The following is a 288,358-nucleotide window of genomic DNA, read 5'->3' as shown; positions in this document are numbered from 1 at the left end:
AAATCAAGTGACAAAGCTGATAAATATTACTCTGATTTTTGAGTGGTTAGTTATTATGAAAATCCTGTGTATTCATATTAAATTGCATTAAACTTTACATGTAGTGAATCATCTTTGTTGCAAATAATAATTCATGGAATTGAGGATATCCAAGAAAATGTAGAATATCTAATTGCTATATTTTTACTTAGTTATTGATCCCTTTATAAACAAATGATATGACAGAGTTCATATCATAAAAATAATTTTTTAAAAATCATGAATGGAAAAACATAAAAGTTGAGGAAAGGAAGAGAATAGAGCACAAAGATGAAATCCATGAGAATTTAGATGATGGCTGAAATTAGTATTTGTTTCTAGTTTCCTATTAACTACAGTGAAAAAAGAAACATCATTTGTATGATTTTCATTATACAAAACATAGAATATATACTGAATCTCTATGAAAAGAGAAGTTTTTTACCTGGAGCATAGTCTTACTGGGGACTTTGGACACTCAGATACGGTGGATGGACAGCAATTTTATTAATATCTCTACAACATATGCATTATCAGACTCCATAAAACAGTACCCGGTATTATTTTTTAATAGTATTTAAGGTTATGACACCAAAGTATGTAACTAAATAAAAGAAGGTCTGTGGGAACCCAAGATGCTATGGCCCAAGAATATCCCCTTCTGATAGGCTAGTTTAATCCATGGAGAAAATCTAGGTCACTTATGCAAAATCTAAACTCTCCAGGAGAAAAAAACAGACTTCATATCCTTCCAATCAGGCTCCATAAATACTACTTCTCTAAACCAGGTTTATGAAGTGTTGGACAACCAAGAGTTTGAGGTTTAATTATGGTCATGTACATATTTGACACATCAAACAGTTCCATTAGCCAGATTGTTCCTTGAGAGAGGGTCTTCATCTTGCACAGAAACTTGTCTGCTGCTTACCTACTAGGCCAACTCAGGAGTCTGACTGGGTTCAATGAAATGAACATTCCTGTGTATTGTGAAAAACAGATTATGCACTAAGACATAATGTCCTCCAGTGCCGACAACCAAATGGGACTTTAAAAGCATTATAAGATGGTTTGATCCCACAACCCTGAGATCATGACCTGACCTGAAACCAAGAGTCAGATACTTAACCACCACCCAGGCACCCCAAGAGGAGGAAATCAATGGAAAGGGGAATAATTGCAAGAACAAAATCCTAGAGGCAAGCAGGGGTGGGAATCTGTGGCTGTGTGATGGCTCCAGCCTGAGGTAGTAATTCTGACAGTTTATCCACTAACATGGGAAAGAGCAAATTTCATAGCTACAGATACAGCTGGGTTGGTAGACTTGGTGATGGGAAAATGAGGATGTTCTTTTCTTCCAGTTTTGTATTATTTCAATGGAATAAAAAGCAAATCAGTAACGGAGAGAGAGGACTGGGGAGAACATGTAGAAGATTGGAGGAGAAAGGAGATGGCATTAAATAGCTTTCATATGTGAAGTTGACAGTTGGTCAGGGAAAAGGAGCAAGATTTCCAGGCAGTGTGGAAAGTATGCAGTGTGCGTAGCCCACTATAGAGAATAAGCGAAGGCTAAAATCTTTATCAAAGGAAGGAAGCAGAGCAGTAGATACTTGTACCAAGAAAGGTGTCAGGTGCTGTAATCTAAGGGAATGTGCTCCAAAGGAGCTGGGTTTGTTTGCTTGTTTGTTTGTTTTTTTGTTTTGTTTTGTTTTTAATTGCATATTGATGTATTTATTTCGTATATGTATACATGTGTATATAAATAAAAAATAGTGTTGTCTCATGGTATGAATAAATCCAGTCAGTGAATAACATTTACACACAATGCAAAGTCGTACTTACTGAGACTGAACTGTTAAATATTCTAAAAAGAAAACATTTTTTAAAAAAGAGGACACATAATGCTTGTTTGTTTTTAAGGAGGAAAGTTAAAGGGCTCGGAATAAAGAGTGAATTGGATATTTGCTGAAGTCTGGGCCCCGAATGGAAAGATATGTTCTCACAGGATAAGCATTTTAGTTCAAGAAATGAACTAACCTTTAAGAAGGTGCTCAGAACATTCACAAAAGAGGTTGGTAATATAGAAGATTCTACTGATCATGGACACAAAGGAAGAGTTTAGGGCTCATTGAGTAGTAAGAGGTCAGACTAGAAGATATCCAGGAAAATGTGGAGAAATTTGTCCTGGAGAAGAGGGATGTCAGGAGCCATGGACTTCTGGTCGTGATGGAAGTAAAGAGCTGCAAGGTGTGGGGGAGATAGTCCTGGCAGTCAATTAGGGAAAGGGGGTAAGAAATCCTAATTAATGCCTCTTCCTTGGGAATAAACAAATCTTTATAGGAAGCTTGTGGCATGGAGGCTAGGGAGAATCCAGGGGCAGTGGGGAAGGGGCAGAGGAGAGTGGTGGTCTCATGGAAGCACACAGAAATCTGTGTGCCTCCCATTCAGTCTAGCTGTGAACAGTGTCTTGTTTAGGCTGGAAGGAAGACAGAGGGGAGGAGAACTTACCAGGAACATGGAGTAAATTGTTCCAATTTTTGCTTCCATTGATTTCTACTCATCCCTTTGCCTTATATTTTAGAAAATGTCTTTTGATCATACAAATCTAAAAAACTAAAACTTCACTTTTATCATTGTAATTTACCACTGAGAACCCAAACAGTCCAATTTCAAATTGCTTCGGTGATTTGTTGTTAAAGATTCCCAGCTCCCTGAATTGAATCTCATGGAATTGATGAAAATCAGGGAGACATGCATCTCTACAGTGGTGATACATTCCCTCCCATTGACTATTTTTCTTCTTTCTGACCAGAACGCTGCTTTGGTTTTATGCCTAGTCATAAACGTCTCCATAGTAAATCATTTCTGATAAAGGCCAATCTACATTGCAAAGTGTTCTACTTAACATACTTGCCAATTGAGGCAGAGGTGGAATTTGAGGTGTTCCTAATGTGAATCATTACTTGATTCAAGTTACTGATTCATTCAAGTTGCTTAAGAAATGTCCATAGACTCTGGAAATTCTGCTTTTCTTCTGTAAAAAAAAAAAAAAGTGTGAAATTAAGAATTAATGTTGGGGAGATATTGACACTTAAATGAGTGTTAAACTTTGGGGGTTCACATACTATATCATTTTTTTAATTAAAAATGGGAGCACCTGGGTCGCTCAGTTAAATGTCCAACTCCTGATTTCAGCTCAGGTCATGATCTCAGGGTCGTGTGATTGAGTCCCACATTGGGCTCCACAGTCAGCACCTGTCTCCTTGAGATTCTCTCCCTCTCCCTCTGCCCCTGTCCCCACAGGCACATGTGGGCACTCTCAATCAATCAATCAATCAAATCTTTTAAAAAATTATAAATGGAAAAGTAGACACAGGGTCACCTACTAATAAAAAGAAAAAAACAACTAACACCTATCTTCACCAATATTTCATTAAAGAACTGGTATTTTCACACTTTAAAATGTGACTACATTTCACATTATGAGAAACATATCGCATTACCCTCATTTCTTTTCTTCTTTCTGTAATGTACTAATAAAAACCTCAGCATGAATCTACAACAAGCTACAGATCAGAGTTAAGGAAACTGAATTAGCTGACCTCTGAGCCCTTACACATATGATATGCCATGGTAATATTATTTAGTGGTATGCAAAATTGTGCACTGGTTCTCTATCACTCAGTCTACTTCATTAAGCCCACTTAGAACGTCAATAAAATTTCCAGAAATGATATTAGGATTGATATCTTCCTGTCTCTCTATATATACTTTCTTTTCTGTAGTGTCTTAAAGTATTGCTACCAGATCTGATATAGCAGTTCAGACCCTTGAATATAAATATATATTTTTAAAATATAATAATTTGGTAAAAACATTATAGCAGTAGTATTGAAAGAAAATGACAGGGGCACCTGGGTGGCTCAGTTGGTTAAGTGTCTGCCTTCGGCTCAGGTCATGATCCGGGGGTCCTGGGATCAAGTCCCACGTCGGGCTCCCTGCTCAGCTGGGAGCCTGCTTCTCCCGCTCCTGTTCCTCCTGCTTGTGTTCTCTCTCTCTCTCTCTGTCAGATAAATAAATGAAATCTTTAAAAGAAAATGACAAAAAATCATGCATAATTTCTTACCTTAGGTTTAATATTTCCTCTTTAGCATATTTCCTAGTACTTTTGTGAATAGGTCTACATTTTTGCATGTTGTAACCATAAGGTACATAAGCACGCCTTTTAGCACAAAGTATACATACAATGAGATAGGAAATCCACTGAGTCATAGATAATCAGGTCTGTACAATATATAAAAGGTCATCAATTTCAACCCCATCAGATGGACACTTGAGTTTTCTTTATAGCCTTATCTCAACAATGCCTAGTGATGAGATATTCACTATTTCTCCATGAAACCCTTTTTATTATCTGCCACTTCTAAAATTAATTTTACTTTTCATAAATAAAGCTTCCACACTTTTATCCTTTTTCTGGACTTATCACATGAATAAACTCATTGCTTTTTCACATGATGGCCTTTCAACCTGATTTATCATTCCTCTTCTCAGGTTACCTCCAGGCTCAATATCTTCAGTTTTTATGCTTATCATTTGAATAGGTTTTCAAGCCCACTCAGTCTAGTATTCTTTCCATGAAATGTCTTCCAACTTGTTGGTTTGACACTGACTCAACACAGGATGGTTTAACAAGCACCAAATATAATAGAATTAACACTTTACAATGCTGAATATTATAATGAAGCATAAGATCTAATTTTCTTTCCTTTTTTTTTTTTTCCCAAGCATATCACGCTGTGGCTTATGTTGATTTTATAGTCAACTAATATCTTCATATATTTTTCACAATTTTTCTACTTCTATATTATTCTATATGGCATATTTAAGTAATAAAATGTCACTTCAATTTCCCCTTTTCCAACCTGTAAGTACTTTAGATCTCCCTTCTGTGGGTCTATATCTCTCCCAGGTTTGTTCCTTCTACTAATTGGGGTAGTTGTCTTTCATGTCCTACCCAGCCATGGATGAACTGACCGTGACAGGGTTGAGAGGGAAGGAATGTAGCATGCCACAAATAGTAGTTCAATTACCTCCACACTGCCAGAGATAAATTCATCAGTGCCATAGAGATAAAATCTTCCAAACTTTTTTTTTTCCTTTCCACATTATTCTTGTTATTTTAAAATTTTTTATAATAACCTGTGTATGCAAAGAATTATGTTAGGTGCTATGGGCTATTAAAGTAATTTGTGAATAGACTTATTAGATCCCACTAAACACTATAAAAAACCCACCTTGCTAATATATGCCATAATTACACAAAACTGCTGATTTTAATTTTCAATTATTTAATATATAAAGACTTAAAATTTAAAATCCATTGTGCCTTTACTGACTATATTAATATTTATAAATAGTTCCTACTTAGATTTTATATATGTATACACATATAAGTTTGAAGAAAGTTCTATTTCTGCCCTTGGAGCTCTGTCAGGCCTTGGGAAATTCAGATTAATTTAATCCACTGTGTTTTCCCACCTAGTGACATTAAGAAATGAAGCCAGTTTGTTATTGATTTTTTTTCCTTAGCAAACTCTTCCTGCTCCTCATCACCATCTCTCCCTTGATGAAGTTTCATAAAATATCAATTTGATTATAAGATTATAGTAGAGTCAAGAGTGATCTATTGACCACTTATGTCTGACATAACAAAAATAATAATCTGTATTATTGATTACATGGACCACATTTATTGACTGCTTATGTTGTAAGTAGTTTTCATGCATTATCTCACTTAGGCCATATGATACCACTTTATCATTACCCCCATGTTATAGATAATAAAAATGAAACTCAGAATGGTCAAGTATGCCCAAGGCCATTGAGCTACCAAATGGTGGCACTAGAATTCAAAACCATGTTGAGTCCAAATTCTAAATTTTTAAAAGTATAAAGTATGTCTTTCCTGCCATTACAAAGTCCCATATATGGCCCAGGAATACCTCAAGATATACAGAGCCACAAACTACTACATGGGCAATACATAATTGCTTTGCAAAATTATAATGATAATAAAGGACTCTCTGAGGAAGTTGTCTTTAGCAAACAGTAGACCCAATATGTGTAAAATAGCATGAAGTTCTAAAGGCAGCCAGAGGTCCATAGAGCATTGTTAGCACCTCACATTTGTTCTTGGCTAGGAAAGCTATCCTGATGGAAGTACTCTATCCACTTTGTAGAGCAATTATACTTGCACCTGTAACTCATTCTTAAGGAAGTTAAACAGCATGGCAAAATCATCCAAAAGAAGAACCAGAATACTCCTTCTTGCCCTGTGCTCTGCTACTGCTTACCACGGTAAAATACAGTGTATGAAAGCCCCTGGCACAATGTCTGGAACTTAACAAGCCCTGGAGGAATGTTCATTAATTCGATCATAATATTGATGCATTGGACTTGGAAAGTATAGGCAATAGAGGACAACAGAATATCCCACAAAATGAAAACATCACATAAATACTGTGCATGCACATGCATGTACACACCCCCAGAAACTTGGAAAGTAATACTTGATTCACCAAAAGTGTTCTTCAGCATTGTGGCAGAGCCCGTAGACATCTGGGAAACCATAAAGATTAGAAAAAGTAGCCTGAGCTACAGTAATCAGGATGGAAGGATGTGAGGGAAGGGGGGCTTTTTTTGTACAAAATTTCAGGACCAGCTGTTAATTTCAAGAGGTGGTTGCAAAGAGTGACAAGTGTGAAAGTGATAGATTCTCTGACATAAAAAGCCAGCTGGTTTTGTGAGTACAGGAAAATATTAACTGTGCAAAGTAGAAATGAGAATACTTCCTTAAAGAGATTGTGAGAGCTTGATATTTTCTAGCCACTAACCAAAATGAAATCATCATCAGGGACATCATTTATAGGTACAAGGAATAGCAAAAATGGGGCAAGACTGGGAGTTTTCCACGTAAACCATGCTACACTCCAGTTCACATTAATTTAAAAATGCATAGCATACTATAATGTTATCATATATTTCCTGTCCCAACTCTATGGTTAAACAGAATAGGTTTTTTTCTATGACCATAGAAACTCTTGCTACAACCAAAGTCTGTTGACGTAATTGAGCAGTATTAAGTGGGTTTCAACAAGCACTATCCCTTAAAAGGAGATCATACAATGCTCAACTAAGTAAACAAAATCATACGTGGGAACTTCCTTTGGTCTTAAAACAGAACTAGAAAGGAAAGTCAAGGAATGCAGTCTCAATGAAATTTTCCATGTAATTGTGAACCTTTTATGGAGAGTTCAAAAGCTTAGTTGACATATCAGAATTTTAAATTAGAGGATGTATATATTTAGAATTACATCAACAGTAATATTTTATTTGGAAAATTAATGGCCATTTTTCATAGCACCTTTGGAACATAGTTGGGTGAAATTGTAGGTATCTACCTATGCATTCATGAGGAAGTGTCATGTAGTTGAGTGACTGGCCACAGTAATTACTCTAACTCCACCAGGCAGTGTTGAGGAGGATGCTTGGAGACTTGCAGTGGGTAAAACTTATTAGCAATAAGTGCCCAATGCCTAAAACAGCCTATAGGAGAGTGTCAGAAGCACTGGGTACGGACTGGGGTCTCCAGACTTGCAGATGCAGCCTCAGGAACCTGTGGTATGGTTGACTATTGTGATTCTGGCAGGTGGCAGGTACAGTTCAAGGGAACCATCCTTCTCCGGCAGGATTCCCTACAAAGTAAGTGAGAGGGCATCGGTGCAGAGCCCTGCCACAGGAAGAGAACAGTTAAGACCTTGGCAAGATACTAAATTTATGATAGAGCTTGTTGAGGGCTAATGGAAAGGGAACATAGTTAAGGGGACAGAGCAGCCACTCAGGACAGGGTTCTGATTGGCAGTAGAGATGATGGAAATGACATAAGAAGGCCTGCAGTCTGGCTTTCCATACTGGAAGTCTTGATGAATCTGGAGTCCACCTGGGGTGGAAGGGAAGAACCAGTGCACAGTACTGCAGTGGGGGACGAGGGTAGCTATGAACCCAAATTTGTATTCCTGCTAGGATATCCATTCCATAGAATATTGTTAACTGTCTTAAATGTCTTTTTCTTATATTTTTCTTTATATTTTTCTTATGTATTTCCTAATGTGTGAAAACTCAACCAGGTACTATATTTTTCTTATATACTTCCTAATGTGTAATAAACTCAAGCAGGTCCTACAATAGTTAACAGCCAAAAAACAATGCATTAGTTGATTTTTAAGTGTAGAATATATACCCTAAAAAAATAGACCTAACAGTTTAGTTTCACAGTAGCATGTACAACATTGGCATGGCTGGGAGAGCGCCTATATTCTCCCCTCCTTGTGTAAGCAATGTGTGTAACAAAATGTCAGATACACAGGTTGGAATCAATACCACAGCTTTCCACTATCTGGGAGACTCAATTCTTGGCCCAAATCTAGGATTTCCTGAATTACATTTAATAATATAAAGTTTAAAAAATGTTTTTGTTATAAGTGGCAATAAGTAGTGTTTAGTATAGTTTATTCTATTCAGTATCTGTTTTTTTTTCTTTTGTATAGTAAGAAAGAGAAAATAGTCTTATTGGTTTCTCATACCAGATTGTAAACTAACGTTAATAGTTCATGGGATTAGTTTCTTCTGTGTCAACACTATCAGGCCCCAAGCGTGCATAGCTTTATTGAAGCACTATGTGCAATACATTTATTCAGAGATCATTAATTAAGAATTTACAGGTGCTCAGCTCTGTAAAACATATTATAGGAAGAATTTTTTAAAATACAGTGTTCCTGTAAATTGGCCACAAGAGCATAGATATGCCAAAATGCTCTAAAAAATTATTATGAATGACATATAAGCAAAACGTGGGTCTTCCCTGCCCCCCAGCAATGGCAATATATTTCTTCTCAGGTTCTCATGTTCCCTCCTTCTGGTCTCTGTCTAACCAGAGGCATAAATTTCAGTCCATCCTAAGTGAAGATTTGGGTTTATTCTGTGACCATGTTATCAGTGATACCAGCTAATTCACATGGAGATTTGTACTATATGTAATTTATATGGAGATCTGTCATATAAACTGAGCCCAGTTAACCTAATACTCCAACTATATTCACTCTAAACCATCCAGGGTTTATCCCATCCAGCATTCTGTCACTGATAACACCAGCTGTGTCCAAATACCCGCTATTTCAGGAAACCAGGGAACAGCCACCTTTTTTCATATGCTGAGCAAGCCCTTATTTACCCATCTCACATCCTATTAGACAAGGATCACACCTACCAAGCTTAAGATTTCAGTAAACTTGTCAGTTAACTTTGTTTTATAATTCTGAATTAATCATGCCCCCTTAATAGTTTAGGGGAAAAGCATCAAAGATTACCATTGGATTCAGAAGACTGAAAGGAGCTAGGATGGTGCATGACTTCCTGCCCCACTCATTCTATACAAATATTGGTAATTTACTACAAATACATACAATTTTACAAAGATTAGATTTTTTTATAGTAATATTTTGAGAGAAATTGTTTTCCGCCTTTTGTAAATTTGATCATCAGGCCTTGTCACTCTTCAGCAAAAGAAAAAATATATATTTCAAAAACACGGAGGACCTATTTTTATCTTATAATGACAATTTTTAAATTATTACATTTCTAACCATGCCAGGAGCCTCGGTCAACTTGTCATCTTGCCTTTACTTTCCCTCTGCTCGCATCAAAAAGAGAGTTATAACTAGCAAAAATTGATCTTGCTATGGATTTTGCTCTGAGCTGCAACCAGCCAAGGAATTAGTCTATTGTATGTGTCACTGGAGTCGTCCTGGGGGAAGTCTTACACGAGACGAGAATTACTCTGTGCGCTGAGCTATATGTATAAGGCCTGACTCAATGAAAATTGCAGGCTGCCTTGATGCAGACAAGTTTGTGAAAGATGTCATTATTATTTTTCAAACTACATTGGGTTCTTAGAAATGTACCTTTTTGTTCCCTTAAATGACTTGCTTTCACTTTTTCTTCATCAGAAAACAAAACATTCCTGCTTACGTAAATTCTGTCCTTCATTTATAGATCCAGGAGGACAAACTCAACATTTGAAAATCACTTCTAAAAAGACATGGAACTGAGCTCAAATGACAAAAGTTGGATTACATTGTTTAGAAAAAGACCATTGGATATTTTACCTTGGCTTTATGAATATGAATTTTAATATATCCCAAGTACAATATGTGTCTACATGTATCAGATGAGTTTTGATCACAGCCACCAAACTGTTAACCCTGCCAGAACCTTTCTTGGATGATTTTGAGATAAATCTAAAAGAAATTAAGTTACATATGATTTAACAAAAGAGTAAAGAAGTATCATATAAAAATAGTTGAATTTTAAGGATGGGAGAGTGAATAGTTTTGGACATTGGGGCAGCCTTTAGCCTCCCATTTTCTTAAGGCTTGAGAGATTTATCATTGAGTCACAATCCTGTGGAGACTTTGATTGTCCTCTTTTAAAGAATGACCTCCATGCCTTCCACCCTGCCTCAGATGTATTTCTCTGCTATGAATTTATCAACTGGACATTGAATTGAGAAGGGATGGCCTACTTTGCCTGCAGACTTGCCTGAGTTCACGAGCTTTGGTTATTCACACAGGTTAGAGGAATTTCCCAGACAGGGAACCAGCCAGAGCTGTGAAGGGAAAAAGCATCACCATGTTACCAACTTGGGTCCTTGGGCTCTCCAAACAATAAAACATTGATTGGGGCCAAGAGGGAATTCCAGGCAAGACTTTGGGGGGGGGCTTATGCTCCAGCACAGGGAGACAGCCCAAAGAAAGGGTTCTTCATGCTGAAAAACCAGCATGGTTTTAAAGCCAGGGAAAGTTTTTAAGAGGCTAAGGTGGGAAAGGAGTGACATCTAAGCCTGTAGAGGTTGGGAGAGACACAAAGTTGGGTGTACAGGGGCAGTGGATAGAACATGTTTTATCGTGCATCGCATGTCTCATTAGCATGTTAAATCTCCACCATTGGGCATGATTTTTAGTTTTATAATGAGGGAGAATGTCAGCAAAATGTCAGCACTGGGGTCCACCTTGGTGCAGACTGGTTTCACCTGGTCTTCACCAGTCTTGTAGTTGAATCCCCCTTAGGTAAGCATCCTCCTTGCACATTTCTGCGAGATGTGCTACTCAGGGGGCATTGGGTTTCAGCTATAAAGGAACGCTGGGTTTCATGGTCAAGATTGAGAGGACCTGAATCTAGTCCCTGCTGTGTCTCAACCAGGCCGTCCAAAGGGGGAAGATCTGTCTCTCTTGGGCTGAATTATTTTCACTTTTTTTTTCCCAGTAGAAACAATCTAACTTCAAGAATACTTGATGATAATTAACATTATGCAGAGCATTTTATAATTGAATCATTTCTTTCAGTGTTTAAAAATAAAGAATTAGGGTGCCTGGGTGGCTCAGATGGTTAAGCGTCTGCCTTCGGCTCAGGTCATGGTCCCGGGGTCCTGGGATCGAGTCCCGCATCGGGCTCCCTGCTCCTTGGGAGCCTGCTTCTCCCTCTGCTTCTCTCTCTCTCTCTCTCTCTCTGTCTCTCATGAATAAATGAATAAGATCTTTAAAAAATAATAATAATAAAATAAAGAATTAGGGCGCCTGGGTGGCTCAGTTGGTTAAGCGACTGCCTTCAGCTCAGGTCATGATCCTGGAGTTCCGGGATTGAGTCCCGCATCAGGCTCCCTGCTCAGCGAGGAACCTGCTTCTACCTCTGGCCCTCCCCCCCTCATGTGCTCTCTCTCTCATTCTCACTCTCTCAAAATAAATAAATAAATCTTTAAAAAAAATAAATAAAAATAAAGAATTAAAAGATAGGTATCAAGTGATTTAAAAAGATATCAAACCATGTGCTTTGATTTCAAAGAATTTAAACAAATACTCGTTATTTGATCACGTCCATGGCACATCCCTTTCCTGACACCAAGCTCCCGACTAGACCTAAGTTAATTTCTTGAACTCCCAAGCTTAGAGTCAATGCTGATCTTTGGCTCTACCTCGGGCTTCCTTGAGGGCTTTTACTGACCCCTGAGCAAAAATACCTTCAGACCTTAACAGAGGCATTCTCATGCTGTTAATAGCAGGGAGCTGCCTGAGGATTGTAATTCTCCCTCTATTCTTTTGAATGACAGGCCAATTAAAACCATTTTGCCTTGAAGGAGATATTGCCAGATTGGAAACAGGAAGCAAGTTCTGGTCCACTTAGATTTTTATATTTGAGCTCTTGATTCCTATCAAGTCTCTCCAATGATCATGAGAATGATGCTGATGATAATTCTTAACAATCTTATCACACTACCATGTTTCTTTTATCCCCTATCCCCACCTTAGTAAGTGGCACCACCTTCCTTCACATCCCTCCCACGTCAGGAACAAATGTGATCTAAGAGCCCCTCCCTGTAGACTTGCATTCTGATGATTTCTTCAAACTGTTCTCTCTGCTCCCACTCCCAGGATAGTCACCAGAGCCTGGTCACTTCTTTCTTAGAAGTGCTGGTTTCTACCTGACCGTCTGCCCCTCCATGATCTGTCCACACTGGACCCAGAGGGATCTCTCTAGAACATCAGGCTTACATCAGTATCTTCTCTAAATCCAACCATAGGATTCCCCATGGTTTAAAGGAGAACACGAAGCAGCTTCAGTGTAACTCAAAGCCCTTTAGGACCTGGACCTATTCCTAAGCCTTGAACTTCTCTAGCTTTGTTTGCCCTAGCCCCACAGGTGCTTGGAAATGAGCACTGTTTATGTGGCTCTGCCCCACAGGTACATCCCACTTATAATTCAGACCTGACTCAGCCACCTTTTCCTTTGCAAAATTTTTTCTGCCCCCAAAGTGAGTGAGATGCCCCTTCTTTGGGCTCTCTATTACCCAGCACACACCTCTGTCCTAGAACTTGGCACAATATACCTTATTAATACGAGTAACTTACACATTCATTAACATTAGACACCTTTAGGCTGTCATCCAACAAGTATTCGTCAGTTTTTAATAATGTACAAGTTACTCTCTGTGGTGTCTCTCTCCATCAGATGGGGGGCCCCAAATGTGGGGTGATGGTCATGTTTGGAAGCTGGTGGCATGGGCCGTAAAAGGATTCACCCTAGGCAGAACAAAGGAGATAGAAGTTTATTGAATGTACCGCAAGGGAGCTATGGACAGGACAACGAAGGAGAAAACTGTATTAAGGCAGTAGGTGGGGGCTATTTTTAAAGGGGGAGGAGGAGGTGGTATGGGGACATTGGGAATTCCTTTTTTTCTTTTTTTTTTTTTTTTTTTTTTTGGTAACTGTGCCTGGTTTTAAGTAGCCCATTGGTTAGTTAGGGCCTATGGATATTTTTAGGTGGGTCACCTGATGGGCCTGTCTGTATTCAGCCAAGGGGTCATGGTGGGCCCTTCCTACATTCCACTGCTCAAGGCTATTTGCCTAAAAGTGGCCTTTACACTCTATACATAAACCTGCCATTATATTATTTCCATATTTTTTTTTGTTTCTTTTCCTATTAGCTTTCATTATAGTTATTTCCTTGCCTTTGGCTGATTTTTCTTTACTTGCTTCTATGAACGTTATTTTAGAGCCAGATTAGATAAAATCCTTTATTATCTACAGCAACTACTGATTTATTATCAATGATAATGACTGTATTTACTTTGAAAGTTAGTTTTTTAAAAGGGGTCTCCCAAAGGGTAATGTTGAAACTGATCTGGCGATTGGTGTATTTGGCAGATGAATCATAATTTGAAATTGAATGAATAAATTTGTCTTGATGAACTTTGGCCATTAAAAAATGATTTAGAGTAAGTATTATCTGATTTCAAATGTTGCCTTTTGCACCTTAGGTATGCTTAAAAAAAAGAAAAACCAAGCCCAAATTAGAGTCATTTTCCCCTCATGACCGCAGACTAAGGCTTAATTACAATTTTAACCTATCCAAGCAATGTGGCCTTATAAAAGTCAATCTGAAATTTCCAGATCAGCATCAGTGAGGTAATCTGCATGATAAAAACCCTGCCTTTCCCTTCCCCCGCCCCCAAAAGGAGATGTCCTAGCCTGAAACAATCCTTTCTTTTCTTTTGCTAATAACTTCTCTGCCCCAGGCTCCTTTGTCTAAAATAAACCCTTCCATTTTGTGCAACTACTCCGAGCTGCACTGTACTTGATAGATGGGATGCTGTCAGATTCATGAATCACTTAATAAAGCCAATTAGAAAAAAATAAATAGATCTTCAGATATACTCAGTTAAATTTTTTTAACAGGTATATTATTAAAGGACTGGTTCCCCATCACCCTCTCTGCCTTAAAATGTAAGTGTTCTCCAGGAAGACGGGTAAACAGCCAGAAACCTTTTCACAGTGTACTTTTTCCTTTTTCTACTATCCTAGAGTTCCTCCTTAGTTGACTTAGGTTTCTGTCTGAAATTTAAAAAAAGAAAAGAAAATGAACTTGCTGGGCCTGTCTGTATTCAGCCAAGGGGTCATGGTGGGCCTTACCTACATTCGTTGCTAGCATAAACTAGAAGGTCCTCTGAATAGGTAGGATGAGGGTAGAGTTTCCCCAAAAATTCTGCAGCCAGCATTTCCCATATACTGTCCTCCAAGAGTCTTATGAGCCGAGTGTTGCTGTAGCCATTAGAAGGCCTATGGGCTTGGTTGGTTGCTTTGTGTTAATGGCTTGTGGATCTAAACGCAGTGCTAACCTGGATGTTTCTAGCTCTCCCAAATAAAGTAATAACGAGATGCTGGATTATCAGAAAAGAGTCCAGATGTCAAGTTAGTATTTATATCACATCAGGGTGGAGAGCAGATGGATGAGCACATTTTTCCATGGATTTATCAAAATTATCTAAATTCTTAGGTGCCCTTTAAGTCTAAGAACTGCCATTTGGGATCTATATATGTTTTAATATTTAATCCGAATTGATTGCATTGCTAAAAGAACAAGAAAATTAGCTAGTTTTGTTCTAGTTGTGTTTGCCTAAAATGTATTAAGATATCAAGTGATTTCAAGTCTTTGAGTTCACTGCGTTGTCCTCCAGGGATCTTTAGCTTTCTTTCTTTACTTTCAAGGTGAAGTAGAACCCAATATAGCTCTGAATGTATCATTCCCAACCAAAAATAGATGCAACCCTCTAAAATAAAATGTTTCCATTTTGCCACAATATTATGTTTTATCCTCATTCTTCCTGGTCACCATATTTATTTCTATGACTTTCAGTTAACTGCACAGCTTTCTTTGCTGACTTTGCTTATATTCTGTATTGTTCAATAGAGTCCCTCCTTGGGCACTGCTTTGAGTCCCATATTAACTCAATTTTTTTTAATCCACACTGCAATGCATCTTTTATTCCCTTTGCTGTGAAATATAAGGCCATCTGTTGAGGCTGGGATGTTATTATTTTTATCATCACTGAGACTAGACTGGACTCCATTCATACTGCCCTCATGGACCTAGCCTGTCAGCCCTCAGAATGAAAGAGTTTTGTTTTAGCTCTCCTATCCTATTGCACAGTGATTGATCATTTCTCACTCAAACTCTTACAGTTGTGAGTGATTCATATGAGGGTTTCCCCCTGCCTGCCCCTCCACCCTGCCCATATGTGGGCCAAATCAAGCAGTTCTGCCTCCAAATTGTATCCCATGGCTGTTCACCTCTGCATAGTCATATCCACAGCCTTCACTCAAATGCAAGTCGCCAACATCTCTTACCTGAACTAGTGCAGCATCTTCTCCATTGGTCTTACTTCTAAACTAATGCGCTCTTCATACAGCAGTCCGAATACCTTCTTATTTTCCCTTTTATTGGAGCTTTTTCTGTCTGTGCTTGTTGGCATTTCCAGGTTGGCTTCTCCAGTGCCCAATCTGGGATGTCAGAGGCAGAAAGAAAACACAAAGAATTCTCTGCTGTATTGTTTCTCAGGCTCCAAGATCCCTAGCCAGTCTGTCTTCTTCTCTCCAGCATTCTTATGTTTGTTTTGTATGTAATGGCTAGGGTTTTAAGCTAAATTTAGCAGGAGAAAGAGGGAAAAGTGTATCTACTACATTTGGTCTAGACCTAGAAAGTCCAGAATGCCATTTAGAAACATAGATCACATTGTGTCAGTGTGCCAAGTTTAAGGCTTTCATTGACTTTCATTGCTCTTAGTATGCAGTGCAAAAATATGTCTGTCTACAGGACCCAAAATAATGTGGTCTTGGCCTATCTCTTCAACGTTACCTTGTGGCAGTTGGCTCTCATTCCATTCAGTTGGCCTTTTGCGTCCTTGAACGTGCAAAAGTTCTTTTCTCACTCAGAATCTTACCCCAGTTGTTCTCTTTGTCTCAGCCATTTGTCATCTGTGCTACTCTGCTTGGCTCCACCTCAGCCTTCAGTTTAAATACCTCTTTCTTTATAATGTCCTTTCCTAGCCATCCTACCTAATATTATTCTCTTATCTTCCTTATGTTTACATTTTCTTCAGGAATTAATATAAATCACATTTTTCAGTTAGTACTTTTTATAGTCAGTGCGAACAGGTTTCCAACATGGCCGCTGACCTTTTGAAGATGCATTTAACAAACAGCTCATTTGGCAGATGTTAGTGTATTAGCATTAACCATTTTATAAGCAAACAGAAAAGAAGTCCATAAGTTATAGTTCAGTAAGGCATCATAGGCATGGTTGCTAATTTTACTTTGCTTATTTTTGATTCATTGATTAACATGACTAATATTTACTAAGTGCCTATTAGGTATCAGGCACTATTCTAGTTCCAGCTCTTATGGGGCATACATTCTAATAGAGGGAGAAAAACAATAAGTAAATATAAGAGAAATATATAATATGCCATGTGATGAGCATAAAAAGTAAAACAGTAAGGGAAGAAGAAGCAGGAACATGCAAGGAATGGGAGAAATATTTTACATAGAGCCTGGAGAGATCTTTTTGTAATAAGGTGACATTTAAGCAGGGACCTGAATGAAATTGGGAACCACGCCATACAGGGAAGAGTAAGGACAAATGTTTTGAAACTGAAATTTATGTGCCATTATTGAGGGGCAACAAGAGACAGGTATAATAGGAGCTTAGCAAGGGAGGAGGCAGCACTAGGAAATGAGGTCAGGAGAGAAGCCAGAGTAAAACCGTTGATGGAGGTCATCGACAGACTTTGACGGTGACAGACTGCATGTGCTTCTCACCCATGGCCACCATTAGTCCTGGCTAATTGGAACATGGAACATGGAAACAGTGTCACCGATAGAAACAAGTGGATGGTGAGATTTAATTCAAAGCATTATTTGATAGCTTTAAGTTCTAGTAAGAGTAACAGATAACACGACACATGTCAAGCCTGAGTTACTCAGTTGATTCCACGAAGGCAGAGAGAATGAAGATAAAGTAAAGATAATTAGGGCAAATTATAAAAAAGTAATTAGAAATAGTTCAAAAAGGAAGTGAGCTGATTGTTTTAAAGTTATTTAAAAGTCCAAACTCACAGTTGTTTAATTGCTTTCCTATATTGCAGTGTAACTAGTGTAAGCAACTGAATCAAGTTCTGTGGATAAGTGGGAGAAAAAAAAAAACAATAGGAAATTGAAGTACTCTAGAAATACCAAATGGAAATTAAATGTGCACAATTTTTTTTAAATTAAAACTTAAAAACTGAAGTTAGTGCATATATACTTGTGTTTTGGAGATAGGGGATAAGAATGAAATGTCATGTCTAATACCACAAAGAGAGTAAGCTGGTGTCCCATATAGGAGATGCAAAAGGAAAGAAGGGGCCAGTTCCCCCTCTTTGGTGTCTGGATCAATTTCATTCATCCATCCAGGCTCATATAATGAAGACCTTTAAATCTGATGTTGACTATGTCTAATTGAAACAGAAAATAAAGGTTTCATCCTCACTTTTCCTTCCTGTACTTCCTCCAGGAATCAAAAGTAAGATGAGCTGCTTTCTAGAGGTCTTTATTCTATGCATGGCTATTCTGAGAGCTGAAGTGCTTCCTTTTCCTCCTTTGCCATCCATTTCTTCCCTAATAACCTGGGATTAATGCTGCATCTTCTTTATCATTACAAGCTCCGAGCCCCAAAATATGTATAGAAAAACACAAATTATATAGTACTTGAAAATATTACTTCCCATTTTATAATTATGGTAATGGTGTACTAGACCATGCTCACCTTAATAAACCACAAGAGATTCCTTCATTTCACCCTGCTCTTTTTCCCTCTTAACCCTTTACAGAGATGGTTCCCTTTATTTGAATGCCGTCTTTCCCTGCCCAAATCCCACTTTGCCTGACTGACTCGATTTATCTTTCTGGACTGAGGTTTTAAGTGACTTCTTCCTGTAAACCTTCCTTACTCACCCCTTCTTGCTTAGCACATTTGTGCTATAACTATAGTATGGAATTTAACACACTATAATGATTTTGTGTCTTCTTTAGGAGACCACAAACTCCTTGAGAGCAGGGATTACATCTTGATTTTTCTTACATCCACAGGACATCACACAATGCCAGGAACATGGCGAGGCACTCTAAATATTTGTTGAATGACTGAATGAACACATCCCCAAAACAAACATTATGCTATTTAAATAAACATAATAATGAGGAAGTTATAGTAAATTCTAAGGTCATGAGGATATTTACTATTTAGAATTCCTTTTAAATGCACTATAAGTGCATAAATGCACAAAGTGTTACCATAAGTACTTGAAATAAGCCCACATTTGTATTTTACTTAATTATTTTCATGGTCATTTAGATGAGTCTTAATAACGCTGAATATCCTGAATATATAATTCATCTTATTCTTTCATGGTAGCCCTTGAGAATCTACAGCAATTTAAAATTTGAGTAAAATTTTTGACAATATTTTTTACTAGACATTGACAGTAAACAAAAACAATTAATTTATTTGGTGTAACGTTAAGTTCTGCATTTTCATTTTTGATATATTTGAATTGAATGCTGATTATAAGCTGCATAATAAATTTGATAGTTATAAGATATATCATTTGATATTGAAGAGTGTGGTCATACCAGAAAAGAGAAAAAAGTTATATTTTTCTTCCTCTCTTCAATATGTAGCAACAATTTTGTCAGCACATACTATAGCAAATATGACAATGACAATAACAGATTTTAGCAGCACTTTCAAAGACGAAACAGGTGTCCCTAAAAATACTGTTTTCCTAACATCCTTAAAAAGAAATTGAGATGAAATTTGAAATACTATCATTGGGATCTTTAGGAATATTACACAAGTACTCGGTGCTGAAACCACTGCCCTCTAGGGATATATTTGCATTTTTTCTAAAACACATACTGTAGTAAAAGATTATACTATTTAGTGTTTTGAAATATTGACAAAGGAACTTGCTTTTTCTTCTAAATATGGTATTTGCTGCCTTCCCAATATTATAGCTGAGTCTACCAGAGTAATGGCTTTCTTACAATGCTACTGAAATCTGCAAATGCTTTGATTTCATCACAAATTAATTTAACCATATGGAAAAGAATCCAATTTTAGTGTACCTCATAACTGATATAAAAATATTAAAACTTTGCCACACATTGTTATTATATTAGAGGAAAAACTTGTAAGTGGATGCTTATAGCAATATTATGACTTATAATCCTTATACTGGCAAATTTTGGGCATATTGTAATTTTTATTTAGCAATAAATTCCATTTTTACAACTACTTTTATCTACTTATACTTGTGCAGGAGAAAATTTAGAATGCTATATCAGGACAGCTACTCAATTATAGGCAACTTAAATGAAAAGTTAATTGACTGCATGTGTTTTTTCTTTCTATTCTCCAAATTATCATTATTTGTATTTTAAGGTCTTAATATCACTTCCTTTTTTTTCCCATATACTAGGGCTCTAGTAAAGTTATATGGCTATATTTATGGTGTTTTCCGTAAAACCAGTTTGAAACCATTAACTATTATGCCAGAGATGTAGGACACTGATTTATTCAAAACTGTTTCTTAAAATAAAAAACTATCACAACAATAGTTTTGCTAAAACTTTTTAAAAAAGTATACGCACAAGCACACACCCACATACACACACACACCAAACACCTCTAATTGAATAAAAGTAAGTAAACCATGTCCATAATTTAATATTTATTACTTTCCACTGAAGTTGCCTTAAATCTACTAAAATTTGGAGATGCTAAGCTACATTCAAGAAATATGAAGGAAAAAAAAGCCTTCCCTGTTCTTCAAATATGGGTTATAGTTATTCAGGAATCCCAAACTAGCCAAAGGTTGGTATAATCACTCCACCTCATGCTATTCTGAAACTTCATCATCAGTCAGAAGTTAATAATAGATATATTATGCCAGCATCTTCCTCCTTGTCTTTCTTCACAATTGCATTCTATTTCTCCTCACCTTATTAATAATAATAATAGAAGGAGGGAACTGGATAATAAGGGAAAAGACTTCCTTCTTGAGAGTAATTGGGACTCTGACCTGAAGACCAGTTAGGGCGGTGAAATCTCAAAGTGTAGTCCCCATGTGTTGGCATCAGGATCACCAGGGGCTTGTTAAAAATACAAATGTCTAACTCAGAGGGTGGGGCCCAGCAAATCTGTATTTTAACAAGCCTCCAGGGTATTGTGAAGCACACCAACTTTCAAGACCACTGATTTAGAGAAGAGTTACCATGACAATCACCCATTTGAGAGTGCATGGAAAATTCTATATTATCTTTGAAGATCTTCCCCAAATTTATTGGTTAAATGCAGGAAAAATTGATATAGTGAGGTACATATTCCAAATTAAGAAACTATATCGTCAAGGGGCGTCTGGGTGGCTCAGTTGGTTGGGCGGCTGCCTTCGGCTCAGGTCATGATCCCAGGGTCCTGGGATCGGGTCCTGCATCTGGCTCCCTGCTTGGCGGGGAGCCTGCTTCTTCCTCTCCCTCTGCCTGCCTCTCTGCCTACTTGTGCTCTCTATCTCTCTGTCAAATAAATAAATTAAAAATGTTAAAAAAAAAAGAAACTATATCGTCAAACAGTTGTGACTACAGGGCATTTACCTCATGAGTTACAACATGAAGTATGAGACCTCCAAAGACTGAGGGGTTGCACTGGATTGAATAGTACCCCCCAAATTCCTGGGCATCTGGAAGTCAGAACATGACCTTCTTTGGAAATAGGGTCTTTGCAGATGTAATTGTTAAGATGAGGTCGTAGTGAATTAGGGTGGGCCCTTGTCCAGTTCCTGGTATCGCAATATTGAAAGCATGTCGAGAGACACCACGGAAGAGGTTGTGTGAAGATGAGGGCAGCCTGGAGTTTTGCTGCCTTAAACCAGGGAATACCAAGGATTGGTGGCAGACACCTTTGCTGGGAAAGAGACATGGATCGAGCCTCCAGTAGGAGCCACCCCTGCTGACCTTGACTGAGAATTTTAGGCCTCCTGAGCTATGCTAGAATAAATGTCTGTCATTTCAAGCCAACCAGCTTTTGCTCAATTGTCATGGCAGCCGTGGAAAACTAATGCAGGGGACTTACATTTTATGGGCTTAAGTTTTATGCATGTTCTTTGACTTACTCTTGGTCCATAAATAGCTTCTTATGAATAGGCTCTGTAAAGAAGGCTGCCCTGCCCCTCCCCCCTCCTCCTCTGCCCATCCCCCCATCCTTTCAAAGGCTCTTTGAAGAGTCTATCTTTAGTTGTGAAAGTCATGTTCTTATTTATCGCTGAAGAAAAAAAAAAACCTCTCCTAGAAGAATATTAAATGTAAAACCCTTTTATTTGTGTATTTTTCGTTAGAAATTATGCCTATTATCTCCCATCCGTCTTTCAGTAAAATTTTCAATTGACGTGGATTATGCTCTTTAAGCTGCTTTACACTCAGTTGTTCAAATACATACCAAGCCTTTTAATTGGACCATTTTATATGCAAATAACTAATACTATTAAGTGTATCTGTGTCTCCTTCTGTTGCTGTTTAGTTGTGTCATAAATGCAGTGACCCTCCACAAACAGGGTTAATCAGAATAGTGTGCGAGTGCAGTGGGTGTGCCTGTGATGGCTGCCAGCTGTAGATCTGAGATACAGAAAGAATAGACATTTACCAAGCAGAGCTCTTTGTGTCTTAAAAACAAAACACACATAATTATGAATGATATATTTAGGGAAGTCTGCTTTAAGGAAATGGATTTGCATTCACTGTACCTTATGTGAATATGCTGTGTTTTTTTCCTCAAATGACTTAGCAAAGCATCTAGATTTTAATATACAAATATATATATTAAAGAGTCAGAAAAATTGTAAGGAATATTTAACAATAAGACAACTTTGATAAAGTAATTTAAATGACCTAAAAAATCCATCTTTTGAAAATACTTGTGAAATGTAATATTTTTAAAAGCACAAAATGCGTAAGAACATGATTTTTCCTGGGCTTTCTTCCATGTTTTGTTTCTACAGCTCTCATTTCTGAGCCTGTTAATTTTCAAGTTTCCCCTAAAACTTTTAATATCCTCAGTCAATTTATCAACATGGCTTTCTAGTATTTTCTGTTATACTTTTGACCTAACATAGAAATCTTAGAGATATTTGTGACATGGTTCCCTCCTCACAATAAGATCAGTTCCGCATTTTAACATAACAGTAGTACTGCAATTTGAATTCCATGCTAAGGAGGCTGGAGTTTAGTTTTAAAAATCAGCATAGGTGATAAATATTTTTGTGTAAAGGAATAGTTTATGAAATGTTATGCTGAATCCAAAAGTATTCAGCAAGACTATTTAGAGAAGGAGAAGCTCAATCTTTATTACATGTAGATTGATGCTATTTCTATGCTAACCAAACAGAAAATCCTTTGCTTCATTCTTGCAACATATCTACTGTGTACAAAGTATTAGGTGTTAGCTATAGAGAAGGAATTCAGCCCTACTTTTAAGGAGTAGTATTCTAACAGGGAAGAGGGACAGTAACCAGATAATTATAAGTCAGGGTACTGTATCCATTTCCTAGGGCTACTGTTACAAATTACCATAAACTTAGTGGCTCGAAACAAGAGAAATGTATTCTCTCCTAGAAGGCTAGAAGTCTAAAATCAAATCCCTGCAGGGCCACCTCCCTCTAAAGGCTCTAGGGGTGGATCCTTCCATGCCTCTTCCAGCTCTGGTGCCTCCAGGCATTCCTTGGCTTGTGGCTGCATCACTCCCATCTGCTTCCATATTCATTATGTGTCTGTTTTCTCCTCTCTCGTCTCTTAGAAGGACATATGTCATTGGATTTCAGACCCTAATCCAGGATGATCTCATCTCAAAATCTTTAACTTAATTACATCTGCAAAGACCCTTTTCCCAAATAACATTACATTAACAGTTTCTGAGTAGACATCTTTGGAAGGCCACCATTCAACTCACTACAATACCCAGAGGAAGTGACTCCATTGTAGAACAGATTTGAAGAGAGAGGGAAGATACACGTAGGTTCTCTTTTGGGCATGGATGGTGTGTCTTTTACCCTTTTAGGACAATGCCTGGCATGTAGCAAGACTGTGAAATTATTAATGAAATACACTCAGGGTAGTGTTCAGTAGGCAAGTAGACATACAAGTCTAGAGATCAGGAGAAAGATCTGGGTTAGACAGAGGAATGGATAAGAGTACCAAAAGATGCTGTGTGAGAACAGAGAAAAATAAAGCAAGGACCAAGAGATAGAGAGCCCATGACTGAGGAACTGGTTTTGGAAAAGACTGAGAAGGAATTGCTGGAAAAACAGGAGGGGAAACCAGGAGAGAGGGGTGGCATAGGAGACAACAAAGGAAAGAATCTTTAAAAAGAAGAAGAAGAAAAAAAAGGTGTCAGGTGACATTAAGCTGATTAAGTAGTGTAAAGCCTGGATTTGGGAACTTTGATTTAAGCAATTTTGGAAGTTGGGATGACAGTTTTCGTGGATTAAAAATGGCAGAAGCTTTGACATTTTTTAAAATGTCCTAAAGGACAATAAAACTAAACCAATCCATAGGCTTCCCTCCATAACGCCCTCTATACATGTTTTAGAAAAAGGGCTGTGAAAAAATTCTATGCACAGATACATGCCCATGACCTCTCTCCTTTGATCCCAGAGACAGACCGTGCAAGTTGTTATGGATCCATTAGAGCCGCTGTGCTGGTGTCTTCCATTTGTTAACCTCTCTGCTCATTGCTGGACATCTTATCACATTCACAGTGGGAGAATGCAGTTTCCAAACTGTGATTCTGACTCTGATCTTCCATGTAAAAGAATGTTCTTCAGGCATCCCACTGAATCCACTATAAAACATCAGTCGGGCATACATAACATGGACTCAGAGACCCTCCTGATGAGTAGTGAGAAATATATTCACAATAGAAGGACCCTGCAGTTTTATATGCTAGAGATTTAAAACCACATTATACTTTGATGCCATCATCAGCTTTTTCCTTTACAATGACATCCGCTGTTAAATGAATTTAGTTTTTCTAAGTTAGTAACTGAAATACCCTGATGGCTGTAATCCTTTCTGTTGGAAGGACACTGAGCAAACTCTTCCATGGCATATGGTCAACATTCCACAAATTTGGCCTTTTCAATTCCATTGAAAATTAAAATTATTCCATTGAAATTAAGGAAAGGTTGAACATTGTGGTTTCTCTGTGTAACTTAGTATCCCACACACATTCTTTTTTTAAAAAAGATTTTTATTTATTTGAGAGAGTGGGTGCACATGAGTGGGGGAGGGGCAGAGGGAGAAGGAGAAGCAGGCTCCCCACTGAGCAGGGAGCCGGACATGGGTCTCGATCCCAGGACCCTGAAATTATGACCTCACCTGAAGGCAGAAGCTTAACCCACTGAGCCACCCAGCTGCCCCGCCCCCACACCATTCTTGAAGTAATAACAATAGAAACTATATTCTAGTTCATTTGTGTCAACTAATTAAAAACAATTTTTTTAAGGAGAGTAAGTTTGGACATTTTGGATGTTCTTCTTTTAAATGGTAACTATCATTTTGAATCATTTTCTCTACTTTATGAACAGATTATGGCAGGTATGTTCACTTCAAAAACTCAAAATGGACTTGCCATTACTTAGCTTGGCAAACAGAGTCTTAAAGTCAGGGAAAATAAAAGAACTTATTTAAAATGAACTCTGTTGACAAATTTTTGGGTAGAATATGTAAGAATTTGGATGTGATCCTTATGGGAATTATTTAAAATTTTGTTTTATAAAGATTTCATGATAGACTTTATAAAACAGAATTAGAAAGTATATAGGTCAATAAGAAATTATTAAGTTGGAACATGTACAAAGTCTACTTATGCTATTTTATTATGCCATCCTATAATAACTGATATACACTAAAACCTATAAATTTGGGATTTATATCAACAGGTCAATAGTGAAAAATAGCCTTTATCTTAACCTTTATTATTCTGTCTGCTATGTCAATATAAAATTCAATTAAGACATGATTTTAAGGATTCTTCAGCAGAGCATAGAAAAATCCAGCAGTATATTTTCTACTCTTTTAGAATTTATATTCACAAACTACATACATGTGTCTAATTAGAATTTAATAAGCTTTTCACCCAAGAGAGAATTCTGATCTCTGTAAAGCTTTTATCCTTGCCCTACTTATAATGTCACTATCAAGTTCTTTATTCTTCAGGTTTATTTTTTTTAAAAGATACAATTATATGTTATTTTCCTGCATGTTATAATTATGCAGTTTTCTTTACATGAATGTTGCTTTCTGGAGAAAATGCTCTTTGAAATGTTAGGAAAGTAAAAACTATTGTTTCTATAGAAATAAGAATATTCTATATGAGCAATAGATTGCAAAGTGAGGCACCTTCAACATGAATTTGTCTTTGTTGTTCACACAAAACGAAGGGTAATTTTACCAAAATAAGGCCAAGAAAAATGAAATATGGGATTTCATAGTTTATCAGAAGTCAAACATTTTTGCTGCCGATAATTCAGCACAGTGTAGCCTCAAGCCATATTCTACACTGTGGGGTGTGTGTGTGTGTGTGTGTGTGTGTGTGTGCGTGCATGCGTGTGTGTGTGCGTGCGTGTGCGCGCACTCACACAGTGCTATGATTTGTCAAGGCAATCTGTCATTACAAATGTGAGAGAGCCAGAGAATTCCTCTGGCATTTGGTTGTAAATGATGTTATTTTATAAAGAAAAGGACACTCAGGGTCTTGGGTTAAGTAACCCTTTAGTGCTTCTGTTTAGGGCTCCTCTCATTCCCCCCAAATTTCCCACATGCCACTCATCTTCCCTTCGCCTCCAAATTTCCTTTCCTCCTTCTCTTTTGTCCTTTCATTTTCCCTACTTCTTTCTGTAATTTTAAATTTCTCCATGCATAATCATAAAGGCTTCCATTTACTATTTTCACAGTTTCCCAAAGTTTATTCTCGAAACAATCACCATTTATCAAGTGCTAATTCATTACTCAAAGATGTTCATAACTGTCAATCAAGCCTCCTGACTGGCTGAAGAAAACTCATGTCACTCTTCTGAGTCTACGTCCTCTCCAGTACAGAATTTGATCCTTCACATTAATTCCAGCCATAAAAAGCCACGTACAATGCACCACTTTCCCTTGGAAGAGCCCAACAGCATCTGACCTCATTGAATCTAGCCCACTGGGAGATTATGTCACGTTCATGAATGTACACACAAGCTGTCATACATCTAGACGTGTGTTAGTTTGTGAAGACATGAGCACAACTCAAGGGAAAGCAGAGAAGAAGCTGCACCTGTGAGAGAGGAGATGATTATTGCACTATACTCCCAAAGAAATGCTGGAGAATGATCTGCAGCAAAAGTGAAAGATTGGTCGTAGGAAAGAAAGGGAGTACTTGTCCTTGGAAACAGGAAAGGAGTGACCCAATAAAGAAAAGGGGAACCTTTCAGGTATAAGTGACCCAATAAAGGTTCCCCTTTTCTTTAAAAGGGGAACCTTTCGAGTTAGAAGAAATCATGTTGGATGGCATCTATTTGAAGTCAAGGATGGGACTTCAGTTTTGAGAAGAATAGGAAAAGATACATCTGATTCAAATGCATACCTTATTTGTCAGGGTTTTCCAGAGAAACTAAACCAATATAGGATGTGTATACATACATAGATTTTTTTTAAGGAATCAACTCACAGGATTATGGAGACTGGCAAGTGCAAAATTTGCTGGGTGGGCTAGCAGGCTCGAGACTCAGGAAGAATGGATATTGCAATTCAAGTCCAAAGGTTGTCTCCTGTTCATAGAAGGTCCGTCTTTATTCTATGAAGGCCTTCAGCTGATGAGAGGAGCCTCACCCACATTCTCAAGGACAATCTGCTTTATTCAGAGTCTGCCAATTTAAATGTAAATCTTGTTCACACACAAAAAAAATCTTCATAGAAATATCTAAAATAATATTTGGCCAAAGATCTGGGCACTGTGGCCCAGTCAAGTTGACATATAAAATTCACCATCACACATATGTTCCCTCCACTGCCTAACTCCATGTTCTTTAAGAATCAGTTCTCCCATCTTCTCAGAAAGCCTTCTTGTATGTTCATCCTCAGGTGGGAGCTTACATCCCCGAACTAAAGTCCCAGACCATACTTTTTTAATGCCTCCCACTGGAATCTAGTTCCTGAGCATGGGGATTTTTTTCCACTTCTGTATCTTCAGCATCTCAGATGTCACCAGCTATATCTTAAGCACTGAATAAAAGGTTGACAAATATCTTTCAGTTTTACTACACTGTGAACTCACTGAAAACAGGGACAGTCTTAAAATACATTTTATACCCAATACATAGCACAATTTAAGGGCTCAACAAATGCTCATTGAAGGAATCAATGGATAAGTCACTTACCAAATGTTTACTGTATTTTTCCTTGTCTCTGATTACTTGGATTTTATTCCAATATTGAAAAGAACTTTTCGAGAATTCTGAAGAATTTACACAGAGTTGCATTGCATTGCATTGCATTATACTAGCAGCTAGGATTACAGGTCAGAAACTGCTGGTGTAGGAATCAGACATCAACAATTTTTAAAGTCCTGTAGGTGATCCCAGTGTTTGGGAATCCCTGTACTAGATACAGTTAAACGAGGGAAGATGCTCAGGAAGGTTAAGAATAGACGGAGCCTCTGTGGAAGGCAAGGCCATATGGGGACACCAGGAAAGAGGCTTTGGCAGGCTCCGGAGGAAGAGTGAAGGACACCCACAGAGAAGAGAGGAGTACTGAAGAGAAAGTTATGGGGTGTTTCATAAACACTCTGAATATTTACCATGTACCAGGCACCACGCTAAGTGCTTTCCATGGATTGCCCCTTGCCTTTATAACAGCGCTGCAAAGTATACTATGTTATGTTCTTTTTCCAGATGAGGAAATTGAGATTTATATAATTTAATTAAGTTCCCTGATACCTCCCATCAAGTGAACAGAACAGCAACATTTCAAGCCCATGATTATCTAACTGCAACGTTTATGTTCTCTCCACCACACCAGGGGTCCTCAACCCTAACTGCACAGTAGAAGCACCCAAATTTATGCCCCACTTAAGATCTGTTATAGGAGGATCCCTGGGTAAGAGGCCAAGCACCTATATTTTCTTTTAAATCCACTATGTTTCTAAAGTACTGCCACATAGAAAACCACTACCACCAACACCATAGATTCTCCTTTGTTTTGCCAACCTTCACACTGTGGGCTCAAAGGTGCTTTCATCCAGAAACAGAGACTTGACTCAATCAGTTTATAAATGGCCTGCCCCCAATTCAGATAAGGGAGGCTGAATGGTTACACATTTACCAGGTAATTCGAGATGCTCTTAATAGGTGTCCACTTTGATGTTAACAAGAGTTTTATCCCGTTGTTACTTTGAGTTAATAAAAGAATTACACCATGCTGAGTCTCTGACTTTCCACAAAGGGTCTGCTCAGTGCCATTCTGCCTTTGTGTGTTTTATAACACAACTGATGCTTTATACATCCTACCTCATTCCAAAAATAGTTAGGTAATGCTGGGTGTCACACACACACACACACACACACACACACACACACACACACACACACACCACAAATGAATCAGGCCATGGTAAATGTCATGAAGCAATTGTTAAATTTTATATCAGATTTTCTTCTATTAATTTTGGGAATACCCATCTCATTTTTCTTTGTATTATAAAAGCTTACAGCTAATGTCCATGATCACTAACTTCATGTGAAATAAAACGCATTTGTGCAAGCTCCTGAAATCATATCCAAAATTCAGTCAGATATGTATGCAGAACACTAACCTGATAAATTTATTATCAATCCCAATAAGAAAGATTAGGGAGCAAAAACTATTTTTGATAATATAGAGCAGATATTTATTATAATATCAATTTTTGGTAATATAGTGCAGAAGTTCTCTACCCTGGCTTCACATTAGAATCTAGGGGGAATTTTTAAGCAAAAAGAGGCTCAGAACCCACCCTCAGAGATTGACTAGACTGATAGAATTGGTCCACTTTGGTCCGGATCTTGTTATTATGAAAGCTCTCTAGGTGATTCAAATCTGCTGTTTTTCTTACCACCCCCAGACATTTCACTGTTGTAAAAGGTGGGCATAAATGAGAATATTCTGATTCACATAATTACTCTCAATGATGGTGATGATGATGATGATGATAGGAACTCTAATTGAATTTGCTATGTGCTAAGCAACTTTTCCAAGTGTTTTATATATAGTAACTCATTCAGTACACACAGTAGCTATTTTATGAGAGAAATATTATTATCATCTTTTTGCAGGTGAAAACCAGGTGTAGAGAGATTAAGTAACTCAGTGTGGGACTTGGCAAAGGTAGAATATGAATTCAGAGTCTGCTCTAGCACCCCGTACTCTTACAGCCTCAAGTGAGATTATGAAATAACTTAGATTATGTCACCCTATCTCTCCCTCTCATCAGGTTCTCTTTCCTCCTTTTTGATTTTTTCCAGGGTCTAACCTGGTGCAGAGTCACCCATTATTAGGTGATAAGGAAAAGAAGATTTCTCCCCACTGATCTAACTCCCCACTAATCTAAGTCCCCACACCCATAGTATTTGCTTTGCAATAGAACAGCACCAAGTCTTCAAGATCCAAGGAATTACTGCTAGGTGTTTAATCTGTTTTGAAAAAGGAAACCTCTTTATTTCTCAAGACAAGGGAAACATTTAGAGCTTTAGAATCAGGCAGATAATATGATCAGATGTATGTACCTTTATTTATTAATCCTAATAACCTGAGTAATTTAATCTGATACTCAGTTTCTTCATCTGTTAAATGGAACTAATAATGCCTAAATGATAGCATGTCAAGGATTAGACAGAATATCATACATAAAGTCCTCTGCCATAGTAGGCACTCTAGCACACATGGGTTGCCTTCCTTTTGACCCTGTTCTCATTCCACATATACAGTTAGCTTTGCACATAGCAGCTTTTGCTCAGCTTCTACATTTCTGCTTTCCTTTACTCCTTTAACCTCTGTGTTGAGAAGGCTGTATGGGGCAGCCAAAGCTGTGCATGAAAGAGGTCTGCCAGGTAAAGTAGTAGCTACCTATAGAAGTTTAGGGCTCTGATTAAATATATCAGGAACAGAAATGTCTCGTAAAACCTTATAACTGCCACTCCTCCACTCCCAATCCACCTAAACACCCAAATTTCCCACCTTCAAATATCACTGAGGAACTGTGAGAAGAGACTACATTTGTCTAAAGAAGGCATAGGTCACCTTATTCTGTTTACACATGACTGCCTGTTGGCACTCACATGTGCCATCCCACGAATGTGCATGATGAGAGCAGGCAAAGGACGAAGAAGGCAGATTCATTTTTTTAAACAAATAAAATCTTACTTGAGCACACTTCCACTATAGTCTTAAACTATAGAAAAGAAAGTTTTTGGCAAACTGAAAAAGGCTTTAAAGTTTCAAGTGTGCCCAGTTGCTCTACTGTTCAGGAAAAAATGCTTGTTTTTCTTCATGTTATGGTGTTCTGGTTAATCAAGTCATACTTCTACTACTTAAAGAGTACAATAAAATGGAAGTCATTCTTGTCCGTAATTATCTGACTCTTCAAGGGGCATGGCTGGTACTTCTATGTGCCATGGAGTTTTTCTCCTCTCTCTCAACTCTTTCCTCCCTGTATAGTTAACTTCCTATGAGGTTTATTTCGTTTTCTTGATACAGTTCCATTGTTGGTTTCTTGTCAAGCATTTACCCTCATTTTCAATCTTTGCATTTTCTGATTCTAAAGATGCTTTGAAGAGTATTAACATAATATGCAAGCTTTTATCTTCCCTAGCTAAATGCTACATATATGATTAATTTTTTCAAAAGTTTTAAGGAAGCATTTGCTTCCTTAAAGGAAGGGCATACTTGTGTCTTCAAAGCTTCCCATCTAAGTGGCCTCTAAGATCTGACCCTTTTATTATATCCAGCTCCTAGGGGCCACCATCTATGTCATCTCCAAGGGTAGCAAACAAATATATCATCATCAACAAGCATTCAGACTCTGAATCTGACAATCCTTCTTATGTAGAGATTTTTCCAAACATACCTTTGCATTTCCGCCTTTTTCCCCCTCCTGTCCATTGAGTTCACTCATTCTTTCCATCCCTTACTTTCATATGAAAGTAGTTTTAAACTTTCCTAAAGATTGGAAATTTTATCAAAACTTTTCTTCAACAATATCTACAGTTATGTTTTACTCTTCTGACATAAAATTTAAGATTATTATGGTTTAAGTCACTTGGGATTAGATGGATTCCAATGTATCCTTCAATGACTGTACTGTATTCTTCTTGTAATATCAACCATCACCTCATCTGGTTCTGGATAGATTTCTTCCCTTCACTTTTTTTCTATAAGTCTATTTTAATCTCAAAAAGTGAGACCTGTTCCATTTTAAAATATCTACCTTCATACGCAGCATTTCATGTAGCTTCATTTCAAACCTGGCCTCCAACAGAGAGGTGTCCAGTGCCTCATACTCATTCTTAAAATGCCAGATTCTGTCATAAATTTTAACTTTTTCTTTCATCTAGGACAGATAATATTCCATTCAGCTCTTTAGCTCTATGCTTATAAAGCAAGATTTTAGCTATAGAAAATTCAGTGATAGCTGCCCATGCCACTATCTCCCGGGAAAATCTCAGAGTCCTGAACCTGGACTCACACCTGCAGGTGTAGCATTCACAGCATTGCACATGCCCTCCAGGATAAGCCTGTGGTGGTAAAGCTGTGTGCCTGTTAGGGTGGCCTCTGTGGCACATTCAGAAGTTGCCAGAGCCCTATTGGTCACAAGAGACTGCAGGGAAGCCACACTCCACTCAGAACCAAGTCAGCAACTGACAGTCAAGATCAACCAGTAGGGAGGGAGTCAAGAATGTGGACACGTTTCCTCTCATTTTTGTCTCATCATGGAACACAAATAAAGTAGTGATATTTATATGACCTCCAGGGAAGATGAGTGAGGATGTTTATGGACTCACGCCATCTGAAAACCATAAGTAAACAGTCCATGATTTGTCATACCTGTGAACCTTCCAAGATTGCTGGCTGTCAGGAAACTCCCCTGTCCATGTTTTGTGCTAAGACTTCTCTGTATCAGGCTTCCGGGTTACAGTCCCAGAGATGCATTCTGCCCTGATAAGTCTCCCCCAAACACAGCCTACTTCAGTTTATTGTTGGTAAGTAAAAGTATGTGTGCATGTTGGGATAAAGAACCTTCAAAGGGTTTTTGCTTGCCTTTAAATAATGATTGTAGATTTGTCTTTTCTCCCTTTAATTCTGTCAATTTTTCCTCCATGTATTTTAAAGCTGTTTTTCGTTGTATGTCATCTTGATGAGTTGTTCCTTTTATTACTATGAAATGCCCCTCCTGATACCTAATACATCTTGTCTTATAGTCTGATGGGTTCAATGTGTTTTCATATAGACACACCCACATTTTTATGGTGTATCTTTTTGTACTCTTACTTTCAACAAATCTGTGTGTTCATATTTAAAGTGTATTTCTTTTAAAAAAAACATATAGTTTGGTAGTGCTTTTCTATTCAGTTTGACAACAGAGTGATTATTATATTACATTTAATGTAATGTTAGGTTTAAGTCTACCATCTTGGTATTTGTTTTCAGTTTGATTCATCTGTTCCCTGTTCTTGTGTTCCTCATTTTTTGCCTTCTTTTGAGTTAATTAAATCTCTTACTGTTCCATTTTATCCCCTGTATTGATTGTTTTCACTATACCTTAGTGAAATGTTTTCCCCCCAGTGGTTGTATCTTGAAATTATACAATATGCATCTTTAACTTAACATTGTCTCTTTCAAATAATATTACTAAAAGAACAGTCTTAAGAACCTTACAAAATTATAATTCCATTTGTTCACTTGCTATTCTTTGTTTCCTTTTTGTCTTATGTTTTATTTACTCATAGGTAAATGAGTAGGTACTCATAGGTAAATATATATTATTATTTTCTGTTAAATAGTCATTAGCTTCTGTAGATAGATAGATAGATAGATAGATAGATAGATAGATAATTTTTTAAAAGGTCTTTAATACTTATCCAGATGTTTATCTATTTATCCATTCTACTACTTCTCATTCCTGTGTGTAGATCCAGGCTTCCATCAGGAATAATTTCCCTTCACCTTGAAAAATTTCCTTTCTCATCTCTTATAGTGCATATCTGCTGAAAATGAATGCTTTCAACTTTTGCCTGTTTTATTTTACTCTCACATTGAAAGATATTTTTGCTGAACAGTGAAGGGTTCTTAAATGTTAACAGGTACTTTCCTTCAGCACTCTGCAGTTACTATGTTGTCTTATGGCAAACCAATGATTTAGATGAAAAGTCAGACATTCTCAAAATTGTTTCCTATATATGATGTCTTTTTCTCTCATTGCTTTTAAGATTTACTCTTTTATCTTCATTCTTAAGCAGTTTAGTTATAAAATGCCTCACTGTGTTTTTGTTATTATTGGTTTTATGTTTGTTTGTTTCTTTGTTGTTACACTTTTCCTATTTGGGTTTCAGTTAGCTTTTCTCACGCATGGGTTGAAATCCTTCAATTCTGGAAAACACTCACCTCTTCAAATATGTCTTCTGCCCCATTCTCTCTTTCATAGCCTTCTGGGCCTTCAATTATACATACATTAGACCATCGATATTGTGTTGCAATCACAGATTTTCTGTTCTATTTTCTTTACTCTTTTTTTCCCTTTGTGTTTCAATTTGGATGATTTTATTGACCTGTCTTAAATTTTACTGATCCTCTCTTTTGCTGGATTTGGTCTACTCTTCAACCCACTAAATGAATCTTGTGTTTGTGGTACTGTAATTTTCATTTTTATCATTTCCATTTGGTTCTCTCTCTCTTTTTTATAAAGATTTATTTATTTATTTGAGAAAGAGAGAGAGCAGGAAAAGGGGCAGAGAGAGAGTGAGACAAGCAGACTCCCTGCTGAGCAGGGAGCCTGACTCGGAACTTGATCCCAGGAGCCTGAGACCACGACCTGAGCTGAAATAAGAGTCACATGTTCAACTGACTGAGCCACCCAGGCGCCCCTCCATTTAGTTCTTTCTTACTGTACCTATATCTCTGCTGAAATTTCCCAACTGTTAATGCATGCTCCCTACTTTTCCCATTATATATTTTAACATATTTATCATAGCTTTCCTTTTTTTTTCTTAAATATTTTATTTATTTGAGGGAGAGAATGAGAGAGAGAGAGAGAGAGCACATGAGAGGGGGGAGGGTCAGAGGGAGAAGCAGACTCCCTGCTTGAGCAGGGAGCCTGATGCGGGACTGGATCCTGGGACATAGCTTTCCTTTTAATCTTTGTCTGCTAAGTTCAACATCTGGGCCATCCGTAGGTCTGCTTCTGTTGCTTGTTTTTTATTTTTATTAGGGGGGCACATTTTTCTGCTTCTTCACATGTTCTATAATTTTTTTATTGTGTATCAGCCTTCACGGTTTTCATAGCAGTAAATAATATTTATTCCCAGAAAAGGGATCATTTCTTCCTCAGTCAGTCCATTAATGTATGGAGAAGGAGGTGGAAAAGGGGATTGAAATAATCTAATATGTATACTAGATCTGAACCCAGCTTTACTATTGCTTTAGTTATATTCAGCTCACCACTGACTTTGGATGTATCGGGGGAGGAAATAGGACTTTCCCTTTAGCTAGACTGAACTTGGAAATGCTCCAGAGATGTCTTCATGCCTAGTCTAACAGCCAACATTTATGAACCACAGGAAATCTCTCCCTCTTTCACACTCCATTCCCCAACTGTCCAGATCTAAAGACTTCTCTCTCCACCATGTTGCCCTGACCTCCAGCCATTGGAGAGCTGCTGCAGTGAATGGAATGAAGATTTTTTTGACAAAGTAGATCTTTGTCAGCTCTCCTGCCCTGCCCTAGCCTGTCTCAACTACCCCCAAACACTCAGTGAAAGCCTACAGGAAATAGTTGTCAGGCAAATACAGATTCTATGGTTGGGCTGCCTCAAAATTCTAATCTATGATACCAGCCCACTTGTAGCTGTTAAAAGTTTGTTAACAGTTGGGCTGGTTATTCTTCCACTATCCTCAACTTCCTCCCAGGGGCTGAGGGTGCTCCTCTTCTCACTGTGTCCCTAGGAGTGATAAAAACTATAGAATTCTTCTATCCAAGGAAAGGTTAATCCCATTTTGGAAGTTAATTTATCCAGGTTTCTTTGGGTTTTCAACTCTTTGGTGGGTTATTTCATACCCACTGCATCCACCTCCCCACAAAAAAATCATCCTTCTACCATTCCTAAGTATTTAAGGCATGCATACCAGAGGCAGGTCCACCTTGAAAAGACAGACCTGGAAGCAGTCTCAAGGTCTCTTGGCAGAGAACTGCTGGGTCCAAAGCACCCAAAGCACTCTGTAGAAGGGGATCACTCATTCTTCTTCTAACTCATAGATCTGTGGTGAAAGACACAGACAGAGAAGGACTTGAGCTGCAAGGACTTCTGTAGTGTGAGACCCAGGGCAGGGCCTTCCCCCATCTCTTGGCTAGGTTTAAAGGCAGTACTGATGATAACATAGTGTTTTGGAGATAGGTGGGAAAACTTCATAGAGAGAGGGCAAATGTGGAAGGCAAATAAAGGATGCTAAGGATGACCTTTGACTCTTTTCCTAGGGCCAACTCTTATAGCTGTAGAGATAATAGAATGTATATATCTCCTCTCTAAGAATAGAAGGTAGCTTCAATATTGATGGGATACTCTAAAAGAAACAGGCTACAATATATCTTCTAGAAGGCTAATGTCTCTAGATGGCCATATTATAAGGAGCAAAACTAGTGCATAGAATGATTCAAGACAGAGATTGCCTCAAATAACAAAATACACAAATTTGACTCATATGAGAATGTCTATGACAACTCAACAGAGAAATGACATCACTGTTAGATTTTACATTGCCTTCCAACCAAAAGCAAACACAAAATGAATGCTGATATCATTTTAAGATAAGTTTCTTGTCCTGGCTGGGCTATGGTTTAATTGGTAGTTTAAGCAGAACTTCAGTTACAAACAAAATTTATTTTCACTTTTTAAGATAATAGTTTTTGCATATGAAGGAATTATTTATAATTTGTATGTTCCTATATTTAATTCCACAGATATATGATGAAAGTATTAATGTAAGAGACCACAACCTATGTTAGAATAAAAAGATAACTTTATTTCAATTAAATCTTATACTTCACCATTTCTGATGTAGATAATTGTATACTTTGGTGGAATTTAGTTTTCATTTTAGCAATGTATATTTCATTTAGCACTGTTGCTTCCCCCCACATACACACACCAGTGCGAATTTGTTAGGATCACTTCAGAGAGGTTGGAGAATTTGTTCCCTTTTTAAAGCAGTGCTGAAGAGTGAAGACAGAGAATTGCAGTTGAAATGGCGGATGGAATACATACTTAATTTCACCCTCTCCCTCCCAAAGCCACCCTATACTGACAGTAAACAAAAGATACTAACCGGAATAAAGAAAATGGGAGAGCATAGAACAGCAGGGAGCTGTTGACATATGTTTTGGAAAATGGCAAGGGAATGGATTAAGTGGTACTTGATTTAGCTGAGCAGAGATGTGGAAACCCAGGTGCCTGTAGAGGAGAGGCCAACAAGATGCAAATGGGAACTCCCTAGAGAACCTGGGTAAGCACAAGGAGTGAAGGCAAACAGGATCGCAGAAGCTAGGGGTGAGATGTGGAGCTGAAAACAGGACTTGGTTAAGATTCTTAACAGCTGGACTCCCAAATCCCCTCTGCAACATGTGCAGCCTGGCAGCTACCCTTCCTCCATCCCTGCAGGAGACAAGAGGTGGGGTGCCTTATTCTCTGGAGTGACTTAACTAGAGAGGCTATAAACCCAGCAATCTTGGAAAGAGTGGCAGGTGGGGGTCAGGTGTAATACTAAAATCTGTTAGATTAAGTCGAAATCTGCATGGTCAATAGTAATAAACTCACCTCCCTTTCAAACCTTCTTACCTAGCTTTGCTCCAGGATGCTGACAACCGGCTTGTCCCTCCCAGATAGCACACTGGAAGAGGGGCTTCTCTGGAAGATCTGACTACCTAGGTGGGGAGAAATCTAGTTACCCTTGACCATGTTTCATTAAAGGCTCAACTTTGTCTAATCCCCTTACATTAACATCCTAACACTCATAATACATTGTGTAAGCAGATAACTAGGGAATACCAGATATGGTGGAAGGTTTCTAACATAAAAGAGACCAAAGCAAACAAATAAGAAATTGAAGGAAACAAAGACTGCAGGGAAGAAATGAAAGCTTAAAAAATGCATATTCTCATAGATACTCGAAAAGAAATTGTGTCCATGAACCAAAACATGGTGTTTTTAAAAAGGAATGATTAGAGACAAATAGAATTCTTAGAAATTAAACATGTTAGCAGAAATAGAATATTCAACAAAAGAGAGATGTGGTATTACTCCAGAGAGGAGGTGACAGGAAGATTGTGGAAGAGAACAGATAATAAAATTAGAGACTCGGTTTAAGGGGTCCAACATCCCACTAAAAGGAGTTTAGTTTCAGAATAAGATAACAGAGGAAATAGAGTTCAGAAATCACTTAAGAAATATAATAAAATTTTCCCAGAATTAGAAGATATGAGTATAATCCCTCGAGCTGCAAACACAATCATTTGGGGTGGGGAGGGGAGTCCCACACCAAAGTTTACTGTCATGAGATATTAGAACACCAGGGATAAAGAAGAAATAATAAGGGTGTGTTGGTGGCACAGTTAGTTAAGCGACCGACTCTAGGTTTCAGCTGAGGTCATGATCTCAGGGTAGAGATCGAGTTCCCCTGTGTCAGGCTCCATGCTCAGCTTGGAGTCGGCTTGAGATTCTCTCTCCTGATCCTTCTGCCCCTCCTTGCTCATTCTCTTTCTCTCTCTCTCTCTAAATAAATAAATAAATCTTTAAAAAAAAGAAGAAATAATAAATGGATCAGGAACAGAATGACCTCTTGAAAACTAAAAGACAGTGAAGAAATTCCTTGAAATTTCTGGAGGAAATGTATTTCTAAACAATGAATTCTGTATCTAGTCAAGTTAGCAATAAGTGGAAGAAAAGAATAAAGATATTTTCAAGCATTCAAGTTCTCCAAAAATTTATTTGCCCTAAGTGTCTTTCTCAGGAAGCTTCAAGGGGCAGTCCCAGGATGGCAGCTCAGGAGTGCTGTTGCCACAGTAAGGACCTCAGGGTGGGGCTGGGCCCTAAAAAATATGGTTGCCATAATTGTGTATATGAAGAGGAATGTTACATATTTAATGAGGAGTTTGAAAAAAATGTAATGATGGGCAAATAAAAGTTAAGCACACAAAAATATGACACAACTACCAATGTCAGAGAAAAAACAACTGAGTAAAGGAAAGGAAATGGAGTCATAAATCCCATGTGGTTTACATGCGAACAATACATGCATAGCCAAGGTAATGTAAACACTGATTAGTGCTTCACCTAGAATTGTTTTGTATCTAAATTGGAAGGATTAAGGAAAGGAAAGTGTGTGTGTGTGTGTGTGTGTGTGTGTGTGTGTGTGTGTGAATGAGAAAGAGGGAGGCAGGGAGGGAGAGAGATATTAAAAGCACACCTGCTGGAGGAAGTGGTATTAAAAAGGGCACATTCTGCATAGAGCACTGGGTGTTATACACTAACAATGAATCATGGAACACTACATCAAAAACTAATGATGTAATGTATGGTCATTAACATAACATAATAATAGAAAAAAAATTTTAAAAAAAGAACTAAAGATAAGAATTTAGTAGGAGACCAATAGATAATATCAACATTGGAAAAAATTTAAAAAGCATATGAGAGTATCGAGTATCATTTAGGAATATGGAGTGATTGTCATAATTAACAGTTAAGAGTTGAAAGTGGTTGCCTCTGGGATTTACAGATGGGAAGGGGTAGGGATGGGATGGGACATTCTTTTAAGCTCTATCAATCTACATGGCTTTTAAAAATATGTGCACGAATTTTTTTAAATATATGAAAGTTACATTTAAAAAAACTGAATGCAATAAGTACTAGAGCTCAGTGGCTTTCAAGCTGTGCTTCCCAGGTTCATGGATGTTTCTGCAGGGACTGCTTTACAGAAGAGGGAGCTGGGTCAGCCTCCCACATGAGTCTCTGCTAAAGGAGCGCTCTGCCTTGTCATTGTTAAGTTTCCCGTGAACTAATTCCTTTGAACAAAGGGTTCCATAGAAAACACCACCACCAACAACAAACAAGTTTGAAAAGCACTGATTAGCCATGTGCATATCTGGAGAAAAAACTGCTCCCAGACAAATAAGCTGAATATAATAACTATCAGACTTGATCCAGTCTCCCTATCCCTTGTCATTTCCTTTTACTGCACAAAACAGAATTGTCCCATTTCTAACTCTTGATAAATCTCAAGAAGCTTGGAGTAGAACCAGTTTGTTAGTGTTTCAAATATGGGCCAGACTTATGATTATGAAATTTTGCACAGGTTTGAAATGATATTAAGTACATGCTTGTTTCGCTCCCAAACCAAATTGTACCCTCACTTCCTTAGAGGCATCAAGTATGACATACGTTGCCAGAGTTCAAATAAGTGCTACAGTAGGGGTATCTTTCTATCCCAAGGATGACTTTGGACATTCTAGTTTTGTCTAGGGAAGGATATGTTTATGATTGTACTCTAAGGGCTCCTGGGTGGCTCAGTTGGTTAAGCATCTGCCTTCAGCTCAGGTCATGATCCCAGGGTCCTGGGATCAAGTCCCATGTCGGGCTCTCTGCTCAGTGGGGAATCTGCTTCTCCCTCTCACTCTCCCTCTGTGCTTTCCCTCTCTCTCTCTTTCAAATAAATAAATAAAATAGTGTTTAAAAAAAGAATATAGAAGATCAAAGTTGCATTTAAAAAAAATGATTGCACTCTAATTAGGGTTGATTTTGGCCCTTCAAAAGAAAAATACCCCTACCCTAACCTTAAAGAAAAAGATACAAATAAAATATTTTTTGACAGTTTAATTTTATTTTATTATGTTATGTTAATCACCATACATTACATCATTAGTTTTTAATGTAGTGTTCCATGATTCATTGTTTGTGTATAACACCCAGTGCTCCATTCAATCCGTGCCCTCTTTAATACCCATCACCAGGCTAACCCATCCCCCACCCCATCCCTCTAGAACCCTCAGTTTGTTTCTCAAGAGTCCATAATCTCTCATGGTCCATCTCCCCCTCCGATTTTCCCCCCTTCAATAAAATCTTTATTTTTAACACAGAAGATAATCTTTTGTAAACATGGAGTATTGGTTGTTTCCTGGGCTATCGAGCCTCCCAAAAACAAAACGTCCTTATCTTGGTGAATTTAATTTAAGGAAAAATCATATCCTGAAACAGATACTACTAAGAAAGCTATTCCCTCAGTCAACCAGTATCTATCTCTCCCCCTCCCCACCCCATATACACAGTGTGAAGTGTTGTTGTACCTCATCTGTGGATTTCCATTATTCCTCAATCTAACATAACTAAAAGTATCTTTGAAAAATAACTACACATAATTTTATATAAGGAAAACATATAATACAGACTTATTCATTTTATATATCTTATATATTCTACATATTTTACATGCATATCTCATTTGAGGTTGGTAACAACTCTGAAATACGTATTATTATTCTCATTGTAAAGATGAGGAAATAGTAGCCCTTGGAGTTTGACCTGTCCCAGGTTGTATGGCTGCCAGGTGTAAAGGCAAAAGAAATCCATGTTTTTGGAGTATCTGTCTACTTGGGCCAAACACCTCTTCATGAATAAAAAGTCTTATCTTTGTCAAAAGCATACATACAACATAAACAATTCCAGATTACAAAAATAGAATGATGAACTCATCCTGGTTTGCTGGGGATTTTCCTGGTTTTAGCACTGAAAATCCTGCATACTAGGAAATCCCTGTTTCAGTAAAATTGGGATAGTTGGTCACTTTACATATAGAGCTCGTCTCAGGAGACTGTAATAGATACCCATCCTGGGAACATAGAGAGATACAGGAAACGAAATACAAGTAGAGGAAACTGATCAAAAAAGTTTATTTAGAAAAGGATGGGATGATTTCTTACCCATTCCAAAGAAAACAATTTTAGCAACCACAATAATACAACAAAACAATTAGCATTGACTTAGAAGTGTGGTGTCCTTTCCCCCCAGAAAATATTTAAAGTGAACTTTGTGTCCTAAAAAAAAAAAAAAAAGTTTATGTAACCAAATATATCTGTAGATTTAAGATCCATGTCCATGTCATGACGTGTCCAAAAGACACACAAATTTCACACTACCAGATCTTGAAAAGTAAAGACCTAACTTAGGTGTTTCATGAGAAGAAATCACAAAATACAAAGCCAGATGTCCTAAGGCCAGACATCCTAAACCTACCCTCTAAACGTTGCCCTCCTCCGTCTACCTCATCAAAGTAGCTGCTCCCTAGTCCGGCTTACAGTCTGGCACCTGCTTCTAGTGCACCAGGTTCTATTCCCTGCTCCCTTCCTTTGTTCTCACTGGTTCCTTTAAGATCACTCTTTTCTTTGGATATTTTCCCCCCATACCCTCTTAAAATTAACGTAAGCCCCCTTCAGCTTCATCTGTGTCTCTTTCCACATTGAAGAGCCTCCTCATTCCCCTTCCATTCCCCCTCCAAACAATCCACCTGCCATTCTACAGACCCAGAGAAGAGAAATAGAGATGCCTCTTCAAAGGCCAGAAGGAGAATGAGAATGAGGAAAAGCTGCAATTATTCTAGTTTGAATATTTTGTGTGTGTGTGTGTGTGTGTGTGTGTGTGTGTGTGTACCCAGAAATCATTTCTATAGGATTCCTGCTAGTCTTTACCTTTCCTTCTAATGCCTACAGAAGTTCTAACATAGTAGAAAATCATGGTGCATGTACATTTATATGCCATGATTTTTAACCTAAGCGTTAGCCCATGTCCTTCTGTTGTCATCAAAAGTATCATTGTTCCCAGTTGCTCTACCAAATAGGATGCTATCATTAGTATATTTATACATATGGCCCTTTCCATAATTAGGGCTATTTTCATACCATATGTATTCAAAATGAGTGCCCATTTCATCCAATTTTTAAATTGAATGGCATTTAATAACATTATACATAACATACTGCTGTTTTGAATCCCTTCCATATCTGTTGTTAGAGCCTCCATTTTTTGATGTTTTTTAACGTATAGTTTTCTGTTTTTTCCTGGGCAGTGTCTATTTTAATTGCTTTCAAAGAACTGCAGTTTGGATTTATTAATTGTTCCTTGGCGGGGGGGAACTATTCACCACTCCCCCCACCCAAAAAATGTATTTTTGTATGGTGTGTTAGTCCATTCAGGCTGCTATAACAATATACCATTGACTGGGTGACTTATAAACAACAGGAACTTATTTCTCACAGTCTGAAAGCTGGAAGTCCAATATCAAGACACTAACAAATTCAGTAGGTGAGGGCCTAATTCCCAGTTCACAGAGGGCCACCTTTTTGCTGTGTTCTCACGTGGTATAAGGGACAAAGGAGCTCTCTGGAGGTCTTGCTTGAAGGGCACTAATCCCATTAATGAGGGTACCACCCTCAGGACCTAATCAACTTCCAAAGACCCCACTTACTAATGCCATCACATTGCAGATTATGTTTCAATATATGGATTTTTTTTTGGGGGGGACACAAATATTCAACATTTAGCAAGTAGTATATATCTATTTTTAAATATATTATATGCAAAAGACCAAAAAATCATCTGCAAAACCATCCTCCTGAGAATATTACCTATGCTAGTCTCTTAAGGATGTCAGTAAGGAAAAAATAACAGGGACCACTTGATTTTCAATGACCAGATTTTTCATACACATGGATGTCTTACAGATCAACCATAAATCTGAGTTTGAACACCTTACTCACCCCTGTATGGAGCCTGCTACCAGCATTTGCCATCCACAGAACTGTGCTAATACAGACCATTTCTGGAGAATGGAGCACAGATTAACTGCTTGTTCATGATAAATCAAGGGTATTTGATTTGCCTGTTACATGCCCAGTTTTCTTTGGAAGCAAGCCCTGGAAGCTATTTTTCTGATCAAATCCTAACTCTCATGTTAGTGCTTATGAAAGAGAAAAATAACATTTACTCAAGATAAAGACCGAAGTCTAACAATTATAAATCTTATCAATTACCTTGTGAAGGTTAGGGGGAAAGAAAAGAAGAAAAAAAATTCCCATTGTGCTCACTCAACCTTGAGGTTGGACTAATGCAGACTGTTCTAGAATTCCCATGATTGCCACAGATGAAAACATAAGGGGAGATAAAGTTGGTAACCCAAGGAGATATCTGATTGATAAATGTCTCACTATAAGGAATGGCTAGTAACAATTCAAAAAGAAAATGATTACAATTCACTAGCTAATATGAAATATTAGAAGGACCTAACATTTCCTTTTTTCCTCTATTTTTCTTAGAAGCCAGCAAGCTCAACAGGAATGATCTTAGCAGTATTTTCCATGTTGGTATTTAGAACTAATCGCTCACACAGACACAAAATTTATGATTTTTTTTTCTTCAGTAAAGGGACTCAGTACCTAATATAACTTCCATATAATCTTTTGGTTAATGGCTTGAAAAGAGATAATTTTTTCCCCAAACCATTAAGATAGATATACAGCGAGCCAATATATAACAATTTTCCAGAAGTTAAAATATATACTTTTACATAAACAGTTCTTCAGTTTCAAAAAATATTTCTTGAGCATCAGTCACATGCTAGTGTTCACTCAGAGATACGACAGGGGCGAATCGCATGGCTCAATGTGAACCAGATGGCCTACCACCAACCCCATCCTCTTGCTCTAGTTCACGTGTGTTTTGACACCATCCATTAGCCTTGGGGAGGATTGTTTTGATAGAGGGAAGAAGACACACAGGGACAGGGACATGTGCTCCCTGGTGAGTGATTATTCTTTTCTATTTATTTATGAAGGAATCTGGATATGCCTATCTATCAGCACTGCACATAGCTTGAATGTCCCTAAGACCATCAACTTTGGGAACAAGAATAAGGAAAGTTTCTTCCTCCTCTACCAACTTCTTTGAATTTTTTTTAAAGGACATCTAGTAACGGGTTAAGGAGTGAGCAAGCTGGTAGGATGCCAATCGATATTGGGCATCAGAATATCACCAAAGTAAATTAGTAACATACTGCCAGTTAATCAAGTGTTCCCTCGTGGTTTCCTAACGGTCTTGTTCAGATGTGGTACAAAACCACCTGGAAGAGAAAATGTTAAACCAACCACAAACAAACAAAGTGAAAGCCTTCTTTTTGGAGTCAGCCTTTTGCTGTTGAATATTTCTGAGATGTGTGTACAAGTTGCAGGGAGCAGCTGCGGCCACACCACTACCCTGAGCCCAGCCAGCTGACAGTTGCCCAGAGTTGGCAGCCACAGCCAGATGAAATTTGGAAAGCCAAAATGCCTGGGGTTGTGGTTTGTCTGATTGCTGAAATGATAAACACTTTCTCGGGCCTTTCAAGAAGTTGTCTGGTCCATAAAATGGCATACAATAAATTCACTCTTTTAAACATGGAGAGGTAAGTTATTTGCTGCAACAGCAAAACTTTTGGCCCCAGTGGCCACTACGTAAATATTAAACACAAGTTTATGAGTAGTGATTTGAAGGGACTGTATGTTATTAATCCTTGTCTGATCCTGTTTGAGGAAATGTATCTTTTTCTCATTTCCATTCACTCAGTTTTTGTTTGTTCACACATGTGTGTATGTGTGTTTGTGTGTATGTGTGTGTGTCTATGTATGTGTGTGTTTGTGGGTGTGTCTGTGTGTGTATGTGTGTGTTTGTGTGTGTGTCTGTGTGTATGTGTGTGTGTGTGTCTGGGTGTGTGTGTGTGTAATCCTCACCAGTTTGCAAGACAGTCCTGGAAAAAAAGACTTGACAGGGAGATAGAAGTGTTTTTTGCACCCTCTTCTCCTGCTGTCTGCAATATAAAATATAGGATAATTGAAATCAGTTTTTCCACAATTCTTATGAACAAGGTTTTCTCTCACAGAAAAGCCGCGGAATTGAACAGCTGCGCTCCAGAATACTGTCAAGCAGGCAGCATGACTGTTTCTTCCCCCAGTGGGGTCCCAGCTCATTGACTAATAAGGAAATTCAACTTTTAACACAAGATTTGCCATTTCACTTTTTTACTGCATGTGTAGCCATTTTGGGTAAAATTATATGTGAATATTAAAACTTAAATGCTGTGTGACATCAAAGATATCTGTAATGCCCCCAAATAATCGCTCCATTCTCCTTGAAGTTAAGAAAAAAATCCAGGAAACTTACTTGTTCATATTATGTGTACCTGGGGAAGTTTTTCCTGCAGAGCAACAGAACAAAACTTGAGCTGCCTTGCCTTCTGCTTCCAGGAATGCCAATCAGAGAACATTCTTTTTCAGACAGCCAAGTTTGGAAGTCAGTTGGTTTCTGGCAGTAAGAAGCAGGGAGCGGACGGCAGGGGGGAAAGCACAGTGAGTCCTCAGGCTGAGCTGAAGTTTCCAAGTGTTTCCGTAATAGCCATCAATGAAAGCATCTCCTTTTACCCACACAGAGACAGGTAAAAAGACAGCGGAGTAAATGGGCATTAGATGGAGCAGCAGCGGAAGCTCAGTCAGAGGAAGGAGGCGGGTGGAGGGAGGGCGTTTGAAAGCCTGCCATTGGTGAGCTTACCAAAGGCATCTGCCAGTGGGACTTCAATGGAATGTGAAACCAAATCATTTTCAAGTTAAAGATAGACACAGTATACACCAGGATCTAGAAGCTGGATTTTAAACTCCTATCGCTCCCTAGAATTTGAGAGAGTTCTGTTATGATCTCTGTAGTAATTAACAATTTGGCCAAAGTTGGTTTTCAAGTGACTGTGCTAAGAATTCATGTATGGTCTGGATGTCCTGGAACGAAAAGGATTTAGGAGCTCTAGGGTAAGTGAAAAGATTGGCTTTAAGGCGCATCGCTTCTCTGGGAAGGTTAACGTTGAATTTTTCTTTGTATCCGTGTAAATGAAAAAATGATCATGAAGATTTTCCAGTACTGTAACTTTCTTACCTTTCTTGAGATATTTGGCATTTTACAAGTTATGCGGCAGAAAGAGAGTGTTTCAGCTTAGTTTTGAAATTTACTTTGCATGTCTATCACTTCAGTTTTGCTTTATTAGCCTTACATTTTCCTCCCTTAATTCCTTAAACACGCTGCCGTTATTGAATTACAATGTCAGTGGTTCTATGTCACTACACCCACTGAATGTCACTGGGTTTTCGATGCCATTGGTTGCAACTGTCTTATTGTGAGATGGAGGGATTTCCTTGCGTGGCACAGTGACCCTTCCTAATTTAAAAAATGAAAAAGGAAAATAAATAAAAGAAGGGAAAAAGAGATGGTCTAAAGGTGGGATGAAGTGTATAAGGAGCCTTTATAAGATAATCTGTTTTTTTTAATGAGAAAAAAAATAGGCAGTTTTCCATTGAAGAGAACAATTTATTAATAGAAGTTATTTTTTGATGTTGCCTCATTAATTCCAAGCAGGTTGCCTTCCTCCAAAAAGCTGATATTTGCTAAGTGAATGGAGGCGTTCTGATTATGTGAAGCTTGAGAGTGGAGGAGGGAGAGTTGTCTTATTTGCTATTACCATGCTGTGTTTTAAGGATTTCAAACTTTTTTCTTTAAAAGAAAGAATGACAAACTTCAGTTCTCTTCATGTTTTGACCATGTATAGGTTTTGTTTCTTATTTTGTCGAATGACCTATCAGCTCTGCTCTTAGAGACAGCTTTCCCAAACTTGCACAGCATTCCTTCTGAGTAAATACTGTCCATAATAGTCACAGAGGACATGGTGTGAATTGGAAATTCTACTTTATATGGGGAAAATAAATCTGCTGACGTTCTTATTACAGTGCGGGGCTGAACAGTTGTTAAATGGAACTGGCTGGGTTTTGCTCTGTCAAATAGACCAGATTCTAATGAACTAAGTCGGCTACATGAAGTACAAACAATGAATGACTTAACACGGATCTTTCAGTTTTGATAAGAATAAATAATACGCTGTGTTATGCTTCTAAAATGAAAAATGAGCATTGTATGGAGAGAGTCACTTGATTTTACAACTACAAAATGATCTAGCAAGACCGAAACCAAATGTGAAGTTGGCAGGGCTCAGTTTTGACGTCCCCACCCTCCTTTCTCTGCCCCCTTTACCTCTCCCCTTCCAGTCTTCCTTATCCGTCCGGACCCCTGATGAATATCACTGCTCAGTACCCTTTTTTTCTTGCAGTCAAAACCTATCTTCCAGAAAGTTGCTGTGAATTTTCACTTCATTTCTCTACAAGCGGATGGTACTTTGTAAATTTTCCCCAGTGACATTGACTCCTGTTCCCCTTGCTTCACCCAGCTAAGTCCTGATCTGTTGATAGGAGTGAGCCTGGCACAAATCGTAGGTGTTTCCAAGAAATTTGTGAGTGCAAGCATATGTGCGCTCACCATATACATGTGAACACACACAAACACACTTCCAGGTGACTTTTACTCAACCGATATATTTCTGATTGAATTATACATATAAATAAAATTATATCAGGCTTTTCAGTATGGGGTTTTGTTTTTGTTTTCAGTGTGTCAAAAGAAAACCAAAAAAGAGCACAAAATTTTAAATTCTAAAAAATGTAAGAATTTTAAACCATGAGGTCAAATAGTGTTGACAAGAAGGACGAATATTTCTCTACTGCTATCATGTCACTCATAGTTTCTAGTCCCCTGCTGAAATTTGTCAAGCTTGGACTTTATTTTTTTGAATATAGTACATGTAGTTTTATAATATATGTCTGCTAATTCTAATATCTCAAGCGTTACTAGATTTGACTGCCAGTTTTACTCATGGTGTCTTCTTTTCTTGGTTGCTTAGATATCTTTGACTATCTGTTGGAAATGTATTTTAAAAATCACTTGTAAGAATAAATTGAGACCTAGTGGTGATGATGTTTTCCTCCAGAGGGGACTTTGGTTTGCTTATGGCAGGCACCTGTGGGCAATATCAGACCAGAATTTTCTTTGTCAAAGTGCAACACCCAAGTTTCCTAAATGACCCCTGTATAAGAAACAAGGCTGCAAATCTGTGTGAGGAATTGTTTTTGGGGGTTTCACTCCTACCCTGAAGGAAGATATGGCCTTTTGAGATTCCCAAGTTAAACTTGTGTTAGTTTATTCATGCCCTCACCTGAGCACCGTGGGCTTTGACATTCCCACAAAACCCATAAGGCTACCCAAAGTGCAGCTGGTTTCACAGAATTTTGTTCCCTATACTCATATGCCCAAAGGCCCAAGCTTTCAAAGATAAGCTGCCTCTCTTGAGTTCTGGTCTTCCAAATTTCTGTGTCAAAACCTCACCCTCTTATTAGCTCTTTGCTGTTTCAATATTTTAAAAATCTTTAGTTAGTGAGAGTGTCAGTCCAAATTATTTCATTACTGTTACCAGAAAAGTAAATTCGCCCTACTACTTGTATAGTCATTTTTTTAATATACTCGTGCTAGAGAAGGTGTTAGGCAGTCTGCTAACATCATTGATGATTTGGGGTAGTTTTTCTGATTTTTAGTTTGAGTTGTGGCCTTTTGGAGAAATTTGCAAATGCATGGAGGATTCATGTTTCCCAACCTTATCTAAGCTGTCAACAATACTTAACAGTCCTTTTATTTGTCCCTAGCTGCCCCTTTCCTTAGTCATCTCTTCAGTCTCTCTAATCCACCCCACCACCATCACTGACAGCTGTTGACCTTGACTCCTCTCACTTTCTCTTGGCCTTTATCCAAGTATCTCCACATTTTAAAAATTATCTTAAATACATTCCTTCCTTTCCATTCTCCTTGCAACTGCTCTATTTCAGTTCTTCATCATCTCACTTGGATATTACTATGGTCTCCCAGTTGTTCTCCTGCCTCTAGGGTCTACTCCCCAACACATCTCCCACCCTGGGACCAACACACCTATCTTCTCAAACTCATAGACACGAATGGATTGACCCTTTACTTAAAAATCCCTAGTAGCTCACCATTCTTTTCAAAATAAATTCCTTAGTATGTCTTAAAGGCCCTATCACAAAGCTTCAACCTATTTGTCTAACACCATCTCCACTACTTCACTGGTTATCACCAATACTTTAATTGCGCATAATTTCTGCCTCCAGAATATTCCATACACTCTTATATCTCTGTGCTAGTCTACCTACCTGCCCCACCCCCACCCCGAATACCCATTGTTCATCTCCTTTGTGGATAAATCCTACTTCTTCAAGGTTGACCTCGTAAGTCACCTTCCCTGAATTTTCTTTACTTATATAGCTCACCCACTATTCTGGGAACCTCTGATGGCAGGGACTGCATCTTGCTCATTTTTGTATTCTCAGTAACTGACACATAGAAACCAGTCAGTTTAAGTTTAAGGAAATGAACAGACAACTATTATGAGGAAGTTTTTTCTCAACAATTCCTTATTCATTTTATTCTTTTTCATTCTAAGCATCATTATTCTTTTGACCTTAGATTCTTTTTCTGGAATCATGATCATTAATTCTCCTCTATATCAAGTAGAGTCAGTTAAAAATGCATGTATTTGTTTGGTTATTGCTATTTTGTGGGGAGGAGTCCATCTCTTTCCATTTTTGGCAAATGAGACTCTATAACATCATTGTGATGAAGACAGAGATCATAGGAAGTTTAAGTATAAATTACCTGTATATTGTCAGAGAGATTCACAATAACAAGGAAAGTCACAGAGTTGGAAAACTGACATGTTTTAACAAATCTAGCCCACACTGCTGGGTAACACAATGGAAAAAGTCAACCTGACACAACTAGATCAAAATAATCTCACTGCACACAGCCTGAATCTGAACCATCGGAAAACACTGGATTGTTTTTCAGATCACAGTGTGGTGCTAGAAGGGAAGCAGTTGATTGCCTATGTGATATGACATTGTGACCCTAAATTTAAAGGTGGCTGAAAATTTTCATTTGAAAACTTTAAGGATTTAAATGTTAATCTCATTTTGCTATGCTGAATTTAAACAATAACAACAACACTGCATTTAATTATTAAAAATTGAATATAGTTGGTGGGAACCAGAAAGAGAGGAAATACAGCTTATTACTCTCAGGATGTTTAACTAATTTCATATTCCTCAGATCATTTGTAAATTTGTCACACATTTATTATATGTTTTTGACATGCCAACACCTGAGATTTAGAAAAATAAGAAACTTGGTTGATATTTTTTCTTATACAGGGCTTTCCTACCTCCACAAAGGAAAAAGCCCTAATATGGATGGAGTCAGAAAATGTTTTAAAATAAATAAATAAATAAATAAATAAATAAATATTATTTTAAATAAAAATCTTTGAATCTAATCAATGTTCAAAGTCAATATCTAGATGAGAACCCAGATTTCTCTATAACAAAATATGAAAATATCATATTTTCATTTTTGCCTCATCAGTAAAAAAACAAATTAAGACTAACTCTTGAAAATTGGTTGATTTTAAATCACAGCTTTCAAGTAACTGAGGTAATTTGTTTTATGAATTCAATAAATCTCTATCAAGCTCCTAACTTGTAACTTAACTGTGGCTGGATTAAGAAATTATTCATCTAGTCCCCTTCACTGGACACTGACTCTGGAGTATGTCATGTTAAAACAAATTCCTTTATACTATTTTCTGATTTATATTCTTAATTTATTTGTGCTAATCTCCATACTTGTTAAAAAGTCACTTTGCCTTTCTTCAACAATTAGTATTTTCCTTTTAGAATGCTGAGTTTGAGGAGTCTTGGGGTTATTTTAATTTTTTTAAAATCTATTATTTAGCAGATGTTCTCTTATAGAATCGTTTAAAGAGACCTAAACAAATTATTAAAAAAAAAAAGTTATGAGGAACATGTCTTTTTATCACATAGGAGACTGTGTTGTATCTTAATATAAAATATAAGTACATTTATTTGCATAAATAAAGTTGGACTTTGCATTCTTACAAGATGAATATGGCGTGAAGATGACTCAGGGACAGCCTGAGTCACGAAAGCTTTGTAAAGCTTCATGTATTCTAAAGAGGGCAATAGCTATTTTTACTATTTTTCTTTTTTAGTCTCATTTTACTGTTTGTACCTCATTCCTATGTAATATAGTAGCACATAAGTTTATGAGTGCTGAAAGGATGAATTCACTGAGTTAATCATAGTTCAAGAACACAGATGCTAATTGTATTAAGAATGGAGATTAATTTTGAATGAAATCTATCTTCTAATACATATGAACTTCCTAGTCCTAGACTGTTCATTGCTACCCATTTGTAGCAACATATTTACTCATGAAAAGATGTTGTTTTTAACACTTCAGATAAGTGTAACAATTCTCTTCTAAACCGCATCCAATGTTTTATACTATTTGGTAGGTAAGAGACATATGTTATTTTCTTTTATATACAATAAAACTAAGATGCAGACATAGGAAGTGCTCCAGATATACTACATGTGGTTTCCTGAGGTAACAAACAACCCCTAAATCTCAGTGGCTTATAAAACCCAAGGTTTCCTTCCCACTCATGCAAATTATCTACTGAGGGTTGGCTGCCAGCCCTTCTCCAACATTGTCACTTTCACCTGGAAGTGACCTGTGTTCCCTGGCCAAAGCATGACATGTGGTCATGCCTAACTTCAGTTGGGTGAGGAATACAATCTTGCCACATGCCTGAAAAGAGAAAAGAGTTGGAATTTTTATGAAGACCTCTAATAAATTCCATACTAATGGATGATAGGCGGTCCCAAACCCCCAGAAGAACAAAGATCTAGACTCAAGTCTTTGGCAGTAGTCCCTCCTTATGCTTGGTTTAACTTTCCTCGATTTTAATTATTCCGTGGTCAACCGAGATTGGGGAGCAGATGCTCTCCTTCTGACCAGTGGTGAGAAGGTCACTCAGTCATAGCCTATCACTGTGTCTCAAACCTGTGTCACTCACCTCACTTCATCTCCTCATGCAGGCATTTTATTGTCCCAAATCATCACAAGAAGAAGCATGAGTACAGTACAATAAGAGATAGTTTGAGAGAGACTAAATTTACATAACTTATTACCATACATTGTTATAATTGTTCTATTTTATTATTTTTTTAAGATTTATTTTATTTTAGAGAGAGAATGAGTGGGAGAGGGAGAGGGAGAGACTCTTAAGCAAACAGTGTGGGGCTCAATCCCATGACTCTAAGATGAGGACCTGAGCCAAAACCAGGCACACCTGTTCTATTTTATTATTAGTTATTGTTGTTAATCTCTTACTGTGACTGCTTTATAAACTAAACTTTATCATAGGTGTGTATGTATAGGAAAAAACACAGTAGACCGAGGGTTCAGTACTGTCTATGGTTTCAGCCATCCAGTAAGGATCTTAGACTGTATTCCCGTGGATGATGGGGGACTACTGTATACCTGTGAACAGGTGCCTTTGCAGTTTGTAGGCAATTTACCTGTGATCCGATGCTAGCATTTTTTCTCTTCTTTCTCTTTTTTTCGTCCTTTCATGCTCATCCCCACTAAGGCTTTTGGCTCCCTAAATCTTTGCTCTTTGCTGAGTGCCTGTGACCTTTCCTGCCACTGCTTTTCCAATTCTTGGGAAATCTCTCCAAGAAGTACTACCCATGAATAGCCTTGGGAAGAGAAAAGTGCCTCTGATAGGGCAATTTCTATATATTGTAGAGAGCAAAAGTGTAACATTACTTCTACACTTTCCCATCTCAAGAACTGATCATGTGTAGCAAAAGAAAAAAATGGAGAAAAAAGCAGTGGAGTATAATCCATTATAGCCCCAGCCCCCAGTATTTACAAGAGGCAAAATAAAAAGACTAGGGTTAGAGAAAATGCCCCCAGAAGAATGGTGATATATATATATTACATATTAGAAATGCATCATTTTGAGTAGGATTTACACCACTCTAATACTCTCTTTGTTTTGTGTTTAATTTTAAACACAAACAAGGCAAAACTGAAGAATTTGAAGATTAATGAGATGCTTGAAAATTGGAGAATTATTAATCCAGTGTTTTAAGGCCTTTGGATTTTTATTTAAATCCGCAAATCCAATTTATGTTCTTGGAAGCAGCAATTCTAGGAAATGCTATATGCAAAAAGAAAAAAAAATGAGTATCCTGGGTCAAATGAAGTTGGAAAATGCTGTATACTATATCTCTCTCGGAGATTTAGGTGATCCTCAGCATTAGGGGGTTCTTAAAGTCCAGTTTTTTTCAACCCAGTGTTTCTCAAGCTAACTTGTGTGTGTGTGTGTGTGTGTGTATAACATATAATTTGATTATCTATAAACACAATATGCATCAACATATATCAATATTTATATATATATCTCATATTTTAATATACTTTTTAATACACATTTTAACATACTTGGTAAATTCTTGTTTAAATCACCCCTTGTTAATTGTATTAATAATTAAAAGTGATGATGTGGCAGCTCATGTAATATTTTGAGAACATAAAGCTGAGAATTTTAAAGGACTTTAAAATATCTTTACTCTTGGGTATTTTGTATTCTCCTGATAAATGGCATTGATTTTAAGCACCAACAGAAATTAAATTTTAAACTGGTAGGGTATCCAGTAATATTTGTTTAACTTTAATGGGGTATATAATTTGTGATGCAGCCACAATTAAAGAGATTGGCTGTATTCATCAGAATCCAGAACTGTACAGGGATTTGTACTATTTTTCCCATTTCATTCAAAAATCTAAGACTGTTATTCCATTTTAGAATAGACTACCCATTATTAATTATAAGATTTGGTTATCCTTTCTTTATGAAGACCTCGTGAAGAGAAGAGTAATCTTCAACTTCAACATCTGTTTCTTGATTTTTTTTTTTGTTCACCTCCTTTAAGTTCAAAAACTTTAAAGTTTAAAAAGGAAAAGTAAATTATTCGGTTTCAAAAGATGCCCTATGAAAGTCGCCATCTTTGGGAATTTTTCAGGGCAAGAAGAGTAACACAAAGTGTCCATTTTTTTTTAAATGTGTGTTATATTCAGTTAAGTGCTGTGACTGCTTAAAATGAACCAATTGCTCCATGAACTTTTATACTATCAACAACTCTAGTCAAAGAGAATTCTAGATAAGAGTTTCACTGATTAGTATCAGGGTGTTCAGGTGTGACAGGGAGCATGTGTCCTTTCATCACCTCATCCTATCCTGTAATATTATTCTGCTTTTTCTTTATCAACATTTTAGTTCTCCTCCTAACATTTTAAAAACAAGAGATAATTTTTTGTGCATTTTTTTAAAAAAGAAAATTACCTGTGAAATATACCTTCTTTCTGTATCGTACAAAGAGAAATCATTCAATCAAAGGTGTGGGTAGCATCAGTTCTTAGCCTACATGTCTCCCTTGGTTTATTTTTGTTTATATTTTCCCCTTGGGTTCTAATAAGATTCAGAAACCATAATGATGTCAGCAGCACCTCTAAAAATCCATTGCAGGGGAATCTGAAGATCTCTTCTCAACTCTGCAGGGCTGTTCCTTTTCAACTCTGAATAGCCACACAGCAGAACACTCTACTGTTTGCCAAATTACAAAGTCAATTTTATCTACATTCTGAAACTGCCTAGCACCTAAAACATTTGGAATGCTGAAAAATATCCTGTGTAACCATTTGCCAGATACCAGAACATAAATCTAAATAACTTAGATTTATAGTATTATAATCTCTCCTTTAAAATGACATGAGGGAAGTGTTTAACTTAATGAGGCAAAGGATCCTAGTGTTCAAGTTACACTACATTTTTCATTGCACAAAGGTAAATTATTGCTTCAGTCTCCTAAATGGTACCCCAGTTGGCCTCAAAGACACAAAGTAGCATCCAGAAATGCCCACTTTTGTCTTAGGCAATAACTTACTCCATGAGAGTATACTTTCTGAGAATTGCCCATAACATTTGTTGCAGTAGGCTGAATTTCTTGAAGGTCATTCACAGACGCTAGCTGAACTTGACTTTTTTTTAACTTAGGAACATTGCAGTGGTAAGTCTTCAGACATTACCATACAAAAGGGAAACTGATGAACATTTTTGTTCTGTCTAAACCATTTAGAAAACAATCAAAAAAAATTCTGAGTAAGAAATGAAAGGGTGTAATATTTTTTCTTAGCATTTCTCCTCTGATCAGAGTTGCTAACTTCTCGAAATAAATAAGTGCCAATCTATTGGGGTCATCTATAAAGATTTTAGAATATAATAATTAAGTATATCGTTCTATATTTGCAAAAAGAATCTTAATCCTATATTGAACACCATTTGTATGAATCTAAATGTGTGGGGGGAGTTTTTTAAAGCAAGCTTTACTTTCTAATAAGGTGATATAGGAATTTAATTAAAACAAAACAAAACAAAATACCCTCACCATTCGGTTCTGCAGCATTTGGGTAAATGTTAGAGCTTGACAATTTTCAAGGCAGAGACGTTACTCCAGGCTTTCTGCCAAACAATTCCTGGTACTCTGATGACAAGAGATGAAGCAAAGAAAGAGCTGCTGTCTGGCTTAGTTAGATATGCATTTGCTAAAAGAGAAGCCAACACATTTCTTAGGTAAACCATCAAAATTACAATTTAGAAACACACACACATCCACACACACACACTACGCTTTTACAAGTCTAGGAATACACACATTAAAATACAATTCTGTGCTTAAGGGGAGCATAGAAGTAGCAGACACAGCTAGGGTTGACTGGATCTTTTATCTTGAGTGGTTTTAATATGCAGCCACATTTCTCTCAATGGCTGCCACGAAAGGAATTAAATTACTCGTATCTGGACAAGATTCAGGATTGCCCTTACATGGTTACATTCTAGCAACTACCCAAAATCTCTCATTGATAAATGAGTGGATTGTGCCACTGTTTTCTGTGGTTTATTTACATAGTTTGGATAAACGTCTGTTTTCCTAAACTGCTAAAAAGCAATTTAATGTAATAGTGATTATCAGAAAATAATCAGAGCACGCATTTTTATAGCAACAAGACTGAAATGTTTTAAGTTCTTTGGAGGGAGGGATGTTGAGTAAATGATTGTATTTGCATATATTATTTTGACCACTGGAGGGCTCTCAGATTTTTTTCTTACTTGAATTCTTTAGAAATCTATTTGATATAACTGAAACTTCAGTAGAAGAAATTTAAATCTTGGCATTATAAGTCTAAGAGTCTCCCAGCCCATAATTTGATATGTATTTTCAAAGTACAAAATGAAAGAAAAATCAGATTTAGTTAACTATTCTTTCACTATTTCACAACAACAAAAAATCACAAATAAAAGAGAAATGAACGAAGCCCTTTTTTAAATAATCATATCATAATCAAGACTCATGTCTACATGATCCACAACCTGTATATTAGAGTAAGACATTCATAAATCTCAGAGTCAGACCCTGTATTTGAGGTTTTAAATGACCTACACCCTGCCAAGTCCCTGTCTTTAAGGAGTGCCCTAGGAAGACAGGTACATATGGTGATAATTTTCTCATAGTGTAGGAAATAACAGAGTGTTCAGGTGCCCAGAGAGGTCCTGAAGGAGGTGATACCTATATTGGATCTTCACAGGTGAGTGGGAGTTATCTAGATGAAGAAAGATGGAAAGGCATTCAAGATTGAAAAACTAGCATGAGCAAAGACCAGAAACGGGTGTATAGAGGAGCATTCAACTGGTGTTCTGGAGTTTGAGGGTACAGTGAAAGGAGGTGATTTTGGAGAGGTCAGTAGGTACCCAGATGGGGAAGGCCTTTTATGTCATTTCAAGGTTTTTTCCTCCATTCCTTAGAGCATTTAGTGCTTCTGAAATCCAAACCCCTTCCCCAAAGGAAACAAAGCAAATTAATTAATTAATTAAAATAAAATAAAAACAATAAGTGCATACTCACAGGAGGATATAGAGTCAGAGTCTCTATGTACGTGGTCTGCCATGAATATCAAGTTCTTTGAATTCTCATGTATTTGCATTTTGCTCCATAAGAAACCTCTATTTCATTCGGCATCAAAATCTTTTTCTCCAAATTTCCAGAGAAATGCACCGTGCCTATCTAATAGTTTCTCATTCTCCCAACACACTGATGATATGCTTTAGAGCTTCTTTTGACTACAAATCGCCTTTGTTTGAGAAGCATGGCTACAGGTACTAAGGGTTACAAGAAGTTGATCACCCTGGGTGATGATTTTGAAAAAGGCAAGAAAGGAGGCAGAGAAAAGACAGAATATTGCAATAGTCTTCTCATAAAACATAATGCCTACTTAGATGGGATATTATTTTCAACACTGGGGAGGAGGGGTTTTCCACATTGTTTTTAGTTTAATTCGTTATAAGCCAAATATTCTCTAACCTAGTTCTAAATTGGACATTCTAAGCAAAGTTTATATAAAAAAAGAAACCACACATCATCATCTTCTCATAGTTTCAGCTCTTCTGCTCTTCTGAAATACTGTGAATGCCTGCTAAAAGAGATGAGAGAAATATTTGTCCCTGTAAGCAGCACTCTTAGCACAGAGGTGTTTGTCCTAAAGGGTCCCTCCTATCTCTTCTCATGGCCTCATGGCATCTTGTGGCAATCTTCCATAAGCACTCAAACTTTGGAGTCCTGCTGGACATTTCTTCACCAACTCACATAATCCACCTTACCCCGCACCAATAAGTCAGAAGATACAGAATTACATAGATCAACTAGGAGAAAGGCAAAGAGGTACCATTCTGACACCCAGTGAGAAAGATTCTTTTCAGATGGCTCTGTTTAATAAATAGTGAAACTCAAAATGAAGGACTATAGCAGTGTAAATCTGAAAGTGTCTGTGACTCTAAAACCCTATGATTTGAATCATAAGTGGCTATGAGCCAAGTAGGTAGAACCCAGAAGGCATCCCCAATCTGTGATGAGGCTACCCAAGCATGCTCTTTTGGCAGATTCAATTACAATTTTAAATCTTATAAAAAGAGCTGTGCCATATCCTCCTCATTTGATAGATCTAAATAACTGGATTGGCATTTAGGTGAATTGGAGACATGTTCATGTGCCCAACCCTACAGAAATATAGGCAGCCTGAGTAATGAAGATGGTAGGATTTTTTTCTCTCACAATCAGGAGTGGCCTTAATAGCCTTTATAAATTGCTACCAGGAAGAAAGACTTTACATTAGCAATGCTAAAAATAAAATACACATCCTCTAATATTCAAATGAACAATACTAAGTAACCATACTAGGTCAGGGGAAGCATTTATACCCAGGAGGGCCCATCAGTATGTCTTTTTACTCAAATATTCAGATATTTGACAAAAGTATTTCTTGAATCCTTTTGTGGATTCAGGTAGTATAATGGTGAGAACTACTCATAAAAATTTCTAGACCCAAATTATTTCTTTCATGCTTTATGGGACTTATAAAACCACAAGGTTAGATGCAGAACTTCTTTCTTCTTTTCTGAGAAAGAGTTTATCCATCTCTTTGTGTATTAGAGTGACCCACCTCTGTGAGAGTATAAGTCAGGCTTCTTAAATGTTCCAATAGAATGTCAACTCTGCTGCCTTTTCACCTGCTGTTTAAACATATAGATCTTTCTTCAATCAGCCATACAAAATATTGGCACTTTGAGCAGCTGCCAAAAAGATTTAACCTTGAACGGACTGTGCTAAGAGTATATGCCAAAACATCTCTAAGTGCTATAGTAAGTTGGATCATATACATCAAGCTCATTGTCTTCCATTCTTTCCTCCCCCCACCATACACACCATACACATGTAACATCATTACTGAGTAACTGTTTAATTTTGTGCCCTTGACCACTGTTAAAGTTTACCATACTACATGGCACTCTGGTAAAATAAAGAAAGAATAACTTTGAACAATTGCAGTAATGTTATGCTACATATTGCTCAATAGCTTCAGAATAAGGAGCTATACCACACAGTGCTCATAAGAATTTGTGCCAGGAAAATATAAACTTGGAAGCTTTCTTTATTGTACAAGGAAAACTATATAAGCTCTCCATTTCCTTTTTTTTTTTAATTTTCTGGCTGTCTAGATTCTTAGAGCTGAAGTAAATGCTCAGTTTTATTAATGATCTAATTTTCAGTGCTTGACATAGTTGTCTTGAAAATTTGTTTCTAATTGTACCTTAGCAAAGCTCAATTTACTTCCTCTTTCATAATAGCATTCATCTCTGTCATTAGGGTGTATTTCATGCTTTCCCCACTTGTGATCTCTGAGGTCAGTGACACCGCCCTAATGCTCCACTCTTTCTCACCATTGAGCAGACAGTAGTATTTGTTGAGTTAACATTACTTTGCACTGTCTTGTATGTTTTTAATAGTGAGATACTCCATTTTGAAAATAGAAAGTAAAATTTTAATAGCAGGAAAGACTAACAAGACTGTGGAGAATATGGAATAAATAAAAACAGTAACATTTCCTAGGGGCATCTGAAACCCATTTTCTCCACAAAGCTTGGTGACAAACTTACATCCCCACTCCAGTTTTGCACAGTCTGTATTTATTGTTATCAGTCAGGTCACATTTTATTTTATTGAGTTTTATTTTCAGTGAGTTTTAACTTTCTTGGAGTTTTGCATCAGAGGGCTCTTGACAGAATAGTTAAGCAATAAAGTCATGCTTGATTACAAGGTGTTTATGTCATCAGTTTGTCCTAGCAACTGAGGCTATTAGTCAGATATGTGAGGAGACTTCTATAGGCAAAGGAAGATGGCGTCTGAGAGGCTGTCTTTATGAGAACAGGGATGAGTGGACTAACCATCATTCCTACAGGCTTGTGTTTCCCTCATAGATGTCTTTGACACCTAGGAGACTAAGGCTGGAGTGAGGAAGTAATTGTCAAAGACCAAAACCAATCCAGTCTAATTGGCAGTCTGAAACCCAGGTCTCCTCATTTATAATCCAGAACTCTTTCAGATACTCCTCAGATGTGCCTCATAAGTTCTCTGAAACAATGTGTTGAGGAAAAAAAGGGTGACCCAGCATTTCCTCATTGTTGAGATGACCACACAGCACTATTTGGGGTTGTGGAGTGTAGTCATTTATCTCTCTTGTGCCAGTGGAACAGTTTGCTTTGAGGTACATGTAAAAAATGGGTAGATCCAGAGGAATGGAAATGGTGGGAGGACATCATGAATAGTAATGCACACTCAAAAGAGAAATAATTAAGAACCTATGGTAAATCTGCTCAACAGAATATTATGTGGTCTTCTATGCATTTAAGCTTGTACATTTCTTTCATGAGCTACATCAAATACCTTCCTGTAAACTGTCTGATGTTGGTTTATCTTCTTTAACTTTTTTATCCTTGTCTGCTAAATGAGCATAATAATAGGCTACCTTGTAGGATTTTTGAGAGGATTCCACGAGATAATCCGTGTAAAAAAAACTAATGAGCTCAGCATATTGCACATAGTAGAATTATATCTATGGAATGTGTTAATGATCAGTAAAATAGGAATGTCCTAATGTAACAATAACAACGAGGACACAAAATTGTGCAGTTATCATAATTATGTAGATATATTGATTTAAAAAAAACCTAGAAGGAAACATTAATTGCAGATATCTTTAAATCTTGAGATACAGGAGATTATTTTCTTCTTTGTAATCTCCTATATTATACAAATTTTTTATAAAGCACACAAAAAATATGCTTAAGGAAATATAAAATTCATAAAAGTAAATGTCAATCTGCTAAAATTCCTTCTTTTGGATCTTAACAGTTAGATTCTTAGAGGGAACTGTCATGTCTTTATTTGCTAACCCACATTACTTACTAGTGTACATCTCATATACACTAAGGAAATAGTACCATTTGATTCTAGTCCAAATCCTTTCTAGCCTTATAAACAAGTTCATTTGCCTGTAATGAAAATTTAGCAGGTAAAGAGCCATGTGGTCCTGTTATCTGAAATTTCCTCCAGCCTCAGGTGTTGAGACTATAAATCTTGATTCTTAGGTGCTCATTCTTTTACCAGAGAAAAAGCTCGAAAGAATAATGTAGTCTTGAAAGATGTGGGGGTGTGGAACTGTAGTAATGTGGCACTCCAGACTCCAAGCATATTCTACAGTACCTCATCATTACAGAAATAAAAAGAACCAGGAAGAATCTTCTTTGCTCATGCTCTGATTAGCTATATTGAGGAGCAACAAACAAGGAAAGGTTGTTGTTGTTAATTTGCAGCACTTACACTCATCAGTAAACGTTATTACTCTTTGACATTTTCAGTGCTGCTCAGCTTACCTGTAAACATTTCCCCACCAGTACATCTTGCTCTTACCTTATAATTATGAAACACTATGTGTATTAATCTAAATGAAGATATTATACCCATGAGAATTAATCATGACTGGGAGAGCTCTCAGTGCATCAATCAATTCTAATGAGTCAGCCTTCGGGCTATATTCTTATTGCTTTTAAAAACAAGTACACATAATTTTATGAGAATTTACACCTCTGCACACCTCCCCCACCTCTTTGATAACACAATTTTCTAATATTATGCTGGATTCAGAGAAGCTCATCTCTGGACTGAATTACCAAGTTCTAGTGCTGGGAGAGGCTTAGACACCAGCTAGTGACTGGTTCACTCTGTTACTTTTATAAAAGAGGAGACCATAGCCTAGAGAGATGAACTTTGTGCAAGAATGCAAGAGTTAATAATAGAACCCAGTCCGATTCTGTTCTGTTCTATCTTAGAGCCTTTTAAAAATCCATGACAACCTTTCTTTGGCCCTTAGAATAATAATTTGTCAGCCTAAGCTATTTTCTCTTATGAAGTTCATCCTGCTTTGGAATATTTGTAGGCAATACCATGAAATCATTTTTGATGAGGAAAAAACTAGGGAAGAAGGATTAAAAACTAGTTCATAAAGCATTTTAAATCAATGGTGACTATAAATCACTGTTTTATTCAAACAGCATCAGATAATTCTCTATACATAGAGCAGGCAAATGGAAGTATGTCCTTCAAAGGCTGGAGTGGACAGATCATAATCCCATGACTAGCAGTACAATTCTCTCAGTTTCTCAGTAATTTCTTTTATTATTCCTTTCTGCCTGTGTCACTTTGGGAGGCTTAAAACAAGCCATTCATCGTTAGAAAGTAATATTTTGATGTTTTCAAGGGCTTTGCGCTGTGGATGAAGAGAGAACTTCAAATTGAGTGTCATGTTGAAATGTAAAAAAATAATTACTTGCAATCTTAGCATTTTTCACTTTCATAAAATCATTGGTAAAATGAGTGACCCTTGATAAGAAAATCTGTATTTTTTTCAAATTCTCTTTTGCATTCATTCAATCTACTTTGGTCACCAGCCATGTACCAATTACTGGATGAGGTCTGTGGACACAATCTCTGTCCTCAGGGAGCTCACAGAGTGTAGAGGAAAAACATATACACAAGCAAATTATCATGATTTCATGTGACAGATGCCACAACATAAGCCCCAAAAGGCACAATAGAGAGGGCAGAGGATTAATAAGGGGAAAGATAAATGAGCTGAAACTTGAAAGATGACTCTGAGTTTGACAGGCAGATTTGGGAGGAGGGGGTGCATAATACCAATGCAAAATAATATTCTAGAAGGAGTAAACATCATTTAAAAAGTATTGGAGGAGTAAGAAAGTATGATATTTGTAGGTAACTGAAATGGTTTAGTATTGCTAAGGCATAAAATATGTTGCAGTAAGTGGTACACAGTAAAACTGAACAGATGGAGAGATGTATCATAAAAGGTCTTTCAGACTATATTAAAGAGGTTAAAATTTATACCAAAGCAATGAGAAACCATTCAAGAATTAAGATCAGGCAATGGCATAGTCAATATGACTGTCAGAAAAATCATTATTGCCATAGTTTGTAAGAAAGTTCAGAGGGCAGGGATCCCCTAACCAGGAAGAACAGCAAAGAGGTAATATACTACAAATCCCAAGCAAGAATCATTAGAGCCCCATGATTTAAGGAAGTTGCAGTGATAGTAGCAGTGAGAAAGAAAAAGGAGGATAAATCTAAGAGATATTTCAGAAATAGAATCAACATGATTTAGACATTGGGCAGGAGGCCAGGAGGAAAAGCAAGTCATCAAGGGGAGAGGTTGACATATGGAAAGGATAAACACAGTGGCTTTGGACATTTTGATGGGAAGCTTTTGTGGGATATCCATGTAAAGATTCCAGTAGGCAGTTGGATAAATAGGAAATGTCTTGTGTAGAGACATTGATTTAAAAGTCATTTGTATGTAGGTGGTTAAAGCTATGAAAAATGTGACTTATCCAAGGAGATGTATACCAAGAGGAAAAGAAGCCTGAGGAAGAGCCCAGTGAACACGTTAGTTGGGTTGAGGAAGAGGAAGAGCGTCTTCAAGAGACATTGGGAAGCATTAGCCAGAGTGACATCAACAAAATGGGGCCTCTATTTCCCACAAAAAGAAGCAATTACTCAGCTCTCCATAAAGAAAATCAGCCCTGAAGAGTCTAGGGTCCACCTAAGAAACTTTAGCAACACAGTGGAATAAAAAACCTGAGAATAATCACACAAAAAGGGAAGGAAGACAGCTTCATTTTGTCTACATCACCCCACCCCCAAGCCAGCTTTGCTCAGCATGGAGAGAGAACTTCCCAGCTGGAATGAGGCCCCTCACTAGGAGTGGAAGCATGGGTAAGTGGCCACATTTTAGAGAGGGTGGCCAAATGGGAACCCAAATTAAAGGACATTTTTTTTAAATATCAGTTTTAAATAGGACAGACTTGAAAATATTTGAATTGCTTATATAAAAGAAATTCATGGAAATGGATAATTTGAAGTCTCAGAAAAGAAATGGGGAATTGATAAAGTTCCAGAACAGACCTAAAAGGGGAACCCATAAAACAGATATTTGTGGGCAATACAGCTCACGTCTTACAAACCAAGATGAGCATTGCTATTGTGTTTGGCCTATGATTTTTTTTTAATTTTGATTAAAAAGAAAACTGATATGGACTGATTAAACTGCTTTGGGAATTATTTTCATGAAAATATCATTTAAAAAAACCCTTCGGCTATATATTGCAAATTTCAGATGCTGTTGTTTCTTGATCAAGGAAAGCTAGGCAGATACAATGCTAACCTTTGTCCAGAAAAATGTTCTGCCCTCACTTCTGCAAATGATCCCATTGGGTGTGATACAAGATTTCTTAAAGATCACTGTGTATTATGACAATATATATTCAGCAGAAAACATTTTCAGAAAGAACTAATTATGTGGGAAATGGCCCTGCATCCTTAATAAAGGAATCGAACTGGCCTACAAAGACATTGCAGCTAACTCGGGTTTTCAATGAATGTGTTTTATCCTTAAAAGAACAACTTGAATTATTATCAACAAGCCACACTGGTTTACTCCAAAATGCCAGTTTGATATATATGACAGGGGTAAAATCAGACTCTCTTGAAAATATGAAAGATTTTTCTTCTTAAAAAATACCATGGGATAAAAACATAGCCGTGTGTTCAGACCCATGACAGGACCACCACGGGCCAGAACTCCTGGGGGCACCATCTGCACAGAATACAATGGAGTTGCACAACAGGATAAACTGCTAGCATAGGGTCAAGGACCAAAAGATTCAGGCCTCACCCAAACAGGGAATAAAAATCTGACTCAGGAACCAGAATCTGAGCCTCAAGTAAGACCAGACGGATAAACTTCGCAGGACTTTCATTTTGGTTTTGCAGAAGCTGCCGTAACATCAGAAACAAATCAAAGGGAACTCCGTTCATTCCGTATAGTCCCCAGAGTTGGATTTTTAGAGATTCTTCTGGCAGATGGAAGTGCCTTTCTAAAAAAAGCATGTTATAACTATTTTGTTCTTGTTTGCACAGAGGCCTTTACTTGATCTTTCTGATCCTCTGTTTCTCTAGCCAGTTTTTACTAATTAGTCTTAGGAGGTCAAGGGCATTGTTTTAGGAGACCATTCTAGTCTAGAACTAGTAACTGCATTAGTAGTTAGTACAAATAAAAGAACATAAAGGGACTAAGGCAAGGCTTTTCTATCCTTCAGTTAGTTAATGCATTCATTTATCCAACAAACACTTCTGAGCACCTGTTGTGTGGCAAGCCTTAGTGTGCTGTGTACTGGCCATGGGCCAGGCCAAGGAGACTAAGAGAAGACTAATGGTTCAAGGGATAGAGCACATGCTGAGAGAAGGTATTATGTGTAGCAAGAAATGCAGGCACGTCACTGAATGAGGCATCAATGTGTTTTCTGAAAGTTGCATTTTTAAAGCCATAATTCTTCCAAATGTGTTGAAAATTGTCCTCAGAAGCTATTTTAACTTTACACGGATGCAGCGCTTTTATAACAGGAAAATGTTCATATTTTCAGCTCAAGTTCTTAAGTGGGGAAAACATGACAGATGCTTTTGCTAAGCCTAGGAGATTGATTTAAACTGAATTTTAATTAAAATTATTCAAAGGACCGGTGAAAAGCTTTCACATGACCGCCTGAGACCTTCAAAAGTTCTGCTCTCTCCAACAAAAGACATCGTGTCATACTTAAATCAAGATAGCAAGAAAAAAAAAGACTAATCAGTTATCAACTGGTTATGTCATGGGGTTTTCCTAAACATTATAAAGGTAATTTTCATTTTACTTTGCCAATTACAGAGATATTAACTTATAAAGATATTAAAGTCAAGAAATTGACAATTATGTAAAAATCTTCTGCTGAGAACTGTATTAACACATTGATTTATGAATGTTTCTATAAAAATTACCTACTGTGTGCAATATCTACGCTTGCATTTTTGATATAGAAAATGCCTCTGAATGAATGATGGTCTGACAACACACTGATTAATTTATATTTATATTTAGAATTTAACATTATTTTTTAATAAATGAGGTAGGAGAGCATCAAACTGTTATTTTCCTCTCACATGCCAAATGTCAAAATTATTTCTTCAAGTCTACTCATTTTTAACCATGGAAATGTTTGTTCCTCAAAAAGAGGGCTAATAGGAAATGGTGCCATATTAAACAAAGTTGAAATTTAATAGAAACAATTAGCAACCCCTGTTAAATTCTTTTTATAAACAGTGCTATCTCAGGTATTTTGAGAGATGAAAAGATGAATTAGGTTGGCAACTCATCTGCAGCTCACAATATACAGTAGGAAGCAGCTGTGATCAGTGCTTTAATAGCTGAAGAAACAGCATCCAGGCTGAAATTACTGCAGAGAGCGGAGAAATTAATCCCAGTTGGGGAAACCTTCTAAGTGACGTACACCGAATAGAGTACTAGGTGCAACAGGGAGCAACAGTGCAAACACACAGCATGACCCTTTCCTTCAACAAATGTATCTTGGGGAGATAGGACTGACATAAAATAGAGGACTATATAAATGGAGAAAATATAATGTACAATTATGTACAAAAGAACAAAATGTCTCTAATGTAAAAGTAAAGGCTCTGAGCACTCAGTAGAGGGAGAAGTTGGAATTGCCTGGAGAGACTGAATGATACCTGGCAGACAATGGACCACAAGATAGGCTGGGAAGTGCTAGAAGTATTTGCAGAAGCTGCAAAAGGGAAAACCTGAAATGATGAAAACAACAAACAGACAGGACTGACCACAGCCTCTTCCATTCATGACCTTCAGAGGCTGACCTGGCTGAAGCAGAAGACCCGTTTTGGGGAGCATTGGAAAAACAGAGTGGATGCCGAAGGAAGGGCCGGATGGGGTTACATCATGCACTCCACAAAATGAGGAATCCTGACTTGATGTGATAGGAACAGGAAATTTTCCTAATTTGTCCGGCAGCCTGGTGACGCATGGAAAGCAGTGAGAAAGACAGACTAGAAAGATGATTCTGGCAGTTATTGCTTTCCTGAAGAATAGCTTTATATAAAGTTCCTCTAAACAGTTTGGAACCTGTAAAACATTAGACAGATGTACAATGTTACTACTACCTTAGACGCATATAGAAAACTAATGAGTGTGTATATAATCCTAACACTTGCAGAAGCGTCCTCTAGAATCTAGCAACTGAGAGACTTAGAAGAAAGCGTTTAGTCAACCTGCTCTACCATAACAGAGTAGGTGAAAAACAGATATATTGGATTAGCATTTGTTAAAACAATGTGAGAGAAACAGAAGGGAAATGTGGCCTGAAAAGGAAGATTTATGTCCAAAAGGACATATCTCAGATATTTTAGGAACCTTCTGAAGGTGTCCTGCAGTTGGAAAAAACAAAAAACAAAAACCCAACACCTTCCTTTCATAAAAATTTTTTTAAGGAAGAAATATCTTTGGGAGTTTACAAATGGGTTGTCTCAACCCCTACACCTGAGAGGAGATGGACTCCACAGGTTGCCAGTAACCAGCAGAGCACTTACTATAGGTAGTCATCAAGCCCTTAAGAAGAGAAAATCAGGGCAGATCAATTCAATTTCCGCCCAGGACACAGAAATAGATCTTAGTGATAAGGAGGTTATAATGTAGCTGATATTCCTAAGACTTTGGTGTCTGCTATACTTGGCATCCTTTTGAGTAAGCTGCATAGGTACAGTCCATGGGTCTTACATGTGGGCATAGCTGATGAGGGTTTATAGCCAGATATTACTTCCTGATTAAAGAGCTCACCACTGGGCACCTGGGTGGCTTAGTCGGTTGAACATCTGCCTTTGGCTCAGGTTATGATCCTGGGGTCCTGGGACTGAGTCCCACATCGGGCTCCCTGTCCCACAGGGAGCATGCTTCCCCCTCTGCCTCTGACTCTCTCTCTCTCTCTCTCTGTCTCTCATGAATGAATAAATAGAATTTTAAAAAAAAATAAATAAAGATCTCATCTTTAAAATGAAAACTTCTTTTTCTCTCTCTAAAATGAAAACATTTTTATGTGGCTGATAAACTCAGTGGTCAAAGGTTGGTGCTAACGGTGTCCAAGTAATGGACTTTCCCTTGCAAGTGTTCTCTCTTTGTCCTGGAGTCACTTACCAGCTTGGCTCCCTCCTTCTCACTGAATCACAATGCATATTGTCACGAGAGGAACTGAGCATGAATGGTAGTACAAAATAAGTCCATCATCACACTAGAAGAAAAAAAAAAAATCCCCTTAAATCCTGTTTAGGCACAAGTCTGCAAAGCACAGTTGAGGCTAACAGTCAAAAGCCTATTGGTTCATTCAAAATCCCAACTACATCAAGAAAGCTGATGGTTTAACTGACTTGAACTTTTTTTTCCCCCACTCGATTAGTCAAAACAATTTACCCTAATTTACCTTTGAGACCAAGGATATTTGTGTGAGCACATATGACAGCTGGGGACCCAACAACCTTCCCAGGTAGTATCTGTACCAGTTGTGTTTGCCTTCTCTTATCCCACTGCTGAAATTTTCACTGTTCTCTTCCACTCAGGAGAGCTCACTCTTCCCAGCTCCTGACAGCTCCTTCTTAATCCACTCCTTCCAGGTCCCTGGTTTTTAGAGCATACTTATGCCCTGTTGCCTCCTCTTAGCTAGTGTCTACATAGCATTCAAGATCCTAAATTTAGGTCTACAAAATACCAATATGTCTTAGGGATCAGAAAGGGGCATGGCATCTGTGCAAGTCTCTTCAGTACCTGCAGGTGACTCTCAGACCCATGTCATGCCCTGGCCCATGTTCTCGGGCCCGTGTGTCTCAGGAGTATGGTGCCTCACCTGGGCTTCCCGTGTCCAGGAAGGAAGGATGACGAACTTGAACTGTACCAATGCAGCTGTGCTTCTTGAAAATTCCACCCACAGCCCGGCCCCTCTCTTTCAGATATGTGCTCAGCCTGGGCGAAATGGGAAAGGTTTTCCTTAAATTCTTCATTCTGTTTCTCCATTACTAATGGCTTTCCAATGCTACTAGTATTTCTTCTAACATTAGCAACTTTTAGGAATTTCTTTGTACATCTTCTGTCTGGCCATATCTTATTTCTAAAAATATGAATTGTAATATTTAAAAGTAATCAAGTTTTCGACAATAGCTGTTAAATGCTCAGGTGTTTCTTTGGGTTACTTCTTTAGCTCTAATGAAGGGCATATAACATTCTTATGTATTCCTTCTCTGCTAACCATAATCTTATTTTTAGTAAAATGGTAAGTTAAAAAATAGAAAGGAGCTCTGTGTCAAATGAATTCTGTTGAAGTGTTTTCAAGTGTTTTGGTAAAGGATGGACTCACATATTTGGGTGACACAGTGATGTCTTTTGATCCTATTTTACCATAAGGATCTTTAGACATGATATGCAATTTTATAAAGAAAGCTAGCCATCAGGTTAGTGATCCATTTATGAAGAAAGTTTCATTTCCCTTGGCCTCTGCTTATAAAATGTTCAAATTACATTATGTTCTTTGAGATTTTTTTTTCCATTGATCCAGATAAATCTTGCTTGATGCCTTTTCAAAGAACTGCTTATCAGAGAATTTCCAGTAACCTTCTGGCATTTCAAAATTGCATATGCCCTGGATAACAGTTTTATTTGTTGTAATGATAAAGCTTCAAAGTTCCCAAAGATACAGCTAATGGAGAAAGACAGCTGTGTGAAATATTATTGGCTGCCTTGATTTCTTCCAAGCTCTGTACTTTTCCTTTTTTTCGTACATGAACCTGCTTGTCACACTTGGTAAGCTTATATTTTCAAACTGGTTGAGACACTTTATACCAGTTGGATCCATAATCTATCAATTATTTAAAATATATTATATTCATAATTTCTTCAGTGTTTCTTCAGTGAAATAATGTTAATAATTTCATCTAGCACCTTTCTTCTTCATAACATAAATAATTTCATGTTTTTATTGCTAGTCAGATGTTTTATTAAATTATGAAATGGCATCTCATGTAAAATATTTTAAACAATAAAACAATCTGTCCTATGTTTACACAAGCTCTTTCAGTTTCTTAATTAATAAAGAACAATTCAGTTCTCCTTATAACTCAATTTCAGTTTCGACTAAAACACAAAAATCTTACCATGTCATTTATATGAAGAAATAACTCAGATTTTCTGTGGTGCTTGAACAATTTTTCTTAGTATAAATTGCTTTGCAAGCTCTTTCAATTAAAGCGATACTTACCAAAGTGTCATCTGTCTACTGACTCGATGGAGTTTTCCCAAGTACATGAGCTAAGAGTCAGGAAGTAGGTTTGGGACTTAGTAGTTCAGAACTGGTTTTATTTTTATCTCTTTATTCTTCCCTTATTTTATCTTAATGCTATTGTGCAGATTCTTGATGCATGTGACCCTGTCAACCCTAGTGATGGTCCTGGCAATTCTTTCAATGTGCTACTTGTCCTTCTGGGCTCAGATTTCTTGAGAAAAATAGTCAAGTGAGGTCTTAGTGAAATAATTCCAGGAAAATCTAAGATGCCCCATTAACCTGGGCTCCTGAGACCAGTGCTGTCAAAAACCTGCAACTTCCTCTCAATCCTCCATGTCACTCAGACCTATTACCTTTGGTCAACCACAGTCCAACATATAAACCTGTCTAGTCCTTCTCTCACTTGACTTCTGTCACCAGGCACAGCATCCTGAGCTACTTCCTCCTGACTCTACATTTTGGACTAACTGCTGTTTCCCCACAACCCCCACTTTCTTCACTAAGCACTTGTCCATCTCTTGGCCTTGAGAGAAGCCTGCCAGGCCTCTGATTATGTGGATTCCTAAGCAGCCCCTTCCAGGAAAAGCTGCTTAGTCTACCTCATCCTCTATGTCACAGGATTCGATGTTGCAGTTAGCATTTTCCTCCCTCCTCAGTGTGGTTTCTAGATCTTTCTCTACAATCTTGGATAAAGACCTTTTGGGTTTTATGAAGTCCACCTTTACTTCTCTCTGCCTCCAATGATCACCATGCTGTCTTCTCTACTCTACCTCAGGCACTCCAATGCCTCAGTTGCCAACCATATGCAATATATAATAATACTACCCTGTAATAATCACATGTTACAGAGCTGCTGTGCAGGTTAGTCACAGGTAAGAAAACAAAGAGCTCATTGAAATGGAAATTCACATTAAAGAATTTAAGAGGAAGGAGTAGTAGCAAAGAAACCAGTGAAAAGTCAATTTTGTTTGCAACAAAGTTCTCGGGAACCTGGATGGAGGCAGGAGCATTGGAGGTGGACAATGTCAGTTTTCCGAGACATGAGTGAGATAAGAATTTGGTATTGAGATAAGAAGAGGTAGAATTTAGTAACGCCTTGGATTTAGAGAGAAGCAGGAGGTGGAGGCTGATTCCAAAGGATGTAATGTGGGAGACTCATTCGATCGTGGCTCTTCTAATGGAGCTGGAGAATGGAGCAGTAGATGAGTAATTTTAGGGATTTCTAAGTCAATCCATGCAAAAAGAAGGTAGATGTATGTTTGGAGTTCATAAGAGAGGTCATAGTAGAAGATAAAGCTTGTGAAATCATCAGCATACCAATGTAACTGAAGTTATAAAAATAGATGAAACTACCCAGGAAGAATGTATGGAATTGTAAAAATAATGGGTTCTTAAGAATCCCAACATTGTATTAGTGACTAGGAGGCCAAGTATCACAGGGCCAGAGAAGAAGGAATGGTTACAAATTAAAAACGATGAAAACAGTAAAAATGGCTAACCTGTACTGAGTGCTAATTATTCCCAGGGAATTTTACCAAGTATTTTATGTACATTTATACCATGGTGGCTTAGAGCACAGACAGTGCTTGGGTTCAAATCACAACTCTGTCACTTATTAGCTGTGGCCATTGACATGTTTCTTAAGGTCTCTGTGCCTCTGTAGCTTGAGGATAATAATAGCGCCAACCTTATAGCACTGGTGTGAAGGCTCAAAAGGATAATACACCACCACATAAGCAGTGCCGACTCCTAGAAAGCCCTATGTAGGGGTTAACAGGCATTTTTATTATTACAGTTTTATTTAACCTTCACAATAACTCTATGAGGAGGTATGATTATCCCCATTGTTTCAACTGAGGAAATTGAGATTCAAAAGATTATGTTAGTTACTACAAGTTAGTATCGGAGCTGGTTTTTGAAAAAGGTTTGCCTTCCTAGGGAGCTCATCTATTTAACTGGCAAGAAGAGATGTTGCAGAAAACAAAAAACAAAAAACAAAAAAAAGGAAGCAATTTTAAGAAGCAGAGAATGACGAACGGTGTTAGATGCAACAGAGTTGTTAGGAAGTTTATCCATAGGCCCCATTCCTTTGATTCCTCTGGATGCACAGCAGCAGCAGAGATTTTGATGGGGATATCATAATTTCAAGATTGGACACAAACATGCAGCTTTTACCACCTGGGTAATATATGTTCCTAACCTGAGCTTTGTACGGAAAACTCCCATGTGCAAACTTGGTCATCACCCAAGAGTGACACAGTGCCTGGAAGAGCTCACAGGCATGACTTCCTATGACGTCAATGCTGTGGGCACTTGGGTTATCCTCACCTTTAGTCAACTATACTCCTACTGGGAGCTTCGTGGTTTTGCACAGGTCATTTGTTTTAAGATCTGACTCATTCGATTTGAAATCCATCCTCTGTGACCATTGCACTGCATTGTTTTTAAGCACATTTCATGGATCTATTGGATTGCTGTCTTTTGCTTACTGCTTTGCACCATCCTAACAAACTTTATTTAATCAACATCATCTTGTGTGTCTCATAATATTTTCAATCTAGTATGCTTTTAATTAAAGAAAATAGAATTTATGTAAACTTCACAGTAAGGATTTATAAATCTCTTGGCATCAGAAGAGATTACTTGGCATTATGCTTTTCGTTTTTGCTCATGTTGTGGCATAGACATAAATGGCTTCTACAGTTGGGACATTTTGTGTCAACTTCTTTTTACCTGTCCATGAAGCTTACTCTCCCTTTGTTAATGATGATTTAAGGGGAGGATCATTTAGAAAGCAACACAAATGCTTCCTATTGCATCTCAGCTTTTTCTAGCAGGATAGCTACAAACTATAAGGCTTTGCTCTATTGTAGATTTCTACATAATTCTGGGCATGGTGCCTTATTTAACAGTTCCCTAGTGTTATTTTGGAAAAGTCCTCTGCAGAAAATGCCAGAACTCAGCTTGAACTCTTGTCCCCTGTCAGGGAGAATCTTTCTATCAGTGGGATTTCTCAGCTGTTTCAAAAATCATTCAGCACTTTACTAGTAAGTTTTGTTCCTGTGGAATATGCCAACTGTAGCTTACTCTAATTGTTCATCCTAGGAGCTTTAGAAGCAAAGTATGTTATCAGGGAATCTCAGCCTTTGCTACATGTTTACAAAGAAATCTTAATTTTAATTCACTGAAGATTTTCCGCTGTTTCTCAACTCTTCATTTAGCGCATATGAATGCTTTACTTTCAAGAAGCAAGAAAAGTAAAAAAAAAAAAAAAAAAGGAAGAAGAAGCAAGAAAAGTCTCAAGTACACAACCTAACCTTACACCAAAAGGAGCTAAAGAGGAACAGCAAATAAAGCTTACCTTCATTTTAATCAAATGAGATTTTCTTTTTCCTTTAAAGACAGTCTCACTGGCCATTAATAACAATAATCTAAATTAAGAGTCAGTATATCCTTTGTGATGTTATATACTGGATACTCATTTGTTTTTATTCTGATGTTATTATTATCCCCACTTACAGTTCACAAAACTGAGACAAAGATTAGGCAGTTTCTGTGTTAGTCATTAGTAAAACCAATCTTCAAACCCAGGTCATTGACGCCAGAGCTTGAACGTGTAAGCTCTGTACCATGTTTGATGAATGAGGAATATCCAGAGTATTGTCATGTATCTCATTTATGATAAAGCAACAGTAACTATGCTAATATCTGGATTAAGACAATTCTCTACAAACATGTTGAGTTCTAAGTTAACTTCCACTATAAGTTAATTATTTAGAGTTCAGAATCTAATGCTAGAAAGGACTAGCTCTGACCAGCTACCAAATCCTATTTAAACTCTAAAATAGTTGAATTTCAATGTGCTTACAGTAACCAATGTGGAAGATATAATGTTGCAATACCAGAAATCAAGGAAAATATAAAACAATAAGAAACTTAAAAAAAATCTTGAATACTATTGCTTGGGTATGTGTTAAATTTAATTATAAAATGAAGAAATATAAAGCTCTTTTGTAGAAACAAAGGGACTGAATCAGGCACATTGCAAGGCATAATATTTGATGAAGTGGAAAAGTTGTAAGCTGAGAAACAGAAAAGAAGGCAGGTGGGACGGGAGAGGGGAGAGCTGGTATGTGGAAAAATTTTTGAATACATGCATTATAAACAGGTCATTAACTCGTAGGGCTCCATAAATGCTAAATAGAACATGTTTTGTGGAAAAACACACACGCCCGCCACATTTCTACTTCCTTACCTGACTACCCTTCATTATATTAATAAAAGAACTGGAGAGGCCCTAAAGACACTCACACCTGAAAGTCTGCAGAGCAGTACTACTTTCCTGAGTTTCCAGCTTAGGGAAAAAAAGAGAATAAATTGGAAACAGAACCGCCTTTCTTAAAAATCCAACCAAATATTTGAGCATCATCCAAATTGGTTTTGTGGGCTTAAAGACAGAGTCATATCAATTCAACTGGTTGACATAACTTATGCAAATTCTGCAATAGATTGTGCAGCACATAGTAGATATCCAACAGATGGTAGTTAATAGTCTTACTGGGGAAAACTAATGTCCAAACAGAAAGGAAAAGAAATGATAGTGCCTATCTATTTGGTGTATTTCAAACCACTTTTCAGATTTGAGGTTGAGATTTGGACAACATCGCCTCCAGAGATTTTACCTTTCATTCTTTGTGGTTATGTCTTTCACCATCTTTTTCTAAAATATTTACTTCCTTTGCCCAGTTCATTTCAGTACATTAGCTGTTCTTGAACTTTGGAGTCTCAGAGCCTCTTTATGCTCTTAAAAATGATTGAGAATTCCAAAGAGCTTTTGTTGGTGTAGGTAACATCTAATATTGTGTAAATTAGAAATTGAAACTAAGAAATTTTAAATGTTTTATCTATGAATTCAATCCAAAATAACAAACTCTTTACATATTAATGTAAATATCCTTTATTTTAAAAATAATTTATCCACAAAAATTAAGAAGAGTGGCATTGTTTTACATTTTTGCAAATCTCTTTAATGTCTGTCTTAATAAAGGACAGTTGAATTCTCATATCCACTTCTGCATTTAATCTATTATAATATATTTTTTTGGTTGAAGTATATGAAGAAAATCAAGACTCACTCAGGTATGTAGTTGGAAAAGGCAAGAGTATTTTCATAGCTTTTTCAGATAAATGTGGATATTCTTTGATATGACATCTAGACTCAACAAGTAGGGTTGTTTCTTAAAAATGAGCTGCATTGTGGAATCTTAAACCACATCAGTGAACTTTGCATAATCCATTACATTAAAATCCAGTACCTGTATAGACGTTTTACCTTTGTGTGATATTACAGCATCATGTATTGGTCATTTGGGAAATATTTGTTTACTGACTTGTGCAGATCTCCCAAATATTGACATATTCACTTTACCATAACAAAAAGAAAATCACTTTCCTTAATATCACCATCATTCTCATCAAAGTGTTTTAGGTATTGGATGCTATCATACTCATGGTGGCATATGAAAGCTTTCCAAAATTCTAATTTTTGCTTGGAAGTTCCAATTTTATCATTGGCAACAAATACTGTCATTTGTTTTCCTTGAAGTGACAGCTCACTTTGTTCCTTTTGAGAAGGCATTTGTGCAATACCCAAGCCTGAATAACCATAGTTTGCCCATCAGTCTTTCTTTCACTTAAAATTGTGTTCCATGAAAAAGCTGCTAGTCCAGCTCACAGACAGTTGCACAAGTGCTTTACACACACACACACACACACTGGTGTGCAGCAGAAGTACTTTATGTGTACTTCCTAGTTCATCACACAAAATTTTAAAAACATGTCTTTGAGGGTTGAAATTTAATAAAATCAATAATTAATAATTTGACCGTTGCATCGACACTCAAAGTAAATGCTTTTTTTTTTACTGCATTTAAAAACTGCTAGTAGAGGGCACCTGGGTGGCTCAGTTGGTTAAGCAACTGCCTTCGGCTCAGGTCATGATCCTGGAGTCCTGGGATCGAGTCCCACATCGGGCTCCCTGTTCAGCAGGGAGTCTGCTACTCCCTCTGACCCTCTTCCCTCTCATGCTTTCTATCTCTCATTCTCTCTCTCTCTAATAAATAAATTAAAAATTAAAAAAAAAACAAATCTATATTTAAAAAAAATAAATAAAAAAACTTTAAAAAAAAAAAAAACTGCTAGTAGAGCCTGATGTAAATCCCTTGATTCTTGCTGAGGTGCTGCAAGTTTTACTCACTGCAGCTCTTGCACCAACAGTGCAAGATGATGAGGAAAGTGTGTAACAGATTTGTATTGTTATGAACATAGTATTGATCTTATGGGTGCCCTGAAAGAGTCTTGGGGGCCCCCGGGCCCATGGACCACACTTTGAGGAATGCTACTCTGCAAAATACCTCTTTTTAAGCTTATCTTGTTTTGTCTTATTTTAAAGCATCTCCTTCTTCACCCACAGCTTTTAAGTAAAGTTACAGAATCCAAAGTCATGACTCTCTTATAAGAATATGCAATTGTCAGCTAAACTACAGAAGACTGGTGTTGATAAAATGAGTTGTGTAATATGTTTGATGATGGCTTTGAAATTCTGTAGGAGAAATTGATGTTCAATGGAGACGTGGTAGGAGAGGTTGTCACTGATCCCAACTTCCAGGTCATCTCTTCTGACTTCAGCCCAGAAAAGAGGGATGAAAATGGTTGGCCCTTGCTGGCTATTTAGTGGCCTCTAAAAAGGCTGGAGCTTTAAATAAATATATTCCATATTTATTCATGCAATGACCTGCATCCTTAATTGCTGATATTTTCCCCCTAAATTGTTCCTAGAGGAAGAGAATGGTTGGAATCCATCCTAATATTGTGCCAAATAAGGAAAGTACGTATGTGTTCAGCCCCAAGCATACTCCTCTCTCAGCTTGTCACCATCGCTATCAGTGGCAGATTCTTCTAGTCTCTTCTAGCAACCAGGATTTAATTAAGTAGAGTTCACTGCCCCCCTTCAGCAGCTCTTATCAGATCCTTCAGAAGTGTAAGGCCACCACTGTTGCCTAAAAAAATGCTGCCTGTTCAGGGGAAAATTATAGGAAAAAATAATGTATCTTCTCCCCAGAATTAGAAGGAAAAGAAAGTACCCCAAAAGGAGAACATATACAAAAAGGTGAACTTCTTACATGTGTAAATATGGTAAATTAGTTCATGAAAATGGCATTCCATTTGGCTCTCAGATACCATGAGGCCAAGGTTGGGAGTAGATCTGAATCTCCACTGCACAGAGCCCAGTCCAGCGGCCGGTCTTGTTTCCTCTGAACGTTACCATGAGGCAAGGCGGGGGAGTCCGCTACCTATTGTTTACAGGTGCAGACAGAGTTCTCTGTCAGAGGCAGACTCCCATGATCCAGAAGCACAGAGAGGAACTTATAAAACCACAGAGTAGTTTATTAGATTTTATACTGAGAGAGGTAAGTGCTACAGGGATACTCACTCACATGGGCTAAATGCCCGTTCTTTGCCTGTCAGCAGATACAGGAAGGAAAATGGCATCAGTGTGACCTAATAAGATGAAATCAGTTTAAGGGAAATTAGCTGGGTCACTCAAATATTTGAGAGCATCGAGGTAAGCATACATTTCCACAGCAAAGATAAACTTCCTGTCAGTATCTTCTCCACGTGGATTGGTCATTGTCATTTTTGATGGGGCAGCTCCTCATGACATAGTGGGAAGAACAGGGATTGCCCATCATCACATAGGTCCCAAGCATCTCAACAACACTTCTTATGACTATCTGTCCTTTGATTAGTTACTTAGCCACCTTTAGCTAAGGATGAGCCCTGGCAATTAAATGAGGTAATGGATATGGAACGCAATAAAATTGCCTAGCACATGATAGGACAACAGGAAATATTATTCATTCCCTCTCTGACTCTTGCTTTGCAGCACTTCCGTTGCTGACTCCCCCTGCAGGTCTCACTAACACTGGATGCCTTTACATCTGATAAGATGCTAGGTGAAGTTATGGTTCAGTCATGTCAACCACAGCTAATATTTCCTGAGGGCTAACTATGGACTAAGCATGACATTTATGAAACCATTTTAATACATTATCTCATTTATTCCTGTAGCAACTCTATGACAGGTGCTGTCATTATTCCCATGTTACAGGTGAGGAAACTGAGACACAATACTTAGCACATTTACTTGCTTGGACAGGGTGAAGCTGAGATTGGAATCCAGACAGTCTGACTCCCTAAGTCATGTTTTTAGATGAAGTTCTACACTAATACTCAAGTGAGATTTGCCTGGGCACCATTCTTTATCAAGGACATCACATACCCTGGCTCAACATTATGTGTTGATTTATAGTTTAATTCTCAGAGGACATCTTAGTTCCTACATTTCTATGTTCCTGGTGGGGGCACCCCACCATCACCTTAATTCCTAAGCTTTGATGTTTACTTAATTTGTAAGTATATGAAAATATGGTACTCAGATCCACAATGAAAACAAAAAGTTTGTTTCCCTATGTGGAATAATTGGATTGAATTATCTTTCCTGACATTTATTCATATTTTTAGTAAGAATTTGTCTATCACCCACCAGTTTCCAGGCATTGTTCTAGGAACTGGAAATACAACCTGGACCAGAGATTCTTAGCCTGGGCATATTGACATTTTGACAGATACTCCCTTGTTGTGCGGCTTGTCCTATGCATGGTAGGATGTTTAGCAGCAGTCCTATCATCTACCAAGATGCCAGTAGTATCACCCTTGCCCGGTCGTGACAACCAAAAGTGTCTCCAGACATTGCCAAATGTCCCCTGGACAAAGGCAGCAAAATCCCTGCTGGTTGATGCTCACTGGCCTCGTCCTTCCTTTCATGAAGTTTACATATGATTGGGCTCGGCATCAGGGAAATCCAAATCAAAACCTCAATGAGATACCACCTCACACCAGTCAGAATGGCTAAAATTAACAAGTCAGGAAACGACAGATGTTGGCGGGGATGCGGAGAAAGGGGAACCCTCCTACACTGTTGGTGGGAATGCAAGCTGGTACAGCCACTCTGGAAAACAGTATGGAGGTTCCTCAAAAAGTTGAAAATAGAGCTACCATATGATCCAGCAATTGCACTACTGGGTATTTACCCCAAAGATACAAACGTAGGGATCCGAAAGTGTACGTGCACCCCGATGTTTATAGCAACAATTTTCACAATAGCCAAACTGTGGAAAGAGCCAAGATGTCCATCGACAGATGAATGGATAAAGAAGATGTGGTATAAATATACAATGGAATAATACGCAGCCATCAAAAGGAAGGAAATCTTGCCATTTGCAACAATGTGGATGGAAATGGAGGATATTATGCTGAGCAAAATAAGTCAATCACAGAAAGACATGTATCATATGATCTCACTGATATGAGGAATTCTTAATCTCAGGAAACAAACTGAGGGTTGCTGGAGTGGTGGGGGGTGGGAGGGATGGGTGGCTGGGTGATAGACATTGGGGAGGGTATGTGCTATGGTGAGCGCTGTGAATTGTGCGAGACTGTTGAATCACAGATCTGTACTTCTGAAACAAATAATGCAATATATGTTAAGGAAAAAAAAAAGAAGAAGCAGATAGCAGGAGGGGAAGAATGAAGTGGAGTAAGTCAGAGGGGGAGACGAACCGTGAGAGACGATGGACTCTGAAAAACAAACTGAGGGTTCTAGAGGGGAGGGGAGTGGGGGGATGGGTTAGCCTGGTGATGAGTATTAAAGAGGGCACGTTCTGCGTGGAGCACTGGGTGTTATGCACAAACAATGAATCATGGAACACTACATCAAAAACTAATGAGGTAATGTATGGTGATTAACATAACAAAATAAAAAAAATAGTACCAAATTAAAAAAAAAAAAAAAGAAAACAAACTGATGGTTACCAGAGCAGAGGTGGGTGGGGGTGTTGGGTAAATAGGTGATGAGGATTAAGGAGGGCATTTGTCATGATGAGCACCACGTGATTAAAATAAAAACTAAAAAAAAGAAAAAGATAAAATAGTATAATTTCATGTACTATCAAAGTAAAATGATAGAGAATGATAGAAGAGGGACCTATTTAAGTAAGGTGGACAGGGACCCCACCCCAAACCCTCCTCATGCCCCAAATCATTGCTGACAGAGTTCGCCCTCCAACTGGAATGCAAAAAATCCTCCCAGCAGACGCCTTCATGGGCCTACTTGGGTTGCAATGATTCATGCTCAAACTATAACCATGGGTCTCCTTGACCTACTCCAGCTTTCAGAAGTTAAGAAATACAAGTTAAATTGAAGTCAGAATAGGTGGAAGCACTTGAGGTCTCCTTATTCCCACTCCGCTACCCCATGGCCTCAACATTGCTCTCCACTCAGGGATGAAGAGCAGCAAGGTGTGCTGACAGGCCAGCCAACACCAACAGCCCAACTTCTGACACCATCAGGTCCATTCCCCCACCTTCAGAAGTACGCAAGCCCTATGGAGACTTGAAAACAAAGTACCTTTGAAGGTATAAATGATGGTATTTTAAAAATTCCAAAATAAGATTTTGGTGCACATTTCTGCTGGTCTCAGTTTCCGACTCTGTCAGAAACTGCTATTAACTGCAGCTGGGGGACAATCAGAGATAATAATCCTTTTTATATTTTCATAATATCATGAGCAGTTCATAGTTAATATTTCATATTTTGTGAGGAGTTCCTTTCTATGTGTACCTTGCAGACCATTTCCTTACCTCCCAGCAGAGACAGCTCCCTCCTCGTGTGTCCCTTAGCTTGGTGGTGACTCCTTTTGCCTACACTGTCAGGCAGAAATACAAGCATATACAGATTTAGTATGTAGGCAACTGTCCTGGTTTTATTCTGTGTTGGTGCCCCAGATCCAGTAGCTGGTCCCACCCTCTCTGTCTGTTCCTATGAGGACTGCAATCTCACACAGCCCCAGTACCCGTGATGGGGACCCCCTCGGCCAATTTCCAGACATTTGTTCATTTATTTGTTTGCTCACTCATCCTATAAACATTTATCAAATGCTGCTATAATTCAGGTCACATGCTAAGTACAAGTACCAATCCTTTCATACTCCTACCAGTCTTTCTAGACCTCTTGCTTATTGCCAGATTCCCTGGGCACGATGCTTTGTCCAGCTGCTGAGAATATCTCCCTAAGCCCAGCCTGATTGTTTGCTTCATCTGCATAAATCAGGCCAGAGTTTACAATTCCTTCCAGCCCTCACCTAGTCTATCCCACAACTGGCTGCTATCCATTTTTGTATTAAAATTTCAAAATTTATTCTGAAAACAAGAGTTTATTTTTTCCCCTGTGGACTTCTGGCTGCTTTTCACCACATGCAAAGGACTGGTTTGGTACTTTTAATTGGTGTGTTTTGTTTGGTTTTCGGTTTTATGTTTTTCTTTTAGGAAGGGATTGGAAAATGTATTAGGCGCCATTATCCTGCCAGCCTAGAGGATAAAAGGCAATAATCAAATATCATTGAGGTAATATATAATAAATGTTGCTGCTAGTATAAATAAATATTAAAATAAAACCTCCTCAAAGATTTCTAGAACCCAGGGTAGATAATATGTGAACCTAAGCCAGTGACAGTAAGACTTGAATTATCAAATCAGAGAGTCTCAGAGACCTATAGAAACTTCTTAGTCATTTATCAATTCCATGCCTAAAAACAAGTATAATTATTAATTATGCGATAATTAACACATTGAATAATTTGTGTACCCTGTGGTGAGCGAGGCATCTGATTAATACAATTTAATCCTGGAAAATTACCCTCTCCGGCGCTGGGAGCTCACCACTGACCGGGACAGCCCAGGCTGTTCTACTGGAACTCTGAATGAGTTCTTCAGTTTATTATGTCCCGAGCTTCCACGCTCTGCCATGCTGCTTCGTCACATATCTCTTGAGTCATCTCTTCTCCAGATGGAACATTACTAATAATTCCTTTAGCCAGTCCAGCCTCTAATAGCATGACACTCTTTTCTGGAGAGACTCCTGTAGTCCCTGACTCAACCCTCTCCCTCCCATCAGATATCAGGGCCTCTAAAAGTGTGGCCCCAGATAACCAAATACTGTGTTTCGGGTATGAACAGAGCTGAGGAATTCCAATGAAGGTCTTACCACAGTCTCTCCACAGCCACAAAGTCTGTGAGGAGCTACTGAGGCATTCTGGGAATCCTCTGGGGCACCCTACAGCAAAAACAAAAATGGCCTCAGGACAAAAAGGCACTTGGCATAGCACTGGGGTCCCCGGCAGTGGTTACCCAGATAGGAGCTGAGTGTCTCCAGGCAACTCCCACCCTCCATGTTGATACCCCCTGGGGCTCTGAGAGAGCCTACTGATTTGAGAAAGAGCAGCTTTCTTCGCTATTTAAAACTCTTGAATGCCGTTCAAGTACACAATCTTGCCACCTCGGTAGAGGGAGCACCGTCTCCTGACAGGAAAACAGCTTGCACATTCCACCTTGCTTTAGGCTGGCTTTCCTGGGGAATCATGTTGCCTTGGCTCCAGGGCTAAGTCTCTCTGCTTCAGACCCTCCCAGAAATGCCCCCGGAAGTGCTGACCTGTCCCAAGCTTGTTGAACACTAACCTGGAATCCGTGCCAGTAACTAGCATGCCATAACTGAGCAACAGGCTGTTACAAACTTCTCTGGATATTAGGCTGGGCTGGAGCCTGTGACTAGGGGAAAAAAAAAAAAAAAGGAATTTGGTGCCTATTTCTGGTAACATTCTTTTAACTTGGAGGCATTGCCAGAGTTTAGTGAGTAGAATGAATATGTAACTTAAAAGCAGAGTGGTAAGATACATCATGATGTTTAGCCTTTCTGGGCCTCTTTTATGTTTACCACTGGTGCTTTTAACCACAATCAGAACCCATGGTTTCTTTTTTATTTTTATTTTTATTTTTTTATTTTATTATGTTAATCACCATACATTACATCATTAGGTTTTTATGTGAACCCATGGTTTCTCATCAGGGTGGTAAAACATGCACCCCATACATTTTGAAATATCAATGTTAGAAGAATGCATAATGTTAGTTTTAATTTTCAAAATTAACACTCATTAAAAAGTGTGGGGATTAAGAGTTACCAAAAAAAAGTATGGGATTTGCATTAGCACATTCTTATTTTGTGACAAGAATCATTCTTAAATGACAGGAGCCTCTCCCCAGCTCCTGAGTTTAAATACAGTATGACAAAAGACCTATAAATAATGTGCTAATTAGCTCAGTTGTGATTTACCTTCATTTCTACACATTTCGTGTCTTTAATGAGATCTATTTATTCTTTATTATTCTCTGCAGAAGTTCCGAGGATATATTCCCTGGCTGAACCAGAAATGTTGGCAACAATATCACCAGGAGCCACAGTTTCATTAAATAGACTGTTGGCCAGAATTGCCTGACCATTATGCCAAATTTGTCCTTAAACATACTTTAGATTAAATGATAGAAGTTGTATTTTTTAAAAACTAGAATTATGTTTTCTGTTCTACACTTTAGGGTTAATTGCCATTATGAAATCTTAATAAAATTATTATCATTATATACTCCACAGCAATCAGATTGTGTATTCCCTAATTGGGGATGTCAAATCCCCAAACATCATTAAGCATCATCTTTATACACTCTAAAAATTGTGAACTCCTGTAACCCAAATCTAAATTGCTAGAACAAACTCCACAACTCACCAAATAGTACATCTTTCTTCAACTGCATATTAGATTGTTTTCTCTAAATTATCTATCACTCTTATAATGGCCAATGTGATTATGGGGGATAGCAAAAAATAGGAATAACACAGATATTTGAAGTCCACAAATAAACCAAACCCCATTTGAGTAGGTAGTTTCAGCCCTCCCTTGATAGATCTTAGTCCACTTATATCCATTTATTGTCCTATTCACCCTCTAGTGGAGTTCTTTACAAAGCAGTGGAAATACATACAGAAAGTGAAATGATGGAAAAATAAAGGAGACAGAGGGTCCACATAGCCACAAAGCTGAATGATTCCTGGGGCATATAGCGGCTAACTATATTATTATCAAGAGGATATTTTTGTGGATGTTAATTATTTATGACTATTTATGATCTTTATATTAATTGACATATGTACAGAATACAATTACATGGCAGCTAATAAAGGAACTTTTTAAAGATTCCAACTTAGACACAGTCATCATTTCAAAAGACTTTGTGGAATGACAAACTTTGAAATATATCTTAAATTCTATAGGGGAACTAAAATCTTTCCCAGGATGTGTGTAGTCAAACATCTCTAACTCTATTTTCAAGTTACAGGTGTTGATTTGTGTGCTTGTAATCATCATGAATATCCTAGAAATACAAAATTTGGTGCCTCACTTATAATCTGGAGAGAACATTACTGATGTCCTACAAAAATTTTGAGCAAAAGAAGACCCCAATTTGCAGTTCACGTCAACCCATCTTTTTGCTTCAGCCTAATATGGATATAAAATGTATCTGGCATTAACATTTCCTAGGGTTGCTACAGCTTGCCAGAATGTTCAGACTTTGCACAATGAATCCTTATTACGGTAAATACAAAAACACATAAGATTCTAAACACAGTCCTTCTAATGTTCTTGTACTCGAGAATATATTTTAAATACAAAAACACATAAGATTCATCACAGTCCTTCTAATGTTCTTGTACTCGAGAATATATTTTAACATATATGAAGTATTTGAATTTATTTTCAAAATAGTAAATGCATTCTTTTAGTTGCTGCCCTTTAAGACTTTTGAGCACCCATGTGTGAGGTTGTAAACTGGATGCATTCATTACAATCACTTTCATCCTGGAAGAAAATTCAGTCTTCTCCTAAGTTCCTCAACTTATTTATTGCATAGCTTTTTGACGTAATGTAGGAGTTGTCATCTTCTTAGAAACAGAGATTAGCATAAAGCCAGGCTGCAGCCTGTAGACCCTGATTCTGGAAGACCTTTAGAGATTTTTAGATTATGTGAAGGACTTAATTAAATGAATGATGTGATTTTAAATGTGTTTATTACCCTCGATCTTCACCACTTTTAGTAAACCCTAAATATACCTGCTAAGATATTGCTCTTTGCTGTTAATAAAATTTGCATATAATTTTTGAGCCTGTTCATGAAGCTGGCAAGGGTTGAGAGGGTTATTAATTCTACCCTGTGGTGTGGGCAGGTAATTGAGAATTACATTGACTGGGAGAAGAGGAAGATTACTTTAGGCTTTGTTAAAAGGATATTAACTTTAGTAACACAGACAGCCCTCTCCGTTCTAGATATCCCTATTCATAGAATAGTCTGCAAATATGTATCTCTATATATAGAAGGTAAAGAACAGACCTCAATAAGAGATCAGATGTATGGAGGGTGTGTGTCTATGCTAGACTGAGGTGCATGGAGGAGTTGCATCAGCACCAGCAATGGAGAGGAGTTCCTAGACCAGGACTTTGAGGAAGCACATACAATAAATGTTATTGGAGCAAATGCATAGTCCCTTCAGCTTCCTGCAGCATCTTTTCTGGAAGGCTGGAGGAGGGGAAGAAACAAATAATTTGAATGCTTCCTTGGTTGTATTGACTTTAGAAGCTGGCTAACATCATTTTCTATTCGTTAACTCATTTCATAGTCTTGTAACTATTTTGTGTAACATTGCATCTCATTTCCATCTATTCCCTTAATCTAATCCAGAAATCAAGAAACAGAGGTGGAGACATACATCCCAGAAATCCCAGCCCTTCCTATTTATGTTTATAGCTGGATAGGCTATGATAATTTTAAATGCATTGACTGGATATGTATTTGCTTAGTTGGCTTTTATTGTTGTTACTGAGTATTTTGAAGAATGTCTGATTGTGCCTCCTGATTTTTCAAAAGCCCTCACCCTTTAATACAGTATCTTAAAAGGTCATTGTATTAGTCACTTTAAAATGACCCAAATAACAATAAAACATTCTTCATGAGATGATGAAAAATCACAGTGACAGACCAGGCACATTCCTTGAATTCCTATCTTATTTGTCTATATTAAACTCAAAATTTATTTATGCTTAGGATTACTAATAAACTTGTGTTTTAGATTTAATCATTTTGACTCGATATAAAATTAAAAGGATACAGTTAATATAAATAACAAGAAAACATATATACCATATTTTGTGCTTTATTGTGAAAAAAAAGTGTATTTTATGTCCAGGGTTGATTATATTTACATAATACCCAAAAGTCACTTTGAGCTAGTAAGCAAATTAATTTGCTAGAGTAATAATCACCAGTTTTAATTTTTAACCACTTGATTCACCACAAGTCAATGTCTTTTATCTTGGGATAAAATAGCAATTTTGGATTACTTTCATTTTACAAGAAATATGACATCAGAAGTGCCAAATTTCATGCTAATTTTTTTAAAGCATAGACCACATATTCAAATTATTGTTCTTTATGTTTGACATTGACTTGACATTGATACTTTTTATGCTCAAGAGGTTCACAGAATTGTGAGAGGAATTAAAATGGACCTTTGATCTTCATTTGACTTGAATATGAATACAAGGTGAACTGTCCAGTGGCCTTCTTTAGGAAATATGCCAGGATTCAAAATGTGATAATGCACAGTAGCCATTTTGGCTAATGTCTCTAAATGCTAATGTTCGTAGAAAAGCCAAATGTATAAGAAATAATAGGTAATAATATTTATTATTACAGATAAATCCCCAAATTTCTCCTTCATGTACCAATCTCAGGTAGTCTTTCTTGGTCAATAGGTGACTTTCCTCCATGGTGTAATTCAGAGAACCAGGTCCATTTCATCCTCTTAGACTACCGAGTCCTCTGTTTCCAGCCAACAGGAGAGAGTGTAGAGACGAGCACTGAAGAAAGCTTTATAGAGGCAAGCCTGAAAGTGGCTCACATATCACTGGCTAGAACTTAATCCCATGACTTAACTGCAAGGAAATCTGGGAAATGTAGTATATATAGTGTTCCCAGGGTAAAAAGAGAACACTAGTGGTTTTCACCACACCAACTATTTCATATGTTCCTAAAAACAAGGAAAAGCACTAACTACTAGGGACTGGCTTCTGGGGCTAGCTTTGTCACTAAGGAATTATAGAAAATTTAACAGGTTCTACCCTTTTTACTTTTTGTATTATTTGGTCTCACAGAGCTCACAATCTAAAAGAAAAGACAAGCATCAAACAAACACACCAATAAACATAGAGTTACACATTAATGTAGGTTCCCTGAGAGTATGGACCCTGGCTGTCTAGCACCTAAAACAGTGCTTGGTGCCTAGTTGGTGCTTAGTGATAATCGTTGAATGAGTGTGTGCCTAAAGGCATGAATGAATGAACGAACGAATGAATGAATGAATGAAAATGTATGGTGGAAAAAGAGTAGGTGCTGTGAAAAAAAGCAATAGGAAATTGAAATTAATTTGGGTGATCAGTAAAGGTGTCTTTCTGAGGAAGTAACATTGATGCTGAAACCTGAAGTATGAGTAAGTTAGCAGAGTTGGGTGATAGAACTTTGTAGGCAGAGAAAACAATAAGTTCAAAAAATCTGAGCTGGGAAGAGATAGATACATTTAAGAACTGCAAGAAGGCCATACAGGAACCCAGAGGACCTGGCTGGTCATGGTGGAAGTCAGGCTAGAAAAGTAGGCAAGGACTGTCCCAGGAAAGGATTCTATAATATATTCAGCCCCTTGGTTTTTCCTGCAGGCACAGTGAAAAGTATAAAGAAGGATAAGGGATGATGTGATCATATTTTCATTTTAAAAAAATCATTCCAGCTTTCTGTGAAGAATGAGTTGAAGGGTAAGAGTAGAAGCAGAAAACTAGTTAGGAGGTTATAGTGAATCATCCAAATAAGATGACTTAACCAGAACAGCCGTTTAGAACAAGGTGGAGGCACAGGAGATGGAGGGACTTAAAATGCATGTTGTAGATAAAGGGAAATTGGAGCAGATGGACATATTCAGCAATAGAATCCTCTGGGTCTGTACTGTGTTATTCTTCTCTTTGGAAGGTCATGACAATGACTATGCAGCCACTAGACGCGAGACATTTAGTGTTGCTTCCTCCAGATTTCTACAGCTTTGTCCCAACTGTGAAGATGTGCTCAAAGATCAGTCAAATAACAAGCATTTAAATTTAGGCTAGATTCTTGGGGTTCTTCAAAATTCACTCCAGAAGATGTTATATTTCTGTTTCTCTTTGTCTTCAAGAAATTAATTAAATAAATTGCATAATTACAGTAGAGGGTTGTATTTATATGTTAGTGTGTTTAGGGGTGAATGTATCTTTATCTTTAGTGTCTAAATATTTTACCCATAAAACTTTTTTTTTAAGAAAAGGTAAATTTTGGACGATTTTTTATTTCTTCTTAATGTGATACTGTTACTTCTGTTTTTTCAACTTCATGTTTTAGGAAGTAATCCAAATATTGTAATAGTATTAAAACTTTATCCTTGAATCCAGTGTTCTACTATTTCAAAGTTAGTTGTAATGGTTCAGACCTTTATTAGAATTTCTTTAGAGATAAGAACACTGTGTACAGAGGCCTGGAAATTTGATGCTCTTGAATTCCATTCTTCTCATCTCCCTCTCCCCATTCGTGCTTGGCTTGCAAATTTATCTCTGTCTACATTTCTCATCTTGAAAACGGACATCGTAGTGATTTCCCAGAGGTGTTTGGAGGGCTATCCTAGTGTTTATCAATCACCTTTTAAGGTGATATGGGTAAAGGGATATTACAATCTTGGGAACTGATGGGTCGGTAATGGCTGCTACACACAAGTAAGAATTCTGTGAGGCCCTGGCAGATATCCTGCAGGGACATTATAACCACAATCAGTGAAATACATCCAGGAGCTTCCCTCCCTCATTTTAAAGATAGAGCTTCATTTCTGGGGCTCTTCTGGCAATGATACTAGCATGTGTTCAGTGTTGTTTCCATTTTAAACAGTTTATCTGAATAATTTTCATCCAAAATGTGCTATTTTGAGTGGATAAAATTCTTTAGTGGCCTAGTGATCTCTGGAGAGAAAAACTGGAGGGGCGGGTATGATTTTTACAAAGAAATTTGGGGTTGTTTCTGCCAAGCACGTTGATGTTTACAACCTTGTTTTCCATTTCATGCCTAGTGTGATATCACTCACTTTCTCTTGGACATGGGCCCCTTTCTGTTTAAAAACTTTTTCCAAAAATCTTTAGTCATTTCTTTGTTTCACCCAGTTCTTTCCAGTTGTGTTGCAACCTTACTGCACGATGATGCTTATATGTGATCCAAAGCAGCCATAGGTAATTGAGGGGATCTTGTAAATTCACTTTGTTGTTCTGACTTTAGTTTGTATGTGGAAGTAAGATAGGAATATAAAAATGGCATAAATTGTGCTTTCAAATTCCGTGGTGTTACTTGTTATTCTGGGCAGGTATTTGCCTATCTCACTTATCTCAAAACTGATACTTCTCCCCATACAAGGAAAAAAAAAAAGAGCTCAGGACTTAAAGTTTTAGATAAAGTCAATTACACAGAAGAAATTGAGAGTCAAAGGAGTCTTTTTTTTTTTTTTTTAAGATTTCCCATTGCACAGATCAGCTGAGCAGATCACTGGTTACACTGCATTCTGGCATCTGGCACAGAAAATAAAAACCCACTTGTTCTAAAAGCAAAGTGTTAAAGAGAAAAAGTTAACCTTCCAAGCATCTGGATTTACTGCCAAAACACTAAAAATGGACTATAAAGCAGAAGAACTATGAGTCAGGTGAACTCTCCATTCTACTTCAAGGGCAAAGTTCTAGAACTAAAGACAGTGAAAAAGGGAGGGGTGTGTGTGTGTGTGTGTGTGTGTGTGTGTGTGTGTGTGTGTTGTTGTTGTTTTCCCCACTTGTACATACCTGCTCTACTCCTATTCTCCTCTTGGAGCACAGTCTTTTTATAGTAATAGTGGTAATCAGACCCCTTCCTTTTTAGATACTATTAATCATCTTTTGGATTTGAAGCCAATGTCTCTACCTCAAAATAGAATGAAAATTCAGCTTCTTAGCTTGTGCCACCCCTGGTCACTCTTAGTACTCAACGAAGGTTTATTGGCCTTAGAGACAGACACTATACGAGGCATATATGAAAAAGCTGCTATAATTGAGTATTTACGAATATCTGTTCCAAAGTCGGTAAAGAAAATAACATTAGTACATTGAATTAGACTCTTGGTCCTGCTAAAAATGTGTGTTTTCCTATTACAGTGGCACCAGGAAATGTGTTATGGAAGAATATAGTTATTCTCCTTACTGTCAGATTAAGAATTTGCCTCTAAATCCTAATGTTCATTAGTAATTCATTACAGCTCTATGACTCATGCGTCCTTTGAAAGTTTAAATATTATTTTCTATTTTCAACCTAGTCTTAGTAATATTAGTAGCACATCCTTTTATGGATCTTAAACTTCCCTCTTTGAAGTTTTAGTGACTTTCCTGTGGATAAGTCTGTTGTCATCTTTTCTAGACTATTCAAAGCTTTAGAGACTTCTCATCTTCTTTTTAATACCCCATGTTTTTTTTAGTCTGTCTTTATACAACTACTTCCCCATTCCCTTCAGATACTTCATATATATCTTGTGGGCTGTGGTAGCCAAAACCACAAGTGGTATTTAAGGTAGAGACACGGTGTTTTTGTAAGGAGGTCAGATTTTATTTATATGTAATTGTATTTCTGATTTCATGTTCTTATAAACAATACCTTCCTCATAATATTATGTGAGGACTAAATGACATAATGCTTGGAAAGCAATTAGCACAGTACTCGGCATGGTAGACACTCAATAAATGTTAACAACTGTTAGTATTTCATTTTTATAACATTTTAATGACCATACACCCTTGCCAGACACTTTCCTTTTTTCTTTTTAATCCTGAGTTCCTCTTACTCATTAATAGGGGGTATGATCAATTTCTTTTTTTTTCCTCTTTTTTTTATTGTTATGTTAATCACCATACATTACATATGATCAATTTCTTAATACCACCTCTGGTATTGTCTGTTTCATTCATTCAACAAATGCATTTCCTAAGTATTTTAGGAAATGAGCTAGGTACTAGGGATATGGCCACGAGAAAGGCAAGGTCTCTGCATTCAGAGAGCCCACCACAAAGAGGGAGATTACTAGTTAAAGGGAATTCCAGGGAATTGCGATAAGGTGCAGCGAGAAGTGCAGGCTCTGTGGGAGAACATAGAAGGGGGAGCTAACCTAGTTCAAGGGGTGGGTAGGCTTCCTGGAAGAAGTGATGTGAAAGCTGAGACCTGGATGTAAGTAGGAGTCAACCAGCCAGAGGCGGCAAAAGAAGGACCAACATGGGACAATTGCCAGAAGGACTAGTATGTGTGATAGTTGGAGGGGAGAGAAAGTGCTGTTTACTGAGGAAGTGAAAGAAATCCAGTGTAATGGAGAGAGGAGTAACAGACAGAGAAGGCTGGAGGTGTGGGCAGGCACCAGATCCCAGAAAGCCTTGGGATTCGTGTCAAGGAGTGTGGACTCGATGCCCCAGTAGCTGCAAAATCAGCACTGGCTCCTCTTCATCCATCTAATACCACCCAACCTGCCTAATCCCATCCACCTTTTCAAGCCCCTTCCTCTCATTCCCCCACATGACCCCACTTGCCTATGAGTTTGCTCAGTTCCTCCAGTGGAATGCCCTTCCTTAAAGTCTGCAGTTCCACTGGGGAAGCATTTGTTGAGTAACCGTTGTGTGCCTGGTGTTGTGAGCCTTCATCCCTCCAACATCTTTCATTCCTTCAGACTACAAATATTTTTTTAAGCACCACCATGTAGAGGGAGCTGTGCTACTTTTAAATGACATTTCTTCTGAGAAGGACCCAGGTGTCCAGTTGGAATAATCTTGTCCATTTTTCTTCATCCCTTGAAATCCTAATATTTTAAGTAAATCTCTCCTCTGGCTCTTGCCAGTTTTGATACTGCATTGCAACTAGTTATGTCATGAGTCTGAAACCTCTACAAGATCTCTGTGTGATAGGGGACAGAGTCCAGGTCCAATGTATCATTGTCTTTTCCACAGCTCCCAACCTGGCACGAGTCCAGGAGCTGCAGTGTTCATAATAAATCTATAAATGAATGAATTTTCTGGAAATAGATAAAATAACCTTATTTTCATGCTTCCTAATGACCCACATTGCCAAGCTCAACAATTAAATTATTTGTTTCAAAGTGATTAAACCTGAATCTAGTATAATTTCTCCAAAGAAAATCACTGCTTTTTACAGGATTCCAAGATTTACATAAAAACCCCATGAGTGAATAAAATGTTATTAAGGATTACAGGTCTAAAGTACTTGAACCTGTATCACCTTCTCCACTGTCAGCTCCGTACTATGCAGTTGCTCATGCTTTTTGTATATCCTTATTATCATGATAAATCAGAAAAGGAGAATAGTGAATAGACTTCCACCTGTTGATGGCTAAAAATAAAATTCTGCCTCGCCTTTAGCTTTTCCGTTTCAGGGCTCTCCGCGTGAATTTACAGCGAACATTTTTAGTCACTTCTGCATTTCCTAGGCACACCGATAGTGCTTCTGGCAGGTTCTGCCACCCACAGTGGATACTAGAGTTGAATCCTGGTTGTCTCCACAGAGATACTGGAGTTGAGGCTTAAGTCTCTCCGGTGTATTCATGGTCTATTTAAATTAAAAAACAAGGATAAAAACCACTTTGCCCTAGGGAATTTTTAAACACCACTGAAAAATCTGTGCTGAAATAGTGGCCAGTTTTGAACTGGAGACCCACGAAACATGTCTTCAGATATACTGCCCGCTCCAACTTGCTGGAACCCCGCCCCCATGCTTGCTAATGCTGTTTGAGCCTTATTTGAAACTGCATGAAATGCTTTGAGGGCTTTCCTTGTGAGCTGTCAGCCATTTCAGATAACCTGCTAAAGCCAACATTAAGAGTATTCTCCCGGGGCGCCCGGGTGGCTCAGTCGGTTAAGCGTCTGCCTTCGGCTCTCAGGTCGTGATCCCAGGGTCCCGGGATGGAGCCCCGCGTCGGGCTCCCTTGCTCAGCGGGCAGCCTGCTTCTCCCTCACCCGTTCCCCCTGCTTGTGTTCCCTCACTCGCTGTCTCTGTCAAATAAATAAATAAAATCTTTAAAAAAAAAAAAGTATTCTCCCAAGGAGAGGTGGGGAGGGTGATGGCTTACCAAAGAATGGTGGATTTAGTGATAGGCTTGGGTGGCCTCAGTCATTCATCTGGTCACCATACTCAATTTTCTTTTCTCGGTTTGGGCAGCAGTCTTTTCGGCTGGTTTGGTGATAGTCTCAAATAGCTGATATAATAGAGCTGTTGCTGATTGACAGCGAGGAGATTCTCACTTAAGAAATGACACTTTGGGAATTGTCCCGTGCCCCACTTCTATTTAGTTACTTTCCATCCCTTTCCCTGTTTCATAATCCTAGAGCAGTTACCAGCTATTGAGTGATAGCTATGTGCCAGGTGCAATACACTCATTACCTAAATCAATCGTCCAGATTATTCTAGGTCAGCACTATTATTATCCTTACATTCAAGATGAGGAGATACCTTTAGAGAAAATAAGTAGCAGCTGTAATTCCATGCTCTTGGTCACTAAGCTGACTCCTGCTTAGTGGAGTCATCTCATTACTACAGACTTCTGCTTAGTGGAGCATCTCGTTACTACAGACTCAGAGCACATGCATTAACTTCAATCCTGGCTAGAACAAAGCTTAGCTGTGAAAGTTAATCTCTCAGACACATTCCGAAAACAAACCTCATACTCTGAACCAAAAATCCAGGAGATTTTAGAACTTATCTTCCAATTAGGATAATTTTCCTCGTATAAATTTTAAAAGTTAACTATAAAACTCCAAAAAAATAACCAGTATATAGCAATAACAATATTAAGAAATTCTTTTGCTAATATCTGTACTTTTATGTAGCATGCTGGCAACCTAAGATATTCTATTATTCAACCAGCAAAAGAGAAAACCCCAATCTCAGTAGGCAGGCAAGTAAGGTTCTGGGCTTAGGAGTGACCTTCCCACACCGCACAAACCCGCTCAGTCTTTTCTGGGTCAGTTATTGGAAATCATTGCCTTCTTCTCTCTTACACAATTGGTGGTACTTTGGAGTAAGAGGAAGACAAATATCACCCCATCATAATGCAGATCATTCCCACTAGTCAGCATCTCCTCTCCCCTCCCCCACACCACCATTTCCCTGCCTGAAGATGCTCAGAATCCCACTGGCTTGACTTTATCTGGTAAAGGCAAACATGGTTAAAGGCATAGCTATGCAGGTAAGTGTTTTTGAGTATTATGTTCATCTTTGTTAACTATTACTAAATGAGAAGGAAGGTCTCTTAGGTATATTAGCAGACTGCTGTACACTTGGCCTTTTTAAGCTGTCAATTCCCTTAGGTGTTTTCACTTTTTATCACAGACATTTTATAGGTATTAATTTCTAAAAATATCCAAAGTGAAATTATGTTCTATAAGTACTTAGGCTTACTATTAAAAATTAATAGTAGATCAATTTTCTTAGACGTTAGATTGCCGGATATTTTTCTAATCAAAGAATTTGATGCATCTGAGTACAATAAAACTCATTTTGTTGAAGTGTGAATGGACCGGTCTTTCTAGGAGTCTCACAGTTTTGCCATGGGGTGGACAGGCTCTTTGAGGGAAGAGTCAATATTCATACACACAGAGAAATAAAGTCATCATTTTAACTAACTCTCAAACCTATCAGCTTTCACATTCTACCTTTAAATGAGCAAACGAGAGAGGTGTTACACATACACACATACACACACGTATACTTATACACACACGCAGAGTGAGATTTAATTGCCAATTATTTCTCTTACTGCAGATAAAAGAATCAAGTTTTAGGAATGGGTTTATGTTCTTGGCAGTGAATTCTGTGGTTTGGGAAATCCCACTGTAGGACAGCTTATTTCATTATTGAATTTTAACAGTTTATAAGTTCCTTTTATGAAGTTGTAGTTACAAGTTCCTCTTATTTCTTTCATTAGACATACCTCAGGCATGATTCTATTTTCAATTTTAGTGTTGCAAAACACGCAGTAAGAACAGAATGTCTGTCCTAGAAAAGGTGAAGTAAGCCATTCATTCATTAATGCAATTTACCTTAGTGAAGCCCGTAAAGACTGTAGAGTTTGGGTTTTTATCTTTTGCACACTGTCCTGCTGGAAATCATGTTTGCGGGCTCTTCTTACTCTAAACACCTGACAATTGTATCTTTTTTTTTCTGTTAAAGGGATGGGATGCTAAAAGGACTTGAGATGAGCTGCCAATTGCCACTAACCCCTTTTTTCCTAAACATTCAGATCAGGGAGCAGTCTGAAGGTGCTTCTTACTTTCATGTTGAAGTCCCCCCAAGCCTGTTAGGTTCCCCAAATCACATTTTATAGACATCAGGGACTTCAGTGGTGTGTGTGGCTTTTCTTTTGGTTTCTCTGAAGGAGTTTCATTAACAATCCATAAAATCTTAGAATATATAGGATTCCTTATTTCTATATTTCTTAGTAATAAAATCTAAAATAAAAAGAAGATAAAAACTCTGACTTCCAGATGTTGAAATGTTTGTTCAATACTGTAGTGCAGTTATCTGAAAATTGAGTGGCATTAAGTCAGTCTATTTTATATCATCTTTCATATTTGCATATTCTTACTCAACATCTTTTTAATCCCAGCCATTGGAATCAGATAATATAAGAGTGCTATTCTGCAAATGCTATAAGCCTCTCCTAGCTTACCTACACCTTCCTTGTTTTTGTATGTTTCCCTACTATAGGCACATTTTTTATTGCTCAGAAACGCTTGTCAAGAATTTAGATTAAAAAAAATAAACTTGTCAAGAAGCAAAATGTGGTATAAATCAATTTCCTGTCATTGTCCAAACTGAAAAGATTAAAAAACCAATCACCTTAAAGAATGGTAAAAGTGTTTTTCTAGTTTTCATCCCTTATGAAAATGTTCACATTGTAACACTCAATGCAACACTCACTCTTTTTTCAATGAGAAGTCATATATATGAAAAATGATTACAATACAAACCTGTTTATTTTTCTTTAAAATAGTTCTGTAGTTGAAAAGAATACACTCAATTTCACATATGTCCATTTAGAAAAAGAAGAATATTAGAAAGAGATTTGAGGAGAGCATGCTGAAACACTTTCCAATTGAAGTCCCCCCAGAGACCTGAGTTTCCGAATTTGAAGGACAAGATCGGATTAATTATTTGGGAAGGAGGGACGACTTTGCAGAGCTCTAATGAAGAAATATTTAAGGAACCTCACCTTTTCTTCCAACTAGTTCAGGAGCCAGGAACACCTTTTTATTGCCAGAATACGCCATTCATGGGCAATCATTCAGAGTGGCCTAGCCACCATTAATGAAATCTCTGCTCAGCTGTTTGTTTTCCACCTGTGTTCATACAAATTAAAGTTAATAGTTAAAATGGATAAAAGAAAAATGTAAGGGTAAGACATGGGTGAATTTGGAACCCAAATTAGCATCTGTTGGACTCCAGGACTCCAAAGTCCTCAAAGGAATTGAGGCTAAGAAGATGAATGAAGCCAGGTGATGGAATGGATTCAAGTTCTGAAGCTAGAAAGGATAGAGCAGCAGGTACAGGAGAAAGGCTGCTAGGAACCTCTCAATACTGTCAGAATTCGGGGGATAATCCAGGAGCCATGACAAACGATATTCAAAACACAAGAAACGCATCCAGACAAATCTCGACAGTATAATTTTTCACTGGCTGGTTTAAATTGCCAAATTAGGGTCTAGATTTTGTTTTCATCAAAATTCTTATTAAATAAAAGTTTTAGCTCAGTGTGGTACAGTGCAGTTTTGACCATCACCATCAAATCGTTCTTGAGAGCATCCAAGTCTAAAGCAGATTAAAAGTTCAGAAAGCAACACCAATTCATTTCTACAAGCTCATTTTGTTCTTCTCTAAACAGTGGTAAAGGAAAGACATTCCTCAGAGCTTCAGCAGTGCCCTTTCATTGTTAGCAAGGAGGCCAGAATTAAATGAACTAAGACAAGTGCCCTTTCGCCCCCGGACCCAAGGCGCAGGCAGATTGGCAGTTCAGGATGAGATGTCTTCTGGCGTTATGGCCTATCTTGTACCCATTCTCCACAGAGAGCACTAGGATCTCCAATATTGGTGCCATCAATCCAATTATGAAGACTGTGTTTTTCAAATGGCTCACTACTGTGCCCCCCCTTTCGGGGTGTGTGTGTGTGAGAGAGAGAGAGAGAGATACTGGAAGGAGATGTTATCAAATTTCTTCTGAAGCAGCACTGGCCAATTGAAATATAATGCCAGCCACATACATAATTCAAAAATTTCTAGTAGCCACATTAACAAATAAAAACAGGTGAAATTAATTTAAATCTATTCTACTTAACCCAATATATCAAAAATATCATTTCAACATGTGATCAGTAAAAAAAAGTTGTTAGTAAGGATACGATTCATTCACTTTTTGTACTGTGTATTCGAAATCCATTGTATGTTTTACATTTCACAGCATCCCCTCAATTTGGATTAGGCACATTTCAACTGAAATAGCCACATGTGGCCAATAGCTGTTAGATTGGACGGCCCTGATCTAAAACATGACTCCCTCTTAGCCGACACTATCCCATTCGAAATGCCTTGCTTCTGATGTTGTAGCTCTCTATCCGAATGTGTTTTTCTTTACAAAAGAAATCCATATGTGTAAATATTTTAGTCTAGATTCTAACACACACACACACACGAACACATACACACACTAACATCTGAGTTTGAATGACCTATCCCAATTTCCTTCTACAAAAGTATGAAAAATGAAACATCTACTCTCTCCAGTGCTTTCTGAGGAAGCCTGTGTGCCTATTATCTTGCACGTTAATGAGTTACCATATTTCGTGTTGTCAGAGCTGCTGACTCATTGCCTCTGAAAAGCACTGCAGCCCATGGTGACTGTTGGAGAGAACGCCAATAACGCCTGCCCACAGCTTCTGAAAAGCTGACCTTGTAACAACATCCACATTCTTTGGGTTGGTTTTGCTGACATACTCTCAACTCGAAAACTGTTTTTAAAACAAAAGTATAATGAAGTATTGAGCTTCTAAAAGCAATTGTATTTCAGTTCATTAAATTATCTGACTGTGTGAAGGAGGGCAAAGCAGCAAGGCATTGAGTCTTCAGAGGGAACCAACCTTGAAAGTTGACATTTGAGCTTCAGGCATATAATTCTTGGGGACGGTGTTCTAAGACAACATGGGTGTCCAAATGAAACAAGGCTGTCATGGGATATGTTTTTCAACTTTCTCAAGATCATTTATTAGCTCTGTATTACTGACCTATTTAACATTCTATTTAATTTTTTTCAAAATTGCAAAATTTATCCCATTCCCCACCCTAAAAATGCTTTCCTCAAATTAAACTTCTAGGCAAAGGGATATAAGATGTTCTCCATCAATTAATAAAGACTAAGCTACTATTAAATACTTAAAACAGGGATCAAATTAACCAGTAACTACTCGATACAGCTCTGGCTAGTGGATAAGATGATCCTTCACACTAGACTCATCTATACATGTCTATACAGTCTAATCTGCACTAACATTAAAATTACCATATGATTCACATCTCACACGGAATAGCCAGAGTCGGCTTTGCTGATTGTAGTGAGTTTCACATAAACTCGAGCTGAACTGTGTTCAGCTAGTTGTTTTGGCACTTTCTCACCACTAGGGGGAGATCAAGGCTCCTCTCTAGCCTCTGTTCCCACCCTGGAACCCCCAGTGAGTCAAATGCCAAGTTTACTGGCCCATGATATGGAAAGGAAATGAAATTATATCTTTGGAGAAACCTAAAATTTGGCAGCCTGCAAACCCTGCAAACATGGTTTGTTTGTCCTATCCAGTTGGAGGCAACATTTATAAATTTGAAGATTTCGTGTAAAAATCTGGATTTCCATCTTGAATTTGAAAATAGGAAGATGTGTCCATCCTGGGTCCATGCTTCTATGTGGAATAGCCAGAGGGAGGTGCTCTCCTTACACAGGGCACACGCTCTTCCTTTCAACTCCATCACTACTACCCTTTTGTTTTTCCCAACACTGAAACCAAATATCATGTGCCACGTATAAATAAGCGTGCATCGTTGTTTTCTTGTTGTAAAAAGTTTTGTTGCTTGGGTTTCTTTTTTACTTGGGTCACTATCAAAAGCGGTAAAAATAAAACATATACCAAGCGAATCTCTTATAATTTCAAGGAAAGTGAGAGCATAGTTTTTTGAGATAGTAAAAGATGCTCATAGACGTAAAATATGTTGGCATATTATGCCTAGGTCTCCTTGACTTATACCCACCTATTTCCCCATTTCCATCAGTTATATGGGCCTATGAGCTTAGAGTTTTCCAGCACTCAGTCTCTGCCAAATTATTGTTAGTTAGAGTACAAGATCCATATGCACGTGTTTGCGCGCACACACGCGCGCACACACACACACACCTCGCCCTTTGTTGAAACAAGTACCCCCTTTTTCCCTTTTCTCCTTAGCGTCCATTTCCTTGAATTCAGTTTTCTCCACAAGGTGGTAAAATCTAGAGGACTGAGATTCGGGCAAGAATTCTAGGAAAGACATTTCTCAAGTGTTTGTTCTAGGTCTTAAGCAGAAGGGGTCCTTTTGACTCCTTGTGATCTAGCTTTCTGATCATAGTATAAACCATTGGTAATATCAGCTTCCCACACATGATGAGGGATTGGGAGCTCAAGATACCATCTCTCATTTGTCACCACTAACTCTAACTACCAAGAAATCTCTCTCATAACTGTCTAGACAAGGATTTGTAAAATCAGCATATGAAGGGCAAATCTTTGCATGCAACATAGTAGGGGCAAAAAAACACATCTGCATTCAGTCTGTACCCACAGAGGAAATGTGTAAATAAAGTTGGATTGGTGTAGTATAAACAAATTGCAACAAGTACAACAGATATTCTGATTTACTCACTTCATTGCTTCTTGATCTTAAAAACAAGTGGTAATAGGGGCGCTTGGGTGGCTCAGTCGGTTAAGCGTCTGTCTTTGGCTCAGGTTGTGACCTCAGGGTCCTGGAATCGAGCCCCACATCGGGCTCTCTGCTCAGCAGGAGACTGCTTCTCCCTCTCCCTCTGCTCTTTCCTCCGCTTGTGCTCTCCCTCAAATAAATAAATAAAATACTTTTTTAAAAAACAAGTGGTAATATAAATATTAGCAATCATAGTTAACATCTGTTGCATTTACTATGTGTCAGGGGCTGTACTAAGTGATCTCCTTTAATCTTTGGAACAACCCTGTGAGGTAAGATCTGTTATTCCTATTTTAGAAGTGTGGCATATGGGGCTTGGAGTGGCTATGTAATTTGCCCAGTATCACAGAGATTCTGTTCAATCTCAGACCCTTCACTCAACCTCCTTACAATATTCCCTTCCTCCTAGGGCAATGGTTCTCTCCCCAAGACACTCTTAGGGGATCCTTGAGGTCAAACTACTTTAATAATAACTCTAATATGTTATTTATTTGCTATTTTTACCATGTGGACATTTGCAGTGATGATGCAGATGTAATGGTGGGTAAAACTGACTGTCACCTTATTACAATCAAGGGAGTGGCACCAATGTGTCTTGGTAGTAATTATATTCTTCACTGCCATGCATTTACCATAAAAACAAAGCAAGCAAGGGTCAGCAACAGCAACAACAAAAATCTAATAAATCTTGACACTCAAGTATGCATCCTTTTAATATTCTGTGTGGGGAAATGGGAAGTGAGCATAAAGCTCTTAAAATATATTAAGGGACAGTGGTTGCCTACAAGTAAAATTGTTTGGTTTGCAAACTGAACTAGCCACTTCTTTTATAGAACAATACGTTTACTTGAAAGAACAAGTGGCAGACAAACTATGGTTCTTCAGACTTGGTATTTGGCAACGATTTCCTTGAAAATGAATGAAGTGAGCCTGTCAGGTCAGAAAACTAACAGCATTTTCTGACAATGATAAAATTCAGACTTTGAAGTAAAAGTCAGAATCTTGGAAAACTTGCACCTGCCACTGTGATCTTGACAGCTTCCCAGTACCTAAGGGCCTTTTCTGATGAGATTGATGGTGATAGTAACAAATATGACTTTTTGTCATTGACAATGGAAGGCATCAACATTTGGAAGATCTGCATAACTCAGTGAGCCAATACTTCCCAAATAGCCAATGTTATGAAATCATACAAGAGTAAAAAAATCTATACAAAGTATGAGACAGATAAAGAATTTTAACATCATGGACTATGCAAAGTTCATTGATGTGGCTCAGGTTCCACACTGCAACTCACCTTTAAGAAACAACCATTTGCTGAGTTTCAGTGTCATATCAAAGAAAAATATCCACAGTCATCTGAAAGGCTATCCCATGCTACCTTTGCAAACTGCACATCTATGTAAATGTGGAGTTTCTTCATGTTCTTCAACCAAAACAGCTTATTGCCATAGGTTAAATGCAAAAGCAGATATGAAAATCCAGCTACCTTCTTTCTGTTGAGCCAAACATTTTTAAAGAGATTTCCCAAAATGTAAAACCATGCCATACATCTCCCTATATTTTTACTTTTGGAAAATATTGCTATTTTATTAAAAATAGAAATTATTTATGTTATATCAAATGGGTTTATCATTATTATATAAATAAATCTGTAAATAAATATTTTAAGTCAATAAATAAATGTTTTAAGTCAATTTCTTTTTTTAAGATTTTTTTAATTTTATTATGTTATGTTAATCACCATACATTACATCATTAGTTTTTGATCTAGTGTTCCATGATTCATTGTTTGCATATAACACCCAGTGCTCCCTTCAATACACGCCCTCTTTAATACCCAACGCCAGGCTAACCCATCCCCCAACCCCCCTCCCCTCTAGAACCCTCAGTTTGTTTCTCAGAGTCCATAGTCTCTCATGGTTCATCTCCCTGTCAGATCTCCCCTCCTTCATTTTTTCCCTTCCTGCCATCTTCTTTTAAATCAATTTCTAATAGGTAAATGTTGATAGATCTAACACACATAAACAAAAGCTCTTTGGCATTTTCAGAACAAGATGTCTGAGAACCCTATGATGTGGTGTATAGTATCTTTTTTTAAAATTCAAAGTGGCATGGCACCTTACTTATATCAAATTAAATGCTATATCTTTTATCTTCATTTTTTAAAAAAATACTCATTCCCTCTAAGCGTATTCAAGGCCATCAGTCAAGGTAGAAATATATCACTGAAGGGCAAACCCTGAACATTCATTCCCAGAATCAGATCCTTCTTTCCCTTTATGATTTCCAGAAAAAAAGTATTTCTTTGTCTAAGAAAAGACCCATCCAGATTATTCACATAAACATTTGTTTCTGGGGAAACAAGATGTACAAGAAATATTGCAAGCAAATAAATAAATAAGAATCTGGTTTTCATGCCAGAGAATTTGTCACTGAAATTACATCCAAATAACTGCTGCATTTGCATACATGTTGTTTTATGAGCGTGAGCTTTATGGCTAGGCTTTATGCATATTAGAGAAGAGTAATGTTTTTTTAAAATGTGGAATTCCATGTGCTTAGTACAAAAAATTAATTCAGGGTATTTGTGGGAGGTTTGGTACTCTGCAGGCAAACATTTACTCCCCTATCCAGCCCCCCACCTTTTAATGTCACTAAGATAATTGGCTAAGTTCCTAAAAAATCTTTTTTGAATTTTGGTTTTTTTCCCCCTATATCCAGTTTCATGACTTCCTTCTTTCCCTCCTTCCTTCCTTTCTTCTTTTTTTTTTTTTGCCTTTCTTCTTTTCTATTTGTTTTGATCTTTACATCATGGTAAAATCAAACAGACACACATCAAATCACACTGTATCATTAATCTCTTAGAACTGTGCAGGACTTCAACAAATGAATGAACACAGAATCTGAGAGAGATAGTGATGGTCACGTATTCCCAGGGAGATTTCAGTAGAATCTACGATATACCTGCATGTGGCTAATTAAAAAGTTGTCTTCTTAAAAATTAATTGAATTCATCTTTGGCACAGTTTGATTTAACCCTCCAAGTTCAATTTAATTCTCTTTTTTACCAAATTGGCAGATATACTGTACACAAGAGACAAAAGACTGATGATCTTGGGTAAATATTTTTTCCTGGGCAGCAAAAATATGTTAATCTTTATGCCCTACTTGGAATTAATTTCAACATGGAGAGTTTAAAGATTTAATGAGGTCATCACTATGGAGTGCTTGTTGCCTATGCTTTGTTTTAGTTGCGTGTTCTACTTAATTCATGAAATGAGATTTTCATCTAAGCAAACTGGAGATACTTATGTTTAGTGATTGTGTAAGTAAAGGAGACACTTATTGGTTTGCAATTGTATTTTTAAGAAAGATACAATATGAGATAATCACTCTGTTTAAATGTGTATTCTGGGACAATGACTCCTCTTTATCTGATATTTTGGGACACATTGGTTTTGTGCAACAGAGGTTTCTATAACAAAATAAGCACTACTAATTATGATCTACTGGCTTACCCTGAAATGTAGCAGAAATGTGGTCTGTGAGAATGTGAGTGTGTCAAAGTACTGAAAGAGACTAAAGAATCATTTAGTGACTACAGAAGTCCCATATTTTCATATATGTCATATCCTTTAATTACTAAGTTTGAGGCAATAATCTCGTAGCCAAAAAGGGGAAGTATTGGGGTGCCTGGGTGGCTCAGGATTAAGCATCCAACTCTTGATTTTGGCTCAAGTCATAATCTCGTGGTCATGAGATCCAGCCATGAGTTGGGCTCCGCAGTGAGCGAGGAGTACGCTTGAGATTTTCTCTCTCCCTTTCCCACTGCCCCTCCCCCGCTGTGTGTATGAGTGCTCTCTCTCTCAAATAAAGAAATAAATCTTTTGAGAGAGAGAGAGCATGAGCAGGGGGAGGGGCAAAGGGTGAGGGAGAAGCCAACTCCCGCTGAGCAGGGAGCCTGACAGGGTGGGGGTGGGGGGCTGGATCCCCAGACTCTGAGATCATGACCTGAGCGAAAGGCAGATGCTTAACGAACTGAGCCATCCAGGTACCCCTAAATAAATAAATCTTTTTTAAAAAGTGGGGGGGGAATTTATGCTGAATATGTATGGATCAGTAAAAATAGAAAAAAAAATAAAACAAACAAAAAAACTTCCAACAAAATTATATATGGTTTATAATCCCTCAATTTCATTAAAAATTATGTGTGTATATATGTGTGTGCAAATACATATATGCATATATATAATTGGAAGTAAATGTATAAAATCCTCACAGGGATTGCCTCTGGGTAGTGTAATGTGGGTGACACTAACTTTCTTTATAATGTATTATATTTTCCACATTTCTTAAAAAGAAAGTTATCACTTTGATTACCAAAATAACTTTGTAAGTTTCCAGCCATCTCTTGATCCATTTTTATTAAACTTGTTTATTCATAAATACTAACATATAGCTAATTATTTTTTACACTTCTTATTTTCAAAGAGAAAAAAGTCGTGGCCCTCAAGTGAGTTCTTAGCGATTAAACCCCTTTGAGGATCACTGGCCAGGTGCAGTGCAAGTCATTAAACACACAGGGTGGGGGATGTATTTTTTAAAATGCAAATATCATCTGGATATGCCACTGCCTTATCCTTACAGTAAGATACAATGGAAAGAAACACAAAGGCGGTCCTTCTGAAAAAAATGCCGCACACCAAACAGAACTGAGAAATTCTTTATAAACCACCTTCTTCCTTCTTGGCACCTTTAAAACGGTTCACTGAATACCCAGCTGAACTGATGTTGACAGGCAAGTCACCATAGTCTTTCCTTAAGAGTTCCTGAATGTCAGCAGGTCTCTGGCTTTATGGTGTAAAAAAATTCTACATTTACTGCCAAATGTATATGTCCATTCCTTCTGACAGCTATGTTGTCCAAATGTTATTGTTCTTTCTGCTTTATCTTACTCTAGCCTAAGTGATGAAGTATGATGTTTTATCCTTGTCTGTTGGTGAAATATCAGGAGGGAAACTGAACAGCCCGCTACTGTCTTACACTTGCTCAGATATTCTCTCGTGGTCTTCTGATGTGTTACAGGGAGTATGAAAGGAGGTGACAGAGAGGGACAGCCTGGCAGGGACCCTACTTTCCCTGTATAGGTACCTGTGTTTTTTAAATTGTGAGGTATAACCCATGTTTCTGCAACCATTAGACTATAATTTGAGGGACAGAAATGACAGGTGCACGACTCCCTCTGAAGTTAGATTAATGTCCTTATTTGGACAGACGTAAGAACTTCATAAAGACATATGCAGCCAGGCTCACTAGGGCTTCCCTGGGGACCTAGAATCCCCAATGGGGGAGTCCACCAGGCTGCGTGATCTTGTCCTTCTGTGGTAGGGCCACACTGGATCTGAACAGCTCTATTGTCCCAGAGCCACAGCCTCTTCATCCTAAGAGCTCAAAGCAACAGTCTTTTATGCCCTTAATAGGAAATATGTACAAACAGCCAAGACCTGCCTGGTTCTCAAGCTGAACTCTGTGTCAACAAGAACAAATCCTTAGAATAGAGAGGGTGCCCAAGTGCCCCTGAGTACTATTCTGTCCCCACCTTTAAAGCCATCCAGAAAGGCCCCTTTCCCAGAAGTCTTCTCCCTAACTCTGCCCTACCATTGTTGTGTCTGGGGTGATTCTCAATTTAGTCCAATTTAGTCCAGTTTGTGTCTGTGTCTACCCCACATCCATCTTACTGTAGCTTCCTGAGGCACTTTGACATTCTTAAGCCAATAAATAATAATCTGGGGTAAGATGATCTGAATAGGTTTATATCACAGGCCCATGTAGGTACCGAGTGAGAAAATGCTGAGCTTCGTGCTCACTAATTGTTCCATCAGCAGTCATTTACTCAAACAAACATCTAATGAGGAGGATCATCCACCATGAAAGATGATGTGCTCAAGATGATGAAGAAATAAACAAGACAGTCCTTACCCTCTGGTTGCACATGTTCTTACAGGGAGATCAGAAAATCCCTGGCAATTTTACATGGTGACACGGGCTATAAGGAAGGACCTCAAAGCCTGGTGTGGAACCATCAAGGTCCCTGGGGGTGGAAGGCGTCTAAGAACAGAGCTGGGGGGTATAGGAAGGAGCTCGATGTGGTATGTAGAGTTGGAGGAAGCTTCGGAAGGGGAATTAGGCTTACCTTGTGCAACTTCAGAGGTCTAGATGAGACCAGTGGTAAAATTATAGAATGGTGTTGGGAATGGAGAGGGACTTGAACCATCTACATCCGGGTTCGGATGGTTCTAAATGGCACGACTGTCATTTGGGGCTGGATAATTATTTTCTGTTGGGGGCTGTGCTGTACATTGTAGGACATTCAGCAGCATCCCTGGCCCCTACCTGCTAGATGCCGATTGCACCTACCTTCCCTCCACAACTAAAAATACCTCCAGACATTACCAGATGTCTCTGGGGTGGCTCAGAGTCACCCCGGGGGTTGAGAACCATCCGTCTAGACCAACACTCTCAGTTTACTATGAGAAAACTGAAACCCAGTTAGTATAGAGACAAAAATAAAACCCCAACTTCTGATCATAGTTCCGTCCCCTATCTACAGCACCAGAAGATGCTGCAGGGACTTTTCGGGATTGTTTTTCTTCCCCTTCTAGCTTCTTTGTTGTTGAGGATCTGACTGATGCTGTGTCCACAGAAGAGGGTTGGCCAGGACCCTGAGCTCAGCCTCAGCACTGGCATGAGACCCTAGCATGCCATTTGTGAATATGACAACAAAGAGTCACAGAACCTATGTCAGTTGTTGAGAAATTATTTGGACAAGTAGATATTGTTTCTCAAGCGACTTTCATCATTCTTAGCCAAAATCCTTTAATAGCCCCTACAATTTATGCCAACTGACAATGTCAAACACCAGAAAAGACGAAGTTTCACATGTCTCTGAATGCAGTGTGGCTCTCCATCTTTGGCATTTCTCTGGAATATCTCTTGTAAGTCTATGGTCATCACCATCATCTATAGCTGTTTCTCATAACATGGAACCAGCCTCCTATGATCTGAAAGGGATCTGAAAGTGGGCTCACTACCCACTTCTGAAATCTAGTAAATTAGAATCATGGCACATAGTCTCCCAAGCATAACTAAAAAAGAAGACTACAGCATAAGTACTGGAGAGCACCATCTTCAATCCTCCTTTTAACACATAGACTATCTTTTTCCTTCATAACAATGAAAATAGATAAAATGCCTACTTGGTTTCTTTATTTTTCAATGTGAATAAGGGCCTTTGAATTCTTCCGACTATGACGAAACTATTTTCAGCATGGTGCAAACTGATAGGGGTAAGAAAGAGGAAATTGGATCAAATATTTATAAGAAAAGAGAAATGTAAATTTATATGTATTATTCATGCCATAAATAGTACTGCAGGCCTACTCTGCATCAGGCAGTGTTCTAAGCATCAGGAATATAGTAGTGAACAAAATTCCTGCCTTTGTGGAGCTTATATTCTAATGTGAAGTGATGAACAATGAATAAATAATAAATAATGGAAGTGCTGTGCAGGAGAATATATCAGAGTGAGCAGTAGAGCATGAGGAGGGAGTGCTATTTTAGATGGGAAGATCAGTAAGGGCATAAATATGGATAAAAATGTGATTATTAACTCCACCCCAGTCTAATATCCGGCTGGCTCCCACATACTCTTAGTTGGAGTGACCACTCCGCCATCCTTGTGTAATGAATGCATGTGCTTGACCAAATCCCACCACAACAATCAAGTGATTGTTGAGCCTTCAGTTAAGTTGATACCATTAGTTTGAAAATTACTATCTTTTTAGGTGGCCCATTTTGTGTGCTCTGTGTTGAGGGGTTTATTTTATTAAGCAAAAATCTGCCTCCTGCCACTTCTGCTCAACCTGTACATCTAAAATATGGCACCCCAAATTAGCAAAATACTCCTTTCTCTTGTGGTAAGATATTGACTCCTACCTTCAACCAGACAGTGACTGAATGCTTTTCAGGGAGCTAGAAAAAAAGTGTACTTTATTTTACCTCATGACACTAAATTTTAATTTCTAGTCACAAGTTATTCAAACAAGAATCTGGTAGTTGATATAGAATTTAAATAAGACTTCTAAGAGAGAAAGGTATTGTTTTTTATTCCCACCCATTGTTCATGGGAAACTTTTGCTTTGCAAGTATCCAATGGGCTGCAGCAAGAGGAGAGAGTAGGATGGATGCCTTTAATTCAGTGGCACTTGGGGAGACCGTCACCCTGTGGCTCAGAGTAGAAAGAAATATAGATATTCAGTTTCTGCATACTCTGGAGTAGTCATGAGGGTTAGAAGCCAAGAGGAATAGGGAGAGAGCTGCCTCCAGATTCAACATCCGCTTTTGATCACTGCCTGTGACATACAAGCTGAAACAGGACCACTCCTAGGTGGAGAAGGAATAGCAAGCAAGAAAGCTAGCTTACAAGCAAGGTATCATTCAAGTTGCAACTTTTACTGAAGTCATAGATCTCAGGTAAGGCGTGCAACCTGAGCCACCCATGGGGTATTTTAACACAGCATCTCCATCTGAGCATTGTCTCCCTCCTAGCCTCTTACGGTCTGAGATAACCCAGGGACCTAGACAAAAAACAAAAATGCAAAACATCTTTCCCCAAGTTGCCAGGTAGAAGAGCAAAAACCAGCAGCAAGATCCTAAGAAGTCTCCAGGCCAATACCAAAGGATATCTTGAGTGACTCTCTATTGTAGGTAAAGCTAGATGGCAGTTTCCTTATGTGTGTGATATACATTATATAGTCTTAAAGAAAAGTATATAAGATTGTGTAAGATTTCCATTTTATTTCCTGATGTTGGGGCTCAGAGAGCTGCCTCCATGAGGGAGAGAGAATATTTTTGATATATAACTTATTCCCAGATGCATGGCTCTAATTTACCTGAACCCCCAATTTAAAAAAAAGAGTAACATGTACTTTAAGAAAACAAAAAAATGTTTGAAAGTACTACTGTTGTAATAATACATTTAATTCAAAGAATGCCAAATCCATGTCTGTACCTAGAATCTAAGTATGGGGAAAGAAGGCTGGGTTCTGATGTGACACAGAACAAGGGTTCCTTATGTCGTGAAAATGTCTTTATCTCCTGTGAAATAATCTCCTCCAATAATGAATATATCTGAAAACTTAGATTAGAGCAAGGGGGAGTTACTGTATAGAATTTTCTCTAGGAACCTAAAATCACAGGATGCCAGAAGCCATGAGAGCTCAAATAGTTACTGTAATCCTCATCCTCATCAAGAACCGGGGTTGAAGAAGTCAGTAGGGAGGGAAGTGGAGGCACAGGGCTGGAGACAGGGGGCACCTTTCTCCCATCCTGGGTGCAGAGCTAGGCTCCTGTCATCCCTTCCTTTTCTACCCCCACTGCCATCAGACGCCTTCTCTCCTTCATCTGCTATGATCCCTTCCCACTCTCTTCCTTCATCTTAACACGGGATTTCCCGAGCCTCAACTCCCTGCAGCTTCAAGCTCGCCAGCACCTGGGGTAATAACATACAGCCTAAATGGTTGGTAAGGAGAAGAAGGGGCAAGGGAAGGGTGAGAGAGACTGGTGGGAAAGAAGAGCTGGTGGCAGATGGTGAGCGGGTACCTGGGTCACCACTGGGGAATCTGCTGGGAAGTGCCATCTCGAACCTCTCTCTTCCACTTCTTCTCTGTGAGTTTGCCCAGAAGGCAAAAGATTAGAAAATCATTCAGCTTTGTTAAGAAACATTAACAGGCAATTTTATGAACTATTTATTATTTACATTATTACTACATAATGTAATAAATCATACGCATCATTAAATAATGTCAGGTTGCCTTTGTGGTAGTGGACTCTTGTAGGATACCTACTTAGGATTGCTCGGGTTTAAATCATTAAAGGAAATGCTGGTCTGAGGACTCTGACCTCAGCTGTAATTTCCTTGACTTTGGTAGAAATTATGGTGACACAATATTCCAGAAAATTATCTACTTGGGAAACAGAAAATTCCATATTTTCCCCCTTTGGGGGTTTTTAATCAAATAAAACTAAAGAGGTATGTCAGGACCCCAAGGTCCAAGGCCACTGTCTGTTATTAACCAGCTGCTTAATCTTGGACAGTCCCCCTGGGCCTCACCATCCTCATCTGTAAGGTGACTTCTGGCACAAATGTCCATTTTTCTAAGTATTTCTTATGGTAAATGAAAACCAAGTTTCTGAGTCGAGTATTACAGACCCTTATTAGTGTATGAGGGGATTTGTAAAATACCGTATGTCCTAGATCTGTAATAAACATGTAAGTGTAAGTTGCTTAGCTAAATAAAAGTATATTTTCTCATTGCAGATAAATAAGATTTACCAATCCCTGGATGAAGTGCTTGGGAAATCTTTAGATGCCATAGTCAACCGCCATTTCAAAGAAGAGGAAATAGATGGTTTTGGAAAGTTCATGCTGTTTCTTCACTGAATTTTAGGTAAGTGTATCTGAAACAAAGAATTTAAGATGGACATTTCACTAATTCCCCTTAAAAGTGCTTCTCTCCTTTACACGAAAAGAAAATGGGGTTAAATGTTATCAGTGTTCTGTACTTGTGGCAAGGGGCCACGCAATGAAAGACAGTTTCTGTGCCTTTCGTGGTTTTGTTGTTGTTGTCAGAAATCACCTGAGGTATGAGGTATGAGATACAGACACCCTGACATTCTTCCTGGCTCCCATTAAGCAAATGCTGGAATACTTCATTCAGTTCTAAAGGTCATCTAATTTTTTAAATATATGGAAGTATTTAGTATCAGAGTAATAAGCCAGAATGAGGCAAAACTACTAGAGGAAAATTTGATGGTGGTAGTGACAGTCTAATCATTAACAAGTCTGTGTGTGCGATACAACGGTAATATTTCAGAGGCTGCCCATGGGGTGATTTTAAGCTGCTTAAATTCAAGTAGGACATAGTTTAGGTTAGGTGTGGTTTTTAAACTGCTGTATATGATTAAGCACACACATGGGCTCACATACATTAAGCCTGGTTTTGTTTGACCATAAAATGGATGGATAAATATTTTTTACATTATCATCCATAAATACCCTGCCATGCTACAAAATACATAAGCCTGCAAATTGGCGCTTTACTATTAGTCGGCAGTCTGCCATTGTCATTTCTCAGCAGAATGGAAAGGAATGGAGGAATTGAGTGGTGATCGTCTTCAGGAAGTTGTGTGGCTTTCCACCTCCTCCAGAGTCTAGTTTGCAAAGTGTGATTGTATGATCTACTCTGAAGAATGGTCATTTCCAGAACGTCAGAATAAACTTCTGTTCACAATTCTGAATAGAACAATGCAACTGACAGAGCATTGACCACTTTCTTTAATCTCATCTGGAAGACGCCGCTGCTTCCTTTATACTTTTTATTGACTTCAAAGTGAAGGTGCTCATTCCCTCATAATCTTTGGGGTGTGTAAATTTGGTTTATTGAGGTTATATATGGAACTAAAATGGTGATTTCATTTATTTACAAGATGTCTGTGGAACACAGTTGCCAGGTGCTAAGCTTAGAGCCCTTTAAAATTATCAATCAATCAATTTGCCTAGTGTAACACTCTGGAGGAGAAAATGAAAATGAGAAATGTATTTACTGAATGCTGTTTTCCAGTTCTGCTGGTCTATGCCAATTTTTACCTTCTTGTCCGTTCCTTACTCTGCTCCTACTCTATTGGTTCCATGGGGACTGACCCCTATGGGCAGTATTTCCTCCCACCAAGACTCACCCTATTGTCTCAGCTTCCCCCAGTGACCTTGAACTCTGAGCTACAGTAATATCACCTCTTCCCTTTCTCCCTTGAGCCCTGTGGGTGGTAATGCCTTTGGCTTCCTGCCTCCGCTGATCTCCCAGTTGATCCCATGGTTAGCTCACAGTTCTTCCACCGTCCGTGTAACCCTTTCTCTAGATTAAATTCCATCTGTTTTAAATATTTAGAGTGTTTTCTCTTTTCTTGGTTAGATTCTAATTGACCAGCCAGTCCTTCATTAATTTCTCCCAAAAGTATTAGAAGAAAAAAATGAACGGGGACTACTTGCTTCTCCCAAGGAAAAAGATTCTCAGGAAGTACTTTTCAAGTTAAATGTAAGGTTGGATTTTTCTACACTGAAAAAAATTTAACTTAACATATTGAAAGTCATATTCTAAGCTGTACAATGTTGTAGCATTAATTTGTTGCTGCTAACAAAATCATTGTCATATTCTTATTTTGCATATCAAAGTAATAGAAGATTTTTGAATTCTCAGATATGGGGATACCTGGGTGGCTCAGTCAGTTCAGCAGCTGCCTTTGGCTCAAGTCATGATCCCAGGACGCTGAGATGGAGTTGGGCTTCCTGCTCAGCAGGAAGTCTGCTTCTCTCTTTCCCTCTGTGCCTCGCCCCGCTTGTGTGCACTCTCTCTCTCTCTCTCTCTCTGAAATAAATAAATAAAATCTTTTTAAAATTCTCAGATATGTACCCAATATGATTTTTAGTTTTTAAATTCGTTTCACTAAGTACAGATGAGAACTGCTTCTTAGGCCCTCAGTCCCATTCCTGCATTCACATTTAAGTCAGAGCTTCAGCTCTATTTGATTATGGATCTGACCTCTCTCTCTCAGTAACGGTTGTTTGCTACTTGAAGATGCCTTATGATCTGATCAGCTCACATTTCCCATAATAAATCCTGGCTCTATTAGAAGGCTAAGTGATCAGATGCCACTTTGTGTCTGTCTTTTTTGGGCAGGTAAACAATTCACCACTGTCTCAACAATCCCACCGTAAAGGGCTTCCTTGATATTAAAGTGGCTTTTCACAAAATCACTTCACTTGGTTATTTTAAATGCTTAAACCTTGCTTTTTGCATTTCCTTCTCATTTATTTATATGGACATTTGCCTTTTCAATCTTTTCTTGGAGGTTATCGTGACTGTTCATCTGTCCATTTTAATGTATTGTGGGTACATTCAAAAGGACATAGCGTCTGTCCCTCCTACCAACAATTTTCATCTGTTCAAGCAATGTTAATGTTAAACCTGCAATGCCTAATTGAGTATCTGTTCAGACAATGTGAAAATGCCATCGCAAGCAGAACTACTTGGATCCTTTGATAACCCAAAATGGAGAGACACAGGGATGGATAGCTTTATGGTGTGGTTTAAGATGCAGTGAATAACTGATGTTCTCAAAACAAACCTTCCTAAGGTTTGGTATGGCACTGAAAATTCCAATCATTAACATTTCTTTCCAGCTTATGGAAATGACACATATTTAAAAAAAATACTCTCAGGGAAAGAAATTCATCCATTAATAATACATACTACATCACACATAAGTTTAATGAATTAGCAAGCCAGAGACTCCTGAGGGAGTGGTGCAAACACTCAGCTTCTGAGGATTTGGTGCACATAAGTGGGAGAGGGCTACCGAACTAATCTCACTAACTTCATGATGTTGCCTGGTGGGTCAAGAGAAACATGTCATAAAAGATAGCTCAGGCTGAACAGATCTTAATGCCATATTGGCGGAAGGGCAGGAGGAGCACAGGTATTATTCCTTACACTAATGAGCAACACTGTGAATGGAGATTTTAAATCACTGGGCCCAAATAGTGCAGGAAAGTGCTTTAAATAAGAGGTCATCAGTAGTATTTCTGCTGAGCCACAAAGTATGATATTGGAAAAAATCAAATGTGTTTAAAGGCAGAAATCATCTGTAATCTATCTTGGGGTTCCTGGAAACTGGCCCAATCCTTGGTTCACTGTAGATAATTTCTAAATAAATGGTTGGTGAATAAAGACTAAGGCCCAAAGCAATGATAGCTAATGCTTACTGAGTTCTTACTTTATGCCAAACACTATTCTGTATAGACATATACTTCATATCATGCTTAAACAATCCTATGACATAGGTAACATTATATCTCCTTATTTAAAGATAAGGAAATTAGGGCCCAGGGTAGTTAAATCATCTGCTGAGGTTAAGTTGGGGGCAAAAATTCAAATCTAGACAGTCTGGCTTCAGACCCTGCCCACTTAATTATTACGCTCACTCTCTCTCGTGAAATATAACCGTGAAGTAACTTTCAAACACAGAAGCAACACTTTTTATTATTAAAAACCTTACATCATTTCAAAACGTGCCTGTATTAAGAGATCTCACCCTAATCTTGAATGGCCTCACTTTGAACCACAAGTTCCCTCTTTCAGTGTTCCTATTCTCCTTTTCTTTTAAAACATGACCGTCTAAATCAACTTCCTAATTTACACTCAAATTTCATTATTCCCATTCTTTAATGGTTTAGTCTGAAATTCATATTTTAAAAATCCTATTCTTCCTTTTCTTTCCTTTGCTCCATTTAGGAATGTGTAATCTTGAGCAGCGACTTACTTGATCTCTCTGAGCCTTAGATCCTTCCCTGAAAAGTTATGTTTGATTTGTTGTGAAGGCTAGAAAAGAAGATCCATAAAACAACAAAGCACAGTTCCTGGTATGTAGCAGGTGCCCACTGAACAGGAGCCAATATGATCTAATTACCCTAGGCCACTTAGATCTCCAAGCCAGTGCTGGCTGCCCCATCAGCTGTGGCACAAAATCCATCTCGTGTATTCCTTTAGTGTGTCATAATACAGGCACAACAGACCTCTTGAGTTGCAGGGCCTACCTGCGCCCCTCATCAGTTGGTCTTTGTGCTTTTACTTTTGCTCATGCTGGTTCCTCTGCCTAGATGCTCCTGCCCTTCATTATTCCTCTGCAAAGCCCTCACCCAAGTGCACACAGGCACTCTCCAGGGCCTTGCAGTATCCCAGTCAGTGATGACTTCCTCCTGGGTCCCCAGTTATCATCGGCCTTTCTCTGACTTCATATAGCCCTTTGGGCCATTACCAGATCAGCTCCAATTGTAGACAAGAGCAAGAAAAGGGATCTCATTCAATCGCTCACAGCCTCATGCCATTTCTCCTGTTATCTGTCTATCTTCCCTCTAAAATTTTCATCAAGGACAAATGCCAAGTCTTTTCTTTACCTTTGAATCTCCTATGCCAAGCTCACAGCAGTCTCCCATTTTGGTTTTGAATGAAGTCTGGAGGGTCGTAGTTTGAAATATGCTTGAGTGCTTCGAGTGTGGTGAAGATCATAGTACTTCATCCAGCATTAGAGCTCCCTTAGGGGACAGGGCACCTTACAGAGGGGATCTGGTGCCACTGTGCCAAGCACCAAAGCAGATGCTCCATGAACATTATCTAATTTAATTTTCATAATATCCTCTCAAATTGTCTATTGTTTCCCTCCTTATTCAGATAGAAAACTAGGGTTCCAAGAGCGTAGGTAACTTGCCAATGTCACATTTCCTCTAAGTGGCAGAATGAGAGTGTGAAGTCATATCTTTTCACTGCAGCAAACTGCCTCACTGAAAGAGCTTTCCAATTTAACCCTAGAAGAAGAATATGTATGTAAGACAATGCTAGAATTTTCCATTTAAAATATTTCCCGAGGAGTAAGCTCTTTATAAGTCTACAGATATTTTTCTCATTGGCAAATAAGTTTGTGTTTAGGCTGATGCTAAAATTAGCACTATTTCTGTTCAACAAGAGTTTAAAAGGTACAACACCTTGTGGTTCTGAGACTACTTACGCAAAAACCTCACGTACTGATGTGAGCATAAGCTCGGAAATGATGTCTAACGCTGTCAACTGATAGAACTTTAGGGCTGTACGTTGTGTAAAATACCACTAATGCTGGGGGCTTTTGAAGGCAAGAATTTCTGTCTCCTTTTTTCTCCTTAAGAATATTTATGAAATGAATATTTATAATGAATTATAAAAAGTTTGTTTGGGATGCAAAATAAAAAATTCCATAGACATGACACAGTTGGCCCTTCTTAAAAGAGTGCATAAGTGTGTTCTGAATTTTTCTAAACATCACAGTATTCAAATATCATGTATAAGAATAATAAATGGTATGAATAAAACTCAGAATTTGCAAAAACCAATCTCTGGCTTCATTGTAATTACAAAAGTCAGTATCCATAGAAAAGGGTTTCTTCCACTGGTGAAAAATCCTGATGATGTTTAGGCCACATTTATACCTAGGATGATCATTCACTCATTTGTTCTTTAAATATATATTACACATCTCTATGTTCCCTGGCTCCATTCTAGGCACCCAGGAGCCTGAGATAAATAAGGCATAATTATTTCAGGTAACATCCTACTTTGATTTGCCGTAGATTATGTCTTAGAATCACAAGATTTAAGCATCAGAAAGGATATTTCAGATTATTTAACTTGGACCCCTGTCTTACTCCATTCAAGCCTCTATAACAAAATACCAGAGACTGGGTAGCTTATAAAGGATGGAGATTTATTCCTCATTGTTCTGCAGACTGGGAAGTACAAGATCAAGGCACCAGCATGGTCACATTCTGGTGAGGGCCCATTTCCTGGTTCAAAGCAGGCACTTGCTGTCTGTGTCCTCGGGCTCCACCCTCATGACCTAATCAACCCCAAAGTCCCCACATTCTAATACCATCACTTTGGGCATTAGGATTGCAACATATGAATTTCAGGACAACACAAACATTGAGACCATGGCAACTCTTAATTTTACATTTGAGAAAGTTGAGGCTGAGAGGTTAAGTACAACCCCCTAAATTAGCAGCAAAGTCACAACTAGGACCTTGATGAGTCTCCTACCACCTAACTCCTGTCCATCATACAACAAACTAGCCAGTATTACTATATTCTTTTTTTTTAATTTTTTTATTGTTATGTTAATCATCATATATTACATCATTAGTTTTTGATGTAGTGTTCCATGATTCATTGTTTGTGCATAACACCCAGTGCTCCATGCAGAATGTGCCCTCTTTAATACCCATCACCAGGCTAACCCATCCCCCTACCCTCCTCCCCTCTAGAACCCTCAGTTTGCTTTTCAGAGTCCATCGTCTCTCATGGTTCATCGCCAGGATTACTATATTCTTGATCTTATTTTCCTCCAAGAAGAGTTTCTACATGTACGGAAAGACTAAGAAAACAAGGTGGATTTGGGTTTCATTTACAATACAAAGAAGTAGATTTACTATTCATCAAGTACTCATTGAGAACTATCAGGAGCTTTGCTAGGTGTTGGACATATGGCTGAGCAAAAGCAGAAATGCCTTCCCGGCTCACATCCTGCATACTGTCTGGAGCACACATGTAGGAGACCCCAGCACAAAAGCCCTAAACTGCCCTTGAATGGGAAGACCAGAATAGTCCAGGTGCTGACAGGCAGAATATGACTCTAAAAATGGCAGCTAAAGTGATTGTAACATATTCGTTTCTTTAAAAATTGTAAAATCGTAAACTCTATAAATACCCCATCTATTAAAAAAAAAACAAAAAGATACAGGCCTGGTGTCTTTGGTCTACTGCTGTTGTATGGATAACTTGTTCATATTACAGAGTGAAAAAGAATTTTAAAAAAATACGAGTAGCATATGCACACTACAGTGCCTATCTTTGAGTAAAATAAATATAGAGTATCTTAGAAAAAAATAAGACTTCTATTCACAGCCCCAGGTTATATCCCTGCCTGTTGAGTTATATTTTGTGTGCCGATTTCCCCCCTAATTTCCCAGAAGAGTTTGCAGGATACTATTTACCTTCATGTAAGTATGATTTTTTAAAATTGTGATCATCACAAGAATGGGTGGAACAATGCTTTCATATCGAACACTAAGGATTATGATGTGTTTACAAAAGTTAATCATAAGGTGTTTCGATGTTAGTGCATTCATATGAGTGACAGTTTATTGTTTTAGCTTGTATTTCAACCATCAATTAATTTTTGTAACTTTCAAAACATGACTTTTAAATCTGTACTGTTTATTTCAGCAAAATCTTCCACCGTGAATCTGATAGTTTCAAATGATCAAAATAGATGAATACCTTAGCTCTCTTTGCTGTCATTCCTTACAGTTCCATAACAGTGGGCTGAAAGTTTTTCTGTGTTTATGTGTGTGTGTAATACATGTTCAGACTCAAATAAATACTTGCCATAATTTTTCTTCCAGTTCTAGCTGCATAGATAAGGAAGGTGGCTGTCTTTTTCTAAGTGCGTGTTATTATGACACCATCCCTTCCTGATGCGTACGAACAACTCTAGTATTACATAAGGTTTCTCTTCTGAAGTTGAATTTCTTCCCAGAGTAGTAGCATCCACAGAAGGCACATTTGGAGATAAAAAAGCCTCATCATGTTCCAGAGAAGGCTACATTCTTCCCATTCAGTCACTGCAAATGAGCCTCTCATGACCTCAATTCAGGAAGAGTTCTGTTTTATACCGGCACAGATAGAGCCCTGCTCAGCTCACGTCCCTCCTACATGGCCAACACTGCCACCAGGAAGAACACAAAGCATGCCACCACCGAATCCCTGGCACATTCCCACAGCGCTTTGAATTCTCTTTGGCAAGAAAACATTTGCAGACATTAAGTACAGTGGTAAAAATTACCCTAATATAAACACCTTCCTGGATTCTCCCCTGGATTCTCCCTCCCCACCGTCCGAAGAGCAAAAGGGCCTGAGAAGCAGAGTTTGTGAATCCCTGTTCTAAACACAGTTCTTAACAAGAATTCTTCCATCTGATAAAAAGGACTCCTTTGAGGTTTTCCATATCCTCCAGCTTTGAGGCACTAGTATAGACGGTTACACCTGTAAGCATGAAGGCTTGTTAGTAAAGTGTTACTCATCCACGTTCTGAAAAATAGTGAAGTCCCCACATTTTGTCCTACCTCATAACTAAGATAATAGTCTAGTTCAGCTCATGGTCGCCTTCTCATTAAAATATTCAGATCCTTTCCAAACTCACACATAGAATTCCTGCTTAATATATACTAACTGCAGTAAGCTGTGGTTGCCTAGTAACCAGTGGAGGTGTGTCCAAGAGGCTGAAGAACATAAATGAATAACTGAAACATTGACATTAATTTCAGCTGGATGACCTAAGCCTCAATTCAGCACTAGCCATTCCAGACGTTTCTAACGGGCTGGTGAAACAGTACCTTTCTCAGAAGTAGCTCATTAAATCATAAAAATGAGAATTAGCATTTAATATAATGTTCTTCTCGATGGTGTGATAGGGGACAAGCGAATGACTGAAAAAGCAACAAGACCAGATCCTAACGTCTTTGATATACTTTCTACAGAATAGAGAATGAAATGTCTGCTAGGACTTATGCTCTCAAACAGCTTTTTCCAAATGCATATGGTTCTGTTTGCTCGGTTGGGGGGGGGAGATATATTTTTTTTAAAGATGTATTTATTTATTTGAGAGAGAGAGAGAGGGAGTAGGGCTGCCATCTCTGGAAGTGCTGAAAGGCAGCAGATGTTAGGCCATGTGAAGGACCAGGTCAAGGGAATTATGAGTGGAAAGCAAAACCATTCTCTGAAATAACACGCACTCTCTTCCATAACCATGAGACAGTAGATTTCTATTATTTTTAAGCCACCCAAGTTTGTGATCATTTGTTATAATGTCCTTAGGAAAGAAATATAGGGAGTTTTCTGGGAAAGGTCTCTTCACTCAAAAAAGAGGCTCACAGGGAGAAAAGAAAAAGTTGGCGGATAAGGACATGGCAAAAGTTTCCACGTGCCTGGGGCACAGGCTCTACCAATGCAATGATGAAGAATGCCACCAGCACCTCCCACCATACAAAATCTACCCAGCCATAGACCACAGGAAGAATGCTTAGCTCTGTTTCCTACAGAACTTTGATTAGTGCTGCTTACATGCTATATTCTTGATAATTTCAGTATACCCATGGATGATCCAATCAATACCTTCCTCATATCCAAAAATAAATCCCTCCATTTGACCTCAGCCATCTACTTCTTTGAAGCACATCCACCATCAGAAAAACGAGCAAGATATCCCCCTCTCCAAACACCATATCCCACCCTCCCAGCTCTTTTGTTCTGATCGCCACACTTGCAATTCTTTGTGTTCGTTACAGAATCTTTTTGTCCTGGTTCTTTTTCACTGTCCAGTAACCACCTCCTGTCTTTACTTCATTCTTTGCCTGGTTAGATTCCATGGTCCATTTCCTTTTATGTACCTTCAACTGCCTTGCATGCCTTTCCTCCCATTATATTCACCAGGCGATAGCCAAGCCAGGTAGCTGAACCCCCTTACCTGACTTACCCATACTTTTTTGGCTGAGCTTTGTTAAAGAAGGCCACACAACTGAGCATGCTAGACTCATGATCACTACATCAGATGCGCTTGCAGCACTCTATGGCTCTCCCACTATCTCTGTAGTCAGTTCACTCTCCTACTCTCCATAATGATTAGCTCATTATTTCTCCCCTTGGATCAAAAATCTTTTCCCCTTTCCTCATTCTGAGCTAGCAACCTTGCTTCTTATTTCATTGAGATGATAGACGTCACTAGATAGGAACTCGCTCTTTCCATGTACACATGGAAATGTACACATATACCCTCATCTGCATCCTTCTTCCCTCATGTCACAGGAGAGGCAATTTCTCCACACGTACTCTGTATCTTGTCCCCCTTTACCCTCTTAGGACTGCACACATGCAACCAGCCATTTTCTCTGCCACATCATCAGTCTCTCTGCCTTTGATGGACCACTCTTTGCAGCATGTAAATATTTTCTAGCGTCTCCTATATTTGAAGTAGTCCCTTGATTTCATGTTTCCTTTCACTTGCTGCCCTACTTCTGCTCCCCTACAGATCCAATTTTCTCCAAAAAAGAAATCGTTTACCCAGCCTAACTCCACTTCCTTACCCCTCATTTTTCTGTCCCTCGCCGTTTCATGAAAAAGGTTTTTATTAAGGTGGTCATTATTGCCATATTCTAAAACTAATGAATACTTTTCCCATTCTCATCTTACTCCACCTCTCAGTAGCTTTCAACTCAAAGACGATCCCCTCCTCCTGAAGAACTCCCATTTAGCTTCCATAAAAACAAAGTCACAAGGATTTCCTCTTACCTCCCTGATCCTCTGTCTTGGAGAGAAGTTTTGGGTATGCTTCTCCACGTATGTTCTCCTTTTCCCATGGCTTTAAAAAAAGTCTCTTTTACCTACAGCTCTCACCCATACATCTCCATTCGAGCCCTATCTTTAGGGCTTCAGGCAGATATAGACACAGCCTATGTGACATTACTGCTTAACTGACTCAGAGCCATTTCAGATTCAACACTTTGCCTTACCCCATGTTGCATTCCCTCAGCATGCTCCTGCATCCAGCTTCTGCTCTGTAGTAAATGGCACCTCCATATTATTATTACAATGCTGAGAGTTCTTCTTTACATTCTATTCTCACTCATCTTCCTTCATTCAATGTGTGAATGTGTAACTGAGTCCTGTCAATTCAGTCTCCAAAATATATTTTAAATGTATGCACTTCTCACTCTTTCCACTGTCAACATTTTAGTTCAGAGTCAAAAGTTGGCCCTCAGACTGGTGGCACTTTAAACACTCTTGCCCCCCTCCTGTCCATTGTACACACCATAGCCAGGATGCTCTTTTAAAATAAAAGTTGGATTCTGTTATTTTTATGTTTTAAATCCTTTAAAACCTTCCCACTGTACTTAGAATAAATTTTAGAGTCCCTCCAAAGCCTTGGTCTGCCAACTTTCCTATGTCATGACCCTCTGCCCTTTATGCATAGTGCTCCAACCACACTGTTCTTCTGGTGTTCCTTAAAAACATCAGGCTCTCTGCCCTCTCAGGGACCTCACACATGCTCTTCCCTTTGCTTAAAAGACTCCTTCCCAGACGAACCATTAGAGACAGACTCTGAAAAACAAACTGAGGGTTCTAGAGGGGAGGGGGGTGGGGGGATGGGTTAGGCTGGTGATGGGTATTAAAGAGGGCACATTCTGCGTGGAGCACTGGGTGTTATGCACAAACAATGAATCATGGAACACTACATCAAAAACTAATGATGTATGGTGATTAACATAACAATAAAAAATTATTTTAAAAAAAGACTCCTTCCCATTCTTCACAGGTGTCATCTCAAATATCACTTTCTCAGAGAGCATATTCTTTCTTCATACCCCCATTCCAAGCATGGACACAGACTTAATTATTCACTGTGAAGCTAAGAGCAATTCTCAAAGCTTTCCTAAAATCTTGATGATAACAGAGATATCATAAGTCAATATAAAAATTAATCATCAGCATCATTATTCCTTAGACCATAGTCATACCCTTCAGAAGGGATCCCATATTGGGGCCATCTCCTCCTGGGCCACCCTGTTTTAGAACCTGTTTCCCCTGCAGATAGGAATTCCCTATGACCTGGACCTTGCTCCCTGTGTCCAGAACTTTAGCACCCATTCTCCCTGGCTCTAGTCACCAGACCCTTCCTCTTTCCAGTTAATAACTCACAGTTTTCCTGCTATACCACCCATAAAGAAGGGAGCTTTTTTCTCTGTTACATAGGGTGGCTTAATTTCTCTTCCTTCAACACTTTCTTGCAGACTAGTTTATTATATAAACAGTAGGCCCATTAAGGTTTATTCCCAAAAAAGAGCATTCTTTCTCAAATATAGTCATGAAGGCTATAGCCTCCTTTAGAATATGGAAAATGCTGCAGTTTTAAAAGTAACAATCCATTTTATTTTATTTCTCTTTTTTGCATTTTTATTTATATTTAATCATTCTTGAGGTGTGTTTCTGTGGGTTTTTTTAATTTATTAAATTTTTAATTTTAATTCCAGTATAGTTAACATACAGTGTTATATATGTTTCAGGTGTACAGCACAGTGACTCAATAATTCTATACATGGCTCAGTGCTCTCCATAAGTGTCCTCTTTAATCCCATTGCCTATTTCCACCCATTCAACAATCATTTTAAAATCAAGCTACACAGTTACTTAGAGACAGATATGACTAGGTAAATAACAAAAATATCAATTGTGGCTGGTGAGATTATAAGTGGTTAGAAAATATTTTTGATTAATTTCATCTTTTAATTGGTTACAATGTTTATCAACGGTATCATAAAGCCTGAAGAGATAAAACAAATAGTTTTTGTCTTTAACACTTTGTATATTATTGCTACAAGTATGATAGTTATGGGGGGGGCAATCCAAGCCACAGGAATCTGATGTATGACTTAAGGTTTCTGTCTTCTCAATGTGTGTGTGTGTGGGAACATATAAACACATAACTATGTCTTCACTGGGATGTAAAGTGTCTTTACATGTATAATGAACGCGAGGGGCTAACATCCTCCAAAAAGGCTATTCATCTGTGATGAACAAAGTAGAAGCTAATGCCTCTCTGCCTCATATTACTTAGATGCCATAAGTTTGAGATTATGTCAGGAGTCCTTTCTGATGTCTCACCTGGCAAACACAAAGTGTGGTGCCTTCAGTAAAAAATGAAGAACACCTGCTCACCATTATTTATGTGCAGATATCCTTTCAAACTCTTAAGTGCCTCCCTCTCAGGCTTCTATGCTACTTCCCTTCCTGTTCATTGTTCACCATTATACAATGCTTTCTCCAGTTTCCCCATTTCACATGTCACTGTGAGACTCTAAACAGAATGCAGTGGCCTGATGGAGAATTAACCAGTGTGAAGTATGGAGCAAGGATAACCGTGAACTCCCTAGCATCATATACGGGAACGTTTGACATGTCAGAGGAATGATCCCTACTGATGCAGTGTTTCCCATCAAAGACACCCAGCAGGGTCCAAAGTGCCCGATATCTTTATATTATGGGTCAATTTATAACTATCAAATGGACCTTCTTCATTCATTCCAATGATGGAATTCATTGAGGTATATAGAATGACATTTCAGACATTGGTTTGTCACTTGTCTTAACTTAAACAACTTTCCCAATTGTGTATTTCTTCAGTATTCTCTCTCTCATACCTCCTGGATGATTTTTCTGTGTTCTCTTTAACCACCTATGTTTTGTTTTTGTTTTTGTTATTTTAATCTTTCCCCCTAAATCACCTTCCATCCTTTTCCAGCTGTTCAGTCTGTGTTTTCCCTTAATAATTTCTGCTCCTCTAGTCTTACCTTTAATTGTTCTCCTAACTTGCTTCTTTATTTTTATCAAAATTGGCACCAATAATTAACTTTTATTGAGTGCCTACAGTGTGCATGACATTGAACTTGCTTCCTAATCTCTCATCTCATTACCTACGATATACACACACATATTACTGGAGAAGCAGCTACTACCCATCGTCCCCCCTCACCTTGCCACCAACTACTTAATTACTCATCCTTTCCCAGGAGTACATTACAGCAGAAGGGAGAAATTCAGTAGCTTCTATCACTCCTACATCTAATCTTGGTCACTGAACATGCTCTTAGGGTACATCAGGCATCCCTCCTCAGCACTTTAGCATGTATACTGTGCGAATGTAGTCCAAGTACCCAAACACAGAGTACAAGAATCTGAGAAAACACACCTAATATCCCAACAGTCAACTGCTTTCCGAGCTTTGGGGCACACTGATTGGGTGATTCCCCCCCAAATGTTCTGCTTAAACTGACCTAACTAAATTATCTACTCTCAATTTTTTCATATATCTACAGCTATATTTTCTTTATCCATATTCTTACCTCCCCATCTAGGTTGTGGCTATTTATATTCTTTGCCTACATCTATACAATATGTGGTTTGAGAAGACACTTGATTAAAATTTATTGAATTAGGATAAGTCATCTTATTTTAGAACAAGTCACATGGAAGAGACCAAGAAATAATAATCTCTGTGTACTCTGTATTCAGACCAAGAAAATGAATTATTTCAAGAGTGAGTTTTCAGGAATATGCCTGTTTCCTTGACTTCATGGGTAGACTTAATTTTCAGAAATGTTCTCCCCTGTTCCCTCTAACCGAGAAAGAATATATTCTGTCAAACAAAGACATCATCACGGTTGTGCAAACACACCTGGGTTTCCAGGATATGGGATTGTCACAGAGGATGACCAGACAAGTAACTTATTCCCCTGCCCCTACAAGTAACCTAACAATCTGCCACTCAAATCCCACAGATCTTCTGTTTTTCCCACAGAATACAAGGCCATAAAAGAACTTGGGGTCTATCAAAGAGCTCTGCCTAATTTTATATCACCAACTTTTTGAGCATCCTGACCTCTCAACTCTCTTGGAATCTTTTTCCATTTTGTTCTCCTCAGGACAGATTTTGACCTGAGAGAATATTTGCTGCTTCTCAGTATCCACTTTGTTTTACTATGAGTGGAAGGTGACTGTAGAGACACTCCATGTGGATTGTCTCTGACCAAAAAACAAAAAATAAAACTGTGTTACCCATCTCCAAGTTACTCCCATTCCTGCCTTGGACTCTGGAGCATACTCATGGAGTTTCACAGTGGATACCAAACCGAAACTGGGAAGGAGCACCTCAGAGATGAATTGCCATTGAGAGTCAGCAGGATGAAATGACAGAAAGCTAAGTGGACTCACAAAGAACCCCAGTCTGTATTCTTGCACTAGAAGAATTCATGACAGAACTTTGAGCCAGTTATCTCACCTCAGTTTCCTCATCAATAAAATGAAATATTACACTGAATTATAGGGATGGATCTTCCAATTCCAAAATGCTATGCTTAAAAAAGAAATAAAATAAAATAAAATTCTGTGCTTAGATTTTCTAACTTAAACTCAATAATTTCCCCCTCCTGCACAGAAATCTGTTCTAAGGAAATAACCCAAGATACAACCAAAACTTTATATACAAAGATATATCACTTATATAAAGAAGTCTGGAAAAGACTAAATATATATTTAACAATGAGGGATGGCTAAGTGAATTCTGATACATCCAAATAGCGGAATTTTATGCAACTATTAAAAAATATTTTCAAAGAATCTATAATATCATACTGTGTTTATTTTACATGTCTTTCTTTCAGCCGAAGAAAACTATAGTCAAATTATCCAGGATTTTTAGTATATAAGATTAAGAAATACATCAAAATGTTGATATTGGTTACCTCTGATAGTTAAATTATGTGGTTTTAATGTTATTTCATAAGTCTTTCTCTATTTTTCAACTTCTCTGCGTTGGACTTGTGATATTACCTTTCAGTGAGAAAATGGGTACGTGGTATCTCTTTTTATTATTAAGCTTCAAAACCAAATGTGTTTTTCACTAAGGAAGAATCCAGACTATAACTGTATAATTATGAATTTTGAAGAGATGAAAAATCCAAAAGCAGAAATTTGGGAATAAATTTCCATATGTGAACAGGACAAAATGATTCAGGGTTCACAACAAGTTATCTGGAGAATGTGTAGCCATCAATTCACAGTGCTATTTAGAAACAGATATTTATAGCACCATTAATACAATTCAAAAGAGAAGTGCATGTTTTGAAAACATCTTAAGGGTAAAATAGAATATCTTGATACTGAGTTATATAAACTGAGATGCCTTGCAATAGCCTTGTTCGTTCATAAGAAATGTTCATGTGTAGAATAGATACTAATCCGATTAATATTTTTTAGGTCAGTTGCTCAAAGCAGCCCAAGAAACTATGCGCCTGCAAAAATTGTTCAATAGATCACAATCTTTTTTGTTGTTGCTGTGAACAAGTTCTCTTATTTGATTTAAACTCATGCCCTGACCATAAAGCTCTCTGTGGTATTATAAAATAACAATTTTAAAATGTGGCCTGAAAAACATTGATTTTGCAGAAATTCAAATTGTTTTGTCTTGTTTTAATTTCACTGACATTAGCAGCCAGTTTTTTTTTTGGTAACCATGCTGTTTAACTCAGGGGTGTGACCACCGAGCCCATGTTGTTACCTTGAGTGTGTGGGATTTTAGGTGCCCTTGTGTCTGAAGAGAGAGCAGTGAAGCAGACAACCTTGTAAACTCTCTACCAGGTCTGTGGGTCTCGGGCTTGGCACAATTTCCCAGGGTGCATTCTGAAGCATTATGTCTCAAAGATTCTTTCTCCCTCAGTGATTGGATTCTTCATATGAAATTAAGTGGGTCACGCCGGCACAGATCATGTTACAAATTTTGTTCACACTGAGCAAGAAGTTCATCTTCACGTTTGCAAAAGGGGATTTGAGACTTTGTGAAACCAAACATACTGACATCATATTTCCCTAATGCTTCGGAGGGAGAATCAAACAAGTTGCTTAACATCTGACAAAGGATGTTTGCTCATCATAGTTATGCTCTAGGAGTAGTCTCCATTAACTAGATAAATGATAGGCTCTTCAGTTTACAAAATGAGGAACAGTGAGATGCATAACCCATCTGTAGGAGGAAAAAGACACAAAGTAAAGACTCCCAAAGAAATGAAGACAAGCAGTGGAAAAAGTTTCTATTCAGCTAGCCACACATGAGAGTAATTATGAATTATTCAAATTGTGGTTCTCTTTATCTTTCCTTCATCAACAGTCCTGAACAGGATTAAGGGGCTCTCACTTTCCAATGTATATGCTTCTTGCCTTTTTGGCCTGTTCTGCCTCACTTACACGCTTTATAGGACTATGTCATCATGAGCCATAACACTGAAGGATTTTTCAGAGTTCTAGCAAATGCCAAAGCTATTTTAATAATCTCTACTGATTTGTTATAGGGCTTTTTGTTGTAATGATAGAGAAATCTTGCAATGCACAACATTCATTTTATTCTATTTTATAGCAACTTTCTGCCGTTAAATTTCTTTTTTCCACCACAGGTTTTTGTTTTGTTTTTGTTGTTGTTGTTTCTTGGTTTTGGGGGGTTTTTTTGGTGTCTTTTTTTTTTAACCCCTGGCTGCTTCTTTGCACTATAAGGCTTCAAAGGGATTTTAATGCTAATTTTCCCATTCAATTGGCTTTGGTGTCTGGTAATTTCCTGAGTTAGATGACTGTGGAGAAAAGCAGCTAAAAATTCTGTGGTGGTGAGCCCTTTAGAGCCCTCGCTCGTTACTGATCAAGGTGACCTTTCAAAGGCTGCTGTTAAGCCAACACAGGGAAGTTGTTAAAAATGTGATCTCTGTACATAATTTCTATTCTGATGCTGTTTATATGACCATTCTTATACCCCATTTTAATTTGAAAAAAAAAAACCTGCTAATAAATGACATATAGGCCACTTCTTGAAAATTCGATATAAATATCTAAATGAACTGCTTTACTTCATGTTTTTCATATTAAAAATATTTTTTTAATCAACTACCAACTTTAAAAGTCTTCATACAGTCCATTTCACACTGGGAATACGTAAAACCTTTTGACTGGTCATCTCCTCTAGATGGTTTGTAAGTGGGAGCGAGCAATCCTGGCTAGTTGCCTGAAATGATCACTGTATTATGCTCATATTATGAAGCATATAATTGAAAATGTGTATGTGGTTGAAAATGACAGTTTTATCAGCAAGGGAAAGTCGGGTGTCAATGAGTTTTCTTGTTGTCCCTCTTGTTCAAACCTTGTAAACAGGTTGGCTGAACAACACTAGCGGTAATTTGTTGAGCACTTACTATGTTTCAAGCTCAGTGCTTGGTATTTTCCTTGGGCTATCTCATTTAATCCTTTGTCATAACTCTTTAAAGTAGAAATTTTACAAAAGAGTAACTGGGGTTTAGAGAGGTTAAATGATCTATCCAAGATCACAAAGCTAGCCTGGGTAAGAGCCGGATTTCAAACCCACATCCGAGTAACTCCGTGGTTGCCCTTCTTAAGAGTTACTCTTGCCTACCTCCCTTTGCAGCATGGAATAATAAGGAAGAGCCTGTGCAAACCCTTCAGCGGTTGAACCACAGCAGAGAATGCTGTGGACAGAGCCCTGAAGGAGCTGAGCTTTCCTCCACTGTGCTGACACAAAACATTCGTTCCCTGCTTCATCCATTCAAGCATAGCCAGTGAGCCCTACATGATGCCAAGCCCTTTGCTGGTTACATGGTAGGCAAAGATGAATAAGACTCCATTCCCCTTCCTGGGAGAGTCCATGTCTAAAGAGAAAGAACAGATATGTCAACGAATTATTATGAAATATGAGCTAAATTTGGAAAGTAAGCAAAGCTGGGGAATCAGGGGAGTGGCAGTGCAAACCCGAGGGACAAAGTACCTGCTGGCTGGAGGACGGAGAGCGGCAACTGAAGGACGCCCATGGTGGGAAGGAGGGACCGCAAGTGACACAAAGTGAAGCCTGTCACCCAGGCCTCCCGTCAGGCTTCCTTAAAGTACTGGGAATAAACTGAAGGCGGTTCCTTAAATCGTAATTACATAGCCATGGATTTGGGGGGCGGGGGGAGGGTCCCAGGATTCTTCAGAGTTGCTATTGTCCCAACTCCAAAACTCCTACTCTTAAGATAGAGCCCCCAAGTATGGTTGGGTTGATTCTACCAGGCTGTGTCACTACAGATCCAAATCTATGATCACTTGAAATAGGACTGAGACTTAATCCGTTTAGTGGTTAAACACAGGGTTTGATGAAAAGAAAATGAAGAATTTTACCTCCCACCTCTGAGCTGTGATTAGAAGTTTGCTCTAGGAAAACACTTTGAGGCTAGCCCTTCCCACACTGATGTGTTTTCAGCATCCGTGTTGACTGAATTATTTAACTTTTATATATATATTTAAAGGAGCTGTGAGATCATTGCTGCATTTTTCTATTGGGCTAGTAACTGGCATCTAAAAATACTTGGTTGGAAGAAGTAGCAGCTAATGATCAGTATCTTGAGGGATTAGTGGCGACTTAAAAATGTATATAGTTATTGTGTTTGTTTAAAGGCTTTGGGGGACCTCTTATTCTTATACCTCTGCTATTCGTTTTTCTTTCTTTTTTTTTTCCTTGTTCACGAAGTTGAGTCAGCACCAGAAACATATTCAAATCAGACTTGTCATACAGAAAAAAAAAAAAAAAACCTCTGACTTTGTCAGGGTGGGTGGAGGGGGAAAAAGGCAACTTTTTGTCAGTCTTTTGTATTTCAGCAGCTGGATTCATTGCTACCATGGCAACGGACCACATGATGAGGTGTATTAGATTGCTGTGTGTTGAGCACAAGGGGAAGAATGAACACAGCGTTTTATTGAAGTTAAAGGTTCCTTTGGAGTTTCTTCTGTGGAAATGTGTAAGGTCAAATACTATAGCTCTCAGCATATATAGGACTTTAGGGGAAGAATTAGGGGCATGTTGGTGCAGTTCACTACAAAACCAGGTAAGGCACAACCGAATCTATGAAACTGAACTCTTCTGTTGCAGGAGCATAACTTGCTGGGTGGAATTTCACCGGCGCCCCCACCCCCAGCCCTCCAGGGACGCAAGACAAATTTCTCCTGTCCACCCCCTCCCCCCCCGCCTCCAGCTCCCTCCCCTCTGATTTTACCCTTTATTAATTTGAAAGTCTAAAACGTTGTGAATTTCTCTAGTTCTTTATTAGTGTGTGTGAGGGTGTGTGTGCAAGTAAAAGAAAGAAAACTGGAAAGAAGTAATAAGAATGCAGTAATTCGTGTCTTCAGGTCAACGTAAAACTTGGGCAAAGTGCTTCCTTGCTTTGATCTTTGAAAATGGTCCACTTTTCTGAGAGGACACCTGATTAGCAGCATCGGTCCCAAGCTGTTTGTCTCTTATACTAAATTAAACCGGAGGACAAAATCCTCCCGCATGTTACTTAGTGTATTTATTGTACCTGCGCATTTATTCCTCTTGCATCATATTCCCTCATCTGCATCACAGCCTCATCTCACATGAGTAGTTCGGTTTTATCTATAATTTTTACAACATATTTTATTTACATTAGCATTCTGTTCCTTCAGCCATTGTGGTTCTGTGTGCTTCGGGAGGATTTAAAAATAGAAGTAAATACAATACGGGTTAGTATAAAATGAACTCTTGCTTAGAGGCTGGGGAGAGTGAATGTAAACAATGCAGGGTGGCGTGGGGAGGCAGCAATTCCCAGAGCGCAGAAGCCTCTTCCTGTGCTGTTTACTTGGCCCCCTACCAGCTTGCTTCAAAAGAGGTGGCTTTGATAGACCGAGAGCAAGTTAAAGGAGGAGAAAATGTCTTGACTGATAACTTAGGTTGCTGCCTTCTTCATGGTTTCTACTTGATGTTTGTTGTCGGTCTTTCTCATAAGACATTAGGATTTACTTTAACTTTTTTTAGCCCAGGGCTAACCCAGCCAACTTTTCTCGACTTAGAACAAAGTTGTCCGGGCAGCTTTAGGGACAAAGCCTGACAAAAACAGGAGCAGAGCCCCTGCCGTTAAACAAGCGGATTCACTCACTACCTGGAATGTTTTCATTTCGAAAGAGAAAGTCTTTCGAAAATATTTTCCTAGCTAAAATCAGTTATTTGCCACTACAGTGATTTGGATAAAAGCCAAGAAAATGAAAACCAAGTTTGGTCATATATCACTCTTTCTTCAAAAAGGGAAACAAATTTTGTGAAATTCATTTATGCTCTGTGATTTTCATTGCTATTTCCTTGGTCTCTCCAGTTTTCGTACATCTGGATCATCTTCTAAATTTGAGCAAGGAGTTTTTCACTTTTCAAAACAATTTCTTTTGCCATGATTGCAAATAAAGGGAACTATTTCCATGATTAACAAACATCAAAAGCATTATACTAACACTGAACATGTGTAAAATGCCATGCTGTATCTGAAATCATTCTTTCCTTTTACCCTGTGTTGTTTGGAATATAGAACAAGCCATGAGCATCAATTCTAATAACAAGCATAAGTTGTTATTAGCTAAGAATAGGAAGTTCCCAAGAAGGAGTGAAAGATGGTACCTGGTAAAATATTTTAAAGTGTGAAGTTCTCAATACTGACAATATCTGAGGTAGAAAGTGGTAGGTATTTATTAAAGGAAAAATAAAGGAGGGAGGGAGGCAAAGAAGGAGGGAAAGTCAGAGACACAAACAGAAGACACAGAAAGACTGATGAAAGGTAAAGATAAACGTGTAAATGATCTCTTAACCACGCTTCCTTCTTTCCCAGCAGTATTGGAATGGGTTAAATCTCTGTATATAAAAGAAGAGAGATGGAGTAGTGTGGATGAGGTAGAATCACTGAAAAGTACTAGCATTCCATTATCCCATATTTGAAGTACTTGATCAGGCCTAGATCCGTTCTATAATTGGAATGAAAACAAAGTCCTATTGTTTCAGTTCCTTTAGTTCCTACTGTCTCAGTCCTTGCTGCTGTGGGCTAAGATATGACCCAGCTGAGACATTAGAGTGAGATGTATGTAAAAACCAATATGTACCCAGATTTCTGTGATCTTTACACACCTAACACTAGGCCATATGTACATGTCCATTTCTCAGGTCATCGTAACTGAGAGGTCCATAAAACGGAAACTCCTTTTAAATTTTATTTTTTAATAAAACTATATATTTAAGTTGTACAACATAATGATTCGATACCCACATATACATAGTGAAATGATTACTACAGTTAAGCTAATTAATGTATCTTTCCCTCACATAGTTGCTACTTGTTGGTATGTGATGAGAGTACTTGAAATCTACTCTCTTAGCAAATTTCCAGTGTGCAGTGTACAGTATTATTACCTATAGTCATTATGCTATACATTAGCTCTCTAGACTTATTCATCCCACATAACTGCAACTCTGTATACACTGACCAACATCCCCTCATTTCCCCCACCTTCCCATCTCTGGTAATCACCATTCTACGCTCTGCTTCAATGTATTTAACTTTTTCAGATTCCACGTACAAGTGAGAACAGGCAGTATTTTTCTTTCTGTGTCTGGCTTATTTCACTTAGTATAATGTCTTCTAGGTTCATTCATGTTGTTGCAAATGGCAGGATCTCCTTTATAAATATTCCATCGTATGTATATACCACAATGTCTTTATCCATTCATATGTCGATGACACATCATTTCCATACCTTAGTGATTGCGAATAATGCTGCAATGAACATGGGAGTGCAGATATTTCTTCCATGTACTTATTTAATTTCCTTTGAGGATATACTCAGAAAAGAGATTTCTGGATCATATGGTAGTTCTATTTTTAGTTTTTTGAGAAACCTCTACACTGTTTTCCATAATGACTATATGAAAGTTTCTTTTCTAGTTGTTTTGATACTTATATTCTTAAGATGCAAAATGATTTTTGATATGCTTGTTTTAAATTAGAAATGTTGCCAAGGTGTTTTAATTGAATCATATTTTTGTCAGTGTTTCTTTAAATCATGCTTTATTGTCCATTTTGAACGATTAGTAGTGTTTCTTAACATTTTAGCTTTAATTTCTAGAACTCCCTAACCTCTCAGACAAACAGCTAATTATCTACATTTACCTCTGTTAAGGAGATAGATGTTCGACAGAGTCATGATGAAGAAGAATCATAGTGACTATTATAGCTTCTTCAATAAAATTAATGATAACTGTTCAACCCTAAGACAATATTTCTAAAGTAAAGTTCCATTTTTAGGTATTGCTATTTTTAAACCCATGACTTCACTAAAGTGGATTTTATTATTGACTACCATGTAATTTTTTGCATGAAAAGAATTGGACTTTTTTAAAAATATTCTTAAATATTTCATATGGAAAAAAAGGAAAGGCACTGTGATCATGATGACAGTGGTAATAATGATTAATTCAGAGAATAAAATAGACTTTATTAGAAAGCTCGAAGCCCTGTATGTAGTAAAAGGCCAATGTTTTTAAAAAGAAAGTAGAAATTTTGGGGGCACCTGGGTTGCTCAGTCAGCTAAGCATCTGCCTTCATCTCAGGTCATGATCTCAGGGTCCTGGGATCGAGTCCCACATTGGCCTCTCTGCTCAGTGGGGAGTCTGCTTCTCCCTCTCCCTCTACCCTTCCCCCCTGCTTGTGCTCTCTCTCTCTCACGTGCTCTCTTTCTCAAATAAATAAATAAAATCTTTTTTAAAAAGTAGAAATTTCTAATGGGTGGTATGATTTTCAGATATTTACTTTCAAATGTAATTAATTCCATTAATAACATTTAGAAATCACTAACAATAGGTGTGTCTGCTATATTCTTATCAGAGCTTATTTTAAAGGATGTTGACTTTGTTCAATAAGCAATAGAGGCTTTCATCAATAATGATTAAACCTACCAATAATTGTGCAGTGTGTTACAGTAAAAAAGTAAACTCATTGCTAGTAATGAACAATTTGTCTTAATATACAAAAAGGAACAATCAACTGGTTCCACTCTCATAATAATATTAACATGATAAATTTTAGAGTGATAAATTATTATAGTAATTCCCCACTACCTGGTATGCATATTATCAAATATTTGATATTTTAATATTTAACTATTTTCAAATTCTAAATTATTTTTTTGAGAGAGATAAAGAGAGAGAGCGTGCACACTGATCTTTTTATTGTCTCCATAGTTTTGCCTTTTGCCAGAATGTCATATAGTTGGAATCACACATTATGTAGCCTTCTCAGATTGGCTTCCTCTGCTTAGTAATATGCATTTAAGGTTCCTTTGTGTCTTGTCAAGTCTTGATAGCTCATTTCTTTTTAGCACTGAATAATATTACATTGTCTGGATGTATCACAGTTTATTTATTCACTCACCTACTGAAGGACATCTTGGTTGCTTCCAAGTTTGGGCAATTATGATTAAGCTGCTACAAACCTCCATGTGCCAAGTTTTGTGTAGACATAAATTTTCAACTCCTTTGGGAAATAACGAGGAGTATGATTGCTGGGTCATATGATAAGAGTATGCTTAGTTTTGTAAGAAACTTCCACACTGTCTTCTTAAGTGGTTGTACCATTTTGAATTCTCACCAGCAATGAATAAGTATTCCTGTTAGTCCACATGTCACCAGTATTTGGTGTTGGTGTTCTGGACTTTGAGCATTCTAATAGTTGTATAGTGGTATCTCATTATTATTGTTTTAATTTGCCTTTTCCTAGTAACATATGATGTGCACATCTTTTCATATGCCTATTTGCCATCTGTATATCTTCTTGGGTAAGGTGTCTGTTTAGGTCATTGGCCCATATTTTAATTGGGTTGTTTGTTTTTTTATTATTGAGTTTAAGAGTTCTTTGTATATTATTGATAACAGTCCTTTATCTGATGTGTCTTTTGCAAATTTATTCTCCCAGTCTGTGGCTTGTCTTCTCATTCTCTTGATATTGTCTTTCACAGAGCAGAAGTTTTTAATTTTAATGAAGCCTAGCTTATCAATTATTTCTTTCGTGCATTGTGGCTTTGGTGTTGTATTCACTAATTATTTTGAAAATACCTACAAATTAAACAAATATCATTTTAATCCTTAGCAAATATTTTTAAAAGAGAGAATTAGGAGGAGGAAAGGGAGATAATACCCAATGTTAGGGAGGGTGTGGAAAATGGGAACTCACATACAATGCTATTGAGAGTACAAATTGATACTTTTGGAGGAGGGTAGGGTCAACATGGCAATGTGTATTAAAGGCTTTAAAAATTACATACTCTTGGACCCAACAATTCTACTACAAGGAAAATATCCTAATATCCTAACAAAATAAATAGTCATATATATATGTACATATATATATACATACACACACACACACACACACACACACAGGGTTTTTCATTGTGGTGTTTATGTATAAACAAGAGCAACCATTCTGAGGAAAAAAAATCTGAGAAATGTAACAAATACACCAGCTTATATTTCTGCTCTGATAACTATAAAGCTGTAAGAAGTCATAGAAATGGCTATATGCTTATCAAACTGTTCCACTTCTCTACTCTTTGGATAAAACAAATAGGCAGCATAGTATAGAGAAAAATGCATTGGCTGGCGTAAGACTCAGAATGCCTGAGTGCTGCTATGGACTAGTTGAATTAATATAAATATAGAAATATGAGGCATTATTAAAATCCTAATGTTAGAGAGTAGAAAATAAAAAAATCTGTGGATCCCTTTATCCATTTATTTGCATTTGTCTTCACAACTGATCTTGCAAATAAATAGTCCCATATCAAGTGGAAGAGGCAGGGTATAGTGCTATAATTTCACTGAAAGAAAATACCAAATGGTAAAACCTGGAATGCCTTGACTTTGATAGAAAAACAGTAAAATATTTTGGATAGGATATACTTCCCAATTATTTTTGTTTGAAATTTACTCAAAAGAAATTCTGCTTACATAAGGGTGAGCAAAGAATAATTGGTCTTGAATGTAAACTAGCCTTTAGGTGTAGTGAAGTGGGCAGAGATCTAGTGCAGTGTTGTTCAATAGAACCTTCCATGGGAGGGGGTACCTGGGTGGCTCAGTCGGTTAAGCATCTGACTCTTAATTTCGGCTCAGATCATGATCTCAGCATCATGGGATTGAGCCCCATGTCAAGCCTGGGGTTGGGCTCTGCACTCAGCAAGGAGTCCGCTCTCCCTCTGCCTCTTCCCCTGCACACATGCGTTCTTGCACTCTCTCTCTCTCTCTCTCTCTCTCTCAAATAAATAAATAAATAAATATGGGGGGGAAAAAAGAATCTTCCATGGTTCTAAATATGTTCTATGTCTGCACTGTCCAATGGTAACTATTAATCACCTATAGTTGAGCCCTCAAAATATGACTAATGTCATTGAGGAACTGTATATCTAATTTTATTTAATGCTAAGTAATTTAAATGCAAATAGCCATCTCTGACTAACACTGTCTTATTGGACAGTGTGGCTCTAGAATTAAGGACAACAAATTGGGTCTTTTATTTAATGTGGGGATTCATTTAATCATCTCTGATGAATAAGGGTGATATAGGACAAGAAGGTGAATATTCTTGGTGAAATTTCCCTTTCATTCAAGGAAATACTTAACAGGAAGATCTTTTGATTCTGTGACTGTAAGTCCAAAATTGTTCAGAGAAGTCTTGGTCTCAAATATTCTTTAGCCTTCCTCACTTAAGAATTCTAATGTTCACTGATTTTTTCATTTACCAAAAAGAAAACACTTAAGTTGGATTTCTGCCTCATGTGTAAAAAAAAAAAAAAAAATGTACTTTGTTTTCCTTTATTCTACCACCCTTACAACACTTCTGACACCAGATATGTGGATTTTCCACACCAAACAATTCTAACTGCCTGGAGTTACTGTCAGATCCCACAGGTTAAAGGCTCAGCCTCACAAGACTGCCTGCCCCACCCCTCTCCAAGGCCAGTTATAAGTCCAGGGATCACCTGTGCTTCTGACCGATTGGCAACAAATTGGAAGTTTCCATGACCCCCTCCTCAGGTTCAATCATTTGCCAGAAGAGCTCACAGAACTCAAGGAAACACTTATTTAATGTTTGCTGTTTTATTGTATAACAGAGACTATAAGAAACAACACAAGTGAACAACCAGATGAACAGTTAAACAGGGCGAGTTCTAGAAGAGTTCTAAGGCAGGCACTTCTGTCCCTGTGGAGTTGGGGACACCACTGGCCTGTCACATGGATGTGTTCACCAACCCAAGAAGCTCTACAAACTCCACACTTTGGGGATTTTTATGGAGGCTTCATCAGTTTGGCACAATCAGTCATTCTCCACAGAGAATGGGGATGGAGTTGAAAGTTCCAAGCTTCTAGTCATGGCTTGGTCTTTCTGGTGACCAATGCCATCCCAAAGCTATCCAGGAGCCCACCAAGAGTCACCCTTAGAACAAAGACATTCACTCCTATCACCCAGAAAATTCCAAAGTATTTAGGAGCTCTCTATCAGGAGCCAGGGACAAAGACCAAATATTAGAACAAAAGATGCTTCTAATGTTCTTATCACTTAGGAAATTACAAGGGTTTTAGGAGCTCTGTGCCAGGGCCCAAGGGCAGAGACCAATATCTCTTTTCTATTATTTCACAGTCAGACACTGGACTTGACATTGAAAACATAACAACAGTCTAGAGTCCCTAGATTCAAAGTTTCCTTAGGATATGATTAGGAATCATATGACACAGACCAGATGTTACAGAGAAGGGGTGAGAAAATGGTTTGTGTAGACGGAAGCATTGGGACAAACTTTAAAAATAGTGAGCATTAAATAGGAGACTGGGGAGAAGAAGATCTCTAGAGAGGGAACAGTTGGGAAAAATCAGGGAAAGGTGAGAATTGGAAATCTCTGAAGATGTAAGCTAGTCATGAAGATGTAACAAGAATAGAACTCAGAAGGTGTTCAGGGACCAGATCACTATCACCACCGCCTTCATCACCATCATCATCACATCATTGTCACCACCATCATCACTGCAATCACAGTAACCACATACTGGTCACTTGGCATTAGACCAAGCATTTCTCATGCATTATTTAATTCTTGCCACAACCCTAAGAAGCAAATACTGCCCTAATTTATTGATGAGAAAACTGCACTGCCAATAATTGCCAAACTAGGATGTCAGACCAGGGGCAGCCTTGTTAAACCACACTGAGTTTCCACTTTTGCTGAGTATTCTCATCTCTCTCCTATGGAATTTAAACTGCTTTATCCCGAATACCCTGGGAAGCCGTCTGAGAAAAGTCATACCAGCAGCAAGGTAGAAAACAGACTAGGGGGAAGCCATATTAGATGGACAGAAATAAGTGAAGAAGTTAATGGCACGGTTCAGAACAGGGATGAGGGAGGGCAGGTATGAGCTCACGGCATGAAAGTAGAATTTGAAAAGGAGTCGATTTGAGAGGTGTTTTGCCAATTGTCTGTCTTTACAGTAAGTCAGGTAGAGAACATCTGACTTATTTTTTAAGCCCCCTTGAAAATTGTCAATAACTGCATGCAGCACTATAGCAAGATTATTGCTGCCAAGGAAACAGAGCTTATCTTGTAATATGCAAGTTTTCCCAACAGGACCAACTTGCATAAATCATCCTGTTGGAAATAAGTGCCACTTACTCTCATCTGTGTTCTTGAAGCACGTGGCACATCACAATATTGTTTGGAGATGTGATATAATGGAGGTTATAAAGAAATACTTTATATTTCTGAAATTATCCCTTTATGAAAGTATCCCTTTCATTAAAAGTTTATTGTTCTTTGATAAGGACATATAGTGATTTTTTTTCTTTCCAACACATAAGGATTTTTAAAATATATAATTAGAGCTCACTTAGAAAGGTCAAAACAGTTCCCTTTATCGTTGTGGAAACAGGTCTTCTAAATGAATTTCTGATTTGGGTACATTATTATTCTCCTGCCTTTGCCCATCGAGGTGGCTTTTTTTTTTTTCTCTTGGCAGTATATCCTGGTTCGCGTATGGATTGGAAGATAATAGAAGCTGTTACTTCCAGCATCAGGGCCTCCAATGTCTTCCAAGAAGTTACTTTCAATTTCTTCCAAAGTCTTATGATCCCCGTGGTTGGAAAAGAGTGTTGAGAAATGCAGAGTAAAGTGGAGGAAGTGAAATGTTGGCTTGACAATAGAGAGCTGAAAAAAGGAGAGGGGTATTGCCCAAGAGGGTCTGCAGTAGTCTGGCTACCAGGAGGACCAAACAAAGGGGATGCGGAGGAAACAGCAGAGAATAGCAGTGTACTGACCATGTTGTGCATTCTCTGAATGTAATAAAGTAGCACACTTTCTAAGTGCCAGATACTATTCCCAACATGTTTGCTCACTTTTTTTTAAGATTTTATTTATTCATTTGAGAGAGAGAGAGAGAACACATGAGCACAGGCAGGGGGAGGGGCAGAGGGAGAGAGAAGCAGGGTGCCCACTGAGCAGGGTCCCAGGACCCCAGGATCATCACCTGAGCTGAAGGTAGACGCTTAACCAACTGAGTCACCCAGGTGCCCCTAGTTTACTCACTTAATTTTAAGCTAATGATTCCTCATTTAGAGAATAATACCTAGCACCTAGAATACATACAGTTATTATCTCTGTTAATCATTACAACAACCCCATGAGCCTTTTATTATATATCACCTTTAAATTATGCATGAAGAGATCAAGGCCAGTGAGGTTAACTAATCTCCCCAAGGGCTTACACTTCTTATTAAGCTGTAGTTAGTGGGTTCAACCACTATGCCATCTTGCCTACTCTTAATCTATGTAAAGTCTATTATATGTAAAGGGATAATACTTATAAAGTGCTTACAGAGTAGTTGACGTATAGTAAATTCTTAAAGCTGCTAGCAATTATTATTATGTAATAAGATTTAGAAGATGTGTTATTTATGTCACTCTATACAACACTGCTCAGAAATAGTGAGATTGTTAGGGCAGCTTTGGCTTTATTCACATGTAAGTTTGAGTAAAGCTTTGTTTACGAGCATGCCCATTATAAATTGGAGGAACCCTCTTTCTAACCAAACATTATCAATCAGTCTGACTGGCACTTGAAGTTTTCACCTCAAAATATGTACCTCATAGAAGTGTTCCATATACACATCTACACAGCTCTGCCCTTTTGACAGAGAATGACTGCAGCTAATGGTCCTAACGCGAGCAAGTGAAACTCCCTTCCATGCTTGGTATTTGCATAATATATCAATTTGTTCATTGCGGTCTGACATTTGCATAACCTAAGGGAGTCAGTGAGCCGCTAGCAGCCAGGAAAAGGAATCAGGCCAAAGTAGGAAAGGCATAGTCATAAGGGAATGGACTGGTAATAGAGTCCTCAAGGTCATGCAGGTGGTTCCAGGCAGAACCCAACCCAACCAGACCCTAGAACAAAGTCAGACACAAACTTGGGTTCTGATCGGTTTTCCTGTAACACGGGTTAGTTGGGGATAGATGGACTGTCATCCTCTGTACAGAAATAATTTAATGGAAAATGAGGTGACTTGCAATCTAACTGAAGTAAGAATGTCAACAGATGCAGAATTAAAGGTACTCACCATTGTAGATAGAGGCAGTGAAAGCACAGCTCTGTTCCTGGAATTCCTGGAGGGAATGGTACTGCTGTGGACTGTGCATGAGAAACGAGCAGTGGAGGTTTGAGGACACCAGGGCTCAGGATGGCAGAAATGTGAGGACTCTGGAAGGAGTCAGGGGATTGCAGAAGAGAGCGAGCAAGGGAAAGGCTCAGGATGGGTGACCAGCAGTTGCCTTGTCTTCTGCATCTGTCACTCCCATAGTGCCCTTTGTCTATCAATGACCAGTATTTTAGCCAAGGATGTCACTGGGCAAGTGTGCTAGGGACCACCCCAGTAGGAGGACGAGGCAGGAGACCAGCAGACCTCCCTCCACTCTGCTACTGAGGGAAGGGACGGCTGGGGGATGAGAGGAAAATCTGTCTTTAGATACTATCCTCTGCTATGCGACCTTCATCTCAGATGGCTACGTCTCCATAAGCTTAAATGACCATAGTTTCTTTGAACATTTAGGGACTATGTGGATAATGTTATGATTCACGGGGTTTCCAAAGTAATCTCTGCAAATGTTATGTGTCATTTATTATCTGGAGAAGTAATAAGCTTTTAGTAACCATAATAACTAACGCGGATGTGATTTACTGTTTGCACAGTATTTCGGTTGCATTATATTTGAATCTCCTAATAATCTTGCAAGCGAGATGACATCATTATACCCTTTTTAAAGGCGAATGAATGAATTTCTTGGAGGCACTGAGTTAGCCAGCAAAGCAGAGATTTTCATTTACTGATTTACTAATACATGCTGTTCACTCAAAGTCCCTCTCACCTTCAAACGTAAAAATCTCCTCAGTGATAGCAATTTGTCTTTAAAAGACTTCTATTACAAATTAAGAGCTCTTGGGTTTATTCAGATTATTCAGATTGATCCTCTTTTTTTCTTAATACTTCAAAGTAGTTTATGTACACAGTAGGTATTTAATAAGTGTTAACTGCCTGGTTATTGTCTCTTTGTACTCCTCAAAAGTAATCACTCTGATTCGTATGCATCTGATGAAAAAATCATTTTGGAATAAAGAGAATAGTCAGAAATTGTAATTCCCAATGTGGGAAACTAATGTGAATAAAAATGAGAAGGAATTCTTTTTAGTTTAAGAAAAGGCTGTAACCTCCAACATCTTAACGAGTGGATTTAAAATAATTCAAATGGCCAAAACCAGAAGGCAACAAGGCAGATGCTTCATGCCTACGTAAAATCGATAAAAGGCAATCATTATGAGCCTCCAAACTAGTCTCTTCCATATTCACGCAATAACCAAACAATATACAATTTTATCCTAACAATATAGTGCCCCATTCTATTCCTAGGTATGTGTTTGGCCTTCATATTACACAATCGTCTTTGCAACTCTCCTTTATCCAACACTGCTCGTGGGTTTAGCTGTCTTTCTTGTCTCCCAGAGATATCAAAAATACTCTTCCCCCTGGCTGATTCCCTGTGAGAACCGATGTTAAAGTCTCAGCAGGAGAAACAAAGCCAGAGGTGATGGTCGTCGGCAACAGGTATTTCCAATTTGGCGACACTGACATTCCTTACTTTAGTGAGTATTGCTTCCATTCGGGCTTCCTACTACTTACACTTTTTCTTAAAACATAAAAAAAAAAAAAATTCTGAATTGCAACATTTATTACCTTTGGTGTTTAAAATTGTATTAAAGTAATCCTTTGGTTTAAATGTTCTCTTCTGACAGTAATGCTAAGATCTAAGACTCTTGTTGAGGATTAGGGTTAGGCAAGAAAAGAATTAAGATGAAGGGCAGCTATTAAATATATTATAAGCTATAATTATAATTAAGTTGAACTATAATTAAAGAGGGTGTTGATATAGAGAAAACCCTGGGGTATAAACAAATACTAGCATATGTATTAATATATGCTAGACAAGGCAGTACATATCAATAGGGGAGATTATTATTATGCAGTAAGTCTCATGGGGAAAGAGAAGGTCTTCATTCATACTACAAAATAAATTCCAACTAGATTAGATTTAAATACTTATAACAAATCAAACTATGGGAATTAGAAAAAATATAGAGGAATTTTTAAAACAGCTTTATCAAGATATAATTGACAATAAACCATTATTGACAGGGTATGAATTAGTATGTTTTGACATAATGTGTCTACCCTTTAAACCATCTCTAGCATCAAGATAGTGAACATTTCCAGCATCCCCCAAAGTTTCCTCATTTCCCTTGGTAATGCCACCTTCTCACCCCTTCCCCATTCCCAAGCAACCACAGACCCACTTTTGGTCACCATAAATTATTTTGCATTTTTAGAGTTTTCTATATGGAATCATACAGAGCATACTCATTTTGTCTAATTTCTTTCATTCAGCATAATTATTTTCAGATTCAACCATGTCGTTGCATAAATCAATATGTTCATTTTTATTGCTGTGTTTGTTTATTGTTTCTCCATTAATCCAGTGATGGGCATTGGGGTTTTTGCTTTTGACTATTACAAATAAGGCCACTATGACCATTCATGTTAAAATCCTTAAATATATATATTTTTTTTTTCCTTTGGAATAAATACCTGAAGGATTTTTAAATGACCTGTGAAAGGAAAGGGCCTTATAAGTATAAAAATGGAGGTTCATAATGGAAAAAAGAAGTTATATTTGACAATGTTAACACTTTTAATTTCTTCACATCAAAAAATACCATTAGTAAAATTCTAGGTTAAATGATCGTCAAGGAAAATATATAAGTAGTAGCTAACAGCGGTAAGAACTTGCTATGGGCAAGGCATCAGAAACTGTATGATGTTTGCTGTATCAGTTATTCTTCACAATAGTCCTGAAAGGTAGATACTGTTATCCCAGGTGAAAGCACTCTGGATCTTAACCCACGTTCTCTGCTGCCTTCCCTTGTGCAGACAGGGCATATGTTACATGCAGATGGGCATACTTGGCAGGGGAAGTAAGTCCAGCATCCTAACGCAGAAAAGTGTATGTGAAACATAATAGAAACAATTCATAAAATGAATGTCTGGTCCACATATGGGAGATAATAGGTGTGTAGACTTCATATAAAGAACTTGTGCAGACCCTGTAGAAAAATACTAAGAGGTAAAATGAGAAAGGGACATAAATAGGTAGTTCACAAGCAAGTGAAAGTAAAACTATATGAAAAAATATTAAACTTCACTTTTAATCAAAGAAATTAAAACATTGCCATAACACCTTTCAAAGGAGCAAATATTTTTAGATATTTTGCTGTTGGATTGTTTTGCTTTGATAGTGGCAACGTGTCATGTTAGTGAGGTTGGAAGCCGTCCTCACACTTTATTGGTGGAAGTATAAATTAACACAATAATTCTGGAAAGCAGTTTGACAATATCCATTAAGTATCAGTGACTTTGAAAATAGTTACACCCTTTGGTTAAAACTTCCTTTTTGGAATCACCTAGAGAAGTGTGAAATGAATACAAAGATTTATGTACAGACATCTTTCTTTTTTAGCTTTATTTATAGCAGTGAAAAATTGAAAATACCTTGTAACAGGAAAAATGAGCAGCTGAAGTCATTCTATAGATAAGAAATCCTATGCAGCTACCAGGGGGGTGTTTATCAGTCTATTTCATAAATTATTGGTAGGAGTGGAACTTACTACAAATTTTTGGAGAGCAGTTTGATAATACTTTTAATTGACTTAAAATACTTAGGAGCATTGACTTAGTGCTTCTGCTTTTCAAACTGTAAATTGGCAATACTTTTGCACAAAAATTTGTAAGCAAGGATATTAACCAGTATTATTTAAGATAATTTTTAAAACAACTAAATGCCCAATAATGGATAAATAATTTAATAAATTCAATAGATTATTTAATAAATTAAATTACGGCACGTTTATATGATGAAACCATTTTAAATGTCTTATAAATAGTGAGAGAGAATATACCTTTAAATAAAATACCATCTACCATTGACTCCTGATATTGAAATTAAAAAGTAAAGAAAGAAAGAAGAAAATAAAATGTCAGTAATGATTAATCTGTGGGTAATACATTAATTTCTGTCCTTACTTTTCTGTGTTATCTAAGCTTTCTCCAGTAGATATATGCTACTTTTGCAATGCTGTGATATAAATTAGGTTATAGAGGTAGAATTTGAAATTGAATACTCGATATGAATGCAGCTTTGTACAGAAAAGAGGCAAGAAGGGAATCAACCAAAACACTAATAGTATGGTTTTTGTTTTCTTTTGTATAATTTTTGGAATTTTTCTAAATAGTAAAGAATCAGGGCAAAAACTATTTTGAGAAAGAGAGGGGAAAATAAGGCCCTCTCTTTTTTTTTTTCTTTTAAAGTTTTATTTATTTATTTGAGAGAGAGAGAGCATGAGCAGGGGGAGGGGCAGAGGGAGAAGCAGACCCTGAGATCATGATCTGAGCTGAACACAGATGCTTACCTGACTGGGCCATCCAGGCGCCCCCAAGGCCCTCTCTTTAATCTGAGAAAAATAATGCATGAGAACAGAAGGGAATTATAATAGGCTCCTTCTACTGCAGCAAGATATACCTCCCCAACCAGTTTAAAAAGATGAACTGATTGATATAAATAAAAGGAGTCCAGGTACCCTTGGCTTTTTAGACTTGTTTAGACTCTGGAGACCCAGAGGACATCCCCAAAGTGCTATCTTTTCCTATTTCCAGGCTCTGCTAGTTTCTGCTTAACTGTATTCCTATTGAGTCCTACCCAAACAGCATAACCAGATCTCGGGTTCTCTCACTAGCCCATGGACAGGAACTTTCCAAGTGGCAAGTAGGATGGCCACCAGCATCCTCAGCAGGGAATTGTTCTTAGTACCTCAAACAAGATCCCAGCAAGTAAGTGGCAAAAGGCTGCTTGGGTTGTGTGCACAGCCCTGAACAGTCACCGTGGCCGGGTGGGGTGGGGGCATGGGGTATTCTACTTCTCTGTCTGAAGGGAAACAAAGTCAGCCCCACAGCAAACACATGGAGTAGATGACGAGAGAGATTTACAGGAGAAAAGGAGGAAAGGGAATGTTGGAAGGACATTGTGACAGATGTCCAGTGACAGAAACTAGAAGGTACAGTGCCAGGCATTTGACAAAATTACCTCATTCAGTTCTCACAGAATTTACAGAAGGTGAATGTCAAAGAAGGAAATTGACGGTAAGAGAAACTTAAGTTATTCGCCCCAAAACCTGCAGGTAGAACATGGCAGTGAGGAGACTGGAACTAAGGTATGTCTAAAGCCATAGCCAAACTTCCCCTCCCAAATGTTTGTCTTTCTTCAGCTCTACGGCGGCTTCATGTGCAGTCGAGCAACAGAGAGACATTCTGTGTTGCCATGTGTGTGAAATGGCAAGGGGTCAAGCAAAAGCTCTAGCCTTCCGAAGGAAACATCTGGGCAACTGCATCTCTCTGCTCTGCAAACACTGCTCTGAGAGCTAACACAGAGAACAATACATCCGAGCGCATGCCGTAGGTAAAATGGTGGATATTTTCCAGACACTAAAATCAGCTGTGGGATTCGTATACATTAAAAGAATTTCACACTCCAGTTTTTAAACTTTTTCCAAGAAAGCTGGGCTTATTCCATGTTGGCATTCAAAGAGTAGTTTCAACAGCATACCAGGCACTCTCAAAGATCTAAAAGTAAATATCATCTAAATGAGGACTCAGAGACAAGAGATGGAAAATTCAAGGTGGAAAGACATAAATGGCAACTTGGGATAAATGGCCCTTATAGGTCTGGTGGTTCCCCAAACAAAGCAGATGATCTAAAAGGAACCTAAGTTTATTTATACCTGCTGAGGATTTACTCTACCTAGTGATTAAACCTCCAGGACACACTAGCTAAGTTTAGTAGAGCTTTAAGAACTCGGGCTTTTTTGCATTTTCTTAACCTTCTTGCTTCCTGTCCTTGGTTCTGCATGAAAAAACTCATCTCCTCACAGTTCCAAGAAATAATTCCAAAAATAAATGTAGGCATTTGCTTTAACCAGGACATTATGTCCCCAGTTTTCTTTCCAAAGCCTACAGGATATACACGTTGCTCTTGATGTCTGTCCACAAGCACAGCAAACGCAACTTCTACATTTGCTCCCCAGCTGAGTGTCTCTGCTTGGCAAAGCTGCATATAGCAGATCATACCCATGAAGGAACAGCTGGATGAGTGATTTGTAGTAACAAAGCACTAACAACCCCTTGGGATTTATTTAGCACAATTTATTTAGTTCTTTATTCAGAAGAAGTAAAATTCCATACATTAAGTAATGTATGTAAAAGTACTTTGGATGTTAAGCATTAAAGAAGCACACAATTTTGGGGGATTCTGACATGAGAATCATCAGCCATTACTTTGGTCAGTCTGGAGCTAATTCCCTACAGAGTCATATAGGGTGAGAAATATTGCCTTATGGCCCCTTGTACCCTTCTTGACAAAACTGAGGAAGCATGACAAAGTAGGAAGAGTACAGACCTTGAAGTCAGATTTAGGTTCAAGTATAATTTTTATACAATAACTAGCTTTGGGACCTCTCTGAGTCCATATGTACTCATTTGGATAATCCAGTTATCAGCTGGAACTTCCTCCCCCCTTGGGGAGTCAGATAAAGTTGGTGTGAACCAATTTGAAAGTGTAAACCCTTCCCACAACCTTTGGGAATTCTTGGGAGTTACTGTCCCTTAACCTATCATTCGTCTGGTTCCAATAGTATGCAAACTGTGTTCTCTTTTCCCCCTTTATCAGATTGTAAGTGAAACTTGACCCCCTTTCCAGCATCCACGAAGAATCCACTCAATACTGACATGTCTAGTAACTTCACTGCAGGTGTGGGGTTGGCAAGGACTGGTAGAGCTGGGGGATGTGGGGGGCTGGGAGCACACAGCCTTTTTCATCTCTCTACCAATGTCATTCTTTTCCTTTTCTTTTTTGCCCCTCACACATGACTCCAGATAGTTTCTTAGGAACTACAAATATTTTTCCTCTTGCTATGCAGAGAAATTTAGCTCTCTTCTGTTCTTGTTCCTAACTTTCATACTCAAAATGCATCAAGATGCTAGCAGAACAAAGGATTTTCCAATGGCTTCTTTGGAAGGTAGTCGAGGTTATACACAGAAAAAAGGAAGTTTTCCATTATCTTTTTTTTTTAAAAAGTGATAATAATAATAATACCTACCTCCATACTTTGCAAGATTTGTGTGAATTTAGATACAAGGGATATAAAATCCTTTGCACATAGTAAGTGCATAATAAATACTGCTGCTGATAATGATGATTCTGTATTAGGTAGCCAGTGTTTGCAGTAATTGTACTTATCTGGGTATCACTAGCACAATTATAGTTAATTATTTTTGCAGTCATATTTTCATGTCTGTCTCCCCCCCCCCCATGAGTTGTAAGTTTCCTGAGGGTCGAAACTATTTCTGTCTTGTTTACCACTATGTCACCAATGACTCATACAGTGCCTGGCCCACATATTTAACCCTTCATTGCATTAATAAATAGATGAATGAATAAATGGAGAGATAATAGGATTGGAGGATTTTTCTCTTTCTTTAGAGTTAGTGACTTTATAGGAAGAAGTGATAGGGCAGGTGAGGGATGGTGAAGTCACGTAAGATGTTCTCCAAATGTTATAAGCTCTTGAAGAGTTTGGGAAAGATTAGCAGAGCCCCACCTTCTCTGTTCACCCCTTGTTTCTCTGCATTTTCTGCTCCGCCCACCAGATTAGCCTCCTACCAATTCCAATGGGTTTATCAGTCTCCCTAAAACTTAAAAAAAGACAATAGAATATTTGTTTGCCTACCTCTACACTGTTTCACTAATACAAACCATGACCATTAGGCTTTTAGCCTAGTCCAGGAAAACCTATCTTACCCATAATTTATGTGAAATAGCTACATTTTTCCCTAGTATTTTCCCATGGTAGATATTTCACTTTTTAGTTACCTTGTTGGATCACCTAATAATCTAACTTTAACGTTATAGCATTTTCTGAGCAGGAAAATGTGCTATAATGAAACTTACAAATTAACTTTAGGAGTGTAACTCATTCCTGGACTGCTGAGTTGCCTTTATGTGCAGGAACTGCATATTGCAAAGCAAAGCCACTGGATTTATAGTCACCCTCTTCCGTGGGCCTCCTCTTCTCATCTGACAGTGAGAAGTCTGGGCTAAACAAATGGATTTTTCAACAGTAGCGAAGGATGGGAGCCTCAGTGGGCTGTATTCAGCCCTCCTTCCCCTCTTTTCCCTGCCAGAGCAACTGTTATTATTTTTTTAGATGCTTGGCTCCAGCGAAGGAATTAATTTGAAGAAAAGATTCCATGGCAAAAATTAAAATCTGCAAACTGGAAGAGACTTTTCTATAATCCAAAGTAAAGAAAATTAAATCACCCAACAACTATTTTCTGAGTCTAGGAGGTTATTTCAATAGCATTGTCAGATGAATTACAGGATGTGAAATTAAACTTCAATTTCAGGAAGAGTGAATAATTTTGTAGTAGAAGTATGTCCTATATTTGAGTCATACTTACACGAAATCTGGCAACCTTATAATATGCTAGGCACTTTAAGAATGAGGGACAAGCAGCATACACCAAGAAGAGCACCAAGACATGATAAAAGGAGTTAAATTTTTTGCTGTAGATTTTATTATTATTATTATATTATGTCATACAGAGTCCTCATCCCACCCCACCCCCAAAGACTACGTCCTATGCCCTTACTACTTCTGGAATTTATTGCTCATTTAAAAATTGAAATCAATGGAAAAACAGTATTTAATATATAGAATTTAACTTTATAGCAGATATACACAAAAGACATCTATGCCATGGAGTTGGAAATTCTGCTTCAAAACCCTGCATTAAAAATAACCTATCTATCTGGGGGCTCCTGGGTGGCTCAGCAGGTTAAGCTTCTGCCTTCAGCTCAGGTCATGATCCCAGGTCCTGGGATCAAGCCCCACATCGGGCTCCCTGCTCAGTGGGGAGTCTGCTTCTCCCTTCTGCCTCTCCCCAAAGCTTGTACTGCCTCTCAAGCTCTCTCTCTCTCTCAAATAGATAAATAAAATCTTTAAAAAAAATAAACCTATCTTGTTCTAGAAATGACAGAATCTGGGGAATAATTCTCTACCTGTTCCTCATTCGATGTGTTCTTCCTACTGTACTGCATGTCCTCAGTTTTGTCCAGAAGGACATGAGAGGCCACGGGGCAACACTTGTCATCTTCTTTGGCACAGGAAGCAGTTCACTCCATTCAAAATGGGGAAGTAGTAAAAGTTAACTTGTATTCATTTTTAAACTCCTGTATAGTGAAAGTATCAGTATTTGGAGGATATTTGGTATCTTTGGAAACATTCAGAGTTATCCAAAATTGACCATTTGGGGCTTACCTGAAACAGGACTGTTTGTTTCTGATGTATATAAAGACTATTTTAATCATCAAAGAAAGAACTATCTTATAATGAGGAGGGAGGCAGAGTCAAATTATACCTATGAAAGTTGCTATTATCTAAGTTCTCATCCACACACAGCCTACAGTTTAAAAGTTAAAATCATATATAAGTGTGCAAAATTATTTTGTGAAATAATCACAAAACTTTACTTATTGAGGTGAAGTCTTCATTATTCCTCCTCAGATAGTCTGTTCTTTACCTCATCTCCCCATCTCCTAAAAATATATTTGAAACCGTAAGAGGGAAAGTGAGTGATTTCTCTCATTTTATTTGTAAGTAGTTTCTCTTAGCAACAACTGAGCCCCATCTATGGTATGGTCCTCCCTCTGAACAGTGTATAGTATGACCAACGACTGCTCTGAGAGAGGAAAAGCCGAGTTCCACCGCCAAACCTTCCAAGTCCGATCTTCCCAGGCTTCTCCAATTCATCCTGTGCATTCACTGTCAGATTAATATTCTGTCATTACTGCTTGCATTTTTTAACTCCTGGGCACGGAAATCTTCCAGTGGCTCCTCTTTTCCTCTCTGTACAGTGAAAGCCACAAGAATGGCCTGCAGCCGGTGTAATGATCCTCCTTTGGCCTTATTCATTCCTTCTAGGCACTAGTGGTACTAATGAACACCCCTGAGATGATGCATGCCCTTCATGAAACTGACAGTCTTATGAGTGATACAGACCCCAAAAAACCAATTTCATAAAGTATTCTATGACTACAATTGTGATAACTGTTATAAAAGTAAATTGTGAGGGCATTATGAAAGCAGACAGCTAGAGTGTATTAGCGAAATTAGGAAAGGCCGCCCTAGGGTAGTGAGGCTAATGAGAGCTGGCCGGGTTTGGGGCTGAGAGGGGTTGGGATTTGCACAGGGAACAGAAAAGAGAATATTCCAGGCAAAGGAAGGGAAGGCCCCGAGCCATGAGTGACTGCGGTGCAGTGAGTGAACAGAGTGCGTGGGCCAACGATGAACCTAGGAGCCATATTGCTTAGGACCTACAAAGACATTTTAAAGACTTGGACTTTAAAGGTGGTGGGAAGTCCATCCTGCATTTACTCCCTATTCGCCAGAATGCATCTTTATTTACTATGGAGGCCATTAGATACAAAAGGCATGGTTCCTAAATGAGCTCATGTAATCACAGGCTGCCACAATAAAGCATGACATCTAAACCAAGAAAGACAGCCACAGTATAGCCTCTGCTAGTGAGAAGACCCCAGGGACTTCCGAAATTAAACAATGTGGTATGTCTGCTTGCTTCAAAACAAAGGTGTCCATGTTGGTTGTTTGCCTCTCCCATGGTTTACCAAAATCCCCATTGCCAAGTAAAGCAAGGCAAGCCTGGACACCTTCCTTGAGGTTGAGTGGTCACCCTCTTTTAGCTCCTCTGCCTTCTGCTCCCTCTGCACCTTGACATCTTTATTCCCTCCTTCTGTCTGCTGTTCCTTGCCCCTACTCTTAGGAGTCTGCTCTGTCTGTAAGAGGGGAGTATTTGACAGTAAGAAATGCCGATGTAATAGTAACGCCTCTTTCCCAAGCCCCTTCCCTCAAGGGCTCTCGTGCAGGGCTCTCAGTCCTGTGCCAGTCCTGGTTCTGAGAGCCCAGAGCCATGAGCACCACATTACCGGAGGATTAGCATTGAATACTGGGCTAGAAAAAGTTGCCAAGAGCATGTTGCAAATAACTCTTGACAACTTTTGCAGAGAAAAACTACATAATTAGCTTAAACTTTTAAAACTAAAAAACACCTGACTCTGATTCTGTGTGATTAGGATATAAGCAGGCTCTATATTAAAAATAAGCACACTGGTCATACTGTGACATTTAAAAATGAAAAATGACCTCTTTTCTTTTTTCGTTTTGCTTGGAGGTGAGAGGTTTAGTCTCTTTCTATTCTTCACCATCACAACTAGTCTGTCCCCTACACACCTCCAGAAAATATTGGCATAATCCTTAAAGTTGGGATGAAAAAAGGCACCCCAAACTTCAAAAAGCTGTCTTTTCAAGAACTCATTAGCTTGGCCACTTTGCAGACTATTAATGGACCTTAGAGAACAATAACTCAAGTTTAAAACATTTTCAGGCATCTGGTTCCACAGGCCCTGCCTGCTTGAGAAGACTTCTGCAGGCCCTTGTGATTATAACAATCATTTGTGAACTCCAAGGTTCTCATTCTTTACTCCCCTGACCCCCATCCCTAACACCCCATATTCATTTCGTGATAAAAGTTTTGGAGACCATTTAACACTAGAGGCACTGCCTCAAAGAAGTAGATCACTACATCAGAAAAGAGGAAAAGTGTCATTGATTTGTGAAGGCAGTATGATACAATATTATAGACTGAAAAGCATCTCTAACCAGGACCCAAGAATTTAAAAGTTTTGAGGTTGCTACTTCATTGTGCAGCCTTAAACCTATCACTTGATTTCTGAGTGTCATTGTTCTCACCAAGTGACACCACAGAGTTGGGAAACCATATTACAGACATATTACAAATGGGGAAATAACAATGAGGAGCTTCTTGGTCTGACTCCTTTACTTACAAATCATTTTTTTTTTTTTGCCCCTGAAATGTTATGCAGGCTCTGTATTTTATTTGAAATGCCTTGCCTTGATGTAACTGTGTAAGAGACAGGACTGATTCATGTTTCAAGCCCAGCTGGAAGGGAGCCTCTCTGAGATGCATTTCTACACCGTGTGAGCTCGAAGGATACTGTTGGTCACATATAACAACTACCGATGTCCCAGAATCCCTTGCGACAGTTTTCTGGAGCTTTTAAAGAACAGTTTTTCAGTAGTTATTTCTCTGAGTACCTAATCATTTCCAGGTAGTAGTTTAGACTCATTAAGTCTTTGAAGTCACTAACGTACTATGAAATGCATCACTGCTCTGGGGCATTAAATGACAGTGAAATGGTGGGCGCTAGTCTGTGTGGCCAGACCGGCAGGAAATGGCTTGAGTACCCCTCCGCAAAAACCTTTGTTTAAAAAGGAACCGCTTGTTCAGTCTTGGATGCTGAGCCTGCCGCTTATTACCCTTTGTTATGTTCTCACGAGGTCCAGGGACACTCGTTTCCGTAAATGCAGACACTGGAGCATGAATCTGGAACACTTGCTTTCAGTATTCACGGATTCACGGAGCAGACATATAGTGATGCATCACAAGAATGGACTTTTCCAATCTCAAAAGCATACCCGCAGTGGCATTGATGCTATTTGGCTAAAAATGTTTTGTTCAAGGGCTACAGCTCTTACTTGGCATCACTGTGACTGTTTCTAGTCGTGTGTCTGTGGAAGTGGGGGTAGTTTGAAGAAGGAGCGCCACGGAGTCAGAGAAACGGTGATTGTGCGTGTGTGTGTATTTAATTTGTTCCATTTAGCAGTTAACTTGGGGATTATGACTCAATAATTAGCTTTGTTTTCTGGTCCTCTAGGCAGGTCCGTTTTCTACAAAATTGTATTATATATCATTTTGTCCTTTATATTATGGTAAAAATAATATAACATAATAAAAGGATGTGATCTTTTAATTGGGTAAATGCAATTCGTTGTGGTATAGGCTTTCTGGGGATCATAAAGTTCCCAGCAGCAGGCACCTCATTTCCAGACCCTTTGGTTAGCTAGCAACTCCTATGTTTCAGAATATTATATCTGTTAGAAGCAGGGTATTCTCCCATCCAGATGATTTTTTATATGTGGTAGACTGTGTTCTAATGATTCTTCTATCGTGATAGTCAGATATGTGATCTCATATTTTAATAATCTGAGAATATTCTTTACTAGATTGACTGCTATTAAAGTTGACCATATTAATTAAGCAATCAGAGCTAATTAAATGTGTTGATATAGATGGCATCAGAGTGTAGCCTAATTAATTCTAATCATTAAGCCACTGAGATTGAAAGAGCTTGTGTCAATGATAACTTTGTGTCCAGAGATCCTACCACTAACCATCTGGAGTGGAATATTCCTAGAGCGTAGTTGGTTTAGTGACTCCTGTAGGACCATCTAGATTTGTTCAAGAATTACTGAGGGACAAACACTCAAATTTGAATTTATGTTTTATGGTGGTGTTTAGCAGATGCCAAGTAAATGTTGGTCACACATATATGGCAGTAGGATGAAGAAGCTAAAAACTTGCAATGACAGTCAGGGAGACTGACCTAGATGTAAATTTTAGCTTTTAAAAATCTCTTAGCCTCACTCTTCTCATCTGTAAAGTAGGAATGATAACACCTCCAGATCTGAGGATTACATAGGATCATAAACATTAGGCAATAACATAGTAGATCTCAGCAAATGAATGAATGGTCTTTGGGAGCTAGCGGAGTCTAAGGAGGCAGAGGTTGGCCTTGTAGCATGATGGTTCCATATAAAGCCTCTGGAGAGACTTGTGCAGTGCCAATCCTGGTTCTGTGGCTACCAGCAATGTGATCGCGTGGAAGTTTCTTAACCTTTCAAACTGGATTAGGGTCCCATTGCTGCCATAATGAATTATCACAAATTTGTGGCTTAAAACAATTATCTTACAGTTCTGGAGGTCCAGAAGTCCAAAAAGGGTCTGACTATGCCAAAATCAGGTGTTGGCAGGGTTGCTTTCCTTCTGGAGAGAAGAATGCATTACCTCGCCTTTCCCAGCTTCTGGAGGCTACCTTCATCCCTCGGTCTTCAGCCTTACCTCCGTCATCAAAGTGTCTCTTTCCTTTATAAGGATTCATAGTTACACTGGACCCACCCACATAATCCAGGATAATCTCCTCATCATAAAATCCTTAATTTAATCACATCTGCAAAGTCCCTTTGCTATGTAAGGTAACATAGTCACAAATTCTAGAGATTGGGACCAGCGCCTCCTTGCGAGGCCATTATTCTGTCTACCTCTTCAGCCTTGGTTTTCTCCTCTATAAAACAAGGTAGTGTAGTATGACCTGTCTCAGAGTTAGGGTAAGAAATAAATAGGACAATGCCTGTAAAATGCTTATAATTCAGAGCCTACCCACACATGGTAAGCACTTAATGCCTGTTAACTATTTTGGTTATTATTCTCTGCAAACGAATCTCAGAGTCCCTTCCTGCCACATGACCCAGGCATTCATACGTCTGCCTCCACAAAATGATCCAGAGGGCCTGCGAGATTCAAGACTGAGAAAGAAGGCGCCTTCCCACCAGCTATTCTTCCCCACTAAAATTCTTGGCAACCACCAACTTAGAGCCATGGTTCTCTCAAGAAACAGAGATTTCTTCCAGTCATTCCTTAATTTCAGACAAATCCTCTTCAAAGGAAGGGACATAACGAAGAGGCTTCTAAGTCATGAAAACAGATCCAGAGGCAAGAAATAAGGGCTGCCTCTGTTTCTTCTCTTTCCATTCTCTACTCCTGTCAGGCCAGTCACCCCTCCTCTCAGGGAAAGGACCGTGGTGTGCAGAATGCCGTTGTTTACTGCTGGGGATCTTGCAGCCATAACTTCTGGCAGCTCATACACTCTGCCTGTTTCTTTTCCATGTGGCCTATTTAATTTTGGCATGTGCATATATTAACCCCATAGACTTGGCCGTGACTTTACTGGATAGGAATCATCAGAATCCCTACAATGTCATTGCCGTTTCCTGGATTGTTTTATATTGTATCAGGCTGAGATATTTTCCGCTGAGAGAATTTGAGTAGAGAAAGGAAAAAATAGCATGATATTAATTAATTTAATATTTAACTCTGGGTTAGCCTCCATTCCACTTTCTACCGACAAATTACACTAGACTGAAAAGTTGTTAAATGTAGATTCCCTTATTCCTCATTTTAAGTGAGAACAAAATAGCTTCTTTTACCATCTAGGATTCTTGAGATTTGCCCTTTGAAAATATTTGTTTTGGCACAAATATATTTTGAGAGATATACAGAAGAATTAGTAAGGAGGAGGGGGGCTTAAAAACAAGAGACACTCTCTTTCATCTTTTCATATCTTTCATGGACTGTATTTGGAACCCTGTGTTCTTTTCATGCTTTGTATTGGTTCTGAATCTGTAAAAAGATAGTAGTGGTCCTATTGACATCCTCCTTCCTGCCTGTCTTAGTCCCCTCCCCCCATTTGCCCTCTTTATCTCAAAAGAGAGTTGGGGCTCCTGGGTGGCTCAGTAGGTTAAGTGTCCGACTCTTGTTTTTGGCTTAGGTCATGGTCTCAAGGTCATGAGATCAAGCCCCACGTTGAGCCCCGCTTCGGGGTCCATGCTGGGCATGGAACCTGCTTAAGATTCTCTCTCTCTCCCTCTGCCCCTCCCCCACACTCTCTCGCTTTCTCTAAAAAAAAAAGAAGAGGAAGAAACCAACCAAATTAATTAAACCAAGGTGAACTTTCTGATTCTCCCAGGGAAATTTGCATTTTAAGGGCATAAACTTAATTTTCCCAGCTTTATTGAGGTATAATTGACAAATAAAACTGTAACATCTGTAAAGCGTACAACATGATTTGATATACCTATACACTTTGAAATGATTCCCATAAGCAAGTGACTTAACACACTCATCACCTCAAGTAGTTACCTTCTTTTTTTGATGAGAAAGCTTAAGATTCTTAGCAAAGTTTAAAGTTTAACATTCATTATTATTGGGGCACCTGGGTGGCTCAGTCCATTAAGTGTCTGCTTTCGGCTCAGGTCATGATCCCAGGGTCCTGGGATCGAGCCCCACATCGGGGTCCCTGCTCCGCGGGAAGCCTGCTTCTCCCTCTCCCACTCCTCCTGCTTGTGTTCCCTCTCTCGCTGTCTCTCTCTCTCTCTCTGTCAAATAAATAAATAAAATCTTTAAAAATAAATAAAATAAAATAAAATTCATTATTATTAACTACAGTCACCATGCTATACATTAGATCCACAGAACTTACTCACCATATAACATTGTTTTCTTTTCCTGCTATACTTGCTTGGTCTTTCTTTCTCAATCTTAAGAACTGTTTATTTTGTTGGTTTGAGTCATATTCCGTAATACACATAGAAATGAAGAAAGTGAATAAAGGAGCAGAGTTAAGGAAAGGAAAAGAAAGGGCAAGAAGAGGAATCTGGATCCAGGAAAGAGGGAATAAAATGAAAAGAGAGGAGAGGTGGGAGAACTTGAAGCAGGGAGTGCAGAGGATCTATGTGCTTTATGACTTGTAGGTTTCTTTCCTTAGCGAAATCATGCCAGCGCCCAACCCCTTACCACCGTCCCACCCAACTCCCCTTGGCATCCACTAATGCCCATCTTCAGTGATGCTTCGGCCTCGTTCATTGTGTCTATGTGTGGGAAGGTCCCACCACCACCATCCTCAGAGAAAAAGGAGAAGTTCCTTTGAGTCTTACTTCATACAACACCATTTTGATCTTAAGAAGCTCGGTGGGCTCTGTAGTCAGATGTGTCTGGTTCGAAACTCTAAACTGGTCACTTAGGTAATTACCTAATTTCTCAGAAGTTCGGTGTCCATGTTGGTAAAATAGGAATACCAATATCAACATATGCTGTTCTTCTAAAAACATAATGAGAAAACTCCTGCATAATGCTTGGTACAGGGCGAGCTTTTTTGTAAAGTGGTAATTGTTTTAAATAGTGTTGTGGCAGTTATTCTTTTAATCTTATTATTACTATTTCTCCTCCCAGAAAGAGTCTGATTTTCTCATCCTACAGCAGAAAACAATTTTCTTACCTGACTCTGCCTTTTCTATGTCTCCACACAAAACATTCCTTAACCCTAAAAAATAAAAAATGGACATCTTGAAGCACACAAGCCTCCCTGGCCCGTTTCTTGATGCTCAATGCCATGTCCTACACTTATTCTCACTTTGTTTTTCCCAGTTCTTCTCCTGGAAGTCATACTCCCAGAAGTCCAGATAACAATTGGCCCATGGGTCAGTAACTGCCCCCATTTTTTTTTTCCCTTAATGCGTTAGAATTGGACGGGGGGGTACCTATCTCTTTCTACTGCTCTTTTTAAGATCTTTCAAAAGAAAGATGAGTTAGAATTCTTTCAAGCACCAGGAGTCACGTCATAATGTTCTAAAGCACTTTGGATTGATCAGATTCGAGTTTCAGCCTGACACATGAACATTAAGTGTGTAGACCCAGGCATGCTGGCTTCTACCCTGTGAGGAGCCCATCATTGCCTTCTCCTCAACATCCTTCCTGTTTGCCTGGCCTCAAGAGACCCCCACGAGCCTTCTGGCACTGTCTCCCTGGGCAGTTGCTTTGCAGGTACACCCACTGTGACCGGCCACTCTCTTTCACCAACAGTTGGTGCTCCCTACAAAACAAAGCTACATTTGATCCTCACCAACTCCCAGCCTTCTTCCCCTAAACCAGCCCACGTAAGCAACTATATTTCCTTTATTTGATTATCCATGTACGTCCATAAACATTTTGGTGGGGTGAGTATCCTTACCTTTTATCAAATCATTAAAAGGATCTAAAGCTTAAATTATGGCCTAGACAGCGTTGCACTGCTTAATCAGCTAATACATCCTGTCATTTTGAAGCCTCATTATTGAGAAGCTAAAGTTAACTCTGTCACTTGAACAAAATTTGGAATTACAATCTTAAAATTTTTCAAAATGTTTTACTCTTATAAATATAAATGTTTTACTCTTTACATTTACAAACATTTACAAAATGTTTTACTCTTATATTTACAGTATAATCTCACTATAGTAAGTGGGGCTCAAAAATTTTGTTACAAAATGGAGGTTGTCCCATTGCAAGATTAATGAAAAATAATCTTCTTCTACTTATGGAGGGAGGGAACCTTTCGCTTATTTGTTTTCAAGTATTAGACATGTAGGAAAAAGAAACAGACCTATGTTTATGAACTCTGACATCTTACACTGAATTGAGAAAGTTCCAAATGATCAGAAGGCAGTCATTTCCTAACACCTATCCCCCAGAAGCTAAGAATTGAGCAATCCCAATAGGAGGACAAAGATACCTCTCTCTCTAGTGTTAGGGACTGCCATAGTTCGTTCCACCATGACCAAGTGGCTATACTCTTAACATTATTCCTCTTGAGAAATACACACACACACACACACACACACACACACACACACACACAATACTATTGTCCCAAAGGCACATCCTATTGAATAAAGGGTGGTCTGAAAAATCTTGGGTCCCAATGAAGTGCTGGTAGCATCAGTATAGACAACCCCCTTCTTAGAGTGATCTCCCCTTAGAAGAGGTCCTTTCAGTCGGGCTCCGAGACAGGGCTCTCCAGTCCTTCAGAAACATTTTAATAACTTCGAACCCCACATTACAGAGTTCAAATTTTCATCGTCTTCCTTCCAAAAGGTTCCTTTTTACCCACGCCAAGTTGCTCCCAGCCGTGCTCTGAAATCTTTAAGCCATTACTACTAATAAGGGGGGATGAGGGTGATGGCAGGTGCTAATGAGCAGGAGTCCCAGCCTCTTACTAGGCCAAATGAAAGCAAACAAAACCAAATGTCCTTAAACGTCAGGTACACTCTTACCCCAGAACAGCAAGTTCCTTCCTGACTTGACAGTACCGCTCAGAGTTGTTCTTCCTGGAATAAAAATGGTTTTCTCAAATTTTTAATGGCATTTTCTATTTCTTCAATTTTGCCTCTTTAGGTACCCATATCACTGTATGTAAATGTTTAGGTATATTGACATTCCCCAAAGAATTAATTATCTACTCCCTGGGCTCAAGGTACATTTTTTAAAGTGGGTCTTACAAACAAGAGAAACATATAACAAAGCAACATAAGAATTCCACCCTAATGTTCTGCCAGTAGGTTTATGGTCAAACTCAACTCATATTCTATTTCTAGCTCAAACATGGCTACATATCAGGAGCACCTCTGGTGCTCTTAAAAACACAAGTGCTCCGTTCCAACCCCAGATTCAGTAGATCGAGGTATTTGCATTTTCACAAGGTCTCCAGGCTAGTGTGATGGGCAGTCACAGCCAAGTACCTATGCTTGGTACTTCGGAGGGGAGATCAAATCCCCGATAATGCATCCAGCTGGTCATTATACTAAAATAGTGAGCTCATACCTCTCGCCCCCCAATTACAAGACCCAAGTTCCAAGAGCAGAAGATGACATTCAAAGAAAAAGAAATCCGAAACCCATTATAGCCATTTATTTTAGTAACAGCATTTTCCTTCTTACAGGGGCTCATCTTGATAAAGGACTGGGAAGTAAAAGCAAGTGCAATTATACTTTGCCTCGGGAAAGAGCTCTGAATACTTTTTTATTATATTGCCAAAGATGAGGACGAGAATGTAAAACTGCGAAAGTCGTATCAGAGGCCTCTTTCATTAACAGAAATGGAAACAGGCATTTATATGCCACCAATAAATCAATTAAAGGAGGAAAGGAGCTTGAAATGGCCTTCACCGCAGTTATTAACTTGGGGGATTGCAGGGCCTGGTAATTGCTGAACACAGCACCCTCCTGTTATCCCCCTGGAGCAAAGCAGAGGGAAGTAAGGCCCGGAAACAGGCTCGTCATACTAAGCACAAAGTCTGCAGGTCTTAAGTGTTTCCTCAAGTGGAGCAGAGGCAAAGCAGAGCCAGACATTTCTAAAAACATTGTTGGCTTTTGTGGATTTAAAACGTGAGAGCGCGAGCCAGTGTGTGAGTTGATGTGTTTCTACGTATCTGGGTCTACATCATTCTGGACACTGGGAATCATTTTCATCTCCATGATTATGTCCAATAAAACACTGTTTTAGAATAGGAGGATTCCGTTAGGGAGGAGCACACGAAGGAATCTCTCCTGCAGTTTGAGAGAGCTGTGGACCCTTCCCCTCCGCCTCCTTTTGGCCTGTCAATCACCAAGCTCTAGCAACTTCTTTTCACTTACTAGTTTCAGGAAATCTTAATTTGTATTGAACAGTGGCAGCTGGAGTAAGATTACTGGTGATTAGAATTCATCCCAGCCTAGGAATTTAAAAATTAAAAGCCAAAAAAAAAAAGTGGATTAAATGTCTTCCCCTTCCAGAAAGTGTGTTTTTTGGGAAATATTTTTTTACCTGCCTGAGTCTCAAGTTCTTCAGCTGTAACTGGGGAATAATAATATCTCCCCAAATTCTTCACAAGGTTATATGGGAGAAGCATTTTATAATCCTCAGAAAGTTATACAAATGTAAGACAGCATCAGTTTAAGATTTTACGTTTAAAACTTCTTATGTCATGTGGCATAGAAATGTGTGTTTAGTATGGGTGATGTTGGATTAAAGAAGTGTCATGAAGGAAGTAACTCAAGAATGTGATATTTCAATGTGAACTTATTCTCACTGTGCCAAAATACAATTCACATTTCTTCTAACACTCTGTGCCCTGTATTTTGATTTATTCTCTATTTCTTGCTGGTTCCCTCACTGTTCTACTCTGTTATTTAGCCTGTCCCCCACAAATAGTGGCAGAGAGCGGGAGCCTTCCCTGTCCAATTTTGTGGCCCCCTTTTCATGACGATGCTGGAACAAGGTGACTTGATGAGCTCACTTTCTATGAAGTCGTTACTGCAGCAGATTGCTTTCTCCAGTGTGTGACGTGGTGTGGGAGAGCAAAGACTGAGTTGTCCTCCTCCACCATTCTTCACGGAGACCGCAAATCACCAAGTCCCATTGCATGCCCTGTATCTCAAAACAATCCTTTAGCATAAGACATAATATTCTTGCTCCTGAATCACAGAAATTTCCAGCAAACTGGACTCTTCCCTTAATCATGTTCTCCCATCCCTACCCTCCCACCTGCCCGGGCTTTCCTCCACTCAGTATGCTGGAATCTCCTTGCCAAAACCTAAATCTGTACACATCAGTTTCCTACTTAACCACGGTGGCATCTGATCTTCTGGAAAGCCCTACACTGTCCAGATGTGAGAATAGACCTTCTAGATCTGATGCCTGTTCTGGCGTCTCTGCTCACACTTGCACTCAGCAATACTGAATTATTCCCAGTTCCCATATATTCTTGTTAAAGCTCCATGTTTTTTCCATGATTACCTCTAACTCTGATTACCATTTCCTCCACTCATTTCCATCTGGAAAATTCTTGTTTGTCCTATAAACTCTGTTCCAGAGTCACCCTTCGATGCGTCCCTCAGATTTCCCAGAAGTAGATTACTATATTTAGTATGTATTTTTATTATTGTACATATTACACCAAATACAATTCTCATTTGGAATAATTTGTTTCTCCTTCTAAACTGTGAGCTTCTTAAAAGCAAGGATCATGTCTTATTCATCTTTGGATCTTGAGAAACTAGCAGAGTATCTGACAAATTATAGCTACCTTATAAATATTTCTTAAGTAAATGAAATGGATAGATTCTCATAAGTGAAAACAATGCACACCCTGTATAATTCATGGGACTGAACCCTAGTAAAGGAAATTACTTAATGGGGCTCATCACTTATTCATCACCTGTTAGTTCCTTTTGCTATTTTGACATTTATGCAATCTGGTAAATTCTAAGGTTGCAAGCATCTTGTCTACATGAAGGAGTAACTGAAACTCACCAAATTAGGCCTGTTGGTGAGCCACACACCTTGTGACATTAGTATCTCAAAGATGGGTTATTTTCCCCTTCATCTCCTCTATATGACTTTGGGCAGCTGTTGTAATACTGAAATTCATGAAAAGCAGAGCTTCGTGACAATTTCAGAAGCAAAATTGCTCTCTGCAAAAACCCTCCTACCTTCCCCTACTGAAAGTTTTGCTCTTCATTCTTGCTAAGAAGAAAGTCAAGCATTATGTATATCAAGTCCCACTGATCAGAGTTAAATTGGAAACTAAGGAGCCCATGGTGGTGCTCCTTGCCAGTTCGATTCATGAATAGACTCTGTCCATCAGTCCCTCTGTTGAATCCATGTAATCAGTAAACTAACATGCCTTCCCTTTTTACTATTATGACTGTGATCAATGGGTAATAAATGTGTATTCTCAATTTTATCTAATAGTGCTGCTTCCCAGGAAACTTTAGCGGTGAAATGAGAAATGTGTTGTTTTCCTTTTATATTTATAATTAAATTCCATGCTTTCTATTATTTCACATGACTGAGTTTTTCCTTCTTGTCCTTATAAGGTACACATTTTACTTAGAAGTGAGAATTAATTCCTGTTATATAACTAATTATGGTTCTTTCATGAGTTAATTAATCACAAAATGATGATGAATAGACCGAACGGTGACATCAATGTAGTTTGCATCTATTTTAGCTTCTGTTTCATAAGACAAGATTTTGCTTTAAAACGTATGGTCCTAGATTATAAGAGATAAAAATTAGTCTCCTTCATTTCAAATAATTTCTGAAACTAGTACAATCTGAATTGAACTCTTCTGTGAATCAGTTTTGGAAAATATCATTAAAAGTCCATTTCATGGAGAGCAAACTTAGCTCTTACTGTTCTTTCCTCTATTTTTTTTTGTTTCATTCATTTTTTTTCAATAAATACTAACTGGACATATCATTTACTGATTGGATTGCTAGGCACTGTGAAGAATTTAAAATGTTTGAAGTCACCACCCTCAAAAACCTTACAGAGAAACACACAAAAAGTTAACTAGAAAAGAGATATCACAAACGGTACCAATTGAGGGGTACAGGCAGTAAGCGCTGTGGGTTTGGAGGCCAGTCTTTCCTTCCCTGACATTTTCAATCAGAGCTTTCCAGACTGCCATCCTTTGTGATTTATTTTTAACAGTTCTTTTCATCTCATTCCAACATACAGACAGATGCAGGAACATATCACTGGTTCTATCCTCTATCTCTCTATTGCTTCAACACGACTTCTAAGCTCTTGAAATAAAAATTGGAAGCTGTATCCAGACTATTTTGTGAATGTCAGATTATTATCTACCCACTTCCTCTGGAATAAAGGAGATGGGGTTCTGTGAATCAGGAAGGGTGTGATCTCTATATACCAACCATACCTGCATATTTAAAATCATAAAAAGAAAGTACTTGACTGTGTTCAGCACTGAATTGTTACCAAATTGAAGACACTTCATTAATAACCCTATTCTTTTCCAGTTATTATTTAGGCCAGACCCTGGGTACATCATCACCCATCATGAATGGGAACACACTCTTCCCTAAACTCTGTAAACCAAGGCTGTTCCATGCCCTTCTTTCCCTTCCTGTCAGTAGGCAAATCATCCCTCACTCATAGAAACAACTGGTGAGGCTCTTTGACCAGAATAACTGGCATCACATTGGTTTTCACCAATATTTTCTTTTACCCTTAGGTGAGTTATTCTGTACACAGCTCTATTCTCTTTTGACCTGTCTTCTGCAACCCAGTTCTGTTAAATTTACCCCCAGGTAGTCAATGTCTCTCACACTCACATATCTTTCCACTGCTATGGCTATAATTACTTTCTTGTGGTTTCATTGCTTCTGTACTTTTGTATCTCCCTGACTAGAGTATAAGCACCTTGGGGGTAGGAACTGTGACTTGATCATTGTTGTATACCTAGAACTTAATTTGGTTCCTGGAGTATAGAAGGCACTCAATAAAGATTTGTTAAGTGAATTTTCAGCATTGAGAAAAAGGGATAGTGGGCTGTGGAGGCTCAGAGGAAAGGCACCAAACCCAGACAATTATAGAATTAGGGAGAATTTCAGAGGAAGATCCACCTAAACTAAGAGCTGAAAGGTTATTGCAAATTAGCCAGGCATAGGGAGCAGGGAATCTGGGCCAAAAAAATAGCATAGACAGAAAACCATATTTGAGAAAGAGCAGGGTCCATTGAAAGACAGGCAAAAAGATCAGCTATGCCTTCTGTTTACTGCCCCCTGAGAATCAGAACATGGTGGTATATGTGTATATGTATTTGCATGTATGAGAGAGGAAACTTTAGTTTTTCAAAAGTTTAATTAGATACAATAAAAAATCAACTCCATCAACCTGTAAAACCCTTAATATTTACCCCAAATTCCTCTCTTGAGCTAAAGAACATTTCCATTAACTTTCTCATTATCTTCTTTCTCCTCAAGTCAAATTTTAATTTTTTAAACATTTTTTGATTCTCTGTTTTATCTGTTGGCATTTTCATAGCACTTTTAAATGATTACTGCAGACAGGAGTATAGTTAAGCAGAGAGGTGTGAACCTAACCACCTTGCATGAAATTATTATGCATAGAAAAACCGTTGCAGGTTCCAAACACTCAACTTAAAGATCAATATTTAGAAAATAACCTGCATCCAAACCAGGGTTTGGGGTGCACAGGGACAACTTGCAGCAGAATATGGTGGAAGGCAAACTGGTCTTGGAGTCCAAATGTTTTCACCATTAACTTTACTAAATCTCATGAGATTCTCAATATCATCATTTCTTGAATGGAATCTGTAATATCTGCTCTATATTCTTCATAGGTATTCCCCAAATTGAAAGAGAAACTATATGGGAAATGAACCACCTAACAGATGGTGGATGGTTGAATTCAGTTTGGCACAAGGTCATCTGCCATTGTAGTTATTTTTATGTTAGAAAATAAAAATTTTATACCTCCTCTAACAATTACAACAACACTGTGTATGGAAAAAATATGTATGGTGATTTAAATTAGTGAAAGTAAAGCTACACTTCTTAAATACACAGTTTTAAATAGTTTGTCTCTGTGACATAACTACAGCAAGTGTGTTTACATAGAAATGGCTCTTTTGCCTCAATAGCATGAGGGTAATAACACTGTAACCATTTTGTCTCCTAGAATGATTGAAGATAGTGGGAAAAGAGGAAATACCATGGCAGAAAGAAGACAGCTGTTTGCAGAGATGAGTAAGTATAGAACTTTTAAGGAACACCTTATCGTTTCCATTGAATACTCATGGAAAAACTGGAAATAACCACTTAACCCTTATGACATTTGTGCTTTTCCTTAAAATCCTAAATCCCTTGTATAAAATGTACATTTGGGCAATTTTGCTTCCTATTAGGTAAGAGTGAAATTAGCGAATCATCATAATTTGTTACTAGACTGTATATTTTCTATGAAAGAAAAGGTTTCGCAGAGCCAAATGGACACTTGATAAACACTATTTAGTGTTGGCACAAATATGGTCCACTAAATTTTAAAATCTGTGTTCATGTCCCCACAATATCGCTGTGTCTGGCATATTATAGGCACTAGATAAAAGTTTGTGAAATGAATTATTGAATGTTTTAACTGCAAAATGACATCATATGTTCCTATGGGAAAGAAGAATCAGGCATGATCACCAGAGCAAACTGTATACTGTCATTTGGACTTTATGGAAAGGGGAAGAATCTGTCCCACAAACCAGTTCCTAAAAAGTGAAAAGGAAAATAAAAAGAGTTTGGAGGTGGGGCAGCTGTATGACTCAGTCAGTTAAGCATCAGATTCTTGGTTTCAGCTCAGGTCATGATCTTAGGGTCCTAGGACTGAGCCCAGAGTCAGGTTCCACACTAGATGGGGAGACAGCTTGAAACTCCCTCTCCTTCTCCCTCTGCCCCTCCCCGCTACTCACACACATGCTCTCTCTGTAAAATAAATAAATAAATCTTAAAAAAGAGCTTAGAGGTAACCTGCTACATGAGGGAAACCAAACCAAAACTATACTTAGCTCAGTGGAGAATCCATTAAATAAAAGTTATTGATTTATGTAAACGCCTGGTTGCCATGTAAGTAATTGGCTGGTAGTGTCTCCATTACAGACCATAGTTTCTTTCTTTCTTTTTTTTTTTTTAAAGAGAGAAATAGAGCATGCACCAGCAGGGGTGGTGGGGCAGAGGGAGAGGGAGAGAGAAACTTAAGCAGGCTCCACGCTCAGTGCAGAGCCCAACTTGGGGCTCAGTCTCACGACCCTGAGATCATGAACTGAGCTGAAATCAAGACTGTGACACTTAACCAACTGAGCCACCCAGGTGCCCCACAAACCATTGTTTCTTATTCATAAAGAAGAAGAACTTGTGGTGGGGGGCATACATCTCAAATTCAATGTTATAAAGAAAAAAATACACTTCTCTTATTGTCTTTTTATCTCTCCTTCCTTGCATAAGGAATAAGGATGAGCAGAAGTGAGTTGTAAGCCTTTCTCTCTGACAAGGCAGTAGACAAAATTAGGTTTCTGCTGAAGACTGGAGCTGATTTGGCAAGAATGAGGGTTGGGAGCAGATAAAGGAAAGCCCCAGATAATAAGATTCATATTTTTCTTTATCATTTCCCAATAATCTGGAGGCACCAAGACAACGTTAGAACTAACAAAAAGGAAAGAAAATTGAAATTGATGTGAGGAATCTCAATCATGCTCCTTGCTTTTTCCACTTTCAGAGACCTGTCTATAGTGCCTGAGAGAGTTGCAGCCATGACCTTCCAATTTCCTCAGCCATGTTTGGTCCTATATCTTCACTTCTGGCATGGCTAGCCACCTGGAATTTGTGCCCTTTGTTGATACAAATGTAACCAAGGAAGGAACCTAATTACCTCTTCCTATCTCCACAAAATGCAGGCCAGCACAGGTGTCCTCCCATACCATAGATTCTTAGACTGAAAGTCAGGAGCCCCATTCATCATGGGCCAGTGCTTTGTCAGAAAAAGAAAAATATATTAATATTTAACATAACAAAGCAGTAAAGTCTGGGGGGAAATCTTTGAATTTATCATTGTTACATTAAAGATGTATCAGCCAACACACTGCAAGAATTATAAAAGTGTGCTTATTTCATGATTTTGTAAATACTTATCCAAATTTAAGTACACTGTCCCAGTTCCTTCTAAACCTGGTGCAGTCCTTGGCACAGACAAATACGGATGTCACAAATGTCAAAGGATGATTGACGTAAGTTTTTATAGCCACAGAAACAGAAAAATTTAAATTAAATTAAATTAAATTAAAAATTAAATTTTTCAAATGAGAGAGACATAGGAAAATTGTGCATTCATTTCCCAAGTGGTAACTTTATCTTCTCATAGAAACTTCTCCGGGATGTCATGCACTTTATTGAATCATTTTATGAGTTCTTCTGATTAGTGATCAGAAGAGTTAAGCCACACAAGTGTGTGTCTTTCTTCCTAGGGTATGCTAAATAATAAACTCAGATGTTGACCAAAAACGGGAAAACACATCTTACCTTAACAATGCTTTCATGAGCATCCTATTTAGATTGACACTAAGTAGGATATGTCCACAGGAAGTGGGATTCTGCCAGATAAGACAACTGGCTGATTTCAAAGGAAGAATTGATGTTGATAGGTAGGCTGTCATACAAAAGAGAGAGGGGATCTCCTTGAGAATGTGTTAAATAGTTGAAAAATATATGGGTTACCCCAGCAGCTCTATCAGCAAGACACACACACACACACACACACACACACACACACACACACACAGACACACACAAAGACAAGGAAACTGTTATCAGGGAAGACTGACATCAGGCCTTGGAAAGTAAGATCCCCCAGGAATCTGTGAGGGAGATAAAAAGGAAAGAAGAAATTGTAAATCCGGTCAGCTAAGTATTTTCTAGAAATAATTTTTTTAAACAGCAAAAGAAAGTGCCAAGGAGAGTCTTTGTTTTGGAAATTACAAATGCCAAAGAAAAATTGCACATGAAGGAGTTAAGGCAGGGAAGACTTTATTCAAGATTATTGCAATGCAGTCAGGACCTACTGCAGGAGAAAAGAGATTGAACTCAACTCCCTAGAAGAGTTTTTATTTATTTTTTTTAGGATTTTATTTATTTGACAGAGAGAGACACAGCGAGAGAGGAAACACAAACAGGGGGAGTGAGAGAGGGAGAAGCAGGCTTCCCGCAGAACAGGGAGCCCGATGCGGGGCTCTATCCCAGGACCTGAGCCAAAGGCAGACGCTTAACTACTGAGCCACCCAGGCGCCCCCCTGGAAGAGTTTTTCAGTACTGGGGTGAGCTATTGCAAAAGTCCTGAAGATTAGTAGTGGGGAAGGTGGTCAATTGTGTTTGCTAATTGTCCCAATTAGAAAGTTAGGCTTCTACCCTCCAAAAGAGAATCAGAGATCTCCTTCAATGATTGCATTTCAAAGGTTTGGCTCCGTGTCCTTAAGAAAGATATTCCTGGGCTGTAAAACTGGCAAGAGGCTGGGAGATTACTTCGCAATGGGGCAGACAAAGAATTTACAATGAAAAGTTTTCTAAAGTAAATGCTCTAAGGAAAGGAGGTCAGAGGCGTTGGGTCAGGAAAAAGCCTGTCTGAAGTTTAGTCAGGCTGAGGGGAATGTTAAGGCATCTTGGCCTTACAAAGGCCAAAGAACAAAGGGCACAAACAACAGAAAATAATAATTGACAAGAAGAGCAATTGATAAGAAATTTAGGCAAACTCAGGTGATTACAGCACATCTGATTTAAACATCTACTCTGAGCTCATAACCACAAGCAGGGGAAGCAAGAAGAAATGGTAAAGAAATGAAATTAAGGATAGCATGGACTCACAAATAAGAAAAAAAAAAAAACTAGCCTTATGTTAAAAACAAAACAAAACACTAGCCCTATGGCCACCAAAGAAATTGATTTGTTAAAGAAATTCTAGACAAGTTGCCCTTAACCAAAAATTCCCTTCAGTATAATTCCCTCATTATCAGTTTATTTAGTACCTTAGATTAAAACTAAAAAGACTAGTTAAAGGTAAATGTCATCCTCACCTTGACTTTTCAGCCATCAAATAAGTTTATCAGCTCAAATAAGTTTATCAGATTGGCTTTAGCAGAATAAATTTTTTGTTCTAGGAATTAAATCACTTCTGTTTTTCTGCTCTCAGAGGACATCACTCTGCCTTATATGACACTTATTTATGAACGTGTCACTCACTATTGTGAACGTCTCCTAAGGACAAACCATAGACCTTTACCTTCAAATCCATTCACCTTAGATGCTGAATAAATGTTGGTTTACAGACCTACAGGGCACAGGATAGGTATGTTTTAATCAGAGGAGAGTGATTGGAAAACATTCTTTCAGGACTTGGAAGACTACCTACCGAGATAAAAAAAAAAAAAAAAAAAAGGTCCTGAGGAGAAATCAGAGGGATACCACTGCCTTTGAGCAGAGGAGGGATGGAAAATCAAAGAGAGGCAAATGTTGGTACTCAACAAACCCTTGAATTGTTCAAAGGCAGATAGTTCTTCAGAAAGTTGACTACAGTTAGCACATGGATAGTTGGAATGAAACCTAGAGTATGATTTTGCAATGCACACTATGACTTTTAGGAAAACTGATTTCAAAAACTAAGAAAAATGCCATGAATGAGACTGATACCATGAGCCCACCACACACCCTATAGGCCATGGTGGATACAGTGACTATTTTCACTCGCTTCATTTCTCTTGCTCTTCAGCTTCTTTAAGGTATTAATACCATGGGTCACTATCCTGGAAATACTCTCTTATGTCACCACTCTAGTCTGCTCTTCTGCTTTTTTTGACCGTTCTACTTCTTTTTCTGTCTCTTACCTTCCAGATACCCTTAAGCCAGATTTTACCAAGGTTTTGTTCTTGATCAATTCCATTTATAACTTTACTTTCTCTCAAGGCTTCACCATTATTGTTATGGCTCACAAGTTTCAAGGAGTCCTTCAAAGCCACCTCCCATATTCTCATAAATCAGCTTATCCAGAATAGTCAGTATATAAACTCTGTGTCCCTTCTAGCCTTGCTCCCTGTCAAGGTTTCTACTAATGAAGCAGCTTGAGGTGGGCTCACCATTAATTCCACTAAGTGTCCCTAACTATATGCAGAGTCTCCTCTTGGAAAAACATTCCCAGTCTTGGCCCAGTAAAGACAAATTGGTGCATTTTATATGTTTGTTAATAATTCTGGGAATGTATTCCATAGTCAGGAATTCTATATCTGTATATCCAACTGCCACTGATATCTCTATTTGGACATCCCACAAGCACCTCAATCTCTGTAAGCCCAAAACTGAGCTCCTCATTCACCCCCCTACAAACCTATTCCTCCATGTTTTTACCTTAGCCCAGTGAAGGCCTCGCCATCCCACTGAGTGTCCTAAGGTAGGAATGTGAGCATTATCCTTGGCCCCCAAACTCCTCTCTCTCTCCCTCTCTCTCTCTTTCACACACACACACACACACACACACACACATCCAGTCAATCAGCAAGCATGGAAGAGTTCAGACACAAAGTTCATAGGCTTCATCTTTATTCTATAAATATTTGTTGAGTGAATTTGAAAAATGAATGAGATATTTAATTATCTGAATGACTATACCAAAGGCTTTATAATGAGCTGTCAAAACATGAAAGGCAAACTATACATGAATTGTGTGAAACTATTCAGAATGTAATAAAATGAAAGCCAAAAATTAGGTAAGGTTGGTTGTTGGGTAAATAGTAGATGGATAAAAGGAGAAAAAGGAAAGAAAGAAAGAAAGAAAGAAAGAAAGAAAGAAAGAAAGAAAGAAAGAAAGAAAGAGGAGGAAGGGAGGAAAGAAGGAAGGAAGGAAGAGAGAGAGAGAAAGAGAAAGAAAGAGAGAGAGAAAGAAAGAAAAAGAAAGAAAGAAAAAGAAAAAGAAAAAGAAAGACAGAAAGAAAAGAAAAAGAAAGGAGGAAGGGAGGGAGAGAGAGAGAAAGAAAGAAAGAAAGAGAAAGAGAGAGAGAGAAAGAAAGAAGGAAGGAAGGAAAGAAGGAAGGGAGAGAAAGAGAAAGAAAGAAAGAGAGAGAGAGAAAGAAAGAAAAAGAAAGAAAGAGAAAGAAAGAAAGAGAGAGAGAAAGAGAAAGAAAGAAAGAGGAAGGAAGGAAGGAAGGAAGGAAGAGAGAAAGAGAAAGAAAGAAAGAAAGAAAGAAGAAAGAAAAGAAAGAAAGAGAAAGAGAGAGAGAAAGAAAGAAAGAGAAAGAAGGAGAGAGAAAGAAAGAAAGAGAAAGAGAGAAAGAAAAAGAAAGAAAGAAAGAAAGAAAGAGAAAGAAAAATGTAGGAGGGAGGGAGGGAGAGAGTGAGGAAAGGAAGGACAGAGAGGAAGAGAGGAGAAAAATCTTGGAAGGAAGAACAAAAGAAAGGAAAAACAGGATTTGTAGAATATAGCAGTGTGATCAATCAGAATTTCTTTTTTTTTTTTTAAGAGAGGAAGAGATGGGGGGCGGGGGGGATTGTGGGGCCCGACACAGGGCTTGATCTCACAACCCTGAGATCATGACCTGAGCCAAAATTAAGAGTGGTACACTTAACTGACTAAGCCACCCAGGCAGCCCTCTAATCAATCAGAATTTCTTAACTGCATCTTTGCTTTCACCTTTATCACTTTCTTCCAAGTATGATATGGGTATGAGAGATTTGAGAAGATGGCACAAGAGCATCAAGTTGCCTTAAGTGAATTAGCTTTACATTTTTATTCTGAAAAGTTTCAAATATATACAGAAGTCTAGAAAATAATATTCATCTCCACCCTTAATTATTTACCCCCAGCCCCCTCTATATTATTATGAAGAAAATCTAATACATTAGATTTTAAATGAGTTGTATCTATATGTTTTAAAGAATTATATCCCAGTGATATAATACTAAAAGGAAAAATACCATCCGTTTTTTTTCCAGAAATAATTAAGAGGACATTACAAAAAAGAAAAAATAGGGAAATACTATACTCATTTATTTTTGCTATACCCATTTTTTATTAAAAAGGGAGAATATAGATTCTTGAGCATCTACGGCATGAACTTTTAAGTTTTATGATAAGATGGATTTTTTTTCAGATCATATAATAAATATAGTGCTAATCCTAGATATTTCAACATGCTAAGAAAAAGGATTGCTCTACTGACTTCTTTATTCATTTATTAAAATTCTTTTTTATAAAGGAATTAAGTCAGGTAATTTCCCTTTTTAATAAGGGAAATTAGCTGACTTAATTGTGTTCTAGACACAATCTAGAGACCAGGAAAATACTATGGCATAAAAATGAACCTTAATTTCAGCAAGATACTGGCAAAGTCTCTTACTTTAGTAAGACTTTAGTGTGCTTGTATTGGAGAAATGTGAGCTGAATCACTACAATTAGGTGGATTTATAGTTGGTGGTGTGACCATATCTGCAGGAATAAGTATTGGGTCAACCTGGAGGACAGCTTCTAGTAGTATACTAGAAGAGTCTATTTGTGGCCCTGTTCATGTCCTTGGTTTTAACCAACGACTTGGAAACAGAAGACATGTGACTACTCCCATGGCAGGCTACAAATTTGTAGACTTTTGAGAAGAAAGACCACACATGTAAAACTGAATTAAGTTTATGGTTTACTGGGGCAGAGACAAATAAATTTATTTTTAAAAAGTTGGTTAAACAGAGCAAGAGCCAGTGCAGCATGTCTCAGTTCAGCTTTTTTGGGTCCCAGAACCATATGGATCCTGTGGTTGCCACTTAACATTGTTTCGTGCAAGGTGGTGTGAAAAGCTAATGTCTGAAAAGCTAAGTTTCATTGCTCACCACATCCTGTCTGATATTCAGGGCTTACATCCTCAGCCAGGAAGAATTTATACAAATAGAAAACATCAAGAAACCCTCAGACCCCTTCCTGACTCGAACAAAACAGAGGGTCAGTTAAGTCCACATGGTGATAGGACAGGGAACGTGGTCAGTCTCCTGTCCCTAAGTATCATCTCTGTGCCCCTCTTGACTACGTGCAGGAGAGACACACCTTTGCCAAATTGCCCCTAGGACCTCTGTGAGAAGGAGGTGCCAAGGAGCCACAGTTTCTGTCCTCGGAGGATATGGTCTTGCTGGAACTAAGACATTTAATTGTGTGCGACATGCAGCCCTTTGATACCTGGGGCTTATCATTATTCTTCCAGAACTTACACAAATAATCTATGTCCCTAATGTCTTCTTTAAAGAACTTATTTACAGATATTGAGACTCTCTTGAATGTTGAGCCAAGCTCAGCATCAATAAAAATACATCTTCATCCAGAGGAAAAGGCAGATTTAGTGTTCAGGGATTTCTGATAGTCTCTCTGTCTCTAGAGAGTTCATGTTCCACAGAAGCCTCTCAGATTTACAGAGGACACGAAACTGGGAAGTCCCTTTGAAATGCCAGTGGCAAAATCAAAATTTTTAGAATGGTTACAAGCACGAGCTAAAAATTAAAAGAAACTAACCAGATAAATACAACATCCTACCTTTAGCCTCCAAATAAGCATTTAAATCAGAAAAATCTGATCAGATGTAGGTCCATATGATTTTTTAAAACCCGCTTTTTAATGAAAAGAGCCAGAAGAATGAGCCGTTCATTTTTTTTAATTGCATTAGTAAGTGTCCTTATCAAAGTTGGTAATGATTCCTTTCTATATATTCTATATAGGCGAGGCAATAACTGTGGCATTTGGGTTAATTTTGTATATCTCATTTCGAGGAGATATGAGCCAGGCAAAGAGCAGGAAGACTAGAATGGATAAAGGTCTCAAAGTCATGTCTGATGATAATGAGAATCATAATAGCAACATGCATGTATTGAAGCCCTATTGTGTGCCTCCCTCTGTGGTAGACATTGTGCTTGAAATGGCTGTAGAATTGAACCTCTCCAATCTAAAAGGTCAAGAAGTTATGATCCCAGCTAAACTCTAAACTCCATGATGACAGGGGCATTTGTACACAATCTTCAGATGGTAATGAAGATGCTGGTCATGATCATGATAGCTGCTTCCCAATGTGTGAGAAATAAATTATCAAGTGGCAGGGAGAAAAGCATATGTATATCCAGAAAGGATCAAATGGATTGAACTTATCAGGATGCAAATTAAAGCTCAAATATAAAAAAGAAATTTCTATCACTTATTGTTGCTCAGAAATGGTATAAGAAATCTTTTAAGGAGTCCCACCTGCTATTAAGTGCTCACTAGGTACAAGCTTCAGACATTATGAGCTGGTAAAACTGATGTTGTTACCCCCATATACATGAAGAAATCAGATACCGAGTAAAAACTTGTCAAAGTTCACACAACTAGGAAATGAAAGATTAAGGCTTACTGACTTTAAAGTTCATTTAGTTTTACTAAGCTATAATCATCCCTATCTTTGAAAATAATCTTATATGGCCATTGTGCCCATGTCCATCTCTTGAGAGCATGTTTAAGAGAATTCCCGCCCTGGGTGAGGGTAGGCCCTACCTATCTCTTTTGATCCTTCAAGCACTGTGTCAATGAGCCTGTTTGTCAAGTAATACACTCTCGTAAAAATAAATATTTAATGATCTGCTTCATAAAGCTATAAAGTAATGGGAATATTGATATCATTTTTAAATGAATCTAAAGAGACCAGTTTGATTCAAGGGGATGCTAAATGCTCTCAATGCAAGACACTTGCTAATTCATCCCGAGTTTCATTAAGAAAGCACTTAATTGACCTCCTAATATAATTATTTCTAGGCCACTTCATTTACTTGCTACCCTAACTATTCTATTTTGAAACACTTATGTAGCACTTTTACTGGTAAAGTTCAACACATGTCAAACTATAGCTCCGTGCCTTTATATCTGTTTCGAACCATAAACGTGGGCTTAAAGAAAGCCAAATATTTGGAAGCAGAGAAGAGCAGACATTTGTTGAAAGTCTGCTATGTTCTAGACACAATCTAGAGACCAGCTCATTCAGAAAAGGGTAGGAGGGTCACCAGGAACTCCAGTGTGGATGTGGCAAGCAGCCCATCTGCAGGGCATTGTGAGGACACCAGCCCGAGCCTGGCAGAGGTTCCAGATAGAGAGTCGTAGGAAATATTACTGGGTTGGTGGCATGGAAAGAACACACAGAGGGGCTTGGATTCTCAGCAGAACATTCAGACCTGGTGAGCAGCAGAAGCCATGCTGGATTCTTGAGTAGAAGTGTAGAATGAGGAAAGTAGTTCAAGAATATGCGGACCGTGCTCTCTCTTTAGAGAGGAACGGGAAGCCTCAGTATAAGAAAGAGTAGTGGTTGTTTTTAGAAAGGAGTCTCCTCTGAGGTTGACAGGAAGGTTTGCAGGATACGCACTAGTAATACTAATGAATACACAGCCCAAACTATGTGCCAGGCAGTGTTCTCTGTGCTTAGGTGTAGTCACGCATTTGTCTTCTAATTCCGTGAAATAAGTAGTAGGAAGGAGTATCATCATCCCCAACTTCCAGAGGAGAAAACTGAGGTTTCTAAAAGCAGTTGACCTGGGCACCTGGGTGGCTCACTCAGTTAAGCATCTGCCTTTGGCTTAGGGCATGATCTTGGAGTCCTGGGATCAAGCATCCAACCCCCCCCACACACACCCCCCACAGACTGTGCTCAGCGGGGAGTCTGCTTCTTCCTCTCCCTCTGCCCCTCCCCCCTACTTGTGCTCTCTCTCCCTCTCCTCCCTCTCTCTCTCTCCCTCAGATAAATACATAAATAAATAAATAAATAATCCTATAAATAAAAAATAAAAATAAATAAAAGCAGTTGACCTAAGGTCACACAGGAGAGATACCCCATATTCAGCGAGTGCTCACCTCGCAGCCATATTCTGAGGACCAATCACAGTGCATTTAAAATGGTTATTTGATGATACTGCTATCATCTTGCTATTTAAAGTCACAACTTGAGCAGATTGTTCTCGGAAGTGGAATACACCACAGGACTGAGGTCGTGTTCCTCGGCCCATGAACATGGTCGACAACCAACGTGCTGGCTACGTGTGCTCTCTTCCCCTAGAACCTGAGGGATATGAGGCAGACGTTTTCAAGTCTGAAAGTTATATTTGTATTCTAATAAAAATAAAAATCAAGTTAAGTGAATGGGTTATAATATCTGTCGTCGTTTTCCTTATAAATATTACAAATCCCTTTCCACACACATGGCATACCATATGTGTACTTTTCTCCCCCTACCAGGGGCTCAAGATCTGGATCGTATCCGACTCTCCACGTACAGAACAGCATGCAAGCTTAGGTTTGTTCAGAAGAAATGCAACTGTAAGTATGGCAGTTGTTTGGACTAATTACCCTCCTGAATCCTATAGTTTACGTTTGTTACTTTGTTTATTAAAACTGGTTGTCTTGTAAGTGTTGATAAAAATATGTTTACACAGCAGTAAAGAGTATCACGATGCACAAATGGCAGAGAGACTATCCATAAGTAATTCTGAAGGCTTAATTGCTCTTAACTGCTAAAGTATTGAAATGGATAAGCCTCTGGATATATATGGAAATCCTGTCCTTGGGATGGTTTTTGTTTTTTTTTTTTTTTTAAGATTTTATTTATTTATTTGACACAGAGAGACGCATTCGAGAGAGGGAACACAAGCAGGGGGAGTAGGAGAGGGAGAAGCAGGCTTCCCGCTTGAGCAGGCAGCCCGATGCGGGGCTCGATCCCAGGACTCTGGGATCATGACCTGAGCCGAAGGCAGACGCTTAACGACTGAGCCTCCCAGGCACCCCCTTTTTTCTTCCCCCTTGGGATGGTTTAAATCTGGATGGATATTTTTCTTCTTTTCTCTAGCCTTGGTATTGTCCATGCAGTGCCATCAGAATGGTTTCTACAAACATTATAAAACATCAAATATTAAGTCCTCTTTATATCTGTGTTTCCCTCACAAGTGTAGAAAAATGTTTACAAGCTCCTGGAAGGCACAGAAGTTTCTCTCTGAAGCTACAAAATTAGCCCTTTGTATCAGAGTATTAACTACATTTGCCTACATCAGACCACAGCATGAAAAGAGGCAATAATACTTGAAGAAACAAAGGAAATTGCTTCGACTTGTTCCCAAATTTTTTAAAATGTCAGCAGCCACTGACCACTGACTAGGTCACTAATCACAGCGAGCCGTTTGCATCTTCTGCTGCATCACTGCCCCCATCGGATCCCCACATCCATTTTTCTGGAGAGCAAAATTGCCTCATAGCTCATGTAGATGAACTTACTCTTTTCTTTTTGAAAACTGACTGCTGTAAAAATTAATAACTGTTCTCATTTTCTAATTAGTATTGGATGGATTAGAAAAATGAAAGCCATAATGTTCTCTTGAGTACTTACACACGGTTTTTGCATAAATGGCATAGGACTTAGACACGGTGAATGTGGAAACTAGCCATTTCCACACCTCTACCCTCCCGGAGTTTCCAGCCAATGTTCCGTGGGGCCCTGGGCAGGCCAGCCCCAGCGCCAGGCTCCCCAGATCATGACTATGCAGGTGGGCAGGCAGTGTGTGGTTAGTCTTCCAGTTGCTCATCTATAGCTTATTCCTCAGCTTCAGTGGCTAGAAATGGAGCTGAAATTTGCGGCAGGAGGAGAAGGGGCTATACACAGGTTGGCCAGATACCAAAGACATGTTTAACTCCTTACAGGAAGCTGAACCCATCCAAAAAAAAGGGCGGGGGGGGTAGAGGCAATGAGAAGAGCACTACAGATGTGGGAAGGAATCTGTGGATGTACTGCAGCCCTGAGCATTGAGGAGTCTATAAAAGGTTTTTCGAGGGCTCGTATTAAAGGACAAAGAAGAGGCTCCCACGAAAAAAGGCTTTTCTCCCTCCCTCAACCCTACCACCCATATTCAAACAAAAGGAAAAGTCTCCAAATATTCAGCAATGAAAAAGTGATAGGATCCTCCTACTTTCTTTCCTCATCACCACAGGATGGAAGGGAGAGGAGAAAGAGCAGGAACGGGGGTTCTCACCCCATAGAGTTTTGCCAAGCAGAGCTTCCTTGGGTCCTTTCAGCAGAGATAGAAAATTGCAAAAATGAGTTACAAAATAGTAGGGATGAACTAAAAAGTAAATAAACAATAAAGAAAAGGAAGGATGGGAGGGAGGGAGAGAAGGAAGAAAAGAAGAGGCAATGATTTGGCAGCCACCCCTGCAGCCAACATTACAAAGGCCCTAACTAGCTCCAGCAACCATGGGCTGTGTCGTATTCCTCCCACTCACAGGTAATGGGCCTTTCTCATTCTTGGGCACCTCCTTTTCCTCTTCCTGTTTAGTGCTCCTCAGCCTTATCCGACATCCAGAATCATGTCATAGTCACACTGACCTCCTTGGAAAGCAGTGAGGAAAAGAGTGCGAGTCCATCCCTGGGGGAAACTAGAACTTCCGTACTTGTCTAGTTGTCCCTCAGTGCATCCATGCACTTCCCTTTTAATTTAGAAAGCTTATAACGAGCTCCTACTGCGTGTTCGACCCTGTGCTTAGGTGCCTGGGATAGAGCGATGTGAATAAGATGTGACCTCTGCCTTAAAGTTGCCCAAAGTCTAACTGGGTTAGACTGGATGGAATTTTAAACAGACCGCTAACACAGTATGGAAGTGTAATGGTAGGAATGTGGGCATGGTGTTGCGGGAGCACAAGGAGGTTGTGCCCTATCTGGGCGCGAGGGCCAGTAAGAGGAGTTTCCTAGAGAAGAAGACATCTAGCCTGATGCTTACAGAATTGGTGGACATTACACAGAGAAGTGTTATGCCCAACAGACTTATTTTAGGATGAGGAAAATCTCTTCTCGGCCTTTTGGCTAAGATCAAGTATAGGATGAGGAAAATATTACATTCTCTACAAACTACAAAAGTAAGGCTTAAGGAAGAGAAACAAGCAGGTTTGGAACACTCTGCTAAAATTAAGTTGCTTTTTAAAATTGTTTCTACCTTGAGCAAAAGCATTAAATGTAGGCACGGTATGTGTTTGCTGAGTTTTCCTTCTTGACAACAAATCTAACAGTTGTGATGTGAAGGAGCTTGCAAAATGTTAACACGGATGTTTTATCTTAAAGGTAGAGCCTTCTTTTTCAAATAACCAGGACACTGGTGTTTATGTGACATAATATTAGTCAACATTGAACGTCCACCCCTGTATTAGAGGAAGGTCATTTTTGTCTGCAATAAAACCTAATCCCCCATAAATTATGGTACCTTAGAATGGAGTTTTACTCTATAATAAAAGAAATATGAAAAAACAAATCCAGGCAGTGTATTTATAAGTATATTGCTTTATAGGAAATTCTTACATAGCGTTTACTTCATAGAAATTGATGGACCTTAATGGAGAACAGGTTATTTTTAGGTCCAGACCTTATTTACAGGTAAAATTGATGTTGGGTATTAACAAAACAAAGCTTAAAAACTACATGGTAGAGGGGGAGAAACATAAAAACTGACACTTGTCCATCACCTAGAAAAAAAATATTGTCTGGATATAGCATGGAGTATATAGACTTTCAAGAGATTTGTTTTTTTCTCTGAGTTCAGACAGCAGAAGTGTTAGTTAATTACCTATATTTCTGTCCCCACAGCCCTTGCCTACTCTATGTTTTCCTATATAGAGCCCTGATTCCTATCACCGACATTCATGTTCATTCCCTCTAAAGCAATTCCTGATGGATGCTGAGAATAACTGCTTCTCAGGGTTGAAAAAGACTCCATAGAAGAGGCCAGAAAACTGTGACTTATGCACTAAATGCAGCTCAGCACCTACTTTTGTATAGATTGTGAAATAGGAGTTTTTACAGATGAGTATTTGTAATGATTTTAAAATAGGGAACACTACTTATAATCCCAGTTAAGCCAAATGTTGTCCTTCCCCCCACAAATTCCAGGCTTCTCCTTGGTAAACAAGCATTGAAAAAAAATTGCCCTCCATTATTATATTTTTAATTTCATTAGAAAAATGTGTAAATTCGTTTTCTTTCTTATTATATATATGCCAGCATAATATTTCCATAATATCACTATGTAATCTGGTAGTGCCCCACTGTCCACACACAAAAAAGACATTTACCAACCTCTGTTATAAATGAAAAATTGTGAGAAACCGTCTTTTCTTTTTTTCAAGCAAAAGATTCTTTATTCCTTCGACTCTTCTCCATGGGATCTATTTTTCAAGTCAGCTTCTTCCCCTTACCATTCATTTTTGGACCCTATCATAACCTCCCTCCCCGTACCATGACTAGTACATCCCCTAATGGAACAAAAAGATGGATGCCCTAAAAATTAGGGGACACCAAGTTGGCAATTTTATTTTCTAGGAGGAATAGGACAGAATGTGGAGAATACACACAATATTTCTAATTCTGCTTGCTAATCAACAGCATTATCTTTAGCTTCCAGGTTTCCTGAGAACTTTCCACAAAAATAAATAACCTATATGCCATCTCTAAGGATGTGCGCAACGGCAACATCTCAGCCTTTGTTTTAAACAAATAACTATTTTCTGCCAGAACATTATTTCCTCGGTCAGCACTGACATGGTTAATGATCCAGATACCCTGTAATGTCAGCAGATCTTTTTTCAGAAATTACTTTGGAGTCAATGGAATGCAGCCTTAAGTTCATGAACAATAAAAGGGAACAAGAGAAATAAATTAGAACTCTCGAATCCCTCCTGTTTAATAAAGGGAACAAAAGTAAGGAGGCGCCTTCCTTTAGTTCTTCTGGTCACAGTCTGAATTTTCTGTCACTCATATCAACTAAAATTTAGTTAAAATTTTGCTTAAAAGGAAAAGAGGAGGAAAGGTATATATTTGTATCTGAGCTTTCAGAGTTTCTCAAATATCTTCCCTCTAATAAAAGAAATATAAGTATTCCTCATCTAGTTATAGAGTTAGAATTCATGCTTTTGCCTTAATGCTCTAAACTCCTTTCAGGGTTTCTAGAACCAAAAAAGAAAAGAAAAGAAAAGAAAAATGTAGACACCTGTTTACCTAAAGGCTTCTCTATCACTGTGAAATTAACCCATGTGAGTGCTAGATACGTGGTGGGTCCAGGAGGAATATTTTTTTATGAGTGAGTGAGTAGGCTCCACTAGATTCATTTTTCACCAGCCAAGTGATTAGTCTTATGCCTTCAGGAGTAGCCTTCAGATGTGTTTTTTTTTTAAGATTTTATTTATTTGTCTTGAGAGAGAGCGAGCACAAGCAGGGAGGAGGGGTAGAGAGAGGGAGAAGCAGACTCCCCGCCAAGCAGGAAGCCCGACTCAGGGTTTGATCCCAGAACCCCAGGATCATGACCTGAGCAGAAGGCAGACGCTTAACCGACTGAGCCATCCAGGCACCCCGAGATATGCTTTTTTTGAAATAAATACTAATATCCCATTCAATTTTTTTCAAGTTGGTGTACCAGCATATTCCTCCTCTCTGCCATATTTTTAACTATGTGGATTTTGGGCTGCCTATATCCGTTTTCTATCATTACATAACAAATTGCCCCACACTTAGCTACTTAAAACAACACACATTTACTATCTTATAGTTTCTATAGGTCAGAAATCAAACACGGTGTGACTGGATTCTCAGCCTATGGTCTCCCAGGGTCTGTGGTTCTCATCTGGGGCTCAGGATTCTCTTCTGAGTGAAGTGGCTGTTGGCAGAATTCATTTCCTTATGGTTGAAGGGCTGAGGGCTCCATTCCTTGCTGACAGTCAGATGGGGACTACTCCCAGTTCTGACAAGCCACCTGCATTCCTTGCCACATGGACCCCTAGATGTTTGCTTCTCCTTCCATGCCAGGCAGAGTGGGTCTCTCTGATTTTCTCCTCCTCTGTGATCAGCCAGAGAAAACTCTCTGCTTTTAAAAGACTTATGTAGGGGTGCCTGGGTGGCTCAGTCAGTTAAGCGTCTGCCTTTGGCTAAAGTCATGATCGCAGAGTCCCAGGATCGAGTCACAGGATCAAGCCCTGCATCAGGCTCCCTGCTCAGCGGGGAACATGCTTCTCCCTCTGCCTCTCACCCCACTTATGCTCTCGCTCTCTCGCTCTATCTCAAATAAATAAAGTCTTTAGGAAAAAAAAAATAAAGGACTTATGTGATTAGGTCAGGCTCCCCCAGAAAATTTCCCTATCTTAAGGTCAACTCACTTGAGACCTTATTTACACTGGCAAAATCCCTTCAGAGCGGTACTTGAATTAGTGTTTGATTCAACAATGGAGAAAGTATGTCAACACTGAAGGCCAGGAATCTTGGGGGGTGTGGAGATGTGAAGAGGAAGAGGGCATCTTAGCACTCCGCCTACCACACTGCCCAGCATCATGGACTTTTCTCTTTTCCAGATAATGACATATAGAGCCTTGGGTGAAAAAAATAAAGTTTAAAGGAAATACTCAGGTGACAGAAAAGAGATCCCCAAAAAAGAGATGTGTCTGAAGGAGAGAGATAGGACTCTTCCCTGTCAAGGAGTCAGAAGGAAGAGCAGGAATGTTCAGTTAGGGAAATAAGTGGCAGATGGCAAAGCCTTGGAGCATAATTATCTGTGCTCCAAGTGATTTTGATACATATTTTCACTCCTGAAGTTGAATCATTCTAGACACTTGTTTAGAATAAAGGGAAAGGCATTGCACTAGAATCTGACATTCTTAAAAACGCCCTGTGGGGAAGTTGGTAGGAGCAGCAGAACATAAACCCATTTGAGATGCCTTATAATATGGCAGTGGAAAACCTGCTCCTCTCTGGGCACTCTGGACCTATGGCAAAACTGTTTCCCCTTCATCAGAGCAAACTTCTGGTAGAACAAAGCTATGCTTTTAAGGGTCTGGGGCTTGTGATATGGGTTTAATTAAAGCTGCTTCTCCCTTTCCTTGCTTCTATTTTTAAGATCTTAAAGATTCAGAGCTTTGTTTTCTTGTTAGTATTTTTATTTTTAGAGAATGCTAGGAGGTTCGTCTTCCCAATCTGCTGCCCCTGCACAACCTATGAACTAAACTAATGCCTGTAGTCTTGTTTCTGGGTGTCTGGAGGGAACAACCATCAGCTTCCTTCCCTTCCTCCTGCTTTGGCATTAGACTAGGAAGCTGGGACCACTGAGCACTTTTACGCTCACAGTTTAGAAGAGGACCTCATGTTTACATGCCCCAGCCCGTTGGATAAGAGTGATGCATACAGAGGAATGAAGGCCTTTCAAGCTTCCCAGCACCATCCAGCAACTAAGATTCAGTGGCCTTCCCTTAGTGGTCTGCCAAGCTGTGTTCCTGGGAACCTGCTGGATCAGCCCAGAGCCAGTGAGCTGAGCAATGAAGGGACACCCAGAGGGTGCCGTCCTATAGCCTGGCTCCCAGAATCTTGGGGCTCTGGCAAACACTAAGAAGAAACCAAAGACAGTTGGGAAGACAGGAATGGAAGGATGGCCACTCCCACATAACCACCCCTGTGACCCATGAGGACTAAATCAAGGAGACTTTGTTGACATTTTGTTGATGTTACCAGCAGCCGCTCATTTATTTTTTCATTCAACAAATACGGACCAAGGCTAGCTGCATGCCAAGCATTATTCTAGACCATGGAGGGGGGGCGGTGGAGAAGGATGATAATATTCCTTAGTGTTGCTCAACATCGCTCGGCATCAGGGAAATCCAAATCAAAACCTCAATGAGATACCACCTCACACCAGTCAGAATGGCTAGAATTAACAAGTCAGGAAACGACAGATGTTGGCGGGGATGTGGAGAAAGGGGAACCCTCCTACACTGTTGGTGGGAATGCAAGCTGGTGCAGCCACTCTGGAAAACAGTATGGAGGTTCCTCAAAAAGTTGAAAATAGAGCTACCCAACGACCCAGCAATTGCACTACTGGGTATTTACCCCAAAGATACAAATGTAGGGATCCGAAGGGGTACGTGCCCCCCGATGTTTATAGCAGCAATGTCCACAATAGCCAAACTGTGGAAAGAGCCAAGATGTCCATCGACAGATGAATGGATAAAGAAGAAGTGGTATATATATACAATGGAATATTATGCAGCCATCAAAAGGAATGAAATCTTGCCATTTGCAATGACGTGGATGGAACTGGAGGGTGTTATGCTGAGTGCAGTAAGTCAATCAGAGAAAGGCATGTATCATATGACCTCACTGATAGGAGGAATTCTTAATCTCAGGAAACAAACTGAGGGTTGCTGGAGTGGTGGGGGGTGGGAGGGATGGGGTGGCTGGGTGATAGACATTGGGGAGGGTATGTGCTATGGTGAGCGCTGCGAATTGTTTAAGACTGATGAATCACAGACCTGTACCTCTGAAACAAATAATACATTATATGTTAAAAAAAAAAAAAAAGAAGATAGTAGGAAGGGTAAAATGAAGGGGGGGAAATCGGAGGGGGAGACGAACCATGAGAGACTATGGACTCTGAGAAAAAAACTGAGGGTTCTAGAGGGGAGGGGGGTGGGGTATGGGTTAGCCTGGTGCTGGGTATTAAAGAGGGCACATACTGAAAGGAGCACTGGGTGTTATACGCAAACAATGAATCATGGAACACTGCATCAAAAACTGATGATATAATGTATGGTGATTAACATAACATAATAAAATTTTTAAAAAAGAATACAGTAAAAAAAATATTCCTTAGTGTTCAAATTTAGTATTAGAATAACCTCAAGTTTAGAATCTAATGATATGTTCTATTTATTATAAAGCTCCTGGTTTTGTGACTATCAAATAGTAGATACAGTCTAAAATTTTGCTGTATCAGCTTATATCTAGCCTGTAAGTCCCCTGGGCAAACTGTCATTTTCTGAAGAAAAAAAAAATTACTTATAAGTGTGGTGGTTAAAGAAATCAAATATTTCTGTAGCTATTGAAATAAATTAGCTATTTCTATTTTTATTTATTTTTTTAAGATTTTATTTATTTATTTGACACAGAAAGAGAGATAGTGAGAGAGAGCACAAGCAGAGGGAGCAGCAGGCAGAGGGAGAAGCAGGCTCCCCACTGAACAAGGAGGCTGATGTGGGACTCGATCCCTAGCCCCCTGGGATCATGACCTGAGCCAAAGGCAGATGTTTAACTGACTGAGCTACCCAGGTGCCCCAAATTAGCTATTTTTAATCATTCATGGTGTTGGGCTAGGACTTCTGCTTTACCTCCTTTTTTGTCAGGAATTGTAAAGTTCTGTTCATTCCAGGTGAGGAGAGCATAGCACAAGAGATGTTAAATGGCTTCTCCTGAATAAACACCAGATCAAATCATATAATTGAGAACTCAACTTCTAACTTCCAAATATTAGCCAAATGCCATGGTAAACAGAGAGCCTGCTACAAAGCTAATAATGTATCAGCCCTGAGTAGCTTAGCTTCTCAAAAATAATAAACTCCAGTGTAAGATCAAGTCTGATGCATTTTAATTTCCAAATTCAACACTGCTGAATAGGACCGTGATATTATATCGTAGAGAAGGATAGGTTGAGGAAGAGTTATTTGACCACACAGAATCAGAATCTGTTTTGAACATGGTCATCATCAACATTTTCTTCTCATTTGTTATTCTGAAAGTGTTCAACCAGTGATACACGGGGACTTGGTTAGAATCAGTGCTTGAGCCTGTGTTTCCCAGAAAGCAGACTCCACAGCAAGGCTTTTGCAGAAGCCGCTCCTTTGCTGTTCCAGAGCGGAAGTCGAACAAGGGAGGAAAGCCAACAGACGGTGCAGGAACTTCTAAGGAACGTTCTGAAAGGCTCCAGAACTTTCCACCCAGGGGACACAAGGAGGAAGTCCTAATCTAGCTGCTCTGTCCTGCACTGGCCAAGGGTGGCCTCCAAGCATTAATCCCCCCGCACGTCTGGGTTGCCGTTGTGTGGGTGCTAGGTAGGTTCCAGGCGTTAGTGCCAGGGCATCGGAGGTTTGAAGCAAGAGCCTGCAGCCAAGTGCTGTCTGGTGGTGGCTGTGCTGAGCTGGGCAAAGTCTACACCATGCTGGTCACTCCCGCAGGGGCTAGAGAAAGGGGTGGAGCCAAGATTTTGAAAAGGTACAAAACAGGGGTCTGAAACATTGCCTCCTGTGTACCTTGGTTCCTGTGTTAGACATTTCCTCATCCGTGTTTTCTACGGCCTTTAAAAAAAAATTTTTTTTTTTTACAGAAGATACACTTCTCATATTCTTAACCTCATGTAAGATACCTGCAGATAATCTGCAGAGTAGCCCTCTAGAACCCCAAACACTAACCTAGCTCCCAAACCATTTTCCTATGCACTAGGAAACTGAGTCATAACGATTTTCTGAATGGGTGAATGAAATACATTTTCAATGTCTAATACCATTTTTTTTACTCTTATTGCAGAAGGACAATTAATTATACACAAATGGTACAGGGTGAGTGCAGAAAAAAGTGACCCTTGCCCGTGACTGCTCCTTACCTGCTCTACAGGGGCCCTGTGTACTTGGTCGGTCCGTGTTCATCATGACCAGACTGGCACCTGGTGCAGCGCCCCTGAGAGCAACAACTGGAAAGAAAAAGGGGAAGGCAGTTGCTCATGGTTGCCAGCTGTGGATGTTCTTTCTCTTGAAATGTCGCCTCTGGTGTCTAGGATTCTGGCCATCTGCTCAAGTCATAGTGTGTAAGGAATAATGGAAGTCCTGTGGGAAACCATGCTCCATGAGTCTATTGAGCTTTCCTGAAACACTGAGGTAAAGGGAAAGAAAGCTTCTAGAGATTATAGGTAGTGACTGGCAAGCAGTAGGCACTCTACCCTGTTCCATTCACTGAGCACTGGTGAGCATCCAATTTGAACAAGGCATATGCAAGTAGCTGTGAGGACCACAAAGATGAACAAGACATAGTACACGTCTTCAAGTTCGTTATAATTTACTGCTGTGGTTCTTAAACCTTTCTCCTCGTGCATCTTTGGGAGAATCTGATGAAAGTCACAGATCCTTTCCCTCCAAACACACATGACCCTAACCATAAAATTTAGTTCGTCATTTCAGAGACCCTCCTCTCCTCTGAAGTTCAGTCAAGGGTTTATCAAAAAAAAAAAAAAAAAAAGTGGAAGGAACAATGTGACCATTAGTAACTGTGAGAAATGCAGAGTGTCATAAATGATCTGATATAGGAAGTTGTCTGGGAGCAACAAACAGGAGAGCGTAAATCCATGTGAAGTTATCAGGGCTTCCTCAGGCACACATGAGTGTAATACCTTGAAAGACAGTCACCTGAAGAGTGTACCTGATGAAGAGTATAATATGTCAGTGCAAGAAAGCCAAACACATATTCTGGAATTATAAGAAGCCCAATGTGGCTGGGGCATAAGATTCTTGGAAAAAGCTGGAGGTGAATAAGAGATGAGGTTAAAGATTGGGAGACTGGACCGGTGCCTGGGTGGTTCAGTCAGTTAAGCTTCCGACTCTTGGTTTCAGCCCTGGTCATGATCTCATGGGTTGTGAATTCGAGCTCCAAGTCAAGCCCCAACTCTAGTCTACACTCAGCAGGGAGTCTGCTTGAAGATTCTCTCCCTCTGCCCCTCCCCCCACTTGCTCTCGCGGTCTCACTCTCTCAAATAAATAAATAAATCTTTATAAATAAATAAATAAGATTGGGAGACTGGAGTCCAAACATTGGTTTTCAAGCTTAAAAGCTTGGGTTTTACTCAATAGGTAATGGAGAATGGCATGGCCAGAGCTGGGACTTATACCATTTCTTAGGACAGATGAAAGAGGGCAGAAACTGCAGAGGAGTAAGAAGGCTTACTGTAAAAATCTATGTAGCAGACAGTAAAAACCCAAACTAGAGCACTAGAATGTAGGGAATGCTAAAGACATATTGAAGAAACCTACACAAACTGTCTAGTGAAGGCTAAAATGACTATCCAGAGGGAAGATAAAATACTAGATCCTCTTGCTTCTGAAACTATTAAATATATTCTGAGCAAAGTTAAACACTGGCAGTGAGAAATTAGTTATTGTTCAGATCTTTCTTTTCATTTACCTTCTCTTATTATTTTTACAATCATTGGTACAATACTTTGGAAAATAATAGGCTTAATAAATGCTTGTTCAATTGAATTTAGTTAAATTTAATTTATGGTATGACAGCTATTGAGCCAACAATTACTATACCTCATTTTGAATAATGATGCTGGTCTACAAACACAATTTAAGGAAAACTGAATACTTTTTCCTAATGGGCAATAGATGTACTGCCTGGGCCTCTGAGGATTGGCATGATATCCTATTTGATTTTATACCCAAAATATGTTGTAGACCTTTTCCTGAAGCTCTATTCCATCAGGCACCTTACCCAGGAAATTAAAGTGAAACTAAAATGTCATCTTTGTAAGCTATGATGCTTCTCTCCAAGGATCCTTAGCACAGAGAACAGTCTTGGTGATAAAGGTATATACTGTGGGAGCAAGGGAGTGTTGACTTTGGAAGCATAAAATAATTTGGTGAGCTACTCAGATGTTGTTTCAATTCATATTTTGAAAGATATAGCTCATGGCTCATGAATGGAAATCAAATACAAAAACTGCATTTTATTAACATTTTCTTTCCCAATTCAGTATTGGTCAATGTGGCTAATATCTTCAGTGTAATCACATCAAAATGCGTTTGTTGACCCTGGCAAAGCATACCACTTAACTGAATTTCTCTTCCCTAAGAGCTTTTTAAACATGGTTTTGTCATGATTAAAGGCCTGAATAAGGGCATAAAAATAAATTATTTATTTGAGAAAATCTTAACAACTGGCCAATTTGCCTGTGGCTTTCTTGACCACAATCCTTGTTCCCAGGATTCTTGTGATAGATACCTTTTAAATAAATTCCTCTAGCTCAAATGAGCATCAATTTCCTGTTCTTATCTCTCGCCTCTTTAAGTCATGCTCCATAGCCGTGGTTCTCAAACATCGTTGCTTTTCAAGATGACCTAAGGAGCAGCAGAAACCGGGGATGCCCTGGCCAAACTCCAGACCTGTGGAATCAGAGGCCACAGTTTGAGACCCGCTCACTGCTCCAAAGAACACTTCTTATATATATATATAATACCTGAGATTGCCTGGATTGAAGACAAACTATTGAGGCTTTGTCTACTTTCATTTATTTATGAATACAAACTGTTAGGTATTAATGTCCAAAATTTACACTAATATCATTTTTAAGATTCTAAGTACTACTTTTAAGAATACATGTTTATATTTGATATGGTTAATGTTAACCAATTAATTTTATTATACAAACCGTTGCTTTATCTAGTATATTAGTAACAAATGTATGCAGTAATATAGATGAGGAAACCCCACTTCCTATGCCTGTGCCTAATAGCAGGTGCTTATGATGAAAGCTTGATGGATATTTAGTGAAGTGTGCACAGTGCCATCTAGTGGTATGTAGTCATCACTGCACAACCTAAATGTCTTCATTTTCTAAAATGATCTGATGGCTCAAGAGTAAACAACATGTTTATACAACTGTCAGACTTTTAAAACAGACTTCCTAATAGCTTCCTTATGACTCTCAACTTAGCACATTTCTTAGCATTCCTATTTCATTAAGCAAAAGGCTTGTGATCCCCTTTCAATAATAATTAATGGATATTAAATGCTTCTTATGCACTAAGCACAGTGTGAAGTGCTTTATATGGATTATCTCATTTGATCCCCACAATAACCCTGCAGTGGAGCAACTGTTTTTTGTTGTTTTTGTGGCGCAACTATTATTGTCCCCATTTTACAGATGTGGAAACTGAAACTTAAGGACGTTAAGTGACTTGCTCAAGGTCAGTAGGAGAAGTTGGTCGAACCTACTGTCCAGGAACTTGCACAATTCTGCACTGTGATCTGCACCTCCCAGAGTAGTTCCCAATGAAATAAAATTTCCAAGAAGTCTCTGTGAAAGAGGGCCTTCCCCACCAGGTCTCTAATGATCAAATATGGCAAAATCGATTCAAACTCCACTAACTCAGAATTTATGACAGTTAGACTGAATAGTATCTGCTTTTGTGGCTGGGATATAGTTTAAGCTTCTTTCGTATTGCCTATATAGTATATGCTCAAAATGATATGTTAATTAGGTTATTGAATTTGAGGGGACTGTGCTAAAACTTAGGTTTGGAGTCACAGATCTTGGAAATTAGTAAGAGGACAGTGTGGCTGTAGATCAGAAGGTGTTTAATTATTTTGACACTAACAGCTATCATTTGTTGAGCACTGATGGGCCAAACTCTGTGGTCAGCACTTGTCTATCCTTTTTCTCTTTTCTCCTCATTACAACTCTCTCTGGATATTATTCATCTCCTCATTTCTAAAAAGGAAATAATAAAATGTATAGAGGAGAAATAACTTGCCCACAGTTTTACAGTTATTAGGAGAGCCAGGAGTGAAACCTCAATCTTTGTGATTACAAACTCTGCCTTTACCACTTTTGGAAGAGAGGTGTGGATAATGTGCATGATTACGGTTTTTCTGTGTACTGCCACCCCTCTGCAAAAATATCATTTTCTCGGGGCACCTGGGTGGCTCTGTCGTTTGACTCTTGGGTTTGTCTCACGTCATGATCTCAGGGTCACGAGATCCAGCCGTGTTGGGCTCCACGCTCAGTGGGGAGTCTGCTAGAGGTTCTCTCTGTCCCTCTCCCTCTGCCTCTCCTCCCCACTTCTCTAAAATAAATAAACGAATCTTAAAAAAAAAAAAAATACCACCCTCTCTGCTGGGACCACAGCAGCAGGCTCCAGCCACTTCCGCCATGCACGCTTGTCCATATGCATTACTCTCTTCCCTTAGAGTCTGAAATGACATTTTTAAGCTGCATTTCTGAGCATGTCACTCTATTTAAAACCCATGTCTTCATACTTTCAGCATAAAGACCAAAAGACTTGCCAGAGCTATAGTGCTTCTCCAGCCTTATCTTGTTCCTCTGGCCTCTTCACAAACCATCTCATAATCCCATTTTGTACCTAGCACCCTGTCTGTCACGGTAGGTCATCATTTCTGATTATCTGTGTGATTGAGAATCATGTCTCTATCCCCACCTGACTGTTCGTTCTCTGAGGCAGGAACATCTTTGCATTCTGCACCCAGACATATCCCCAAAGGACTAGATCCGGAGACTCTATAGATCAAGCATAAAGGAAATAAATACAGGAACCCCAGTTCCCACAGAAATTAACTTAATTCCTCAAGAAATTAAATAAATAAATAAACAAACAAACTTATAGATGCCATCTCCTTGGGAGTACCTTGGTTGCCAAATTGAAAAACTGAATGAATAGCATTGAGAAACAATTAATTTCCTTGTTCTGTGATCTCCAGAGAAGGTAATAAATTTGCAATCACATAAATCTGAATTTATCCAAATCTAATAAACATTTAAGTATTTCAGTTGGAAAGTGATTTGTATTCTTCTGTCCCAAATCAGAGATATGCTAGAAAGTTGTGGGTTTGGTTGTTGTTGTTGTTTTTTACATGATTCACATTGTTCGTTTGTTCAAGTGTAATGTACTGTCTCAGTGTATCAGGCATTCCCACTTTTGACTTCGTGATGTTTTCCCATTTAAGGAACACCATCCCTGCTTTGTAGATGAGGAAAGTAAAGCTCCAAGTCTTTGAGGCTAAGAGGGCGTGCACTTGGAGGAGGAGGGCCATATTTGGATGTAGGTCTTCGGACTTCAAGTCCAGTGTCCTTTGGGGCTCCCAAGTCCAGAAGTTCAATAGATGTTAGTTTTGTTTTTTAAATATAGTGTTAGAAATGAACAAAGAGGTAGGAAACTAAAACTTGAGAGTTGGTAGCAAAGCATAGATGGAGTGCCCATTTCTCAGGAACTGAAATGTGAGTATGTATTCCACTGAGAAAGACAACAGATTTGTTTTCAAATGCAAAGGTGTCATGAAAAGTGAACCCTAAAGTGAACCTTTGGTGAAGTTGTAGAGAAACTGGAATTTTCATACACTGTTGATGTGGATGAAATAGTACAACTATGTTGGAAAACACTTGGGAAGTTCCTCAAAAATTAAGCGTACACCAACCATACAACCTAGCCACTTCATTTCCAAGTATTTACCAACAGAAATGGAAGCATATGTCTATACAGATATTTGTACAAGATTGTTCATAGCAACTTCACTTGTGCTCACCTAAAACTGAAACAACCCAAGTATCATCAACAAGTGAGTTGGTAACTAAATTGTGATATACCCACACTATGTATATTGTTCAACAATGTAAAGTAATAAACTATGGATGCATGCTACAACATGGTTGAGTCTCAAGATAACTATACCAAGTAAAAGAATCCAGACCAAAAAAAAAAAAAGAGTACGTACTTTATAATTCCATCATAAAATTCTAGAAAAGCATCTTGGAAAGTATATCTGTGGTTGCCTGGGATGAGGAGTGGGGTGGATTAAAAGGAGCCAGAGAAAACTTTTGGGGCTGATGGAGACGTTCACTGTCTTGATTGTGGTGATGGTTTCTGCGATATTATAACAAGACCTCAGCACAAACAGGGAAGAAAGAGAAATGAAGTTCCTGACTATCCTAGTGAAAGTAACCATGACTTAAGTTTTGGGAGCTACTCAACAATATAAGCCAAAACACTGTTTGTTCTTGGCCAGGTTAAGTGGTCTGTGACCAAGTTCTGCTGCTGCCTTCTAGAGATTACTTTTCCTTTTTCCCCTGCCTCTCTTCCTGCCTTCCTTAACTTTCCCTTCTTTATTTCAAACCTTATACTACGAAAAGTATATAAATGAATGAAAATAGTTTAAATAAGTACAGGTTTGATATCTTTTCAAACACTAGAACTTGAGTGTTGGTTTTCTCTTCCTTTTAAGGGGTCAGTGTGCACAATGGGAAAATGCTTTCAAGCCAGACAGACTTGTTAATTTTAATCACAAGTGCTATATACTTCAAAGTTGCTAAGAAACTAGATCTTAAATGTTCTCACCACAGAAAAAGAAATGATAATTATGGGACATGACATGCTAGCTAATGCTATGGTGGTAATCACATTGCAATATAGAAATGTATCAAATCAACATGTTGTACACCTTACACTTACGCTTACATGATGTTATATGGCAATTATAGCTCAATATTTTTTAAAAGTCAGAGAGACATGAATTTGAATGCCAGTTTTGCCATTGACTGGCCTTGGACCTTGGCATTTGTCAGTTAACTTCCCTGGTCCTCAGTTTCTCACATGTAACATAAAGACAGTAGCTGTATTTCAAGGGTCATTTTGAAGATTGGCAATAACTATCTACTGTGGTTTCAGGAAATAATTTTTTTGCTATTATACATTGCACATCAAGTCTTTGAGATCAGGCACTGTCTATGTACATTTACGTATGTCAACCTCTACAGGAGTTGAACACATATTGAAGGCTGTGAGGGGCCTTGACAAAACAAGACAGATGGTACATGTAAAATAATGAACTTACCTGTCCCTGCATTTGGGCTGATGTGTTCCCTCTGCTTTAATTGTGTGTAGTGCACCTGGTGGACATTTGGAATGTCATAGAAGCATTGCGGGAAAATGCTCTGAACAACCTGGACCCGAACATAGAACTCAGTGTGGCCCGCTTGGAGGCTGTGCTATCCACCATTTTCTACCAGCTCAACAAACGGATGCCAACCACTCACCAAATCCAAGTGGAGCAGTCCATCAGCCTCCTGCTTAACTTCCTGCTGGCAGCCTTTGATCCGTAAGCTCCCTCTGAATATCGGTTCCTCTCCACATGTTTGGTCTCTCCTTCCTCTTGTCCTTCTTGGTCTTTCTTCCAAATAATTTTCTGCAAGTAACCAACCACCTCTTCTTTTCTTGATCAGATACTTATCTTAATAAAGTCGCTCTGTGTTTAACGTCAATTTAAAATGCTATGGAAAAAAAAAAACTAGGGAGTAAAATAGTGCCATAGGAAGTTGAGGACAATTGTATTTTCTACGCTGACCTTTATTTAACTCATCCATGCTTCCTAGAAGCTCTGGTTGTCTGAACGTGTTGCATGATGGCATGCTTATGGAGCAGTCTAATGAAGCATAAGGTGGGAGGATGTTTTTAACTCTCTTCTTTACAGATTGTCTAAGACAGTGTTTCTGAGGTGTCATAACAAGACCCTAGAGCAAACAGAGAGAGATTGACAAGGGTTTCTTGACCAGCCTAGTGAAAGTAGCCATGACTTGCATTAAGCGGATCCATCAATAACGTGCCACATAAAACAATGTGATGCCGTCCACACACGACAATTGAACCTCAGCCTCATTATCTTATAATTTCCTCTCATAAAATCAGAGAATTTCAGAGCTGGATGAAATATTAAAGACTGTTCTTCCAAATCTCTCATTTTACAGATGAAGGACCTGAAGCTCAAAGAGACTGTCACTTGTCCAGTGTCTCTCAACGGGTTAGTGGCAGAGTAGGGATTTAGGTACTCAGCTAAGATTTCTTCTCCAAGGCATATGTGGCTGTCTTGTGAAGTGTAAAAACTTCCCCAAATTACTTTATCAGCCTGAGATTTCAAAAGGTCTCTTGCTGATAGCCTCTAGTCTAGATATAGTATCAACACCTCCACTTTCACTACTGGTTTTGAATATTGGAAAGGAAAATTGCTAACTTGACCTTTCAGCAATCGCATTTCAAGACTCTCAAAAGATTTTGCTTAGTCTCATTGTCTGGCCAATGCTTGGGAATATTTAAGCCCAGCCCTGGAGATGTTCCAGCCAGGCTAATGTTATTATGCCACTCACAATAGTCATCAGCTGTCACTTTACAACCTAGAGTGCTAACAGAATTATTCGTGCTCGGTTTGATCAATGTAGATTACTGTCTCGGGATGTTTATATTTTGAGTAATTCTCGAGCTGAAATAAACAGTTCTGAAACAAGCAGTCCAGCTTGATAGATCCCATGCTTAGCTTGTGCATACTTGAGAACTGATGTACTGCTTTGGCCTATAACCGAGTGGCAGGCAGGTGGAGGAGACTATGGTTCCACATGACAGGTGACAGAATGGAACCAAGCTATAGAACTGCTATAATGGCATTTCCATCCTGCCCCCTTGACAAGAGCATGGAAGCTTCCAGACTTGCCCCTAGTGTCTTCAGGGCACTTATTTGTTATAAGTGGAACAATGGAAAATATAAAAAGAGAAATATAATTCTTGCCTAATCTTAGAGCATTCCTGGAGGATTCATAAGGGCTCAAATTTAAAAAATAATTTGTATCCACTCCATAAATATAGAAATGGGGCCAGATTAACAATAAGGAAGGGGGATTTTGTGAAATACATGAGAGATATAATATATTCATATCTTTTATTTTATGTGATATAATATACCATACCTCATTATTTCTCATATTATGAAAAATATACAATAGAGTTAGGTTTTTCACTTCTGTTTGGAAATATTAGGAAGATCACTTTGAAAAAATGGGCTGTATATGTTCCCTAAACAGCTCCTGATAATTATTTCAAGATTGATGAATGCTAAACTTAAGGACTATCCCAAGGTAAGGAGCCATTGACATAAATGTTCAAATGGAATATTTGTTTGGTTCTTACTCTTCTTATGGATAAAAAGGGCCCTGATGTGTACTTCCAATAATCTCATTGTAGTAGATTTTTTTTAAATATCCACATAGAGAAATCTCATTTTACAGATCTACAGACACATCCATATAGAGACCCCAGTCTACAGATACTTCTCTCTTCTCTCTCTTGACATAGCAAATGAGTATAGGCAGTTCTGCTGATATTCACATTTCCATCTGATGGTTTTTGAAATTCTAGACGATGTGAGATGTAAGCCATAAGGAAGCATCACTAACTGGGGAGAGAATATAACCAGAAATATTCACTTAGAAGTGAATATAAGAAGAGAAACTTAAGAATAAAATGAATGTTCAATTCAATTTCTTATAATAGTAAACTCCTATTTCTCCAAATAAGATGCAGTATGGAAATCTGATGTCGCTTCCTACCACCTATCCCACGACAGAACCCAAGTGTTTAAGGGAGCCTTCTGCATGTTGGTAGATGTGAATGAGCCCTAGTACGTGAAAGATATGTTGTTGCTGTTATAGAATCACTGAAACATTCGGGAGATTTTCTCTCATTTGCTGTAATTTAAATGAACATATAAAAACCAGGGGGAGAAAAATCTAAAATAAAATTAAAACCTGCATTCCAAAGAGGTCATCTATATATATTTTTAAAAAGGAAAGACAGTATAGTGATTTAAATTCATGAAGAATGAGAATAAGAACTGCATTCAGAGAAACTTGGTCATTGTTTTAGTAGTGCCTTAAAATTCACCAGACCCAGCAAGGTGGAGTCCGCCATGACAATGGTAACTTGAAACGAGGCTCAAAGCCCACTGCACTTGGCTGTGGTCCTGAGAGCCAAACTTGCCTTCTCACAACATAGTTCCCCCAAAATAGCACTCCTTCCTTCTCTCCCCCAAAGAAACACCCGGGTCTCAGTTCTCACATGGGCATGCTTACTGCAGACCATGGTCAGTCTGCTGGTTGCAAGGTGTCTCCACCAAGTCAGCCTCTTAGGAAGTAGAGAGTGTGTAGCTACATATGCAGGATGATTTCTAGAATGTTAGGGGCTAGCATTTGTGCCCAGTGGCTCTACCTATGCTTGCCATTCTGTCTCTGAATAGTCAGGCTCTTGAGTCTAGAAGATTTTTGTTCTTCCTGACTTTCCTTCTAAAAATGGCTGTATCTAGCGGGAGTCAACCAGTCATCAATTACCAACCGACTGCTAAGCAGATCTTTCCACCCCAGACACTCTCTTCTCCAGGGTCCCTAGGAAAATGGATGGGTGCACCTGGGAAGAGTGGGAAAGGAGATGTCAGAATCAGGGAGCAGGGACTGAGAGGGAAGAAAGATATTAGGAAACAGCCTGAGCCAGTCTGTTCATCTCGTCTCTTTGTTCTGCACACCCCAGGAATGAGCCTGCTGCCTTCCCTTATTTGCTGACAGCCTGGCAGCAGCTTTTCTTCCCACCATTACTATTATTTTTAAGGAAATTGAGAGTAACAAAAGAAAAACAACGTGACAGCAAGTTACAAGAGGACAATATTTTTTTTTCAACAGCTTATGGAGGGGTAACTGTGATCTTGAAAATAATTCTTAAAAGTCTCTAATGACCTTTTGGAGAGGAGGCGGTCACACACTGATCCACTGGGAAGCCCTTCTCCTCTCATGGCTGAGCTGACTCCCCCTGCCCCAGACCTCACTCTTCCTTACACATGATTCTGCTCTTCCCTTACAGTGCATGTCTTACTGTGTGTATGACTGCCTCCCACAAACTACCGTGCAGCAGGGCCATGTCTCACTCTCTGTATGCACAGCACCTGAGACAATATCCAGCTCAGAATGAATCTGTGAATGAATGAATGAATGAATGAATGATCAATGATTGACTTTTCTTAGCTCATCACACTGATTTCTTTTCATTCTTTTTCTGAAATCCAGTCCTCCTTAATCTCTAGTATTTTACCCAGACTAGTGAGTCCAAGGTTGCTCTGACATCTAGGTTCATAACCTCTATTTTTACTTCTGCTCCACAAGAGAAGAAAATTAGGTGTCTATGGCTACTAATGTGGGGGTATCCTATTTTCACAAAAAACTTCAACGTAGTTCTCTCACTCTCTTCTTACTTCCCTGGGAAACACGAACAACTTCACGCTGTTGACTTAATTTCATTTCAGTTCACTAGAACCTTCCTTCTTAGGGAAGTTTCTCCTCAGGTAGATTATGTGACAGTGGCCTTGTTTTTAGCAAATATTATTTTCACATATATTCAGTCATACAAATATTACAGTCGGGACAACAATAAATATTAAAAGCAACAGTGATGTTCCTATTTTCAGATGTCAAGCTGTATTGTTAATGCCACTTCTCCAATGATAGTAATAATATACTAATTGTAATAACAGCTAATATGTTGTCAGCATTTCCTGTGTGCCAACAACCCTCCCGGTCTGACACAATGTGATTATAGGGAGGTAAAACAATGCGCACGTCATACAGCTTCATCCTAGATGAGGTGAGTGGGAGAAAAAAAAAATCCTTTGTTTCAGGCATCAGGGTAAGTTCAGCTCTATTCGTGCTTTCTGTTTCATTTTTTTTTAATGTGATTAGTGTACATTTTTTCCCCCAGACCTACCCTGCTTTTTCAGGATATTTTTATTAGGCTCACATTCCTCACCTTCCCAGTTTGCACTATTTAGACATATCGAACAGAGTGTATGCAAAGGAAATATTTGGACTTAACTCATATTACATTGTAGATTTAGTCAGTTTTACGACAGCCATCCAGAACTCCAAATCTGTCATATAATAGTCTTTCACAGAGAATACAAAATCCTAGTATTTTCCTCTCTGCTTGACATATTGCACCTCGCTGAGCCATTTGAACATCCAGTCCTGCTGCTGAGCCCCTCTGCCCAAACCCCCTGGTGCTGTGAAAGGTACCACAGCACTATTTCAGCTGCGTGGATATAAAATATTCTGGAACTCTGCCAAAACCTTTCTGCCTTTTGAGTTTTAAAAATGATTTTGATGGGGGTGCCTGGGTGGCTCAATCGTTAAGCGTCTGCCTTCGGCTCAGGTCATGATCCCAGGGTCCTGGTGTCGAGCCCCTCATCGGGCTCCGTGCTCAGCGGGAAACCTGCATCTCCCTCTCCCACTCCCCCTGCTTGTGTTCCCTCTCTCACTGTGTCTCTCTCTGTCAGATAAATAAATAAAATCTTTTTAAAAAATGATTTTGATGTTTAATGCAGGATGTACTACAAAGTACACGACCCTTTCTCAGCGCACCAATGAAATATATCGTTCACGTTTGAGGCTATGAGGATGTGTGAGAGCAAAGGAAGAAGAGAAGAGGTCTCTAAAACCAATTATTCTTCTCTTTTTTTTTTTTTTCACTATCTATATGCTTAAAACTAGATATTTAACATGGTGTTCGGTGATTTTTTTTTTCTTACCACATCTTAAATTCAAGATTTCCACAGAACATTTTCCTCTAATCGCTAAAATTTTGTTTTAGTAGAAAAGACTTTTTTCCAAGATTCTTACATGTCACGAAAATAGGATCTCTTTTCAAAGAAGTTTCACAATTGTAGATAAAATGAACAGCCTTAATGTCACTCACCTTTATGTCAGACTTAGACTTGGTGTGAGGGGCAAATGGAATTTCACAGGGGTAAAATTCTGGCCCCTTCCATTCTGGAGAAACTCCTGCCAAACTCACATGGCTGGGTGTTTTGGAATTCTCTTCCCAAATGTTTTGCTAACATGATGGGAAGCCCAAAGAGATGCCACAGCCCCCTGAAAGATTTCTGTCTGTTCACATGTTAACTTCACTAACCCAAAAAATAAGAGTAATTATGTATGTATGTGATCACTTCAAAATTCAAGGTATCACACGAGTGCACAATCTAAGATTAAGGACCATAAGGTTAATTTTTGTAATTTCACCCAAACACTTAGCATTTCTCAATATAAAACTTAAGTGGTAAATCAAATTTCTTTTCACATGCGCATTCATTAATTTAATTAACATGTATTAAGAGCTTGCTTTGCACTAAGTGCCACGCAGGATAGGCTGGGGATGAAAGATAAGAAAGGTGAGATCTCTCACCCTTTCAAAAATGTGTATTAAAGTTAACTGGTTTTGATTCTTTTTCTCCAATAGACTGTGAGCAAATTGGGGGTAGGAGCCATTCCTTATTCACCTTTATATCCCCAACTTGCGAGGCATTGTCAATAAATATCTGTTGAGTTACAAAATGAGTGATCCATATGAACAAAATTATTCCCAGATAAAGACATGAGTTATGATAGAGGCGTGTTGTGAAAGCCAGAGGAGGAAACAATTTTCTCAGCTAATTAAGCCACCAAAATGTGTGAGAAAGAGCAATTTGAGTTCTGTGCTCATCAAAATGCTTACCAAATGTTTTTGTGAAATGTGTTGGTAAAAGAAGAGCTTCTGGTTTTAGTACTCTTAAATAGAAAAATAATTCCGCCAGCCTGTTCCAAAAAGAATCAGTCAGAATTCAAATCTCATTTTCAACAACTTAAAATTTATCAGGGGATTCTATAATTTCAAACAGGAAACTCGCTTGGCAACTTAGAGAAAATTTACATTCTGTTCCGAATTCAGCCTAGCCTCCCAGACCTATCAATATCTATTTGCTGTTTTCCCTTCTTGTCAAAAGCAGATTTTTCTTCCCAGACAAATTTTCCCTGAAACCAGTACCTTCTTAGTTCAAAGAAATCAGTTTGTCTCTTTGTGAGGTCATGGAAAAAGTCCACTGTAATGCAGTTTACTCACTTTTTATTATGATGAGTCAGGCTTTAAAGTAATTTATGTTTTTAAGAGACTCTACAAATCTTTACATATAATTCAACCAAAGGGTAAGTGCTTTCTGGTTTCCATTTTTAATCAGTCACCTCTTAGGAAAATTTGAAAATTTTCAGAGTGAGAAAACAAAGTATAAAGGAAATAAAAGATTCAAGGAAACATTGACTTATAAAGCAATTTCAGTTTGTACTTTTGCTAATTTTTTTGATTGTCTTAAATACCCTTTAAGGTATTAATTATATGCTGGTATAGCAATTTAATTGAGTGGTTTTTGACCTCAAGCTAGAACAGGAAAGTGAAGTTTGTACTGGCAAGAACTTCAGGATAACTGGCCTAAAAAATAGAATATATTACATTATGCCAAAAACCAAATAATGGAAAAAAGAGGAAAGCAATGTATTATGAATTGTGTTCTTGCTCTACACTGAAAGGGAAAATATTAAAATAAATACAATTTTTACTTTAAAAATAAAATTTTTAAGAAAAAAAAGATAGGCTAATAGTAAATTTCCTTTTAAAGCTCTTGCTGTGCCTTACACTACTAAAGAATCAACTGCACTAGCAACTTTTATTCGCAAAGAATAGCTCATGTGGTTGGGTCATTGATTCTAGGGCCCCGCCCACCCAAGAAGTGGATCGTCCTGATGGATACTTCATCTAAGGCACGCGGTATTCTCAAACACGGCTAGCTCTGCTCCGTCTTTCTTTAGTGGCACTCAGAACTGCACATGAACTTGGAGATTTGCTGCCATAGCGTCTCATAAAAACAAGACAAGAGCATAGACTTTTTCTAGCACTCTTCCCTGGTGTGGCCGTTCCAAGGCTGTTTGGCCTGCAGCATTAAGGACAATCTATGTTTTTCATCCTCAGCAGGCTTTGGCCGGTCTGTTTCCAGAGTTATGGCCAACGGCCAACATTCCATATTTGTAGTTTGACTGCTTTACTTCTAGAGTCATTGCGTGTGCGTACTCACTTTGGAACAATATGTCGCTTTCCTGCTCGTTTGCACAAGACTCCTGGGAGCTTCCTGATATCCATCCTCATGAACTTGACTTTACACTTCCTAGATACTTAAGGGATTTCCTGAACTGTTCATGAATCAAACGGCCCCGGTCAGGGATGATGCCCAATGAGCATCCCCTTTGGATGTCCCAACCTCTCCTTACTCCTCGCTTCCTTTGTTAATGCCACTTTTTTCACCAAAAAAAAAAAAAAAAAAAAATAGGGACCCTGATCCCAAGCTGACCTTAAGTAATGGCCTTTGGTATGGAATCTTGTCAAAGGCCTTTAAAAAATCTTTCTCCCCACCTCCCACCTTTCTTCATCCTGTTATATCTACTGAAAATGTTCTTTAAAAAGATCCACGTGGGGCGCCTGGGTGGCTCAGTCAGTTAAGCGACTACCTTCAGCTCAGGTCATGATCCTGGAGTCCCAGGATCCAGTCCCGCATCGGGCTCCCTGCTCAGAGGGGAGTCTGCTTCTCCCTTCGATCCTCCCCCCTTTCATGCTCTCCCTCTCTCCTTCATTCTCTCTCTCAAATAAATAAATAAAATCTCAAAAAAAAAAAAAAGATCCACATGTATTTAAAACCTCGGTGTCCCCCTTTTCCATTGTGGAGTCATTCATCTCCACTCCTTAAATTCCTTCAAGGTTTATCCAATATCGGGGCTGAGCAAGGTCTAAACTCACCCACCAGTGGTGTGCTTCCCGAGATCTACATTCCTGCATACCCCCTGAATCCATCTTAGTGACAAGGGTCACCTTTGCAATCTGGCACACTGACTTGCATAACAATACATTCCAGTGGCCTAATTTCACCCTTGAGTTCCTGCAAAACTCTCATTGAACTGCCCTCCACTTGGTGATTTATCTAGATTTATTGTGTCAATTTGGCAGAATAGCTCTGATACAACCACTCCTGAATGTAATAGCATTAATCTTGCATTTCCAAGAACAATACAGAACTGGTGATCTCCCTATGATCTTCTTCATTAAAAACTAAGGTTTAAGAATGCATCTGTGAGCTATCATCATTTCATCCTGTGGAGAACTCTCTGTGCCAATATTACCTGTGGTCCATCCTCTTTCGTGAGTTAAATTGTTCTCTCCGATTCCTTGAAAGAAACTGGTATTGCTCTTAAAGCCTCACATATGATGCTCCTCAATTTCTCTGCGTTTTGAAGACTACTTTATCACTTTATTGCTCCTATTCTTCCACAGTTGGTAAATTTCCCTGTCCTCATAATTTGAACCATGTTTCAGCTGAGGAAAGGGAACTAATTATTTCCTAAAATAAAATTTTTGATACTTCTGGTTATCCATGCAATTGGGAATACAGTGCACATGGAATAATTTTGAATGAGGTTTTTTACAACATCGTTGCATTTTTCTTACAGCTACCTGCTCTAAATTTAGCAAACAACTAAGTGAGTGGTCATTCAAAATTCTAGGGGCACCTATTATAATGATTAGTAGTCATTAATTAACATAAGAAGTATATTGTTCACTAATTCTGGGGGAGACAGTGCTGAAGTGCAAGGTGCTAGGAATTCAACTAATTTAGAAGATATGGTCTCTGTCCCCAGGGATCTCACAGTGTGGGGTCACATTACATGCAGACATGTAAATAAACAAATTAAGTTCACTTAGTGTGACAGGTGCCAAATAGTAGATGAAAGTGAAGGGGAGAGCATTTGCCTGCACATTCCAGAGCCAGGTGAGTGATGATATTGAGCTGAGTCTTGATGAATAGGTGGGAGAGTCCTGGGCAAAAGGTGGTAGGAAGGGCAGGGGCTTTAAACTTGGGACTGGGGAGTGGAGTTCAACAGAAACGGTAGCAGGTGAGACTGGAGAGAACAGGTGAAGTCGTAACCATATCCTGTAGGCAAACAGAGGCAATCAGAAATTTAAATAATGAAATACTATAGTCGAATCTGTGATGTGGGTGTGCAAACAGAGAGATCATTTAAGAAGTTATTACAGTGTTCACACAAGAGCTGGTGAGGCAATGTCAGTTAGAATGGAAAGCAGGGAATGGGTTTAATATACAGGTAGGAGGTATATATGAGTCCCTCAGACATTTATTCAGGTGGTGGGAAATTAGGGAAGAGAACAAAGTCAAGGGTAACCCCTTCCCCGGGATTCATTTTTGGGTAACTAGGTACATGGTAAGTCCGACAGCCAGAAGAGGGACTGACAACCAGAAGCAGGTTAGTAGTGGGTTGGTCTGAGGATGATGGAACGGCTTTGTAACGATCATGGGTTCTACTTTGAACATATTTCATTTGACATGAAGTATCCAAGGCAAGATTATTTCTAATAAATAATTATATAGATCTGGTGCTTAGGCTTAGAGATACATATGGGAGAGCCACTAGGCTAGGGCTCAGTCACTTTTGCATTCTGGCTGGCTGTATTTGAGTTCCTATGCTAAGAAAGACTACAGTAAGGATGACTAATAAATGATCTGTCTCTGGAGCCCAGTAATGAACAAAGACACAATTATTTATTATATCTTATTCTTCTAATCTGTCATATATATGGACCTTATTCATATAAATGATTTATTCTATATACTAAACCCTTGTCCATACTTTTCTTACCTTTTAGCCACATTATTATTTTAAATAACTCCTTTGATCATTCTTAAGAGTAGCAACTATCAAAGAAATGAATTACTAATGGGGTACACTTACTGATTCCAAGGATACAAGAATAAACATCCCAGCTGGTAAATCATTTGGCTGAAATATTATACTTCTTACAGTGTGCCCTTTATATCACATTTTGTGAAGGACAAGTTAGTTATACTTCCTGAATCAATGAAGATTTGGCAGATCTGGTGTCATTTAGGTGGAAGGAGCTCAAACAGAGCTCTTCCTTTTGCCACTTTAAAATAGCAACTCTCTTTGAAAAGTAAATATATCACATACACACAGTCAGCTTATGGATAGGAAATGATGGGTGGGAAAAAAGCGTGATGGAAAAATCCCCACAGTTACTCTAACAAAATTCTGGAATTCTCTGACCGAAACAAAATTTTTTTTTCTGAAACCTTGTTTAAATAAATTATAGACACTGTGGAATCATCATGCATAAAATTATTTTATGAAACCCAGAGTGAAATCATGTTCTGTAATTGTAATCCATGGCTAAATAGTACATATCCCTCTAGCTGCCAGTTCATGCTTTGAGCAAGTGACATATACAAAGAATAACTTGAAGATTCTGCTCTCTCTTGAAAAAAGGAAACATTGAATAGACAGCTTTTCAGAAATTTGTGTTGAATTGTATTCATGGTCTTTTCAAAATGGGTATGTTCACATAATGTATGCAGCTACAGTGTCCTATGATTTCTACAGAACAGAAAATGTCAGATCTCATTACTGGAAGTTCTCCAAATGACACCTTTTTTTTCTCTCTCTCTCTCCCTTTCTCTCTCTCATCATTAAACAGGGAAGGCCATGGTAAAATTTCAGTATTTGCTGTCAAAATGGCTTTAGCCACATTGTGTGGAGGGAAGATCATGGACAAATTAAGATGTAAGTTATTCTTTGTGTCTCTCTTTGCTTATTCCTCCCATGTGCCACATTTTCTTTTCCCCATTTCTGCTATGTCCTGCCGCCCATTTGGACTCTCCTCATTCTGTGAAAGTTGTTTGAAATATAATCTTCATGGATCTTTGGATTTTATGACAGAAATATTTTCATATTAGATAAATGGTAACGATAATGGATGTTTTCCTTCTACTTATGGATTATTATTCGTTATAACCTGTTGAGTATCACCAACTAGGCTGTAGTATTAAAGTAAGATGTATATCCTTTCAAGTTCATTGTACTGTACTGCCTTACAGGCATAAGTCCATCTTCGTAGGGACATGAAAGCCATGTTGGACAATCTCCCTTTTTTAGGTAATCTAAAGCCAAAGCTCCTGGCACGTTTCCTCATTCTTCTTAGCCAGTGCTGTTCAAATCACTGGGAATCCCAAAGGTTCCAAAATAGACATTGCCAAGGTAGAGGCATAAGAATTGCACAGAAACACTACAGACTGAGAACTGGATTCCAGTAAGAACATGTAGCTAAGGTGCATTGAGTGATTGTGCGCCCTTTTATGTACATTTTGTCACCAAATGTGGTAGTTCTTTAACCAAGAAAACACAAGAGTTTTGTTTGTTTTAGGTAAAGAAGCTGAGACTCGGAGAGGTAGCATAAAGTAAATCATATAGCTAAGGTGGTACCAGGATTTGAACCTGACTTTTTTTCTCTATGCCAGTGGTTCTGAAATTTTAGGATATATAGAATCATCTGGAGGGCTTTTTTTTTATTTTTTATTGTTATGTTAATCACCATTCATTACATCATAAGTTTTTGATGTAGTTTCCCATGATTCATTGTTTGTGCATAACACCCAGTGCTCCACGCAGAACGTGCCCTCTTCAATACCCATCACCAGGCTAACCCATCCCCCCACCCCCCTCCCCTCTAGAACCCTCAGTTTGTTCCTCAGAGTCCATCGTCTCTCATGGTTCGTCTCCCCCTCCGATTTTCCCCCCTTCATTCTTCCCCATCTGGAGGGCTTCTTAAACCATAGATTTCTGGGTCCCACTCTCAGAGTTTTTGTTTCAGAAGACCTAGGGTGGGGGTAGGGGACGAGAATTTTCATTTCCAACTATTTTAAATGATGTAGATGCTGCTGTTTAAAAGAAAAATTTCCACTTACCCCTTTCCCTTACCTTAAATATGATGAATTTGGGTTTTAATGCTATGTGGGAAAGAGCACTGTCATGAGAATCAGGAACCCCAGCTTGTAAGCCCAGCTATGTGACTAATTCGCTGAGTTATTCTGTGGAAGTTACTCCACTTCCTTAGTCCTCGGCTTCCATCTTTATCCCAAATTTGAGGATTTTGTTAGATACCCAGAGGGTCCCTCCCAGCTCTACTCATCTGTGACTCACAGCCTCCAGGCACTTTTCTCACCTGCTGCCTGTCAGCTTCGGAGTGTGATCTCTTTCTTCCTGATGCACAAAGAGGGGGGAAACGAACAAGATACAGGAAAACAAAAAACAAAAAAAACTCTTTGTTCCTCTGGAATTCCCCAGACATACTCCAAGACAGAGTTGTGTCATTGGACCAGTAGATAAGTGGAAGGCACAAGCACACATCTCCCCACACTTTGGGAACCTCCTTCCGTGGACCAGTCAAATGCATTTCGGATTCAGAGAAGCCCAAGCAGGATTTACAGGGAGAGATTAATTTCTCTTTAGCTAGCCTGAAAGATATTTTAAAAATTAAAATCTGCCTCAGTGCTTGAGTGGGGATAATAACTAAATTAGAAGGTGGTGGAACCAATGTCCTTTTTTAAAACACAGCTTCATAGTAATCCATGAGGCATTTCCTCTATGGTTAGGCTGGGAAGAGAAAGTTGAGCACAGGGAACCAGGGTGGAGGAGGAAACTCTGCAGGGTCTTGTCTGCGGACCTCATGTCACAATTGGCCACTTATGCTGAGGACATTAGATACATGGTTTGTTTTTAAGTCTTGAGAATCATTTCCAAATACTTACTCAATGTTGTATTAATAGGGACATGGATAAAAGGATTCCATATTAAAATAAGTTTCAGGAAAACTGAAAGAACCAGTTTTCTGACCTTCCTGGGGGTCCTTGGAGCTTTTCATGAACGAAGCTAATTCTGTGTCATCAAGGACTATAGTGCTTTCCATCTTTCCACTCAGGCTTCACTGGTGCAGATTTTCTCTCTCTCCTTGGAAAAGGGGTCTGGCAATCTCAGGAGTCACATCTCACTCTGGAGGCCCCCAGCCTGTAAGTGTCACTGCCCAGGACTACACCAGTTACTGGTAACAAGAAAGGAATGCCCATGATAGTCATGGAGGAATCCACTCCTGCCTCTGGGGCTGGGAAACGCCTCTGCTTTCCCTTCTTAGCACAGGAAGAAATTTGGGGTCCATAAAGACCAAGGGAATGGTTGTTAGGTCAGCAAGGAACCATGTCTGCAGAGTTACAAAGCTCAAGATAACTAAGTTTCTGGGCAGATCTTTACCAACTGTCAAAGCCCTGGCAGATCTCTTGCATGTTGAGGAATTCAAAGCCAACAAAGTCACCACGAGGGTGCTTTCTCCTCACCCCACCATCAGTGAGCAAAGCATGCATGCTACCTAGTGGCCAAAGGAAATCCTCTTCAGTGCAGTGAAAGAAGTTGACCAATGCATGAGTCTCACTGGAAGTAGACCATGTTCTCCAGTCTGCAGAAATTAATTTCAGAGTCACAAATTCTGGAGAACAACAAAAACAGATAGTATGATCATGAGATATATCATGCTGCCCTCTCCCAGAGTGGTGGATCTGAATCACAGCCTAATGTGTCCCCAGCTCTCTGGCTGAGGAGTCACTCTTTGTATACTTAATCCCAAGGAGGTGGTTTTCGTGGTTTCCTGGTAAGTCGATCAAGAGCAATTTGACAAAAACAATTTAACTGAAAGCACTTTGCTTAGAAGAACTCTAAAATGTTAGTCAAAAATAAATATATTCAGTCACCAATATTTCTAGTTTCAGGGAATACACAAAATTCAGAATTAACTGAATACACAAATATGGGCAAATCTGCCCACAGACAGCAGAGGCTGACTCTTGATGAGCAGGATTGTGTTTTCTCTTGTCTCCTTTTGCTAGCTGCACTTACTGATAAAACAGACAAGTAATGATTTTCTGCATTGCTTTTGTACTAAGAAAAAATAAAATGAAAGGATATGGAATTTCTCGGTATTTCAGGGTTTTGTTTTCCCTTCTTTCAATTCTAATTCACTTTAAGCCACTATGCCACCGCTGTGCTTGTTTGGCAGTTTCTCTGTTTTTGTACATAGGGATGAGAGGTATTTATGTGTTCCAACTAGCCCCTTCATGTGGGAGGGTGCCGGGCAAGAGTCATTGTGAAAATAAATTAGGAACTTTAGAAAGCAAAAAGTGAAAGACAGAAAATTTTAAACTAAATTTTTCAAGCTGCTTTAAAATGCATGAAAAGGGGCAAAAAATCCATATTGCACTACCATTTCCAACACTTGGGGCAGCCAGGAACCAATATGCAGGGTGTTCACTGCGTACCTCCAGGCAGCCTCGAGTATGAGGCTGCCCCCGGCAGTGCTGGGACACGGCAACCTAAACAGAAACCAACCTAATCAAATACCCTATTTCTGTTGAATTGTTCTTGGTCCAGTTATAAGCTGTCGTTGTAATGAGTTGGGACACCTGTTTATACTTCTTCCTTGGGGCTCTCAGATAGTCCTAAGGATCCTAAGAAGTTCTGAATACAATGCTGTAAGCCTGGAATGTCAGGTGCTGTGCTAAAGCTTCTGGGAAGGGCTGGTTTTGTTTACTAGACTAGCCTTGTGGCAAACACCAGGTATTTGTTGAGTTTCTATAACTGAACTGGTTGTTCTTTCTCCATACCTTCCCCTAGGGTAATATTTCTAACTCACTGGCCTGCCTTAAATCTTTAGTATCTCCTGCAACATCTTTTGGACACAACCTAAACTCCTTAGTAGAGCCTTAAAGCTCTTCAGATCTCTACCTCATCTCCCACCATGCCCTTGTGGGCACCCACGGCCCCTGGCACAATGAACTACTTCAAGAGCCTTGAGTGTATCGTGCTTGAGCGTGCCCGTGCACATCCTGATTCTGTGTCTTAAAGCCTGACTAGCTCCTAACTGTCCTTTATGCTTGGCCTAGAAGTCCCATCTCTCACCTAGGAAGACCTAGAAGTCACCTGTGTAAGGAAATCTTCCCTCACTCTAGAAGCCCTCTCTTTGGGCTCCTGCTGCACCCCGTGCACCCTACTGTTCTGGTAGTCACACCACCATGTTAGGATTCATGATGTCATAGGATGCCTTCTGTAAGCACGTCTCTGCACCCTCAAGGGACTGGGACCTCCCAGAGGTCAAGAACTATGTCCTATTACTGACCAATTCACAAAATTGGAATATGGCCTATAGGTTAGATAATATTAGATAAGATTAGTGTATCAATGTTAGATATATCAAAGTGGATAATTACCCTGTAACCCAGGGTAAACAAGCTATGGTCTGTGAGCTAAGACGAGTTTCCACATTTTTAAAGGTTGTAAAAAGTAAAAAGACAAGTGTGTGACAGAGACCATATATGGTCCACAAAACCCAAAATATCACTATCTGGTCCTTTACAGAAAAAGTTTGCTGACCCCTGCTGTAGTCTCATCAGAAGATATACTCTTACTCTTAGGCAAGACACACTGGCTGTGTTCAGAGGTAAAGGCCATGATATATGCAAATTAGTCTCAATTCAGAAAAAAATTGTATGTTTGCCACACATATATACACACAGATAGACAAAGACAGATAATAGATTGATAGATGATAGATAGATAGCTAGATGATAGGATGATAAAGTAAATAGAATAAAGTGTTCATAGATGAATCTGGATAAAGGGTGTGGGAGTGTTCTTTGTAGTACTCTTATTCTTGCAATTATTTTGTTAAGTTTGATATATTTTCAAATAAAATTTTGTTTTAATTCCTTAAAAAATAATATAAAAAAGAACTATGTCCTGATGTTCCTGTATATTCATTGTTTAGCACAGTTTTACACATTTTGTATGTGCTAAGTTAATTTTAGTTGAACGAATCAAAGAATATAAATTCTTCTAAAGTATCTATCATTGTGTGGTGCTGTCAGAAATACAGTGGTGATTTAGAGTATGATTGGGAACATTACAGAACAATCCCACTGGGGAGGCAAAGCCTATGCATTTGAAGTAAATAACAGAAAAAAATGTGATATGAAATTAACAGTAAAAATAGCTCACATTTCTGTACTATGTACTAAGTATCAAGCACTATTCTGTGTCCTTTACATCTGTATGTTTTTTATCTATTAACTAATTTAATCTTTGAAATACCTTCTATTTTATTACATGCACATATATTACATATTATAAGCATATTACATATGTGTGTATGTGTATTTTTATATCCATATGTGCATATATATTGTTATATAATATGAGAGCCCAGAACTAAAGTACAAACACATAATTTTGATAGCTTCCTTAGAGTCCCCTCATTTCTTTTTAAAAACCAGAGTGACCATTCACAGCCCCTTCCCTTTGATCCCAGTGACCTAGCCCTAGTTTGGCTATTGCTTAACAAAACTTCATCAACACAAACAAGTTTAATATGAGCTTCAGGTTTGTGAAAGGTCAGTGTTGGTACTCCTTCAGCTTTTGCTCTAGTTAGAACTGTTGTCTAAATTCTTTCCATGGGAGATTTGAAAGGCCTGGGCTGCTTTTCAAAATGCATCCTGGCTTAGAAAAGTCCTGGCTAGAAGATCATCAGGATGACACAATTATAGTTGACCAACCTGCCTAAAAACGCACAAGATGGCAGCTCTGATAAGAAAGTCCATTTACTTTTCCTGGGTTTCCTTTTTCTACTTTCTATTGGAATTCTTGAGTTTCTGTATATGGGATTATGTAAGAGTTTTTTTGCTGTTGGCAACTTTTTTCTTTTCTTTTTTTTTTAACCAGTTATAATGAAACGTAAGAGATAAAATTCACGAAGTTAACCATTGTGAAGGTGAATGAGAACAACATTAATTTTGTAGCTTAGGTAAAATTTCTTTAGCCTCATAATTGATGAACTATTTGAAACACAGTAGAAATCCTTTATAAATGGAGTATTTGAAGGAAATGAGAGTCAGTTCACATCCTCAAAACATAATCCAGCAAAAGCCTGTAATATGCTTAACGTCTGACTGCAGTGTAAAAACCATGTCCCCAGATTGCATTTTGACCTTGAGACATTAAGTCCAAAATGAACAGAGGCAGCACATTGAATTTACAACAGTTTATCCCAACAGCTGTGCCAGCCTAGTTATAATCCAGCATGTGACAAACTATATGAGAGCAGACGCTTTCATTCCCGTAGTGACTTCCACAGAGGAATTATAAAGTACCTTGAGAAATTATGCCATTAATATTCACTAAGTGCCCATAGTGGCAGAAACTGAAGAACAGAGGTTCAATGAAGCCACAGACTCTGTCCAGGATGCCGACTTTACCTCATTGCTCTTCCCCAAGGCCAGGCTTCCCCTCAACTACATGAGTCAAAAGACCCTTCCCTATAAATCAAGTGCCTTCCACCTGGAACACGATGACTTATAGAAAGTTTTCTGCTTCTGTGGGAAGTTAATCAGGTGTTTTCATTACATCCTTATCCCCATTGCGTCTTTCATTTTTCAGTATCTTAAACCAAAACTCAAAGGTCTTGGTGATAATATAGATGGGTAAGTAGCTAGCTAGCTAAATACATACACACCTCACCGTTACAGTATATGTTCATTGTGTGTTTCAATGAGGTCAGCATTTTCCTCACATATACAAAAATTCCTTCCATTGAGTGATGTATGAGCTTATAATTGACCTCAAAATAAAAATGTGATGCTCTCTGTCTTATCAAAATATGCTAATTTTAACTAAATTAATGCTATGTTCCAGAATCAGCTACAAAGAGACAGCAAAGACAACACAATGCCAGGAATATTTCAGCATAACAATTAACTTCTATGTTACTCTTTCATAAAAAATTACTTATTCTGCTAGTTTTTGTTATTTGCAGCAGATATGTCTCACTGAAACAGTAGGGAATATATTCATGTGGTCAGTAAATATCTTTCCTTTTCCTTCCATCAGATATTTTCTCCATGATTTCTGACTCCAGTGGGGTGATGGTTTATGGACGATATGATCAGTTCCTACGGGAAGTTCTCAAACTACCCACAGCCGTTTTTGAAGGTCCTTCATTTGGTTATACAGAGCAGTCAGCGAGATCCTGTTTCTCTCAACAGGTAGGAAAAAAAGGAAATGTCTCTCACACAGTGGTTGTCCTTTGGTATGTTACTCCATGTCACCACTTAGACAACGTCTTCTTCATGATAACCTGTAGTATCTCCCAGCCTCTGACAAATGACCTCTGAGCCAGTAATTCAACTCAACATACCTGGAAAATAATAATCGGTGGTACTTCCTGACAGTGAGTTGGGCACCATGCTAAGCTCTTTTCTTGCATTGTCTAATTTAATCCTTACAACAAAACTCTACCCTCGGTATAATTGCTGTCATTATCACTACACTATCAAAAGAGCTGAATTGTCACTCAGCCTCACATGAAACACAAGTCAGAGCCAGCTCCAAGCTTCACCAATGTGTAGCAAAGGAAACAAGAAAGGAATCATATAGCGTATGCCACACAGGAAGTCCTGACATATGACAAACACAGCTGCCTAAGTCCCCCGCGACATGATATATTAGGGCTTCAGAGTGACATGTTTTAACTGGGGGTGGTACAAGTTAGCCCAGAGAAGCTATTGAGTATAGCTCAATACTCAATGTTTGCATCTGCCCAGTCATGTACAAAGTCTGCATAACCAGCACCATTCTCCAGCACAGGGCAATGGTAGTTTACAAACCCATAAATTGAAGGTTTGCTTAAAATTTTTTGAAAATCCATACTAACCAAGTATATCCTCTAAAAGAATCCCTTACTTAAGAAATCAGGGCATAGCAGCCACTGAAAACCTGCATTTCACTGCCCACCTAGTAAACTTCATCAGTCTATTTCCTTGTGACCTAGGAGGTCAAAAGTGCCTCAGACATCCCTGCCAGTCATGGACTGATGTAGAATCATAGGTATCCATACAACTAATAAGAGGTGGGACAGTTTGATACACTAAATGCTGGCTCTGGTCCCGTGTTGTCTCATCCAGAAAGCCTTTCTGACCCCTCACACTGCCCCAGCCCTAGGCCAACTTAGGTCCCTCATCTCTGCTCCCAGCTGAAGCACACTCCTCTCTATATTTGTCCTTCGAGTTGGTAACATCAGAATGGTTCCATTCACCTAAGCCTCCTTCCAGACGACTTCCTCACCCTGTAGTTCTCATGAGTCCTCAAGTCCTGCTGATTTCCCCATCTAAATGTTTCTCCCGATTCTTTTCCTCATCCTCATCTGTTGCCTGGCCTATTGTACTAACCGCCACGCTTGTCTCCCTGCCTCTGGGTTTGTTTATTTGTACATTTGTACATTTGTTGATGGTTTCCCTCGCTGTGCAAAAGCTTTTTATTTTGGTGTAGTCCCAATAGTTTGTTTCTGCTTTTCTTTCTCTTGATGACTCTCTTTCTATTTTCATAGGACCTACATGTTCAATAAGAATTATATATGATGTTACCACTGCTCAAAATTCCTTTTGAAATATCTTGTAGACTGTCCTATTATATAATTTTTTATATATCCTCAATGATGAGAAATTTATATATGTTAAAATCATAATCACATTTTTGGAAACTGCCAGAAGTGATTTTTAGGCAGCATGATGAATGATCAAAATGGATAAGATCATTTGAAGTATAAAAAGAGGCAACACAAATAAAAATAATAGGACCAGTTTATTTTTGTCCTTCATAAACTGGCTATCACAGCAGTTTGAGTGATGAAATTTTACATTTGTTTGCATTGCTTCATTGGAAAAAGTACAAGCCATTCCAAGTGATTATTTTGAAAGCCAGTATTATTTTAGATGCTACAAATTGTGGTAGCTTTTTCCAAAATGTCTCATTACTTATACTTTATATAAAATATCTTTTAATAATAATGTTGCTATCGATTCTATAGCACTTAAGCTATTTAGTATTATGAGGAAAAGCTAAAATTATAAATATCTGCTGATAGAAAAGAATTAAAGCATACCAAAATATTTTGTGAGTGAATGACAAGGATTAGTGTTAAGATAGGTACCTTGAAAGGGTACTATAGCTCTTCACCACTGATTTCTTGTCTAAAGATAAAAAACTATCCCTTGGCAGTCTACTCCGTTCCATTGATCTGTTTTTGTGCCAGTACGATACTGTTTTGATTACTACAGTTTTGTAGTACATCTTGAAATCTAGAATTGTGATGCCTCCAGCTTTGTTTGTTTTAAAATTGGTTTGGTTATTTGGGGTCTTTGGTGGAGAACAAACAGATGGTTACCAGAGGGGAGATGGTGGGGAGATGGGGATTAAGACTACACTCATCTCAATGAGCGCTAAGAAATGTACAGAATTGCCGACTCACTATATTGTACACCTGAAAATAATATAACACTGCAGGTTAACTCTACTGGAATTAAAATAAAATTTAAAAGCAAAAAAACAAAAAACTACCCCATCCACCTGATATTATGATTCAAAATTTCCAAAATAGTGACTTTTGCACATAAACATGTCATTTTTTGTCATTCATCCTATGATAATATCATGTGCTCCTATAACTTCTTATTTTTTGTCATTTTTAAGGAAACTTATAATACATTCCTCTTCTACATTGGAAAGGACCAGGATAGTGCAAACAGATGCAGACTGAATTAAGAGGAAAGAACTATAAAGAGAAAAGGGATTTTCAAAAATATAGATGGTTCTCTCCTCACAGCAAAGGGTCGCTCCCTCCTAACAGGACACCCTCCTGATCGTGTATGGCAGAACCATTCATATTAACCATGAAGTATGTAGGACTTGGGGGAGTAGAGGGTGTATATAAAGGAAGTGGTTCTACAGATGGGGAAGACCACCTGCTACAGGAATTGTGGGTCACACGGTTGGGTCAAATTTTACAGAGCAGGTCTACGCCTCGTCTTCCCTCATCACTTTCATACTGTCCCTGGTTCACAAAAGCGCCCCTCCCAGAACTGTTGTTCTCCTTGTGGCAATATGGACTCAGCCTCAGAGGAGATAACCCAGTCCTACATGTGTTTTAGTGTCAAAAGCAACCAAAGGGTTTAAATTCAGAACTGGTTCTTAACTATCAAAATATATTGTTTCTTTATATATTAGAGGTTAACTGGACGTCTTGTGTCTTTCATCTCAGATGGTATTTACATAACAGGTCAATTGAAATTATTCTCTGTTCTAAATTTTTGTGGGTTTTTTGATGCAGAAAAAAGTCACCTTAAATGGTTTCTTGGACACGCTCATGTCCGACCCTCCCCCCCAGTGTCTGGTCTGGCTGCCCCTTCTGCATCGACTGGCGAATGTGGAAAATGGTGAGTAGTTACTCCTGAGCCATGACAGTTTTTAAAATTATTGAAATTAGGCTATCAAGTCTATGTTATTAAGCCAAAGTCATTTAGTAATTCTGAGTTTTGAAAGAACCTTTTCCCCTGATCAGTGAGGCCTTTGAGGTCCACCAAAAATTTAGGACTATCAATTCCATACACTTATTAATCTCACCATGTGTCTCTCAGTTGGAAGTCACGTGTGGCTATGTAGACTTGCTCTAGCAGAAGAAGAATCTCAATAATGAACAGGACATTTTCCAGGATTATTTTTAGGTCTGAACTTCCCATATTGGTGTTCACGGCATTGAGCATTCCTAGGCACTTGGCCAAGAATAGGCGGGGGAGATGGAGAAAAAATTAGATAATGGTACCTTGCTAATCTTCAGTTGTATGCTCCAAATGGAAGCTTTCAATGATTGTGGTTACATAAAGAATAACTTGACCAAAGGCAAGAATTTTTGTTGTTTAATATCTTTAGCTCATAGCATGTGGACAGTTACTTGGATTTGATTGTATGTTAGCTTCAAATCTCAAGTATTTTACCTTGCCTGCTTTATAATTCAAATTGTCTGTCAGAGAGAGTTAAGTGTTTTTCTAACTATCTGAATTAGAAGTGCATTCACATCATTTACACACCTCTTTGGGCTCTGTTCATCTGCCTCTTGGGAAAGGAAAAAAAAAAAGAAATTGTTAAATGGAGGTAATGTCACTCATGAAAGAAGCCCATTCGCCACTCCATTTTTTTAACAAAATAATTCAATTCTCTCATCCAGTTTTCCTACTCTCCCTCATTCCCCTTTCTTTTTTCTCCCTCTGTTTTCCATTTCTCTAATATCTGCTCTCCACTCAGCGGACAGTCAGTTGTGCTCATCCGTTGTGCTTCTGAGTCTTCCAGCCCGCTGTGCTGGTCTCCTGGAGACAGGGGAGCAGCTTGAGGGAAGGGAGAGTCAGTTTGGGTAATTTATATTCTCAGAGTGTAAGAGATGGAAGTGGAGAGAGAAATTTGTGGTTAAAAGAAGACCTATCCTCCATCCCCTTTCATTTCCTCCACCTCCACACACATGCTTGAAAAGGGTGCTGAGCGTCCGGGAACAAACATAATGCTCCTCTCGGCCAAAATTGACTATCCTCTGAAATCATGGCATACAGCAGAAAAACGCAGTTCCCGTTAGGCTGCATTTTTCCTTATTCTGGCTTAGACTTTTATTTTCTCATTTTTTCCCTCCATTTCCTTCCCCCATAGTCTTCCATCCAGTTGAATGTTCCTACTGCCACAGTGAGAGCATGATGGGCTTCCGCTACCGATGCCAACAGTGTCACAACTATCAACTCTGTCAGGACTGCTTCTGGAGGGGACATGCCGGCGGTTCCCATAGCAACCAGCACCAAATGAAAGAGTACACCTCATGGGTAAGGCAAGGTCCTGGCAACACTCACCCTCGGATGTGTGAGTGTCGCTCAGAACACAAGGGAACAGCAAGGATGGCAGGAGAATAGAGGGGCAAACCTAACTTCTACTTTAGCACGCCCCCCACCACCCCCCCACCTTACTGGGACATCTTCATTGCTGCATCTGAACCCAGTGCAGCATCCACGGACTTAGAGTTTAGGAAGACTCACACTCTGTTACTTCTTGGGATACAATCAGCTCGGTACTGGTTTAGATAACAACCAAACAAGCATCTTTGGGACATAATCTCATCTTCACAGTAAGTTAAAGTTCTTTCCGAGTTTTGTTTGGTTTCAGGTGTGGGAATTGCTTAAAAATTATCATTAGTTCCTTTTTTCTCAGATTCTGGGGTTCCATTACATGCATGGCTAGAGCATAAAAGAAAGACGTGTGAGCCCGTGGGCTTAGTGGTGCTGTTCCAGTTTCCTTTTTTGGAGGCAGGGAGGTTGTGGTTCTATGAGCAAATCATCTTTTTGTAAACTGTGAGTGACCAGCTTACCAGAGGTGACCTCTGAGAGTCTGTCCATGTGATGCATGTGTGGGAGGAATCTGACTCATTGAGCTCGGGGTTCAAGCAGTTTAGTTTGCTGACCTGTCTCAGTTACACTCAAAGTTCGGGTCCCCTGAGGTTGTTCTGTGCTTGTGTGAAAGTATTGTTCTGTGTATGGATTGGTTTTTGTGGGATGTACCATCAGGCCTGCCAACCCCTCTTGGAGTAGTTCTTACACAAGAAAACGCAAACTTTTGATTATGAGTTTTTTCTATATTTTATATATTTCAATTAACCTATAGTCTTTACATAAAGAGTAACTTATTGTTCTTTTTTTTTTTTTAAAAAAGGAGGTATTCAGAAAACGCATTTTAAATCAGAATGTTCTTTCTAGGAATGATTATTGGGAACCGGCATTCAGTGTAAATATATTAATTTTTCAGCATCTGTCAGATTCTAAATTCAAGTACCAGGCGTCGGATACTGAGCGCCTTATGCCAGTGCAGGTACCACCTCTCACTGTTGGTTATGTCACATGCTGAGCATGGCCCTACTAACACAGATCATGATATGCTATTACTATTTAGTACAGAAGCTAGGAGGAAATGCTTTCTATTTTCTTATGGTCGATATACTACCAATTTTCAAACTTGTTCTATCTCACATTCTGGAGGGTTAGTGTTTGAAGATTAAGCATTTTTTCATGATTGTTTTACGTAAATGCCAATGTCAGTTTAGGAGCCTCTTTCTTAGAGGTTGTGGGCTCAAAATTATATGGCTCTATGGCAGGGCAATGTCTTTACAAAATAGAATCAGACCCCTCAAGAGGATAAAGACACTCCAATGTTCATGGCGGTGGAAAGCTGGTGCAGTGGCTGTGTTTTAGGTGTTCTAAGAATTATATCTCCTAACAAAAGCCAAAGAGGGACTTCTTGAACAGTGCTCCTATCGCTCAGCTTTTAAATAGTGAGGACAAAAGTCAGTTCATTGTATTGCCAATTCTGGGCTCTCCACGTAAAAGGAAGTGGCAAAATGGTACGTGGCTTCTCATGGAAAGGAAGAGCTGGTATAAAGATTTATTATATGTGGTAGATTATTTTTGATAGATTTGGCTGTGAAATTTTAAGATCTACATCCCACTCATCTAAATGAAAAAGAGATAACATGATGCTCTGCAAAGAACATGAATTTTAAAACTACAAAGACTCCAATTGAAGTTCCCCTTTCACTTTCAACTGGATGGATCCAGCCACGCCCGAAACATCTTCCACCTGGATGCCTGTGAAACCTTCTGCTCACCTGCTTACTTCCACTCCTGTCTCCTCCCAGATGGTTTTCTGTTCTTAAGCAGGAGTAATCCTTCTAGAATCTGATCCTGTCAACTCTATGATTTAAACTCTTCATTGTCTCCCTCTGCATTTGAGATAAAGACCACTGTCCTTGATGTGGCATAAAAGGACTTCAAGGGTCTGCCTTCTTCTTTCCTCTCCAGAATGGGGTTTCTTCTTCCTCCATCTGGAATTATCTTCCCAGTCCCCAGAGTTACTATCAGAAGGACTCCTGCTGGTCCCTTAAGTTCCACCTCAGATGTTCCATGCACAATGACTGCTTCCATTTATCACAGCATTTGCTAACACTAAGCTGCCAGAGGCAGGTACTCTGGTGGATGATACCAGAACCTTAGTTCCAGCCCTGAGCAAACTCCCTGACTTAGAGTAGATAGTCAAAGATTTCAAGAATAAATCAATGAATAAATGAATGAGTAAATGAATGAATATCTATTATGAAAGCAAATCATCTCCTGAAATGATATGTAAATGTTAGTTCTTATCACTTCTACCATTCTTCTTCTTTCCAGAAATCCCCTGCTAAGAAGCTAACTAATGCATTAAGCAAGTCTCTGAGCTGTGCTTCCAGCCGTGAACCCTTGCACCCCATGTTCCCTGACCAGCCTGAGAAGCCACTCAACTTGGCCCACATTGTGTGAGTATCTCTGCCTTCCAGATGAAAAGACATCTTTCTTCATTGACACATGTTCACATCCATACAAAGGCAATTTCATATCAGTTGCTAGGGACCAAGTTTTAAATTTTAATTCAAAAAAAAGAGTAAAAAAAATGTGATTATAATTTTTTTATTGCAGGGGTAAACAGTACTTCTGTCTTGATGTATGAGTAAATTAAGCAACACTGATGTTCTTCACCTACAGGTAGAAAATATTCAAAAAGCATCATTATAAAATATAGATGTTAGAGTTTTAACAACTGGACATTAACAATCAATGAAATTAACCATAATAAGAAAATTTTAAAGCACACTGTACCTTAATATCATATATGCTTTGAGTCCCAAATACAAAAGCTCTTTGTTTCATTTATCTGCAGAGCCAGTCATCTTAAAGATATCAGCAAATCTAAAAATTGTTGTTGTCTTATCCCAAACTACACAATTTTAGAAGAATCATGGCCTATACATGGGAAGGTAGAAAGGAGAGGTTGGTGGTAAAATTCCTCAGAACTTCCAAAAACAGACTTTAAAAAATTCTTTCTCCAAAGTCTATGTGAGTTTGGTGGGCAGAAGGGATGCACCCAGAAATGGTGCTCCCACCCATTCCTTCCACTTCCCAGAAGCCTCAAGCCCTGGAGCCTTTCTCAGGCCTGGGTGGCCAGATAACAGGGGAGGCTTAGGTAGAAGAAAGTATTTCTTCCTTGGTGTTATCTTGCACTCAAGAAACAAACTCGTCATCGGCTTCTATGCCCAATTAAGCATTACGTCATCACAGGTACCTCAGAAAGACTCTAGAAAACGTGGTTCCCCCTCAATACAAACTGCTTTTTGTTTTGCACAGTTTGGCAAGACCTACTGCACTCAGGGCCTAGGTTTGCATGTTGACATCAAGAGGCAGCTAATCAGACCTATCAATATTAGAAATCCACCAGTACAGAGTTCATGCTTCAGGCAGTTCAGAACATGATCCATCAGAGGCGCCATGATGGATCTGAGCCCTTATGAAAGCAGTAACTCTTTCCTCTGATGGACCTAAGCAAATACCATCAAATGATTTGTGCTGTGTCATGTCTATGGTTTTGTATAAATACTACGGGGCTTGGTTTGTTTGCTCCCAAGTGTGAGTGGAGGGTTTACTGCCTTCAGCAATAAACACAGCCTGGAGGCTTGTGTTGCTGGCATGGGCTAAGCATCCAAAAAACTAATGTAAACCAATTCTATAGAATGTGGCTGACTTATTTTTGGAAATTTTGATCCTAAAAATAAACCTTAAAAGAAACCAGGGATAAATAAATCTGTGGAGTATCCCAGAGGGCCAGTCACTTGCAGAAAACGGCCTCATACGAGCGATTCTTATTAAGGTCTCACTGTTTTTCCCCTAGCCAGAGACAATCACTAACGTGTTAATAAATGAACAAAACTAAGTGAGAGCAAGTCTGTGCTCTCTGAGCTCCGCTGTGGAGCACTTCCTACCAGCCCAGCTGGGAGTTTCAGGCCAGAGAACAAAGTTCAATCAGAGCTGATGGGTATAAGGAAACTAGAGAGAAAGTAGATGTGAACAGCCTGACTCTAAGAGCTTTGCAGCAGAACAGAATTAGGATGCTTCCTCCCACTTGGAGACAAAATTAGGAAGGGAGACAGAGTGAAATAAAAGTCAAGTTCATGGTCAGTCACACTGCAGTATTACCTAGCACAAGGCCTGTACCCAGTCGTGCTCTGGCTGGTGTGTGTGTGTGTGTGTGTATTTAATTGGCCAATGAGTAAACAAATTTTTAACTGTATAGTGGCAATCTGATCTGATGTATTATTCACTGAACTGAGGGCATTCTCTACACAATTTGAGTTCCATGAAGAGTTTCAGGATTCCCTTATAATTCTACACAAATGGGCCTTTTTCTGAGAAAAGTTCCATATATTTAACCAGATTCTCCAAATAGTCCTCGAATCAAAATAGTGGCCTATACTCATGGATAATGTATTTTTCCAGGGTGAATGTCTTAATTTTAAAATGTGAATTGTGAAAAATATTTAATTGTTGAGATAATATACAAGAAATTCTGCACTCAGAATATCCAATCTCTATGAGACCAGGATTTTTTTTCTATTTTTAGCTTTAGACATTTTTCTCATTTATTATTCAAATGTTTTTGTCCTGAACAGATAGCCATGTCTTTTTCTTTTGTTTTTGTTTTGTTTTGTTTTGGATGGGGATAGCTCAGACTTCTAATTGTAAAATATGCCATTCATTTAGCTATTCTAAATTATCACAGGTATGTAAGGCCACTTAAGTGGTGACATTTTGGTATTTTGGCATTTGTTCTTAGCTGTTGTATTTCTTGTTAATTTTACCGTGATTAACCATGTCTACTCTATTCAATTTCTTGCTGCCAAAAGTGATACTTGGTAAGTAGTTCAATAGTCCCCTGTGTGCTTGTAAAGACGTATAATCATAATTACAAGTGGTTAAGAGACACAAAACAAGTGAGTAACATGAGGCTAGTTTAAAACTAATTCTGCCTTAAGCTGAATATTTTCCATTCACAAGACGAATGCCAGTTTTTTTTAAGATTTTAATTATTTATTTAACAGACAGAGAGAGACAGCGAGAGAAGGAACACAAGCGGGGCGAGTGAGAGAGGGAGAAGCAGGCTTCCCGCCGAGCAGGGAGCCCGATGCGGGGCTCGATCCCAGGACCCTGGGATCATGACCTGAGCCGAAGGCAGACGTGTAACCGACTGAGCCACCCAGGTGCCCCCAAATGCCAATTTTATAAAACTGTCCTCTGTGAAGGTCTTGTCCACGAGGAAAATTTTGCACTAGATCCCTGCAACTTTATCTTATGGAACTATTTCTTTCTCATAAGAATAAATCTGTTTAAAATTCCCAATGTGACCTAGTTATTAGATAAAATAACTTCCCCTTTGATGATGGGGGGAATAGGAACCGCAGTCCCTTTGAAAGCCACCATTTGGTGCCAAGGTTAGTCATTCTGTGTCCCAAGTTCAACATTTCCATGATGAACCTTAAACATGAAGCCATTTATTAAGAAACTGCAATTTCACCTTTGCGGTGACGAAGTTCTATAGAGTAAATTTACCAGGCTAATTAAAAAGCATTCCAAGTCCACTTGTCTTCTCATTTCCTAGAGCTAGAGCACGATGGGAAAGTTAAAGACAAAAGAAAACCAGAAATGTTGGTCAAGTTGATTGTTTTAACTTGTTGCAAAGTTAAAATGAAGATATTTCATTCTTCTTACTGTTTTAAAACCTGATTTACCTAACTTTTCAAAATTCATAGAGGGCATTTGTATAAAATTAGCATCCTGCTTATAAAGTGAAAGTGTTGTACTCAAGGCAGAATTAGTTTTATTTTTTTTAAAGATTTTATTTATTAATTTGACAGAGAGAGACAGCCAGAGAGGGAACACAAGCAGGGGGGGTGGGGGAGGGAGAAGCAGGCCTCCCGCTGAGCAGGGAGCCCGCAGAATTAGTTTTAAACTAGCCTCATGTGTCAAAGACACATCCTAGCTAAGTAATGCAAAACACTCAGCTAGTTTTCAGAATGTCAGCCAATACGTTTAGAGTAGATGAAGTAGTGAAGCTACTGTTTCAACCTCACCCAACAAATAATGTCTATAAAAATCTTAAAACAGGGCACCTGGGTGGCTCAGATGGTTAAGCGTCTGCCTTCGGCTCAGGTCATGATCCCAGGGTCCTGGGATCGAGTCCCACATTGGGCTCCCTGCTCCTTGGGAGCCTGCTTCTCCCTCTGCCTCTCTCTCTCTCTCTCTTTCTGTCTCTCATGAATAAATAAAATCTTTAAAAAAAATCTTAAAACACTGTACTAGGAACCAAAATTTCGGTGAATTTTTGCATAGAGTGCTGACATTTTAAAACCTGTATAGCATCATTTCCAGTCCTATAAACACACCGGGATAAAGAAGTCTACATTTTTCTCAGGATCTCTGCATTGTGGGATCCAAAACCAACTTTGGTTCCCTAAGGTAGAAACTAAAGTATTAAAACTTTGTCTCTTGATCAAGCCAACACAACCAGATTCTGTAGGCTACTGTGATGAATATCTGGTGTTCAAAAATTCTGCACCGTCAAACTCAAATATAGAACTATAGTGAAACCAAAATTTCCTCTGACTCAGAATGATGCCCTGCCTCATTATCCGTATTCTGAACTCTCAATCCCATCTCATGGAACATATTCCACTGAACCTAAAATAAGACTAAAAACTGCTTGGAGACGAGATAGGAGTCTTAGCTCTACCATTTTGCCTGAACTAAGACATCAGCGATAGGGACAGGATGACAGGCTAAAATGAAAAATATGACTGGGAATGACAGACCCCATGCAGTTGGGGTTTGAAGCCATGCACAATTCTGAGAAATACTGAGCCCTATTTTCTTTCTCTCATCATATGAAAAGAAGTTTATGGGATGCCTTGCACTGTGTGCCCTATTATATGGAACATTCAGATAACAGACATTCAGTAAATCCTGTGGTGCTTGATTGTATCTTCGCATAGAACGAAGAGCAAATCAGGACCGATATGATTTTGCAACTGGCTCCTTCCAGACCGGGTGTATTGAGAAAGAGCCATTGTCATGCGGAGCACAGGGGAAGTTTCTGAAACCTCTGCTTTGCAAGAGGATGTAGATGCTGCTTATCATCAATTTTTCAGAGGTTCTCCTTTTAGAAGACAGTGAACCTGGAGCTGCCTCAAAGTCCTTGCTCCATTCAAGAATATGACTCAAGGAAAACACCAAGGCTCAAAGCTCATGGATAAACATTCCTGTGGTGCCCAGAGGTTTTCCTCCTAATGTTTACTGGACACTCCACATTTTTAAGGAAATGTAACTTCCCAAAACACTTAAAGACTTTCATTGCAAAATATAAAATATTGTGTTGATCCCAGCCCCTTTCCTGGAAAGGTGGTGGATAGTTTTTTATTTGTGACTTCTATTTGTTTTAACTTTCCACCTACACTGTACTTCGTTTTAGGCCGCCCAGACCTGTAACCAGCATGAATGACACGCTCTTCTCCCACTCAGTCCCCTCAGGAAGTCCTTTTATTACCAGGAGGTAAGTTCTAATCTTATTATGAAATAAGCCCTCTCCTTGGTAATGACCCCTAATTCTGTGTTAAGAAGAATATTCTAATGCAAGCCAGGTGTGGAAGATTATTGTTAGAAACTAGTTTGTAAATATCTGTCACAGGTTTTCACTTTCATTCATTTGGATGCTTTTGACGATGGCTGGGATGGCTTTTGGGGTGAGTGTCACTTCTGGAAACTTGCATTTGCAATCTCCTCACAGTAAGAATGTGGGGTGTGTTTAAATTTTATGACCGACACGCCTGTATTCTATGTCATTGAGAAAGTCACCTTCATGGCACTTGGAATGGAGAGAATTGGAATTTCAAGATGCAGTGGAAAATTATTAGGTACATTCTGAGACAGTTTATAATCTCCTCTCATAATGTGGTGAGCTCTGGAGTTCCTGAGGCTAGAGGCTGAAGACCAAACTTGGAAGAATAGTTTCCATATAAGTGATTTCAGGGATAACAAGAAGAACTTCTTAAAAAGGGGTACGTGTCTCCTATTTTTATACAAAGATCCACACCGTGTGAGCAAAGAACAGGTGAAGCAAATAATTCTATTAGAGCTAGCTTGATAAATATGCAGGGTTAAGAGGTGCTCCAAATTGTTTGATCAAATCTCGCAAATAAAGTACTAGGGACTTATTTTGTAAATACACAGAGAAGGCTCACAGGAAAGCAGAAACAAAGGTAAGGAAAATTAGAGTGAGTAATGAACGTAAGATTTCAAATGTCATTCAGAAAAAAAAAAAAACAACAACCTCATGTTTCATAAAGGGAACATAATCAGTCTTTTCCCCCAGAGAGGTTTCTAATGTTCTGAATTTCACTGTAATATCCTGGTACATTCAAGTAAGGATTTACACACAATGAGACTCAGAATGCTGATTTTTTTTTCCCCTGAGTTCCTGTATTTGCCCATCAGCAAGAACGTGAGATGAAGATGTTCCCCGTAATTGTAATTAGCATAATAAATAAGATGCAGCAGTTCATGGTGTTGCCTCCCTAAAAATTAAGCAAGTCTATAACAAGTGGAAATGAGGAGGCAAAACTGAACTGCAGAACATCCAGAGTGAAATAACATGTTCTAAGCCCTCAGTATGTTCCTTTTAGCACTCCTTCGCAAAGCCACCAGCAGATTCAACATCTTTTCTACCGTAAAGTCTAGAAGGGACATGGGGCCATACCTCTATCTAGGGAAGATTTGGCATGATGTTAAGAAAGATGTGCTTTTATTAGGAGACACTGCATTCTGCAAATGTCAAAGCAGAGATAGACCCCATCCTTACTGAAGGTCGTTTTATATCATTTCAGCTCGGACGGTGCTTATGGTGGATGCGTCTAGATGGATAACATGGCTTCCTCTACTCTAAAATATTCCTATAATACTTTGAGCTGTTCTGGTTCCTCCAGGGTGCGTGGTACCCATTAACCCAAACTATGATCATTTCCCTTTTTTCCCATTTTCAGTCCTTTTGGAATGTTCTCTGTGAACCACAGATACGTTGTTTAAAGTTTGCGGTCCTTGCTATCTATCACCATGGAGGTTAGCCTCTGGTTTCTGTTTTAAGGGTGCTGTTCAATAAAGCTGTGTACACTGAACATCTTTCCTCTCTGCGTGGGCCTTGCTCTGTCCATGGAAGGTTCTAATGAGGTCTCATTGTTTGCATCCCTCAGGTTACCTGAGGGGATAAGTGCATCCAGCCCTGGGGCTGAAGAGCATTCACTCATAAAGCTGTATGTAAATCAGCTTGACCACAGCCCACGGTCAGTATCCCAGCTCTGAAGCACTAATTGTAGTTCATAGTGCCATAGCTAGACTGCTAGTCATCCTGCTCCATCACTAAAATCCTCTTCTAAAGTCATCCTGCTCCATCACTAAATCCTCAGTAGAGATATCGTCATCTTCTGGGGCTTCATGAGATTCCATTGAGCATGTTCAACCCGAGCTGGACTTCTCAGCTCTTTCCTCTCTTTTCCACTTCTGTTCTTGACTTCACGGCCTCATAGCAGTATATATGAGATACATATATATGAAGAGTACGAAGCTGGATCTTCTTCTTTAGAGGAGTCTCTGCTTTTGTACAGTCTGCAAGACCCCAGATGGTGATTTCTTAGATTCTTGAATCAAAGAGCCTCTTGGAGTGATTGATCTTTAGCACTAACAGGGTAAGGCCAGGACAAGGTCCCATGGCTGGACCACATTGTGGTAAAGACTTGAGACTTTAGGCCTTACTGTCCCACTAGCCCTGGGCCACTTTTCCCCCAGGTAAGGCAGTCTGATTCCTATTACAGGAGCGATTTCAAAACCAATTCCACGCTCTCGGTGCTTACTTTCTCTCACTTGATGATGCTGGTGGTGACCCACTGTTTATTTCTTAACCATGTCCATACACAAAGGTTAATGGAAACCCATCATGTCAAATGCAGGCATAAATTAAAAGTCCAGTTCTTCCTACAACTGGAACTGAACCAAAGAAATATGACCTAGAGCTCTGCCCTCCATTCCTGCCCAATCCCCACTGCCCTTTTTTAAAAAATCTGATAAAACCAGGGCACCTGGGTGGCTCAGTCAGTTAAGTGTCTGCCTTCAACTCAGGTCATGATCTCAGGGTCCTGGGACTGAGCCCTGCCCTGGCTCCCTGCTCAGCAGGGAGTCTGCTTCTCCCTCTCCCTCTCCCCCTCCCCCTCCCTCTCCCCTTGCAGGGAGTCTGCTTCTCCCTCTCCCCCCTCCCCCTGCTCATGCTCTCTCTCTCTCTCTCTGTCTCAAATAAATAAAATCTGTTTAAAAATTTTTAAAAAATAAAATAAAGATCTGGGGAAGCCTAAAACCTAAACAAGCCAAGGGTGGTGCTGGTCAGTGTTAAGGCAGCATTAAGAAAGTAGGGAGGTTTGGCATACAGATATTTTATTTAGCCTGAGTTTTGGGTCTTCTGTATTGTGAGAGATCTTGAAAAGATAAAGCAAAATGAGGATGAATTGAAATCGCCACTCCAGAATCCTTGCTACAAACTCCTGACATTACTCACCTAGAGTCTTTTACAAGCATACCACTTTGATCTTCAAAAGGCACTAGGGTGTATCTTTGAAGTCCTTTGACACCCTAGCAATCTACCTTACACAGATTTACTAGTGTATAGCTCTGGTTACCACCACCATCTGTCGCAGCCCTGTTCTTATTTCCATTTCTAGCTATGTACTTGATTCAGCTTTCCCTTACTTAAAAGAAAAGAGGGAATTCTCAAAGGCACCCTCCCTTAAACTTTGGAAGTCTTCATGCGTGTGTGTGCATGCGTGTGTGTGCAATTAGGTACGATGATATGGGGTCCACACAATTTGTGGACTAATTCACTTCACTCATTTTTGTGATCATAACTATATCCCTAAACCTGGATTATTTTCTTATAAATGCACAAATTTACAGGGAAAAAATGCTGGAGCAATGGAAGACTCTCACCACCACTGGGAAAAGAGCTCCAAGGGCCATGTATGTTGTGGCGGCAACGTTATCTATGCTTATGAAAGACTGACAATCATTACTACAAAGAGTATTGCAAGGGCTGACCCAAAGGACCCTTCTCCCCTTCACCGCCCTCAGCATCATGCCCCTGCCTATCTGCTCTCTTTGTTGGCATGGTGCCCCCTTTGTAAAATCTTAATTATCTTGACAAAATCCTTGCATCATTTATGTAAGAAAATTAACCAGTCCTATCCCATGTCAAATAAGGCCCTTTAATTATGGCCAACATCTTCATTACCACAATAAGGACATTGTAAAAGTTTGAATGCTACTTTCTTTACCCCCAATTTCAGAACCATCTCTTGAAGGTTCACAGATACTTTCACAAATGGAACCTCTAGAGTAGTAACTACTCACAAAAGGAATCACTTTGGCTATTATATATAGCATCTAGCCAGATCTTATCACTCTCCCAAATGTCAGAAAATTGCTTATGATTCATAGAGTGTGTCGAACACAGTCTAATGGGCTATTTTCTGGTTTGTCACAGTGCCATCTGGTTAATAGCTAATACTATATTCAACTTAGTAGCACTCATGGGGAAGGCACATCACTCACCCCAAATACTCTCCAAATCCTGATTCTTCCCACCAGAGCAACATCGTGAGATTTTTATTGGTTGACTGGTTGGTTGGTTGGTTGATTGGTTTGGGTTTTCAGCCACAGAAAGGGTAATTCATTGTATCTTTTTCAGTTTTTTCAAACACTTGCTTACCCAAAGATTCTTTACCTAACAACCCAGATTTTTAATCAGACTTAAAACATTCAAACTAGATTTTAAGCATTTGTGCATTGGTAATCAAAAGCAAATAGAAATAAAATTGAGGCATTGAATTCAACCTTGGCTTCTGAAAACCAACATTTTTCCCTGGTTAATTTTTTCTAAGATTAAAAACCATCCTTTCTAGTCAGGAAAACAGATGAGTTAACACCATAAAATAGATGAACTTATAAATCAACCACCGTGAAGATTTCTTCACTCTTTTCACACTTTCAGGTTATGTTGTGTGAAATTTCATGAAATTTGAAATAGTCTTTTCAGTTAATTCTTTATACTGAGCTCCACTAATATGTTAGTTTTTTCCAAACCTGAATTAAACTGGTCTTCACACTCCATTCTATTTCCTATACTGAAATATTAGTGCATAATTAAAACTCCAGTCACCTCTCCTCTTCACTTCAGTAAACTTTATGCACTTACTAGAGTTGCTTTAGTTCTTCTCTGTGTATGCCCTATACCCAGCAAACTTTTCTAGATGCTCTTGACAAAAATGCAATTGACACAGCTTAGTGATATCTGGGGGACAACGTAGTAAATGTAGTGAATCAAATATGACCTAAGAATTCTTATTTCCTCTGCGGTACCTGCTTAAAAGATAGTTCAGCTCTCATGCCAGCCTGAATTGATGACAACTAATTTTCCCACTGAAACACTGAGCTGTTTTTTATGCTTGTTTGCTGATTTGCATGTGGCAGATAGTTTATGTTTCAGATCTCAGATATTGAAAACTAGAAAAGGAAAGAAAAACAGAATTTTTTCAGAAATTATCTCAACTTGTAGACATTTTTTATTGTTTTTAAATTAGTTTAGTGACCTTGTTACTAGCCTGAGTTAATTATAGTGAGAAGCAATTAAATAGAAAACAGCTTTATTGAGATATAATTGATATATAATTCAATGAATATATTTAAAATAAGTGTGCAGTTCAAAAAGTTTTGACATATATAAACAATATGTCGTACATACTTATATATGCACATGTAAATGAACATATAATATGTTCATATATATTATGAACATATACTTTCATACGTGTAAATGTACACACATACATACATGTATGGCTATACACATATGTGTGTTTACGTACATACATGAGAAGCAAAATTTTATTCACAGTTAACAGTTAGTTACTTAAGAAGGGAGCCAACTTTACAAGTCATCCTTTACCAGTTCAAACACCACACAAGTTTATCAATTATTTAAAAATTAGTAAAAATGAAAATATGTTTTTAATTTGCCATTTGAATATCATTTTCCATTTAACCATGATGATAATAACTATTTTACATTACATAATTTGTCTATATAATACTGTTGCTCTGTGAGACTGCATCCAGGACTTTTATTTAAATCCTTTATTTTCATGTTTAATAAAAGAAAAAAATATTTGACCAGAGCTAAAGCAGTAACACAGCATAAGCAAGAATGGCTTTTAAAATTATAATTCAGATTTCAGCAAAAATCCAGGGAGCATTTGTGCGTGATTTTGTTACCTTAGAACACCCCAAAAATGAAATTTACACTTAAGCAAAAAACTCGACAGGGGTGCCTGGGTGGCTCAGTCATTAAGCGTCTGCCTTTGGCTCAGGTCATGATCCCAGGGTCCTGGGATCAAGCCCCGCATCAGGCTTCCTGCTCAGCGGGAAGCCTGTTTCTCCCTCTCCCACTCCCCCTGCTTGTGTTCCCTCTCTCACTGTGTCTCTCTCTGTCAAATAAATAAATAAAATCTCTAAAAAAAAAAAAACTCAACATTAGTTGTCACCCTTCAAAACCAAGGGTGAACTTTAAATAAATATGAGACATTTTGAAATTGCTCTACCATTCCAGAACCCATTGTATCAATGTGTGTGTGTGTGTGTGTGTGTGTGTGTGTGTATGAAAAAAAATCTGGGAAAAGGCCGTTTCTCTTTATATAAAGTTGCTCTTTTCCAGAGCTCTCAAAAGGAATTGGTGAGAACATAGAGAATTTTTTAGGAAAAAAAAAATCTAAAGGAATATTCCCCGCCTCTTTTCTTTCAGCCAAACACATCAACTTCAAAATTTACCTTGTCATCCCTTCCAGGGTATGATGGTCCCCATGCCCATTCATGTTAGTATGTGTGCAGGGGAGTAAAGTTATACAATGACAAGGACCTGGTAGGGGAAAAAAACAATGAGAAAAAGAAATATGTGTACACACAATTTTAGAGATGGTGACCCTGCTTTTCCTTGGGACTCAGATTAGAAAAGATTTCTCACACATGGTCAAGAGGATCCCCAGGTAGTTCCCAGCTTCAGAGGGTAAAAGGAAGAGTGCATTTTGATTTAAGAATAGGGCATGTGGAAGAAGGGGAGGCTTCTATTGCTGGAGTTATGTGCCAACCATTGTTGCATTCTGGAACACAGACTTTCCAGAAGCGTCACTTCTTGAGAAGAATGGAGGTGCCCATGTGTCTGATCCCAAAGCCCACAACAAATTGGAAATATGCCCCAACTTCTCTACACAAATGGCCAAGCTACCAAGTGAAAATTTAAACATCTAGTATATTCTATAAAGTATCGTGACGTATGTTGCTTTGAAGAAATGATAATGAACTACGTATCGTTACTATCTTCACAACTGGGGAGAAAAGGTTTTCACTTTGTTTTCCTTCTTTGAGCTCCTGGGGAGCTACAAAAGAAAATCTAGTGAAGATACTTCACATGAAAAGTCTTTATAGACCCAAGCGTAAAGTGAAAACTGCCTCCCCTGTCAACTCTTTAAGTTCTTGATCTATTTCATTTTGATCCTCTCTTGTCTTCATCATGAACTTGGCTTCCTCTATACATGGTCATATTTTTGGCTTCCCAGAAATAAATGATGAGGAGAAGAGTTTGAGACTAGTTCTAGGAAGTCCAGAAACTATGTGGACACTGAGTACCAAAAGTCAGACATGCTCTTGGCACTAGATACTAAGAGCTGTAGCAAAATGAAGTAAATAGTGTATTTCCACAAATTCATAGAAGCAGAGAGTGTAATTTCCATATTTTCCAAGAACTGGTTTTCCTAAGAATTCATGTGGGAGGCAGACGGAACATAAAAGAACTTAAATGATTTCTTCAAACCAACATTGGCATTTCATTCGTTGAAAATGACAACAAAATGAAAAGAGATGTGTACAGATAGAATGTCTGCTCCTCTTCCCTCTGAAGGAGGAAAGGATTTGGGAAGAAGAAGGAAGAAAAAAGAAGAGAAGAAGGAAGACAGGCAAATGGAGTAGGGGAAGGAAAGAGAGGGCCCAAAGAATTGGGAGAGAAAGAATAAGGCCACCAAAGGAGAATCTGGGCCTCTGTTCCCTTCCTGAAACCAGCAGGACTCCTCCTGTGGCCAAGATGCAAGACGCCTTCCTGGGACTTTACTGACACATCACTTTCCTTCTCTAAGACTTCTCAGGCATAATTGGTAGCCAACGCATCCTCCCAGTTGAGCCTCTTGTGTTTCTTTTCTCTGCTAGTTCTTTCTTTCTTCCTGCGCATTCAGCACCAGAGGTTGTACCTGCACAATTATTAAGCTTTTGATTTAAGGAATCAAATACCACCACAATTTTTGGAATTCAAGGGGCAAAATGCATAACAAGGCAAGGAAATACTTAAGTTTGGAGGGAAGAATCATTGAAATTTCACACCATGTTTTGAGTGGTTTTGCAGGAATCTGAAATCAGTTATATAGTAGGTACATCTATCTTGAGTTAAAAAGAAAAAAAAGTTGGGGAGGGTGGTAATTGGGCAGCAGAGAGACTCTAATTACTGGATAATGAATACAGAGAGGTATGCTTCAGAAGACAAGGTTTGGAATGCTGTTTTGGTGCGATGATAGGAAAATACCAACTATGATGGCTTAAGGTTGCTATTTCGTCCTGATGGACAACTTCATCATCTTAGAAGGTGAAGATCAGTATGCTGAAAAAACTCATTCTGTTCATCAAAAGTTAAACTCTCCTTGAACACTAATCATTTCATTGTTAAAGTCAATTACATTTATGTGCAGTTGTACTCTTTAAGTAATAGTTTCATTCCTGAAAAGCTAAGTGAGGTCATACATTCAACAAACACGAGTGCTACTCTCTACTAGACACTTTCTTTATACATCAAATTTGATTTTAAGTTTGCCAGAGACCTCACTGCTTAAGCATTATCTCATAGTATATAAAATTATAAAACAAGAATTCTAGTTACAATGTGCATAATTCTAAAGTGATATTGGTTTTCACATTGGTATTTTCTTTGTACTTCATGGTCTAAAACAGTGGTACTTTGTAGTAAATCCTTAAAACTTGTAGTTTAAGTTTTATTTAAAATTTTAGCTACTTTATAAGCCATCTTAACACATACATACCTTTAGAACTTGTTGAAAAGTTGGGAAAGTTTGTGGTAAAACCTCATAATTTCAACCCCAGAAATTAAAGATTTGGTCATCAAAGTCAGACAGTTAATTTTTGTATTCTCCATGAAAAGGGCGGGAGGATAGTTTTTGGTCCACCAGTGTGAGAGGGCAAATTCTTAACCTACAAAGGAGTAGGCTCCCTTTCAGCACATTACATGTACAATTGTATTACTAAGGATCAATACCATATTTCTCAATGAAGCATGCTTAGTAGATCCTGGGTGACTTTCACGTGGCCACACTTTATTAATTATTATTTCTATTTCTATTTGTCATTTGATAAAACCACACTTTAAACTTTTTAAAACTATCATTTAAATTACTAAATGAGTGTTCCTCATAATGAACCTAAAATGGTAAGAATTTACTGTATTGATAGGCCTCTATTCACCAGTTATAGACACAGGGAATATGAATATATATTTATAAGGCTCAAAGGTTTATTTCTCTGTTTCTCTGAAAGTTTTCTTTGCAGCTTCTCAGCATGGGTACGGTGACTTGTGCCTGGAGTAGGTAAAGCACTTCTAATATGACTGCAGTTTCTAGGTAATTTTCAAGTCTCTATTCAACTCAGACAGTTGGAAAATATAGGGAAGGCTGGAGAAGTATACTTTTTGAGTAGGATCTGAAGGTTGGCAGCACTTAGTGAACTATTGGGCCGTTTACATGATAGTCCATAATGAATGTTCAGTGAATTTTCATTTTGTCTGGGCATATGCAATCTATTTGTTAAGCAAATAGCAAGGTCAAATCGGGGATCATGGAAGCTTGTGTAATTACAATTATGGTTCTCAGGCCAGGTTTCTAGTCCTAGTTCAACTCTGTGGAAATCTGAAAACATCTGGAACCTTTCAAAATAACAAGAGAGCTGTCCAAATGGAGCTTGGATCTAGACTTGGGAGTTTCTGTAGCCAGTTCTATTCTTGAATGCATTGCTGTGTTTACGCTCTTCTTGGCTTTCCCATCTTATTAACTAGCTCTCCTCCCAAGGACAGTGAAGTAGAGCAGAACAAACTGCTGGCTAGGGCTGCACCAGCTTTTCTGAAGGGCAAAGGGTAAGTTAAAGCCAGAGTGTACTGAATCCTGAATTAACTAAACTAAAAATGGAGATTTCTTGTGTCAAAAATGCTTTATGTTTGAAAGACCATCTTTGATTTAGTAGAAGCAGCTCTATTATAACCCCACTAACAGCACCATGTAGTTCTTTGGAGTAGACACATCTGTGTTATTCACTTTCTCTGATTTCCTTTTTTTTTTTTTTTAAGTAACTAAACTTTAGATTTGATTTTCCAAAGGATGCTTACTCTTTGCTTGCAACCCAATCAATGTGTTTACTGTACAGATGAATTTCTTGGCTTTAGTGACTTGAAGAATGCAAATCTGTTTCCTTAAAAACTAATTTACCTAAATGGAAATCTTTATTTTTTTTAAATTAGTGAAATGGAACTGTGTATTTCATTGCTTGGATTTTGCTTGGATTTTTTATAGAACATCACTTACATTTCCTCTACCTGCTTGGTTTTCTAAATGCCTTTTTTTATCATAAACTCACTCCTACTTACTCTGTTTCTTTCTGTTCGCCTCTCCTACCAACACCCTTTCTTCCTCCTGCCCTGTTTCAGGATACAATACAGCCTGAATGTGGCAGACAGGCTAGCTGATGAACATGTTCTCATCGGGTTGTATGTCAACAGGCTCCGGAACAACCCATCATGGTTAGTGCAGGTTTGGCTGCTTGACTGTCCTTAGGGAGGGTAACAGTCTGATCCCTTGACAAGAAGTCTCCACAAAGGGCAAGCGGATGCTACAGGTGTCACTAAGTCACTTTTGAACTGATTCAGTTAAGACGTCTTTCATGATGTTAGTTTGGATACTTCCCATTCATGTACCATAGAATTCATCACAGCTAAAGGAAAAACTTGTGTAAGTGGATACCATGCTAAATATTAGCCTTCAGTGGATGCAGGGCTCTGGGTCCCACCAGTCAGTTCCGTGTTACATGTGCCATGTCGAATTACCACACAATAGTGATGCAAGAATTTGTCTTATTCCAAGGTCATGGATGTCTTTGCTGATTTGGAGGACAGTGCTGTATTAATTTAAGATAGAAGTGAAAAGAGGAAAAGTGATGGGATGGGATCATACCATGGAAATCCTTTCCTTAATGATAACAGCGGGAGAAATTATCTTTCACCTCTTCTCTGACTTACCAATATTTCTGGAGAGCCATCCTCTTAAAGCCTGCTTTCAAGTCCCAGAATATGCAAAGCTTACTTCCAGATGTGTTAAATGTATGAATTCAGATAGCCCTGCGTATTTGGATAAAGGCATTCATAAAGTTTTTCTCTACTTTAATTGTGACCTAGGAGATTCCTAGGTTGAAGTTACTTGGTTTTGATAATAAATGTACATTTGCAATTTGAATGAAAATAAGGGGACAGACTATGTATTTATCATATGTTTCAGTCTAGTTTAGACTCCTGTGTTTACAAATGTGTTTAGCAAACCAGTTCCTTAGAAATATTTGAATTTTGCTTAATAACTCTAACTTTCTCTGAACTAAGGGCTGATGGATTTTTTTTTTTTTTGTCATTATAAATATTAAGTGAACCAATGGGTTAAATTGCCTTTAAAATAGCTGGCCTCCTTTCCTCTACTATTTCACAAAAAGCATCCCTGAAATATGTGATGGCCATTTCTCAGTCATCTCCTTCATCACTTGGTATTGTTAGCCACTTCTTTGTTTCTAGAACTCTCCTCCCTGGACTGCTTCCTGCTCCTGATGCCTAGAACTATTCTTACAAAATTAGTACATGAGATGATTTTAGGTGATACATTGATGAACGTTGATTAGTAGATACATATTTATCTTAATTTGTATTTTTTAAAAAATATAACCAGCACACTAGTTTCATTTTATACTACATCCTACACTTCACAAACATAAAAATAAGAAGCTCTCTTCAACTGACCTCACCTCTTTGTTCAAAGTTGCCAAACATAGATCCAACAGTTCCTCTTCTTTGTTACCTCTCAGCCTCTCAAACCTGCAAATGAGAAGAGTGATTGCTTTAATCTTATACCCAGTGAGTTTGGATCCCCAATGTTATATGGTAGCTGAAACAGCAGAGCTAAATACTGAATTACCAAAAAAAAAAAAAATAAATGTATTGACATTCCTCAAAGAAGAGTAATCATGTCTGAAGGCAAAGCTGTGGTCTCATACCGTGTCCTCTCCCCCGTAATTCTGAGCACACTCCAATTACTTCTCCCACTCTTCTTTGACCTTAAGTAAATTTGTAACAAAGAAATATCCAAAGAGGAAAGCTCACAGTTTGTCACTACCAGCCGTTTTCCCTACGCAAGTGATTGATCATACTGACTTGATGGTCACCTAAGACAGTAAAACTGTCTCCACGGAGACACCTCACATCTACTTGATGAAAACGAGAGGTGGTACTTATTTCGAAAACAAAGCAGAACTTAAGACTGATCAACGAAACAGGCTCCTTGTTAAGAACTGCTGCCCTCCATATTTCTTTATGCTTTTTTCTGTTCTTAGAAATTTCCAACTTTTCTTTTGAATTTCTCATTTATCTTCTCTTTCCTTTGTATTGAATTAGATCCTAATAATTCCCACACCTGCCATGATTATGTAAGTGATGTAGTGATCTCTCACCTCTGTCATCTTAATAGCTAATAATGCTTCACCATCCTTCAACTCTGGTGAGATATGAAAGGGTAATAATCCTAAAAGCTACCATTTTTTAAAGCACAGGTCTCCTGCTAAACACTGTGTAAAAACTTTATTTACATAATTTCCCCTAGTCCTTAGAGTAAGCCCATAGAGTAAATGCATTCATCCCCATTTTCTAGATAAATAAAGGTATCAATTTACAGAGTTTACATGACTCTCCCACAGTCCCATAGCTATGAAACAGTGGATCAGGAACTTTAACCGTTATCTACTGGATCCCAAACTCCTAATCACTATGCTACCTTGCCTATTATAAAACCTACATAAACACGTGCCTTTCAGAAAGCTTTTCTGGACGTTACTCCACACTGCATCTACCACATATCTGTTTCCTGAAATTGTAAATCCTACCACATTATTTTTATTTCATTTTAACGATATTTTGAGCTCATACTAGTAATAGGAACTGTGGTTGTTAATGTTACCATTTTTGTATTTAGTCTATGCATTGTGGTTTTCCGTTTTAATTACAGTCTTCAAAAGAGCAAAAATTTTGTCTTTAGTCTCCTGTATTTCCTCATGGCAGCCAGAATATGAATAATAAATTTTACATTTATGAAGTGCTTCAAAAATTACAGAGCCCTCTCTTATACATTATTTGCTCACCAAAACTCTGTAAGTTTAGATATTATTAATTCCGTTTCACTGATAAGAAAATGGTAGCTCTGGCACATTAAGAGAGTTATCCAAGGTCACATGCTGGCAAGGCTTGCACACAGGTCTTCTGACACTGGGTCCCATCTGTTGTCCACCCCATTCCTCACGCCTCCGGTATCTGTACCCTTCATGAGATGGTCTATAAACAGGAACTTAATAGCTGTTCTAAATTAAAAGATTTGTTTTTATAATTATTCATATTTGCTCTGGATTAACTCGTGTGGGAGACTTTTCCCCATATTTTTTTTCTGTTTTTTTTTGTTTTTTTTATTTTTTTATTGTTATGTTAATCACCATATATTACATAATTTGTTTTGGTGCAGTGTTCCATGATTCATTGCTTGTTCATATCACCCAGTGCTCCACACAGAACGTGCCCTCCTCAATACCCATCACCAGGCTAACCCATCCCCCCACCCTCCTCCAGAAACCTCAGTTTGTTTTTCAGAGTCCATCATCTCTCCTGGTTCGTCCCCCCCTCTGACTTACTCCCCTTCATTCTTCCTCTCCTGCTATCTTCTTCTTTTTCTTTTTTCTTAAAATATGTTGCGTTATTTGTTTCAGAAGTACAGATCTGTGATTCAACAGTCTTACACAATTCACAGCGCTCACCGTAGCACATATCTTCCCCAATGTCCATCACCCAGCCACCCCATCCCTCCCACCCCCTACCACTCCAGCAACCCTCAGTGTGTTCCTGAGATTAAGAATTCCTCATATCAGTGAGGTCATATGATACATGTCTTTCTCTGATTGACTTATTTCACTCAGCATAACACCCTCCAGTTCCATCCACTTCGTTGCAAATGGCAAGATCTCATTCCTTTTGATGGCTGCATAATATTCCATTGTGTATATACTTAATACAATGGGAAACTGACTCATTTGTAAATAGTCTGCTAAATTAGAGAAACACTTCTGTGTCCTTTCTGGTTCTGATGTCAGAGAAGCCAAATAAATTCACTGTAGCTCAAGGGAGAATTCCTGCTGTCTTCCTACTACAGTGAAGTTTTAAAAGCCTTAATGGTTTTCAACCATCTTCTCCAATGGGGGAGAAAGTGTATTAAAATGTAATACAGTGAGGACTTTTTCTGCCTGTCCCTAAAGCTCAAGTGCTGGGCTTGCTAGTGGTTTATAGGGACCCATTGTGGCAGGCAGACTAAAAAAATGGGAAACCAGCCCCGAACTTCCAACTCTACCCATAATTATATCCTTGATACTTACCATATTCATAAGCTTCTGGCATATTACTCTCAGCTCTGAAAAGACCCCCTGTGTAAGGGAAGGAGGGAGTGCAGTTAAAGGCTACTGTCCATACTTCGATGTCATGATCAATTACTGTCACTTAGCTATTAGACCCCTGATCGCATATAAATAGGTTAAAATTTGTTTTGCTTATGTTTTTCTCAAGTACAGGAAATTATATATTTGATGCCATTTCTAGGTTTCATATATGAGGTCTAAATTTTTATTGGCTTGCCTGCTTAAAACCCTTTAATAGATCCCCACGGCCCTTGGTTTACAACCCAGGCCCTTCGCCAGGCCTAGAAGCCTGTGCACAGGCCAACCCTTGCCTAGTCCTGTCTCAGGCCCAGTCTCATGGACTTCTCCCACTCAATCCCAATACTTAGCAGCATCCACTTTAATCAGTGCCTAAAACTGCCTCAAGACCATGATACTAGTTCTTGCCTATGCCAAGAACATTCTTCCCACTTTACCCTTGCCCTGTCTGGCCACACACATGTACATTGGCTCCCTTTACACGTATGTAAAGGCTGCTTCTCTGGCTTCCAAACTCAGATTAAAGGCATCTCCTCAAGTAGGTCTCCCGTACTAGTCTCTATCATGGCATACTGTTTATTTCATTCTTACCATACCTGTAATCATTGGTTGGTCAGTTAGTTGGTTCATTAGTTCACCAGCTGCCTTCTCTGTAGAGCAGGGAGCTTCTCTAACTTGTTCATTACCATATCTCTGGCACCTAACACAGTGCCTGGCACACAGTAGGTACACAATAAATATCTGTTGATGTCACGGGATATTGATGGTGCTATAGGTATAAAATTCCCTCTCACCCTAAACACAATTGTTAGTATTTCTTGGAAAATCTTTTTTACTAGTAAAATAAATATTTTTACTACTTTAAAAAAAAATCACCTATTATAAATTAGCCCTTAGGTTGAACATTTAGTGTAGGAGTATAAAGTAGGTGAAAAAGTAAAGTATTAAGCTTTACATAGAGAGTGGTGGTAAACCTGGATAAAGACAAGCATCAGCAATTCACCGACATGGGGAAAGCAACTGATGGGGGTGGGAGGTAACTAAACTAAAAGTGATATTGGGAAATAACTTTTTTTTTAATTTTAATGTTCTCTGATCTCTTCACTTTGTATTAGTTTGCTAGGGCCGCTATAACAAAATACCACAGACTGTGCATCATAGACAACAGAAATTTATTTTCTCACCATTCCGGAGACTGGAAGTCCAAGACCAAGGTGCCAGCAGGGCTGATTTCTCCTGACGTCTCTCTCCCTGGCCTGCAGATGGCCACTTCTTGCCTTGTTCTCACGTGGCCTTTCCTCTGTGCACAAACATCCCTAGTTCTCTTCCTCTTCTTATAAGGACACCAGTCATGTTGGCTTAGGGCCCCATTTTACTTTAATTACCTCTTCAAAAACCCTAACTCCAAATATAGTCACATTCTGGGGTACTAGGGCTTAGGCCTTCAACACATGAATTTTGGGAAAGACACAATTCAATCTATGACCCACTTCAACACTAAATCCACCAAATTGTATACCTTTAATATTTTTAATGTGTAGGCGAAAACTTGACCCTTTTCAGTAAAGGCTGATTTGGAAAATGTAAATGTATTGCAACCTGTTGAAAGAAAAAAATTATTACCTACACTCACTGAAAGTGTCTCTTATTTATGAGTTTTCATTTGCTTGTTAACCCTGCTCCTTTTATTCTTTAAAATGTTTAGGAGTTTCAGTTATAAAACTAGACTTCTGGGGTGCCTGGTTGGCTCAGTCAGTTAAGCATCTGCCTTCAGCTCAGGTCATGATCAGGTCCTGGGATAGAGCCCTGCGCATCGGGCTCCCTGCTCAGTGGGGGGTCTGCTTCTCCCTCTCCCTTTGCCCCTCCCCCCTGCTTGTGTGCTTGCTCTCTCGCTCTCTCTCAAATAAATAAATAAAATCTTTTTAAAAAATTTAAAACTAGACTTCTGAAAAAGCTATTTTCCTTAGGATTCTAGAAATATGAATGTCACATGACCAGTGCACATATCTGCATTGGCTGCATTGTACCCACAGAGGTTTACTCAGCATACTCAGATGAGGAATTGATTTTAAGATGAGTTCATTTCTCTGTGATAGATTCTAATACATTTTAAGTTTCCATGGAAAACAAGAGAGACACTACCAGTCTGATGAGGTTATTGGTGAAAATTAGCTAGTGTAGTACCAGACACATGGGAATAACACAATATTCGTTCCTCGCTTGATTTTGAATAGGATTAAAAGCATACAATAAATATTTTAAAATCTCATACTGTAAAACCTGTTCATTATAATATGGTAGAAAAAAAATGATAGCTCATAGTTCACCAATATGGTTAAATGGATAAACTTCAGAGTATGCTTTCTCCAAATGTGCTAAAATAAAGAACTTAGTGTGGGGCCTGTTCTCATATGTTGCTTGATACAATGATATATTGTGTGAAAAGGATATTTGGTGTATTTGGTGACAAATTAACGGCAGTGTGCACCTTTGGAGAAAGAAGAGAAGGCTGTCACGTTAGCTGACTCTTCCCTTTAGGATATCAGAGATGTCAAGTCCACCTAGAGCTTCTGTAAAACCCTTCCCTGATTCAACTAACTGGGCTTTCTTCTTTTTGGTATACCCTAGAATACTAGCCAGTAACTAATCGTTATGTTCTTGAGCAAAAGCTAATTTATAGATAAGGAGATGATGGTGCAAAAATGCTTACACCATTAGAGGTAAAGTAGGGGCGCCTAGGTGGTGCAGTCGGTTCAGCATCCAACTCTTGGTTCTGCTCGGGTCATGATCTCCAGGTGGTGAGATCGAACCCTGCATGGAGCTCTGTGCTCAGCACTGTGTCTGCTTCAGATTCTTTTCCACTCTGCTCCTCCCCCCACTTCACTTGCTCTCTCTCATTCTCCCTCTCTCTAAAATAAATAAATAAAATATTTAGGGGAAAAAAAAAAGAGAGGTAAAAGTAAAAAGAATACTTCCATAGTCTCACTGTGTGCCCTGGCACTGCTCTAAACACTATATAATAATCCTCCTGACAGCAGGAGGTATGTGATCACTGTATCCCCTGTATTAATGAGTGAGAGAAATGAAGCACAGAGAGGTTAAGTGATTTGTCCAAAGTCACACAGATAGTACCTAAGAGGGCTAAGCTGTGAATTAAAAAATGATCCATTCCCACCTCACACCCACCCTTAGATAACATTCCTACCTGTATTCATCCCTAAGAGTAAGCATTTCTTCTGAATGAGAGCTTACCTTTTTCAGATACCATCTGCTTTCCTAATCTTTAAAAGAACAACAATAAAATGTGAACCAAAGAGAATTTGCCATGATTGCAGGTGGGGAAGATCTGATGTAGATAAATATGAAGGAGTATAATGACATTTCTATAAACTTTAGCACCTAGAAAGAGCAGATAAGAAATCCACATGCAGCAATTGAGTGTGTCTTGATTTTCAGTCTGCCAAATGTGAATAACTCTGTTCGATTTTAGACAGCATGGCTAGTGTTAAAGTGCTGTGTTTTATCTGTTCCCTTCTGATTTTCTCAGTGCTGAGGATGCATGCAGAGCCAAGAAGGATATAGAAGATGTGGGCCAAAGTCCATGACACTGCAAGCCAAAGAGAGCTAACCTGTATTTGTTCTTTTGTCCCACTAACGCTCAGACATGTCCTGCTGTGTTCCAAGCACTGTGCTAAACGTTCAAGATCTAATGGTGAAAAGATTGAACCATTCTTCCCCCAAAAAAGCTACAGTCTAATAAAGGAGAAAGACAGGTGAAAAGGCAATTAAAATGGGAAGGGTACCAGGTACCGGAAGGGCAGACAGTGCCGAGTGCCGAGGAGCAACAAACCCAAATTTAGAGGTCAGAGGCAAAGGTGGAAAATGGTCGCTAAAGCCAACAGCAGGATGAAGAGGAATGGGCCAAGTGGAAGTGGGTGGAGGAGGCAGAGAGATTGTTCAGAGGAGAGAGAAAATGTGAAACTTCTCCTTGAAGAACTCAACTGAGGAAGGATGCTAGAGTACGGGGGGGTAAAGGATGAAGCTAGATTATGCAGGACCTCCTAAGTCTTAGGTAGGAGTTTAAAAACTGAGAACCCATTGAAGGATTCTATGCATGTTACAGCCAAATTCATTTTTTAAAAGATCATTGACTACAGGATGCAAAATGAATTGGAAGGAAGAATAAGTCTAAAATAAGAGGAACCTATTGAGAGGGCTGTATGCTAATTCCAGATAAGATGACAGTGGCCTGGAGCACATCAGTGACCCTTGGAATAGAAGGAAACAGAGAAATTTGTGTGTTTGAAGAAGGTAGAACGCATGGCCTTGGTGTTATAACATAGTGAGTAGGTAAAGTCAGGGTCTCGATAAAGGAGTTTGAAGGCATCCCTACAGAGATGCCATTATCATGGTCAATTTTATTACTATTACCCAGGAAGATTGCCATCTCATGATTTCCTGTCTTTTCCTTTCAAACCAGTCATTCAAGAGCCAACAGTTGAAGCTCTAAGAGTTAGTTCATTTCCCTCCCCATTCTTCAGTCCCATAAAATCACGTCCTGGGCCCCGGAATCACTTTGCTCCTTTCCACCCTGACTCTCTTCTGCTCACTGACTCTTGAAGGCCTGAACAAGGCTCCATTGCTGGAGCATTTTGCTCTCAACCTACTGCAAAAGGTAGGAAATAACCTGATAGAGTAATCCTCTGCTCCAGTGCAACTAGGAATGCCTTCCCAGGCAGTAATCCTAATCTTCGCTGCTTGCTAATTGAAGCGTGGTGCAGGAGGCCTAACGACCTTAAAAATAAACCTCTACTGATAAAATTCCTTTCACCCATTCAAACAAATGGAAAAATATTACGAGAAAACATGAAAGTATTTCTGCTGCCCTTTGGACCACATTATTATTTGGTTGACTGTCCCACCTGGGAAGTCAGAACAGGCTTACAGAGAAACCAAAGAAATGTGAACACATCCTAGGTTCCCAGAAATCTTTGCTAAATCACAATTTAGTAAGCCCAACCTCAGCCGAGGCCACTTGAGCTGCCTAGAATGCCATTTTGAAATCACTAGCAACACCCACTGGCCATGCATTGAAGGTAGAAAGTGGAGAGCTTTCAAAATAATAGATTTCCCTGCTCTGAAATGCAGCCTTCACAGCAGCCACCTTTTAATTCATCATGGTCTTGTAGCAAGATTACTGATTATAAAGTCTTGAAATGAATAGCCAGAGACGGAGAAACTGTTGGAATCGGTATTTCTTTGATGATTTAGGGATTACTGGCCATTCATTTTCAACTATTTGTAATTGAAGTCTTGAAATAATGGAATTTATCAGAGGCATGCCTCATTCACCCTTGGATAATGTGAACATACTGAAATGGCACATGTGGACTCATAAATCGTGTGCGTGCACAAAGGGGTAATGTATCACTCCACCCCTCATTCAGTCAGGGCTGGGGGAGGAAAGGCATGGAAGGATGAGTTATAGCTTACTAGACATGATCCCATAACTTCACATCTTACATCTCCAAGAGGCTTTTTTTTTTATGTACCTTTACATTATTTATACTTGCTGGTCATTCATGATAAAAGATACTTTTTATCAAGAGGTTTTTTTATCAAGTTTTTTTATTATTTATTTATCAAAACACTCACAGATGTTTTTGACAAAGTCACTCTCTGACAAATGGATCATTGCCCTGGGCTTAGAGCAATGGGCCCTGTTGTCTACACAAACTGGGCTGAATTAGACATATTATTTCTAATACCAGTGAGAAATGATAAACATATTAAAATCAAATTAAATTGTTTCTTTGTGGAGTAGTTTTAAGTTTAAAGTGAAAAGAGTGTAACTTTTTTTTCTTATTAAAGCTGTAACAAGAAATTCATTTATTATTTTTAACCACTACAGAGGGCAGACATTGCATTCTAGAGACAAACTTCTGCTTTAAAGCATCAGTTCTCCAGAACTAACTCCTTTTGCTGTTACAGTTATTTTCTTACTCCAAGTCTTTTGTATGCTGACTGAAATCTCAATCTGTGGGGATTGGTACCACACATATGTGAGGATGGAAATCTAGAATTTTCTGTGTTAAGGAATGTTTATAAAATATCATATATGCTATATGAATATCAGTTACACACTCATATTATTTCTTGCATATGGCTTGCATTTGGGGTTTATTTCATGTGTTTAGATTTTCCATTTTATTTTCAAGATCTTCTAGATCCTTGCCACTCAAGGTTTCCCTTAGACCAGCAGTATCAACGTATCTTGGAAGCTTCTTTGGACTGCAGATTCTCAGGTTCTGCGCCCCCCAACCTACACTGTCACCCCCAACTACAGATGAGAAACTACATCTTTTACAAGATCCCTAGGTGATAAGTGCATACACTAAAGTTTAAGAAGCCCTACTCTGCATGGTTGTTGGATGGGAGATGACATTTTGAAGGAGACATGAATCAATGAATCTGAGCAGGTTACTTAAGAGGCAAAATTACAAGAATTAACTGACTTTTGAGCACTTAATGTGTTCTAGGCATCATACTAACTTGATGTGTTTTACATGCATTATCTCATGTGGGCAAAAGGGAAGAGAAGACTTTTTCTGAGGATGGAAAAGTGACTTGGTAAATGTAGATATTCAGGAATATTCCAGATAGTTATTGTAGCCCAGAGAAAAGAGCTAAATCTAGAGTGGAAGTATTCAGGATGGGAACAGGTATAGTTTACATACGTGAGGAGTATAGACTGGAGCAGAGATGATGGAGACAGGAATGTTTTCTGAATGACCAAAAAAAAAAAAAAAAAAAGTTACAGTAATGGATTCAGCCAGCCAGCGAAAAGCTATTTGGAAGTGACATAGCCAATATTCTGGAAACACATAATGATTTTCACTCATCTTCTCACTTTAGAACAAATGTTAAAAGACTATGTTGCATATTTACTTTATATTTTAATACACATATAAATAATACAAGTGTATATTACTCTATATAAATTCAATTCTTTGCAACGGACAATTCTTACAACCTTAATATTGGCATAGAAGTGTTTTACTTTCAGTGTATAATCATGAGTATTGAATTTTTTTCTTTAAGAAACAGGCTTAAGAATAACAGGTAGGAAATATAAATGGAGGAGAATATATTTAGGGATGAGAGAAACTAGTTTCTAATCTTGATTCTGACCCGATACTTACCATAATAACTGATAAACCAAACTATAATCAACTAGTCTGTTAACAGGATTGATGTTACTGGTATGTTTCATGGAATTGTTTTAATGGCATGCAAAACTTTGTCTTGAGTGAAGAACGTTCTGAAAATTGGGAAATTTGAAATGCTTCTATTTGCTTTAGTTTTTTAAGGGCTCAGATCATTCTTATTCTAGTATGAACAATTTCTATAATTATATGAGACAATAAACAATTCCCATTAATGTCATTAGAAGCCACTGCTATAATTCCATTTTTCTAGAAGTAAATATAAAATGGCAAGTTACCTGAGTAGTAATATTATAGATAACAATTTGTATTAGTTATCTGTTGCTACATGACAAATTATCCAATAACTTAGCGTCTTAAAGGAACAAACGTTTATTATCCCATAGGGGGTCAGGAATCCAGCTAGGTGCCTGTGGCTCAAGGATTTTCATGAGGTTGCCATTAAGCTGTTGGCTGGGGCTGCTATCTTATCTAAAGGCTCTACCTATGAGCTTTCATTCACAAGGTTATTATTGGCTAGCTTCAGTTCCTTATCACATGGGTCTTTCCACAGGCTGCCTTATAACATGGCAGCTAGCTTCCCAAGAGCAAGGAATCCAAATGAGCTCAAGAGAGAGAAACCATACTCAAGATGGAAACCATGGCCTTTTTTATAGCCTAATATTGGAAGTGACTTTCCATTACTTCTGCTCTACTCTATTTATTAAAAGCTAGCCAGTAAGCCCAGCCCATACCAAAGGAAGACGATTACACACAAATGTGAATACCAGGAGGTGGTGATCACTGCAGGCCAACCACAACTGTTGTGGTGCTGGTGTTGTTGTTGTTGTTGTTGTTGTTGTTGTTGTTGTCACATAGGGTCCATGCTGGGCGTAGAACCCAATGTGGGGCTCTAACTCACAACTCTGAGTTCAAGACCTGAGCTGAGATCAAAGGTTGGACGCTTAACGGACTGAGCCACCCAGGCACCCCACAACTGGCGGGGCGGGGAGGGTTGTGTCTTGCTTCCATATTTTCTGATATTTAAATAAAAATGTTACAGGCAATAAAATTAAAGAGAAAATATTCTTTTATCAGATATGTTGATGAGAAAAGTCACTGTTCTTTGGAGTTTTCTTAGTAAGACATTGAATCAACTGAAGTTCTTAGTAAGACATTGAATCAACTGAAGACAGGATTTATTAATGAAACTTCCTGGCCACATAGTAGATCATGTCATGAATCCAAGTCTGAGATCATTAACCTAATAGGGTTTTGTATAGCTTTCAAATTTTTGCACCAAAAAATTGAAATAGCAAACCCCCCTGGCAGTGATAGGAACACATCAATCTTTCTCATTGCCTAACAGTCTCCTTCTTGCTCTGTTCTCAATAGTATGCTTGAGAGTTCAAACAGGCTTGATGAAGAACACAGGCTGATCGCCAGGTACGCGGCAAGACTGGCGGCAGAGTCCACTTCCTCGGTAAGTAGTTTGAGTGAGAGGCTGTCATTCATGTTCACTCTTACCCTGACGGTCAGTGCTGACGGCAGGGCTGAGGAGGTGTTACTGGATGGCCCACAGGACCTACACACAAGCCTTCCACTGCTTCCATTTGTCCCTCTCCAGCTATGGTTCTGGTACCGCAGAAATCATAGCTCCAGATATGCGGTTACAACACTAAATGCACCAGCCCACCCCCTGATTTCTCTGGATAATTCCTGATCACTTAATAAAAAGAGCAAAGCGATGACTCAGATCCACAACTGGCTCAGATAAGTTTCTACTTTTATCAATATGTAATAGATAAGAGAAACAAAAAATGGCGTAATGAAATCAGAGGGAAAACCTGGATCACAAATCAAAGCTGCCATCTGCCAGACTTAACTACAGGAAGCCATTTAGGACATAAAACCTAGGACCTCAAATCTCTTCGTTAGCAACACAGACCATTTGTTTGTTCAAAGAAATGCTAATTAAAAAATCATAGAAAAACTTTATGAAAGCCAGACATTTTACCAAGCTTAACCTTTCCTACAGTCATGTATCTGGACATTAAAAAGCAGGCTGAGGTTTTCCATGTCTTTGCGGGCTTAGTTAATCAGTGCCAATTTTAAAAATTTGGCATTCTTTAGTGGAAAGATTAATTGTGATTTTTTTTAATTTGTTTAAAAACGAATTGAGGAATTTCTACAATGTACTGTAGAGCAAGGAAAGCAAGGGGCAGGGAACTATAATAATCTGACCCTGCTTTTATAAAGCAATGACAAATTAAACCTTCATTAAATAAATACACCTTAAATATATACATATATTGCATGTATATACATATGTAAATGTAATACGTATGTAAAAGTTGACTCTCATTTAGAAATCTGAAAATCAGTCCGTCCTTGTTATAAAAAATTCTCTTACAATTATAAGTAATGTTCATATTGTGTAAAAGAACTCATTTAATAAAATAGTACTTTGATTTTACAACAAAAAATACACATATAAATATACATATGTATATATGTATATACATATATAATCATATACCTTACTTTTATGTATATGTGTATTTGGTCAGGTTAATTTGTATATATATCTATATATATAATTTGTTAAGATTAATTTGTGTGTATGTGTGCATATATATGTGTATATATATGTAATACACACACACACACACGTATGTATATGTATAGCAAAAGTTATGACTGCATATACACCAGTTGCTAAAGCCAGCTGCATGACCAGGAATGATGGTGTGGCATGAATGTGGAGGAAGGATATATATATCCATCAATGTAAAATTACCTAAATGAATAAAGAAATGCTATAAGTATGTTGATCGAAAGAAAAGAAAATCCTAGTAACTATGACTTTAAAACTATGAAATTTTTAATCGTACATTACAGTGACTGAACAGTTAATTCTAGAGAGGTGTCTCAACAAGGAAGTATTTTTTACACGCACCTGTATTGAGAGAACCATTGCAATGGGGACAGCACAGCAAGAACGAAATAGATCCCCAAAACTTCAAGTCAGAAAGCTCCAAAACAGGGGCTCCTGGGTAGCTCAGTCAGTTGGGCATCAGACTCTTGATTTTGACTCAGATCATGATCTCAGGGTCGTGAGATTGGGCCCTGCATCAGGCTCCATGCTCAGCAAGGAGTCTGCCTGAAGATTCTCTCTCCCTCTCCCTCTGCCCCTCCCTGTACTCTCTCTTTCTCAAATAAATAAATAACTCTTTAGAAAGGGGGGTGGCGCCTGGGTGGCGCAGTTGGTTAAACATCCAACTCTTGATTTCCACTCAGGTCATGATCTCAGGATCATGAGATCGACCCCCACATTGGGCTCTGTGCTCAGCACAGAGTCAGGCTTGGGATTCTCTCTCTCCCTCTCCCTCTGCCCCTCCCCACCCCCCTCTCTCAAATAAACTCTTTTAAAAAAATAAAAGTAAAAAATGATTTAAAAAAAGAAAGCTACAAAACTATTTTTTCTGTGTTTTGTGTATTTGCCTGCCAAAGAATTCTGTTCTGCTATTCATTGCAGAGGTGTCCTCCAGATTCATAGAGAAGTTGGTCCTTAGGAGATGAATGGCAATTTCATGTATTTGCTGTTCTTGCTTTGATAGAAATAATTTTTTCTTTCACGTCTGCCTATCTCACGATCCCAGTCTTCTTGAGCACACACAGTTTCCCTTCCCAATGTTAAATAGTCAACCACATGTTGGTTTTACAGCAGCCAACTCAGCAGCGGAGTGCTCCTGACATCTCCTTCACCATTGATGCAAACAAGCAGCAGAGGCAGCTGATCGCAGAGCTAGAAAACAAGAACAGGTAAGGCTTTTTAGACACGCTGGCTGTTTTGATCAGTCTGTGCTCACTGAAAGCTTATAGTTAACGCTTTAAAATATCCAGGTGTTTCAGCTGTGTGTCTCTTTAAAGGATGACATCTTTCATCGGTGATGTGGGCTTCTGAGAAGCGGGTCTTTAGATTTTCGAAAGCTTCATGAGATTATATATATATAGTTTTGAGATCTCAGTGCAATCAATGCTTTCCCTCTAGACAGCCTAATTTCCCTTGTATGGACATGCTTGCTTTCGTCAAGGAGCTGGCTCATGCAGAGACAAATGGAAGGCTCTTCAGGGAGGGTCCATATAAGGACCCTGGCCAAAAGAGGCATTTGGACTGACACCACGGGCCCCCAGTTGCTCAAGCCAAACACCTAGAGGCCCAGTCCATTGGCAGTCTTTTCTTTATTCAACACAGACTGATTTGCAGCTGACCATCACAACATATCCCAAACTGCCCACTCCATTTCCACCATTACCACCATCCCAACCCATCACCGTATAAAACACAAGTCATATCAGGTTATTTTCTGTTCAAAACCTTCTGATGGGTTTCTGTCACACTTTGACTAAAACCCACCCCTCTTACCATGGTCTGCAAGGTCTGACCGGGACTAATTCCTGCCTACCTTTCCAGCCTCAGCAAACCCCGCTCATTACCTTCCTCATTTCTTTCTTTATAGCCTCTGCACTCATTGCTGTCATTGTAGAGAGTTCTTCCTTACGGTCCCTGCATGGATGGGCCCTTCTCATTATTCAGGTCTCTGCTCACAAGACCACCTAGCTAATGCCATGACCTCCTACACCAGGAACCACTCTCTATCACAGCTCCGTGTGTGTGTGTGTGTGTGTGTGTGTGTGTGTGTGTGTGTGTGTGTGTGTGTATGCGCAAGAGAGAGAGAAAGAGAGAGAGACATCACTATCGGAAACAATAGCATCTATGTGTTTGCTTCCTTGCGTATTGTCTGTCTTCCTTGACTGAAGTGGAAGTTCTCTGAGAACAGAGGCCATGCCACATGGCCCCTGGGTTCCAGAACCATGGTTAGAACGTTGTAGAAGCTCAGTAAATAGATACTGAGTGAGAAAATAATAAATAGTGGAATTAGATCTCAAACTCAATACTGAATAAGTCCAACATGGGAGCAACTTGTATGTTCTATATTTCTTAGAAGAGCACCAAAACATCTTACCCCTGAATCCCATTCTTAGACACTGATGTAACTTCTGAGATCAAACTGAATAGAGGACAAGGTTGGGATCATTGTTTCATGCCTGTAGAGTTTGACCTGAGAATTTGGAGATAAATGGTCAAAGTATTTTTTTTTAAAGTTGTATGGAGAGGGGCACCTGGGTGGCTCAGTTGGTTAAGCATCTGCCTTCAGCTCAGGTCATGATCCCAAGGTCCTGGCATCAAGTCCCTCAGCAGGGAGCCTGCTTCTCCCTCTTCTGCTCCCCCTGCTTCTGCTCTCTCTCTCTCTCTCTGTCAAATGAATAAATAAAATCTTAAAAAAAAATAAAGTTCTGTGGACAAAAATGTAAAGGAAGATACAAACTTGGTTGGCACACTTCCATGTTCTTAGAAGGAAAGAAAGACTAAAGTGAAAACTCCCAAGCCCACAAATATCCTATCTTGGTTGTAGTGTTCTCCTGCTCCCCCACCTCTCCAGAGCACTATTTTCCCTGCCAATCCTCTGCTTCTACTGAGCATGAGGAGAAATCAGAACTTCCCTTAAGGAAATACCCCAGGCAAGAATATCTGCCTCCATGTGGGATTTCAGGCAAGAAGCACCACGAATGTCCTCATGGCCCGAGCTGTCCTGTGCTACCACTCTTACTGCTTGTTTCCAAGATGTTTCTGGATATTGTACTCTCCGAATGCATGTTTTAGGACCAGAGAGAGAATAAAGAAATAGGAGTGAGAACACATGTCAGAAAGAGAAGTTCATCCGGTCCCTTAGTCCTTTCATGGCCCATAGAGTTCCCCACCCCATGCCTGAAGAGTATCTAGTCCATCCTGAACACTTTTCTCTAAACCAGTGGACTCATGCCCTCCAAAGACCCCAGAACCACATCCCAGAAACTTATCCAGGTCCGACTGCTGCACCATGGGAATTCACCCAGGGATCCCATGGTCTCCCAGGTGACAATTAACCCACTAATCAGATATCTGAGCTTCAGGAGAGGATAGAGTTCCTCACTTCACTTTGTGACTACCCTAGGTAGTGGACATTTCAGCAGTAATCTTATGAGGAAGATGATGCTTCCTCATAGCACATTTGGAGGAGCCAGTTGGGATTGGTATTAGGAGTAGCAGGACTCTTTATATTGTGATGCAGAAGTCAGAGCCTGCATAGGCTAGACCTGTCAGAGCAAGTACCAAAGACAGAGGGAGTCGGATATATACAAGCTTTGGAGCCAAGCAGCCTGAGTTCAGATCACCTCTGCTACCTATTTGTTATTGAACTTGGGTGACTCATTTAATTGGCCTGTGCTTTGATTTCCTTATTCATGAAACAGATAATAGCAATACCACATATAAAATAATTTGTATGAGGATTATATAAAATAAGATGAAAGAAGAGAGCATTGTTCCTGGGTAGAGACTAAGTACTCAATGTTCTTTACATATCTTACCGTTATTTTCCTTATCAGAGCTGCTTCTCTCTTTTTCTTCCTTAGGCTAAATGCTGCGTCATGGTTCTGTCCTTGGAACCAACAAGGAGAGCTAGTGGGAGTCGTAGAATATCAGGATGATAGCCCTGAAGGAGATCTTTGAAATCCCAGCTTACTGATTTTCAGGCTGAGCTCTGTGGGACCGGGGGGGGGGGGGGGGGGGTCTCTGTCAAGGTGCCTGAAGAGCGGGGAGGAAGGGCTTGCAGCTCAGGACCCACCCTTTCTTTCACCAGAGCAGCTCCCTTTTAACCATTTGATGTATTGAATTCCCATAAAAAATTTCTCTTAAAGAAAGTTTTCCAACATGGAACACCAAGGGGGACAGAAAAAGGTGGGAAACCATTGAATTTTAGTTCAGTCTTCTCACTGCACCTGCTAGAGGTGTAGTGACTGATAATTAGCTCCTTAACTCTGGTGTGTTTATGAAGCAGGCAGTTGTAAATCAGCCTTCAGATGGAAAGCCATCCCCCTTGCTCACCAAGTTCACCTTCCATTCCTTGGTGTTTTGTTCTTATTGTCTGTCTCTTGTGCATTTTGCTGGATGGGAGACTGAACCCTCCCCCAAGAATATGTGACTTGTAACCTTGCTTAATGGCTTCTAACTCACTTAGGGATAATTTGCCTTGCACAGGTCACCTATCCTTTATGGCTGGCCTAATGTTCACCTCAGTGTGGGGCAGCCCAGGCTCCAACATCAATAATAGACTGACACATCTCACCCCGGACAGAGGTCACGCCAATAGCACTCTTATGTCACACACTCAATTACAGTGAATCCTTTTAAAAGCACTTTCCTTCAAAGGCTACCCTCATCGAGATCCATTGTTAAGGCCGAAAATGTTAAAAAAAAGAAAAAGAATTTTGCCTAACAGGGACCTTCTCAAATAAATCCAGCGAGAGGAATCTCATTCCTGCTGAGAGAATGGGGTTATTTAGTTTTGTGAAATGAACACCATTTATCCTTATTTTCCCTCCAAGCACCTCTAACTTGGTAGCTGCAAGTACTTTTCATGGTGTCACACTGTGATCATCAATAATCAGAAGATACATTTTTTGCTCGGAAGCAGTGCACTTTTCAAAGTTGAACACATTACCACAGCATTATATCACTTAATAGAGAGATCATTAGGTCCTGGCGAGCCCTCTCAGCTTGAAGGCTCCAGCAACATGCGCAGAGTCTGGACGTGCTTGAGCTGAGATGAGCCTTCCCTTCCCCATCAGTGCCCAGCTCCCCACAGCCAATAGCTCCTAAACAGCGTTGGTGCGCATGCTCCTGCTGCCGAAGACGGGATGGCCCCGCCCAGATGTGAGTATCCGGGATCCCCTGGAAGGTGACTGATCCTAGTTTCTTACCTTCTTCCTCTCTCCCAAGAGAAATCTTACAGGAGATCCAGAGGCTGCGGCTAGAGCATGAACAAGCCTCTCAGCCCACCCCAGAGAAGGCGCAGCAAAACCCCACTCTGCTGGCCGAGCTCCGGCTCCTCAGGTAAGAGGGGGAGCCCCAGGCCTCTTGGGGCGTGCAAGTGACGGGGATCTTCAAAAAGTCCAACAGCGTCTAACCAGGAAACAGTCCTCAGCCACCCGAGCTGCTGACATACATATGTGTGCTTTTTCTTTTTTAATAGCACATCCCTAATTTCTGGTATTTGGGGGGTTTCAAGGATGCTGTTTATATTTTATTCTTTCATTTGACACGGAGAAGGGGAAACAGTGCTCTTTAGAAACAAAATCTCTCACTGGAAAAAAAAAAAGGTGAATTCAACTCTTTCTTGTTATTTGCACTGCCGACAACGTGTTTATGATACAAGTGATCAACAAAACAAACACATGAACAGCTAAATAAACATCACAGGTTTGTACACTTAAAAATTTACCTATAAGCCATAAAAAGGAGTCTGATTTTCTCTGAATCGTGGTCTGTAATAGCTTTACATGCTTAAAGAACAGACCTCATACCTTCTTGCTCTGCAAATGAATTAAAACACCTGGTATTGTCTAGTCTGGCACCAGAAAACATCTGAGATGGAAAGGACCCTAGAAGGTCATCTGGTCCCACCCCTGAATTTCAGTGCACTTCTCAGAGTCAGAATGGTGGAGAGCAGCCGAGGACCTCAGCGCCTCCCACTGTGCCCAGGTGCGAAAGGGTGGGTGCCAAGGGCTGCCCCCCAGGCCGGCTTAGCTCCATGCCTTGACTATGGCACATACTCAAACCTGTTTGTATAGCAAACAACACAAGCATAAATTCAAAGCCATTGCCTCAGAAATGTCATATTTCACGAGGCACTTGGACTTAGCAAGCATGACATTCCTTCCATCTTCCAGTTTGGGTGTATGCAAAATTCTGAGGCATACTTTTTATAGGAAGTACAGATGCCTCTTCTCAGAAACCCTTGTCAGAATTAGAGTGCTGTTGACTTCTTCCATACAGAACAACTACATTAAGCAGGTTCTGTATGGCTGTGTGTGGATTTTACCACAGATGTTTCTGGGGGGTCCATCCCAGCCCTGCTCTTCAGACATGTTAACATCCAGGCACCGCAGGCTACAGGCTCTGCCTGCTCCCAGCGAGGCTCCACGCTTGCTCTCCCCAGGCTCGTGCACCTGTCTAGATGGCAGGCCCGCCCAAGGCATGAGTTATAGAAGGGAGATCTATGGAAGCTGCAACCTGGGAGAGCTGCTTGATGTGAACAGATCATGTCATACTTTGAAATAACAAAATAATTTAATGGAAGAATCAGAAATTCTTCCTTTTCAAATGATAGAATCTCTGGTCCTACCTTCAGGGAGATGTGTTAGAAATCCTTGCACATCCTACTACACCATCTCCCAGAAGGGATGAACATGGGAAGGAAAAAGTGATATTTCATATCATCATCCTCAAAGGCATATAAAAGTAAATGCCTGCTTGAAAGAATCTTTGCCTAATAGGATTATGTAGGCCCTCCAGGCTCACAAGTTGCAAGTCTAACATAGACAGAAATATAACTGAATAAACCAACTTAGAAATAGAGTAATCATTCATCTACGCATCAAGGTACCTTGTCTCTGTCTGGAATGTTCATTATACCTCTTCCATTGATTGCCCCATTCTCTGTTGGAGGCATGATGACTAGGAATTTTTCATAAATGTTTTCATCAGATCCCCTCCTTAGCATTTGCTTTTTGAAAGTCTTTGGTTCTATTTGGATGATGCAGTCTGAGAAGGCACCTTGATGTGCCTGGGTCACTGATGATAGTTTTCCAACTGATATTTCTTCCCTCCTTGACATTACTATCTTGGAATAGACTGATAATTCTAACCACCCTCCTGGCCCTGCCTTGTGGGCCCTCCCATAGACCCAGCCAAGCCCAAACCTATGCTGAGGAGTCTGGCTCTGTGAGAAACTTCAGTATTTGGGGGGCTCACTGTCAGCCAGTGGCCCATACCAGAGGCCAGAGGCCTGAGGCCTGAGACACCTAAATCCCAACGGATTTGTTTGCCTGCCTCCATATTCTACACATTTCTTCTACCTGGATATTTCTTGAGATGCTGATAAGCCACTTAGTCCATACCAAGCACTTTCACAATTTGGGGATTTCAGAGAAACCCTGACATCCCAGGTTAAGAGAGCTCCTTTGGGTAGTCTAACTTTTATTCTTTAGACATTTTGGACTCTAAAACAATGGCCTCTTCCACAGTTACTTTGGCCTTAGTTCACACTGAGGGGTGGCTATGTGAAGCTGCCATGGGAACTCTTTGATAGAGATCTTCTCCCTCCATTGCAGCCTGCCTGGGTCTCTTATTGAGAAACTAAAAGGAGAAATTTCTTTCAGCTGGGGAACAGGCAAGGGGACAAAGAAACAGAGCTCTGCTTTTCATGAACACATAGTTTATTTTTATCTTAAGAGCACTATGACCTTTCTAAATAATCACATGTCCATTTGCACATGAGCCGCAAGAAAGCTGCAAGCCAGGATTGCAACCCAGATCTGGCAACTGAATGGGATCAAGTGATGGACAGTTCTGTGTACTAATCTGACACTTCCTATGCACTAAGCTCTACATACACTGTCCCAGGTAATTGCTGTAACAAAGCCGGGAGATGGACACTATTATTTTACTCTTTGTATAGATATGGAAACTGAGATTCATAGAAGCTAAATAATTTGCCCAAGATCCCACACAGTGAGTAACACAGGTGGATTCCATCTCCTCTTCGTGGGTCTTAATTATCTCCTGCTGGACTGTTATTACTCAATTGATTCCTGTCCTCTGGTCCATCTACACTGCTTTCAGATTTATCTTTCCTCATTTTATTATTCATTTAGTTCACTCAGTAAATATTTCTAAAATGCAGTATGCCCAGAATTGAGTTGAGAAAGATACTGTCCTGGTCTCGCAGAATGTGTGGTCCAGTAGGAAAATGACATAAATCAAATAACTGCACAAATAAGAAGATAATTACAAACTGAGATAAGTGCTATAAGGAATCTTACTTTTAAATAGAGACATAATTATCAAACCTGCCCTTCACTGCAGTCAGAAAAGAGTACCATGAAGAAGGATTGTTTGAGTTGAAGTATGAAAGATGAATACATAGGAAATGGGGATTAAGGGTAGCAGAGGGGCTGGAACAGCTGATGAAGGGTGCCCTGGAAGAGAGACCAGATGTGCAATGACCAAATGGCAGTAGCGAAATCTGGCACTTTTTTTAGGAACTGAAAGATCGATAGGCCTAGAATGCAGTGAATGAAGGGGTGTACGGTAAGAGATGGAGCTGAAGATGTAGGTAGGGGTAGACCACGATGCTGTGGCCTCACAAACCATCTTGAGGATATTGCTCTTAATCCCAAAACAGGAAGCCAGGAAGGATGATAGTTACATATCGAGCCAATACAGTGAGTTAGATTGTTAAAGTCAGACTCACATGAATCAGAGATCTTACTCCAGTACTGAATTTTACTAATAACTTCAAGAATACAGGCAATCAAGAGGCAGAGATGAAGCAGAGAAAGGTCTGGAATATTCCATATGGTCCCTGAGGTCTTTCCCTTCTACATTTGGGTAGAGTTTTTGAGGGAGATTTTGCAAATTTATCTAGCGAGCCTTCCTTAAACTTCTACCACCATTTGGAACTGGGCATCTTATTTGGTATCACCATATATAGCAATTTGTTTGAATTTTTATTGTATGCTCGCCATCATTGTTTTGAACTTATTTCTCCTCTCTCCTCCTCTTTCACCCAAGGATAAAAACCGTATCCTACTCATTATTTTATTTACAGTGTCTTAAAACAAAAGTGCTGAATGGATGTTTGTGGGATGAATGGATAAGCTGCAAAACTTGAAGGGATAGCTACAGAAGTGTGTTTGCAAAGACAATACCATCTTGTAAGATGAAGAAAACATTTATTAAAACTGTGAAGCAACTAACTTCACACTACAAATCTCACAGGGGAAAAAAGTATAATTTCCATGTCTATACCTTGCCCAAAAAATAAGCATTTTATTTTATACACCCAAAATTACATTATTTTCAATGTATATAAAATTATTCTTGAAGAAAACTTGCTAATATAAGTTGAATTTTTTGTTCTATTAATTAAAAATGAAAGTATAATCTCTGCTGCAAGTCTGTAGTTTCCAGAGTTGAATTTAATAGACTAGTTTAATTTTTTAATTATTTTTTGGGAAACAACATAGAGTTGAGTACTTTTTGTTTTACCACAAAGTGATATATTTTTAAAACTACCATTGTCTCTTTTCACTGCAGTTTCATGAATGACGGTATATTTTTTAACTTTTTACTTTGGAACAATGTTAAGCCTACAAAAGAGTTGTAAGAATATCACAATGAATGTCCTTCTATACTTCACCTAGTGATTGCAAACATTTTACCACATCCTTCTCTATCTCCCTCTGTATGTTAATATATAACAATTACATACACATTTTTGATGAGTCATTTGAGAGTAAGTTGCAGACGTCATAACCCTTTACCCCTAAGTACTCCTGTGTATGTTTCCTAGGTAAAAATGTATTCTCTTATATAACCATGGCACCATCATCATATTCAGGCAAGTTAATATTGATGTTTATTATTATCTAATAGACAATCTATATTAAAATTTTGCCTGTTGTCCTAACATTGTCCTAAGAGAAAGCAGGGTTGTTTTTTTCCTTAAGATTTTATTTATTTATTTGAATAAGCACGAGTGGGAGGGGCAGAAGAGGAGGGAGAGAGAGAATCTCAAGCAGACTCCCTCCTGAGCACAGAGCCCAATGCGGGGCTCGATCCCAGGATACTGAAACCAAGAGTAAGACCCTTTACCTAACTGCGCCAACCAGATGCCCCAAGCGAAAGTAGGTTTTAACACACATGCAAAATTAGAAATAATCTGGCAGAATCTCAGAATAAAAGGCATTCCTTTAGAGATGTAATACATTAAGCTCTATGAAAATAAAATCACTACTTAGTCCTTGTTTTCTTGTTCCTACTTGGAACCATAGAAGCTACACCACAAATTTGTTAATCAGACCCACATTTGGTAGCCACTTAGAGAGAAGATTAAATAAACACTTATAGAGAAGATTAAATAAAGACATTATTAAGTGAATTTTTTAAAAAATTGAATTCAATCAAATGCATGAAAGAGTAGATGTCAGGGGCACCTGGGTGGCTCAGTCGGTTAAGCGTCTGCCTTCTGCTCAGGTCATGATCTCAGGGTCCTGGGATGGAGCCCCACCTCGGGCTCTCTGCTCAGCGGGGAGTCTGCTTCTCCTTCTCCCTCTGTGCTCTCTCTCTCTTGCTCTCTGTCAAATAAGTAAATAAAATCTTTTAAAAAAGAAAGATTTGTTTTGAAAGATTACTACTATAAGAAAAAAGTACAGGGTACCTGGGTGGCTCAGTTGGTTAAGCATCTGCCTTCGGCTCAGGTCATGATCCCAGGGTCCTGGGATCGAGTCCCGCATCAGGCTCCCTGCTCAGCGGAGAGCCTGCTTCTCCCTCTCCCTCTGCCTGCCGCTCTGCCTACTTGTGCTCTCTCTCTATCTCTCTGTCAAATAAATAAATAAAATCTTTTAAAAAAGAAAGAAAGAAGTACAAATAAGTGTTTTTTAATGTTGATTAATTCTAAATTAATACCAGTTAACTTTCTCTCATAGTTTTTAGATGCCTTTCTTAGTATTTCTTATCTACAATATTGGAATTTTACTGCAACCCTCTTCACAAAGTGCTTCTCTGACCAAAAATCCAAAAATTACAGAGCAATATCTGGAAGAGAACTGGAAATATATCAGAAACATTCTCTATCCTTCTGCCAAGCCCTATCGTGGGTATATTTGGAACATGATGTGCAGACAAGGTCAAAGATAAAACAGCTAGTGGATTTGTCATTGAAGAATATTTTTGAATGGAGCAAGGCTTTCAAAATTAGAATGTTGCAGCCCTGGAAGACAAAGACTAAAATAAAATACCATTAAAGTCTATAAAATCATGATGTTCCTTGTCCTTTGGGACTCAGAAAAGAGGAAACTGTAAAGAAAATCAAAGGAAGGAATGCTCTGAGAGTAAGCCTTAAGTGGCAATAAAAGCCAAAAATACAAATATATCCAAAAAGAGTTGAGACATGTTTATAAATTTTAAATTCATAAATCATTAGAGAAAGCCTGTATCAAAGCAAATTAGAAATGTTTCATTAATATCCATAACCTGTCCTCCCACAAAATATCTTTCAATTGGATGAGTCATTGACCTATGTCAGCATGACATTTTTATATTGTCAGTTTTTCATTTCAGAGTCTCTGCTCTAGCTCCACTTAATATTATGCCTATGCCATTGAGACTGGGCATATCAATTCATACATTAGCCCATGGTTAAAGCATCCACACATTTTTAAAATATAAGTTCCAGTATCTCAAACTCAGACAAAAGCCTTTGGGACAAGGGAAAAAATTGTATGTATTATTCACTAATGATCATGAAATAACAGATTTGCAATTGACTTGAAAAATATACATAGACGTCAGAAATGTGAACCATTAACATTCTTCCCCATACTGTTTCATTTCTTTTCTCTCTTTCAAAGGTATATTTGGTACCTCTTAGTGTCAATATAAATGACAGAGTAGAGATTGTCCTTTGTGGTTTCCATTCTTGCTGACAGTTTAATAGAAGTTCTGCAAAACAAACAAAATTAAACAAACACAAATCTTATAGGTTATTTTCAGTTAGAACAATTGTGTAGGAACTCCTTTATTCTGACTTTGCTTTATATAAAGTCAAACCCAAAGCAGAAAACTTAAATTGACTATAAAAATTCTGTACTATGAATATTTCACCTCTGAAAGGCACTGCATTGCATACAAAGAATGGAAGAAATGAAAAATGAACTCTTAAAATCCAATTTCCAAATACTAAGGTATTGGTATTTCCTTTGAGATTTACAAAAGGGTCCTTGGGTTTGGAGGATCTATGGGATTGACCCTTTTCAGTGACAGTTTGGCTTTTGGGTTTGTTGTCTCAGGGAGCTCAGTGGCAGAGCACAGGGCCCAGGACATAGTAAGCATTCAGAAAAGAGTTCACTAAATGGTTAATTCAAGGTAGAAGTGGGGGAGGGGAGGGAAAATCCAATAGGATTCTAATTCTATTTTAGTACGACTTCTAAGAAACAAATGTACACCTCATGTTCATTCATTTGACAACATCTCCGTGCCTGGAAACCATGTCAGAGATCCAGAGATGCCCTTTTTCTGGTGGTCCACTCCTGCCACAAGACTGAGAAATGTGATCAGCTCAGTGGGTTGAATGCTGTTCTGATGACAACTGCTTCTTTCTTAGACAGCGCAAGGATGAGCTGGAACAGAGAATGTCTGCTCTCCAGGAGAGCCGGAGAGAGCTAATGGTCCAGTTAGAAGGTCTCATGAAGCTACTAAAGGTAAGACGTTCGAGTAAATATTTCCTAGACCTCTGACTGTGGCATTTTGTAAAAAATCTTTCACATATAATGTGCAATGGTTTTTCCAATGACTATATGTGATTAGCCCCAGAATATGGCTTCAGTCTCAGATACAGGATCTTTTCTTAGATACATCAAATGATAGCAGTCAATGACAAGGCTCATTCTTCTCCATTTCCTGGAACCAGACCACTGACGTCCTTCAAAGGACAACTTCTTGGCTTATTTCCAGTTCCTATGTCCTTGAAAATAATAAAACTGAATTTATTTAGGAATACTTTACATTTAATAGCTTCAGTAGTTCTGAATAAAGTGAACAGAAGCTAATGTCTAATTCAGAAAATGAAGATATAGCCATGAAATTTTGGGGGTGACTACTTTTATTAAGAGTAATAACTTAATTTCGGTGAAATATTTCATCTCATCTGTGTGACTTTAGCAGCAAGTCACATAACTTCTATGAGTCTCAAATGCAAACTGTAAATAGGAATTTGCTCTCTTCAGGTAGAGGGTTTAATATGATGACCTAGGGAAGTGCTCTGCAGAGTGCTGTGATGTCATTCTCACTGGGAAGTAGCATTCTTCCTTTCATAAATCCCTATTCCCTTCTTCGGTATGTACTAAATCACATTCCACATCACAGGGAGACTAATGATGGCCCCTTGGCCACAGTTGGCTCAGTAGGGAAATCAGTGCTATGTGGTTATCCTGCCTGATGTAGACAAGCAGAAACCACTGTGAAGTGGAACTGGGACTTGCCAAAGGCAGGAACTGAAACTTCTGATGGAGTGAGGAAGGCCAGGTCCCTGGGGCAGCTCACCTGTGAGACAGACATCCATACTTCCGGTCCCTGGGTCTCCCACATCCCTGACACACCATCATTTATTGTTTGTCCCTTCTTTTTCTTTCTTTCCTTTTCTTTTTTCTCTCTTTCCTTTTCTTTTTTCTCTTTTCTTTCTCTCTTCCTTGTTCCTTTCTTCCCTTCTTTTATTTATTTAATAAATACTTGTTGAAACCTGTGTCCTGGCACGGATATAAGTGTGACACTTCTTTCTTTTGTTTTCTCTGCTCTTTTTTTTTTATTCCTTAGTCAACTTTTCCTGCCATCAGTGTTGGGAATGCTTTATCTTCTCTAAACGAAATTTCCTTTTCAGACATGTAAGGCAAAGAACTCAGTTTTTGTGGTACTGTACGTATGAAGACAGGACTAGATAACTAATAACCTCTTACTGTTTCTGCCCTATTTTCTCATTTGATGATCCAGAAAAGCTCTTTCTGCTTTCCTTTTCAAATATACCAAATGAAGAGCGTCGATCTCATCTTTCCCTTCACTGAATGACAGGAAACCTTGAAAACAGCCCCCCACTTATATTCCCATAGCTTCTGTCACCATAGCGATGTGACAGGGGTCCATTTACCATCAGCCATCTTTGCATCCACCTAGCTAGCCTGCCCGAGCACAGTCTATCAGAACAGGATGTACAAACACCAGGAGAGAGGGATAGACCACATTGAAAGATGGATGGACAGAGGGAGGAAAGAGATGGTCTGTCTCAAATACCTAAATAGACGTGGAACTAAAAGTCACCAAGGTAGGAGAGGCTCCCATTAGAGCCATGTTGATGTTTCCCCCACCTTGCATTCCCTCACACTGTATACATGCTCTTGCTGGAACCCTGGGTAATCTAACTATTATTGATTCAATCTTTCTGTAGGAAGAAGAACTGAAGCAGGGAGTAAGTTATGTTCCCTACTGCAGGTCTTAACTAACTGTGGAGGGGCCTGCCATCCTGCTGTTTTTCTCATTGCTTTTGCCTCTAATGTATGTTCATGCTTCAGTTTGGAAAGAGAAAAAAAAAATCATACTAATTTGCTTCCCTTTCAATGTAGTGCTTGAATGGACACATATAAAATTTAGTGTTTTTTATAACTATTACTACTGTCGGCATCCAAACAAGAGCTATTACATCTTTTAGAAGAGGGAAAAAAAAAAATTGTAATTTGTTGGAACCTTTCTAGATCTCCAGCAGTCTATGTTTCAAACCAGTCTCATGCTTTTCTGGGTTGTTGATCAGACCCTTCTCTTAGTAGAGAGACACCCACCGCCACCACTAAAGTTACATTAAGAGAAACCCGCAGCACTCAAGCTACCTTCTACGTCCTCTCATGCTGTTGACCATTTAGTTCAGTTTCCATTTTAATGGAAAGGTGTGGGACCTCTTTGTATAGAAGTCAGCCAGTTGCATCTCTTTTCATTGCATAATTATTAAGCCCTGTCCTCCCCGTCACCAAAATGTATTCAATCTAAGAGAAACACTGTACTCAGCAAGCGTTCACTTCCCACTGTTTAGTTCTTGCAAGCAGAATTCCTACCATTGGTTCAAAATAATCTCAAGAGAACAGGTAACTTTCAGGCTTTTTCATATCACCAAGAACCTTCCTGCTCTGGGAGTTCACAAGGCCCTTACCTACATCTTCTCTGGAAACAGGAGCATTGTGACTCTCTAACCGTAGTCTAAACTGGAACCCTATGCCTGACCCTCTGGTCAGGTCCAGAGCCAGCAGAGGAAGTAGCATACTCAAAAAATAACAATAACAAAATAGAAGCAAAATAACAGCAGCTTTAATGTCCAGTGCATGTACCAAGCTGTGTATGACAGTATATCCCACTTGCTAGTGTTATCAGGAAGTTTCATATTATTTCCTGGGATCGATTAGAACCACAGCCTGTCCGATTTCAACGTACCTTTTATTCTTCTGTATTCTCTTTCCTGTTATTCATTGTGTGTGTTTGTGTGTAACAAAGAATGTTTGCAAAATGCTGGACACATTTTTACCTTTCATTCCCATGGTCTGTAAAAAAGGAAAGTGTGAAACTAATCTGTAATGTCAGACAATAAAGACAATGTATTACACTATTTTGTATTTTGTGAAAAAAATTACTTGACTAGAGTCAAATCTGAAAGAGAGGTAGTCCCCCTGGGTGAAGGACGGACACATATAGCCTGTATCATTGCCTGTAAAGCCACACACGGGGCATTGCTATTGTACTTCCAACACACTTAGATCATGCTAGAGAAAAATGCCTTGCTGTGCTAGCAGCTTCTCTTTGCAACAGCCTCTTTTCTTTCCTGTCTCTGACTTAGCATGTGCACAGAAAAAGGAAAAAAAAGGCTCAAATGTAACCTTCTTCCACTTAGTGGAGAGAGAGGGCAACCATCCTCTAGTCAGTCAGCCTCGCTTGAGCCAGAGGACCCCCTTTCCCACCTCTTCCCAGGCCACCCGTTCTGGAAAGGCTCAGTGGACCAGTGGGTTCATGAATCCATGGCTGCCCAGAGCCAAAGCACGGCTGCAGGCGTAGAACAGTATACTGCCTCCTTGCCTTCCAGCTCTTCCCATGGAGCCCTCCACGGCTCCGCGTCTCGGAGGCAGCCCTCAGTTGGGTCCTGCTGCAGGGGCTCTACAGGGCCCTCACTGGCAACACCCAGATGGCAGCAACGCACTCTCTGGGTGGGGAGACCGTTTACTCGTCTTTACTCCTTTGCTTTTTGCTTGTATACTCAAGCCTCTTCTCGAAAAGGACCCGAGGTATCTTACAACAACAGACATCAACAATGGCTTCATAAAATAAATCCAGAAAAATCAGAAACGAAAGAAAAGAAAATGCCAATATGCTCATCGTAAGGGACAAGGGTGTGCCTCTGAGCTTTTTGGCGAGGAGACCACACAAAAAAAAGGAAAACATATTTGGTGGTTTTATCAGAACCGAAATGCCAGTTCTCAAGGGACCAAAATTTCTGTTGGCATGAAATATAAGGAAGTCTTCCCTCGGAGCTTTAGAGAAGGAGTGCTAAGTAATAAAACGGATAAATGCAGCCGCAGATGTCAAGTGGCTGATTATTATACTGACCTTCAGTCAAAATTAAAGACAGAACCCTGTCTGGCCCGATCCGGAGCAGGCTGTTCTACAAGGAAATGAACTTATGCCATCCAAATACATAGACTTCCTTTGGTATAACATGATCTAAGGAGAGAATTTAGAGGTTTTAGTCTGGCGTCTGCTTCTAAATTCTGTTTTTATTTATGAGCCTTACCCCTTTGGGGACATTCTCTTTGTAAAATCAGATTTCAGACACTGCGCACAACAAATTGTGCTTGATTTAATAACCTCTACTTGCTTTATCATAAGTCTGTGTGGTTCAATGTATTTTACTATACTGGTATATATAATTCCTACTTATACTGTTTCTTGTTAGAGGTAACGCATGAATTTATTCCCCTTGAGGAGAGAACATGAATTTAAAAAAAAATAGTGCCTGTAATATAATATGATGATTATGGTATCATAAGCAATAAATTTTTTTTTACAAAACTTGCATCAAAATTATCCTACCCTCTTTCTTCTTTGTGTATTTTAAGATTTATTGAAGGAACCATAAGAAGAACACTCATAAAAAGCTTAATAATGAAGGCAGCTGGGGTGTAATTGCAGTTGACAGTATGTTTCAGAGTTTCTGGTAGACTTCCAGTGCCAAATATCACATCCCAATCTAAAACCAGATATCCCGGCTTTGAGTTCAGAATGTAAGGTCTCAATAAAAATTTTTGTAGAGAAACCGCTGGTGTTAGACCTGATTGTAGGGGGTCCCCGCTCTTCACTCACACCTGTAAGATCTTGAGTAAGTCAGTTGGCTTCCCGGGAATTTATTTCAAACACACTGATGATACATGGCTCACGGGACTGTTGCATAGATTTTCAAAGATAATGGATGTGAAAGCACTTTGTAAAATACTATATGCATGTCAGAGACTGGTATAAAACTGCGTATAGATGTATACACATGCGTCCAACAATATGTAAACTTCTCTAACTGGACCCATATTTTACACACACGCATGTACACACACACACACACATATCCACTTCTCCTCCTTCCAGTTAACTAAGTGTCTCAGTCAGAGGAGGAAAGTGAAACATTTCAAATCCTACCTCCTGCCCCCATTTTCTTCTCTCTTTACAACTGGAGGCCCCGTGAACTCAGGAAATCCTGGTCGCTCAGGTTCCCACTTCTCCCAAACACATTATAGAACATGAACAGGCCAGAAATGACAAGTTCTACCGGCATCAGTTCACCTTCCTTTGTTCCCCTTGCGCATCCTCTCTGGTGGGTATCCTGGGGAGAGTGGTGATGCAATCACAGGTGGGGTAGGGGAGTGGCGGGGGGGAGTTCACCTCCTAAATAACCGACTGTGATATTAGGACTGACATCTAATGTTCAAAACATGTCCTCTCAGACTCTCTCACTCTCTTACACAACCTTTTTTAAAATTAGGGATCAGTCCGTTAATTCTAGGAAAGTAAAAATTATTTCTCTACTTAAAAACCTGAGGAGATGACCTTCTAGTTCAGATTAAATCTAGCCCTTTTTATGGCATTAGAGACCCCCAAACCTGGCATCACCCCTCACCAGCCTCAGTCCCCTCCATTCCCCACAACGAACCTGGCTGGCACATCCACCATCCTGGCCTCCGCACCCTTCCCTTTCCTTGCTCATGACACTCCAAGGCCTAGAATGTTCTTCTCTCCTTGCAATACATCCTCTCTTCTGCCCCGAAATCGCCACTCTTAAGACCCAAGTCAAGTGATGCCTCCTGCCTGATCTGTCAGAATTAGTCACCTCATCTGTATCCCCACAGCACGGTGGACACAGCAATCCCTACAAGGATAGTCAGTGAATGTGTATCAGAAGAAAGGATGATAAGAGGGTTGAACATAGCCAAACACTGCTCTGCTGAACCTTCTCAGGCTGCTAAGGAAAACTAGGTGGACTGGGCTGTGTTCCCAGTCAAACCTGAGGCAGACTTTTCAGGCAGGGGGAGGGTGTACACCCCTGTCTCATGGTCATCTGCTCAGCTGTGGCTCCAGGCACTGTTGCTTCAGCGATTACACATTTGGTCCTTTCCCTGAAGCCTCCCTCATTTCTGGTGCTGAGAGGAAACCAAAATGCTCCCTGGTAAAGAATCAGAAAAATGTATGGATCTTGTCAGACTTCTTAAAAATTGATACAACAGCAAGTTGAGTGGACTCTGAGGATGGAGTGCAGAAATGAATTTTTCATTTATTCGCTGGGAAGTGAGCTATTTTTAATATGATGTATGTTTTCCTTCTTCCATAAATCAACTCTCCTCTCAGGAATTTTAGATCTATATATTGATCTGCATGGACCATTGTCCCTTAAGTCTTCTCTCCATTAATCATCAAGTAATTTCCAGGAAAGGATGTTCACAGAGATTACTCACTCTAACTCTTCTGAAGCTGTTAGCAAACAACCAGACTTCATGACCAGGCCAGAGGCCACCATCTACAGGGGTCACCACCTGAAAATGAAACCCAGTGATATCTCCACTGATCTACCCCAATGCCAAGAGGCAACTGCCCTCTCCTAGTGACCCTAGAGAAAGAGCCGGAAGGAAGGCCAGAGATGACATTCCCAGTGGTAGGTCCCAGGAAGTGCATCAAACTGGACAAAGAGACATGATCAGCCAGGGAGCCAGGGCCTTCCCCTCCCCAGAGTCTGGACATGCCGTGGGCGTTGGGAGTTGCAGGGAAGATGCCACTGAATCTTGTCTCCAGCACAGAATCTCCACTTAAATTCTTCACATAATCAGACTGCTTGAAATTGCACCAATAAGAGATTCATTTAGGAGATGGTTGCTACCCATCATTCACACACTGGTGTAATTTAGATTCAGTCCGTTGTTTTTCCCTTAACACATAACTACAGTCAATTATTTTTCTCTTAACACAGAACCACTAATAGGGATTTTGAAGGAAGGAAGCAGGCAGAGAGAAGTGGGGAAAGTTGGTTTTGGAGACCAGGCATTATTAAGCAGAACGTTAGGACTGGGAATGCCTCTAACACAGTTAGTGGGAGAGCTCAGGGCGTGAGAAGGGGAAAGAATCGCCGGAGGTAAGAGAATTACAAACAGGAAGGTTAGAAGGGCCAGGTTAGTGCCCAAAGGGGAGGGGGCAGCCCCACAGGCACCCTGTACTGGAGAGCCCAATGGAACGGGTGCAAGCAGCTCCAGGATAGCCATTAAAATACTGAAACGCATACCCACAGCCCCCATCTGAAATCACTGGCTCCAGATATGTCCCAGGATTCAGAACCTCAATTTGCAGATAAGAGATTTGCACCTGCATTTCTGTAGCAATTGATAAACAGCCCACAGGCTCTTCCAGCCCTGGGGTGCTCATACTGCACCCCATGACCCGGGCAACTGAAAGGTATTGTCCAGCCCAGCCAGAGCCCTAGGTGCTACTCCAGCACCACTCACTGGTGGGTCCAGGTCCTGCACCTTCTCAGCCTTCACGCTGCTAAACCTTTCTCCCGTTAGTGAAGCCTGTGATGGGTGGTCCTCAGAAGCGGCTGTGAGGCTGTCGGAAAGCCCCGGGCTTGTAGACGAAAGGCTGGGAATCCACTTTGTTTCTGCCAATCTCTAGCTCAGAGGCTTTGGGTAACCCAGTTATCACCTCTGAGCCTCGGTTGGCTAACCTGAAAAATGGCAATATAATACTTCGTATCATTGCTAAGAGGATTAAATGAAATAGTTGGGGTTAAATTGCTTTATAGACTGCAAATTGCTATTCAAATATAAGCAACTATCATTCCTAGCACCAATTATGAGGAGAATGAAACCAAACAATGTATGTAAAAGTGCTTTGGCCCCTGCAAGTTACATATAAAAGTACAGTTGTATTATTATTATTATTATGAACCTCCTACCCCAGAAGAGGGTCTGGCTCCCCAGAGTTGAGAGGGTAAACCAGCTGTGTAGGCAAGAAGAACCTCCTTCCTTCAACTGTCCAACTTCCCATCCCAGTCCCTCCTCCCTGCTGTGTGACGGGTCTCTGCAGAAAAGGACAGGTAAGAAAGAGCAAGGAGCCCTGCCTAGAGAATGGTGCACAGGAGGGGTTCCCAGGGGGAAGCAGCCCTCAGGGCAGCAGAACTCCTTTGCGGGACCCTCAGCAGCCCAAACCCAGCCAGGTCCCTGCAGCCCAGGGCAGCCAGAGCATCTGTGCTCAGACCCCAGCCCAGGCTCTCCCACTCCACCTCCCGAGCAATCCTTTTTACCTCTCTGAGCGTTGCGATCCACACTTGCACATTTAGAGTAATGATGCCTATTTCATGGGTTGTGGAGAGAAATCAATGGGGAGGCACATGAAAACCCTTCTACCTGGCAAAGCACGATGTAAAAGTGAAGTCATTTCTTATCGGCATGGGGAGAAGGGGGATGCCATGGTAGCTCAGCAGAGGTTTCGTGGTTAATGAGACTGAGCTGGCAAAGTCTGCCAGGGAAAACCAGACCCATCCTTGAGCAGTCTGGGCCAACAGGCTGCCAAGCATCACACCAGCAGGCAAACTGCTCTTCCTTGGGCCCGGACAGACCATTCAAGGTACCGTTGAGAGTGAAGGAGTGGCACCCGCAGGCCATTGGTCATCACACGAGTTCTTTGCTCTGCTCTGTTCTGTTTTGTCTCATTTTTAATTCTAGATTTTTCTCAATACATAGATTTGACTTTTATGTGTGATGCTGAGCCCCAGAAAGCTAACAGCATGGCATTTTACAGGATTGATGTTGTGTGTTTTAACTGCAAGCAGAGACCCCACAGCAAGTCTAAATCGAATACTCCAGAGCACTGCTCTCATGGGTTTGAATGGGTTGATGCTGAATCTCTGGGCCTTGCTATGGAAGAGTCCTCCCTCTCCCTGGCCAGACCCAACAGACAAATGGAGTTTATGTGAACACCCAATCTTTGAGTATGCACCTGAGGGTTGCATTGCATTTCCTTACTCATGACTGGCTTCCTTTGTAAACTAATTATTATAACACGGAAAATCTTTCCAAGAAACTTCATTGTAGAGACAAAGCTGTGAAATTCAAGGTGTGAATGGTTTCATGCCTAGGACTGTAATGCAGACAGAAACGGCTTTTAGTTGTTTTCTACTTTTTTCTTCACTCGCTTTTAAATCTCCCTGTTCTCATTGCTAAAATAACTGCTTTTTCATAGACGAAGAGAAGGACATTCCCTATAGGAAATGTGGCCAAAAATCCCTACAGTAGCCAAAAATTAGAAACGAAGAGTTTTTTTCTCTTCCCCATCTGAATCCCTGAGTCACAGAGCAATTTGACGAAGTGAACTTTTACCAAAAAGTAGGGATGAAACAATTTATACCTCATTTGATTCTTTGAGACTCAATATGCACAATATTACGTGGCATGATCTGGCCTATAAACTATCCTCTAAAGATTATGCCAGGACAGAGAGGTTGAAAATTTAGGAATTACACAAACCACATCCATCCCCAATAGTCTCCTAGTTTATATTTCAAACTTTGTCCTGAAACGTCTTTCTATTCTACGCAGAACTTCCTTGGAGGAAGAAACAGACACACCTTGTAATTCTCACTGCCTAACAGTAGCCTCATTACTTGGGCACACATCTCATGTACCATAGAACTACTCTACTAATATTCTTAACTCTCAACATGTAACCAAAACTCCAGATTATAGACAACGAGGTCCTGAATTATCTGCACCTGCAACTCAGGTTTAGGATTACCATCTCCATTACCCAGGACGTCCTCCTGCTTGGGAACCTCACTGTTACTGTTTTTAACATTTGGGAAGCTTTGGGAAAACACATTAATGCCTTGCGTTGTCTCTCCAGACGCAGGGGGCAGGTTCTCCTCGCTCCTCCCCAAGCCACACCATCAGCAGGCCCATCCCCATGCCGGTGCGCTCCGCGTCTGCCTGCTCCAGCCCGTCGCACACGCCCCAGGACTCCCTCACGGGGGTCGGGGGAGACGTTCAGGAGGCCTTTGCGCAAAGTAAGTGGGGCACTGGTGGGTGTGTTCTGCTTCTCTACGCCGCAGATAGGAGCCTGCGGTGTGCTGGGCGGTTAGAGGTCATCCTCGGAGCCACAGTGTGAATATAACAGCATAGGCCTTGGTCACACTGGTCTGGAAACTCCTTAGGCTGATGTGTTTCTCACTTCACCTTCTTCTTCCTTCGGCTTCTCCAACCCGGCTCCATTTTTTATGAGTCTTTGCTCATCATGAAGGGAAGGGAAATCCTTCCACCAATATCCCAGGAACCTTTATAAATGATCTTATTTCCTGCTTTCTTCCCTTGATGGTAAAACAAACTCAAGACTGAGGTTAAACGGTCCCAGCTGAAGTGGGATGTAGCCCTGCGGTGATCAAGCGGGGCGCTTCGCCATTTTACAGCTGCGCTCAAGAGTTGAGTCATTGCCTCTGCAACGTGGGGCCACGGGCGGCGGGGGGGGGGGTTCAGCCTCCGTAGTTAAGGGAGGAGCACAGAGAGTGATAAATAGAACAGTGCTCTCCCCCCTGCTGCCTTTTCCATTCATACACCACGGGTGGGGGGAAGGGGGGTCCTCAAGGCCAATGAGTTTGTTCATTTGGAAGTATTTTAACCCTTTTGAAACTTTTTCTTGCTATCGCTTTTTATATCTATAGAAAGTTCAAAAAAAATCCTCATACAGACCCTCACCCTGCCAGTCTCATTCCCAAATTATTAAACAGTTTGGTCCTTCTCAACTTTTCCTTTATACATAAGTATATATGTTTACGTGTGTTTTTATAAACACCTACCTTCTTTTCCACACAAACGAGACCATGCATTGCATTGTGGTCTGCAATTTGCATTTTCTTTAAGTTAGCAATATATCATGAACATCCTTCCAGGTCCTCACATACAGATCTAAGGAAAGGGGAGATATATTCGATTACTAGTTTTAAGGCAAAAATAAATAAATAATAAGTAAGTGAAGTCAAAAGACAAAAAATAGGCCGAGGAAAACATTTCCAGTGTATGTGGCAATCAAGTTTCACAATTTCAGCTACACATCAAGCATATAGAGATCAATAAGAAAAAGTCCCAAAACAGAAACAGGTGAAGGATTTGGACAGAAGAAGCGCTATAAATTGCCAATAAAGATATAAAAAGATGTCCAATCTCACAAACTGTTGTAGAAATACAAATATCACCTCTCGCCTAGCAGATTAAAAAAAAAGTTCAACATTAGTAATAGGCAGAGATAGCAAGAGTGTGAGGAAAGAGACACTCTCATGCATTGTGTATGGGGATAGAATCTTACATTTTAAAGGAAGAGAATGATGTACTCTCTGAGGGAGAGGGAAAGATCCATAAGAGGCCTTTTTCTTCTGAGAAAGAAAATAAGTTATACAAAATAACCTTTTTTTTAATTTTTAGAAGGAAAAAGGTCCTTTCTCTAATCATCTTGAAGAAATTTACAGTATTTTAAATTGAGCTTTCAGTTATCATTGTTTTATCTGACTACTTTGTTTAATTTACATGTATTTATTATTTTACTTAGGTTTATTTTCTGAGAAATTACAGGATGAACCGTCACAGCTTGGAGGCAGCTCCTAGCTCCCAAAGAACTCATGCTACATGAGTTCAGCGGCAAGTGAGGTGTTTGGAATCTTGAGCCCTTTTTCTCCAAGATGTTAGGTGTTACCTCACACCCAAGCCAGCCCACAGATACCCATTTAACCCTTTGTGTGCCTGAAACATCATTGTAATCTTTGTCTACCATGGAGAACCATAGTCTGAGTTGCAATTCAGAGTACAGGGCGTACATCTTCTGCCATGGTCTTGCATCAGGTGCAAGAATCCCCACCCCTGTCCCACGCTCTAGGGCATTCAGTGCATAGCGTTCCCGCTCCCCAGAGGTAGCTACAATGGTCGGGGAACTCTGGGAACCCTGATGAGAGACAGAGGCTGTGGTGATGGAGATCAGGATCCCAGGCTCAGCTGCCAGGTCGTGGCTGAAACTAACAGCAGCTAGCAAGGTGCAGCTCTCCAGGCAAAACCAGACTTTACATCTGTGTGAGTTTTCCTACAAAAAGGTGGCCATAAATACTAGTTGGCCTGGGACCATCCCACTTTGTGCCAGGTCACCTAGTTTTATTATCATGCCGCCCCCTTTCCTCACAAACTTGTCCCGATTTGTACAATAAATTAAATGAACCCCTCCCTCATCAGTGGCCACTGCCCTAAGTACAATGTATTGTTTCAGAAAATGAGCCAAAGCACTTCTGAAAAGGAGAAGTCTTAGAAGTTTTCTTGCTTCAGGATTATCAATGTAAATGATAAACTAAATAAAAAGGAAAAGCTGTGATTTCTTTTTTTAATTATCATTTCTTCTTCACTCAAGGTTCAAGAAGAAATTTAAGGAATGACTTACTAGTAGCAGCAGATTCCATCACTAACACCATGTCCTCTCTCGTGAAAGAGCTGAATTCCGGTGAGTCCGCAGCCCCCTGTTTGCTCATTGCAGAGGGACCCATAAGTGCTAGGGGCCTTTGTTAGAGATCTCCTCATTGTCAAGTAGAAAAAGATATTTTAAAGATTGATGTGATATTTTATTCGTATATTCAGATTTTTTAGTACTTTTTTTTGCTGATTGGAAGACTATTAATACATGGTCAATGCAGAAATTTTGAAAAATGCAGAGAGGAGTAAAGAAATATACTAAAATTGACTTGCAATTCTAGTTTTTGTAATATCTAGTATTTGTAACTTGTAATATGATCCAAAGTGACATGATGCTAAAGTTATTTTATAAAGTCAAATATTTTATTTACTCATTTAAACTCTGTTCATTTGAAATGCATGGCTATTTGAATGAGGCTAAGTTGAAATTTACCTTTGCAATATGTCCAAAGAAAGATCTCAGAAAATAGAGAGCATGACATTGAGAGGGACTCTTTATTCTAATAATACTACACAGTTTTTAAAACTTTAACAGCATGAATATGCAAATAAATATCTTACCAGTTACTAACACATCTCATCTGTTCCTTAAGCCCACCTAGCAAGATACTTGTCTGACAGTCACAAAGTTTGAGATTAAACAATTGTAAGAAAAGTCAATATTAAAAAAAATTCTGGATTTAAGTTTCTTAAAGCCTCTATAAGAATTAAAGTAATGAAAATTGTTGCTGCTAGTCTAAATGAAGATTACCAAGTAGGATAAAAATGGCAGTAGTTAATACATATTGACTAATGGAGTATACCCACTGCCCTAGCACATGATGACTAAAATGTTATTCTCATTGTGGAAGCTTCAAATACTATTAGTTTATACTCACAATACTTTGAGGTGTTAAGTGAATGTAGTATTTTAGGTTTGTATTTCCTAAATTCAAGTAATATTAAGCAAAAGTAAGAGCAGTTTTCGTGAAGACTTTTGTAAAAGGGGCAAAACAGAAGTATTAAGAAATTAAGTCAGTCACCACAAAAATTCCTCAGTATGATTGAGACTCAAAAAAGACAACACTGTATACCAAATGGTTTTCTAGAAATTCATGTCAGTATCAAATGTCATTTTGGAAAAAAATAATAATAAACTCACCTGACTTATGTGCCATAACTGGTTCATGTTTTCCACAGCACAGGTTGACTTATGTTAAGCTCAGCCCCTTATTTGCCAATCTTAAAAAAAATCTAATTCTCCATTTCTTCAATCGTACCTAATAGAGGTGGGGAGTGAAACAGAGAGTAACGTGGATTCTGAATTTACACGGACTCAGTTTGAGGATCTGGTTCCATCGCCAACCTCTGAAAAGGCTTTTCTAGCGCAAATCCACGCCCGAAAACCTGGGTACCTCCACGGCGGCGCCACCCCCAGCACCATGCGCAGTGACGTGTGAGTATCCTCGGCTGGGGGCCTTGCTCAGTAGCACAACACTCTGTAGGGAAGATAGGAAAATAGTAACATGGTTGCTTCCGTTCTTTAATTCGGAATGGGATGGTGCAGTTTCCTTTTCTGCCAGAAGAGGTAGAAGGGTGCTACATTAAATTTGGTGTTGGGACTTTTCCTCCCCTCACTGTATCAAGAATAGCAATCACGAAAACCACGTGGTGCTTGTTGAGAGCCTGGCGCGCCCAAGGCACGGTGCTAGTTGTATACAAAACAGTATCAAAAAATCGCTCTCTGCCTTCGGGACTCACAGACTCATTCAGGAGATAAATCATCCTATCTTCTAAATGTACTGTATTTGCCCTTAGAGGACCAGGTGATGCTAGAGAGGCCTCTATTCAGAATGGGTGTAAACAACATTATATAAGCACTTGGCACTGAAATCAGTAAATGTCTAAAACCTCATTATAAAGAAATCCAATCTGGTTGGCTTGTTGAGTACGTATAAATCTGACCTTTGAAAGGCATTTGCAAAGATTTTCATCCAATTAGGCTTCTGTAGCTTGACAGAAAGCAGCAGAATCAGTGACCTCCCCCCTAGAATTATCCGTGTCCCTGGATCAGCTCAAACTCCAAGTAGAAAGGCCTCGGAAACCAAAGCGGAGAAGCAAAGGGGGAGGAGCTGGGGCAGACCTGCTGAGCCGAGCTTGGGTGGGGAGGAAGGCAGGGAAGCAAAGGAGCCTTCGAAAGAGCGGGGCTCATGCAGCAGTGGGAAACGTGGGCAGAGAGGCTCACCAGAGGGCTGCAAAGGGGTCCACTGAGCATTACAAACTAGGAAGGTGATGGTGCTTAACGTGAAAAATGCTGCAGACTAGTCTACAAAAATAAACTGGCCATTTTCAGGACCCAAAGAAGAAACTAACCAGAGGCCTTTCGGGTGTTGTTGGATCTCAATCCAAGTAGTGAGTCGACCAATAATAATGAGGACCTATAAATAGATGTGGTTTGAAAGCAGTGGTGAAAAAGCAGGCCAAGAGATCCAAACAAAACAGTTCTGACATAATTTTAAATAGCAGTAGGCTGCCACTTTTAATTTTAGTTTGCTTTCTTGTCCTTTCCTCTATAATTTAGAATTATTTGACTTGTTTTATATTCAAAATGGTGAATTCATTGTCATCAGTTTAGTCTGGTAAGTAACATATCTGTCTGACTTTTCGTAATGAAGCATTTGCATGTGGTCACCTAAAATTTTCTTGTTCTAATCCAAAAATCCAAGACGGTAGCTAAATCTACCCCACTCCGCTGTCCCCCGCATGCTGGTGACAGTGCCAGCTACCAACTGGCCGAAGGAATTGGGAAGGGAAAGTTCACAGAGGCCTTGCAGACCTATTTAGGCTGGCCCCAAACCTCTAAAAATAATGAGAACATGTTGTACAGATATAAATAAACATGAACAATGGCATTTAAGTTCCAACCCAGAAACTTCTACTTGACCACTCTCTTCACTTTAGGGGATGTCTTAATATCTGTACTATCTAAACAGATACTGGGTTTTACTCTGAGAATATTTTAGTCCTATGATTTAGGTAGTGAATTTATGTTTAGTCTCAGGAAGGGTTTTTATAAACTGGGATGGATAGATTCAAATAGAGTCACACATTAGTGAATGAGATCATTCTTCTCTATTTATCTCATGATAGAATTGAACAAGTTGAGTGGATTTCTTAGATTAACTAGTATAAATTTTTAAGATCAAGAGCCATGGGTTCAAGTATTACCTTCCTGACAGCCATGAGCTGATATTCTAAGTCTTATTCTACTGTAAAAATAAAGTACATGGGTGCATATCCCTACATATGTGCATAACACAAAGGGGGGTAAATTATGAACAAATGTCCTTAATCATCATTTCACTAGAGGGCTCACTTTCCTTATAGAAAGTGTTCTTGGATTCCATTAAAAAAAAAAAAAAAAAAAGCCCAGAGATTGGGAAAATGATATCCTCTCAAAAGATAAGACTGCTTCTTTTAAGACTGACAAACTCTTTAAAGGCAATTCATTCCTGTAAACCAGAGGAAAACACAGATGACCAATGATATCAGACTGCCATAGAAAAATTACATATGAGAATTTCTTGATCATCTATTTCTCCAAACTTCCAAAGGTTTTTTTTTTGTTTGTTTTTGTTTTTGTTTTTTTAATTTTCTGTTAGGTAACAGAAGACCTTGAATTGAAGTGAATTGAAGCCAAGAAGCAAATTAGGGCACTCAGTAAATGGGACCCAAAACCACAGCTAACACATGAATTCTACTCCTACTTTTAAGATTTGCTCCCAAACACCATTTGTGGTCTGTTCCCAGGGCCTCAGAAGATGGGGACCCCTACGTGCGGCCAGAGGATGAGAACTATGAAAATGACTCAGTCCGGCAGCTGGAGAACGAGCTCAAGATGGAGGAGTATCTGAAACAGAAGCTGCAGGATGAAGCCTACCAGGTATGGGGAGTCAGGCCCCACCCCCGGCCCCCAGCCCCCCACCCCTTGGTAGCTGGGTCTTTTACATTACTCAGAAAACCCATGCCTTCTCCTTTCTTCTACCCTCCCTCTCCAGAATATTGTGATTGCATTCCTTACTCCACATATTCTAGACAGTTGTAAAAATTGTAAATACTTCTTAGAGCTATGCCTCTCACCATGAATTCTTGGAAATTCTGATCTGGTAAGTGAGAAAGACCGTGTCCCTTTAGGGGAAACGTGGTGACCAACAATCTATACTCTTCCAAGTTCAGTGGGAAAAATACGTTTTCTCATAGATAAAAAATAAATAAAAATAAATTTTAGAAAAAGATACAGAGAACAAGGCCCAAGGAAACTGAGTAAGTATAAATATATCTCGTCCCTTGAATCATTTTGTCTTCATCCTCCTTCACTGCCCACCTCATGTCAAAATAAATAAGTAGGAGAGTATCAAATCTCACCAAGAAAGGTAGGAGGAACTGTAAGCCCCGCGTTCAGCAGGGTATGGATGGACAGATTTTCATATATACTGGAGTGTATTATTAATCCAGCTGAGAATTCACCAAACATAACACATTCAACTGCGAATAAGTGTAATTAGTAAGTCATCCTAAAGGGGATGCATTTTCCCCATGGAGATTTTTCTACTGCCCTGTTGGTCTTGCTTGTATGTTTCTCTTCCCTGTAATTCACAGGTGTTTTCTTGAGGTTCTGGGAGCTCAGGGATGTTCGCCTGGTTGAGACCTACTGCCCCAACCCCCAGGCCCCATGAGATATTTCTTCATGTCGGTCTTTCTGTCCAATGGCCAGACAAGCTTCCTCCACATTCTTAGACGAGCAGTGGCCCTCTCTTACTCCCATTAGTGAAGGAAAGAGAAGCAGAGTGAATACGTTACCTCTACTTCTCATATGTGTACAGATTGTTTTGAAATATTTTCCCAAGAAGAATGTAGCAAGAAAGAAACTGAAGCCTACCAACCCCACCCCAACAATATAAAACAAAAGTTTGGCCTCTTTGGAATGTTCCATTAGCCTTTTCGGTTTAACAACCATATTTCAGAAGCAACTGAAATGTAGGCCTCGTCATACCCCACCCCCACCCCCAAAAAAAGAAAAAAAATCAGTGACTATATATGTAAAGCCATGCTTCAACACTGCAGAAACGGTCAAAGTTGCCTGAAGTGGAGAACCATGGAGAATGCTCTTATTTTGCCACTTCTGTGGCCTGTCCATGGAAGGAAATTAGCCTGGATGAAGCTGCCAGGGTGTCTCTGGGAACTCTAAGGGATGGCATTCCGACATGCATTTCACTGGGCTCTGCTGCCTAGAGGGAGAGAGAGATGTGATGAAATAATCAATGTTCTGGTTCATGCTGTTAGGGGCGCCTGTTAGGACTCCCTCTTCGAACCCATATCAGTTTCTGGATGTTGGTGACAACAGTAACTGAAATTCTAGATTTTTTTTTTAAAGGGAAACCATCATTTCATATAAAATATTAGATTTGTATTTATTTTAATGAATTAAGAATTTAACCTTATGTGAGTAAAATGAGGGGAAATTCTATTAAAAGCTTAAGATGCAATTGGAGTTTTTGCCATCTCTGGTTAATCTTAAGCTCTTTCCCTCCTTTCCTTTCCATGCCCAGTGACTTCAAGGGAAAGGTAAAGACAAGGTGTAGGAGACCACAGTAAGCCTGTGTGTCCCCACTCAAGGCATATGCCCTAGAGAACATTGAAGTGACTTTCCTTGAGTACTCTATGAGCGTATGGTTGCTTGATGGGTCAGAATGCTGTTTTCATTCATCGGACTCTCTCACTCTCTGTCCTTCTGCATGGCTTCCAACCAAATAATTCACGAGCTTGACTGCATCACGGACTTGACATGTCACCTTTCTTGTTTGTGTCCTTTGTCACCCGCAGGTCAGCTTGCAAGGTTGAATACAATATCCTTTTATCACTCTCCTCTCAAGTAAGTACCGTCTTATTTAGGAGGAAACGTGCCCACTATACACTGACTTCTGATAACTAGTAACCTAAATTCACAATCACTCTCTCTTAGGTTGTTTCTGTGTTCTATGTGATAAATATCCTCCTTCCCTCCTGATATCAAAGAATCATCCCGGCCTATGGAGCATTTCATTATAACCCAGTGGAGATTTGGCAGACAACCTCGGGAATTGACTTTTTACTCTATTAATTAGGAAAATTGGCATAGAAATTTCTGTAATGCCAGAGATGCCCCAGAGATCCTCGGGGCTGTGGTGCCTCATCACCAGTCCCTAACAGCATCTGAGTTTGCAGCCTCTCTATCACCTGAGAAAGAAAAGTCCAGGCATGCTCAGCACATGCAGGGATGGGCCAGCCTCAGAGGCATACTGTATTCAGGACCCAGAGATCAAATGTGTGCACCTCAACGAGTGAAGGCAAAACCGTGTATTATTAAAGAAAACAAAAGAAGCAAAACAGAGAGGACAACTTCTGCAGCCTTATACTTTTGGAATAGCTGATTCAAATTCTTTGTGGAATTCAGCAAGATACAGTTTAATTTAAAATATCATTTACGTGGCATGTGATTCCCCACCCCCAGGGACCTACCAACATACATGGAAAATCCTCAGTCATGTGTTTAATGTAGAGAGAATAGCACTTGACTGGCAGGACCCCTGGACGGTAGCGGTCTAGAGCTCAGACGCTGGACTCTGGCAGACCTAATTTCAAATAGGAGTTCCACCAAATCGTGGTCGCATAACCCTGACAAATGATTAAACCCCTCTGAACTTCTGTTCCCTCTGCACAATGTATATCATAATACTTACCTCATAGTGGAGTTGTCCTCACTGGGATGTAGTTTATAAAGAGCTTAACATGGTGGCAAACACACCATAATTTATGATAAGCCCACACAGACGTGCCTGGCACTGTGCTCAGTGCTTTGCAAGCGATTCAATCCTGGGGAGCTGCTAGACTTATTATGTAAGTGTATGGGGAACCCTACCCCCACCCCCCAGGACTCAGAACTAGCTTGCTGTCTGTATTTTTATAGACAAAGCTAAGGACTCAGCTATGTGTAATGATTTTATACACTTTTGGCTACACTGTCTCTTAAGTCTAGATGGTGTCTCTGGCTCCGGCTGATGGCCATTTGGCTGTCCCCCATTACGGTTCCGAGTAAATACACCTTTCCGAGTCTCTGGCTGTAGGGGCCCAAGGATTTGTATCTCCTTCAGTGATACAGTCTTTCCCAACCATGGACTCCCAAAAGTCTATAGTACAGCTGGTAGTAAAGTCAACTCGCTGCTAAATTTAAAAAGGGATCTATTTCTCTTAAATGACAAATCAACTTGCAAAGAAAACATCCTCACTCATGCATTACTGACCTCCTGTCTCAGTTCTCGGGTTAGGATTAAGCAAGCAGAAATCATGGCATAACTGCTATTATGAAATATACGAGCTCTGAAGCCCTTTTGGTGTGAAAAGAAGGATGTGACTGTATTCTAGTCTCCCTCCCCTGCATTTGAGAATGCCACAGCACATGCTCTCCGGAATCATGATGAGCACGGTAGAAACAAGTCCCAGGAGTTGTTTCTGAAAACATCTACTCCCGTTATAACAAATCTAGTCCCAAAGGAGCAAGCCTCTCCTTTCACAGCATTTTCTTTCTCTTCATGCCAGCAACTGGATCATTTTTATTCTGCACATTATTTAACCATCAGTCACTAGTTCTTAGAAAAATATTTTCTTAAACAAACTAATGAAATGTCCTTGACATAAACTCAGATAAGAAATGGCATTTGGTTCTTCTACATAAAAGCCAAAGATTTCAGTGCTCTAAAAGTTCTTCGGCCACTGTTTTCAACTTTTGTTGTCAATTTGACAGTGGAAAATTGAAACCGTTGTGGCCTCTGCCATTTACTACATCATATACCTACCGAGCTGGTGTTCCATGGGACTCTACATGTGAACTAGCCTGTCATGAAATCAGCCACTTAAGCAAAATGTATTTAAAACTTTACGGATCAATCCAGAAGCCAGTGGCTTTTCATCTTTTCAGCTAGTTCTATCCTAGTATAATTTTTCTCGATGTAGCCGAGAAATAGAGCTGAAATCTTGGAACAGTTTATGCTATTGAAATTGATTTGTTTGGGTTTTCTGACCCAAACAAGACCAGAAATTGCCCCAAAGCTGTGCATCTCTTATCCAAGGGTCCGGAAGCCAACTTCATCACTGCAAGTCAGTTAGGTGTCCACCAGGGCAGAGGGTGGGACCCCAGAGAAATAGAAGACCCACTCTCTGCTCAAAAAGAGCTATTTGAAGATAAGTATGCACTCACTGATACTAACAGGAGTGAACAGAGTAAAACCTTGCCTCTCAACTAGCCTCTTTGGAAGAAATGCAGTCTATGTAATATTTAACCCTCAACTTAAGAATCCACCAAAACTCCATTTGGCAGACTCAAATCTTGGCTTCATCCCTTTTCCATCCCTCTCCCCATATGGTACACCACTCTCCTTAGCCAGCCACATCCTAACTTCAGAAATGGGGGGCTTGGACAATCAAAAGTGGATTTTTTTTTCTAATTACCATGGCATTTTGATGGTAGGTTAGTGTTTTCATCTGCTTGTCAGGTGAGGACAGCACAAACATTTCTGCATTGCTTTAACCCTCCAGATGCCTTAGGTACCCATTAAGCCAGGGACCCAACGCAGAGGATGCCCATCTTCTCTTTCAGAAAGACCAATAGCATACCACGTCCCAGGACATTTGCTCCCTATTGTCAGAGGAAGGGAGGAGAGAGAGAGTGTGTGAATATATGTGTGTCGGGGGGCTGGGGGAATCCTAAGTTTTGAAACCCTAATTTAGAGAACAGTTTTCATCTTAAAAAAAAAAAAAAAACTACACATTCCTTATTCCCAGGCAAGATATAGTCAGACAGATGATGAAGGTAACACGCAAGCTGGTGATGAAGGAGAGCCCCGCACCCACCCCCGCAGAGGAGAAGACACCGGCCCAGGAGCAGCCTCAGCGCCCAGAGGTGCCGGCCCGCACAGCAGCTCCTGACAGACCCCCACCCTTAGAGACGCGCTCTGCCGACTGTAGTGCAGTTGACTTTTCGTTCTAAGATTCGTAGTTCGTAGGTGTGTGTTTTGCGAAGGAAAAAAAAAAGACTTCTGACTCCTGTTCGAAGCTAACTTATCAGCTACATCTTCTGTAACATGGCTCATCCCTGATTAGAAACAAAAACGGCAACCACCACCACACATACACAGGGAAAGGAAAACCCACAGGCTGAAAACCCACACTGCTCTTACGATGGCAGTATTAACAAGCATTTTAAGCCTTTGCACATGATATTGAACCTGTTCCGTTTACAATGACAATATTAATACTGTTTGTAGCTAGATGTTTGATTTCTGAATTCTTTGAGATTTTAGCGAACCAGTTTATTATACACTGTACATTTTTTTTCCACAGCAATTGGAAAAAAACAACCACTTGCAATTATTCACTAACCCCGAAGGATTTGGTACCTGAGTGTACAAACTCAGAGCCTAGAAGCCAAGAAGCGTCCTTGGCCTGCACTGTCTGCATTTGTCTCTAAGTCTCTGTGAGCAGTGACTTGAACCAATCACACCAGGATAATCCAGCCTTTGGGGCTTCTTTCCAACTTGGGGTTGTTTTCTTTCAAGATACTCTAACAAATCAGCCATAGAATTTAGTGTAAATATTTTTTCCAAATAGATATCATATTCAAAAAGAAAAAAAAAAGGCAACATTCAAATGATATAGAATCTAGTTTTTAAAATCAGCACAGATCTTCTTAAAAACTGTGAACTATGTTTTGAAATACTCGTTGCTAAAGCTGTTTATAAACCACAGGTGCCATAAGATCCCCAAACGGACTCAAGTTATCTCTGCTCTCCCATGGGTGCGTCCGTCTCGTTTTAGCTTTAGGGAGCATGTCTAACCACACCGCTCGTCCACAGCTTCCCCTATCAGGTTGTCTAGAGGCCTTCAGCTTTAAATGTACAGGCTTAAAGTGTGCTTGCAAACACTCCCTCTCCTTTTATTTCTGAATGTTTATTGCCTTAGCTGGCTACCTGGTGTTCTGCATGCAGCCTTCTGTGGTCATGGGAGAGGAAACGGGCTCTTCTAAGTGGCGTTGGGATTTTGCACTCAGCGAAAAGCTGATGTGCAAAAGCACGGTCAAAGAAGGAAGAATGAAAGCCTCTGTGGATGGTCCTTTATAAGGGCCCTTGTCGGGGAGCATTAAAGACCTCCCTTAGGGAGTCTGGGGAAATGAAAACATAATCTACTTGGTGCAAGACTGGATGAAATAAAAATCCGGCAACATATTGAATATGTTATACTTAAATCGGCAGCTTCTCTGGAATTCCTATCTCCTTTAAAAGAAAGGCGAGGACATCGTTTTAGAACAGTGGCCCTCAAAGCGTGTGTCCTGGACCAGCAGCATCAGCATCACTTTGGGAATTTATTTAGAAATGCAAATTCTTAAACCCCAACCCCGGCCTGCTGAATCAGAAACTCTGGGGATTGGGCCCAGCCATCTGTACTTTAATAGGCCCTCCAGGTGATTCCTGATGCATGCTAAAGGTTGAGAACCACGGCTTTGGAATAAAGTTGCATATAAAATCTCTAAAAAGGCCTTATTCCAAATAAGCAAGAAAGGCTCCGAGTCAAGCTCAAAGCTTCAGCAATTCGATTTTGCTTCCTGGGCTGGCAGAAACCTTCTCCCACCCCCACATAGTTTGTGGTTGGTGTGTGCCCAGCTGAGAACAGACATCCTGAGACCTTCCAGGTCCCTCTCCAGAGGGCTCTGAGTTGGTCGTGTCTCTGCATCTGGTCAGAAACCATGTCCTTGGCTGCCCTTTGGAACAAAATCACTTGCCTCAGGGATACCAAAGCTCTCAGTTGGCATTAGTAAGAAGCCCATTCTGTCCGTTGATGCGCTTTTTCATACTTCCCCAGAGAAGCAGCCTGACAAATGTCCCTGAGAGCAGGCTGACACCAAAGGGGCACAACTGCACAGTTCTCAGATTTCTCTGCACAGATGGATTTGATTATGAGTTTTGTTGGTTTATCTTAATGTTCATCTCCTTTCCACTGCCCCTCGTCTATGAAACCATACCTCTCTAGATGGGGCAGGTGGCCCCTCGTGCCTCATACTCAGTACTTAAAACCACTCCATGCCAGCTACCTACATTGCTGTCAGCTCTAACTCATAGCCAGGTAGTTCCGGAACTCGGAACTCGGATCCTGCAAGTGGCATTCAGCCCCTGACTGGACTGAGCTGACATCTGTTGTCACTCTGTGTCTCTGCATCAGAACACTTGTCTAAGGTTTGAGCCGTTTTGCTGATAACCGTCCCCCTTGTCGTAGTTTTCATTGCCAACTCCGTGACACGGTTGTCGATAGCATGGTACAAGCCGTTGCAAGGACTCCGGAAAGTGCCGCCATTGACCAGTTCGTGACTAACCAGCCACCTTTTCTTTCCCTTAGCTCCACGTCAGCACTGAGACCAGACTCAAGCACCCCTGTCCTGTAACCGAGACAAAATGGCGTATATTGTTTTGGGGTTTTGTGGTTTTGGGGGGGTTTCTTTCCTTGGCTCTCCAAATTTACTTTTGGGACCTGTTCTAAGTGCAAACCCAGCAGGTTTCACCTGTCCCATCCAGGAGATAGTTATATCTTGCGGGGATTATTTCTTTCTTATTCCACAATAAATTGCACATCCATCTCCATCACAGACGATGGCCTATTAATGAGCACTGGTCTAACACAGCCAACCTCCCCCATGGCACCATGCGGAGGGAGGGAGGGAGGGAGGGATGGAGGAGGGCAAAATCTACTGTATGAGATTCAGGAATCAGTTGCGGTTGGTCAGGACGCAAGTCGGGGTAAGTTCGTTTGGTCAGAGGGAGATGTGCTGGAGATTGTGAAAAATGGATTCTCGAGTGATCTCTATAAGGCAGGGAGGGTTCATTTGTAAGTAGTAATGTGAACTGAATTGCATAAGAGTATGGCCTTTGTTGTGATATACTATGTATTTTCTTATATGCATGAGCCAAACTGTTGCATCATAATTTAGCACTGATGTCTGCTTTTATTTTGATCATCTTTGTCCACCCTTATTAGTTCTTTGCTGTTAACTGTAGAGAGACCTTGTAAATACGGCACCTTTGGTTGCTGCAATCACCTTGGTTTGATTCCACGCAAGGAGCCACAAACAAGAACTCCACTGTGTCCTCAGAAGAAAGGGCCTTTTTATTTTTGAACCAAAAAGAGAAAAAAAATCAGAAATGTTCTATCTTGAGGCTAATTAACATAAAGCGTTTTTAATTATGAATACTGTCATTTGACACCATTTGAAATAACCAATTCAGAGACACTAAAGATTTCACAATATTCATTGGTATTGTAACAAAAC

General features: G+C 39.1%; 1 protein-coding gene across 24 annotated transcripts; it reads left to right on the top strand.

Moving 5' to 3' along the window:
- The first annotated feature begins 167,125 nt into the window (after window positions 1–167,125).
- Window positions 167,126–287,571, top strand: DTNA (dystrobrevin alpha). Of its 24 annotated transcripts, XM_088019592.1 has the most exons (23): window positions 167,132–167,198; window positions 178,249–178,329; window positions 195,514–195,727; window positions 206,854–206,939; window positions 214,137–214,291; window positions 217,411–217,516; window positions 218,775–218,941; window positions 221,330–221,454; window positions 223,873–223,881; window positions 226,491–226,571; window positions 228,265–228,354; window positions 236,271–236,348; window positions 236,916–237,008; window positions 249,589–249,676; window positions 251,921–252,018; window positions 256,079–256,192; window positions 263,526–263,622; window positions 265,359–265,379; window positions 273,377–273,536; window positions 275,912–276,001; window positions 277,237–277,405; window positions 279,760–279,892; window positions 287,431–287,571. In XM_088019592.1, the coding sequence occupies exons 1-23, from the start codon at window positions 167,132–167,134 to the stop codon at window positions 287,569–287,571; spliced, it is 2,463 nt and encodes an 820-aa protein (XP_087875718.1). The 24 variants fall into 24 exon arrangements, with proteins under 24 accessions (XP_087875733.1, XP_087875718.1, XP_087875717.1 ...); XM_088019591.1 differs by lacking the exon at window positions 223,873–223,881; XM_088019593.1 differs by lacking the exons at window positions 223,873–223,881; window positions 228,265–228,354.
- Window positions 287,572–288,358: the final 787 nt, after the last annotated feature.

The sequence above is a fragment of the Eumetopias jubatus genome, unplaced genomic scaffold (assembly GCF_037043125.1).
Source record: "Eumetopias jubatus isolate StellerSeaLion01/CBP00866 unplaced genomic scaffold, mEumJub1_p1.0 scaffold_16, whole genome shotgun sequence".
Lineage (NCBI taxonomy): Eukaryota > Metazoa > Chordata > Mammalia > Carnivora > Otariidae > Eumetopias > Eumetopias jubatus.
The sequence above is the reverse complement of the archived record's forward strand: the minus strand, read 5'-3'. Positions and strand labels throughout refer to the sequence as shown.

Excerpts from the sequence above, each read along its gene's own strand:
- DTNA (XM_088019592.1), top strand. The coding sequence starts at position 167,132 with ATGATTGAAGATAGTGGGAAAAGAGGAAATACCATGGCAGAAAGAAGA. Across the intron at positions 237,009-249,588 it reads CTCCGGAACAACCCATCATG|TATGCTTGAGAGTTCAAACA; the intron begins GTTAGTGCAGGT and ends TGTTCTCAATAG. Across the intron at positions 273,537-275,911 it reads TCAGGAGGCCTTTGCGCAAA|GTTCAAGAAGAAATTTAAGG; the intron begins GTAAGTGGGGCA and ends TCTTCACTCAAG.